General features: G+C 33.9%; 4 protein-coding genes and 2 pseudogenes across 8 annotated transcripts; 2 read left to right on the plus strand and 4 right to left on the minus strand.

The window, feature by feature from the left end:
* Nucleotides 1–35887: 35887 nt before the first annotated feature.
* On the minus strand, nt 35888–110447 carry ncm (pre-mRNA-splicing factor nucampholin). The gene is made up of 18 exons (XM_076512464.1): nt 110374–110447; nt 100835–100898; nt 92625–93493; nt 91898–92026; nt 87788–87881; nt 82282–82410; nt 73983–74118; nt 69351–69454; nt 67300–67402; nt 62299–62361; nt 57852–57941; nt 54889–55028; nt 47768–47845; nt 44165–44317; nt 43581–43708; nt 41896–41997; nt 40273–40496; nt 35888–37664 (listed from the first exon to the last, which is right to left on the minus strand). Exons 1-18 carry the CDS (start codon nt 110382–110384, stop codon nt 37249–37251), a joined length of 3033 nt encoding a protein of 1010 aa, XP_076368579.1. The 5' UTR covers nt 110385–110447; the 3' UTR covers nt 35888–37248.
* Nucleotides 110448–111198: 751 nt separating this feature from the next.
* On the plus strand, nt 111199–166035 carry LOC143255971 (histone-lysine N-methyltransferase EZH2-like). Of its 3 annotated transcripts, none has more exons than XM_076512465.1 (18): nt 111199–111416; nt 120725–120839; nt 124357–124485; nt 125903–126016; nt 127196–127514; nt 128262–128358; nt 129822–129985; nt 136744–136770; nt 137915–138006; nt 142945–143125; nt 149315–149472; nt 155290–155551; nt 157920–158033; nt 160052–160113; nt 160522–160617; nt 161652–161733; nt 164949–165114; nt 165562–166035. In XM_076512465.1, exons 2-18 carry the CDS (start codon nt 120732–120734, stop codon nt 165620–165622), a joined length of 2232 nt encoding a protein of 743 aa, XP_076368580.1. In that variant the 5' UTR covers nt 111199–111416; nt 120725–120731; the 3' UTR covers nt 165623–166035. The 3 variants fall into 3 exon arrangements, with proteins under 3 accessions (XP_076368580.1, XP_076368581.1, XP_076368582.1); XM_076512466.1 differs by having other exon boundaries at nt 149318–149472; XM_076512467.1 differs by lacking the exon at nt 136744–136770.
* A 26007-nt stretch (nt 166036–192042) lies between these two features.
* Nucleotides 192043–194291, plus strand: LOC143255972 (uncharacterized; annotated as a pseudogene).
* LOC143255973 (uncharacterized) lies at nt 193014–197648 on the minus strand. The gene is made up of 2 exons (XM_076512469.1): nt 196898–197648; nt 193014–196453 (listed from the first exon to the last, which is right to left on the minus strand). Exons 1-2 carry the CDS (start codon nt 197031–197033, stop codon nt 195876–195878), a joined length of 714 nt encoding a protein of 237 aa, XP_076368584.1. The 5' UTR covers nt 197034–197648; the 3' UTR covers nt 193014–195875.
* Nucleotides 197649–197780: 132 nt separating this feature from the next.
* Nucleotides 197781–227861, minus strand: LOC143255974 (ubiquitin-conjugating enzyme E2-24 kDa-like; annotated as a pseudogene). The gene is made up of 6 exons (XR_013030946.1): nt 227723–227861; nt 226974–227148; nt 220854–220904; nt 207017–207143; nt 205469–205616; nt 197781–199996 (listed from the first exon to the last, which is right to left on the minus strand). The product of XR_013030946.1 is annotated as a ubiquitin-conjugating enzyme E2-24 kDa-like (transcript).
* Nucleotides 227862–245331: 17470 nt separating this feature from the next.
* LOC143255975 (uncharacterized) lies at nt 245332–265598 on the minus strand. Of its 2 annotated transcripts, XM_076512471.1 has the most exons (5): nt 265347–265598; nt 262313–262816; nt 261068–261188; nt 251506–251698; nt 245332–248380 (listed from the first exon to the last, which is right to left on the minus strand). In XM_076512471.1, exons 3-5 carry the CDS (start codon nt 261116–261118, stop codon nt 247347–247349), a joined length of 1278 nt encoding a protein of 425 aa, XP_076368586.1. In that variant the 5' UTR covers nt 261119–261188; nt 262313–262816; nt 265347–265598; the 3' UTR covers nt 245332–247346. The 2 variants fall into 2 exon arrangements, with proteins under 2 accessions (XP_076368586.1, XP_076368585.1); XM_076512470.1 differs by lacking the exon at nt 262313–262816 and having other exon boundaries at nt 265347–265595.
* Between the last annotated feature and the right edge of the window lie 22760 nt (nt 265599–288358).

The raw sequence follows: 288358 nt of genomic DNA on the forward strand, positions 1-288358 counted from the left end.
TATATATATATATGTATGTTTGTGAGCTATAACACTACTTCTTCATAGAGACATCAAACAAAAATACATTTTAAAAGACCTAGACTCGAGATACAGTTTCATATCGAAACAAACAGATGTCTGCTGTCATGTCACATCTCCATATCTGGCTGAGTATTAACATCAGAAGTGTTCTTCCCAATTATTTCAATTAATAAATTCTGTCGAAAGAACATGTTAACGTAACTGTGACGTAAAATTGTTCCAATAGAAATTAAAGGAATCGTCGAATAACATGTAATCAACTTGTGTCCATATGAGACTGTAGGAGGTTGTTTTCATGGAACATTTTACTTTACCAATGAATAAATACACCCAACACTGTATTCACACTGTCATGAGAGACAGGACGGTTGCATACAACTTTCCAATCCGTGAGGTTAAGTTTACTGCCAAGGAACTGAGGATAATTATTAAGGAACTTCGAACAGTACACTGTTCAATTTGATAATATCAGAGTAGGATTAGGCACGTTCTTTCATCCTTTCCTTCATTTGATTATTTGCTTACGAAACCCGTTATCAGGATGTAATTTGATAGTTTGTGTCACCGGTCAACAAACGACCGACTGCTAGGTTTCTAGGGGAAACTTCAAGGATCTTTCAAATGATTTTACTAAATTATAATGTCGAGCCACGAGTGATTATCACTAGTGGACGGTTAGACAACAGTGGTAGGCTAGAAACAAAAAAATTTGATACCAAATGTCTGGCGCTCGAATACGGCCTAATAATAATGTCCGTGGTCCATTTTTCTACGTCACAGGTCGCCGCTGAGACTTGATTAATACCCGGCCGACCATCGTAATAACACGGAGAAAGGTAGCATTTTCGAGATGCAGAAATACACGCCCTCTCAGGATGTAAAGTGAAATACAGACTGAAACTCGTACCCAGTAGTCGACAAGACTTGCAAATTTCGAAGGAACGCGGGTTCGAAGTAGGCTTAACAACGTGTTCCGCTCGTTGTGAGCTCTTCAATTTCCTTCGAATATCGTGGAATGTAAGAGAGAAGTTCCTGTTGTATGGTGGCAACGTTAACATACACGTTAACTAAAGGTTAGCTTGAATTTACTTTACAGAAAGAAAGATGACCGAACATACATTATGGAATACATGTATAAATCTGTTTATTTACAGTTAAGTACAAAACAACACAATACGTTATACAGTTTTTTTCAGTGTGTATGGTGAGCGGAGCAGCTCATGTGTACAAGACTTGTTCAGGTACAACTGTTTATTCATTTCTGAATTTATTCAATGGAATAAAGAAAACCGAGTTTGTTTGTTTTTCTGGCACAGATTTAGGCTTAAAGATTTTGTTCACGATCTGCAAAAATAACGGGAAGTTAGTTACTAGTGTCCCCTACGTGTTAACACCGCTTTCCTTGGTATCTACCTCCATATCGCTATGTTTGATAGTAGACACACAACAACAGTACGATTTTAACCAAACGGCACACATTAAAACTCCGATCTAGACCAATAATGTCATTGAATTTAAGTTATTATGTTTCAAAATACCATTCTACACAAAATATCCTTCAATATCATTAATATTATTTTACAACAGCATCATATAAAACAAAGTTCCTGTTCGAATGTTGAGCGAGTCACTCTCATCATGTTATCTAAAGGTAAAAATTAGGTAATGACCTAGAAGAAACCCCATGTCATTAGTGTATCTACATCAGATACCTACATGCTCGTCCCTTCAGCCTTGGAGGTGTTATAATGTGACCGTCAATTCCACTATTCGTTGGTAAAAGAGTAGCCCAAGAGTTGGCGATGGATGGTGATGACTAGCTTCTTTCCATCTAGTATTACACTGCTAAATTAGGGATGGCTAACGCAGGTAGCCCTCGTGTAGCTTTGCGCGAAATTCAAAAGAAACAAAGTAAACCTACCTGAGCAAATAATATCGTTTTCCTTTAAACATACAACTTTTACTTCAGTACAACCAGGTGATTGGGGCACTCGACTCACCATCTGAAAGTGGCGGGTTCGAATCCTCCTTCCACCATATATGGTCGCTCTTACAACTTTGGGAGCACTACAATGGGATCCTAACTCCCACTATTTGCTGGTAAAGGAGTAGCCCACGTATTGGCGGTTGGTGATCTTACACTGCTAAATTAGGAACGGCTAGCACCAACAGCTCGTGTGACTTTGTGCGAAATTCAAAAAGCAAACAAATTTTTGGCTACCGTCATAGCCTTATAAGAAACAAAAGCTTCAAACGAATACATTTGTTTATATACGTAACTTATAAATACTTCCATGGTTCTTAAGTGAGTTTTGTATGCACGTGTCATACTGACATAGCTTTCACTGGCTTCTTAATCACGGAATACCTCCCGGTGATTCAGCCGCAAGTGTGAGGGCTTATAACACTAAAAATCTAGTTTCCGTACCTGCGGTAGACAGAGTACAGACAAACTGCTGTGTATCATTATGCTTGTCAACAAATGAACGAATAACAACATGGTAAACAATCATATTGTAATAAATATATTCATTGTTCTGGGTTAAAAGTAAGTAAAGATTAGTCTTCTTTATTTTGTTTAAAAACTCTATGTATACAAAAATATTTATTTAAAGTTAAGCTTCAAGCTTCACTATGAGCTATCTGGGTTCTGCCAACCGTGGGTATCGAAACCTGGCCTATAGGGTGGTTGTAAGTCTGCAGAAATGCTGCTGTGCCATTGAGAGGCGTGTTTACAAAAAAAAAGAAAACATTGAATTCTGAAGTTATATTCAAGGTAAAAAAATAGATATCATATGAGCATATTTAGAAGTAAAGGAACGTTTGCTTGCACTATTCACGAATTATTTATAAAAACCTGTTTAACACGCTGATGCAGGGGTCGGAGTTATTCTGTCTTGAAGAGAACAGCATTTCGGTTCTTTGGAATCTAAGGTCCATTTATGAAAGGGAATTATTATACTCAGCCAATGAAAAACCATTTTATTATTATACTCAGCCAATGAAAAAACATTTTATTATTATACTCAGCCAATGAAAAAACATTTTATTATTATACTCAGCCAATGAAAAACGATCTTCTACACTATAATTATTACATCCTTCTTGCCACAAATACATCACCAATAGCAGTATCTGAAGCAAAGTACCTATTCAAAAGTAAAACACCACAGGTATCTAAACCAGATTTTTACCATCGAAAGCTTGTAGAATTGTCACTGAGGATGGGGTACAATCACAGACTTGAAAACTAAGTGTTTGACCGAAAGTCAATAGTCAAGGGCCAAGTCAAAAGCAGGCCTACCCCAACAATGTCAAAGGTGCCGAAAATGCTAACGAAGCAAGATTGTCACTACAATGTTTCTACACTAAACAAGTCAACAAGCAATCGTTAAAAATACATCAAAAGTACACATTATCGAATAGTTAAATATAGATTATTCATACCTCCTTTACTTACCACATCCTTTCTTATTACACAATTATTAATAAAGTTTGGTGTTTTACTTTTAACAAGATTAACCCTCTCTTAAACATGTGAGCTCAGAGCGTACTCAATTAGTAGAAAAACGTAAAGTTCAGAACATTCCCAGCGCTGTTTCGAAGCGGAAGTCCTATACAAACAGTAAGCGTTTTCAACTTGATAAAAACAAATTTTAAGCGTTTGTAATTTGTCTGTTTCAATTACTTTTTACACTTTTTTGCAATTTGAATATTAATTTACATATATTATGTTACTATTATAATGTTAAGTAGTAATCAGAGGTTGGTTGTTGTTAAACGCAAAACTACATTATGTGGTGCCTGTTCTCTGTCATATATACGGGTATCAAAGCAGGATTTCTACCGTCTAAGTCTGCAGACTTACCACTCGGGGAAGGGAATCAAACAAGAATATTTTTATTTCACTGTAGAGGAATAAGAATATTATTATTAGAAGAAAAAATTGAGGTTCGTTCAAACTGGTTTTTCAAGGGGCAACACTCTTAGATGGGGCGAATTCTAACACACAAAAAAACAGCTTTTTGAGTTTCACAAGGGAAAAACAAAGCATCTTTTGACACACAACATTTTCTATATTGAAGCCATGTGCTATTGCACTGCGTTCTATAATATAAAATGCATCAAACATCATTACTGGGCTTCACTGGCATGAAATAGAGCCTGTAACTCCCTTCAATTTAGCCCGGCATGGCCAAGCGTGTTAAGGCGTTCGACTCGTAATCCGAGGGTCGCGGGTTCGAATCTCGGTCGCACCAAACATGGTCACCCTTTCAGCCGTGAGGGCGTTATAATGTTACGGTCAATCCCACTATTAGTTGGTAAAAGAGTAACCCAAGAGTTGGCGGTGGGTGGTGATAACTAGCTGCCTTACCTCTAGTCTTACACTGCTAAATCAGGGACGGCTATCGCAGATAGCCCTCGAGTAGCTTTGCGTGAAATTCGAAACAAACAAACAAATCCTTTCAATTCATCAGCTCAGTTTGAGCTCATTTTCAGCAGAACACATTAAGACGTCCACAAACTTAATAACTTTAGCTGAAAGATGTCGCCACTACTTAGAGTTTTCTTCACAAGTGACTGAAAAAATGTACCACAGCTCAAAACTGCTCTCGTTTGTTTTGTTTACCCCTAATATATTTGGGGGTGGGGAGAAATAACAGAAAAACTCCCCTTCATTCTTCAATACTAGAGAAGAACTCTGCCGTTGGCTTTCCTACGAGAATAATATTATAAGTAAATAAACTGGTGATTTCATTGAAGGAAAGAATGGATTTGTTGAGCAAATAATTTTCTCATAAATAACTTGAATAAATTCCTTTAGAAAGACTGACAGTATGAGGTGAAATATTTAAACTGGCTTAATATTATTTCGAGAGAAATTAATTTTAATAAGTATGAGCAGTGTAACTCACAAACAAATCGAATTGCTTAAATCATAGAAACTTTATATAGCGCCGTAGTTTATATTCATATACAGAGATAATTTCCCTAAACCGAAAGGACAGTAACACAGTCCGAACTATAACACATTAACGACATTATTCACGTGTCCGTGGTGAACTTTGTATTTAGTTTATTTCTTTTTTAATATAAGAAATGTAGACAAATATCCACAAGACGTATTGCAGAATTACTTGCAAAGCTTTTGGATTATTCTTCAAAATACGTATTCTGTCTGATGTATATTTGTTACAATTCCGTAGAGATTTCTGGTTTATATTTGTAACATCTTTAAAGGAATTGACGTAAAGTCCCAATAGTACCTATGTGTAATATTTTTAGAGCCCTTGACGTAAAGTCCCAATAGTATCTACGTGTAACATCTTTAGAGCCCTTGAGGGAAAATTCCTATAGTATCTACTTGTAACATATTTAAAAACTATACAAAATTTCAATAGTATCTTCTTGTAACGTCTTTAAAAACTATACAAAATTTCAATAGTATCTTCTTGTAACATCTTTAAAAACTATACAAAATTTCAATAGTATCTTCTTGTAACGTCTTTAAAAACTATACAAAATTTCAATAGTATCTTCTTGTAACATTTTTAAAGAACCTGACATAAAATTTCAGTCTCAAATTTATTTGAACCATTATTGCATTCAGGAATCGTTGCCAGGGAAAAACCAATGGAAAACACAATTTATCTATGTATTTCTACATGCCCAGTTTGAAAATACTACGTAAGACACATTAACAATTTCAATAACATACATGAAGTGGACAAATTTAATCTCAAAGTGAGGTGAAATCGAATAAGTGATGTCTTGGTACGAAGAGTTTCGGCCTGGCATGGCCTAGCGCGTTAAGGCGTGCGCTTCGTAATCTGAGAGTCGCGGGTTCGCGCCCGAGTCGCGCCAAACATGCTCACCCTCCCAGCCGTGGGGGCGTTATAATGTGACGGTCAATCCCACTATACGTTGGTAAAAGAGTTGGCGGTGGGTGGTGATGACTAGCTGCCTTCCCTCTAGTCTTACACTGCTAAATTAGGGACGGCTAGCACAGATAGCCCTCGAGTAGCTTTGTGCGAAAAACAAAAAAAAAAAACACGAAGAGTTTATTTATCAGAATTGTATGATTTTAACCACATTCCGTGTAATTACTTGCCATACATCAAAACTTGAAGGAAAAACTAAACCTCTTCTTTTTTCCCACGATCACATCCGGGTTAATTTAAGTTTTTCGTCTTTTCGTTCCACTACCTTCAGCGATGTCTAAATGAATTTTTTTTGTCGTTCAACGTCTTTTCTTTCTCTGATTCATTTCTTACTTTAATAACATTAATCATTTATAATAAAACTGATACGCTATTGTATTGGTCGTAGAATAATAACTAACATAATTTGTTTTCACTCATATTCCATTTTTATTTTAGTTCAAACATAGGTGATTTTTTTTTGGTTCTGTAAGCATAATTAGTTACGGTAAAACTTCTTACATAATATTCTTCTGAGACACAATAATGTGTTACACTCTCTTTCTGAATCCAAGCAAATCATTTGGATTCTAAAACGTTGTGAAAAAAAACATTTGGTATTAGTTCACTTTCCTCATTTTATTTCGGTAATTAACAGTTAACGTTACAGCAAGTGAGTCATGTATTTCCTACTGTTTTTATTTACTCTTTTACCAAAGAAAAGTAGGATTGACCGTTGCCTTATAGCGCCCCCACTCGTAAAGGTACAAGAATGTTTGGTGGAACGAGTATTCGAACCCGCGATCCTCAGAAAGGGTATAAATGTTGGGCCCATTTCTCGGTGAAGAACTCTATATATTTATTAATATTTTCAATAAAACAGCAAAAATACAGCTTGGATGTTTCATGTTAATAAAAAATAAATGAAAGATCGTAATATTTGGTATCTTGACTTGGAATAAATTCGGGGTTTTCAAAAGTGCGCACGCGAAAAAATATGTTGATATTAAATGATAAAAGAAAAGAAAACCAGAAAGATACCTTAGAAATCATGAGTGACTGAACTAATACGTTGTATAAGAATATTTCACATGTACATTTATCTTTATAATATATATATATATACACACTACCTGAATATTTTCTACACTATTGTAAATAACCGCTTTAATCCTTCAAAATATTTCATCTATCACTTTTTCAGATTTAATATACAGGTTTTATACAATGTATTTCTTCGTCCTATATAGTATTGTATCTGCAAATATAATTTAATACGTCAATCAATGTTATTGTTGCACTTATGTCAGACAAAAAATATGCTAGTAGACCGTTCCTACACCCCAGTGGCACAGATGTGTGTCTGCAGACTGACACCGCGAGAAACCGGGTTTCGATACCCGTAATAGGCAGAGCATAAAGAGCTCATTGTGTGTTTTTGTGCTTAATTCCAAACAAGCAAATAAAAGCAGACTGTTCCTGTTAACTGACGTAAACTTTTTACATACATTTAGTTTAGTTTTGTTTCGTTTGTAGTTGTCATAATATCTTCAGAATTAGATGATGACATCATTGGGCCTGTTGTTAATTTTTGTAACACCAGAATTAGATGATGACATCATTAGGCCTGTTGTTAATTTTTGTAACACCAGAATTAGATGATGACATCATTAGGTCTGTTGTTAATTTTTGTAACTCCAGAATTAGATGATGACAGCATGAAGCCTGTTATTAATTTTTGTAACACCAGAATTAAATGATGACATCATCAGGCCTGTTGTTAATTTTTGTAACACCAGAGTTAGATGATGACAGCATGAGGCCTGTTGTTAATTTTCGTAACACCAGAATTAAATGATGACATCATCAGGCCTGTTGTTAATTTTTGTAACACCAGAGTTAGATGATGACAGCATGAGGCCTGTTGTTAATTTTCGTAACACCAGAATTAAGTGACAACAGCATGAGGCCTGTTGTTAACTTGTCATAATACCTTCAGAACTTAGTGATTAGTTTAGCACAAAGCTACATAATACGTTATCTGTTCTGTACCTACCAAAGATACCAAATCTCGATCTTTGGCGTCATGATCTCGTCGCTAAGCCACACAAGTGATATACATATATTAAAATTAATTAAATAATTTTGAGGTTTATTATTCAAATACGTTTTGAACGCAGAGTATCTTCCTCGTGCTACGAGAATGTGTCAAAAATCATTTATATTTTAATTAAGTAATCCCTATAAGCATTTCGCACAAATATTATAGGTTTTGTTACTCATTTTCACATGGTTATGTTATATATTTCGTTACTTAATATGATTTTCAGATGGTTATAATATATGTTTTGTTACTTAATATGATTTTCAGCTGTTTATGGTATGGCTTTGTTACTTAATATGATATTCAACTGGTTACAATATGAATTTTTTACTCAATATGATTTTCAGTTGGTTACACTGTGGATTTCGTTACATAATACGGTTTTCAGATGGTTAGATATGAGTCTTGTTACTTAATATGATTTTCAGTTGGTTACACTGTAGATTTCGTTACATAATACGGTTTTCAGATGGTTAGATATGAGTCTTGTTACTTAATATGATTTTCAGTTGGTTACACTGTGGATTTCGTTACATAATACGGTTTTCAGATGGTTAGATATGAGTCTTGTTACTTAATGTGATTTTCAGCTGGTTACACTATGGGTTTTGTTACTTAATATGATTTTCAACTCATTATAATATGCATTTTGTTACTTATTATGGTTTTTAGATGGTTGTAGTATCAGTTTAGTCACTTATTACGACTTTATTGCTGGTAAAAGTATGGATTTTGTAACTGAATATAATTTTCAGCTGGTTATAGTATCAGGTTTTATACTTATTATAATTTTCAGCTGGTTATAGTATCAGGTTTTATACTTATTATAATTTTCAGCTGGTTATAGTATCAGGTTTTATACTTATTATAATTTTCAGCTGGTTATAGTATCAGGTTTTTACTTATTATAATTTTCAGCTGACTTATTATAATTTTCAGCTGGTTATAGTATCAGGTTTTATACTTATTATAATTTTCAGCTGGTTATAGTATCAGGTTTTATACTTATTATAATTTTCAGCTGGTTATAGTATCAGGTTTTATACTTATTATAATTTTCAGCTGGTTATAGTATCAGGTTTTATACTTATTATAATTTTCAGCTGGTTATAGTATCAGGTATTATACTTATTATAATTTTCAGCTGGTTATAGTATCAGGTTTTATACTTATTATAATTTTCAGCTGGTTATAGTATCAGGTTTTATACTTATTATAATTTTCAGCTGGTTATAGTATCAGGTATTATACTTATTATAATTTTCAGCTGGTTATAGTATCAGGTTTTATACTTATTATAATTTTCAGCTGGTTATAGTATCAGGTATTATACTTATTATAATTTTCAGCTGGTTATAGTATCAGGTTTTATACTTATTATAATTTTCAGCTGGTTATAGTATCAGGTATTATACTTATTATAATTTTCAGCTGGTTATAGTATCAGGTATTATACTTATTATAATTTTCAGCTGGTTATAGTATCAGGTATTATACTTATTATAATTTTCAGCTGGTTATAGTATCAGGTATTATACTTATTATAATTTTCAGCTGGTTATAGTATCAGGTATTATACTTATTATAATTTTCAGCTGGTTATAGTATCAGGTATTATACTTATTATAATTTTCAGTTGGTTATAGTATCAGGTATTATACTTATTATAATTTTCAGCTGGTTATAGTATCAGGTATTATACTTATTATAATTTTCAGCTGGTTATAGTATCAGGTATTATACTTATTATAATTTTCAGCTGGTTATAGTATCAGGTATTATACTTATTATAATTTTCAGCTGGTTATAGTATCAGGTATTATACTTATTATAATTTTCAGCTGGTTATAGTATCAGGTATTATACTTATTATAATTTTCAGCTGGTTATAGTATCAGGTATTATACTTATTATAATTTTCAGCTGGTTATAGTATCAGGTATTATACTTATTATAATTTTCAGTTGGTTATAGTATCAGGTATTATACTTATTATAATTTTCAGCTGGTTATAGTATCAGGTATTATACTTATTATAATTTTCAGTTGGTTATAGTATCAGGTATTATACTTATTATAATTTTCAGCTGGTTATAGTATCAGGTATTATACTTATTATAATTTTCAGCTGGTTATAGTATCAGGTATTATACTTATTATAATTTTCAGCTGGTTATAGTATCAGGTATTATACTTATTATAATTTTCAGCTGGTTATAGTATCAGGTATTATACTTATTATAATTTTCAGCTGGTTATAGTATCAGGTATTATACTTATTATAATTTTCAGCTGGTTATAGTATCAGGTATTATACTTATTATAATTTTCAGCTGGTTATAGTATCAGGTATTATACTTATTATAATTTTCAGTTGGTTATAGTATCAGGTATTATACTTATTATAATTTTCAGCTGGTTATAGTATCAGGTATTATACTTATTATAATTTTCAGCTGGTTATAGTATCAGGTATTATACTTATTATAATTTTCAGCTGGTTATAGTATCAGGTATTATACTTATTATAATTTTCAGCTGGTTATAGTATCAGGTATTATACTTATTATAATTTTCAGCTGGTTATAGTATCAGGTATTATACTTATTATAATTTTCAGCTGGTTATAGTATCAGGTATTATACTTATTATAATTTTCAGCTGGTTATAGTATCAGGTATTATACTTATTATAATTTTCAGCTGGTTATAGTATCAGGTATTATACTTATTATAATTTTCAGCTGGTTATAGTATCAGGTATTATACTTATTATAATTTTCAGCTGGTTATAGTATCAGGTATTATACTTATTATAATTTTCAGCTGGTTATAGTATCAGGTATTATACTTATTATAATTTTCAGCTGGTTATAGTATCAGGTATTATACTTATTATAATTTTCAGCTGGTTATAGTATCAGGTATTATACTTATTATAATTTTCAGCTGGTTATAGTATCAGGTTTTATACTTATTATAATTTTCAGCTGGTTATAGTATCAGGTATTATACTTATTATAATTTTCAGCTGGTTATAGTATCAGGTTTTATACTTATTATAATTTTCAGCTGGTTATAGTATCAGGTATTATACTTATTATAATTTTCAGCTGGTTATAGTATCAGGTTTTATACTTATTATAATTTTCAGCTGGTTATAGTATCAGGTATTATACTTATTATAATTTTCAGCTGGTTATAGTATCAGGTATTATACTTATTATAATTTTCAGCTGGTTATAGTATCAGGTATTATACTTATTATAATTTTCAGCTGGTTATAGTATCAGGTTTTATACTTATTATAATTTTCAGCTGGTTATAGTATCAGGTATTATACTTATTATAATTTTCAGCTGGTTATAGTATCAGGTATTATACTTATTATAATTTTCAGCTGGTTATAGTATCAGGTTTTATACTTATTATAATTTTCAGCTGGTTATAGTATCAGGTTTTATACTTATTATAATTTTCAGCTGGTTATAGTATCAGGTATTATACTTATTATAATTTTCAGCTGGTTATAGTATTTATACTTATTATAATTTTCAGCTGGTTATAGTATCAGGTATTATACTTATTATAATTTTAGCTGGTTATTATCAGGTATTAGCTTATTATAATTTTCAGCTGGTTATAGTTATACTTATTATATCAGTTATAGTATTTTATACTTATTATAATTTTCAGCTGGTTATAGTATCAGGTATTATACTTATTATAATTTTCAGCTGGTTATAGTATCAGGTTTTATACTTATTATAATTTTCAGCTGGTTATAGTATCAGGTATTATACTTATTATAATTTTCAGCTGGTTATAGTATCAGGTATTATTACTTATTATAATTTTCAGCTGGTTATAGTATCAGGTATTATACTTATTATAATTTTCAGCTGGTTATAGTATCAGGTTTTATAACTTATTATAATTTTCAGCTGGTTATAGTATATCATACTTATTATAATACAGCTGGTTATAGTATCAGGTATTATACTTATTATAATTTTCAGCTGGTTATAGTATCAGGTACTTATTATAATTTTCAGCTGGTTATATAATTTTCAGCTCATTATAATAGGTTTTTATTATAATTTTCAGCTGGTTATAGTATCAGGTTTTATACTTATTATAATTTTCAGCTGGTTATAGTATCAGGTATTATACTTATTATAATTTTCAGCTGGTTATAGTATCAGGTATTATACTTATTATAATTTTCAGCTGGTTATAGTATCAGGTATTATACTTATTATAATTTTCAGCTGGTTATAGTATCAGGTATTATACTTATTATAATTTTCAGCTGGTTATAGTATCAGGTATTATACTTATTATAATTTTCAGCTGGTTATAGTATCAGGTATTATACTTATTATAATTTTCAGCTGGTTATAGTATCAGGTATTATACTTATTATAATTTTCAGCTGGTTATAGTATCAGGTATTATACTTATTATAATTTTCAGCTGGTTATAGTATCAGGTATTATACTTATTATAATTTTCAGCTGGTTATAGTATCAGGTATTATACTTATTATAATTTTCAGCTGGTTATAGTATCAGGTATTATACTTATTATAATTTTCAGCTGGTTATAGTATCAGGTATTATACTTATTATAATTTTCAGCTGGTTATAGTATCAGGTATTATACTTATTATAATTTTCAGCTGGTTATAGTATCAGGTATTATACTTATTATAATTTTCAGCTGGTTATAGTATCAGGTATTATACTTATTATAATTTTCAGCTGGTTATAGTATCAGGTATTATACTTATTATAATTTTCAGCTGGTTATAGTATCAGGTATTATACTTATTATAATTTTCAGCTGGTTATAGTATCAGGTATTATACTTATTATAATTTTCAGCTGGTTATAGTATCAGGTATTATACTTATTATAATTTTCAGCTGGTTATAGTATCAGGTATTATACTTATTATAATTTTCAGCTGGTTATAGTATCAGGTATTATACTTATTATAATTTTCAGCTGGTTATAGTATCAGGTATTATACTTATTATAATTTTCAGCTGGTTATAGTATCAGGTATTATACTTATTATAATTTTCAGCTGGTTATAGTATCAGGTATTATACTTATTATAATTTTCAGCTGGTTATAGTATCAGGTATTATACTTATTATAATTTTCAGCTGGTTATAGTATATTATACTTATTATAATTTTCAGCTGGTTATAGTATCAGGTATTATACTTATTATAATTTTCAGCTGGTTATAGTATCAGGTATTATACTTATTATAATTTTCAGCTGGTTATAGTATCAGGTATTATACTTATTATAATTTTCAGCTGGTTATAGTATCAGGTATTATACTTATTATAATTTTCAGCTGGTTATAGTATCAGGTATTATACTTATTATAATTTTCAGCTGGTTATAGTATCAGGTATTATACTTATTATAATTTTCAGCTGGTTATAGTATCAGGTATTATACTTATTATAATTTTCAGCTGGTTATAGTATCAGGTATTATACTTATTATAATTTTCAGCTGGGTTATAGTATCAGGTATTATACTTATTATAATTTTCAGCTGGTTATAGTATCAGGTATTATACTTATTATAATTTTCAGTTGGTTATAGTATCAGGTATTATACTTATTATAATTTTCAGCTGGTTATAGTATCAGGTATTATACTTATTATAATTTTCAGCTGGTTATAGGTATTATACTTATTATATCAGGTATTATTATACTTATTATAATTTTCAGCTGGTTATAGTATCAGGTTTTATACTTATTATAATTTTCAGCTGGTTATAGTATCAGGTTTTATACTTATTATAATTTTCAGCTGGTTATAGTATCAGGTATTATACTTATTATAATTTTCAGCTGGTTATAGTATCAGGTTTTATACTTATTATAATTTTCAGCTGGTTATAGTATCAGGTATTATACTTATTATAATTTTCAGCTGGTTATAGTATCAGGTTTTATACTTATTATAATTTTCAGCTGGTTATAGTATCAGGTATTATACTTATTATAATTTTCAGCTGGTTATAGTATCAGGTATTGTACTTATTATAATTTTCAGCTGGTTATATTATCAGGTTTTATACTTATTATAATTTTCAGCTGGTTATAGTATCAGGTTTTATACTTATTATAATTTTCAGCTGGTTATAGTATCAGGTTTTATACTTATTATAATTTTCAGCTGGTTATAGTATCAGGTTTTATACTTATTATAATTTTCAGCTGGTTATAGTATCAGGTTTTATACTTATTATAATTTTCAGCTGGTTATAGTATCAGGTTTTATACTTATTATAATTTTCAGCTGGTTATAGTATCAGGTATTATACTTATTATAATTTTCAGCTGGTTATAGTATCAGGTATTGTACTTGTTATAATTTTCAGCTGGTTATAGTATCAGGTATTGTACTTGTTATAATTTTCAGCTGGTTATAGTATCAGGTATTGTACTTGTTATAATTTTCAGCTGGTTATAGTGTCAGGTTTTATACTTATTATAATTTTCAGTTGGTTATAGTATCAGGTTTTATACTTATTATAATTTTCAGCTGGTTATAGTATCAGGTTTTATACTTATTATAATTTTCAGTTGGTTATAGTATTAGGTATTATACTTATTATAATTTTCAGCTGGTTATAGTGTCAGGTATTGTACTTATTATAATTTTCAGCTGGTTATAGTATCAGGTATTGTACTTATTATAACTTTCAGCTGGTTATAGTATCAGGTATTATACTTATTATAATTTTCAGCTGGTTATAGTATCAGGTTTTATACTTATTATAATTTTCAGCTGGTTATAGTATCAGGTATTATACTTATTATAATTTTCAGCTGGTTATAGTATCAGGTTTTATACTTATTATAATTTTCAGTGGGTTATAGTATCAGGTTTTATACTTATTATAATTTTCAGCTGGTTATAGTATCAGGTATTGTACTTATTATAATTTTCAGCTGGTTATAGTATCAGGTATTATACTTATTATAATTTTCAGCTGGTTATAGTATCAGGTATTATACTTATTATAATTTTCAGCTGGTTATAGTATCAGGTTTTATACTTATTATAATTTTCAGCGGGTTATAGTATCAGGTTTTATACTTATTATAATTTTCAGCTGGTTATAGTATCAGGTATTGTACTTATTATAATTTTCAGCTGGTTATAGTATCAGGTATTGTACTTATTATAATTTTCAGTTGGTTATAGTATCAGGTATTATACTTATTATAATTTTCAGCTGGTTATAGTATCAAGTATTATACTTATTATAATTTTCAGTTGGTTATAGTATCAGGTTTTATACTTATTATAATTTTCAGTTGGTTATAGTATCAGGTTTTATACTTATTATAATTTTCAGTTGGTTATAGTATTAGGTATTATACTTATTATAATTTTCAGTTGGTTATAGTATCAGGTATTATACTTATTATAATTTTCAGCTGGTTATAGTATCAGGTTTTATACTTATTATAATTTTCAGTTGGTTATAGTATTAGGTATTATACTTATTATAATTTTCAGCTGGTTATAGTATCAGGTATTGTACTTATTATAATTTTCAGCTGGTTATAGTATCAGGTATTATACTTATTATAATTTTCAGCTGGTTATAGTATCAGGTATTATACTTATTATAATTTTCAGCTGGTTATAGTATCAGGTTTTATACTTATTATAATTTTCAGCTGGTTATAGTATCAGGTATTATACTTATTATAATTTTCAGCTGGTTATAGTATCAGGTTTTATACTTATTATAATTTTCAGCTGGTTATAGTATCAGGTTTTATACTTATTATAATTTTCAGCTGGTTATAGTATCAGGTATTATACTTATTATAATTTTCAGCTGGTTATAGTATCAGGTATTGTACTTGTTATAATTTTCAGCTGGTTATAGTATCAGGTATTGTACTTGTTATAATTTTCAGCTGGTTATAGTATCAGGTATTATACTATAACTTGTGATTTTCAGCTGGTTATAGTATCAGGTATTGTACTTGTTATAATTTTCAGCTGGTTATAGTATCAGGTATTGTACTTGTTATAATTTTCAGCTGGTTATAGTATCAGGTATTATACTATAACTTGTGATTTTCAGCTGGTAACACAATGGCTTTTCTTACTTATTACAATTTTCAGATGGTTACAGTATGGATTTTGTTACTTAATATGATTTTACAATAACTTGAAAGCGTTATGACAACATTGATACAGTGTAGTAACCCAAGTTCGATGTTGTTTTTTTTAACCCCAACGTCTCAGAGGTATATTTGTTTGTTCGGAATTTCGCGCAAAGCTGCACGAGGGCTATCTGCGCTAGCCATCCCTAATCTAGCAGTGTACGATTAGAGGGAAGGCAGCTAGTCGTCACCACCTACCGCCAACTCTTGGGCTATTCTTTTACCAACGAATAGTGAAATTGACCGTCACATTATAACGTCCCCACGGCTGAAAAGGCGAGCATGTTTAGTGTGACGGGGATTGGAACCCATGACCCTGAGATTGCGAGACGATCGCCCTAATTACCTGACCATGCTGGGATCAGTGTTTGGTAAGCTGTTGCTTATGAATTTTATTATCAACATCCAAATATACCTGTGACGATGTAGCAACTTCCACCAGGTCACTAATGCTTCTTACGAGATGGTAAATTTTCAATTTGGTTTAAAATTTCAAGCAACAGGATCGCATCAACAGAGTGACTCTCTATCGTTAACATAAACTCTACTAGATGACCGACACCAGGCACGTGAATAAATCTTATTTGAGGCACGTACCACTACAATTAATAATAAAAACGCCTATCGTTAGATTCGCTTCTTTGCATATTCTGGAAATTTTGACAAGACATTTACTAAATACTCACAAGCATCTACCATCAACTCAGAAATCGTTTCGTTTACTGTTTGCTGTTGCTAATTTTTATATGTTTTTATTAACTTATTATTTACAGTTTCGTAGACTAAATTAATTGTTTATAATGAAGTTAAACAAAAATTAAACCTATGCGGCAAAACAACATCAAAAATCAACTTATGTTTTATCGACTAAAATGTGTAGAACAAGGAAACGTAGCTTTCACGTTGTCCATCAGAATCAATTAAACTAACTCGTCTTTTAATATTTTATTTGTTTAGTAGTCACAGAATTACATGAAATCTACCTACCGCGAGCATCGAAACCTGATTTATAAGCCCTCAGATTATCACTTAATCACCAGAAAGCTGTGGAGGGACAGAAATTATTCATTCAAAATGTCTAGAACAAAGACAAATATTAAGGTATGTGAAAAGTCTGCAGGAACGTCATAGTAAAATAATTAACTCCAGTTTTATAGATTTTACTGAAGTCACTAACTAAAAACTTTGAACTTATTAAATTAGTTAAGACTTTTAACATTCTCTTACTGCTTCATTACCCATAGTGATAACATGAAACTTCCCTTCAAGCCATTAAATTATATGTCTTATGTAGTAGTTTTTATACGTATTTTTGATAAACAACCAGGCCTAGCATGGCCAGGTGGTTAAGGCACTCGACTTGTAATCCGAGGGTCGCGGGTTCGAATCCCTATCACACCAAACATGCTCGCCCTTTCAGCCGTGGGGACGTTATAATGTGACGGTCGATCCCACTATTCGTTGGTAAAAGGATACCCCAAGAGTTGGCGGTGGGTGGTGACGACTAGTTGCCTTCCCTCTAGTCTTACACTACTAAATTAGGGACGGCTAGCGCAGATAGCCCTTGTGTAGCTTTGCACGAAATTAAAAAAAAAACAATCATAGACAACCTGCCTTTTTTTTACGTACGACGTACACATGTTTTATCAAGACAAGCGGGAAACAATGTGAGAACACAACACATTGTATTCTACGTTCCTTTAACATATTATAACTGTAATAACTACAACTGAATGCACATCACCGTCTTATTACATGCAGAAACGTTTTATTCATTTGTCTTGTAAACAAAATTCCACTTCAATTATATATATATGTGTTTGTGTATGTTTTCCAATAGCAAAGCCACATCGGGCTATATGCAGAGTCCACCGCTTTAATTACATGCTCGGATAATACATAGTAATTTGGATTTGTTGTTTTTTAAAGAAGATATTATTACTCGTTGCTGGATTTTTTAGAAGTTTGAACACCAGTTTAGTACACTACTAACTAATACTACATTTTCCCTAGGGTCCGCACTAAGTTAAAGGATTTAGAACGCTACAGTTCGAGGTTCGATTCCTCCACAGTGGACATAGCGCGGATAGCTTATTGCGTGACTTTGTGCTAAATATAAACAAATTAAAATTTAGTATTTAGTTTTCAAAAACGTTTAATTGGTGAAGCTGGGTAAGGATGTAATTTTTTTCTTCTTGTTGCATGACGACATTTACTAAATAAACGATTAGAAAGATACTAAAATATATTTAAACCTTTGTCATGCCAAAATGTAAGGGAAAGGTTTCAATATATAAAGTAAAATTGAGTTATTTTAAATTCAATGAACAACTACACATTAAGCAACATTAGCTTTCGTGAACATTTAAAATATTCGTACATTTGTATAATATCCTTGATAATACAAGTTTTGTGAGAAAATTGATTTTATGTGGCTTGTTTTGGTTTGTTTTGAATTTCTCGCAAAGCTACTCGAGGACTGTCTGCACTAGCCGTCTCTTATTTTGCAGTCTAAGACTAGCGGGAAGGCAGCTAGTCATCACCACCCACCGCCAATTCTTGGACTAATCTTTTACCAACGAATAGTGAGATTAACCGTCACACTATAACGCCCCCACGGATGAAAGGACGAGCATGCTTGGTATGACGAGGATTCGAATCCGCGACCATCAGATTACGAGGCGAGTGCCTTAACCACGTGGCCATGCCAGGCCTTTTCTGTGGTACCTGTTGAAGCTCATACAAGTTATAAGATGATAGTTTTAAAATAAAATATTTCACAATCGCGTTTGGTTTGTCAGATATTTCGCGCAAAGCTACACGAGGGTTTTTTGCGCTAGTTGTCCCTAATTTCGAAGCGATAAAGTAGAGGAAAAACACTTAGTCAATACCACCTACCTCCACCTATTGGCTACTCTTTAACCTATGAATTGTGGGATTAACCGGAACATTATATCGCTCTCACGACTGAAAGAGCAAGCACATAGGGTGACTGGGATTCCAAATCACGACGTTCAGAGTGTGAGTTAGCGCTTTAACCATTAGGACACGCTAGACCTACATCTACGATAATTAAGTTCTGAGAATAATAGAAGAGATATTTTTATTCGATGTTTCGAACAGTAATCAAGTTCATGTTTTTGTTATTATTTTTTACTGAGGGATGGTTGGTTTTATTCTTACTTTAAAATATTTTATAAAAACAAGTATCGAACAACCAGAATATGCCATTCCAAAATTTTAAGAACACGTAAACCTATTAGGTGTGTGTTTACAATGGTCCTCAGAAGTGCCCTCCCCCAGTGACATTGCGGACTTACAACGCTAGAAACCGGGTTTCGATATTCACGGTAGGCAGAGCACAAGTAGCCCGTTGTGTAACTTTGTGCTTAATTCATCATCAACATGTACATGTAATTCATGTATATGATGCCTTTAAACAACAGAAATGTGTGGTTTGAATTTCGCGCAAAGCTACGCGTCCCTGACTTAGCGATCCTGCATGATCAGGTGGTTAAGGCACACCGTAACACCAAATATGCTCGCTGTTTCACCTGTGGGGGCGTTATAATTTGACGATCAATCGCATTATTCGTTGGTAAAAAAGTTGGCGCTGGTTGGTGATGACTAACAGCCTTCTCTCTAGTCTAACACTACTAAATTAGGGACAGCTAGCGCAGATAGCTCTCAAGTAGTTTTGCGCAAAATTCAAAACAAACAAACCAAACCCTTGTTTAGCAGTGACTACCTGACCCTCCTGGGTATTTAACAACATCAATACCCAAATACCCACACAGTCAAACTTTAGCAGTGAAAGACTAGACGGAAAACAGCTAGACATTACCATTCACCACCAACTTTTGAGCTACTCCTTTACCAACGAACTGTAGGATTAATCGATAGTTTATAACACCTCCATGGCTGAAAGGACGATAATGTTTGATGGGTGATAGATTCGAACCCTCGATTGCGAGTCGAGCGCCCTAATCACCTGACCATACAAATTACTATATATTCTCAGATAATACACAAAGCTGTGTGTGTCTGACACACACACGTTTTAACAAGATAAAAAAGTGTGATAATAGCACGAAAACAGAACTTAAACAACACATTATATTATACGTTCCTTGCCTACTTATTGATTAATTATTGGCAGATATTTTAATTTGTGTGCAAACAAAGAAGCTATTTTAGGCACCAGTTAGACCGGTGGTTCCCAACCTTTTTTATGCCCCGCACCCCTAACAAAGTTTAATATGTTCTCGCACCCCTCACAGTAATTATTTATTTAAGAATAAAGGTGAAGGTGGCCAAAACAAATTTTTATAATTAGTTTTTAATGATATATAAACAAAAACGAAACATTTGGAAAAGAAAAAAAATATTACAACAAACTAAAAGTTGCATAAACTGAAATGTTATCTCGCACCCCCAAGGGGTGCGAACACCCCTGATTGGGAACCACTAAGTTAGACGAAGTATAAGCTACCGCCCCCTTTTGGATTATCTTTGCTTTTAAGAAAATGTCATGCAGTTTGATGATCTCAATTTATTAGTGTTTAAAACTAAAGTTTGATCAGATAGTTGAGGTCTACAAAAAGGTTAACATTAGTTCAACATAACACAATGCGTGTAAAGAAACACATTTTTAAAGGTACGTTAACATTAGTTCAACATAACACAAAGCGTGTAAAGAAACACATTTTTAAAGGTACGTTAACATTAGTTCAACATAACACAAAGTGTGTAAAGAAACACAGTTGGATGCTTAGTTCGGCTGTGGTGATTTTAAGGAAGATATAAAACGGAGTTTTGTTGAATTTATCACTAACTGCAGTACCCGTCACCTGGACGACGTTATATAAGTTCATGAGTAATGAAAGGTTATACTATGACATGAAAAGTTGTTTCCTTTATACGTAATTGTGGAAAACGTAAAAATGACCATAAAACCAACAAAACACATGGTGTGAAAGAGCAAATTTACAGATATCTCTGCATGGACTACTCAAACCTTAAAGCCAAATTTGGTGAAGATCTATCGACAGGAAGCGAAGTAGAGGGTAAAAAACACGACAGTGTCCATATAAACCATATAAACAGCAAAAGTGAAAACTTCTATATATTCCCATATGGGTCTAATGACTCTCCATACCATCTTTCGCCTACCCTCTCAATGGCACAGCTGAATGACTGCAGAATCACACCGCTAGTAACCGGGTTTCGATACCCATGGTGTGCAGAGCAAAAATAGCCCATTGTGTAGTTTTTTGTATGATCCATTCATACCCTGAGAAGTACTTATATGAACATGCAACATACAATACTATTATATGTACAGAACCAGTTAATTCATATTACCCAGAATGTCGATATTCATTCTCTTGTCAGTGGATATATATTAGATGTAAAACTTTCACCTGAAGACAAGAAATTATTATTTGCTGTCATTTATTTCCACTTTGGCACCTTCAAGTCTTGAATATCCCGTAAAATGTTATTTTCTTTCTCCATATAATGTATAACTTGCAGATGTTTATCATTTTTAGATGGTAAATTGTTAGATGAACATCTGTAAAAGATGGTAATTATTTCTTTCCTTTCAGATGACTGAACATTGTAGTGGTATAATATGATTTGTCAACCACACTACATCTGCCATATCCAGTGCCTAGTGTCGACGAGGCCTTTCAGACCCAGTGCCAGAGTTTTTCAGGCGGGTTTGTTTGTTTGTTTTGAATTTCGCGCAAACCTACACGAGGGCTATCTGCGCTAGCCGTCCCTAACTTAGCAGTGTAAGACGAGAGGGAAGACAACTAGTCATCACCACCCAGCGCCAACTCTTGGGCTACTCTTTTACCAATGAATAGTGGGATTGACTGTCACATTATAACGCCCCCATAGGGGAAACAGCGAACATGTTTGGTGTGACGGAGACTCGAACCCTTGACCCTGAGATTACGAGTCGAGTACCTTAATCACTTTGCCATGCCGGGCCTAGACCGGTTGGGATATGCCAGACACAGTAGTAGCTGAGTCGCTATTTGTATTAACAAATGGCTTCACAACTACTCTTGCCGTGTGAACTGAACTGAGTTGATAAAACGTAGTGTTTGTCGATATTTATTTGCGTCAAAACACATCAGAATGATTTGTTAGCATTATACTATTATTTCTTTTTTCTTAAATTAACCTAATCGTTTTTCAGAAGATCTGATGAACCAATAAGTTTTATTGGTCCCATCGAGGATTAAACCACCAATTCTGACTTGTTGTTAAGCGCAAAGCTACACAATAAATTATATTTATTCTGGGTTCATCACGAGACCCGAAACCTGGTTTTTAGCGTTATAAGTCTTCAGGGTCCGGTATGACTAGGTGGTTAAGGCACTCGACTTGTAATCTGATGGTCGTGGGTTTGAATCCCTGCCACACCAAACATGCTCACCCTTTCAGCCGTGGGGATATTATGATGTGAAGTTCAATCCCGGTATTTGTTGGTAAAAGAGTAGCCCAAAAGTTAACGGTGGGTGATAATGACTAGCTGCCTTCCCTCTGGTGTTACACTGTCAAATTAGGAACAGCTAGCGCAGATAGCCCTCGAGTAACTTTGAGCAAAATTCAAAACAAACACACAATAAGCCTTCAGACTTACCACTGAGTCGGGGGAGAGATAGGGAGGGCACGCGACTACAGCACGGACGAAAACCATATTAGTGTCATGCTGAGTCTTGATAGGATGTTTCAGTTGTAAAGCGTCAAGGAAACATCTGCTGGTCAGTTTTGTTAAAATGTTGATTGAAACTATTGCCAGCTGTGTTGAAGAAGTGTAAGTAAAACTGTTATATCTCAGCTAAAAATTTATTAATTACACAACATTATGTTTAAATGTTTGGTAAATTTCATAAGTGATCACACGTGATTTTTTTTTAATGGCTTAATCCTTAAGAAGGGCTCGTCATGGCCAGGTGGTTAAGACACTCGACTCGTAATCTGAGAGTCGTGGATTCGAATCCCCCTCTCATCACATATGCTCGCCCTTTCAGCCGTGGAAGCGTTATAAAGTGATGATCAATCCCACTATTCGTTGATAAAAGAGTAGCCCAAGAATTGACGATGGGTGGTGATGACTAACTGCCTTCCCTCTCGTCTTACACTGCTAAGTTAGGGACGGCTAGCACAGATAGCCTTCGTGTAGCTTTGCGCGAAATTCAAAACAAACGAAACAACTAATCCTTAAGAAGAATTTGCTTATATTTGCTAGAGGTTTTTCAGGTCCAAAAATATCTTTGTTACAATGAGAAAGATGTAACTCAATCCCAAGTTAATAATTTGACTATGGTTGAAGTTTTTGCATAACTCTCAAATAAAATGATTTTCTGTTTTTACAAGATTACCTTATCAGTTGAAACAAACTGCTCTGATAGCCATGAACCATAAAATGTAAATCCTATCATTTGACTGCAGATACTTGATGAACCTTTGGGTTACATCGTTTCCAAACTGTTACAAGCGAAACGAACATGGATACGCTATCTGCGATAAGTATCGTCTTCAAACGGAAATAAGCGTGATGAACTTCAGTGCACTGTCTAAAATACACACTGTCTCCAAACTGCCACGAGGTGATGAACCACAGTGAACTAAAATACACACTGTCTCCAAACTGCCACGAGGTGATGAACCACAGTGAACTAAAATACACATTGTTTCTAAACTGCCACGAGGTGATGAACCACAGTGAACTAAAATACACACTGTCTCCAAACTGCCACGAGGTGATGAACCACAGTGAACTAAAATACACACTGTCTCCAAACTGCCACGAGGTGATGAACCACAGTGAACTAAAATACACATTGTTTCTAAACTGGTATAATAAGAATAATCTTGTCAGAATAACTGAAATAAATACTTATTTTAGTACTGTATATTTTTACTTTATTGTGTATGTCTTGTTTAATTGTGTTTAAAAAATACCTTATTTGTCCAGTACCGTCAGTTGTCCGAATATTTAAAACAACTAGAGAGAACTTCTGGTACAACCGCCTCTTACGTGTTACTAGATAAAAAGAATTACCTAAGACGCTTAACATTGTTGCAAAAAAACAAAACAAACAACACAGTTATGTTAATTAAAGATAACCTTAAGAAATGCGAATACTACAAGTATAAATGAGCTTTGTTCTATAAATTGCTTATTGTCATGTGATGCTAGAGCTTATATAAAAATATATTCACACACACAAACACACACGGCTTTTACGACATAAACTGCAGATGAAAATCATTGTTTGGTGAGATGAGACGTTTTATGTCCTGAAATAAGAAATAATTTAACGCAGCCTAGTGTATGAGCACTCACCAAGAAACAACCCTTTACTTGTTGGATTTGTTTATAACGTATGTACATATTATAGCATGAAACTGTTTCTAATATGGAGACGATAAGTCGTGAAGGCAATATACCCCCCCCCCCAAAGTATTGCATCATCACATCTCCACCCTTCTTCTGAATAGATGAGAGTTTAGAGTACACATAACTTATATTGTAATCCAATGTCGTTATGTGTTCTAAACTTCTTAGTAAGACGTAAATAATACATAACTACCCAAATTTATTGCACATAAAGTACAGTCCTTTTCAGCTTGAGCAGACAAACGCGTGTGATAAGTTGAAATGGTGTTCAAACATAGAGCATTCTTTTTGTTTTTAATATTTCGTTCTTTTATTTTATCCTCACCAAATACTAGCAACTCCATTACACTTGTTATGTGCAAGGAAAGAAACCTATAACAAGATAATAAAATACAAGTAACCATCTCGTAGTTGATATTATGTTGCATTCGATATGACAAGAAGAAAAAAGGCCTATAACAAGATAATAAAATACTAGTAACCATCTCGTAGTTGATATTATGTTGCATGCGATATAACAAGAACAAAAAAAGGCCTATAACAAGATAATAAAATACTAGTAACCATCTCGTAGTTGATATTATGTTGCATGCGATATAACAAGAACAAAAAAAGGCCTATAACAAGATAATAAAATACTAGTAACCATCTCGTAGTTGATATTATGTTGCATGCGATATAACAAGAACAAAAAGGCCTATAACAAGATAATAAAATACTAGTAACCATCTCGTAGTTGATATTATGTTGCATGCGATATAACAAGAACAAAAAAAGGCCTATAACAAGATAATAAAATACTAGTAACCATCTCGTAGTTGATATTATGTTGCATGCGATATAACAAGAACAAAAAAGGCCTATAACAAGATAATAAAATACTAGTAACCATCTCGTAGTTGATATTATGTTGCATGCGATATAACAAGAACAAAAAAAGGCCTATAACAAGATAATAAAATACTAGTAACCATCTCGTAGTTGATATTATGTTGCATGCGATATAACAAGAACAAAAAGGCCTATAACAAGATAATAAAATACTTGTAACCATCTCGTAGTTGATATTATGTTGCATGCGATATAACAAGAACAAAAAAAGGCCTATAACAAGATAACGAAATACTAGTAACCACTTCAAAAAGGTGGCATGTTTTTGTTTGTTTTAATTTATGTTAAGCACAGAGCTACACAATGAGTTATCTTTTCACTTCACAGTACGGGCCTCGACTTCCAAAACTGATCCTCCAGATTCATCATTGAGCCACTGGGAGTGAGGGTGGGGGGTATTCGGGAGAAGTCAGCCTCACAATGAAACCTTTTACAATGGAAAATAAGCTGAAGACTACTGTCACGATATCCAATTGTTAGACTCGTCACAACAGAACGAGGTATCGTGGAGTGTAACGACACGGTAACGTTCCAAAATAGTTTTAATTTAAGGAACTCAAGCTTTTAATAGAAAGTGCATATACTAAGTATTGAAGAACAATATACGTAGAAAGACATGAAAATATTACAAGATAAAGACGTAACTGAGAAACAAGTACATATAGTAGTAATAACGCTTTTAATGTGATAACATATCCAAGCCTAGCTTTGAAAATTTCAGAAATATTTTAAATACTTCGAAAACTATTTCTCTTTTTGTATATTATTTAACACTGAAAAATCATAGTATTGTATGTTTAGAGATGAACTTCCTTACATAGTAGTTTATACCATAAAATTAAATTATTAGTTGATTCGTTTTTGATAATAATATGCATACAATTTAGGTGTAAGTCTAGAAAATCTCACTTAAAACGATGTTTCAAATGTTATTCTACATAATTACCCTAAAAAGTTTAAAACGTTAGTTGAATTTTCAATGTTGATAGCGTCGCAAACTTAATATGGACTGGCACGGCCTGGTTAGCGCGCTCGACTCGCAATCTGAGGATTGCAGGTTCAAATTCTCGTTGTACCAAACACGCTCGTCCTTTCAGCCGTGGGAGTATTATAATGTGACGGTCAATCCCACTATTCGTTGGTAAAGGAGCAGCCCAAGAACTGGTAAGTGGCGATGATTAGCTGCCTTTCCTCCAGTCTTACACTGCTAAATTAGAGACGGCTAGTGCAGATAGACAGTATGCAGTTTTGAGCGAAATTCAAAAACAAACAAATTTAATGCCTTCCTCCGACATAGAGAGACCGAACTAACTTCCTATTAATTTTCGCCTGTTATTTAGCGAGATAAATCTACAAGCACGAGTGCTGTATCTATAACGCAGAAACTAGTGCCATCTATTTACAAAAATATGATTAATATTTGAGGTATGCTTTAAAGCACAAATTATTATAAATAGATAAAGACTAACGCATGAAGAAAATATTTATTTTTGTGAACTTTAAATATCTCAGAACAAAACTTAGAAAACTAATTTTATTTTTATATATTTTCAGTAATTGTAATTATTGGCGCTATACCATGTGTTAATCGATTGCCGTCTCTAAAATGTTGTCTTTTTAAATATAAAGTACCTAATTTTCAGTAAAAGAAGGTAGTATATTCAAAACTGTCTAATCTCTTGGATACTTTATCATTTTATTCAATCACGTAAAACAGAGTCACCCATTAGCTGGCCGTGCGCTGTAATTTTAAACGTATCGCCACTTATTATGGTTTCCACTTCAATAATTGTTTCTCCTACACTTACTCGCTTAATAAGTTCCAGGATATTTTGTTCTTTTTAAAACAAATATTATGAATAAATGTAAAGACAATTAGAGTATTTTTTTCTTATATCATGCACACGATTAGCTTGGAAAAATATTTGCTTTAACTAAACTATAAAAATATTTTTGAGAAATTACTTGCTTCTTCAATTCTTAAGAAGCAAGCTAAACTCGTGTAATTTAAGAAGAAACTGTAAAAATCTTATCAGACATCAGTTTTTCAGAAAAATTTGTTTGTTGTTCTTTTCTTCGCGCAAAGCTACACGAGGTATATCTACGCTAATCGTCCCCAGTTTAGCCAAAGGGAACTCACTGACTTATTACCACCTGCAACTAACTCTTCGAATACTATTTTCCCACCAAATGGGGGGATTGACCGTAACATCATAACTCCCCACGGCTAAAGGGGCAAGCATGTTTGGTGTAAGAAGGATTGGAAGCCGCGACCATCAGATTAAAGGTCGAGCGCTCTAACCATCTTTCTAGGCAGAGTGGGTGGTGATGATTAGCTGCCTTCCCTCTAGTTTTACACTGCTAAATTAGGAACGACTAGCACAGACAGACCTCGTGTAGCTTTGCGCGAAATTTAACAAAACAACTATATCTTTATTTTGTTTTGAATTTCACGAAAAGTTACATGAGGGCTATCTGCGTTAATCATCCTTAATTTAGCAGTGAAAGACTAGAGGGAAGGCAGCTAGTTAGCATCACTCACTGTCAATTGTTGGGCTACTCTTTTAATAACGAAGAGTAGGATTGACCGTCACACTGAAACGTCAACACGGCTGAAAGAGCGACTATGTTTTGTGGGACGGAGGATTCTAACCGCGACCCTCAGATTGCGAGTCAAGTGTCCTAACCACCTGGCCATATCTTTGAGAAATATTAATACTGTGATAACAAAAATAATAGGTAAGCATTATTAAAACAAGTATCATATTCAAAATATTTTAAAGTTTATATTACATACAAAACGAGACGAATTTCGCATTAGAAAGTTGCTAATAGTTTCTTTCAAATTTCTAATTTAATTATAACAAACAAATATAAACAAATTATTCAATTAAGAAAACCTTATAAAAATTGTGTGTTTATTAGATATGGAAGATATATATTAAGTGTTAATTTTGATAATTTATATTTTTATACATGTTTAACGTAAGTGGTGACGAAAATAAGGTTAATTAATTTATTGTGTATTTTCTTATAGCAAAGTCACATCGGCCTATCTGCTGAGTCCACTGAAGGGGGGAGGCGAATCGAACCGCTGATTGTAGTGTTTAAATCCGTAGACATATCGCTGTACTAGCGGGAGATTAACATATTATCTTTGTGTTTCTAATAAAACGTTTTAAATGTGTTTCACTTGCAGAACGTTCTGTGAAAATCCAAAAATCTGTCATCTAATAGCTCTAAGAAAATAATGTAAAAATTGAGGAGTACAATAAACAGTCTCCCGCTGGTACAACAGTAAGTATACGGATTTACAACGCAAAAATCAAGGGTTAGATTCCCAGCGGTGGACTCAGCAGATAGCTAGATATGGCTTTGCTATAAGAAAATCCATGCACACATACAATAAATATATACATATATGTATAATATTTAGAAGTACAAAAAGTAACTTTCCTATGACTATAGGTTCAGAATTAAATATTTTATGACTTCTTTCGTTTTACTCACTGTCATTGAAGCAGTACGTGGTTGGTATTATACGGTTGGATGTTGGTCCTGCAGAAGCAGAACTCGGGTTTGGTGGTACTGAAGACTTCTCAAAGAAATAAAAAAAAACAACATTTTTTGTTTGTTTACGGAATTTTGTGCAAAACTACTCGCCATCTAGTGGCTCAATAGATAATAAGCGATTAAAGGCCTAGCAAAAAGCTGGTGGTGGTAAGATCAAGTAGGTTAGCTCAGAATGTATGGTTATGGTTACACTCTTGAAGATACATACGTTCACACTGGTCAAAGCACCTATTTTTTTCCGTTCAAGTATGAAGTCCTGTTGTAGTATATTTTTGAGTAATCAGGCCAGATAGCGTGACACTGTCTTTAATTTTGAAACGCCGACCACAAGAAAGAAACCGGTAGGCGACAACTTGCTGTTATTTTCTTATATGTTATTTATTAATTAATATTTTTATATTGATACATTTACTTATTTATACGTATTACGTACCATTGTTGCAACAAGGTCGCAACATATTAATTTTAAAGAAGTCGAGATCAAGACAGTTAAGTACTGCTCGACACTATAGCAACAGAGCAAACAAACGCGCGGCCCAACCTAACATCAACAATCTAATATATAATTGCTCGAGCTAAACAAATTAATCCAAAGTTAACTATTGAATTATCACAGTTACTCGAAGTTGATTAGAATATTGATATTGTTATAACGTTTTCTACTATTATTCAGTGAAAGCAATACAAGGTCTACTCTGAACGACAGCGAATGCGATTTATTTCTTCGTTTGTCGCGTGCAAATTCTACAGAGTACGTACGTTGATAGGCCTAACAAATAAAACTGAACAATGTCTTACTTTTTGCATTTCCTTTCATATCTATGACACAACTAAAAACTGGTTAACTAACACATACACGCAATAATTGAACAATGATACAGTGGCATATTAACTAACGAACAAACGAACTCACTTTCGTCGAGGGAGGGCCCCGTTAGGCGCGTTGGTAAAACCCTCGACTTTTAATCCGAGGTTAGGGGGTTCGAATCCCTGTTACACTAAACCTACTCGCCCTTTCAACAGGGTGGGGAGGGGGCGTTATAATGTGAGAGTAAATTCCATTATTCGTTAATAAGAGAGTAGCCCAAGAGTTGGTAGGAGGTAGTTTTACTCTGCTAAATTAGGGACGGCTACCACAGATAGCCCTCGTGTAGCTTTGCGCGAAATTCAAAACAAACGAAAATACTATTTTTCTATTATGTATATTGCTTCGAAACTCTTGCTTTTTGTAAAAGTGTCCTTTATTGTCACTTGTTGCCTTGTCTCTTGGTAGTTTTCCTAAGACATATGATCAAGAGAATTCATTGGTGGCTCTATTCTTCGTGATATCTGAAAGTGGTTCTTCATCAAGTTGGCCCTCTTTTGACAAATTATTCCCTGAAAGTGTCTCAAAAGGAACTTTAGGATCTTCAGCACGTGGACTTAACATTGGCATTCTTCTCTGAAGTTCAGTAATTTCTCATTCACTCACTGATGAACTACTACATTAGATTATGTTGAATGACCAAAGACTTGGACTACTTGTCCTTCTGGGTTCTTCAAGCCACATCACTGATTTTTTTCACTACAACATATGGTCTTTCACAACGTCTAATTAACTTTTAAGTTTACCATCTCTTGTGGCGGCAATTGTAAAATAATACCAGTCTTATCAGCATTTAAGTCATAGCGACTTTTGATTTATTACTAGCTGATTTAAGTGTCTAGCTTGGATAAAGCAAACAATTTTATCAGTAACATTCATTGACATATTACATATTCTATATACGATTCTGCTGGGAGGTTATTCTCAGAATGTGAACACAGAAGGCTCAAATGCTCTTTGAATTCACTTCCAAGAAACAATGATGCAGGATGCTAGTTAGTTGTATATAGCATCACGTATTTCCATAGAACTAATAGCTAACAGTGGAAGATGTTCATATCTTCTGATGCCCATCCAGATAAATTGGTAACTTATTTAAAATGATGTAATTGTCTCTCTAACATTCCATCAGAAAATAGTTCAAGGGCATTTTTTCTTGATTTAAAGCCCTGCCCACGACTTGAGTAAAGTTCCGCAGACACTCCAAATCATAAGGGAATTCACTGACAAGTATTCTTACTATAATATTTTCTAGTTAGAAGCACAGGCCGCTTGGCCCATCCTCACCTTAATGTATGTAATCCTGCTGCTACTCTATGGCAGAGGACTAAACACATCGACAGCAACTGCTCCAACACAAAGCTGTCGTAGTTTCAACTGTTGATATCTAAGCAACCAGTTGTTGGAAGGTTATGGAAGTGATAGTGGCCTGACTATAGTGGAGTTATTTTCCCATTTTTGACATAACAAATTTCATTGTGCTTAATACGTCTTTAAGCTGTATAGAGCTATTTGCTGCAATGGTTGTTTGTCGTTGTTCTTGAGCCACTAAATAATTGGCTTCAGATTCATATATTTCAGTTACGTGTTCAGCCGCATTAGTTCATTATCTCTTAGAAATGCCCCACCTTGCACTCTGCTGTACTCTAAATAGGTCATCTTTACTAGCTTATACTTACCCCTCTTTTATAGTGTTTATATCTTTCACTGATGCAAGGTCTTCAAGATCATACATCAGAATTTCCAAGCTTCTACACAATGTTAGATTTGCATTGCTGAAGTTTTTGAAGTCATCTTATTATCTGGACTTTAGGTTGCAAAAATTCACAAGCCACTTCAACACTAGTGTATTCTCACCTCACACAAGTTCTATGCTATTATCCCATCAAGTTAAATAATTATGGTAGTCCTGAAAGAACATACGTCATTAGTCACTGCAATGTAGCAGGTGAATGATGTAATCTAAACGGAAGAGCACAATAAATTGTCACAACCCGCTTTCTGCAGTATCCATTTCTTACATCAAATGCTTAAAATTACTTGGACATGCACAAGGCATCTGAAGTACAGTTAATCCTTGGTAGAGAGCAAGCATCCTTCTTTGTAACTCACTCATCTCCTGGCAGTCCGCACAGAACCTGGGAATTTATTATTTTTTCCTCACAAGTACAATAAGCAACACCTAATGACCAATGCTGAGATTTATTTCTCTTTGTTCTTCCGTGGCTTCTATATCTTTGGGAGCCTCAACCTGTTTTGCAGCTGAGAATCATCTGGCTAACTGATGTATTCGACTTTATCCAATGGACCTTATAACAAAATATCTTATAAGAATAATACTGCAGATGAAGCCTTTTATGAGCAAGTTATGCAATCTGTGGTATGAATCAGCTGTAAGACCCCCATACTTCTGGCTATATTGTTCTTGAAAGTGAGGTAGTAAGCTGTATTTATTTAAAAAATTGGCATCAGATTTCCTACATCTAGTCTAAGAAGTCAATACTTCTGATGTTCTTTGATGTGGAAATAGTAACTGTAGAGTTTCATATCTTGCAATTTTCCATCCAAAAGTGATTTGAACTTCATGCTTTTCTGTGGTTGGCCCCAATGACGAAATCTTTATTTTTCAAATTCACAAAAGACATACATTTATAAAAAAAATACATCTGGTGGTATAATAACTGCCATACTTGTTACAAATTAAAGTTCAGTCTCTGAAATTTAATTGTCGTGTAGTGTACAGAAATTACACAATCGAAGATTAAGAACTTTTGAAACAAGCCCAACCTCACATCAGTTTCCACATGAAATACTTTCCCAATATCCATTACCTATTAATATAAATTACCAAGAATTATGTAGAGAAGATTCACACAGTGAATCCATTAACTCATGGGCTCATTTCTAGTCTTTAAATAGCGAACTCATCTTAACTGGCGAGGTGGAGTATTCTCAGTTGAATTTCTCCTTTAAGTTCAGCCAATTTTGTGTCTTGGTGTGTGGTTAGTTTTTTTGTTTTTTTAATCTAGTTGACTGCTACAAGTTATCCTGAGGATATTGTTTCCTTGATTTATTATAATCTGTCGATTACTCACAGTCTCATCTTTAATGGAATTATTTCCCACATTAATGACAAATCCCTTTTCAACAACTTTTGATAGAAGTGTTTAACTCATATAGATTTCTCTGGAAAAATATATATTTTAAGGTTGCAATTGAAACACCTACTGCTTTGTGGTCTACTTCTTCCAAGTTGTGCAACTAGTCGTCAAATTAATCATTTCATTTTTTCCAGACAGCTGTTTCAGAGAGTTGATGTTTCCATTCTACCTAATCTGATGATCCTTTAACTTCTGGATGTCCACTTAGTTGTTATTCTTGGAAATTAGTATATTCAAGATCCATCACCAACTAGATAACTTCCTTTTAAAATGTACATATATTTTGCTTCAGGTTAATTCATACATTTTCATCTACTATAGCATCTATGAGTTGGTCATATTTAAAAGAATTCACCGTTTCACCTTTAGCATCTAGATAAGATAGTTGAAATAGTCTTTCCAAATTTGCTAGCTCAGCCTTTCACCGTACTTTCCTCCTGAGCTTGAACTTGTTTATATCACTGTATACGTGTTTCATATGACAGACATCAATCAATAAAATATATTGCAGTTCTCAACTGGAATATTGTTCACTCATTTGAGTTCATAGCAATATGAATAGTTTGTCATTCACTATTTCATATATTTGGCTTTGGAATGCTTTTTGAACCGAGTTTGAAATGCTTCCCAAGGGAACTTTCCATCATTTTCTTTCTTAATTGGGCACTGGTATTGAACTAGTATATTAACTGTGCAATTTAGTGAAGTACTAATGTAGTTTGGTTTTTTGGAAAGTTTCTGCAGCAATAGTAGTGACAAGTGTTGATAATTAATGTATTTGATTGGCTCAGTCCTTTCAATTAATTATTTTTACACGTTTTATTTTGTCAGTGTTGATCACTTCTACTTTCATGAGCTTGTTACTATAATCTGTCTGTACTTCATAAATGTGTTTTGTATTTTGCTTTTTGCCTCTGATGCTATTTGTTTCAGTTGTTCAATTTTGTCAAAACAGCCTTTTTTACTACTTTAATTTTGCATCATAATTGTTCTTCACATCTTGAGCTGTCTCAAAATAAAAATTAGTTTTTGTTCTTCATTTTTATCCAAATCTTATGCCACTTTCTTTTAACTGCATCCTTAAGTTCCCGTGTTTGATCAAACCAGCTGACTTCTGTTCATTTGTGCAATATGCTATTACAATACACAGCAAGTGTTCAACCCCAGTAGAACTGATGTTGACAAACTTTGCACTGTCACTATTTATTTAATAGTTTACATTACACATTATGTTAAAAGTAGGTAGAACACGTTTTTGCCACACCCAAAACTTCATAACAAAGAAAATAAGTGAATTTCTTTAGGTGTACCAAGTATTCAATGTTTATCCAACATTTTGCTAACATATTCACAAATCAGTTACCTATACCACACCCAGTGAGGTAAGCAGCAATGACCAGCACACAGACTACCTAATCCAGTCTGTGGGAGAGAACTAATTATATACATGGCTAATCTCTAGTATTAAGAACATACAACTCTGCCAGAGTTTTTGATCTGGGCAGTACACACACACTGTTTACACTATTATTCCATGCCTAAACTTGCAAGTGTTCAATGAAGACACTGCCACACGTTATCACAAGTAAGGGTAAGTTTGATGACCTCCAATTCCTGCATTATGCAAAGTCTGAAATTTTCCATGCCTATAAATCCTGGGAATCTCCATCTGTAACATCAGGATGATTTATAACCATTTCCTTGCACTCATCTTTACCTACACAAGTATCACAGATTAAAAGGATACATTCCTCAGTACAGAATGGGCACACATCACTAAAAGGAATCTCAATGCTAGTTCTGAGTCATTCAGGTTTTAAATACAGAATTTTTTACCAACTAAAATCGTTGAGCAGTCTTCAGTCCAGCTAAAATGTGAATCACCTTTAGCAAGAACAAATAAAGAAAAAAAAAAAAAAACACAGGAAAATATTGCCGAGTCACAAACACCAATAATGTGATGCAAAACAAACAAAATGAGAAAAATACAAATTTTTCACTTGCCCACAGGTTGAGAACTGTCTTAAATCAATACAATCTCTGTAGGATAAGTACCTACTCCATTTCTTTCCACAATATGACTAAGTCCATCTGCATTTGGATAAGCACAATTCCTTAGCTTCAATTTCACAGCTACATTTCTTAGCTGTTGAAGCACCACATTTAGGTTCTTAGAATTTTCTCTCTCCCATTGTGGCTCTCTCAGCTCGTACTTTAAAACCTAAAGTTTAGAAACAACAGGAATCTTCCAGTGAATCCAGATATTGTTTACAGACAGGAAAAGGCAACGAAGCAGATCACTGCCTTCACCCATCTGAAATCAATGCAGAACCTTTGTTGTACCCTTCCTCTTCTTTAGTCATTCCCATGCATTTCTGAACACTGTATGATTCCATCCTTTAATACCTGAAATAATTCAGTGATGACTATATCTCTCATGGTCCAGAGAAGACTGTGGTGATGACCTTACTGAACATGTGCTCTATACATCTATGTGATACATCACTGTTGTCCAAATTAGCATGTTAAAAATAAACTTTATGTGAACTTTGTAAGTTCTGAAATTTACACAAGTGTTTAGTTTTACTTTTCATACTTATAATTTATATACATCATGCTTTGGATTGAGTTTCTACCTTATCAAGTTTCCATTCAAATTTCTACTCAATGATTTGTTACATAAAATATATACCACACCTCTTTGCATACAATTTTAATATTTTAATTTTTTTTGTCCAAAATTTCAATACACAAAGAAACATTATAAGATATTAAACTCCAAATTTCAATGACTTCAGTTAATTTGTTTTTGTTATTAAGCACAAAGTTACAGAATGGGCTATCAGTGCTATTCCCACCATGGGTAATCATTACAAGCTTTCACTTACCACTGAAGAAGTAGAGGGTGAACTCAGGTTAAGACTTTTATTCTCAGTACTGCAAACACAGACCTTATTTCTCAAAACTAGTTCTTAAGAGATGTCGAAAGCTAAACAGAAGTATTCACAAATTAGACGCTTAATAGAGATGCAGTAAAACTTCACCATGAAGCCCATTTCTTTGAACAAGTTTGATACACGTGTTCAGCAAGGGAAGTGCATCCATGTTTTTCAACAACACCTTGTTTTACATTTTCTTTATAAGAATTCAAAAGTAGCCTTTAGTGACAATTATAAAATTATAGATGCAGTATAAACACAATTCGCCAACAGTTCATTGGCAGCTTTAGTTTCACACACTTTTACAAACATTAACTGTGACTTGAAAGTCTAGTTTTTGTTGTAGGTTTTTAGATGAATTATATATAAAACTTTATTATTTACTAAACATTACAACAGAAGCTTATACTTTTAATGTGTAAAGAAAAATCAATGATGCAAACAACATAATCTTTTTAAAAGGTATTTTCAATGCACTTATACCTCTTTACAAGTCTCTATCTTTTTTTTTTAACATACACAGTACCAATTAAATACAAGAGATTATATACAAAATTAAAAATGTAAACATGGGTAGCAAGCTTAGTTGCTTCTCACTTCAGAAAACACAATGGATCCAAGATTTTGAACAGAACAAATATCCAATTTCAAGTCTTTTAAATACCGTAGTCACACAGTAAACATTTATAATATCGAGCCCAAAACAGTAATAAGTGAACCTTTACAACACAGAACCCAGATGAACAACTCTCAATCTTTCAACTGTGGCTCAACTTCACAGATTTTCATGGTTAATTGTTATTTCAAAAACTATTGATAAAAAAATTATTTAAAAAAAAAAAAGAGATTGATTCATTTGAAACAATTCTCTCGTATTTGAGATTGCAGAAGAACTATCCGACTTCATCTCTTCCCTTTGACCCATCTAATTTATATAAAGTATATACCCTATTCCAATATCAGTTTCAATAGAGCTTTGAGAACAGAAAATATTTAAAACTCATAACTGCTGCTTTCACTTCTTCCGATACATTTAATCAGTGACTGACTTCAATCTTTTTTTTTTTAAGAACTGGAAAGTGGTTTAAATAATCTTTAACTCTGCAAAAATTCAGAAATAATTCATCTTTTCCTTTTTTCTTTACTGTGAGAACGTGATCGACGCCTGCTTTTTTCAGTCCTTCTCACAGGCTCATATCTGTCACTTCTATGATTTTTACTTGCTTCTTTCCTATGATTTGCTTTATCCCAGGACTTGGGGTTTACTTCCTCTGAGTAGTTTCTAAGTTGAGGACTTTCACTTCTTCTATTCCTAACATCTTTATCCTGTCTTCGGTATTTCTCTTTCAGTAGTCCACCATCTAGTTCTCTGAGTTCATTATAATTCTTTCCACTGTGATTTTCAAGTTGCATGTCTTGCAAATTTCTCCTTAAAGAAGACTGTTTTTGTGGTGATTTTTCTTTTTCTTTGTTCTTTTCTCTTTGTTTACCATCTTTATGAAACTCTCCTTGTTTTTTTGATTTTTGTTTCTTTTTGCCTGTCAGAGGTGAAAAACACACGGTTTACAATCCTAAAGGTACATCTTTAAGCCAAAATACACAATATAAACAGTGCTGGTTGCAAGGATAACCATAACATGACAATAAATAAGCCATCCCCCCCCATCAAATCATCATTATGGATCCATTTCAGACTCCTGCCATGTGACAAAATATGAACAAACGAATGACTACCTTTAATGTTTGTCAACATTATTTCATAATTACACATCTTTTTCAATATTAATAGCATACTAATACAATAACCTAACTACAATTATGTAAACATCAGAAGTTTGAAATTTAAATAATCATTCAATAATAAAAGATACCTCAATTTATAAGTAACTCTGTTGGCAATCTATGTGTGCAGTACATCTCAAAAGGTACCTTACTGTTTGTAAGAACTTACTTGGTCACTTATGTGTATGGTAAATCTCAAAAAATACTTTACTATTTGAAGGAGCTTGGTTGTTAATCTATGTTTATAGTACATCTCAAAAAATACCTTACTGTTTGCATTAACTTACTGGTCATCTTCGTATATAGTGCGTAGTTAGTTCTATACAAAAAAAAAAACCTAATTACTCAGACTTTTTTCTTTTATCAATTATTTAAGGAACAGGGAAAATAACTTTCATACTTTAGTTATATTTAGGTGCGGGAAAAATCAGAATGAATTACAAAAATCGAACAGATTAACATGAAGTCATTATAAAGGGTGGATAATGCTTATAGACCATGTAGGCAGCAGATAAAAGTCAACTACAATAGCTTACACATAGCACTTACCATTTATTACAAAGCAATAAGGTATTCAATATAGCAAGTAATATGAAAATAATTAAATGGAATAAGCTACTTTTAGTTCTGCTCCGTCAACCAAAGGGAACTGAACTCTGGATTTTAGTGTTGCAAGTTCTTGAACTTACTTTTAATCCACTAGAGCACAACTACTTGTTGAACAGGCATGAAACACTAAAACAACAATGATGACTTGAAATACTTGTTGGAAAGGCATAAAAACTAACAAGAAGACTTGAACTACTTGTTGGAGAGGCATGAAAAACTTACAAGAAAAAGACTTGAAATACTTGTTGAAAAGGCATAAAAACTAAAACAAACAATGATGACTTGAAATACTTGATGGAAAGGCATAAAAACTAACAAGAAGACTTGAAATACTTGTTGGAAAGGCATAAAAACTAAAACAAACAATGATGACTTGAATTACTTGTTAGAGAGGTATAAAAACTAAAACAAACAATGATGACTTGAAATACTTGATGGAGAGGCATAAAAACTAAAACAACAATGATGACTTGAAATACTTGTTGGAAAGGCATAAAAACTAACAAGAAGACTTGAAATACTTGTTGGAAAGGCATAAAAACTAAAACAAACAAAGGCATAAAACTAAAACAACAAAACTAAAACAAACAATGATGACTTGAACTACTTGTTAGAGAGGTATAAAAACTAAAACAACAATGATGACTTGAAATACTTGTTGGAAAGGCATAAAAACTAACAAGAAGACTTGAAATACTTGTTGGAAAGGCATAAAAACTAAAACAAACAATGATGACTTGAACTACTTGTTAGAGAGGTATAAAAACTAAAACAACAATGATGACTTGAAATACTTGTTGGAAAAGCATAAAAAATAACACAAAGACGACTTTAACTACTTGTTGGAGAGGCATAAAAACTAACACGAAGAAGACTGGAACTACCTGTTGGAGAGGCATAAAAACTAACACGAAGAAGAAGACTTGAACTACTTGATGGAGAGGCATAAAACTAACATGAAGACTTGAAATAGTTGTTGGAGAGACATAAAAACTAATGAAACGATTGAATTACTTGTTGGAAATGTATAAAAATTGTCTTTGGCATTATAAACAGATGACAGCAATATAGATACAGAATAAACTAACTGCTGGAGAAACAAGAGTAAAACATGAGAAACTAAGCTAACAACAAGTAAGTAACAGTGAAGCCTGCCAAGAAAAGTGAGCACTGAAAACAGGTAGGACTGAAACATGCAACTACTAGCCATTACTGCTTAAAAATGATATTAATGACTAATTAAAAAATTTTCCTACATGGAAACTGAGGCACATAAAACATTAATAAATTATTATTTACATTTTAATCAGTTTGAGCACCATAGCTCCCCACCTTTGGTCAAGCCAGCATTTTCCACTTGCTCATTGACAAACAAATACTTTAGATTACCAATGCTTCCTGTTCTTGCTTAATAAAAGGTTCTGCTTGTGTTAATTAACATGCAGAAGATATTTCTAATTGTTTTGAATACAAATTCAATATTAGCAACATTTCATAAATGAATTTATAAAATGGAAGAACAGACAGAAACAAGCTACAATAAAAAAAAACACACTTTAAAACAGTGTTAAGTGCATCTGACAATTTATACAAATATTTTCCTAAGAACTTGTCTATACTGTAACAGCATTTGTAACTTTTATAAAATTACTTTTAATATTTTATGCCACTTTCCCAACATGGAAAGCATACACAGACTGTGTAACAAGAAAAACTTCAAAGCACTTCTCACACAGAACATACTTTGAAATATACCTGATTCAGATGAACAGTTACTACTGCTAGCTTCCACATCACTTTCTGATCCTGATGACACTTCACCAGATTCTGATGATGAACTGCTTCCCTCAGAGTCAGAGGATGAACTTGATGAGGTTTTACCATCACTACTGCTGCTTCCTTTCTTATCACCTGCAACTTGTGAAGCTGGCACAACTGAAGTTTTTGGCATGTTTTTCAGGTGCTCTCTCAGGTCATCACTACCCCGCCCAAAAAAAATCACAGTAGAAGCCTTGTAGAATGTCATTATACATATAACCAATTAACTTTTTATTTTAAGCATATCATCAGGAGAAGACATAGTGAAGTAATCCATAAAAATACTGAACTAACAACTGAAGATGCCGGGTCAACCTGATGAAACGTCATGTATTTATATACACTTCTTACTTCAAATAAACACAGAGTTTATGTCATTTAATAACTTAGGATGATTTGTTTGAATTACTTACTAGTGTTACAACAATCCATCAAATCCTTACAACATTAAGAGAAAGAAGAAAAAAATTACACTTCTACCTGGTAAACAACATTAACAGTTTTACTTGGTTAAAAGCACTAAAAAGTAACTTCCATGAGATTATAACCTTAATAATGTTTAGTTCAGATCTTTTAGCAAAGTAAATAACTGGTTGTTACCTTGTGATTTTACAAGCTCTGTTTTAGTCCCAACAAATAAAATAAAGTTAATTTACTACCTCAGTCATGTAATCCCTTAAAATAACGTATCCAATTTCACCCATAAATCCCCTACCATATGTGTGATCTTATTACTCTGAATTTGAAGCCTTGGGTTTGCTTGGTCCACCACATTTTTTAATAATGAAAAGTTGTAATAAACCCTATTTAGGACTAAATTATTCACCTCTTAGAACATGTTTAAAATACCTGTTTCTATCCCACTTCAAAGAAACTCGTTTTAACCTTATGTTGTTAAAAAATGTCTTACTAGCAAAAGCTACAGAGTTAACCCTTCAGCTCTGTTGGTAGATTTAACCTGAGGCCATGTAAAAAATTGAATTACCAAACAATATTGATACCCACTTTAGTGGCCATCCCACAGCTCTTATATTGCTTCTAAGGATGGGCCTTTTATGAGACAAATATGGTAGTTTAAGCTGTTAAACCCTACTACTAAAAGAAAAGTTAACCCTGTTAAGTCAGTAGGTAGAGAACTTGCTTGAATTGAAGAAAATACCAAGTATGATTTTAAAACATCCAAAAGTGAGCTTAACACACATATCAGAATACTTTTAATACAAGTCTCACACAAATCACTGCTTTCTGAAAATCTCATTTCTTTGGTTCAGAAAAAGAATGTTAAACTCATTTTCCAAGCTATATGCATATCTAAATAAAATAACCGTTTTCTGATGGGAAGAACTTACAAAACTCAAATGCATAACAAAATAGGTCTGCTTAAAATACAAACCATAATAAGTGAAATGGAAAGAAAAACTTTAGGCACAGAGTCATCATGGAATACCTTAAAAAAGTATACTAACTTCATTTTAATTAACTGTTCTTTCTCTGAATTTTCACTTTTATAAATTATTTAGACCTGCTTTTCTAAATACATCTTTAAAAAATATAACTTACGTCAAGCCTCCTAATCCAATTGAAGTAAAGAAATTAATAGCAAATCTTGTATTTCTAGGATTATCTCTAGGAAAAACTCCATCAAAAGCTTCTTGTAGAGTCCTGTATAATGAAAAAAAGCCTAATTTTAGAGAATGAATAACTGACTTAAACTTGGACATTACAAAAAACTTTTTTGTATGTCTCTAATTAAGCAGCTTAAGGCTAGAGGGAAAGAAGCTAGTCATCACCACCAACTATTGGGCTACTATTTTACCAACAAATAGTGGGATTGAACATAACATTATAATGCCCCCATGGCTGAAAGAGCAAGCATGTTTAGTGTGACAGGGATTCGAACACACTGAGGACCCTCAGATTTTGAGTTGGGCACTCTAACAACCTGGCCATGCAGGGCCTACAAAAAATTATCCACAAAACTATTATAAATGTAATTTCAAAGATAAAAATAATTATGAGAATATATCAATTGAATAATCACCTTTAAAAGAATTACATAATTTAAAAAACACATTTCATGAGTTTGAACAAACTTCATAATGAGATACAGGTATTTATTGCATATAATGTACTTTAAATTTGCCTGACTTAATGTTTTAATGCACATTACCACAAAGTCTAAAACATTATACAACTGTTATTTGGATTTCCTTTTCACTTGTGTACTTTACCGAGCAATACATATCAGATAAAAACTTAAGAAACACTCAGTAGAGCATGCGCCTCCTTCACACAGGCTCTCAAAAAATACAAAAAAAATGTTCTTATTCCATTATTATCAAACAGACATGTCCATTTTTATCAGGCTAACATGAAATAGTATTCTACACAAGTTCACCAAGTTTCATTAAAATCCAATCACTTATGACTGAGTTGCAGACCAAAACTAGCGTGACAAATTAGTACCCAAGTAAACAGATAGGGATTTTTTATTTTCATGACCTTGTTGTGCCAATGACACTTAATCTTGACCCTCCAAAAACTAATCACTTATCTCTATCCACCTTCAGTGGTGGACATAAAAATCTTGAAACTGTTATGAGTTTTGCGTATTGATATAAATATGCAAATAAGTTCAATATTCAAAGCCAAATAATATTTTTTGAGTTAACATTTTGCACAAAATAAAAGGCAGAATGAAGTTAACAGAGAGAGAGAGAAAAAAAATTACGAGATTGTGAGAAAGAATTTTGTGTACAGAAGTATGTATAAAAGTTTAACATTCAAATCAATTTAGACAGAAGATGCCCAAACATTATGTACTCAAGATATGTCTGTGAACTGATGATGTCAGATTTGGACATGTTGAAGTGCAAGGTTATGTTCTTGTGAATAATAAATATACTTTTTTCCATTGCACAATTTGAATACCTCATTTGCATAATCTCTGCAACCTCTGAAAGGTACACCTACAGTTTCTATCAGTATCCCTGTGCATTTTATCTGAAATTCACTGTTCTCTATCATGAACCATCACTAAATCAGCAATGTAGGTTAAAATAACTAGTTGATAGCTCTATCATCACATACATAATGCCATGTTCAATGATACTTTATAAAAGGTCAGGGAATGTGTACTTTGACCTCTACCCATAAACACAGGATTAAATAAAATTACATTGGTATGAAACAAAAAACAAATTAATCCTATTTTAATTTCATAATGGAAAAAACCTGAAACTCACGGATCTTTCACTCTTTCATTTAGTTTTGGCAGTCCCATGAATTCCCCAAGTTCCTGAAAAAGGATCTTTATAAAGATTCGACTTGATGATGTAGTATCCTCTTCATTCAGTCGGATATGTGACAGTACCTTAATGAACCACAATAATTTTAAATTTCATCATGATTTAATAAATTATCCTGAAAGTTTAATAGCACCTCTCACACTGTAAAAGGAACAATAAATATTCATTTGTTGGTTTATAAAAACAAGAAACTTTCGGTCTTGTCTTTGGTATACATCTTTTATCAGTTATTGAACAACTAAACTCTACATAAATAAAATTACAAAAGATATTCAACTACTTAAATCCATTTATATAATTAATAAAAAAAAAGCTTAGGTTACATAGCAATAAAATCCTCATGTGTGCATTGTTTACCTTAGTGCAAGTTAAACAATAGACTATCTACACTCTATTCAACAAAACCACTATCTCATAATTATTAAATAACTATACTAAAGGTAAACAACAGAAAAAAATAAATAAATATAAATTTAACAGTGAAATTAGGTACAAATTACAAATAATCTAAACACTCTTACCATCCAATTTATTGCATCTGTGTATAATAGATGAGCAAAAAACTTGGCAACATTTCTAAGCTTGTTCGTTTCAAATCTGTGGATTGTGTCATACGTGCCTCTGAAAATTTCTTCAATCGGTTCCACGTAAGTTTTATTTAGTTGACAAAAACGCTGCCAAGAATAAAACAGCAGCTAGTTCAATCATACTGGTTTACAATTCATGTATAATTATCTTTATGTTGTGTTCTTTACTTCAGTGTAGAACCCTTTGTTTCATTTTAAACAAAACTTTGATGAAGACTAAAAATATTTTTATTATTATTGAACCCACACAAGGAAATTTTGTGCAGAAGAAAGATTTATACACAACACTTAATCAACTCTACTGAAATTAGTCTTATGGTTAAAGTTCATATAATTTCACAAAACATTATGTAAGTAATGCTGAAAATACAAGTTTAGTCCAACAAACAAGAAAAATTGCATGTAACAAATTTTTAAATCAAAAACTTTTATTTAAAGAAATAAAAGTGTACTTTACAAGGAGTTTCAACACTAACTAACTGCATGTTAATGGTATATTCCAGAATTACATATCCATATTTCAAGTTTCAGCATAACACCTTTCAGATACACTGTTTCAACATCACATATATCCATGACAAATGTGTCATACGCTATCATACAACACATTTCAGCATCTAATACACAGTCATAAAACAAAGTTTTCACTGTAACACATCCCATACAATAAATGTTGTTACCACTACACATTTAAGAATTTCAAATGCTTACAAAACATGATTTGTTTAAGAGGTTTCCATTAAAAAACAAGAAATCACATCTTTGTCATTATAAAAAGCATAAAACTTATGAGAAATTCAAACATTTTTAAATAGTCAAATATTTATTTCAAAATAACGAACATTATTAATTGTTTAGAACAATCTTTTGAGACAAAACAATTTTTAGTAACAACATGAGACCTGCTTGTCCATCTTGACTGTTCCATCCTTGAAACCAAATAAAAATAATTTCAGAAAAAATATTAGAGCCAGCCCTTATTTTTCATGTAGTTATCAGGTTTTTTTTAGATTCACTTAATTTATTGCCTCAACAACATCCAAAGGCAACCCACTCTCAAGGCCAAATTGTCCCAGTTAAATTTGACTCTTACCCTAAGTGTCAAAATGTACCCGTGTCCCCTAGTTCTAACTATTCTCACTGAAATATGAAAAAATATGATGCATCAACACTATCAACTCCCTTTATAATCTTAAACATTTCAATCAGATTCCCCTAACTCTTCATCCTACTAACCCTTTTCTGATCCATCTCCAAAAATTCAATGTCTTTATTAAGGTAAGGAGTTCAAGACTGAACACAATATTCGAAATATGGTCTAACCAGTAACCTGTACAATATAGTTATAACCTCTTAAGGCTTGCATTTAATATTTCTTTAGATACAACCTAAAATCCTATTTACCCTACCACTAGCAACCACATACTGTTTGTATGGCTTTAGAGACTGAACAACCATAACACCAAGAACCTTTTCTTTCATGGCTCTGTCAAGGTTATTCCCAACCAAATTACAATAACCCACATGCATTATCTTGCATTTATTACAATTAAAACCCATTTGTCATTTAAGTTCCACACTCACAAAATTATCAAAATCCTTTTGTAAATCAGCAGCATCCTTTCTATAGCTAGCAACACCCAAGACCTAAAATCATCTGCAAATTTAAGTAATTTATTGACCATTCCTTCATCCATGTCATTGACATAAATCAAAAATAGCAAAGTCCTAAGACTGAACCATAAGGTACCCCCCACATGTGACAACCATCTTTCATCCAGCCATTCTTCTATTCAATTTGCTAACTTATCCCCCACACCTACAGTTACAATTTTCATTTTTTACAAGTTTGTTATGTGGCACTTTGTCAAATGCTTCCTGAAAATCCAGATCTACAAAATCTACACCCTTACCCTCACCTATGTAAGCAGTAACCTTTGCAAAGAATGTCAGAGGATTTATAAGGTACGACTTTCTCTTAGTAAAACTATGTTGACTACTCAATAAAATTCTAAACTTTGTTAAAGAACTTTGCAAAGTATCTTTTAACAGACATTTCAAACGTTTTTCCACAACTGATGCAAAACTAAGGGATCTATAATTGCTGGGACAATTTTTATTACATCCCTTTAAATGAGTAGTTACAATATGTAGCTAGCTTCCAATCCACTAGTACTTGCCCACTATTCAAGGAATGACAAAAAATAGTGGTAAGTGGGTTATATATCCAATTTTTAACCTCCTTCAAAACCTTTGGGAAATATTATTTAGCCTAATAGTCTTAACATTCATTAAACATCCCAGTTTTTCTTAGCCAGCTCAGAATTAATTCACTCTTTTGTTTTACCTCATTTCCATTTATTAACTGTTCAAGATATAGAATACTACTCAAATATTTGTTAGTAAAAACTGAAGAAAAAACCAAAATTTAATAATCCAGCCATCCCATAACCATCAGATACTAGTCTTCCTTCATCATCTTTCGAGGATCTTACCCACAATCTAATATTTTGTTTATCCTTAATGTATTTAATAGAATCCTTACTATTAATGTTTACATTTTCAGCCAACTTTTTCTCATATATTCTTTCTGTTGTAAGAAACGATTACTGTTAATTTTTACATTTTCAGCCAACCTTTTCTCACACATCCTTATAGTTGTATGAAACCCTTACTGTTGATTTTTACATTTTCAGCCAACCTTTTCTCATACATCCTTATAATCGTATGAAACCCTTACTGTTGATTTTTACATTTTCAGCCAACCTTTTCTCATACATCCTTATAATCGTATGAAACCCTTACTGTTGATTTTTACATTTTCAGCCAACCTTTTCTCATACATCCTTATAGTTGTAAGAAATCCTTACTGTTGATTTTTACATTTTCAGCCAACCTTTTCTCATACATCCTTATAGTTGTAAGAAATCCTTACTGTTGATTTTTACATTTTCAGCCAACCTTTTCTCATACATCCTTATAGTCGTATGAAACCCTTACTGTTGATTTTTACATTTTCAGCCAACCTTTTCTTATACATCCTTATAGTTGTAAGAAATCCTTACTGTTGATTTTTACATTTTCAGCCAACCTTTTCTCATACATCCTTATAGTTGTAAGAAATCCTTACTGTTGATTTTTACATTTTCAGCCAACCTTTTCTCATACATCCTTATAGTTGTAAGAAATCCTTACTGTTGATTTTTACATTTTCAGCCAACCTTTTCTCATACATCCTTTTTGATGAAATTTTTCTTTTAAGACTTAATAGCTTCTTTTACCAAAAGCTTTATCTTGCAAATTAAAATGCAATGAAATACAAATAAATTTGAGAATCATATTAACAATGACTATCATTATTATATACCAACATTATAATCTCACTGTTACGGGAATCTCGTAAAATTGTTATACATAAATATGTAATATAACTTTTTTCTTACTTACCTAACTGTAACACACAAATATAATTTAAAAAAATAAATAGTTTATCATAGATGAAATGGTAAACCTATGAAAGAACTACTCTATGTATACCTGTGCCAGTAAACCGTAGAACTTTTCATATGTTCTTCGCTGAGCACAACAATCCAGGATCATGTGACACAACTCCACCTATCAAAACAAAACACTGCCATAAAATTACGAAACAACTTTCAGTCTGAAGTTTATATTAAATAAATTTTTAAGACTATTTTTTCTTCCACACTTTATAAAAGCAGGCCAAAAATAATTTATTCAGTTTTGCTTTGTTCCTGTATGTCAGGAAGTTTCAAACAATAATCCATTGATGTTGCCAAAGAATAAAAAAATCCAATATTCGGTAAAAATACATTTAATTTAAATTGCATTACAATATAAAAAAATTCACCAGAAGTGTGGCATACCAGAATATCAGTCATAAAGTTTGACATAATGTAATGTAGAGGTAACTAGGTTGCACATATTGAAACAAGAAACATGATACACGAGTGAAATATTTCTCACAAGAACTGCAGTGGTGAAAATGATGCACAGGTTTAAGAGAAAGAAAAAGTCATAAATTATGACACATGAAATACAGAAAAATACATATAAATACCCATCACACAGAATGCAAAAAAACAAAAGGTTAAACTATTAAAAGACATTTTAATCATACAAGTGACAAAAAAGGTACACTAATTATTCACTTATCATAAGTTAAAACAATAGAAAATAATTTCAGTGGAATATACTATTCACTGATTGAAAACACTTACTGTATGGTTTGTTTAACTGCATTATGAAAGAATACTGAAACTTCAGGAAAATTTTCTGAAAATTACTGTATACAACTTCTGAATAATGAAAAACTTATTTTTATAATTTCTATTAATGTGGACCTGTGAAAACTCAATATTTTGCTGTAATATGCAATCTTAAGAAACAATAAAATATGCTTCCCTCTGTTTCAGATTTCAATTACTAATTTTTGTCTTCCTACCTTCTTCTAAACCAGGGGTTCCCAACCTTTTGGCACTCGCGACTTGAAAATGTAATTGATGAAATAAAATTAATGTTATCCCAAGCTACTTCTAACAAGGCTATGCGACTCCCCTGCCAATGCTGCGTGACCCCCAGGGGTCGCGACCCACTGGTTGGGAACCCCTGTTCTAAACGTTCATTTTATTTCTATAAAAGTATAAATTTTATCTCTGTTTTCAGTTGATAATAACTACATGCAGTTTCTCTATTTTGTTATTACTAGTTACTGAAATTATAAAAAAGCCATCTTTTTTTAACTTGTTAAGCAGAAGGTACATTACATTTAGTATATTTAATAACCTTTAATCCTGTTTTACATTAATTTATATATTCTTATCTCTTTCTGTTGAATTTCTTCCCCCATTGTATCAGTTCCTTACACCAATAAGGCATAATGTAAATACAACCTAATAACAGTGCCCTTTACGTGGAAATGAAACTTGATATGGTCAAGTGGAAAGTAATCTAACCGAGCCTACCTTTTCTTGTTCCATGAACAACATTTCTTTTTCTATATTAGAGCAGCAATATAATATAAATGCAGTATGAAACAATAATGCAAGTTCTAAAAACCCAGTAGGGCTGTAGCTGTGACAAATGTTGACAACATCATTTTTCTCTAGCAACATATCATCAAGTTCAAGCTAAGCTTTTATCACCTCATTTCAATCTATATGTGAGACTGAAGAGCTGGGAGAAAAAACAAGGAAAGAGCTTTTAATGCATGTTTAGATGCCTAAGACTTCTTAAATTCAAGATACAGGTACTCACATCAGTTTAAGAAAGTTTTACCTAAAACTGATAAAACTATTCCTGAATTAAATCAATACATTTCAACTTTGTTTTGTCAGAATATTTCAACTTTCTTCTTAGAGTCTATTCATGTTACATTATTATCCAAAAAAATCCAGTAGACCCACAAACAGTTATATCTGGAGTAAGATGAAGTCAAACTGAAATTAAAATATGAACTTTTTTTTATGTGTGAAGTTGTAAAAATACAACCTTTTATTGAATATGTTTCAACTCTTAAGTAATTCAAAGGATGTTATACATGTTTTTAATTTAAAGATGTAATTTCTTCAGGTTGAGTGATCCCAACTGAAGTCAGGGGCAAATCTCTTCACAAAGCTAATTTAATGTTCAGAAAGATTCAAATACAGTGAAAAAATGTTTAACTTGGAAAATAATTAATTAAAATCATGTGAATATTATTTTATATTAAGGAGCCTCACAGGTGACACACTGTCCTGTGAAGTTAAAATTTTTCAGAATAAGAAAAAAACCAAATACAAAAGGGGGGGGGGGAACATGACAAGAAACTGTTTGAGTTTGATAAACAAATCTGTAAACTCAACTGCTACCAAACAGAATATTTGTTAACCACTGAAAGGGAAATTGATATTTGCAACATCAAGATGCAGTGGTTTAGCTTGATGCTCAAGTATGGAAGATCTCAAGTTCAAATTTCTTATCTGGTAAATAAATTGCTAATGTCAGTTGCAGATGAGCAAAATAACATGTAGTAATTCCCTAAACACTTATCTGTAAATCAAATAAATTTATAACAAAATAATTAAGTAGCCAATTAGTCAATTTATTCAGGTATATTGTTTCAATAAGAAACAAAAATAATACCAAATAAAGATGTTAACCATCAGAATATTTCACACTGCCCACGATACTTATTAAACATAAAACCTAACTATGCTTATCTGATTTGATAATGATTTTTATTTTATTTGGTAAACATAAACACTAATTTTCAGCCAAGAACAAAACATCAACAAGACACTTTAATTAAGCCTTAAGCAACCTCTTGCCACATGACTTTTTAGTTTTATACTAAATATTCCTATGTCTAGGTAAACTATTTCTACCTAATAATGACAGAACCTTTTCTAAATGCTGTACATGTTACCATGTCAAACTGGTAATAAAGTTTCCTTTGCTACCCATTCAACCAATCATTAAATTAAAGAAGCTTAAGTTATCTCATGTTATCAGACATCTTCTCACTGAAGAAAATATCCATAGCTTTTAAAGATAAAATTTAACACAAGTACTTTCACAACTCATAAGTGAAATGAAACAGTCACAAAAATTGGGGGAGGACCTCTTAAATATATGTATTTATTCCACTACTGCACAATTGTCCAAAATTTTCACAATCCAACCATATTTAAATTTTACAGCTGTTTTCAAAGCTGTATTTCATAAATGAGTGATTAAACCATTTAATGTAGCACCACAACAAAGTTGCAACTACAGTACCACAAGGTTGCAACTATAGTATGAACAAAAAAATGTGAAGATTTTGAAAAATCAAGAAATGTATGACATATTCTAGATAACAGAGGCTTTAAGAAAAATAATTATTCTTTGGTATGGGCAGAAAAAATTCTAAACAAATCAACAATTTTTTTTTTATTTAGGCATAACTCTTGATAGCTGTGTAGAAACAAAGAAAACATAAACCATTTTTTAATTTTTTTCATTACGCCATACAAGAGTTTAAAGTTGATTAAACATGATTTTGTAGCTTTTATTTATATGAGAAAATACAGGCTGTAACGTAACAATGACAAAACAGCTAGTTACAATTTGTAAACATTAATTGCTTCACTTTACAAAGTAGACATTCAAACTGTAAAATAAATGCAAATTTATAAAATTGTTCCAACTTTAATATCTCTACAGTTTCAAGAAGTCTCACCACCAAACAATGCACCTGTAAATTTTTTTCAAAATTATTTTTCCCATCACAAACCATTAGTTTATATTTTCTAAGAGAAAATAATTCTCCATTCCTTGTTTCTCAAGTTTGAAAGACTGGAGAACAAACATGTCATTCTGTATGTCATCTTTTGTAAGATGGTTATTGATATAACTTGTATACTACACAGTACACACTTTCTTTATTATGTAAAACATTTAAAAATTAACATAATCAATTGATATTTCACCATAACATGGTGTGTATAAACTGCAAATGGTTATACATTGTATGTAGTACCTCATCTGTATCTTTGAAAAATTCAGTTGTAATGTGACAGAAAATTACACTTGAGGCAGAAAATTAGATATTATGGGAAAAATTTGATATTGATACATGTCAATCAAAATGTGTCAAAATATCAAGTGTCAACATATTAAACAGTACATGTGTACATATATATACTCAACAGAAAGGCTATTTAAAACTGAAATGCAGTTTCCATTATTACAAATTCATATACTTCAAATGGAAATATATGCTACACTTCTCTTATTTAATACTGTTTTCTGTTCTCTTCACATTAGTTATAAAATAAGGTTTTCACACCAGTAAGCTATTAGAGAGCTTTAGACCAATTAGTTTTGGTAGAATGTCTACCAGGTAAAGTATGAGGAGCATTTTGGTGTCCTTGTATTTGTGAACCTTTTAAACACATAACAAGTTCACGAAATTTCTACTCAGCAGTATGTAGATGAGTTTGAATTTGTATTAAAAAGTGGTGTGTGTGTGTGTCTCTTCTGAGCTCAACAGAACCAAGTGGTACTGCTTTACAACAAATGTTTTTGAACCTAGTAACAGCTTTGAGCAAGGTAATATCTTCTGCTTTTCTTGGGGCCATTTCATCTTCATAATTCTAAGGTTACCAATAAATCCATCCAGTGAAACACATACATAACCTCTTAGTTTAAATATACAAGCAATCCATATATTGTATCTATTTAGATTATCATATTCAATAACAGTTGTAGACAGGTTATGAAATTACAATATGCACTTGATTACTCAAGAAAAATGTCTTTCACTTTAACATTTTTTTAAAATCAATTAAGCAACCAATCGGAATATCCATTATTTTGTAGTTCTTGCATGTTTGGTTTTCCTTTCTGTTTTTCTACGGGTACTTGAAATTATTCTGAAAATTACTTTTGCATTACTAAAATCTCAGCTAAGTACATTGCTAAATTCATATACACTGCTGGCCAAAATCTTAAGGCCAATGAACATAAAGAAACAATATGCATTTTGCATTGTTAGACTCAACCACTTATTTGACTGGAGCTTCAAAAGATGAAAATAAGAAAAGGGAAAATAAAAATAAAAAACTTTTTTAGCATTTAATAGGGAAAATGTGAACACTATGAAATTAGCCTAAATACTAGCTGGTCAAAAGTTTAAGACCATACTGAAACATACTTTACAAACCGTAAATGTCTTCAAAAGCCATGCCTCCTTCCACACCACAAAACAGCTCGGTTAAACTTTGCTGAGAAGCATCAAACATGGGACGTAGAAAAGTAGAAGAAGGTTTTGTTCTCTGATGAGAAAAAATTTAACGTGGATGGTTCAGATTGCTTCCAACGTTACTGGCACAATAAAGATATCCCACCAGACATTTTCTACAAGACACTGTGGATGAGGTTCCTTCATGATCTGGGGTGCTTTCTCCTTCCATGAAGCTTCAGGTTATACAGGGGCGTCAAACAGTTATATCGACCATTTCAAAATAATTGTTTGAAGTTATTCGCAATGACAGCCGTGCAACTCACTACTGAGACCTCTTGTTGGGCATTTCCTACCCTGTTTAGGATTTATTTTTGGTAAGGTCTTAAACTGTTGACCAGCTAGTATTTAGGCTAATTTAGTAGCATTCACATTTTCCATATTAAATGCTTAAAAAGTTTTTTATTTTTATTTTCCCTTTTCTTATTTTCATCTTTCGAAGTTCTACTGAAATAAGTGGTTGAGTGTAACAATACAAAAAAATGCACACGTACTCAGCTATTGTACAAAACAAAAGTAAAATTTACTACTCAATAATGAGTGTAAGTTTGTTTCAATCTCTGCAACACTAATGACTCATAGTAATTTGTCTGGAACTGTAGTCCTGCAATTTAGTAATAAATATAGATCCTTATATCATCCTGCACTCTTTATTAACATACTTTAACTCTCCTTCAGGAGAGCAATTAATTTATCATTCTCCTGTGACTAAAATACAAAGCACTGTATGGTAACAGAAAATTTTGTTGAGGCCATAAAATGAACAAAGTTAAAACTTGATGTTATAGGTTTGTTTGTTTGAAATTAAACACATTATTACACAATGGCTATCTGTGCTCTGCCCACCATAGGTGTTGAAACTTGGTTTTTAGCATTATAACTCTGCAGACATACTGTTGTGCCACTGGAGGGCTTTGATATCATAAACAAATTTTATATCTCTCAAGATGAAAAGTATAAGAGACTCTAATTGTGTTTGGAGGTTACTGAAATTCAAAAGAATACCTAGCACTCAACTATTTAACAGAACTTTACAGGTAAGTTTCAAAGCACCTATCTAAAACAAGTATTTCTCATTATGTCAAAATTTCAACAGTATTTGTAAGCAGTAGTGCCTTTACAATGTATGTAAAACACAGTTTGTTTTAAACTTACTAGCCCTGTGTCTGTCACTAAACAAACTTCTTTTCCTTTCATAGAATAAATACAAACAACCACAGTGTTTTATCAATCATATTATAATACCTTTAAAGAACACAATAACTTTCAGTCTCGACCCCTTTTGTTACAAGGATAGACTGGTCACTTTGAAAATATGCTCTTCAGAGAAACTGCTCTTCAAAACATTGTGGATACACAACAGGCACTTTGATAGAAATGTATTTTTGTACATTCTACTCCTAACCAAAAACCTATCACATAATTATTTTTATAACAAAATTGCTAATACAGGTGTGTTTTTGTCCCTATTACATTATTAAAGATCATTTAATATATTTTCCAAAATATCTTTTATAATTTAACACAGGTAGTTAACATAAGCTTTACTTGTACAAGATATACAAAATATTTAAACAAAATACTACTTCAAATGCAATTCATCTGCTTTTATTTACTGTTAAATTACAGATGCAACTGTCAACTATTAAGTAATTATCTTAAACAAAAATCACGTGATTAACACAAAGCACTTATATACTGAGGTTTAAAATATTTAAGAGTGATTAAAACTGTACTTAATCCATATACATTTAAAAAAAAGAAAGAAAAAGATAGAGTTAAAGACCTAAAGTAGCAAAATGATTTTTGTTATAGTATCTTCAAGGTTTCCTATGAAGACAACAATACTTAAAAAAACAAAAGCCATACTTACTATTTGTCCTGGTTTAAACTCCAGTTTTAATAGTTTATGAGCACATTCTTCAAAGTCTAAACTGGACTGAATGGTTAGATAAATGGTTCGACGAAGCGCTATCAGATTTGTCTCTGTGTTATCCATGATTTGTGTGTCTTCTAAAATGAAACATTACAAGTTCAATAGACTGGTTACTGTTTAACATACTCAGATATTCTTTAGGAAATCACTTTTATACTGATCTTTAAGATAAAGTATTTCAGTAAATTTTGTAAGGAAAAAAAGATTACAGTCAATCATATAACAGCATAAGTTTCAGCATGTTTTGCATGGACAGAAATATTGCATTAATTATTATGTTACCAAGCACTACCATCATTTTTTAAAGGAAAGACAAATTGAATTGATATTTATTAAAGTAATCACAAACTTTATTATATTTTTCTCTATGTTAACAAACATTTCAGCATCTTTTGTAGATAGAAATACTGCTCTGATCATTAAATGACCAAATATTTTGTAATTCCTGCATAGAAAAAGGTATCACAATGACCTCTGAACTATTACACATTCCATTACCTTTTGTTAGGATCTTTATTTCATTCTTCCCAATGTAATTAAATATTTCAGCCTTCTCTATTGAAACAGATGTTAAATCTCCATTATATATTTTAGTACTTTCCATGGCTTAAATGTTGTTTTCAACATAGGTGTATTTTGTAAATAAAGTGACATTACAGTCTCAAAACCCTAAAAATGTAGAAAGTTTGCAGACTGACTTTGTAATGACCAAATAACCACACAACTATACACAATTCTAAATGTAGGTGTATCTTCTCAGAATTTGGCAAGATTTCAGTAAAGAGTGAAAGCATGTTGTATATAGAAAATCAAACTTTTCAATAAAGTAATTTCATTGAAGATTTATACGTGAACTTATGATACCTTTACTGAGTCAAAGTAAAAAGTGATTTTCACTTTAAGAATTACAAATACTTTTCATCTTATAATTTTCATATTTAATTTGTATAACCTCTAGAAGAAAAAAGTATCTCTTACTTGCTCTACTATAACATTAACTGAAACAAAAGCATTCATTGCAAAAGTTGAAAATTATTACAAAATCAAAAACAGTTGTTTTTTACTAGAATGACTGCAGACTGTAACTTACAACTTACAAGTACACATGATTTCAATTAAGAGCTTTAGGTCCCTTGACTTTTCACGACTTCTTTTATTATACTTTACTGCTCTATTGCTCTTTGAACTATGATACCACCAAAGCAAGCAGTAAGTCACCAGATGAGACAGCAGAGTAAACAAATGGAAAATATTAAATAATGTACATCTAAGCTGCACACATTCCTAATGCATTACCTGAGAAGTGAAAATGAAATAATTTACTAATTTTTTTTTTCCTTTTCAGTTTCCATATCTACCTAATGTTTGTACTTTTAGTTACTTTTGTTAAATATACATATAAAAGAAATGTAGCCTTAGCTCTAGGTTAATTTGAACTTGAGTGGTTTGTAGTCTTTTCTAAACTATATTGTTTCTCCAAAAATACAACACTTACTAGATTACACTAGACAAATTAATTAACTTTTATATAAATGACTTTACCCAAACCCATCACGTTCTCAAATTAAAGATTTTTATAACTCAAACAAAACAGAAAAATCTCTTAATTTACATAGTACTGACATTTTTTGATAAATTGGATGTTACGTAAAAGGCATGATATATGGGGTTGACATTTTGGTTTGTTGCTTTGTAAAGCAAGACTAGAGGATATATATTTCCATTACGACTTAGTGGTATATATATATATATATATATATTATAAATTTGTAATTTGTGTTAAATTTTCAAGATCATATACTGAGGCAGAAAGAAAACTTAAAATGGACAATTCAACAACTAGAACTGTCACATAGTACAAAAATGTGAAGACTGATAAACCATGTAAGTATTTCCTTCTGAAGTTAGGAAATTAAAACTTATATAACATTAAAACCTGAATTGCAGATAACATCTTAATGCCAAATTTGACATACACTGATAGCACAGTTAGTTAAACTTTATAAAATGGTCCTGACATACACATTTTGGCATATTCGTGCTCAAAAGGTTTAAGTGTGGTATGTTTACTTACACAAACTCATTAAACATACATAATACATACAAACATACACTATCTTTTAAACATCAATAGAGAAAATTTTATATATATAACTGGTTTGCACCCTTTATACAAGTATAATTTATCTACTGGGCTACTAATTTGTGCCTTACCACCATAATGGGGCTGGAGTGCTAAATTCAGTTGGTAAGTTTATTTAACTTACCCCCAAGTGTTAGTAAATTATTATTTTTATTTATCTTTCTTCATTTTTACTTTCAAGAGCAGTCACCTTCCCACAACTGTCTGCAGGCAGTGAAGGGTGATACAGATGTGGAACGTTGTAGACTTGAGCACCAAAATTTCACCTTCCTAATTTCTATTTCTTTGCTTAATTTATTTCATTATTTAATTATTTTTTGTGTGAGATAGGTGAATGGAAGTTAAGAGTGATAAACAGTGTATCCCCACTACAATTGTGGGTCCTACTTCATCAGTCACCTCCAAAACCTAGGGTACCTTTCATATTCCACATTATAGCCTGTACCCTGGGAATCCTTTCAACTGATGCAGCATTTTTTATTTTTGTTTTGCATTATTTTTATTTACAACAAACTATACACAAACACAAATGATTGTATCCAATGAATACTTATGACTCAGAAAAATACTTACATTCAATAGAAAACTATTTTTATAGCACTTATAACAAATTCATGGCAAGATTTTATTTTTGTTTCAAAGGCTTAGCTTTCATATATTACAAGGGCCTCTTGTCCCTAGCATCAATGAGAAAAAAAATATAGATTACATATAAATTGTACTCATCATTTTAAATACAGTAATTCTAAATGCATACCTGCTTCTTCTTCCTCATCTTCATCTTCTTCATCAGATTCACTTCCAGAATCACTATCTTCTGACCCACTGGCATTTTCTCCTAAGATATCTATTGTAGAGAACAATGAACTTCAATGAAAATTTATATACTGCACATATGTGTGTCTATACACCAAGAAAACAACAGATCAATCCTTGATATGTTTTAAATCATTACCAAAAGAAAGGCACAACACTGGGGCCAAATACTGTTCCCACCTAAGCAACATCAAGAATGGAATTTCTTGAAACAAGAACATGTGCTTTGGTAACTTAAAAACTGTGTGTGAAAACTACAAATTTTATAAGATCACAATAATTCAGGTATCCAGATGATTGTTTTCCCATATGATCAAAAATCAAGACATGTAGATTTGAAAAATTGGAGAAAAAATATTTTTGAACAGTTTACGTAAATTTCACACGTGAGAAAAAAAAACATATATACACACATGAATACACACAAACGTTTTAGATATTATAATTACTGATAGTACTACAGAAACAACAAAAATGTGAATTTTCATAAATATTTCGACTGTTAGTAGTTACCACCACAGACAGACACAGAAGATGAAAGTTTACATCAAATTTGACCAAAAACATTACTGTGACTGTTAGTGATACAAAAAAAACACTAAGATATAAACTAATTATTTATTACAAATAAATTTTTTGTAATTTGGAGCATTCAATTCTAAAAGATTGTTGAAAATCTAACAGAAAGAACAATGATGAAGACAAACCTAAGTTAATATTATTTATCAATAAATATACTTTACAATTAATACTTAAATTAAACAAAATAAAAATATTAACAGAGTTGTGTAAGGTTAAAAATGTTATAAATAATTTCAAAATTAAAAATTCCATCAGCCTATAAATTTAAATATGATTTTGTTTTAAAAATAGATCAAACATTTGTTGTATTTTTAATAAAACAATTAATGTTGTCATTTATGTAATAAAATATTTAAAGATAAAACATTAGTGTAGTATTAATTCAATTAACTTCTATCTTTTTCTTGTAATCTGACTTCCTACATTTACATTGTTCAATGTTCTATCTGTTATGAGCTTTATACTGGTCATTCTAAAAATTTCATATTTTGAACGAGTTTAAATAAAAAACAAAAAAAACTAACAAAAGTCCTTTAAAATGCTCAAAACATTTTAATGAAAGCTCATAACACAAAACTGGTTACATAAAAGAATCTCTGGTTTACTGGCATTCAAAGTTTCTTAAAATTATTTTATAGACAAATTTAAAACAATATTAAAACTCTTAATTAGTGTGTTAAAAATACACAGTAACTGTTTTTAGTTTTAAACTGCAGATATAATTTGTTTGTGTTTAAGTGCAAGGCTAAACAACGGGGTATCTGCCATTTGTCCATCACACCATTAAAACCTGGCTATCAATAAAAAGTCTTAAACTTATCACTGGACCACAAATGGGGTACAGATGCATACTTCCACAGATTGTTATAATTTATGCAGTGAAATTCTTGTATTTAAATAAACAAGTAAAGCTAAGGTTTAATCTTTCAAACTTCATTAAACACATTTGAAGTTATATTAAGAATAACTCATGATGATGAAAAACTCACTTCAAGTAAAAATGTATTCTAAAGATATTTGTTGTGGGTATTAAAACTTTAATTAAAATAAAGAACAGAACAATGCTTCAACATTCTTAGGAATACATACCAAAAATGAGTATGTGACTGATGTACATATTTCTTACAAATTAAGCTTTTTATTACCATTTAAAAGTGCCAGTTATTTCAAAAGTTAAGTTATTGCAAAAGGAAGGTTATACCATTAAATCTAATCAGGTTACCACAAGTTGTGAACAAATTAATTTATTAACAATTTACATATTCTATTCAAAATCAGAGTTTATAAACTATTAACAGAAAACATTTTTGGGGTTCTTAAACTATTTAAAAATGTACTTCTTCAGATGCAATATTAATTTTTCTCTTTTATTAATCTATTCCTCATTGTTTTAAAAACTGAAGATTGTCTTAAACACAAATCAATTTTCCTTATTTAGTTCTAAAAACGTAAGTCATATGTTTTATAAAAATTATACATGACAAATACATTTAGAAATAGATTATTTAGCAATTAGATATTAAGCTATTGCTTATTCTTAATATATGTACATTAGACCATTGATATAGAAGTTTACATGGCCTTGCTTACTCCTATATACCATTTCAAAAGAAGGCTAGTTGAAGCAAGTGAGATACTAATTTGTGTTGTGAAGTCATGTCTTCTTGTCACAATTTTCCATAAAATTCACCCAAATGATGAATATATATATATTCACAAATATGTTGTTTACAGTGAGCATGGTGCACCTGACTGCTAAATATTCTCATAAGCAGTCAGTTGAACACTTCATTTATATGTTGTTGAAATCATGTTAACACACTGATCCATGTAAACAGGGTAAGTTTGATCAAATAAGAGTAGTACATTTGATAGACTGATTCATGTAAACAGGATAAGTATGATCAAATAACAGTAGTACATTTGACAAACTGATCCATGTGAACAGGATAAGTATGATCAAATAACAGTAGTACATTTGACAAACTGATCCATGTAAACAGGATAAGTATGATCAAATAACAGTAGTACATTTGACAAACTGATCCATGTAAACAGGATAAGTATGATCAAATAACAGTAGTACATTTGACAGACTGATTCATGTAAACAGAATAAGTATGATCAAATAACAGTAGTACATTTGACAAACTGATCCATGTAAACAGGATAAGTATGATCAAATAGCAGTAGTACATTTGACAGACTGATTCATGTAAACAGAATAAGTATGATCAAATAACAGTAGTACATTTGACAGACTGATTCATGTAAACAGAATAAGTATGATCAAATAACAGTAGTACATTTGACAAACTGATCCATGTAAACAGGATAAGTATGATCAAATAGCAGTAGTACATTTGACAGACTGATTCATGTAAACAGAATAAGTATGATCAAATAACAGTAGTACATTTGACAAACTGATCCATGTAAACAGGATAAGTATGATCAAATAACAGTAGTACATTTGACAAACTGATCCATGTATATGTACTATACTCATTGTATTAACCTCTGTAAAACTGAAAAGTTCTTTAATTAAAGAATCTATTGCAATATTTAATTCTTTGTATGATGATTCAAACTCTCTCCCTACAAAGAAATTACCTTTTTGTCCATTTTTTTTCTAAGCCAACCTACATGTTTGCAGACTGCTGAACAATTAATGCTTAGGTTTTCTAAGTTCACCAGTGGTTACCTCTTTCAGAAAAGATACAAGATCTAATGCAAATTTTGCTTTTTTAGACCAGAGCAAGTTACCTAAAGCTATGAGGTCAGTCACTGCAGGTTATATTTTTCTGGGAAAACTTAAATGTTATCTCTACTTGTAGCAAGTGCAGATAATTTTGAACCTTGTACCACTGCATAGAGGATGTACTGTGGTAGATAGGACTGTATCTCAGAACTGCATAACTATTTTCAGTGTTGCTGCTATGGGTTTTTTTTCTCAAGTGGACCAAATATTCCACTGACTTCTTGGAATTGGGCCATCCATGTAATGAAGTAAACATCAACTTTGCAAGTGATAAAAACAAAACACAGTCAACTAATTTTTACTTAAGGAAAAATAAACTGAATCCTTCCATTTTTCTCAGTTGTGAATGAACTGACAATATCTATGCATCTGCTGACAAAACTTATATTACAGACATATTTTTCTTTTATTTTTTCATCATTTTGATGGTAGAACAATGATTTTTTAAAAAATTAGCCACTTCTTGAATGTCTTTGTATCTTTCATTTTCTACCATTTTCAATCACTGATATTCTATAATATCAAGGGAATATCCCTCAAAACAAAATGACATCATAATATAACCAATCACATTCCTAATTCAAACATTTGTGTAATAGCTTGAATTTAAATGCCATGCAATAATTCTTTAGTTAATTATGAATTCATCTGTATCATATTACCTTGAACTATGGTAACAATTAAATAATAAGTACAGTACTCACAAGTGAAACTGGAGCATCCTGGAAATGATTAAAAAATTAAACCAATTACATAAGGGTGAAATTCCCCCAAAAAAAATAAAAAATAGAGATACTCAGCTGGGTAAAGTGGGCCCATTTTTGAAAAAGAAAATTTATGTATAAACATAAAAAACAACAAAGCAACTCAAATAAATCCCAGTACAAACACCATCTTAAAGAATAAATATTGGCAGAATTTCACCCCTGCAACTTATCACTTGCTAACTAAAATACATAATCCACAGCTATTTCAAAACTATTCTTTTTTCTGTATATCTTTTTTTCTGATTAGTTTTTAAAACAACATGAAAAAACAGACTCACTCATTTTTATTGTTTTGTACTTTTCTTCATTTGCTTCATATTCAGGATCAAATTTAAAAACATCTGTAATAAAAAACAAGCTAGAATGAGATTATAACATTTTAACCCAGTGCTAAACAATATTTAAAAAATTCTACTTTTCTTGTAATTATTAATAGCTTCTAATCAAATTAGATTAATTACATTAACAAATTCAATTCTATATACCAAACTACAGTCCTGGATCACCCAACACGTAGACTATGTGCTTAGGGCTCTAGCAAAGCAGTAACACCAAGAAAAAATGAGAATGTTTTTTTAAAGAATTTAATATTTGATATTTCAAAGAAAGCATGGAAGTAGTCATCAGAAAATCTAGAAAGAAGCTATTTTAATTTCAGCATACATCTAAGTTTTGTTTCATTTCAAAAGATAAAAATATATTTTACAGTTTAGCATTGTTTTCATTTTAAATTACATATATATGGGGCACTAAAATCTTTTCAGTGGTTAGGGTCTAAAAAGTCTTAACGTGGCCCTGCCAATTTAACTACGAGTACAAAATTTTTTTAAAATCAATACACAAAAAAACTGAAACCTAAAATGATTGTAATACACTGCATCACCAGAGGGGGTACCCATGTTGTTAACATTTTTTTTTGGCTAATGCTGAAATGCTATCATGTTTAAATCTACTTTTTTCTGTATTTTTTACATCAAAGCTCCTTAACATTCTTGGAATTTAAGTAGTCTAAGGAAATCTTGTAACAAAATATTGTTACAAAACAGGTTTTAAAGCACACAAACAGAAATTCACTTCATCAATATATAAAGAAAGAAGCCCAAACCTTCCTTGTTCTACTACTATATTTCAGATATTGTTTCTCTCATAATTCACATAAATATTTTGAACAAGAGGGGTATTACTGATGTCCTCTGATTTATTAACTTATGACAGTTGAAATACTTAACGACATTGCATGAAATTTAATAAAAAATAATCACTAAATAGTATCTTATTTTACTTTTAAAAAAGTAATAATTTGATTTGGTATTTCTATAATTTTTTAGGTTTGGCAAAAGTGGACAAAAGTTTTCAAAATAACATCACCAATACCTTTATCAGGTTAGGTATCATGATTGTTTCTAATAACAGTTTTGGTTTATCATTTATTTTGAATTAATTATAAGTAAAACAGTTGAATATGATAAAACTTAAAAACGTTTAATAAATACAGATATGACTAAGTGAAATATTTTCCTGTTGCGTACAATACTTGTTAAACCAATGTATTAAACTTACATTCTGTCTCATAACATAATAAAATTTTCATAATTTCCAAATTGATACAATACCAAAAATAGACATTTATTGAATCTACCAAATATTTCCTACCTTTGTTTTGTACTTAAGTCTTCTAATGTTCCCATCATATTCCAGTACTTACCCTTAGTACAACATATTACAAGTCAATATCTTATTAAATCACACGTTATTGTTTAAACCACTTTATTTACTCTACATTTACATAAACAATATATTATAGGTTATTCCTAATCATATTTAAACATTAATTGTCATGACTAACAGTCGATTTGTTTTTACCATTATTACTTCTGAGATCATTGTGAATGTGGACTCCTACAAACTAGAAAAACAAAATAATCAACACAAGTTCGAATTCAGGAGCATAATACATGCATCAAACTCTGTAATGCTGGTTTATCTGCAAAAGTCAATGAAACCAAAGACAGACAGACAGTACAATAAACTGGAATAAAACTAAAATAACCAAATAAAATCATAAACAAGAAAATGGAGGCTGAAAAAGCCCTTTACATAACTGATAATACTCTCAATCAACCTAGCAGACAAATCCTGGATAACTTAAATAAATTAGCCAATTAAAGTACAAATCTATGAAAACTCGGGTTCAACTCCTGGCCACTGCTAGCATAAAAGAACTTTCTCAGAAGTTGCCCATGAAAGGACATACCTATCAGTTACAATATATAATTAAAACTAGTAAGTAATTAGTATCTAATATTAATAATTTCAAAATTAATTATTAGACATAGGTAATCATATGGACTACTAACCATGACAATAACTGACACCATATCACCACAAGCATACAGTATTTAAGTGTTGGCTATGGTTATTTTATAAATCAAGCTTTTTTAGTAGTATACTCCATACCATTTAGTGCATTATCATAAAATGATGTACTGTGGTAGTTTTGTAAAATCTACTTGTAAAGAAGACAAATCACATGAGAAACAAACACTAATTAATCATATTCTTAAAAGATGATAGTTTCTTATGAAATATAAACGTGTAGATTTATGTAGTAACTAATACCAGAAAAAAAATTACAATTAACAGTAAGATCTTAATTACAAGTAATGGACAAACTACAAAGGACTTCTATGACTATTCTCGCTCTAAGGTCATCACTTGTGTACCCTCTCTCTGCTAACATTACAGATACTAGTTAAAAACTATTTATATGTTAAAGATTACACTGCATAACAAAGTTTTTGCTTCTTGAACACTGTTGGGTGTTCCCTATAAATATTGGGCTGCTGATCATGAAAATCACATCCAAATTTACCCATCACATACTGTTTCATCGAAATCTTCAGTTTTGTCATGTTTTTTTCTTATATTTGTGTCCAAAAATTTTCGTTCCTGTAAGAGACCTATGAATAATGTTTTGTGCAGACTGGGCATGTCCAAGCATGAAATCAGGCCAGGTTGGAAGCTGTTCTGTGGAAGTATGCAGTTCGGAGCCAGCTTGACACTGTCTCAGCAGGCTATAAAAGTGGTTTGCATACACAGATGCTGCTCATTGTATTAATATGGACCTTATAGTGTGTACGTATTGTTTCAGAATATAGCATTGCCTCAGTAGCACTGTAACAAGTAAGTTAGATGTCATAGACGTTTTACAGGATGATTGGTGTCGGTCAATATGTCTCATCAATGTTGTAACAGTCATGATACATTCTGCTATATTTGTGGCAAGTATATGCTTGTTCATCAGAGATGCTCAATGACTGCTCTTGTGAAGAAAGCATATCATCTGTACATCGGCTGTAAAATTGGTGATCAAGACCAGGAATGGGCACCTAACATTTGTTGTGCTATATGTGCTGATTGAGAGATTGGCTAAGAGGTACTTGAAAGACAACACTGTTTGTTGTTCCGATAATATGGCAAGAATAGAAAGACCATGTGACGGACTGTTACTTCTGATTGACTAATGCACCTGGTTTCTTTGCCAAAAACAAGAAGTCAATTGAATATCCTAATCTGCCTTCAGCAATGAGACCCGTGCCACATGACGACAGTCTTCCAATTCCGAAACCATCAGAGGAATGGACCTCAGACGAACCAGATGAAGAAACTGCAATGCAGGGAACTGGCAGTGACATTGATCCGGATTTTAAACTGTGCTCCTCAGGTAATCCACATCTCATAACACAGTCAGAATTAAACGATCTGGTCAAAGATTTGGGTCTGTCAAAAGCAAAAGCCGAACTGCTGGGTTCGAGACTGCAGGAATGGTGTTTGCTGTCACCAGGTACGAAAATTTCTGTTTCTCAAAGCTGCCAAAATGATATAACCAAACTCTTTGCACAAGTTTGACAGTCTTGACATCGAAGGATTGTGCTCTGCTTTGGATTGTGACCATGACCCGCGAGAGTGGCGTCTCTTTATTGATTCATCAATATTAAGCCTCAAAGCTGTTCTATTACACAATGATAATGTTCACCCTTCAATACATGTTGGCTGTGCAGCACACAGGAAAGAAACCTATGAGAACATGGAAATGTTGCTGAAGCACATCCAGTACAGCAAGTACAACTGGAATATCTGTGGAGATCTGAAAGTTGTTGCTCTGTTACTGGGACTGCAGCTCGGCTATACAAAGTACTGTTGTTTCATCTGTGAATAGGACAGTTGTGCCAAAGAGTCACATTATTCTAGACAGAGCTGGCCACTCCATAAAAAATTAGTTCCAGGACAGAAAAATGTGGGACACGAACCGCTTGTCGACCCGGCAAATATTTTTTTGTCTCCTCTTCACATAAAATTGGGACTTATGAAGAATTTCGTGAAAACAATGAACAAAGAAGGTGAAGGTTTTTGTTATTTAAGACAGATGTTCCCAAGAATAACTGAGGCCAAGATCAAAGAGGGCATTTTTGTTGGCCCTCAGATCAGGCATGTTATGAGTGACAAGCAGTTCGAAGATCTGTTAGTTGGGCCAGAAAAGATTGACTGGAAAGCCTTCAAAGACGTTGTTGACAATTTTCTTGGCAATTACAGAGCCCCACATTACATTCAGCTGGTAGACAAACTTCTCAAAGCATACAAAACAATGAAGTGCAACATGTCACTCCAGATTCATTTCCTCCACTCACACTTGGACTTCTTCCCCGCAAATCTCGGTGCTGTCAGTGACGACCACGGTGAAAGGTTTCACTAGGACATTGATACAATGGAAAAACAACATTAGGGCAACAGTAATGCTTGCTGATTACTGTTGGGCACTGCAACGTGATGCACAGGACATTGAATAAAAACGAAAACCAGGAGCAAAACACTTTTAATTATGTTGAACTTAATAGTGTATTAAAAACATAAACACAATTAAATATGTTATTACCAGTAAACAGTTAACTGTCTATTTCTCAGACTTCCTACATGATGAAGCAAAACCAAAACTATATTTGTGCATACCTACCATGTACCTGTCACAATCAGCAAAAACTTTTCAGTAAGCAAAACTTTTCAAAAAATTTGTTGTGCAGTGTTATTAGTATATAGTTATAATTATCATTTCTCTCTAAATTTTGGAAATTAGAATTCAGATGTGCACCTGAGGCCTGAAAAATACTTTCAGGTTTACATACGGCCAAGATATATTACTTCAACGATATCTAATAAGCAATAATTTATGTAGACATAGCTTCAAACACAACACAATTCAGTTAGGACAAATTTCCACTCACTCAACAGGTCTTCAGGATTAGTGGCTTCTTCAAGTGTAATAAGGTGAGTATACTGGTCCTCTTCTTCAATTAAGTCCAACTCACTTATACGTGATGGATGATCCTATAGTAGCATAATAAAAGTGAATCTTATAGATTAAGTATCAATTTACATCATTTTGAAGAAATTCCCATTTAATTTATGTTTTTAAGTTTCAGAATGGAATGTTGCAGAATTTTTCATATAACCACAGATAATTGTCACAGGTCCATTGTTGAATATAACAAGGTATCAGTTATACTGAATTTAGAGAAGAAAAAACAAAACAAACAACAACTATCATTGTTGTGGCATTAAATCCTAGAATGAAATGTTATATTCACACACTTTTTATTTGAAATTCAAACTGGATTGACCAAGAGGGTTATGAGAAGAAATACATGCAATCTAACTGAAATTATATTACATTTCTGCAGCCTTAAAACATTCTCTCTTTACCATCTAAAATATTTACTAATAAAATTAATAATACATTATTACTCTCAACAAATACAATTTCTGTTTTTTGTTGTTGTTTTTTTTTACTGCCATTCACACAAAACAGTTCTTTTTGTAATAATGAGCAAAAAATAATACCCACAGAGTTCACTGTTTAAAACAAAAGGTAACTGGAAATGCTACTTCTAAACATCTGGCTTGCCACTCAGGACTGATTTACCCAAAAGGTCACGACAGAAACATTTTAGTAATATTTCGTTATAATTATTCAGATATAAAGATCATATTTTGTGAGTAAAAATGATACTTCAAGTGAAAGTTATGCTTCAAGATGAGAGAATAAATTAATTGCAGTTAAATGTTTCATATAAAAACATTTCATTACTAAAATCTTGTTTGAAAACCTTAGTCTGAATTATGCAAGGTAATTAATGCAAATTGCTATTTAGAGTAAACTTGAGATAAAGTTATTAACAAAATGAAATCAATAATTTAAAAATATGAAAAATTCAGTTTTATGACAAATGAAATTAAATATGACAAGGGATCTTAATTAAAAATAACAAATCTACTTTTTCTGTTTCAGCAGTAATGTTTAATTCCAGGTTTATAATTTTTCTCACTAACACAATGATGACAAAGTAAATAAGAAAAATGTACACCGAGTGAAATGATTCATTGCAAAATTAGGAATATCTTTTAATGATCCATTACCAATTTCTTCTTGTTTATCTAGACGTTTTTAAATATTAAATAGTTTTTATTGCTACAAATAAAATTATCACCCATCTAACATGATTTAACCTTTATTTGAAAGCAATAATTAGTAATGAATCTAACATAAAATGTTGGAAGTTTTAATATTAAGTGTAATTGGAAAAAAAACAAACTATTTTCACATGAATTATTTTGTGTTGTAATAAAACTGGATGCTTCAGCACACAATGGCAAAACATAAATCCTGAGTTTCCTAAAATAAGGAAAACAAATTGTAAAACAGCCTATAATTGAACTACTTTACTTCTGATGAAACAAAAAATGTAATTCAAGTTGGATAAATGTCGACCGACTTACAGTGTAACAAACTTTGAACGAAAAATGTATGATGTACAAAGAGAAACTAAAAGGTATTCACAGATATATGCAGAAGGAAGGTATGACAAACATTTTCATACACTGAAGAAAAGATAGCAGGTCACAGTTCTACCACTAGTGAAAATTAAATATTTACTTATTAATTTGGGTTTGTTTTTTTACACAATATACTTTCCTTACTTTATTCAATTTTCAAATACTTTAAATATAAAGTAAAAACATATAATACAGCTTCATTAATTCATGATTTGTATTGCAAATAGTTTTATTAGTTTTTGTTTAAAAGTGAGAAAAGCATGTTATAAAAAACACACACTGAGTATTTACACATACAATCCTGACAAAAATTCAAGAAAAGCATAAGGGCAGTTTTTCCATGAAATTCTATTCTATCATAACTTTCTCCTAGTCTTACCTATTTTGTACTCCTCTATCAATCTATCAAACTCAATCTTCCTTAAATTTTATTACAGCTTACCTTAAAATTATCCTTTCTTATTGCAAACATGACTTCAATCATATATTGTACTCTTTTGTCCAGCTGACTTTCATGGAGAATGTTCCGTAATCGTTCAAAAACGGCTACATAAAGAGAGTTCAAATTTAAATTACCTAATAATTAATAAATTACTTACACCTAACATTCAACTACCAAAATAACATTACAACATAAAATATTAACCATAAACTGTGCAGTAATAAAATACCAAATGAAAAAAATATAAACAGTAAAAGCTTAATTCTTTGTCAAGGTCATTTTGAAGCTTAACTGGACGTTTCACAATATTAATAACCTTGAAACAAAATTGTTGTTTTTTTAAATTCCTCCTAATCTATTAATTGCAGCTTTAAAACAGAGGCTAACCACATACTGAAGATCTTTTGCTGAGGTTAAATCACTTTGAACACACACACTAATTTTCAGGATTAAGAATTATGAAATATGGTGTAATGTTATTCAAACTCTCACATTTTAAGTTAATTAAGTAACTTTGAAAATTTCTTTTTTCTGGGGAAAAAAGTAAACAAAATATCACAGTGATGATTTAATCTTGAAATTTTACCCATTTTTAATTATCTAAACATTATAATCCCACCAACAAAAAGGTATTAAAATATTTTCCTCTCAGTCAACCACCATAAATTGTGTTTGTTTGTCGTTCAACAACATACTATACATTAGCTATCAAGTTTTGTGAATGCCACTTGTAACAAAGCCCAGTTTTTAGGTTTATAGTTTTCAAATTTCCTTCTGATCCACTGTGAGAGCCATGAAATTAGAAAACACTTACATGCTTTAATTTTATGTTACTTTTGTATATTTATTATCTGAACCAACTATGATTGGGTCACATATCCTTTCATTAACTGTTGTCCCCAAAGAAACCATGCAAACACAGCTGATCCACATCAAAACAGCAATATGCCTGAACTGATTTACAACTGTCACTTTAACAAAACTGATTTAACTTCAGTTTTCAGGTTTTCTTGAGCTCCTCAGGTGTCCCAAGACTATTTTTAGCTTTAGTAATTCTTATAAATTATTCAATACATCTTCATGAAATGTTTGTGAAAAATCACTTTAAATAATGAAAAATAAAACATGTTATCTTTATTTTCAAATAGTTAATTATTTTCTTTAGTTATTTTAATCAGAGATATACAGTTCTTACATACACAGTCTGACCACAATATTCTGGTCTTCTACTGCTATCTCATACGCATTTATAGAAAACTGCTTAGCTGCATTTGAAAAACAGGCACATCATGTGATGTCCTAGATGACCACTAAAGATTTGTACATGCACACATGGTCATTTCATAGATAAGTAGGTTGTTAAACAATTCTTATGGTCAAACGCCTTTCTTCTTATTATAAGGAATGATGATGACCACTAAAGATTTGTACATGCACACATGGTCATTTCATAGATAAGTAGGTTGTTAAACAATTCTTATGGTCAAACACCTTTCTTCTTATTATAAGGAATGATGGAGTCTTGTTTCAAGAATTAGCATCTCTATCAAATACTTCTTTGACAAACTATTCAAAGATGATCGTTGGAATTTGATCAATTGTGAAAACTCAAAATAAAACATATCTGCTACTACAAATAATAATAAAATGACCACCAACTGTTTACGATCGACAAGAAGAAAAGATGAATGCATATGCTTGTAATATTTAACAGATGTCAGACTGTGTCCCAAGACTCCCAAAGAATGAATGCATATGCTTGCAAAGTTTAACAGATGTCAAACTGTGTCCCAAGACTCCCAATTAACCAATTTCTTCAGAAATAGTTAGAATTCCACTACCTCAAATAGTAACATACAAAGCAAAACAAAAACAGTGATGTATCCTTATGAGACCAATATCTAATCTCCTGACAAGAGGTACCTAAATGAAATAATGCCAATAGAAACCATATTCATTCAAATAGCTACTAAACCATGCATTTGGTTTAATTGAATTAAAAAAAGATGGATGTAAAGGTGTTAGAGCTGACAATATTATGTTTCAGGTCACGTATCTTTCAGTTGTTGTAACATTGTGGACATTATACTGATATTCAAGATAAAATAATTTTCAATAAAACTTAGTTTTCTATTAAAGTGGTATTAGAGAATGCTCTTTCCTGATTGTTACTTATTGCTTGGTCTTGTAAAATAAGAAGACAAATATCTTCTTTTGTTTCTGACTCCAACATGACTTTTCTACTTTAAAGTATGAAATATGGCTTTCTGTTGATGGAAGTCATAAAACATTAGTTTTACATTAAAAATGTTAAGATCAAAACAGCAAATTTCTGCCTTAATTAAAGTATACAATGAAACTGGTACCACAGATGACAAGAGCAGGTCCATAAAAATCGCCTAGGCTATCCAGATCAGATGTTGAATACATTAGTTTTACTTCACATAAAAATCAGATGTAAATCTAACAGCTCCAGAACTTCAAGAAACCACTGGTGTTAATGTTCACTAAAGACTGGCTAATAAATCAATATAAAGATGTGCCTATGAGCATTGCTTACATCAGTTACTATCACGTAAAATAACTGATTAATCAAAATTACAATTAAGTTGTGTAATATCACAAAAAATACTCAATGAATCAAAGTTAGTATTTCCAGTTAGTCCTATTTTTAGTTACACATACCCATACAAGTTATTGAAACATGTTATTATAATTTCTCTATTATTTTCAATGAATCCAAAATTATTCAATTTAATTAGTGTTACAACTCACAAAAATAGTTAACTGAAATTAGCATTTCTAATCATTACTATTTATGATTATTTATGCTGTCCAATTCTTGTAAGAATAATCAATTAGTGAACTCAAAAATTAATTCATTATCAAATTACACTTAGTACCAAGCTCTATAAAGTTGACCATTCCACAGTGTGAAGCAAAGTGTCAAAATGGGCTGAATGGGAATGTTGCTGCAAGATAAACTTTGTAGCCCAAAGACAACAAACTGAAGAAACTTAGCTTTTCAAAAACTTCACATATGTGACAAAATATATATGCAAACAGTACTTTGGTCCAATAAATCCAAGCTTGTAGATTTGGAATTCATAGACACCAGTACATTTATCTTATAGATGGTGAAAGATTAACAATTTTGCTAATATGGATAGGTCAAAGTGCACGTCAAACTTTAACGTAGCTGTACTAAAAACACTTAGCATATTTTAAAATTAAAATATATAGTGATAACTGAATGGTTTCCAGTTTATGCACAGTATTGCAGCGATCTACCAACAGCTCAAAAACCTGTTAATCTAAAGCAAATAGGAATCAAAGCTTCAACAGCATTGACAGAATAAACTGTGAACAATGAATGTCTAGAAGTGTGTGATCAGTCATGTTTCATCCTTATCTGTGTTGACGGTAAAGTACCAAGAAAACTCACAAAGCAACTGAACCTTTTAATATTAGACCAACAAACAACATAAGTTACAGAAGCTAATATAATGGTGTAGGGTGTGAACTGCATTCTCATGGTAAGACCTTAAGTTTTCTAGAAAAACAATACCTATCCGAAGCATACCTAAACAATTTTACAGACCACACCAAACTAATGAAGAACAAGGACTATTACACATTAGTAAAGTAACAATCCATTATGCTCATTGTTACCCAAAACTGGTTTGAGGACCATCACTATGGCTCTGGCAATCTCTTTGGTCAGAAAAATTACAATAACTCAAGCCAGACATGCATCTTTGGACTGAACTTGAACATTTCAATCACAACCATAATCTTCTATTGATATCTGTAAACCACAATCTTCTGTTGATACCTGTAAACCACAATCTTCTGTTGATACCTGTAAAGCAATTACAAACCACCTTTCTCAGCAAACAGAATACAGTTAAAACAAGGTATTTCAATATTTTGTAGAAAACAAGTTACAATGAGTAACTTTTTATTGTAGCAAAAATTGATCTTACCCAGTAATGGGTGGCTAGTCTGTGAATGAAGACTCGTGTCATGAAATACACAGTTTTTAATTACTAACAAAGATTTCCTTACAGATATATTAAAAATAGATTCTGTGTCAATGATAAGTGCTCTTGTAACTTCCTAGAAGTTTCATAAGCTACAATTCACAAGCCCTTTTTTAACACAATTGTAAAACATACCCATCTAATATTTCACAGGTCTTTTGATCACTTTATTATAATTATAAAACAAGTTTCATAATATATTTGATAGAAGTAATTTTTATACTGATCTAACATCAAAGAAGATTTAATACAAGTTTCTTTTTATTTACATTCCACTTAAAAATGATTCACCTACCTGGCACTAGCATGTTTAATGGTAAACTAAAATTAATATCCTCTAGCATTTATGTGTGTAATAAACCATCACCAAATTAATTTTTTGAATTCTTTACACCATTTTATAACTCCTTAATACCTTAATAAATATTACTGCATGAAGTCTTTAATTCTTTTCATAATAATTATCATAACTAGTATAGTTCAATATAATCCCACATCCCCTACATACTAAAAGCAATTTTGATATATTCTACACTAATTTTTTTCTTATAAAAAGAACATTTGTCCAGATGTTCATACAGTTCAATACCATTGATCCCACGTGGAGAAACTTCACTCAACATCATCCCACACTCTTTGAGGAAACTGATAGCTAACTCCACTGAGTCATCAGTTGGTGTCTCAAGAAGCAGGGTCAACATTTCCAGGGCCACCACTTCATGAGCCTGAATCATATCATACAATAAAAAACTTACTTTTCTGACAAATACACTTCGAACAAACTAGTTTTTAGTTTCAACCTCCTTTTACCTACTTTATGAGGTTGATTCATATCACAAAATAAACTTACGTTTCAAACAAAGTAGTTTTTAGTTTCATCTTTCTTTTAACTATGTCTCAGTGATATTCTTTGTAGGGTCTTTATTTTTTATCAGATAGATACTGCACTCTGTGGAGAGTGGTGCCTCACCAGGCATTCTTTAAACTCTAAACTTGCATTGTATGGTTGTGTTGACTCATACTTTATCTTTCACAGCTTTGCAATGCCCACCATTGTAGTGGAATGTTTCATAAGATTGCTTGTAGATGATTAGATGGTTGGTTTGACATTATATGGCACAAAGCAGCAAGGTTATCTATGCCAAACATCCAGTAAAAAGTTAAAATTAAAGTAAATTTAGTAAAATTCATAAAAGGAAATTAAGGTAAAACAAAACAAAGTTTAAAAAAAACAAAATGGCATAAAACCAATGTTTACATCCAGTCAACAGCAGTAAGAGAAAAACTACAGTATAACAAGTTGTAAAGAACTTTCTGTAGCATAACTATAATTATCATAACTCCCAGGAAAACTAACAGGTAAGTTCAAAAACCACCGTCAGTCACCTGAAGTTGGCCTTTCCAGTCCTGGTTCTGAGTTATTTGACATTATGGCCATTTTCAGAAAGTAAAGTAATAAACGTTTTAAAACATTTGCAGCAAAATTTTAATTATAACTCACCAGGATAACTAATGGGTAGTTCAAACAGCTGCATTAGTCACCTTTCCAATAACGGTTTCAAGTTATTTGACATCATGGCCATTTTCTAATTTCAAATTGAACTAGATGAACTTTGATTCTTAAATGTTAGGGACAGAGATTGGTGTTGAAGTTGATTCATCAACTTTTTTACCATGGAGGTCAAAAGACTTTTCATTTGGTTTGAGAACAATTCTTTTGGAGGCACAGAGAGATCTGTCTGCACTCCCACTGTAGTAGTGGAACAAAGTGCAGCAGCATACATCCAAGATGAAGTGGTAGACAGTAACTTTCGAGCCTAAAGGTAAGTAATGTTTTGATTCATTTTCCAGCACTGTAACTCTTTCTGTTCCAGCCATTTAGGGAAAGAACAAAAGTAAAACGGGTGAGAGCTATTGCAATTGACCCAATGAGGATCTGTTTCACACTTATAGGCATCATGGTTCTTGCCACCATAATGAGCACACATCGAGGAACCATGACGTGACGTCTTTGAGTGATTGAACTGCTGACACTGGAAACAACAGAGATGGTTTGAAATGTATGGCTGAACCCTGACTCTTGATGGTGGCATGTGGCGTGGTGATGTAAATGTCAAAATGAAGATGTTGGTTGGCATCATAATTCCTTCTTTATGAGTGGAGATATGCCTCACTGCAGAAACTCCTTGGGTGGAGAAACCAGCGAGAATCTCTGATTTAGGGAAGTTCTTCAAATCCCTCTCAACAATAACTCCTTGTAATGAATTCAAAGTAGCATGAGACGTACCCCAATAGGTATATCCCCAATTGCCTTTGAATGCAAAAGGAGTTCACTGTGTTGAGATGTGGATGTTTCCACCAATATGTCACCAGATCGAAGCTTCTTTACTGACTGTGGAGAGCCAGCATGAATGAGAAAGGGAGACATCTGCCCTAAAGGTTTGTCTGAAAGAAAATGTAGTATAATAAAATGAGGTACAACAGGTGTTACAGATGTTGAAGATTGCTGCTCAGAATCTTCAAGACGTGATCATTTATCAATGGACTATTTTTTACTATTTTATTTAAGTTTTGTTTGGAGGATCCATAAAAAAAAAATTTCAGTGTCCACTGACCCTTATGAGGGGACAAGCTACACTGACAAACAAGGACACTGCAGCAACGCCAGGGTTTTATGAGCACTATATCCAAATGCTAGCATCAGATACAATGTCCACAACATGCAGATGAATGTTTAGATCCCAGAGGAGGTAAACTGAAAGAACAGAACTTTCCCTGGAAGGTCCCCTCACCACGTACAGGAATCCACACCGAGGGACTTGTAGATGAATAAAAGATATTTTGCTTCATAAATATGTCTGTTCCAGACTATACACCCATGGAGTTCATGGATAATGTCTTTGAACATGAGTGGTCAAGATCTCCATTCTGTTTAAAAGTTTTACAGGTTATCAACTGTGTTTCATTAAGATACTGTGTGACATTAGCTCGATTTGGTTTATTTTTTCCAATGCAATAAAAGTTTTCTTTGTTTCTTTTATATATTGACATTAAATGGATACTTTCAAATACCATTTCATTACTAGTAAAACTTGTAAGTTTTGTTAATGGTATGATAAGACTAATGACACTCGTGTCTTAAATTGTGCTTTTAAATGTAATTCACATTAATGTTTGAAATGTTACCTTTATCATTTTATTCCAGAATAGAATTGTGGTATCATAGGTTTATTCACACTTCCAAAAGTTATCTATATAAATAATATGCTTGCATTTGTCAGTCTCAAGCTTATCTCACAAATTTCTCAATCAAACACCACAAATCTCATATTGATAAAAAGATGTATGTCCAAGAAGTCCATTGAGATTCACTTCACCTGTTTTTTTTTTGGTCAAACTTTTCAATGCAATAAATATGACATGATGACAAAGGTTTATACATTCAGGAAATTTCTAAGTTGTCCCTTGAACAACCTGGCCTGCATCAAAGATTGTCAAGAAAGCTTTATTGGCTGTCCCAAAAAAAAAGAAAAAATCCTCAAAAAAAGTTCTGTTACATTGAAAAAATCAAAACAAATCAAGCTAATGTCACACATTATCTTAATGAAACACAGTTAATGACCTGTAAAACCTTTAAACAGAACAAAGATCTTGACCACTTACATTCAATGTTTTCATTCTAACTGACTTCACTGTCTACCAAGTACAGTAAAATGCAGCTTGTGGCAAAACTATGCTTGTACCAGAATTCTCACACATACAGTCATACCTTAATAAATTCACAATGCCCAAGTACTGCACATGTACATACATACATTACTGGTATGTACTATCATTCTTACTCATAGTTCGTATTGACCTGGAAAGAGGTAAATCTAGCTTTATTTAATTGTTATTCTGTTTCACACTGATCAAAACTTTCATAAAATATGTTTTGTAGTTATAATTATTATGTTCTGTGTAATTTCTGTATTTTTCTGCTTTTCTCATGGCAAGAATTGGCAGCTATTTCCTTTTCCTTTATCCACGAACTCCATGAGTGATATATGGTCTGGAACAAACATATTTATGAAGCAAAATATCCCTTATCCATCTAAAAGCACTATTACAGTGGTGAGCATTGCAAAGCTATGGGAGATAAAGCACGAGTCAACATAGCTGTACAATGCCTATTTAGAGTTTAAAGAATACCTGGTTAGGCACCACCTGCCACAAAGTGAGATCCATGTGATAAAAAGTAAGATAAAAATCCCTATAAATAAAAAGAAGTACAAACAAAAACTTAATATTCAGAGTCACAACAAAATTTGAAGTATGGCCACACATGGTAGACAAAACCCTAACAATGATGAAACCTCAATATGAATGTACCAAGAATGGTTCACATACTGGACCAAAAAATCACCTGTACTAAACATCAAAAACGAATAGTAAGGAAATAGAGTGAAGTGTTGTATCTGATGGAAAAACAACTGGAAACTAAGCCAGGAGAAAGAAGACAATCAAATCACAAGGCAGACCCAAGTGGTAAGAGTTAAATATAAAATACCATGAAAGGAGGAGGACTGCCAGGGAATCAAGAGTTATGAATGTGTACCCTCAATGGAGTAATACAGACTATATAAGAAGGACGAGCCCTGATCAGACACAGAATACTATCAAGATCCAGTAGAAGATAATGACAAGAAATGGAAAGAAAGATCTTTCATTTCTGTCAAATACATCAGCAGCTCAGGATAAAGGAGACATGGATAGAATGATAAAGCTTACATGAAATGTCAATGACAAATAAATCTGACCTTCAATGTAAACAGGCTAAGAAAAGTAAATGTGTTACAGGGAAGATGAAAATGTGAAATACAAAGTGATGCAAACAGAGGTAAATAAAGGGAATGTTGGACCTCACAAATGACTCAATCCAGAATAGTAAAATGCCAGGTAGAGAAATCTATCTAGAAGGAATGCTTAAGCAGGATAAAAACAGGAGAAATAAAAATCCTATGGTATCAAAAAGTGAAAAATTTTGGATAAAGGCCATCTGATACCCAGAAAGCAAGGAGACCAAAGACCCAGATGAGAAATGTGCACCACATGAGGCTTGTCAGTAGGAAATCCCCTGGTAGTAGACACCAACTGTGAAATATGTTCCACAAGCATAGGTACACTTCCATGGAAGATGGACAGATGAAACTAGCCAAGAAGGAAATGACAACGTGTGAAATAGGATCATCTCACCAAGAACCAGACAAATGCTAGGCACGAATAAGTAGAATGTAAAGGTTTTGATGTAGAATATCTAATCAAGATTGACAAAGAAGAGAGAGAGAAATGAATAATGGACACGAGGGTAGGAATAGCTGTTGTAAGCATGGAAACCAAGACTAAGTTAGCCAAGAGGGAACAATTAGACAGACCAAACAAAGAGCAGAGTGGGTAAGAAAAATCTTCTGATGAAGTAATTGTATGTACAAGTACAAATAAAGATACGTGTGATGCTATGGGCTGAAGACATCAACTGCCAGAGCCAATGGATAAGGTAACAGAAATAGAGGCAACTTGGTGTTGAGGCCCATTGCAAAGGCTTCTCCATGGGGAGAACCTCACCAATGGTAAAGATCCCTACAAATGAGTGGATTTAATGTCCCCTCCATAGGATATATCCATTGTGGTGCAAAAAAGCAATTCACATCCAGATTGAAAGCACCCAGAATATAACATGCAATACAGTGAATGTGCAGTGCAAAAGCAAAGAATAAGAGATTCAATGTTTAAAACATAGACCTCTGGACATTATGCCCCTTTTTGAGTGAAACGTGTCACCACCATAGAAACGTCCAAAGGAATTATCCCTAAACAATGTTGGGTGAGAAGAACAGATGGATGAAAGTACTGATGTATAAACAAAAGATGAAAATCAGCAATATGCAATTCACTTCATTCACAAATCAATGGCCCAAAGTTCCTCAATAAATGATCCATCCTCAAAGGGATGCATCCATAAAAAGATGAAGACAAAAACTTTGGGAAGAAAGTGGCTCACCAGCTGATATACAGCTTTAATCCAGCCATCAATGCAGATCGTTTCACATGGAAAGAGGAAGGGAAGCAGAGGTGGATAGTAGATCCTGATCAAGGTTCCTTCATTAGTGAAGTGCCCACTGAAGGGATCTTATATGGGGCACAGCCACATGAAGCACATTCCTAAAAGTGATAAAACTTTGTGAGAGTAAGTGACAGAACTGAGATGTGGTATACCAAAAGTTCCATAGAACTAAGTCATAAAGGAGAAGGCAGTGACTAACTGATATTCAAATAAAAAAAGAGACTGAAATGAACAAGATATTGAATGTTCTGAAGAAGAAATTCTCCAATTTGTCCAACTAACCTACCTGAGCCACCACAAAAAGTAGATGCTGAGTAGGAGTGGTCAATTCCTCTCAGGAATGAGCCAGAATAAACCAGTTGTCCATGTAATAATGAAATCACAGTCCCTGAGCATGGAGATGCTGTGTAAAAGCCCAGACAATTAGATAAAACATGCAAGGTACCAAAGCAAATCCAAAGGAAAGGATTCAAAATTGTTAAACCACACTCAGATGGACAAACTAAAGATAAGGACAAGACTGAGGTAATATTGTTATTTGTAGGTAAACACTGGAGGCATACCCGGAAGTCATTTACAACCCAAGAGAAAAATGCCTATCATAGGGTGAAAATGGACCCCATGATGAACGGAGATAATAAATTGAAGCAGCTAAGGCAAAATAAATCAACTAATGAGCACAAATTCCCAGTTTTCTTGGAAGCAACAAAAAGAATAAAAATCCTATGAAGTATGGGAAACAGGTTCAACTGCCTGATATAAGAGCCATTCCCAAACTGCTTCAAACAGATACCAGTAGGTTAAGGGAGGAGGAAAGGAAATAGGGAAATACAAAACCAAGATAGGAAAATGAATGGCAATTGAAGGTATATGAGGCCCTGATGTAAACAAATGGGCTACAATATTTGTAAAGGCAGAATGTTGGTGGACTGATGTCACCTGAGGTTCAATAATATCCAGGACAGGATTCATGTAGAACATCCCAGAAATGAAGCCAGATGTAAATCACTGAGTGAAATCCAGAGTAAATGAGCCAAAACCATTATGGCACCATGATCTATAAGATCCCAACAACAAAGAAACCAAACCCAAAAGTGAGATGCAGGTTTAAGTGGAGTAGAAAAGGACAAGGGTTTCTCCAGAAAAACCCACAAGGTTAATGTGGGTAGCCTCAGAGAAAGATGAATGAAAGAAGGATATTACAAGAAGTTGATAAGGGTAAGTAGCAATCAAGGATATTCGACATATGGAAGATAGACACACAATCAGGAAGTGACCCGACCAAATAGTTAACAAATAACCAAACAAATGTTGATCTAACAATGAACATACAGAACAATGTTTGGATAAGTGGAAATAATCTGAAGTCCTTGATAAATGCAAAATGCTAATCCCCCTAACACATTTGTAAGGGTAATGAATCAACAAGAACCCAAATATTAGGAGAGAGAGGAAAACCAAGATGTTGGGCAGACTGTTCGTGTAATAAGGATAAAACATCACAAACCTGAGACAAAAACCATTAAAACCAAATTAGGTCTAGGTTAGGAATGGGAATGATTTGCAAAACCTGGAAGCAAAAAAATATGATCAAAGTCTTCATCAACCAGCAAAAGCTCAGCAGTTTCAGTAGGAGCATTGTTGGGGTTAAAGATTTAACCTGTAACATTCAATCAATCAACATACAGAAGTAAATACATCCATTACCAGGTCACTCACAGCTGAGGCCTGAGAAAAATGATATTTGCTGGTGTAACCCCCAAACTCATTACACAGAAAAGTTTCAACCAAATTCATATCGCAGAAATAAAGCAACTTGAATTATCTGAAAAACACAAATATATAAAAATTTGGTTAAATAACTCAGATTAGGTTGAAAAATAACCACTTCTTGAGAAAAACAAATTTTAACATGCAGCAATAAACAAACAAAAGAGCATATTTAAGCTCAAATGCTGCAAAATGAGAAGTGATAGTTTGGTTGAGGGAGTCGCACGCATCATGCGAGTGTACTATGCCTCGACTGATGAAAAGTTGATACATAACGATTTACATGAGAAACAAATTAAAATTACTTGATTTCAGTACCGGTGGAAGTAGAAGGCTTGTGGCATGTATAAAGAAAAAGTTTGCATATAGGGGGCACCACTGAACAAGAATAACTAATCTTGTGAGTGGAGGAATGTACTGTATTGATAATGACAATTACAGGATTGCAAATAATAAGCCAATGAAATGCAGCAATAGAAGTAATTACCAAAATTTTTTTTACAAGTTTGTCCTTTATAATGTTTATTAACATGAAAGAAAATATTTTTATTCTTAGCAGGAAAAATGAAAAATCTTTCAGCCAGATTGATTCAGTAAATACACAGAGTAATCTTTAGTATACATACTTTATTTAAAAAACCTCAGATTTGTGTAAAATGTAGTAATGTTTACTAAAGGCTTGACAAATTCTGACTTATAGTATGTATAGTTTCGTGGTGGTTACAAGGTAGGCCAAATAAACCAAGCCTACCTCCATAGGATAAATGGCACATCAAAACTGCAAATCTAAATTTCCATTAGTATCAGTGAGCAGCTTTACTTTCAGATTTTTAGGCTTAAATGTACATATTTTCAAAAACTTTAGCACCTGAAAAATTCACATACTAAGCAGAAGGTCAGTACACTGACCATGTTTAAAAACTACCATGTTTTTAAAAAGTCCTCACAATTCAAAAAAGGATGCTGACTTTAATTACCAAAAAGAATTATTAAAGGACATTACTAAAGTACATACCACTTGCTGGTTAATCAGATGACCAAGAAACCTTGAAGAAGAGAGACTAAGATGTTTATCATTTCTTCTAAAACCACGACGAAACTGAATTATAAGACGTCGGATGATGAGCTCTCCAATTTGAGGAAACTGTAAAATACAAATGTGTGTGTGTGTGTCTATAGATATATATATATAAATGTGTGCACTCACACACATACATATCAGTTCTTATATAAAAAGTACACCAAAATTTACTAACATAAGATTTGTAAAAATTGAAAAATTAATTATAACTGATATTCTATGGTACTACGAATCCCATGTGTTCAGGAAATTTCCTAAGAAATATGTCAACTGTTCTATTGAATAGATTGTTTTGGAAAGTATATGGTGGGTTGGTTGAATTGGCATTTTATGGTGCAAAACAAATAGGCTATCTGCACTAAACATCAGGTAAAAAGTTATAAAAATTTGTATAAAGGAATCAAGGTAAAACAAAACAAAGTTTAATTTTTGAATTAAAAACATAAATAGTGTAAAATCCAATTTTAATACATAGTTAACAGCAGTAAGAGAGAAACTACACTAATACAAGTTGTAAAGGACTTTCTGTACCATAATTTTAATTATCATAACTTGACAGAATGCAGAGATGCCAACTATTTCAAATGACTGAGTGTAATGATTGTAGACAGAGCCCTTTCACAGTTTTAGTCCTTTTAGATTTGCCAGAAACAAGACAATCTGGTGAACGAAGCCTCTTTTTTCCATCTTGTGAACGATCGCCTTGGTGTTTCTATGCTGCTTAGTAAACGAGAAATACCCATCTACACAAGCGCTGATTGGCTGACAAGCACTGATGACATAACTACGGATTCCCCCACGTACCAAGTATGGAGAAGCACCACACTCAAACTATTGGTAGACGTCAGAGATACAAATATTTTTAATTATTTCAAGCACAAATATGATTATCACAAGTAGCCATTTGGACTGTGTCTTTTATTTATTATCAAAATTTATTTGTATCTCACTAGAAATTTTCTTTTCACCCCTTTTAAGCCCTGGGGGAACAATTTATCACTTCATTGTATAGGCCTATATAATATATAATAATTTGGAAGTTGCAACAAGTCGTAATGTTTGTCTGTATGAGCATACAATCGTAATGCACACACCAAAATCGTAATGGTTGGCATCCCTGAGAATGACTAATGGGTAAGTTCAAACATCAGCTTTTGTCACCTGAAGTTAACCTTTCCAATTCTGGTTTTGACCTATTTGCATTACAGCCATTTTCTAATATCATAACAAACTAGTTGTACTTTAATTCATAAAAAGGAATGATATTAAAAAAAAGATCTAATTTATGAATTAAAAACTTAAATAGCATTAAAAATGTCAATGGCATTTAAAAAACTAAAACAATTGAAAGATGGACAGTGTCACCATAGTTTGGGACAAAACACGTCTAAAGTGGTGCCATCACTGAGAATCGTAATGACAGCAAAACAGTTAAATGTGCTTTTGTGACCTGAGTGTCACACAGAGAACACATTGGTACATCAGTCCCAGATAAAAGAAAACGATGAGTTAAAAACTGTGACCAATGCATAGTCTAGTTAGGAAAACTTTCTCTTTCCAATCCTTACAGAAATAAGATGGCCAAAGTCCAATAGAAGGTTTATTTGGAAAAGCTTGTTTTCACACTGCTCACTCCAAGTCAACTACCAATTGGAACGGAGGCAAGCCTTGAATACAGGACCATAGTCCATGAATGGAACAAGCACAGCAGTGATAGAGCCAGAGTAGACAGACTTAGCTGTGGTATCAGCAAGCTCATTCCCATGAACACCAATGTGACCTGGTATCCAAAAGAACTGGATAGAAGTAGATGTTAAAGAGAAATGGGCCAGTCGCTTTTGAATATTAGTGAGAACAGAATGAGAACTAACGATAAGTGATTCCTTGGCCAGAAGAGAACTGATCGAGCCAGTATAAATAGTGCAATTTGAGTACTGTTTAGCTTCTATGTGATCCAGGGCAAGAAAAATGGCATACAGTTCAGCAGTGAACACAGAAACTGTAGAGAAGATTCTGTGCACAACCATCAAACCACAGCAGAACCCACTGAGTAACCTGATTTCGAATCATCCATATAAATGGGAATGGAAGGATGGTTTGAAAGATGTTCAGTAAATAACAGACAGTATTTCCAATCAGGAGTATCTGCTTTTCTCAGATAATTTAAAGAAAGGTCACATTTGGGGATTGTGATAAGCCATGGTGGGATGGGCTGACCAGTGGATACATCAAGATTATCCAACAACAGACCCAATTCATCCAAATATACCTGGATACGAAGGCCAAAAGTAACAATGGCAGATCGCCTGTTCTGAAAAAGCATGGTCCACTAAGGAAAAGAAAAACACAACCCCAGGTGGAATGCTGTGGTAAGGATCAAAGTTTCAAAGCATATAGTAAAGACAGTCACAAACAGCAGAGGTGTAGAGGAGATTCATGAAATTCTATGTACAAGCTCTGGACTGAGGAAGTGCAGAAAGTACCAGTGCAGAGCCAAAGTCCCTGATGATGATGATTGGGGTCCAGCATCTTCAAGGCCGAGGTCCTGCCAGAGCCACAGACCATTGACTCATAGTCTATTTTCAATTGGATAAGAGCACGATATATGTTTAGCACAGAACATCAATCTGCTCCCCAAGTAGTGGAAAAAGATGACACAGAGGATGTTCAGTGCTCTTATACATTTGACTCATAGCTGCTTAATGTATGGTATAAAGGTCAGCTTACGATCAAAGATAAACCATAAGAACTTTGTCTCAGGGACCACAGGTAGCAAACTTCACCAACATAGAGTTCAAGATCATGGTGAATACCCTGCTGGCAGCAAAATTGCATGCAAACTGTTTTAGATAGAAAGAAATTAAAACTGTCTGCTGTGGTCCACTTCAGTAAATGACTGAGGGCAGTCTGTATCAGCCACTTTATATACCTCATGTTCGACAACTGACATGAGATGTAAAAGTCATAAACACAGAGCCCTTTTGCAACAGTAAGAAGGAGTTGTTCAGTGATGGCATTAATCTTAATACTGCAAAGTGTGACACTCAAAACACAGCCCTGAAGAACTCCAGGTTCCTGTAGAAAATAACAGGAAAGTGTCAAACCCGTACAAACTTGGATTCACCTGTACATTAAAAAATTGTTAATGAAAATGGGCAAATGGAAATGTCACGCATATAAGTGGAGGTCTCACAAAATGCCATACCTCCATGTTGTATCATAAGCCTTCTCAAGGTCAAAGAATATTGATACAAAATGTTGTCATTTGAGAAAGGCTCCTCTGATTGACATTTTAAGTCAAATTAGGTCATCCATGTTGGAGTGCTGTTGTCAGAACCCATATTGGGTGGGCAAGAGGAGGATGTTTGATTCAAGGAACCAAACAAGACAAGCAATAACCATCCTCTCTAAGCTCTTACAGAGACAGCTTATCAAAGCAATTGGACAGTAGTTTGAAGGAATCTTGAAATCCTTCCCATGCTTAGAGAAAGGTAGGACAATAGCCTGGCACCAAGCATCAGGAAAACATTCTCCTGCCAAAACCAGTTAAAAACAATCAATAGAATAGTAAGAGAAGCAGGAGACAGATGACACAGAATGTCATAATGTGTATCATCAGGTCCAACTGATATACTGCCAGACTAATAAAGGGACAGCTTGAGATCCACCAGTGTAAAGAGACGATTACAGTAATACAGACAATCAGCTCGATAGGAAAGAAGCAATTGCTCTGACTGAGTCTTGATGGCTAAGAAGATGGAGGAAGAAGCAGAAGTGCTAGATACCTGGCAAAAGCCTTCACCAAGAGTTTAAGTGATGCTCCGAGTATCAGCTACTTCCTGGCCATCAGAGAACAAGATTAGAGGGGGACAGAATTATATTGCCCACTGACCTTTTGAATCTCGTCTCATGTGACTTTGGAACTGGTGGTAGGAGATATGCCAGTTGTGAACTTAATCCAAGATTTCTTCTGGCTTTGACAGCTTACCCACCGAGCATATGCACGGGCCTGCTGAAAAGCTATGAAGTTCGAGAGTGTGAGATATCTACAGAAAGTATCCCAAGCCCCTTTTACGAGCCTTCCATGCCATGTGGCAGGCAGAATTCCACCACAAACGAGGATATAGTGGAAAACATGCCGAGGTTTTAGGAATACACTGAGCAGTTGCCTGTATAATACAGTCAGTTACTGTTGCCACACAGTCGTCTATTGATGGCTGACAGACGATGGCAGAATCAAGATCTACAAGAGCAGTGAAAGAGAACCAATTGGCTTCATCCAGCTTCTACTGCAAGTCAGATTATATCAACCACAGCCAGTCTGAAAATGATAGCAATATGATCACTGCCTCGTAGGTTACTGTCAACCCTCCATGAAAAGTGGGAGAATACTGAAGGGGAGCAAATTGAGAGATCAATAGTAATAAAGAACTGACTAGGTGCACAAAAGTAAGCATTAGGCCAGAGGGGATTATGTCCATTAAAGTCTCCCAGGATTAAAAAGGGAGATGGTAATTGTTCAATGACAGCATCAAGGTCTGATTGATCATGGGTCTCTTCAGGAGACAGATAGAGAGACCAAACAGTGATGGTACAACTAAAGGAAACATGGATGTCTACAGCCTCCAAGGGTATGTCAAGTGGTAAAGACAGGGTAGGCACATGCTGATCAACTAACAGTGCCACCCCTCCATGCACTCATCAATCACACAGCCTGTTATTTTTGTACAAAGAAAACTGTCAAAAGGTGACTGTATAAGCAGATTTGAGAAATATGTCCTGTAAGGAAAGACATACAGGATGGTAAGAAGCAATCAGTGCTTTGATGCCATTCAGGTCAGAACGTAAACCTCTACAGTTCCATTGTTATTTATGTGTAGGCAAATTGGGTGGAGAACCCTTCTCTTTTTGACCATATATTTTTCCTTTATTTGAGAAAGGTCTATAAACCTCCATGGAATCTGCCCTGGGTTGTTGTTGGAAGAGAATTCCAGCAACTGAGGACATGAATGAATGATCGTTTTGCACCTTGGGGTGGGAAAAAATGTACTCTTTTACAAAAATATATATATATAACAAAATGATGAATTAAAAGGTTACTTCCTACTACATAGAGGTTTTGATATTGAATCATATTATCTCTTTTCAATGCCAAAGGCTTAGTTAATAAATCATTAGCTACCAATACTAACAACAGGTAAAAATTATTCTAATATTCTTTACAAATGTGAATAAAGTTTGAAAAATTAAAATATTAATAATTTTATCCTAAATAAAAATGTTGTACTCCTCTTATTAAGTTTAAAAAAAACTAAGTGTAATATGTAAAATTACACAAAGCATTATTATCAACTAAGGTGAGAGCCATCCAATGTTACTAACCCTTGTGAACTATTTTAACCATGGGATTATTTAGACAAGTCTAAATACTATATATTACCTTAGAATTGATGACTGCAACAAAAGCAGAATACACATGGCTGAAAGTAGGTGATATAGCCTGTGCCTGTATAACGGAACGAGCTAAAAGACCTCTTGAGAAAAATATTCGAAACAAGTTAGTGACATGCATATTATATAATCTTTCAGTAACATTTACTTTATTAAAATGTAATAAATAATGTGATGTATTAGTTTTTTAAACTTAAAGAAACTGTTAGTTAAATTATGTTTTACAAAACTTTACAAAAACAAACAGAATTTGAACTCTAGTAATATTTTTCTTCACTTAGCATGCATAACCAATTAGATCCTGCTTTAGTGAAGATGTTAACCATATAGTAATACTTAAAAACATACATATTCAATGGACTTTTCACTAAATTATGAATCATTTAGGCCCTCAATATCACAAAAGTATCCCTCTTATATGATCTTTTTTGTAGTTTTGTCAGAATCAAGTACAGAAATCTCAGCTGATTCTAATCAAAGACTAGATGATTTTACCTCAATTAAAAATGAATGAAAAACAAGAAATCTATGAAGAAGCAGATTTTAACAGGCATTTATCAATATAATGTCAGGAGTATAACTTTAAATAGTATGATTAATTTAGTTTAAGTTAAATAAAAGATATCAAAATAGAAAAAAAACTTTGATATTCATTAACATTTTACTATAAATATGACATACATACACATATGCATACATTATTAATTGGTGGTATACCACTTACTAATGGCATACAACACTTTCTAAATGCAATATTATCAGTTACTGTGCATTCAGTTGAGTCAGTGTTATCGTGGAGTTATCACCATGATCCTTTGAGGATTACCAATCAATTAATAATACAATTATTTTGAAAAAATACATAAACTCAATCAATGCCTTTTCTCTGAAACACAAATGGGATTGGTATTGATAATGCAAGAGAACAAAATGCCTTAAAGGAATTTCGATCCATTTGCTGAGATAAAGAAATAAAAATGAATGTTTATTATGCATTTAAATGCTTGTATTTATTTTTAATGTAAATAATATATATATTTGAACTAAAATATTTTATTTCCAATGAAGTTTCTACCATTTACAAAATAAAATACTTGCTAGATGATATGATGCAAAGATATGCTGACAAGCTCATTCAATAACATACCAACAGTACTAAGTAGCACCACTCTGTAATATCAAGTTCAAAACCCATTTTCCTAGAAATTTCTGCTGTAGCAGATGTAATATTTTTTCAGTTACATGCCTAAATGTCTTAGTTTATAATTAAATGCCCTGTACCTTGTACTAACTCATATGAATGAAGATTTTTTAAACAGAAAAGAGTAATAACATGAATCTGGCCAAATCTAGACTACATATTCTGTAAATGCTTTATACAAATGATGGGTCTTGTAAGTATATTCCGTAAGTTATTGTCAAAGCACTTTTACTGTTTGCAAATAGAGAAAATTTACCTTAATTCTGGGCCAGACATAAGTGTGACTTGACCTCTCTTCACAAGAAAGAGGAAATTTACTAAAACACACATCACACCAAAAATGCCCATAACTAAGAAACTGAGACATCAAACATTTTTACAATCATTGTTGTATGTAATTAAACACAAAGCTACACAAAGGGCTATCAGAGCTCTGCCCACCCTGGGTATTGAAACCCAGTTTCTAGATGTACCACTGTGCCAATGGGGGAGGGACGTTTTTACTGTCTGTGGCAAATTACTTGTATATTCTGCAACATGAACTGATAACAGGTTTGAATTCAAAATGTGTTGCCAGGTATACAACTAAAGTGTTGGGCCTTAAGTATGGGTAGAGTTACAGAAAGTTTAACAGTACAGTACCAACACTGGATTAAACATAATTCTAATATTAGAGGTTGTTTTAGTTTTATTATTTATACAAGACATCAAGCCTATTGACAATACCAGTCCTTGCTCAAATCCTAGTTTGTGCAACATCATGGCAGAATAAATCAACAATGCAACTCAGATGTGCAAGCTGAAACAGACAATGCTACACACACACACACATAGTGGATAGGTTGACAGATCATCATTGTGAGAAGACAATTTGCTACATTCTGCTCATGGAGGGTAGAAATAACATGGAATTGTCTATTTACAAGTTATAAATAGAACTGGTTGGCATAGCTCCTAAGTCAGGGAGGTTTCTTAACAGCAGAAGGATATGTTTATATTCCATTAGCTAGTGAGCAGCCCCATAATAACAGAATATTGGTCTGCCATTACTTACCTACTTTGGTTAGGTGGACAGAACTAGAAAAAAGATTTCTAAACAGCCTATAAATAACAATATATTTAAACAGAAAGGAGAAACTGAAACTGGGCACTAAGTCAGAAACCTCAACTAAACAGCAAGAAAATAAGAATAAAAATAAAACCAAGGCTTAAATACCAAGCTGGTAAATAATGCATGCATACAAAAGTGCACCAGACATGCCCAGTAACATTATGATAGATTACTATAATGTCACAAAAATCAGGGGAAGCAAATGCTGCTTTGAGAAGTTCTCTGAATTTTATGAAATTATACTCTTTCAACAAACTAAAACCTCATACTCTGCTGAAGAGTTCACTTTCATTGGCTTTAATTTCTTAACACATGTTGGCACAAAAGATGTGATGGCCATTGCAGCTTAAAACAATAGCAATATCTACTATGAATATTCTGACAGCTTTCAGGATAACTGCAAACTACAAACCATCGAGAAACTTAGTTACCTGAACATATCCTCATCATCAGATGAGTCATTACCACCATCTACATGAAATGTTACACAATACATCACTCTGAGGACTGGAGGCTCCTGCCTGATCTGTCTAACAATGCTCACCAACTACAATAACATAGCTATGAAGGGCATCAATGAATTGCAAGTTTCAGCAGGAAACAGAGGGAAAGATTATTACTTGCTCATGTTTTACCACTCTTATCTACTCTATCCTGTATTATGCACTAACAATGATTAGTATAATTGATATGCAGTTAGATAAGACAAAAACATATGAGATGCCTGTTTAAAAATGGTCACAAAATATACTTCATACATACCCATCAAGGCTCTGTTACATATCACTACTCTAAAAAGCATCACAGAGAGCCAACAGCACTTTCAAGCAAAATTATCCACTAGGTTTTGCAGTGTAAGGATAATAATTTTCACCATCATTCAATTGTTCATTCCAGCTCCAAATCCACTCTTAAGGCACCAAGAAACAGAAAAATGTCTAATAGGCCTCTCAAGAGACAGTCACAAATGATTATATGATTTACAAACACTAATAAAAAAATTGGTCACCACCAGATCTCAGGTACCCTATATGGAATAAACATTTGTCACTGCGAGGAAATCAGCCTACACAAAGCATAGAAATTGTAGTGAGAGTGAAACAGTAAAGGCCAATCAGCACCTGTCAGAAGTGCCCAGTGAAAAGTCACTTGTCATCATAGCCACAGATAATCCTTACATCAAAGATAGGGGAAAAACTGTTTAAACATTTATTGTCTTGTGGAGCACCAATATTCTGCATAAGACTCATAAAGCATTCAAGCTTCACAAAGTCAGTGCAAGGATAGAGCCAGAAGCCAAAAATCCTTTCTTCTGGATTGTTAAAAGTAATGAACCAATGGGAGACAGTATCACCAATATAATATTTACGACTAATTACACCTAAAAAAGTAATACACATTAATTAGTGAAAGTAACATACACACACAATGTTTTTAAAATAATATTACACATAATAAAATGTAGATACTGGAATGTGACAAATTGCACAGAGCACTAAACTGGAGTGATAAAATAGGAAAAAGTATTCAATCAATGTTTATCAGCCATAAACTATTGGCTGATAGAAACAAGTTCAATGTGTTTCTAAGCATGAAACAAAAGAAAAACATGTATAAATTTTTAAGTTTTCAAACTGTAGTTGTTAACACATGGCAATTTCAAAATGTGATTAGGTACATTACCCATATTGTAAAGATTTCAAACATTACAAATTTCAAAAGCTTCACAAAAAAAAGATATCTTGAAAATAAACCAAAGAGGATGTATGAAACTGTTTAGCACTTACCGTCCTCGAATTATGTTTTCTTGAAAAAGTTCTCGTACAATAATACCAATATTGGAGACATTGACCTTGTTGACCAAACCAATTATACTTTTCTTTAAAGCTTCCCAAGCAATTCGTTGATATTCAATGCTAAACACAAAAGCTATTTGTAAATTATCTATAGAAATAAATATGCACATGAACAAAGTAAAGAGATATTACAACTGTAATATGCATTCATAAACAAACAACCTACCATGTGCATGCATGCACACTGTAAAGTTGGACAGTTAACTCAGTTACTTATGATCAGAGATTACAAAAGGCATCAAATCCCAATTTTTAGCATTATATGTTTTTTGTTTCTTTTCTTGCATTCTCCCATTATAATAACTGATTAGTTGAATCTAATTAATGACCATAATGATTAATCAACCAACAAATTCCACTGATCACATATATTCTTAAAAACAGAAATTGGAGAAAAATTTTAAAAAAACTTCAAAATTCTTAATTAAATGAAAATCTTTTTTATTCTGTAAACAAAAGCATTCAGTAAGATAAAATTACAAACTTTTCAATCTGCTCTGTAGATTAATTCCTTTTGAAATAAATCAGTAGTACAATAAAACAAGATAAGTTTTGTACAGAATAAAATATAAAAATAATACCAAATAAAATGACAGGCCTGATCAAATTCTACACATAATCCATGTCTGTCTTCTACTTAGTGATAAAAAAATTCTACCTTGATTTATCTGTAATCTGGGCTTGCATCATTTTCAGCCTTGCTGGTGGAATGTAGGCACCTGCAGTCCTTGATGTCAAGTAATTTTGTTCTGATTTATTTTTTAAGGATGCAGGAACATCCTCATCTTTCTTTTCCACCTGTGAAACTTCATCACGATTATCTGTTCTCAGTCCTTTTTTGTCACCCACCTTTTTCTTTTCAGCATTATTTTCAGTATCTCCACCCCAGTAACGTTGTCCTACAATCCCACTTTCAAGATTTTCACCATCTCTTCGTCTACCATTTTCCTCACCATTGTCACTCTGCCAGTATCTCCTACCCAAATGTTGAGCATCACGCCTTCTTTCTTCTCTATTTCTATAACCATACCTTTTTCTGTCATATTCTTCATACAATCTACTTCTACCAGTCTTTCTATTTTGTGGGGAATATCTGTTTCTCCTGTGTGAATGATCAATATCTTTATGCCTGTTGTCCTTCCAATTCCCTCTCTTTAATGTAGAAACATCTCCTTCACCGTTACCTTCTCCACTTCTAGTTTTCTCTGGTTGCTTTTCTTTTCTAATGGCTGATTCCTTTATGATGTCAAATGAGTTATCGTCCTCTGGATGCAACAGCAGATGATGATCCTCATCACTTTCTGAATCTTTCTTCTGTTCATGTAAATTATTTCTTTTCTGTTCTCTTGGTTTCGTTCTTCTCTGGTCAGGTGCATTTCTCACCAGGTCACTCTCTGAGTTTTGGATAGAGCTATGTAACTCTTCATCACTCGCTGCTGGTGGTGTGTATGGTCTCTTTCTACCTTGGAATTTACTGTCATCATTTGAGCCAGAAAAAGCATTTTCAGAAGAACTCGATTTTTTCCTCTTAAAAGGAATGAAAATACAAATAACAATGTATGAATACCATGCAGTTGCAGTGCATTGGCTCTTAATTACTTCACAAGAAAAATTATTAGTAAGCAAAAATGATTTATAAGCATAATGAAAGTTATTCTACAACAAGAACACACTATGTTGCAACTGAGAAGGCATAGCAATGTTCTCTGTATAAAGTAATTTTCATGATTTTTACACAAGTCATTGTTTGTCAATTTGATATTAGCACAATGTGCTTTAATACACAAATAACAAAATCAAAAGTTCTAACTAAATTTCCTTTCTTATTTTGAAACATGACTCACAGAGTTATATACATGAGAGATCAGTGAAGCAGTTAATTCCAATTTGGTTGGTTGAAATAAAAGGGTAGTTCTAAACAGAATTTTGATGGGAACACTTATGACTATGCTGTATATATCCGCTATTCATATATAATACATATACACTGCTGGCCAAAATCTTAAGGCCAATGAACATAAAGAAAAAACATGCATTTTGTGTTGTTAGATTCAACCACTTATTTGAGTAGAGCTTCGAAAGATGAGAATAAGAAAAGGGAAAATAAAAATAAAAAACTTTTTTAGCATTTAATAGAGATAATGTGAACACTATGAAATTAGCCTAAATACTGACTGGTCAAAAGTTTAAGAACATACTGAAATAAAGTATCAATCGGTAAACACATAACAAAATTTAGTCATTTATGTTCTAGCATTAGCATTGTCAACATCTCCCACTGACATCTTCTGTGTTACATTGGGCAAAAACATGGTAAAAGCTGAAAAATTGAGAGTTTGAACTTGGCAGAATTGTTGAGCTACAAAAGTAAGGTCTCTCTCAATGTGCCATCATTGGTGAGATTGGGCACAGTAAAACTGGTGTTGCAAACTTCTTAAAAGACCCTGAGAAATACAGAACAAAAATTTCAAGTGGTTGGGATGTAGAAAAGTATAGCTTTCATTCTCTGATGAGAAAAAATTTAACTTGGATGGTCCAAATGGCTTCCAACATTACTGGCACGATAAGGATATTCTACTGGGGACATTTTCTACACGACACAGTAGAGGAGATTCCATCATGATCTGGGGTGCTTTCTCCTTCCATGGAATAATGGAGCTTCAGGTTATATAGGGGCATCAAACAGTAGCTGGCTACACTGGCATGTTGGAGAGAGCATTCTTATTGACTGAAGGCCCTCGCTTACATAGAAATGACTGGATCTTTCAGCAGGACAACGCTGCAATTCACAATGCCTGCAGGACAAAGGCCTTTTCCATGGCAAATAACATGATTCTTTTGGACCATCCAGCGTGTTCACCCAAACTGAACCCCATTGAAAATGTGTGGGGGTGGATGGCAAGGGAAGTTTATAAAAATGGACGTCAATTCCAAAAAGCTTGTGATCTTTGTGAAGCCATCTTCACTACTTGGAATAAAATTCCAGCCACCCATCTGCAAACGCTTATATCAACCATGCCAAAGCAAATGTTTGCAGTTATCCCCAATAACGACCATACAACTCACTACTAAGACCTCTTGTTGGGCATTTCCTACCCTGTTTAGGACTTATTTTTGGTATGGTCTTAAACTTTTGACCAGCTAGTATTCAGGTTAATTTCATAGTGTTCACATTTTCCCTGTTAAAGGCTAAAAAAGGATTTTTATTTCTATTTTCCCTTTTCTTATTTTCATCTTTTGAAGCTCTATTAAAATAAGTGCTTGAGTCTAACAATGCAAAATGCATATTTTTTCTTTATGTTCATTGGCCTTAAGATTTTAGCCAGCAGTGTATTTTAACTATATGTTCAAAAGAAACCATCTAAAAATGTTGAGAAGAAAGATATCAAATAAGAAACAAGGATTTTCAGTTGGTAAGTAATAGAGTAAACAAGTACTGAATTCACAGAAAAAAAATACTACACCTCACAAGAAATGACATACAGGATGGTAGGAAGCAACCAGTGTTTTGATATCATCCAGATTAGAACGCAAACCTCGACAGTTCCATTGTATCAAGGTGGCCATTTTTAATGATGAGTAGACGAAGTGGCTGGAGAACCCTTATGTTTACGACCACGTCTTTTTTCCTTACTGTCCTTATTCGGAGGAGGTCTATCGACCTCCTAGATCCTGACCTGGTTTGATGGGGCAGGTCTTTGTTGTTGGAAGGGGATTCCAGTGACTGAGGACACAATCAAATAATTGTTTTGCATCGTGGGGTTGAAGAAAAAGATGTATCAGAAGAAATGCCTGTATTTGAAACTGAAGGATGTGGATCTTGAGATTTGTTGGACTGTATGGGAGTAACAGAGATGGGTGTAGAAGTCGATTCATCAACCTTTTTAACCATGGAGGTCAAAAGGCTTTTCATTTGTTTTGAAAACGATTCTCTTGGAGGCACAGAGAGATCTGTTTGCACTCTCACTGTAGTTGTTGAACGAATTGCAGCATTATATGTCCACGATGGAGTGTCAGACAGTAATTTCCGAGCCTCAGGATAACTAATGTTATGGGTCGTTTTCAAATTCTGCACCTCTTTTTCCTCCAACCATTTTGGGCAAGAACGAAAATATGAAGGGTGGGAACTATTGTGGGGCCGTGTGACACTCACAGGCATCGTGACCCTTGCCACCACAACGAGCACATGTCAGGAAACCACGACGGGACGTCTTTGAGTGGCCGAACCTCTGACATTGGAAACATCAAAGAGAGTTTGGAATGTACGGCCGTACCCTGCAAATTAGATAGCCTGCCTTGATGGTGGCAGGTGCACGTGGAGATGTAAATGTCAAAACGAAAATATTTGTCGGTAGTGTAATTCTGTCTTTGCGAGTGGAGATGCGCCTCACTGCAGAAACTCCTTGAGTGGAGAGACCAGCGAGAATCCCTGACTCTGGGACGTTCTTCAAGTCCCTCTCAACAATAACTCGTCATGATGAATTCAAGGTAGCATGAAGGATAACCTCAATAGGTACATCCCCAATTGCCTTTGAATTCAAGAGTTCACTGTGTTGGGAGGTGGATGTTTCAACCAATATGTCTCCAGATCGAAGCTTCTTTACTGACTTTGGAGAGCCAGCAAGACCCTCTAGTCCCTTCTGAACAAAAAAGGGGGACATTTGCCCTAAAGGTTTTTCTGAAAGAGAATGTAATATAAGAAAATGGGGTACAGGTGTTACAGATGTTGAAGTTTGCTGCTCAGAGTCTTCAAGACGTAGTCATTTACCTATTGACTGTTTTTTTCACCATTTTATTTAAATTTTTTGAAGGAGGATCCATAGGAAAAAAGGAAAATTTTGGTACCCACTGACCCCACCCACCATGAGACCTACAAGGGGGACACTGAAATGCCAAGCAAGGACACTGCAGCAATGTTAGGATTTCGTGAGCACTGTACCCAAACACCAGCATCAGACACAATGTCCACAACACCCGTTGAGAACTTCCAACACTGGTACTTGGTTGACTCTAGCCCAAGTGGACCAGCCGAATGACCCAAGGGGGCCACCCAAAGGCTGCCCATCTACAGGAATTCAAGACCAAAGTGGGGTGTTAGGGTTGGACCCCTCAACCACCAGGATCCTCTCCTCCCCTTCACAGGTCGCCACGCACGACAAACACGTGGGTGGATGTTTATATCCCAGACGAGGTAAACTGAAAGAACAGAACCTTCCCTGGGAGGTCCCCTCACCACGTACAGGAATCCACGAGGGGGAAACATATAGGAGAAGGTAGAGAGAGACTAATGTTGGTGTCAAAGAAGACCTACAAAGTGACTAAATATTAGGTGAGTCGAGGGACTGACTTCACTAATTTGATCAACCAGCCCACTAAAGCTGGCACTGATAGGAGTGAGTGAGTGTGAATGGTTGACTCCTGACTGGAATGAGCTAGAAGGAATTAGTTATCCATGTAATGACAAAATAGCATTCCCAGAGCATGAATATAAAGAGCAAAGACCCAAACAATGCAATAAAACATATTTAGAGCTGAGGTAAATCTGAGGTCGATAATGAAGAACAATTGTAACTTGGAGGTAGGCACTGGAGACATACATTTTTTTCATCCATAATCCTTGGAAAAATGCCCATCTTAAAGTGAGAAAGGGCTCCATACTGGATTTGAGAATGTGATGAAGCAATTGAGACATGATAAATCAATGAGTGGTGTCCAATCTCAGGTTTTCTTAGGGTTCACAAAAAGATGTGAATAAAAAACCCCTAGGAGATGGTGAACTGATTTGATAGCCTTCTGCAAAAGTAAATTTTAAACAACCCCTGACACATGTTGGCATGTCACAGGATCTTGAGAAGGAGGAAAGGAAATAGAGTGAGGAGAAACAAGAAGTGAGGAAAGAAATCTGATAGCAAAACCCTCTAAAAGAACCTGTGCCACTCAGTGATTGTCAATGAAGAGAAGCAAGAGAGTAAGAAAATCCAACAGTTATGTTCCCACTGGATCCACATTGACTTGGGGGGGGGGGGTATATTGTCAATGACCTTGGAAAAAGAAAGTAACCAGATTTGAAGGAATGGGTAATGACTGTGAGAATGTAGAATGTGAAGAAGGAATAGGTGGCATAGAAGGCTTTGACTGAGAAAAACGAGCCACGAAAAAGGAAAGAGTGAACTGCTGGTGGGCTAATGTCATCCACAGCTCAATATTCTCAGCGGCAGTATCAAAGACATAACGTACAAGAAAAGGAGAAAGACATTAAGTCACCAAGATAAGTAAAGGGTAAATTGACACAAGGCAAAACTGAGTTCCTACCTATAAGAGCCTGACAACAAGGAAACCTTCTATGTAACACCAGAGCCAAAGATGACATTCCAACTTATGTGGAGAAGAGAAGGTGAATGGTATTGGTAGAAAAATCACTCTGAAATTCTGTGGAGAGCCTCTGAGAGTGGATGAATGAAAGAAAGATGCCTGAGAAGAACAGTATGGGTAAAAGAAGGCTAAGTATACTGGTATTTATAAGACTAACATTAGATATGGAAAATGCCCCACAGAGAGAGAATAAAAAACCCAACAACTGTTAATCCAAAAATGGATAGTCCAACCAATGGCAAGAAAGAGCTTACTGATTGGAGAATCTTGGGGGGTACAGCATGCTGATCCCCTCCTTTAACTGGGAGAGAAAGTGACCCACACTGACCTGAATATCAGGAAAGAGGGACAAAGGGAGTAAGAAATAGGGAAAAAGAGACAAAACATCACAAACCTTACACACAAACTTTATGAAGGCCAAGGCCAATCTTCAGGCTGGAATTGGGAAGGAACAACAATCTCAGGAGGAGGAAAAAATTATCAAAATCCTCATTGCTGAATAATTTCAGCAGAACCATAAGGAACCCAGGCAATATCAGGGGACAAAGGTTGACCTATGGAAACATTCAATATTCCAATGTACAAAAATCCACTGTTGGGTCAACAGCACTTGAGAGATGAAACAAAACATTGATCATTGTTGTGCCCCAGTAGTAACGTTGACTTCAGAATTTCTAACTCACAACATATGCACAACATTATCGAGTGCAGATATGGGGCAACAATTATAAACCGGGATAAATTATTTTAAAGCATGGAGAAAAAAAACTTTGAGCAAAAATTAAATTGTTTCACATGGAAAGCACTAAGAAGCACAAAAGCAAACATCTGTACTCAAAAGCTGCCAAATGACATCAGAATTTTCAGTAGAGAAGTGTACAGGGAATTGTATGCATCACATAAGCATTTGATACCAGTATTGTTTAACAGATAATGCATGATATTATGCATCAGACAAGGTGGAAATCTGAGACTTGTGGCATGGTTGAAAAAAAGTTTTGCACATAAAGGACAACATTGAACAAGCATAATTAATATTATAAAAGGTAAGTACTGTATCATAATTAGGATGCTTTAGATGTTACACAAATTACATTTGAATTTTTTCAGATGAAGAAAAGTATTATTAATCTTAACATGAATATCACTTTGCACCCGGAGCAGTCAACACACTGACTTCATATATCTACAGACAAATCCTCTGCAAAAAACTGAATTAAGAAATATAATTTTTTGTGTACAAAAGCCTTGTAATGTTTATTGAAAGCTTGTCAAATTTTGTGCAGATACACATGCCACACTAAATGTTATAGTATGGGAACTCTAGTAGTTATTTTCAGATTAAAAGGTCAGTGGAATCCATTACCTCTGTATAGAAATAGTTAAATAAGGTTATGCATTGTAACCAAAAATATTTGCTTGATAAGCCTTTAAAAATTTTGCATGTGTAAGATATCAAACAAACCTTTTTTTTTAGGTTTCATACATATGGTTTAATGACCAAAAAATCATAAATTACTATATCAATACCATAAAAATTTACTATAATTTATCAAGCTTAGTAACCAAGCTGTTTTTAAGGTATAAAAAACAAAAAAATTTCAAACAGACTAAAGACACAACCTATCTTCTCGAAATCTTTATTAGAAAGATGAGTAGCCTTCTAACACATTAAAATGCCTGAGAAAACCACTAGGAGGACATTCTAGGCTGTCAATTGATTATTCATCTCATATATTGAAGTAAATGTATATTAAAGATCTTTTCTAAAAATAAAAAGAGGTGAACAAGGCCAATGTGTTTGATTCAGAACATGAGGAATATCTCAACAAATAGAAAAGATGCGAGGTTCTTATTTTATATTCTAGCTTGTAAATATCAGCAACCCGAGTTCCTAATTTGTATGAAACTCCAAACTTTTAGTACTCTGACATCAGAAACATCTAATTTGAACCAGTGCTGCATTCAACATAAAATAATCAATATCTACTTTTAAATTAATAAATTGAATAATGTATAATAATAAAATTTGAATTATAATCTACAGTTTGATGCAAACTTACTGATGTAAATTCATTAAGTTGTAGTTCAAAAAAATTTTGAATGCAAATCAACAAGCATGATGTGGCCTTTGACCTGTCTATAAAGGGTTAAAGGAACACTGAAAATTTTACAATAGGGTAACACTTTAAGCAGAGGCAAGAATGTACGTAATAAATGGTGGTGACAAGGAGTATTAAAACACATGGGTTAGATTTGTTTTTGAATTTCGAGCAAAGCTACATGAGAACTACCTGCAGTAGTTATCCTTAATTTAGCAGTATGCAACTAGAGAGAAGGCAGTTAATTACCACCACCCACCACCAACTCTTGTACCAATGAAGAGTGGGGTTGAACTTCACGTTATAACACCACTGCAGTTGAAAATTTGTCATTCTCAGATAAATATTCTATTCTATTAAGCAATAATGCCAAAAGACAATTGCTATAGTGTACCTTTCTTTTTGACTGAGACTGTACAACCCTGTCACTTCTTGGAGATAAGTCACGTGCTTCAGTCCTGAAAAATAAAAATAGACTTCTAATATATAAACTGAAAAAAAACACATAAAATAATAAATTATTCTTTACCAACAATGATTTAACATTCTCTCCTTTAAACACACACACAGATACATGAAGTCTGCAGATAATCTAAGTTTCAGATTTTATTGCAACCCATAAAAAAAACTTGTTTGCATCTTCTGAAAATAATCACTCTTTTCCAAGTTTAACTCACAAGCTGCAAGTCACAGGAACAAAAACCATTGTAAAATATGCTTGCCTTTTCAACCATGGAAATGTCAACCTTATTATTCAATGAAAAACCCTAGTCCAAGTGTTAGTATTGAGCATTGCCAGCCAGATGTTGTAAACAAACCAAACTTTCTGGCCTTCTTATTCATTTGCTAACGGTTTTCAAACTATGCAAGCACTAAATTAGCAAAATATTTAGTTCACATAATAAATTGACATAATTCCAATTTTTAAATTACTTTAGGCTACATGAAGAACATTCTAAATATTGGGTTTTTACTTTGGCTAAGTACATTTTTGCCTAGTATGTGAATTTAGATTGTTTAATTTGATTGATTACAAAGTTTTAATAACTGAAAAGTTAAAGACAACATTGTCATAAACACACAAATATGTAAAAGAGTAGAAATTATCATGAAATACATATTAGAAAACATGTATGTGATATTATTAAAATTGATGTGTGATAAATGAACAAGTCATTGTTTCTAAATGTTCAACAGACTAACATAATGTTCAGCCTCAGAAATATTTAGTATTTTATGTACTACTACATATATAAATGTTACTTAGTAGGTATTGTATATGATGCACGACTTTTTGTATGCTAACTTCATATGAAATAATTGTACATTGGAAAAATAACTATTTTGATATAATATATAAAAAGTAGTTGTTATAGTTGAAACATTTTTAGAAGGCACTAGTCAATTACACATGGCACCAGTACATCAAATTCACATGCAACATATTCATGACGTTATATCTGCACTCTGAGAATGGAGAAAAATAGTTCTCCATGACAGGAAACAGAGGCAAAAAGAAAAAACTGTAATCCCTATTGTAAATTTACATGAACACAGGATAAAAATTTCACATCACACAAGGAAAACGTTTTTACAGTGTCATATAAGCAAGAAATCCAATTTCTTAAAAGCTAGTGTGACCATTGTTTTGTAAGGTAATTTATATACTATGTCAAGGACGATGCACAAAAGTCACAAGTTGATGAGTAAGTTTTGAATACTTGGAGATGCAAATATTTGTTACAGCACTAAAACAAGCAACAGTTATTTAATTATGAATTAAGAACTGTTTGTTTTATTTTGTTTTAGAATTTCGCACAAAGCTACTCGAGGGCTATCTGTGCTAGTTGTCCCTTATTTAGTAGTGTAAGACTAGAGGGAAGGCAGCTAGTCATCACCACCCACCGCCAACTCTTGGGATACTCTTTTACCAACGAATAGTGGGATTGACCATCACATTATAAGGCCCCCACGGCTGGGAGGGCGAGCATGTTTGGCGCGATTCGGGCACGAACCCGCGACCCTCAGATTATGAAGCGCACGCCTTAACTCGCTAGGCCATGCCGGGCCGAATAAAGAACTGAATTACATAGATTTCGTGGATCTTCTCAAAACACAAGCTTTTAAAAAGTTGTAGATGGCTTCATGCTACAAATAATGAAGTAATAATATAAATAAGTTGAGCTACAGATAGCAATATTTTCATTTTCAAACCATAAATCAAGGTGCAAAGAATGACAGCAGCATCGTAATTATAAAAGTATTTAAATGGACACAAGTTTCTACATTAAACTTTCAAATTACAACAGACTGAGTGAAAATATTTATTTAACAAAAAAAGAAAAGCAATGCTGATATGAGATACAATATTTTTAAATTACTGGTTAATAATATAGCATACTTCTATAGACCTGGAGATTTGGTATAAACTCATTTCATATTCAAGGTTGATTGACTGATTCAGTGTTTTTTGGCACAAAGCAGCTAGGCTATCTGTGCCAAATGTCCAGTAAAAAGGTAAAAATAAATTAAATGTAGTAAAATACATAAAAGGAAATGAAGGTAAAACAAAACATCATTGAGAAACAGAAAAAGCATAAAACCAATGTTGACACCTAGTCTACAATGTTAAGAGAGAGCAGAGTAAGAGAAGTTGTAAAGGACTTTCTCTAACAAAATAGTAATGATCATAATGATCGTAACCTGCCAGGAAGACTAACAGGCAAGTACAAGAACCACCGTCAGTCACCTGAAGTTGGCCTTTCCAGTCCTGGTTCCAGGTTATGTTGTCATAACAGCCATTACCAAAAGGGAAAATATAAAAAGTGTTAAAAGACACATAGCAAAATTGTAATAAAAATTAGCCAAATGTCCTGTAAAAAGGTAAAAGTAGTAAAATTAATAAAAGGAAACAAAAGTAAAAACAAAACAGCAATTAAAAACAGAAAATGGCACAAAACCAATGTTGACATCCAGTCTACAAAGTTGTAAAGGACTTCCTGCAGCAGAATGGTAATGATCATAACCCACCAGGAAGACTAACAGGTATGTACAAGAACCACCGTCAGTCACCTGAAGTTGGTCTTTCCAGTGCTGGTGTTGAGTTATTTAATGTTCAGGCCATTTTCCAATGTCAAATTGAGCTAGAGAGGTTGGGACTCTGGAAAGGGAACCACAATTAAAAAGGTGTAATGAATAAATATCAAACACTTAAATGAGGTTAAAAAGATTAATGGCCATTAAAAAACTAAAAATTTTATCACCAATAACATTGTCCAATGTTACGGACAAACCCTGGGACAGAACGTTTAAAATAGTGCCGTCGTTGAGAGTCGTAATGATGGCAAGAAAATAAAATGTGGCTTACAGTGATTTGAGTGTTACACAAACTACACACTTGTGCATCAGTTCCAGATAAAAAAAAACGATGAGTTAAAAAGCTGTGTCTAGTTAGAACAACTTCCTCCTTCCGGAAACTAGACGGCCAAAGCCCAATATAGGGTTTTATTTGAAAAAGCTTGTTGTCACGTTGCTCACTCCAAGTGGACTGCCAGCTGGTAAGGAGCCGAGCCTTGAATACAGGACCATAGTCCATGTACAGAATAGGCACAGTGGTGATAGCACCAGAGCATATAGATTTAGCTGTCGTGTCTGCAAGCACATTCCGCGAAATACCAACGTGGCCTGGTATCCAGAAAAACTGGATAGAAGTAGATGTTAATGAGAAATGGGCCAGTCAGTTTTGAATATCAGCAAGAACAGGGTGTGAGCCAACATGAAGTGATTCCAAGACCAGCAGAGAACTAAGCGAGTCAGTATAAATAGTGCAGTCGGAGTACTGCTGAGCTTCAATATGATCCAGGGCAAGAGATATGGCGTACAGTTCAGCAGTGAACACAGAAGCTGTAGAGGGGATCCTGCTCGCAGCCACTAAACCACAACAAACCATGGTGGAACCCACAGAATTACCTGATTTGGAACCATCCGTATAAATTGGAATGGAATGATTGTTTGAAAGATGTTCAGAAAATAAAAGATGGTACTTCCAATCAGGAGTATCTGCCCTTTTCAGATGACTTAAAGAAAGTCACATTTGGGGGGTGTAATAAGCCATGGGGGGATGGGCTGACCAGTGGATTCTGCAATGTTATCCAAGGACAGACCCAATTCATCCAATTGCACCTGGATGTGAAGGCCAAAAGGAGCAATGGCAGATCGTCTGTTCTGAAAAAGTAAGGCCCACTGAGGAAGGAAAACACATCCCTAAGTGAGATGCTTTGGTAGGGAAAGAAGTTTCGAAGAATACAGTAAAGACAGTTGCAAACGACGAAGGTGCAGAGAAGGTTTGCGAGATTTCACATATAAGCTCTGAACTGGGGAGGTGAAAAAAGCCCCAGTGCAGAGTCGAAGTCCTTGATGATGAATGGGGTCCAGCATCTTTAAGGCCGAGGGTCTGGCAGAGCCATAGACTATTGATCCATAGTTGAGTTTTGATTGAATAAGAGCATGATATATGTTTAACACAGAACATCGATCCGTTCCCCAACTGGCGGTAGAGAGGACACGGAGGATGTTCAGTGCTCTTGTGCATTTGACCCATAGCTGCATTAAGTGTGGTATAAAGGTCAGCTTGCAGTCAAAGATAAGCCCCAAGAACTTGGTCTCAGGGACCACTGGCAGCGAAACTTCACCGATATAGAGTTCAGGATCAGGGTGAATTCCCTGTTGGCGGCAAAAGTGCATGCAAACAGTTTCAGAGAGAGAAAAATTAAAGCTGTTTGCCAAAGTCCACTTCAGTACATGATTGAGGGCAGTTTGTAGTTGCCACTCAATATATCTCATGTTCGACGACTGACACGAGATGTGAAAGTCGCCGACACAGAGCCCGTTTGCAACAATGAGAGGGAGTTGTTTAGTGATGGCATTTATCTTTATACTGAAAAGTGTGACACTCAAAACACAGCCCTGAGGAATCCCAAGTTCCTGTACAAAAGAGCGAGCGTGCCAAACCCACACAAACTTGGAATCTCCTGTCCATTAAAAATTTTTTAATAAACATGGGTAGATGGCCACGTAACCCATATGTATGGAGGTCTCGCAAAATGCCATACCTCCATGTTGTGTCATAAGCCTTCTCTATGTCAAAGAATATTGATACAAGATGTTGGCATTTGAGAAAGGCTTCTCTGATAGATGTTTCAAGTTGAATTAGGTGGTCTGTGGTGGAGTGCTGTCAACAGAACCCACACTGGGTGGGCGAGAGGAGGTTGTTTGATTCAAGGAACCAAACAAGACGAGCATTAACCATCTTTTCTAATGTCTTACAGAGACAGCTCATCAAAGCAACTGGACAGTAGTTTGAAGGAATCTTGGAATCCTTCCCATGCTTAGAAAAAGGTAGGACAATAGCCTGGCACAAAGCATCAGGAAAACATTCTCCTGCCAAATCCAGTTAAAAACAATTAGAAGAATATCAAGAGAAGCAGGAGAGAGATAGTGCAGCATGTCATAATGTGCATCATCAGGTCCAAAAGATGTGCTGCCAGACCGATGAAGGGCCATTTTCAGTTCCTCCAGCGTAAAGGGACAATAATAGTCAAGGAGACAGTTAGTTCGAAAGGAAAGAGGTGAACACTCTGCCCGAGTCTTGATGGCCAAGAAAGTGGAGGAACAATCAGAAGTGCAAGATACCCAACAAAAGCTTTCATCTAGAGTATCGGCGATGCTCCGGACATCAGCTACCTCTTGGCCATGAGAAAGTAAGATGGAGAGGGGGACAGAAATATAGTGCCCACTGACCTTTTGAATACTGTCCCATATTACCTTGGAAATGGTGGGAGAAGATATGCTAGTTGTAAACTTAATCCAAGGTTCCTTCTGGCTTTGACGTCTTACCCACCTAGCATGTGCACGCGGCCGTTGGAAAGCAATGTGATTCAAAAGTGTGGGATATCTACGGAAAGTACCCCAGGCCTGTTTTTGAGCCTTCCGTGCCAAGTGGCAAGCAGGATTCCACCACTAACGAGAATATCGTAGAAAACATGTGGAGGTTTCAGGAATACACTGAGCAGCTGCTTGTATAATACAGTCAGTTACTGCTGCCACACAGTCGTCTATTGATGGTTGATTCATGATGGCAGGATCAAGTTCTGCGAGAGCAGTGGAAGTGGACCAGTCTGCTGATCCAGCATCCACCGGGGCACGCGGGTAGGGTGGCATCGACCACGGCCAGTCTCTCTCAAAAGTAGAGGAAAATGATCACTGCCGAGTGGATTATTGTCAACCCTCCAGGAAAAAATGGGAAAATAATGAAGGGGAGCAAATCGAGAGATCAATAGGGGTAAAGGACTGACTAGGTGCATGAAAATAAGTGGAAAAACCAGTATTGAAAAGAGAAAGATTATGATCAGAGACCATATGCTCTACAGATCGGCCCCTCCCATCATAGCACTTCCCAGAGGGATGATGTCCATTAAAGTCCCCCAGGATTAGAAAGGGAGACAGCAACTGTTCAACGAGAGCATCAAGGTCTGATTGATCATATGTCTCTCCAGGAAACAGGTAGAGAGAACAAACCGTGATGGTATGACCCAAGGAAACACGGATGGTATATCAACCTCCATGGATCCTGCCCTGGGTCGATTGGGCAGGTCTTTGTTACTGGAAGGGGATTCCAGTGACTGAAGATGCAAATGAATGATTGTTTTGCCTCTTGGGGTGTGAGAAAAAGATATATCAGAAGAAATGCTTGTATTTGAAACTGAAGGATGTGGATCTTGAGGTTTGTTAGAATATATGGGAGGAACAGAGATGGGTGTGGAAGTCGATTCATCAACCTTTTTAACCATGGAGGTCAAAAGGCTTTTCATTTGTTTTGAAAACGATTCTCTTGGAGGCACAGAGAGATCTGTCTGCACTCCCACTGTAGTTGTGGAACCAAGTGCAGCAGCATATGTCCGAGATGGAGTGTCGCACATCAATTTCCGAGTCTCAGGATAACTAATGTTATGAGTCATTTTCAAATGCTGCACCTCTTTTTCTTCCAACCATTTTGGGCAAAAACGAAAGAAGGAAGGGTGGGAACCATTGCTGTTAACACAATGTGGGTCCGTGTGACACTCACAGGCATCGTGGTCCTTGCCACCACAACGAGCACATGTCAGGGAACCACGGCAGGACGTCTTTGAGTGGCCAAACCTTTGACATTGGAAACATCGAAGAGGGTTTGGAATGTACAGCCTCACCCTACAAATTAGATAACCTGCCTTGATGGTGGCAGGTGCACGTGGTGATGTAAATGTCAAAACGAGGTTATCTGTCAACAGTGTAACTCCATCATGGCAAGTAATGATGCGCCTCATTGCAGAAACTCCTTGAGTGGAGAGACCAGCGAGAATCTCTGAATGGGGACGTTCTTCAAATCCCTCTCAACAATAACACTTCATGAAGAATTCAAGGTAGCATGAGGGGTAACCTCAATAGGTATATCCCCAATTGCCTTTGAATTCAAGAGAAGTTCACTGTGTTGGGAAGTGGATGTTTTAACCAATATGTCTCCAGATCAAAGCTTCTTAACTGACTTTGGAGAGCCAGCAAGACCCTCTAGTCCCTTCTGAATGAAAAAGGGGGACATTTGCCCTAAAGGTTTTTCTAAAAGAGAATGTAATATAAGAAAATGAGGTACATGTGTTACAGATGTTGAAGATTGCTGCTTAGAGTCTTCAAGACGTGGTCGTTTACCTATTGACTGTTTTTTCACTATTTTATTTAAAGTTTTTGTAGGAGGATCCATAGGAAAAAAGGAAAATTTCAGTACCCACTGACCCCACCCACCATGGAGCCCTACAACGGAATGCACTACAATGTCATGCTAGGACATTGCAGCAACGCCAGGGTTTCGTGAGCACTATACCCAAATACCAGCATCAGACACAATGTCCACAACCCCTGTTGAGAACTTCCAACACTGGTACTTGGTTGACTCTAGCCCAAGTGGACCAGCTGATTGACCCAAGGGGAGCCACCCAAAGGCCACCCATCTACAGAAATTCAAGGCCAAAGTGGTGTGTTAGGGTTGGACCCCTCAACTACCAGGATCCTCTCCTCCCCTTCATGGGTCGCCACGCACGGCAAGCACTTGGGTGGATGTTTAGATCCCAGAGGAGGTCCCCTCACCACGTATAGGAATCCACACCGAGGGATCATATTCAAGGTTACACTGAAAAATACCATAATGAAAACAATTGTTAATAACAGAAGCATAGTAAAATTAAGAAATGTTTAATTAACTGTATTCATTAATGGATGAGTTTTAGTTTTGACCTAAGCAGGTGAAAAAGTCTAATTAGAAGTTAATATTAGTGTAACTTGTACATAAATAAAATACATAAAACAGTATAATTTTACAGTTGTACTTAGAACAAAAACTACAATAAATTATGCATATTGAACAGATTAATCTTGATTAGATGAACCACGATAGTGGTTCTTCAAAAGATCTACCTGGGACTTCCACAAAAATTCCAGTAAACAATATGGGTAAAACCCATCTTAAAAGCAAACTTGTTCTCAAAACACTTGAGATCTTCTTTTTCAGTGGTTAAAGTTGCAAAAATATTGTTAACAGCAAAAATGTTGATTTTCCCAATTGTTAGACAAAACTTAATATTCATCTGTTGGCTTGTAATATTATTATAATTTTTGTTTCACAAGCTTACAGAAAAAACAGCTGTGAATATTTGATTCAAACCTGGACAAACCTACTAAAACAGCTTCTCTGCAGGCTGTAGGAGTTTTGTTACATTTATTCTTGAAAGAGGAGGAGAGATTTTATCACTTTTAGCCATATTTCTCTTCAAAGCCATTCAAGCACCAAAGCCTACAGCAAATTCAACATGGTATATTGTGCCAAAATCTATGCACAGCTACCAAACTCCTGCAAAGGTTGTAGGGCAATTTAAGTCTTTAGTTGTAGGTTTGATAATATAATCCTTGCATTTTGATTCAACTTGCTTTTGTACCTTTCTAGTGATCCCAATTTCCCTTTCCAACTAAGAGTTTTTAATTATCTTATGCTACACTACAAGCTGTATGTACATTGTTATATCACTCTCAGCATATATCTTTTAACAATATATCATAAACAATACCTTTAAGAGTACTAACTATAAACTACAGCTTCCAAACACTATTGTTTATAACCAATACTGACCTCAAATTTTTGTGTAGAATATTCATATGTCCAAAAACAAATTATATATTTTTGTTTACATCTTACTTTAATTGTTTTATCATTATAAAATAATAACTGATAAATAAACATATATGTAACGATGTTTAAGGTCTAGATTACACCTCCATCTGAATAATTACTTTTTAGCAAACTCTAATTTGTCCAAACGTTGTGCCTTAATTTAACTACACATGCATTTGCTCATAGATAAATTAGAAGGGGCTCATAATGGTTGTAATGGCAGCAATTTATTGCTTTCTACAGTTTAGTCTGTATGAATTCTGTTGAAATTAGTTCATATCCCAAAGGAAAAATGCATGTGTCATCTGTTTTCAGCATAAGAAACTGTTTTACAGCTATACATTGGACTTGTTCATCAGTAGCATCTGTTATGAACTCTACAATAAATTATCCAAGTACAACCACATACTCTAGAACTATTATACTTAGGAGTATATTGTTATAATTTAAACAAGTTGTATTACTAGTGCTAGCGTTACTGTTATTACTATTAGCAGTAAGGGTGTTAGTGTAGTGACATTTTCACTATGTAATCCATGATATTAAAATCCAAAGGCAGAAAGAAAAGTTAGGCTAGATAAACTATTAAATGCAGTACATTAAATTAGGATCAAAAAGCGTTTGATTTTTGGGCAGACACTGAGAAATTCCAATATAAAATAATTTTATTTCGAACTTACCAACGAGGCATCCTTTATCTTACGAATGTACGATAAAACACATCTGCTAGCGCCATCTGAAAATTTGATTAAACACAACCCATCATTAAAAACAAAATAGAACAAACGAAACTATAATAACAGCAGTTATTATACTGAGTTTAATAGTCGTAGTAGTAAATATTATAACTTACATCAAAATACTAGCCCCCCGCTAGTACATCGGTATGTCTCCAGATTTACAACGCTAAAATTAGGGGTTCGATTCCCCTCGGTGAGCTCAGTAGATAGTCCCATGTGGCTTTTAAAAAGGCCCGGCATGGCCAAGCGCGTTAAGGCGTGCGCTTCGTAATCTGAGGGTCGCGGGTTCGCGCCCGAGTCGCGCCAAACATGCTCGCCCTCCCAGCCGTGGAGGCGTTATAATGTTCGGTCAATCCCACTATTTGTTGGTAAAAGAGTAGCCCAAGAGTTGGCGGTGGGTGGTGATGACTAGCTGCCTTCCCTCTAGTCTTACATTGCTAAATTAGGGACGGCTAGCACAGATAGCCCTCGAGTAGCTTTGTGCGAAATTCCAAAACAACAATGAGTATATCTCTCTACCAAATTTTAACGTTTTATATTAGTAACACGGATTTTCTAAATTATATTCTTTGTTATCTAAGCTTTAGATCGACTTTTCAAAATTATAGTGCACTGACCTTATAATCATATCTTCTTCATTCATTATTTGAATAAGATTTTATTAAAAGTTATGTTATTATTGCTCTTATATATATATATATATTGTGTGTAATTACTCTTTTTTCATCTAAAGAGCAAAATGTTAACAAATATAATATTTTAAGCATATTGATTGGAGCTTATATGTTTACGACGTAGAGTTCTAAATTCCTAATATAAATTATAGGCATGCGCCATCTAGTATGCTTAAATGGTTTTATAGTTATTCCGGCAGACAACCTGGCTATTCAATTCTAGTTCAATGTAAAATTGACATCGTGAAGTTTTAAATATAAATTATAAGTAATTTCGTTCTTGTTTGCTTTAATTTAAAGTATTTGTGTGTAAGTACACTCTTATACGTAGTTTACAGTACAGAGATAATTTTATACTGCTATTGACAAAGTGCCTTGGATTGGCCTTTTTCATTTTTTACTAAAAAATTCAGTTTATTAACACTAGTATTGATACTGCTGTTATTACTAGTGATAGTATTACTCGTTATTACTATTATAAGGATAGTAAATTATGAGTTACGAACTTGACACTGTGTGGAGTTCGAAATATGGAAAGGAGATTACAAATCAGCATATCCACTTGATTTCGTGGGGAAAGAAAACATATAGTAGAAGTATATTATAGTAATGTAATGCAAAATGTTCTTTTAAACCTTTTTTTCATTAATTATGAAAACAGGTTTAAATGTTGCATTTTTGAATAAATATTGTGTTTTAACCTTATGATAAACTGAAGTTCACAAAAGAAAAAAAATCCACATCGTTTAATTAAATTCTTAAAATGTCTATCTATACCATTCAATAAAGCATGCTATACCAAAGCTAACCACTGTGTTAGAAAAGAAAAAAAAAACTGTCTTAGCTGAAAATGATTCCTACCATATCAAAATGTACGTTTTTATCCATTAGCCCTATCATTCTTATCATTAATTATGTAAAAAGATGGTTCATCAACACTGTTTATTCCTTTAATCATTCTAAATACCTCATTAAGATCATCTCTACCTTTTTTCAAAAGAAAATTTCAGAGATTTTAACCTGTCCTTATATGAACCCTAGAGAGTTTGATTAAAGAATTTTTACCAGATCATTAAATGAAGTATAACATTTTATGGATAATAAGGACTTTTTTTAAGCCATTGTTGCTGTTCTGGAGGCTGAATTGTTACTTGAGGTCAGTATACAGCAAATGTCTAAAGGAGCAAGTATAAGAAGATTGTAAATTAGGATTCAGAAGATGTGACTCAAAAAAAACATCCTCTACTTAAAACAGGACTGCTTACCTGTGTAACAGTCAAATTAAAACAAAACTTTTGTTTTCTCTCAGACAAACATGTGAATGAGATTATGTTATGCAGCTAGATCTTGTTATTAGTGTTCTGACTCAACATCATAGCAATAGTGGATCAAAGACTGAGATTAAGCCATTCAGTCTTGAACTTGAAGAGGCAGACATACAGATGTTACTTCATATTGCCCATGATATCGGACAAGGTCACAGCTATCTGCTCGTAAAGACTGTGAATGCAGATCTTGTCTTCCTGGCTATGGCCCAAGTACAGCATCTATAATTATGTTTGAACCATGGAGAATTTTTTATGTTGGCAAATACTGCCATTACATCTATGCCCACTCTATTTCATCAAGCATGGAATCTGTAAAGTACAGTGATTTGTGTTGTTTTTTTTAAGCTCTAACAGAATATGGCACAACATCAGCCTTCATAAAAAAAGGAAAAATGACTGCATGGGACACTTGTGAGGTTACACCTCATTATACTTTGAATTATTCCAGAGGAATTATAGTTGAGAGGGATTTAAAGATCATTCCAGAGTCAGAGATTCTCGCATGTTTCACCAACCAAGGTGTTACAGCCATGCGTCGAATTTTTACTCATACAGACGAGATTATGGAGCCAACAAATGTTCTACTAATAACATTTACAACATCACATCCTCCTACCACAATCAAGGCAGAAAATCTGAATTGTAAGGTACAACCTTATATTCCTAACCCTGTAGGTGTTTTCATTGTCAACAATTTGGTCACTTGAAAACATCTTGTCATGGTTCTTTAACATGTGCCTGTTGTGCTGGTAAAGCCCATGATACTTTTGAATACCAACTAGAACCACATTGTGTTAACTGTAATGGTCCATGTCCTTCCTATTTTACTTCTTGCCCTGAATGGGCATAAAAGAAAGAAGTACAACATATCAAGACAGTTCTCAATATTACTTATCCAGAGGCTTGGAAATTACTATTCCCAGTTTCATCTTGGACTTATGCTGCTGTAATCCATTCCACTACTACAGTAGTCCAGACAGACCATTCTGTGCCTCCTACAGAATCCTTAACAGTGCATCTTAATTTAGTACCTTCCAAAATCAACAAGGTTAATGAATCAGTACCTACTTCTACCTCTGTGCCTATCACATATTCCAGTCATTGCTCAACTTCACCTTGTTCAAGCCCATGTGTTTCCATGGGGTCTTCCTCTTTTGACACCCCAAAAATTAACCCATTCGTTCATGTCCTCAATCACTGGAAAGTATGTCTACAAACTCCAACCTGCCTACTCAATCCAGAGCAGGATCACTAGAGAGTGACCAAGCCACATCCAGTAAAGAAAATATGTTTGGTCACAAACAGAAGGTCTCCTTGCCATATTCTCCTCCAAAATAAAGAAAAATGGCCACACTAATCCAATGGAACTGTCAAGATTTTCAATCAAATGTGAATGACATCAAGGATTTGATTGACTTCTATCATTCCAGATGTTTTTCTCTACAGGAAACATTTTTAAAACCTACTAATACAGGTACAATTCAACAATATTCCTTATACTGCAATGACAGGCCATGTGTAGGACAAGGACATGGGGAGTAGCACTGCTGGTTGGTCAACATGTGCCCACCTGGTCCTTGTCATTGAATATGCCCTTGGAGGCTGTAGCCATTTGTATCTCCCTGGGTCATATCATCACTGTTTGCTCTCTGTACCTCACCCCTGGGAAAAAATTATCATCCCTCAGACCTTAATACCATCATTGAGCAACTGCAAACCCCCTTTTTATTTTTTGGGGATCATAATGGGCATAATGCCCTCTGAGGTTGTTCTAGTATTGATGTGAGGGGTTGTGCTATAAAGCATATGCTCCTGAATCACAACCTGTCTCTTAAACTTATTTTCATGCAATCAATCAGTCATTTACTGCTACTGATCTTTCTATTTGTCCACCCTCGCTTTTCACTTGCTTTTCTTGGGAGGTTGACATCAATCCATGGGGTAGTGATCATTTTCCTATCATATTAAGAGAGATTGGCCATGGTCAGTGCCTCAGTGGAAGTTGGACCAGGCCAACTGACCCTCTTTTACTGTTCTCTTAGAACTTGATCCTGCCATCTTAAGTAAATCATTGATAGATGATTGTCCAAGCAGCAGTAACTAACTGTATTGTCCAAGCAGCTGCTCAGTGCATCCCCAAAACTTCGACATCTTTCCCACAGCATTCTCGCCCTTGGTGGAATTCTGCTTGTTCTATAACATGAAAAGCTCAGAAACATACTTGGGATAAATTTTGTAGATATCTCACACTTACAAACTGCATTGCATTTCAGCAAGCACAGGGTCGGTGAGTTGGATGTCAAAGCCAGAAGGAATCTTGGATTAAATATACCTCCAGTATTTCTTACCCACCAGTTCAAAAGTCATATGGGACAAGATCCAGAAGGTGAGTGGATGGTATACTTCTGCCCTCTTCCCTATCTTAATATTCAATAGCCATGAAGTTTCTGATGCTAAGAGTATTGCCCAGAACTTTTGGTGAATGTTTCTTGCATGTATCTAGCTTTTCAAACTCATCCCCTTCCTTCTTAGCTATTAAAACATGAGTTGAACATCTGCCTCTTTCCTTTTCGACTGATCATCCCTGTGACTACAACTGCTCTCTTACACTGATGGAACTCAAACTTGTGCTTCATAGGTCTGGCAATACATTAGTTGGACCTTATGATATACATTATGAGATGCTACGCCACCTTTCTCCTGCCTCTCTTACTATTCTCCTGACTGTCTTTAAATGGATATGGTAAGAGAATGTCTTTCCTGATGCTTAGTGCCAAGCTATTGTACTCCCTATTCTTAAACCTGGAAAGGATCCAAAGATTCCTTCAAATTACAGACTCATTGCTTTGACAAGTTTTCTCAGTAAGACCTTGGAAAGGATGATTAATGCTCATCTTGTTTGATTCAAGGAACCAAACAACCTTCTCTCACCCACAATAGACCACTTAATTCACCTTGAAACAGAGAAGCCTTTTTTGAAGTGACAACATCTTGTTTCTATTTTTTTTATTTGGAGAAAGCTTATGGTACAACATGGAGATATGGCATTTTGAGAGACTTTCACTCATATGGATTGCTTGACAACTTGCCACTTTTTATTAAGCTTTTTTTAATAAACTGCTGATTCCAGGTCCGTGTTGGCTCAACACTTTCTTGTTTTCCCACAGGAACTTGGAGTCCCTCAGGGCTGTGTTCTGAATATTACACTTTTCATTATAAAGATTAATGCCATCAGTGAACAGCTACCCCCACAGTTGCAAATAGTCTTTTCGTTGATGACTTTCACATCTCATGTCAGTCATCAAATATGAGGTTTCTTGAGCATTAGCTACAAACTGCAATCAATCATATACTTAAGAGGACCACAGCAAATGGTTTTCAACTTTCTCTCTCTGACACTTTGTGTACATTTCTGCCACCAATGGGGTAGTCATCGAGATCCAGAACATTGTATTGATGATCTTGTACTTCCTGTCATCCCTGAAGCAAAGTTCTTAGGGCTTATATTTGACTGTAAATTAAACTTTATTTCCCATATCAAGCAACTTTGTGCCAAATATACGAGTGAACTGAACATCCTACATGTCCTCTCTTAAACCTCTTGGGGAGTGGATCTATACTCCATGCTTAAAATTTATCGTGTCCTTATCTGATGCATACTTGACTGTGGATTTATGGTTTATGGTTCTGCCAGAACCTCAGCACTGAAAATGTTGATTCTATCCACCATCAGGGGCTTCGGCTTTGCACTGGGGCTTTTAGTATTTCTCTAGTCCAAAGTTTGTATGTGGAGTCCCATGAACCCCCTCTGTGTATTTGCAGTTTACAACTGTCTCTTATGTATGCTTCCAAATTTCACTCTTTACCACAGCATCCTACTTGGGGTTGTGTTTTCCATCCTTAGAGGGCCACACTTTTCTATAATACAAAATCTGCCATTGTTCCTTTTAGCCTTCGTATTCGGGCACAATCAGAAAAATTGGATATATCTTTGAATAGCATAGCAGTACCAACAGTTCGGCCTCTTTCATCATGGCTAATTACTATCCCCAACTGTGACTTATCTTTGAGTCATCTGAGAAATGCTGGTACTCCCAATTGGAAATATCTTTCTTCATTTGCTGAACATCTTTCAAACAATCCATCCATTCCCATATATACAGATGGTTCAAAATCAGGTGACTGTAGGCTTTGCCATGGTTTGTTACAGTTTGGTTGAAGCACACAGAATCCCCTCTATAGTTTTTGTGTTCACTGCTTAATTGTATGACATTTCTCTTGCCCTGAATCATATTGAAACTATGCAATATACGAATTGTACGATCCATACTGATTCTCTCAGCTGTCTATTGGCCCTGACATCATTTCATGTTAGTTACATTCCTGTTCTTATTAATATCCAAAATAAACTGGCCCATCTCTCTCTATCACCTATCTCTGTCCAGTTGTTTTGGCTACCAGGTCATGTTGGTATTGGTGAGAATGAGCTAACTAATAGAAAAGCAAAGTTCATCTGCTCTGGCTCTATCACCACCATCCCTGCTCTATATATGGACTATGGTCCAGTTAACAAAACCTAACTGTACACCAGTTGGCAGTTGACCTGGAGTGAGCAATGAAATAATAAGCTTCTTCAAATCAAGCTTCCTTTAGCTCTTTGGTCATCTTGTTTCTGTAAAGATTGAAGGGAGGAAGTTGTTTTGACTAGGCTACGCAGTTTTTTAACTCGCCACTTCCTTTTATCTGGTACTGATGCACCAATGTATGGACTGTGTGGCACTCAGGTCACAATTGTACATATTTTATTATCAAGCTGTCATTACAACCAAGAACGACGACACCATTTTAAACATATTTTTAAAGTAAGGTTGCTCTTGACATTAGCCAATATCATAGGTGATACTGGCTGCCTAACTCATGTTTTTACATTTTTAACCCTAGTATACACACACACACAAAAAATTACGTTGCCCACACTGGGGTCATTTTTGACCCCCACCAAAAATATTTAAAAAAAATTTATTTTCATATAAGCAAAGTATAAATTTGGACAAAATATTTATTCTATACAATTTATGCATACACTCTGGGTAACTTTATGGTCATTGCAAGCCATTTTACTATATTTGATACACTTTGAAGAATTTTTTTTCCTTGAATCACGTGCGCATATTTGACACCATTTCCTAACGTTCTCTTCAGCAACTTTTTGTCTTTTTGGAGGGATCACTTCATTTGTATCTTCTTCAGGCAGTAATTCATCAGTAAGCAACTTCAGAAATTCACGTCTTGCTCTTTTTTTGGTAGTTTGATGCAAATTCTGGATGGCACTGGCGATAGAGAAGGTAAGCATTGTATGCGGCAGCATCAAGAATGTTATAAAATAGTGCCATTGGCCACCTTCTGGTCTTTCTTTTTGTGGAAAAGAATCTAACTATTTGGTCTAGTGTATCGACTCCTCCTTTGGTGGAGTTATAGTATGATATTATTTCAGGTTTTCCTGATTCATCATCGATTGAGGGCTCTCCATGCAACGTAGATAAGAATATTCTAGAATGCTCGAGAACATTTATAGTGTTCTAGAATGTTCTAGAACACAAAATTTCATATCAATATATTATTTGATTGTTTACCAGAAATGTAATTGAGTTTTTTAAACGGGGGTCAAAAATGACCCCAATGTGCAAAACGTGAATTTCGACATTAGACAAGGGGTGTAATACCCCATTTGCATAAAATACGTGTTAAACGTATTAGTATAGTATGTTATTAGTATAGATTAAATTAGGTACATTTTTAGGCCAGAAAGTCACACCTTTGATATTTCTATAACAACTTAAACACAAGTGGGCCCATTTTTGACCCCCACCGTGTGTATGAGGGTTAAGAGCCATTGTACTTTTTAACTTAATTTAAGGTTTTTATTGGACTATATATTGTTTTAGCATGATTTCTTTTACACATTTCAATTTTATTTTGACCTGAACCCAGTACTGGAAAGGTCAACTTCAGGTGACTGACAGCAAGTTTGAACTTAATGCTTCAGTCTTCTTGGCAGGTCTTAATTTTACATATTTTATGTATTTTTACCTTCATTTCCATATACCATTACAGTATACTACATCTTGTTTGGCACAGATAGCCTTGTAGCTTTATGCCAATAAACATGAAATATTTACCTACCTTCCTGAGGCAAAGAAATCAAGACTGAACATAGTACACCATATGTGGCCTAATCAGTGGCCTACACTATGAAAGTATAACTTCTAGATTATAGTATTTCTGTAAGTAAAATCTAAAATATTTGCTAAAATCACTAACAGAAACCCAATGTTTTGATGACTTAAAATGATGTTGAAGCAGAGTACTAATATTCTATTCCTCTATAACATTTATTATAACTAAAATCCATCTGCCATTTATTTCACCATCTAACCAAATAATTAAAATTACTTTCTAAAGTAGCAGCAGAATCTTCACAAACCAACAACACTGAATACCCTAATACTGTTAGCATATGTAATTAACTTAATGATTGTTTTTCCATACATATTTGAATAACTTATTGACCATTTTTTGATACATGACATTGAGGTGAATTAGAAAAAGAAGAGCAAAGGTCCCAACACTGAGGTACCCCACATTTAACTCAACTCCATTTGTAATAAACCTTTGAATTCTTTCATCCACTTTCTTTTATATCCAATGGATCAGTCACATCTATAGAGATTGTCTGCTCCTGTATCTTTGTAAGCAGTAACCTCTTCAAAACCAAATGGTGACAATCAAAGAAAATCTTAAACTTCATTTTTTTCTTTCAGAAACTTTTTCCTGTCACTGAAGTAAGTCTAATAGGCATAGAATTACTAGAACAGTGCTCCTCACTTCTCTTAAAAAGAAAGACGACTAATATTAACTAATTTTCATTCTTATGGCATTGGAAAAATATCTGATCCAAGAGCTTTTAAACTTCCCAATTTTTTCTTAAGCTCAAAGTTAATGTGGCTTGACTTATTTCCATATAGTAACTCTTTAGGATAAAAATGTTACTTAAATCTTTATTAGTAAAAATTGAAGAAAAAGTAGAATTCAGTAACTCAGCCATTTCATAATCACCAGATATGAGCTTTCCTTTTTCAACACTCAAGTGCTTTATTCCATCAAACACTCTTGACTTTTTCTTCCTTGATGTATTTAAAGAAATCCTTACATTTTGTTATTCATATAACAACCTCAGCATACCCATATTTATATGTTCCTTAGATGACATGATAATCAAACAGATAAATGTATTTGATTCACTCTATTCTACAGGGTGGTCTGTAAGTCCCTACCTATCCATATGTTATTATAAATGATGTTATAATACTAATGATGAGTTGAAGGCAGCTGTTACTGCAGCATTTGGAACAATAACCCCTGCTATGTTGAGGAAAATGTCTTGCAGAACATGGCGTCGCATAATATGTAGCGAGAATGAGGTATAGCACACAGATATACTGGATACATAAGATATATGGATGGGTAGGGACTTACGGGCCACTCTGCATATACCAACTAATATAATATGCAACACTTATTCCAAGGAGTTCTGTGAGTCTAGATAACACCAATAATGTTGAAACATTTAACAGCAATGGAGGTTGAAGCTGGTGAGGCATTAAAACAGCTTTTTTGAAAACCGTTAAAAGTGCCACTGGTTAAATGTCAACCTTATAAGTACTTTTATGAAGAATTTCTGATAACGTATTCCGATAACTTGCCAATACCAAGGTGCTTATTGTAGTACAATTCTTATATGATACAAAACTGGATTAGAAGTTTTGATTATGAGATTTAAGTCTTTTGACTGAAGGAATGAACACTTTAATAAAAGGACCAGTCTAAATTAACTAATTATTTTTATAAGGTATTCTTACTTAGCTATATTATTATTAATTAAAATTCATTTAAGATTTATTTTTTCCAAATTATTTTGATATATATTGAAAAAATAACATCTAATAGTTCTATTAGGTTAACTACATTATTAGTTGATAGTGCTGTAAAATGTATCATGTGTTGCTTGTCAAATTAGAATAATTATCAAATTGTCTCAATTAAAAACAAAGTTAGAAAGTTTGTTATTCTTTACAAATGTTGTAAATTATTAAATAAGAACACTTAACTGCATAGAGGAATTGTCTTATACTTGGTAAAATGTCTTGTATGAATAATTAGTAAAATGTGTACTATGTCATGTGTGATATATATGCTTGATCTATTAATAAATGTCTAAATATATTTAAGACTAAAAATGACAGTAGAAGCCCAGAAGGTGTCAGCAGAGTGGAAGAAACGAGTAAAATCTGAATACATGAGAATAAGACAGCTAAAAAGATTTAAACGTCATGATGAGGTCAAAGTGAGTGTTTTAATTTTTCTGTTGGAAGTTCATAGATGCTGTTTTTCTCATGAAATGACTACTTTTTTTCTATATATTTTCCTTTTGGTACTAAACTGGAAGATACAAGATTTATGTATTTGTTAATATTAATTTGAGGATTTTGATTAATGGTTTCTAAGGAAATTCCACTGTTGGAAGTTTTGGATGCATTCAATAATAGTAACTTATTCAGATTTCTTATTTTCAGCTTCATTACAAAAATTCTAAATTACCCATGAAATTAGTTGAAATTTACATGCAGTAATGACAAAATGTTTGTACTGTAGTTATTCTGATAGCTTGTAACTTGTTTTGTAAACATAACTAAAAAGTTTTCAATATGATAAACAACAGAAGTAAATTTTCATGGTTTTTACAAGGTTATATTTCTGTTTTGCTTTCTTTTTAATGGTATTTAAAGTTTTATAGGAATTTCTTGTGAAAAATAATTTATTTTAAAATATACTAATTTAGAATACTTTGTTTAATTTCTAATTCTGACATGATACCTTACCACTACACTCAAAATAGATTTTCTTGATTTGTTCTACAGTTTACATGCAGAAAATATGTCACTAGCCTCAAGGCTCCCATCTAACATTGCATGTTTATGAGTGGTGCAGCTGGGTTATAGTATGTAAATGAGCATGCAACAAACCACATCAACAAGAATACAGTATACCCTTTTATTGCAACTGACTCCCTCTGTATTATAGAGCACAATCATCACTTCTTGATTTTGCATTATCAAGTGGAGTTGTACATATTTTCAATTTAGTATGTAACTTTTTTGTTCAAACTTCAACTTTTTAATAATTTCAGTTTGTTGTAATTTTCTTCTTGAAGGTTTTTCTCTATTCTTCCATATTATGAACTTCCAATTTAATGTACTAACAACTGCTTGTGGTATGGAAACTTCTACTTGTCTTTCCAGACTTAACATTACTATGGCTTTAGGATGAGGAAGTTTCAACCTTGATGCATTGGGAGTTGGTCTTAACATGCAGCCTGTGGTGTCTCCTGACATGCAGTCAGATCTCCTGTTTCCTGAGGGTGAAGAATTGAAGTCTTTTTTGCCTCCAATTTTTCTCCTTCTTCTGAGTATTCTCCTCTGGATGTCCCTCATCCTTCATCTCTTTATTACCCTTTGTTTCTTTCTCCTGTTTCCTACAAGTCTTCCCCCTCCCTTCTTCATGCTGATTTAAAATCCATTTATTTAATTTTTTTCCTTTCCAGATATTTATGTTCATGCTGTTTCTTTTTCAAACTGCATGCTGCTGCCAGCATGCCTTTACCCCCACATTTTGTAGGCATAGATGCTTTGAGTTACTATAGGACTGAGTTTCTTTTCTTGATTCTCAGACCTTGGAATCACAGATTTAGGCATGAGACTCTGATTTTTCTGCTATCATTCTCTTTTCTTCTGCTAATTCTCTCATCTTTGTCAGGCCCTAACAATTCTCCCACAGTACCTTTTGTCAATTCTGTTTCTTTCTTAAGCTATCCATCATCCCCCTGAAGGTTTTTTTGGTAGATGTGCATTTCCTTTGTTTCTCCATGATAGTGCATTTACCTTCTGCATCTTTATCCCATTTTGTGTGATTGCTTCGTTAATGCAGTCTCCTTGGCAGGGATGCCCTTTTGTTGCATGTGCATTTGCCTGACCTTTGTTGAATCCTTCTCTACATCACTCTATTTTTTTTTAGATGTTCCTGATACTTTGTAACTTGTATGGGTGGCTCATCTATTTCTTATCTTGTTTTTCATCTTTCTCAATCCTCTCCTGTTTCTTGACATCCAGCTTCCTTTCCTCTCCCATCATTGTCTTTTCAGATGTTAATATTGCCAGTGGATATCCCTTGGGTTTTGGCTCATTAGGGGTACAGTTGGCCCAATTTCTCATCTGTGGAATCCTTTCATTGCAGGGCCCGGCATGGCCAAGCATGTTAAGGCATGTGACTCATAATCTGAGGGTCGCGGGTTCGCATCCCCGTCGCGCCAAACATGCTTGCCTCTTTCAGCCGTGGGGGCATTATAATGTGACGGTCAATCCCACTATTCGTTGGTAAAAGAGTAGCCCAAGGGTCGGCGGTGGGTGGTGATGACTAGGTATCTTCCCTCTAGTCTTACACTGCTAAATTAGGGGCAGCTAGCACAGATTGCCCTTGAGTAGCTTTGTGTGAAATTCAAAACAAACAAACAAACAAACACACTTTTCATTGCAGATTGTTGGGTTTTCAGGTGTTGGCAGATGATCTGTGTTTTAATTGACCACTCCTTCTCCAGTTCTCATTTCTTTTTCTCCAAGGTAATTTTATGTTCCTTACAGAAGGATGTTACCAAACAGATAAAAAATGTCTCTCTTCTCTGGGAGTATATTCCCATCTATTCATTGTCCCCAGGAGAACATTATGATATAGATGATTAACTCTGTCTTGCCAGACTCCTTCTTCTGTTGAAGATGTCTCATCTGGGTTGGCTAGTCTGATGCTTCAACTTCATTGTGACTGTGTTTAATATTTTGTCTACCTGGGTGTCTTTCTCAATTTGAGTACAAGATCTGGTTCAGCCATCAACTGTGCATCTTCCTACCATAGAGATTTTAATTTCTAAGATTCTTCAGTCTACTACTTTTCCTTGTCATTGTAGTGGCTTGGTCATTCTAATATGAATTTCAGTATTCCCCATCTTTCCTTGACCCAATCTGTATCTGGGGTTTGGAAATGTTGGCTTCTTATCAAGCTTGTCAATGACTTCTGTCAATAAGACATTTCTTATTCAAAATTCTGAATATCCATCAATACAGTGTTATTAGCAGCTTGGTTTTGTTGGAAATAGTGTATAACACATTTTGCACCTTAGGTCTTCATGTACAGTTGTTTCCATATTTTACATCACAACTTCTAGATAACTTCACAAACAAACTGATATTTAGTACATACATATAAAACATTTTAATGTTTTATGTTATTATGTTATATATATTCCTCCAATAGTAAGCAATACAATTTACTGGTCTCTGGCTGTAAGCAACAGAATTATAATAATACTGTTGTATTAATTTGAATATGCTTGTTACTTTGTGTATGTTAGTGAAGATTTATAAATTAAAGTTTTCATTTGAGGTTTAGAGGTATTTTTAAATGTTTGTGTATGTGACAGAGTTTCATAATTCAGAATTTCAGAAATTTGTTTGGCTTTTTAAAATTTTTCTCTCAATTTTTCTAGCAATAAAATGAAAGGTTCAAGAAAAAACGTTTTTTTACCAATGGACAAAGTATTATGGTAATCGTTATTGCTCCTAGAAGTATGAATTCCATGCCTTTGTCTACATTATTCCTAGTTAGTTGTGGGTATGGTAGTTATTCCTTAGTACATATACCAATTAATATAGAACTTTACTGCTTATCAACATAGCTCGTAATTTAGTCAAATATGGTGAATCTGTTAATTACAGTCAATGTTTTAAAGGCTTGTTTTTTATTATGGTAATCAGGCTGCCTACATGTCCAACAGACAGTTCATCAATGAAACCACAGCATTGGTGAAGAAATGGCACCTAGAAAAAAAGGCAGAGGCTGTCTTTCCAACAGAAGTTCCAGCTCACTTTCCTCTCATGAAGAAGGTATAAAGAACAGTTGAAAATTAAATACTGAACCATCTGTAAAACAGACCCCCCCCTTTTATATTTTGTACAACATATTATGATGTCACGGCAAATGAAATATATGAAATTTGTATTTTACTACTATCAGTTCAGTGTTGAAATGGAGATTTTAGTGGTAAGTTTCAAAACTTTAATGGATTACAACTGCCATTTTAAATGAAATAAAATGAAGTTTCAGCTTCTGTACTGAGGCCTTCATAATTTTCTTCTCCCAAAGCTTTGCTACAGCTCTTAGATGCAAGGGTGCAAAATAGTTTATCTTGAAAGTATAAACTGAAAACAAACGAGTAAATTTATACCTAATTTTCAAATAATTAACCTTAGGTAGTTTCTAAAACTTTTACTGTAGCTAACCAAGGTTTGTTTACATACTTTGCTGTTTAATGTACACAAAAACTGTTAAACATTTTATTCTTAATGTGAATTTCTTTCTTATTAGTGTATGCTAAAATCTTTACATTGTGATGAAGTGAAAGTTAAAGACATTTTTTTAAAATAAATAACCCTTTTAGAAATTTATTTCAGTACTTTTTCATACTAGACATTTTATTACAAAAATGTCTTGAGTAAATTAGACAATTACACATGTATTAAGTGTGCACAAAAATTAGTATTAACAAACTGTTAGTCTGGTTTAGAATTATTAATGTTGTTTCTCTAATACATTCTTTACTATTTATAATGCAACTTAGTAATGTATATTATTGTTGATAGAAATAACTTTTACTTGTTAATTATAAGTGTACAGCACATATGCAGTTTTAAAGAAAACATAGTTTTACAGGTTGCAATAATTTTATTTCTTCATTGACTGGCCTTGTGCCTCCTTAGCCAATCAAAATCTTTCTTAGATAAGAATGAAGAAAAATTATTTCATGTATTACTTCTAACATTTGTCAGCTAATTGTATTAAGTTTAAAGTGTTGTAATAGAAACACCTTTGACATTACTTGATAAGAAAGCAAGAAAAATATATCTGAAGCATCAGATATTTCCAATATAATCCTTTATTTATGTATCAATGATAAGATATGTTCCTGTTTAAATATATAATGTAATTTGGTGATTCACTATTAAACATGGTTAAGGAAATGTTTTGAGAAGCTTTGCTTTATCTTACTGTAATTCCTTCTTTAACATTCTATCAAAAGTAAAGTGTATAGAACTTTTACATTATTTACATACTAGGCACCAGTGAAAGAAAACATTAAGTCAAAGTGAGTTTTTGCTAACTGTAAGGAAAAGAATACTAGTAAGTTTAATGTTTTGCACTTTTTAGCAAGAGAAATTCTTATTTAGTATTAGGGTGTAAATCCCTATGATGAACATTTTAATATTTCGTTTCTCACACTTTAAACTATTATGCTTCTTTCAGGCTGAAATTGAAGTTTCTGATGGTACAATACAGAGCAAACCTATTAGGATAATGTATGGTGTAAACTCTATCCCTACTATGTACACGTGGGCACCAATACAACAGAACTTTATGGTAAGGTATTACATTTTGTCATTGGATGAAACTGTGCCATTTACTTCCTGATAATTAACATGCTTATATTATAGTGCTTTGTGATTAATAAAACTTGCATATGTGAGTAATTTAACTAACTTGCATTATATTATTTAGATTTCTAAACTTGTTTTATGTTTGTTTTGAAATCATTCAATCTACTGACCCAAATATGACAAGATTGCCTGGCAGAATGTTTAAGATCCTTGCTTGAGAAATGCTTGGTTAAAATTACAGCTTGTGCATGTATTCTTCCAGGTCAAGAGTAATTCAGCTTCTGCAATTTTTTGTTCTTTATATGGTTTACTGAATTTTTCTGATGTTACACATTTTATGCTATCATCAGAATAAGAAGACATTACTTTTGATGATACTATAACACGTATCCAGATTTCTTTGCTAGTTTGATGTGCTTTTCCAGATGTTGATCTTTGGTTATTCTTTAGTACTCTATTTAATAATTTGGGAAATGATTTCCTGAAAAATACACGGTGTGCAGAAGTTACAAAAATATTGTTCCTATCTGGCCAACTGAGATTAAATACTTCTTGAGAAAAAAACAAAAAACATCAGTTATGATAAAGTTTCAGGGGAGAATATGTGGATTTGTTCAAGAACAATTAACATTTAGCTTATACAGAGGTAAAATTATATTGGAAGATCACTCAATTTGATGACTGTATATCTTGACAATGCTTATTTTTAAAGTAGTTGGTGTTTATTATTTTTAACTGCCATTGTTATTAAACAACACTCATACAGATGAGTTTCAAACAGCTTTGCTTTACCCTTAAATGGCAACCATCATCAGTTGATGATGCTAACTACAACATTCCTGCTGTTTAAGGGTTAAGGTGGATAATATAAGGCTAAGATACAGTTAACAGTCTTTTGTGCTCTTAAAATAAGATTTTCTGGAAATTATAAAATATGAAACTCATTGTTAGCCTTTTTCTCTTCTTTCCCAATGAAGGAGTGTAAACTTTGATGCAGTTTTCCTGGTATATTTTGTTCAAGAGGAAATGTCTCAAAAGTGCTTGTATAAAGTTGTGGAAAAATCATCTATTTGTATTTGCGTATTCAGTTTTACTCTCTGTTTTTTAACAGTTTCTTTATTGAAAGCTATATCTCTTCTCTCCTTTTAATGTAACATGTTAGGTTGAAGATGAAACAGTACTACATAATATTCCATATATGGGAGATGAAGTTCTAGACCAAGATGGTACATTCATTGAAGAACTACTTAAGAATTATGATGGCAAAGTTCATGGAGATAGGGAATGTGGATTTATAAATGATGAAATTTTTGTAGAATTGGTTGAGGCATTACAGTTCTACCAAGACACAGATGATACAGAAGCTGTTGCTGACAAGAGAGATAAACTTGAGAAAGACAAGTTACTTCTTCCCAACAGAATTTTGCCTCGCAAATCAATTTCAAGAAGCAGTTCTGTAGATGCAGAGAACCCAGATCAAAGTAAGTCACATAATTTTGAAAGGTTGCTAGTTGGATCAGCCATTTTTTATAAAGCTAAAATTCCTTTTTCATTTTTAATCAGAATAAACTTAAGAAAAACAAAAAGAGAATGAACAGTTATCTAGAGGTAAAGGATAGATTTATGAATGTGTTTTTGCCACTTAAATTATGTACTAATACACTGCTTGAAATCAAAAGAGGTATATTTTTGTTACTGTCCCTTATTTTCTTTTGCAAAGATGCTACTTTTAAATTACAAGAGTGGTGTGTTATTATCTTGAATTTTTTGAGCAAACTTTTATTGTGAAATTATAAATGAGATATTTTTTGTTATAGTTTGATATTTATGCTTAGTTCAAAATTTTGAATTACTCTTAACTGGCAACATGGAAACAGTTTTAATCTGAAATTTGTTAGATAGCTTTAAAACTGAATGAAAATTATCTTGGTAAAAGAATGGTAATTGAGAAAAAACTTAAACATTACCACATTAAATATAAGGCTATCTGTAGAATTCCCACTAACAAGTTAAGCCTAAAAAAAAAAGAAGAAAAGAATGACCTTACTTGTAATGGTTTAAATATGAGAGTTTGATTACTTAATGGATTTTCACCATTTGTGGATTTATTGGACAGAAATAATAATATACATATTTTAAATCAAAGTTAAATGGAATTTTGTTCACAGTTTTTCTCTTGAAAAGTTGAGCATGGTGAGTTAATGTATGTATTTTTTTTCATATTTCAGATGAAAAAAAATCTATAGCAGAAATTCCAGATATCATATTTGAAGGGATATCTGCTGTTTTTCCAGATAAGGGACCTCCAAATGAACTACGGGAAAAGTAAAGACCTTCTTCTCTCATTAAATTATATCATATTCTGGTCCTCAAGCTGAAAGTGCATGATAAAACTTCTCTACAACTATTGGTTTATAACTGGAGAGTTGAAAATTTGGCTTCTGACATATTTTTAGTGTATGCATGTGTTGATTAAGGAACATAAGTACTTAATTAGAACAATAAAGCAACATGAAGGGACTATTGGCTCTCACATATGACATATGAAGCTACACCTTGGTTTGCATCATACAAATATTGATAGCCTACTTATATATTCTTCCATGTACAAGTTTAAAAGTGGAGAAAAGTGGTTTATAAAGTGCAATCATATACATATATTTAAAACAATTTTATAATAATAATAGTTTACAATTTTCTTTCTCCTCATTTCTGTTTTCTGTTGGCTTGTTGATGAGTAGACAGTGCTTAAAATACATTGTTACTGCTCTTTCTATGAGGTGTTGTTGGGGTTTTGTATCTATAGGCTTAGCCCATAAATTTACCATGAAACAGTTAGGAGAGAAATGCTCCTCATACACATAAACAACATTTTTTAACAATAGGAAATGTCTTTTATTTGATAATTGTGCATCTTGACAGAGAGACGAGTACAACCAGCCTTGCTTGACGGTAGATATCATATGGCTGAGATACAGTTTATAGTCTTTTGTGTTCTTAAAATGAGATATTTTGGAAATTATAAAGTATTAAACTCATTGTTAGCCTTTTTTTGTTTCATTTTTAGTGAAGGGACATAATTTTTATGTGGTAAGTAACTGTTTCCATACACTTAGCTGTATTTCTTTATCTTTCATCGTAAAATAAAAGGTCTACAAAGTCAAAGGTAGAGGCAATCTAAACTGTGAACAAAATAATTCCTTGAAATTCATAGAAACTACAGTTTCACACAAAACTGTTAATAATTTATATGATTTGTTTTTCCTATTAAAAAACAAAAGTAGAAAAGGCATATTTTTTAAATACTGGTTTTTATTAGTATCTGACATTTCAATACTTTCTTAATGGAAGCTAACCACATTACGAGTTCTTCATTTTAGGTGTTTATTTCTGTATGGTAACTGCCTATAAAGTTGTAATGATTAGTACTCAAGCCATCTGTGTTCCTTATCTAATCTAATGATGTCAATTAATGGTAAAATGGGAAGTGTATGTGCCCTGTGGTAGAGCTTTGAATTATAATGGTTAAGGAACCCAATTTTGTATCTATGAAGTAACACAAAATATACTATACACAGGGTAGGCCCACTGGACTGGCCCTGTATTGTAGAATTAATGTTTGCTATAATTCTGAATTTAGTGCATGTGTCTCAACAAAATTTGACAGCATTTAGTAAATATGAAAAGTCTGTTTTATTAAAAAAAAATCAGATTTTTTTAAATAAACTATTCTCACTAAAGATGTTCTTCATGTTTGGTGTTATTACAGTTGGAATTATCCCTTACAGGTACAGAGATTTGAAAGAGAAGAAAGACCCCAACATTCTTCCACCAGAATGCACAGCCAACATTGATGGCCCAAATGCCCAGTCAGTTATGAGAGAACAGAGTATGCATTCTTTCAATACTCTGTTTTGTCGTAGATGTTTCAAATATGACTGCTTCTTACATCGTAAGTATTTTAGGATCTTTTAGTTTTCAAGATAAAAGCTCTGAATTATAAGTGTTTACAGGGTCTGTACACATCATTAAAATCCTGAAAAGGTATAGATAGTGTAAACACATTTTTTTGAGTAGTGGAAATCCTGGAAAATCAACGTTTTTTTTTTACAGGAAATGCTGGAAAATTCTTTATTTTTATTTTATTGAAAGTAATCCTCTCACTTCTACATCCTCTTGTTTCATTTATGACAAGTCTCTAACATTGTGTTTGTTGGAGTTTCATGAAAAACAATCCTTATAAAATGTGACATGTAATAATAATATAACTTGGTAACCATTGTTCAGTAACATACTTTGTATTATGGACATTTGAACATAAGCAAGCAGATGTCATGTGACTATTGTTGTAATGATGTTGTCAGTGTAAAATAAATCAAGATTAATTTATTAAAGTATAGATAGGATAAAGAACTTGGACATATCAGAATTTTCCTAAATCCATATAAAACAATCAACAATATTTTTAACCTAAGTTTTTAGTCAGTTATCACCTAAAAAAAGCAAACAACTCCAAACAACAACAATATAACAGCATGGGTATCGTGAACCTAATAACTGTGCAAGAAATACACGTTACTTGCCATAAAAGACAGCTCATGTACCTGATTAGGTCATCTATTATTTACATGATGATCACTCTAAGCTAGATTGAGTGACATTTTGGAGTTTGTTACCAAATACTTAGGAGACAGCCTTTTATTTCTGTGGTGTAATCAGAATTGTAAATAGTTTGCTAATCTATGCTATTAATATAATTTTTCTCTGTGTTTGTACTTGACTTTTTCTTTCTGATATCTTAATAAAATTCTTAATAACTGGTTCATGATTTTACTTGTAATAGTCACACACTGTAATATATGACAGTTGTTGTTTTAAGTATTATTTATATGTAGATATGCATTATTGTATAAGATATCTTACAGGCTGAATCCCTTGTTAAAAATATGAAGATTTCCAGTTTTGTGAAAAGTTCTTTGTCAGATGGACTTGCAATAAGAAACTTAGAAAATGTTTCAAAATAATGAAATGCAGTTTTGTAGGAAAGACTGAAGATATAAAACATTGTTAATGTATTCACTAATATGAGAGTGGTTTCAGGAACAAAATGAGTGTGTGAATATTTTCTTAGTTGGCATGGTGATGTGTCATGATGGTATGTTCAGCAGCCAATCAGGTACAAGTTGACTTGCTGTAGTATTGAAATAGCATGTCTTATAAATATTATTTGGTTTTGGTTACTCTCACTAGAGGAGCTTTTAGCTCCGGTCATAGCTTAATATTTGGAATAAGGCTTTATCACTTGATACTAAGCTGAAGAATTTGTTACTTTTTTATTTAGTAATATAAGGCCATTTAAATTTCTTTGTAATGGCTTATTTCATAGGTTTTCTTTTATGACTCAGGGGGAACTGTTATTGTTACATTTTTACAGATGTTACTGTTTTTTTTTGTAAAATATAATAAAATATTAGTTTTTTAATTTTGATGAAATCAGTAAATCAGGTCCTTCAAAGTGATAATTTGGTTCTCAAAAGACATATCTTCTCCTTCCCCCTTTAACTTGTGTGATCTATGCATTTATTAGGAGTATAAATGCATCAATTTTTTCTCTGTGATAGACTTGGGTAATACTGTAAGTGATTTGCTGGTCATTGTAATATAGTAATTTTAGCTTATTTATAAAATAATTATTCTTTATTTTCAGGAAAATAAAAAATTGCCTATACATTTCTTTTTAATATTTCAATTTATTATTATTATTATTACTGCTTATTAAGCTTTGGTATTACTGAATTTGTGTTTTATTCGCTAATGATTTTTAAAACAGCAATTACAGTGGTTTATACTAAAGACTTTGATTCTCCAGTAATAAAAAAAAATTACACATTACAAGAAAACTAATAATAAAAGTGATCGCAATAAGAAACTACTGCTTGATTGAATAAAAGAAGATGTCACTTGCAGTCAGTATAAACTATACAGGAATGAATAAACTTGTAAAATTTTTGTGTGGTTAGAATATTCCTCTACAGAAATAAGGGTGGATCTTACATGTTATTTAATGAGCAAACCACCCTTAATGAGGATAACATCTCTAATACATTGATACAAATGTTTTTAAAATCATGTTACAATACTTGTGTAGTTAAGTTGTAATTGAATTTCCTATGTTTTAGTTTGTAATGTGTTTCTAAGTAAAAATCAAAAGTGCTTAAGATTAAAATAATAAAATAGGTTTTATTGATTAATTTTATTAAGAAGACAATTAATGGTTAGATACCAGCAGTTTAATTATTGTTATCATTGTTTTAATGTTAAGGAAAATAATCATATTTTGAAGTTAATCCCGTGGCTTTGTTATTTTTAATTTCATTTGTTAGTTTTTTAATTTATATTTACTTGAAAATTGGTCATTTTATGTTATCGTGTAATAGGACCCACAGTATATACACTGAAATAGATGTTTCACTGCTGGATATTATAGAACTTTTGTGTAGAATATTATTTACTAGGAAAAAGAAAATTGTTATCATAAAGACACTTCTCTTATACCTGTTTTTACACGATCATTCTGCACTCCTGTTCTCACCTGGCATTTTATAGCAAAACTATTCTTGTCATAAAGGCACAATAAACATTAAGATCTTTCATTAATATTGCTCAGATTACCTCCTGTAACATTATAAAAGGGTGACCACAAAGGGCTGCAGTAACAAAAAAACTACAGAAACAGAAAGAAAACCATGTGGTAATTAAAATGTGAAACATTATAAATACATTCTGTACAGGCAAGATTCCTTGGAGCTATGAAGAAATGGAACATTCTTCTTTTTGTTATTTTATGTAATGAAATGTCAGTTCTAAACTATTTTTGAGTAACAATTCATTGAAATGGTGTTATAATTAAATTTGTTTAAGTTAAATTTTAAATGTTTTATGCAAGGTGTACTGGCGACACTTGAATCTTGGACATGATATGCTCAATAAGTAGAGGATTTTGTTGTCCTGAGTTTTCACAGTTCTGTGATTTACATTTTGACTATCATGCTGTTTCTTTCTCTTCAAGTTTCTGAATCTTATACCAAAGTTTGAGGATCCAAAATGGTTGCTTCTTTTTCTTATCTGTGATGAGTTCCGTTAATGTCTGAAGCTCTTTTATGAGAACAGATATGCTGTGTGTCATTCTTCTGTACTCTCCAAATTGTGTGGTATTTTTGTGTTTTGGGATTGGATGAGCATGGAACTTCAGTTATATTACATGCAATCTATTCTTATACACAGGAGTATATGATTGATCACTTCCTCAGGAATTTAGATTTTGTAGCTCTTTCCATTTGGATTTGTGAAATGATTTGTCTCACCATCACATCTTAAAGCTTCTTGTCTCAGTTCTATTTATAGGGCATTCTATGTGTAGGCCTGCTGACCTTCTTATTTTATTCACGTTTGTTTTTATTTGTATTTTCTGACCTTAATGTCAACTGTCTCTTGAACGTTTTTGTATTTTTTTTTATCATATCAGTTTTATTTGTTCATTTTATAACAATGTTATTAGCCTTTGGTCTGACAGTGGTTTCTTGTAATTTTATCATGGTTTAATTTTTGTGGATAATTCAGTTTAATTTTGCACAGACAACTGACTAATATTGGTCATTTTGTAGAGTGTAGCTCGTTTCATTTGTCTGACCTTTAATAAAGTTGCTGGTAAGGTTCATTAGTTAATCTTTAAAAAATATTTTTACCAGCCAAATATTTTGTGGAATGTTTGTGATCACAGCTGCTGGTGGGGCATGCATTTCTTTTACATATTAGATTTTATCACGTTACCAGATCAATCATGTTTTATTCTCTCCATTCACAATTCAAAAGGTTCCATCTCGTTTGTTAATCTTGGTTTATTTCAAGGGCCTAGTTGTTTTCAGGCATGGCCCATATCTGCTCATTATCATTGTCAATAGGTGGAGAAAAGTTCAAAGATCTTCTATAGTTAAAATTTTCTTCCATTTTAATTGTTTCTTTACAGTGGTGTTACTTCCACATTGCAATGAGTATATTTATTAATTCTTTTCTCTAGGGTAGGTGAATTTTTTCTTCTTAGATGTTAAGTATTTAGTTTCCAATAGCTCATTTTTCTTAACAATCTTCAGAAAGTTTCTGCAACTTCAAGAAACTTTTTCAAAACTTTTCCTTCCCTTTTTTTTGTCTAAATAAATAATTCTTCTATTGTTTTATACATAAATTTTCAGTGATATGTTCTGAGCTGTTGTGATTTTAGACTATAACTTTAGACCATTATGTTTTCTTTTAAATTTGTTATGTGCCAGGTGTTGGTAATCTTCTAACAAACTGTCATTCCCAAAGGATCGGGAGTTGCCTGTCAAGTAGTCTCTCTGCCTTTATGTGTTTTGTTAACTAAAGGTTACTCATTACCTATAAACTCTTCTCATAGAATAATCTGTCCCACATCATCTTTATGAATTGATGGAATGATTCAGCTGTTGGGGATGATTTATGAAGAGAGTTCTGTATCATTTCCCATAAACCTTCTTAGGTATATTTTATAAACGATGGGTTGCACTGACATCTCACATGTTGCAGTGGGTGAATAACACAAGTATTTGCTTGTTTTGGAATTTTGCACAAAGCTACACGAGAGCTATCTGCGCCACGAGTATTTCATAACCCACTTAAGACAACGGTTCCTGAGCACCCCAGTTGGGAAGAGAAGTCAAACATAATATTATCCTCCTGTTCCTTTTGAGTTACTACCATGTCGAGTGTTGTTGTTGTTGTTTGTTTTAATAGATTGTAACTATTTGCCAAAGACAAAAGGTAAACATTATGTATGAAAACTACAAATAAACGTGGTATAGCAATAAATGAAAGTGTTATGTAATTTTAAAAAAATAACGTATTGAAAATATATATAAATCTTTATGCTTTCTCACTTATGCCTAAATTAGATTTCATTATTCCATGTTAACTTTGAAACACCTAAGAAAAGTCTCTTATAGTTAAACATTATTTTCTGAAAATACAGGAAACTAAGTTCTGATACTTGTTTGAAACTAAAATTATGTTAATTTCTACTGGTAGAAATCAAGACTGAATTTATCTTGTATTGGTAATGATATTAGTTTCATAAAAGTACAAGAATTTTCTTTTGATGCACGCTTGTTGTTATTCTGTAGATCATGGTACGTGTATATATATGTCAAATACAAGTTTTGTACAGTGAAACTTGAAGAACAACAATACTCTTTCAAAAATTTCATTATGTTTTTTTTTTTACATTTAATTATGACTTTGCAAAGTTTTTAAAATACTTGTATGCATTCTTTAAAATTTAAAGAAAATGTTTTTCCTAACAATAACAATTAACTAGTAAAAATAGCCACTGTATTTTCATCCTCTTGTAATATGGTTGACCATTTTGTTTGAAATGTTTCTGTTGATTATTTTCAAAAACTCTTTACATGTTTCTCAAACTGACTTTATATTCCCTTAAGAGTAAGAAATTTTTCTCTGTTATGCCACTGATACAAAACCATGTGAACCTCTGAATGGCATGTCCATTTCATCACTCTGCTTGTATAAACGTAAATTTCATAGCTATTGAACAAACAAAAATATATTATATTTGAACTCATGCTATATTCTCATCAGGCTTATTTTATTTCTGAAGAAAGATAGTAGATGAGTACTTTACAATAACAGTATTTCATATGGTTTTATATAAATTCAAGAGAGTGTGAGGACAGATGTTAAATTGTACTTACTTGGAACACACATGAATTTATTTTAGTGACTATTCTGTCAATAAATTTAATCACAAATAGGAAGATATTGCCTCTCATTGGCTCAGTAATTAGTCTGAAGGTGTATGGCATTAAAAGTCAGATTTCACTATCCATGTGGACAGAACACAGATAGCCCATTATGTATCTTGGTGATTAAAAATAAAGAAATAAAGAAGGCTTTCTTTAACAAGGTCTGTTAAGTGCTTCTGTAAACCTTTTTGAATCTGATTTAACATAATCATACAAGTTTATAAACCCTGCAGTGAGAGAACAATTTAAATATGCAATATATCAAAATGTTTTTTTTTTAATCTTTTAGCTCTGTTTCCTCATTCATTTCTTGGGAAGCAAAAGAATGAATTTTGATTAAAAAATAGGGTCCATGAAGTACTTGTATGAACAAAATGATAGTGATCATACAGTTTTAAAGTACATTTATTTTGTAATACTATTTGTACAATGAAGAAACACATTCAAAAGTTGTGTTGATAACCATTCCAAGCTGTAATGTAGGGTGAAGGTAACACCAGTTGTAAGTACTTTGTAGTAACTAGATACACATAATAAAGTAACAGTAAAAGTGAAAATAGTGGATTAATTTTTGTGTTTGTGTGATTTGGACAAGAAACGATTATGACAAACAGATATTTAAAATTGCAATATGTTTAAAAGTTTTAAACTTAATTCTTTTAAAGCATTTTAAAGTTTTACAAAAGCACCATTAAAGTCTAGAACAATTCAAACCTCTATTCCTTGTGATGATCATATTTATAAATTTGATTGTCCATGATCCGAATTAGTATTTTTATAAGTAATATAAACTTGCTATCTTTTAGTAAATTGTAGTTTATATTGTTCTTCCTACTTCTATCACTGTGTTTTTTACTTTTATATTCTTTGTCCATAGCCACTAAGGGAGGGGATTCCCCCCCAGGTAGGACTGCTGTTTCTTGTATTTGGTGCATGCTGCCTGGTTTGTTCCTTAAACATAGCTTTTGACTTCTAGTGGCTTCTGAAAATCATTGAAAATTATTAGTATTTTCCAATATAAATGTTGCACGGGTCATTTAAAATTAGTCATAAAATAAATACTGATATCACGATAATTGTCTAGATGTTAACACTTTCCCTGTGATGTTATTGTAAATGGTTGACACATAGAATTACTGCAGTGTGATTTCATCTGTCACATGGTGTCTTCTAGTAATGGATCTTGGAAAATATAAGAAGGAAGTAGCAGTTTTATCACTTAGTTAATACACAGGCATTTGTTTTCCTGTGAGTTCTTTGTATGTTAAAAGTGTTAAAAATTTTAATAACTGCCATTTGAAAGCACTCAGTTTATAAGGTTTTGTATCTTTGTAAATAACTGATGTTTATATTATTAAAACCGTAAAAGTGGCTCAGATGCCCAGTTAAAATGACAAAAAAATTCAAACTGAATCAAAAGTGGCACCAAGGGATGAGGTTGATACATTCAGAAACTTGAAGACTGAGATCATATGAGGTTCAAAAGCTGTAATTCCTCTTACCCTGTAGATTCTTGGACATATTAAACTACTATGTCGTAAATGCTGGAAGTCTCAGTTTTCACTTAACAATGGTGGAATTTGGCATGGTGAAAGTGTTAAACAGGGATGTGCTTGACATTGCCACTTTAAATGTATCGCATAATCCTTTTATGTTTTTTTTCTTTTGTACTTTCTTGTGTTTGTTCTTATGCATGAAAATAATATTGTTAAAAGAGAGATATTGATTATGTATCATTCAGTAACAGCATGAAAATTCTGCTGCTGGACCATCCTTTATTTTTTAATGTTAAAGACTGTTGTGGATGTTTTTTTCAATATTTTCAGCTTTAAAGAATCAAGACAGTTCCTCACTTTGCAATGATATATTTACCACTTGAAAGCATGGATACTTTTTAAACTGTAAACCTTTGTAAATTAAGAATGCTATTAATAATTTCAATTCATTTTGAACAAAGTAAAAGTTTTATAACTAGTATGCTAAAAGAAGTTATTATTTCATCCATATGTAATTTTTATTAAGGTACTTACTTTGTTTTGTTTTTCTAGCATTCCATCCTACTCCAAGCCAGTTCAAAAAAAAGAATTGCGATATGAAACCAAGTACAGAACCATGTGGCCCTAACTGTTATTTACATCTTGTGAGTACCAAGCAATATATTAATTTATGAATAGTTATTATTTGTAAAAAAATAACTGACAATGTGCAACATACGAAGCAAATTAAATGATAAAAGAACTCTTGGTACTGTATTGTTATATTTAATTCATTCCTGCCCTCTACATGTGAACCTTTTTTATGCATGTCACAAGCCTTTCACACAACCTCATATTGGAATCAACTGATTCCAACATGTGTTTAATATAAATCATCATGCATTACTTCTCCACGAACAGGAGTGTGACATATTCACATAATGCATATGACTCCTTCTATAAGCTTCTACTGAACTATCACTTGTTTGGCAGTGCTTGTACTTGGATGCATTCCTTTGTTTGTTTTGACTTTCATCTTTGATGCTCACAGAGTGGTTTTCATTTATATTACTTCCAAGTTTCTTTAGACTGTTTCTTCACTGTAGTTTAAACCTGGTTTATTACAGACACCTTATTAATTATGCTTTTGATTTTGGTTGACTTATCTTACAAATGAAATCTAAAGTTCATATTTCTACTTTGGTGATCAGACCTCAGGTGTGGCCAATTCAGAGGGGGATTTATTGACATTTACTTGTGGGAAGATTCAACATTACATGTTTCTCTTTTGACAATGGTGGAATGGAAAGAAGCTTCAATGGGAGAGAATATTTTCAAGTTTTTGGACCATGAACTGACAAAGAGGAAAATTCCATGGGAAAACTGTCTTAGTTTTTCTTCAGATAATGCCTCAGTTATGTCTGGTATAGGTAAAGGTGTGATGGGACACATCTCAAGACAACAGCCTAGCATTTACTTCATGGGCTGTGTCTGTCTCCTCATGAATATTGCTGCCCAGAAAGCTTCCAGAGAACTACCCTGCCCAGTTTCTGACATACTGATAGATATCTACTATTTTCTGGACAAAAGTACTAGCAGAAAACAACATTTCAAAGAGTTTCAAGGATTGTATGACAAAGAAACAAGAAAAATTCTACAACTTGTTAACTCAAGATGGCTATCACTTGGGGTGTGCCTCAACAGAATATTGGATATGTGGAAGCCATTGAAGAAGTATTTTCACTGTGAAAAGGAAAAACTAGATTCAAAAGGATCTAAGCGTGCAGCTCAGTCAGGCAGCAAGACTTTAACAGTCAGGATATCCTCTCAGCCACAAAGGGACACAAGACAACAGTCTCTAAAAGCAGACAAAGAAATATTTGATATAACTCACTATATGTTTAGGCAGTCGGACCTTGAACTAAAGAAGAGACAATCAATGAAAAAAGAGAAGAAAACAAAAGCTAACAAGGAAGTAACCAAGAAAAGTTATGTGCAGAGCAAGTTAGATATGTTAACAGTTTTCTTTGACAACAAAATTAACTTGTTATTTTGTCTTTTTCTTCAGTCTGCAATTCCTCCATTTGAGCAAGCCAAGTTGATATTGCAAAGAGAAGAACCTTTCATACACATTATGCATAGAACTCTGATTACACAAGTTAAAAATATACTTGTCAGATACATCAAGCCAGAATGTCTTGAAGGCAACATCACTGAACTTGACCACAACAATGAATCCTTACACAAATCTGATGAGGCAGTTTTTATTGGAAATGCTGCCAAGGAATACATTGTTAAATATGAAAAGGACTTGGACCTGATCAGCTTCTACACCAGTGTCAAGAAATACTATATTGCAGTTACAAATTACATGATGAAACATTTCCCTCTAAATCATGAACTTCTGATTCATGCAGTGGTTGCTGATCCAAAATTAAAAGTCAGCAAAGGTTTCTCTTCTCTAAGCTTCTTCACAGACAGGTATCCTGTCCTTGTCAACACACATGAGCACGACACTATTGACAAGTTGGAAGGGCAATATTTGAACTATCAAATTGATACTTTCTCAGAAACTGTCCTTCAGTTGAATGTTGACAAGTTTTGGGTTCAGCTGTCTACAGTTAAGGATGGAAATGGCAACCAGAAGTACGACATTCTGTGTATGGTTATGCTTGGAATTCTTAAATTTTTCCATTCTAATGCTGACAGTGAAAGGATATTTAGTTTAATGACTAGAAACAAAAGCAAGTTCAGACCAAACTTGAGCACCTCAGTTTTGAGCAGTATTATAACACACAAGATGTGTATGCAGTCAAATGGACAATGTTGTTATAACTCCCAACCATCCAGAGACATTCTCATGAAAGCAAAGGCTGCAACAGCTGCAAAAGTATTACAATAAGTGTCATAAACATGATATAAACTAGTCCTTACACAAAGGCTTTTTCTGCTTACTGTTTGTGCATGTTCAATGTTGTTTTACCAGTATGTTTGTTACTCTGAACTAAATAAAAGACATAATTTCAAAAGAATTTTTTAAAATTTATTTATTAAGTACACAAAACACGGTCATAAATGAGCAATCTATAGCAGTAATAAATAATAATAGTTATAATAATAATATAATAATAAACAGCTTAGAGACATTGGTCAGGCCTAGTAGCCGCAAATGATAAAGGGCTCTGTCTACAATCATTACACTCAGTCATTTGAAATAGTTGGCATCTCTGCAACTGAGGACATTTGGTGTTTTTGCTCCTGGATTGTCAGACTGCCTTGTCTCGTTTTTTGTTGTTGTTGTTGTCAGATACAAATAAGTTTTCTATTTCCCATGCCCCTGTCCTTACTTTGTTACTTACAGATCATCCCTTAAGTAATGTCCGATTTTAAGTTCAGAAAAAGAGAAGAGATTTCAAATGCTTTTGATATTATTTAATCAATAATGTATGCTCCATTATTAATTACTTCTTGCCAATGATTCACAAACTTCTAAGTTTTATAAAATTCTTGTCAACTTCCTTCAACTCTTTCTTCAACAGAACAAGAATAGCTGTTTATGTGTGTAGGGAGAAGTATCTATTGGAAAACCATTTTTAGTGTAGGTAGGTTATAACTTTATTTTACACTAAACTGTTAAACCTTATCTAGAGAAGGTAGTTTTGAAAGTAGATGGAACAAGGACTGGAGAATAAGGAGAATATGGAAGTTTTTCCCAGACTAGCTCTTCAGTCTTTGCAGATATGATCCTTGCTGTATGGGGCCGTGCATTATGCTTGTGTAACACAACACCTTTACGATTGATCAAAGCAGGCCTCTTTTCTTTCAGTGCAACATTCAAGCACTCTAACTGTGACAGTGGAAGTCTAATGTAATTATTACATTGAGTGGCAGCAACTCTAGTCACTAATCTGTTGAAAAAAGGTGAATTATGTTCACGAGAGTGCTGAAAAGCGCAAATGTCCACTCTTGCTCTGAGGTTAGCATCTGTCAAATGATGGGGGTCCCATTTTCTAAGTTTTGACATCTTTCCACCTTGATGAACTGTTGAATGGGTTGAATTTAGCTTCTGTGTTAGATCTTCAACTGTTACAGCACAATCTTTATCAAGTGTAGCCATCAGCAAGTCATTAAACTCAACAGGATAGCCTGAATGTGGCACATCACTTTAGCTGTAGTCACCTAATCTGAACTTCTGAAACCACCTTCGACATTTTCTTTCATTGAGACTAAACACCATAAACACCTTAAATGTTTCGTGTAATTTCTGCTGCACTATTGCCTTTTTTAAACTTTTAAAACATTATATGCCTGATGTGCTCCACAAACACATCCATCTTCTTAAGGGTTTATTTGATTAATCATCTAAAAAAGTGGAGTTGTGTTCTTTTCTGTTATTTGTCTGAACATTTTTATACACATCCTACTACATATGTTAGTTATTAAATCCTTCTACAAAGACAGAAATGATGATGCACTTTCTGTATTAAATTTTTGAACATAACTTGTGGGATGTCCTGATATATTCCTTCTGTATTTGTCATACCATCAGACAGCCTAATCTTATGGATTGGGATATTGATGTAGTCCACCATTCTCTCACTTTACCTACATTCGTAACTTATTTTTTCATGTTCTAGGTTTCACCATAAAACATGTTTCCTTCTCTGTAAATGTTGGAGGTTTGGTTTGTTTTTCATTGACATTTCATGCATGTGTCATGCAAAAAAAAATTTTGCACATAGAGTACATCACAGAACAAGAATAGCTGTTTATCTGTGTAGGGGTAAGTATCTATTGGAAAACCATTTTTAGTATAGGTAGGTTATAACTTTATTTTACATTTAACTGTTAAACCATGAATTTAGTTTAGTTCCTTCTTACAAACAATACCAGTTTTCTCTCTTGATGTTATTTTATTTTTATGAGGGTCTTCCATGTTATGCTGGATCAATCAAAATAGATGCATGTATGTATAGGGAGAAATTATGATTTTGTGGACATTCTATAATCATGTTAAATTATAATGAAATATTCAGTTATTTTATGTAAACACATTTTTAGTAGTTTGTTTTGTTTTTAGGTTGTGTCAATGATTGTGTACGATCTTTCTGCATTTAAGTTATGTTGGCTACAGGAAGCTCTGCATGAGATATTTATGTTCAGTGGCTGTATACACCTAATTTTTATACTTTCTTTATCACATTATAATTGCTTTCTATTATTTGAAGCTCCAGCTTTATATATTTCTGTTACAGATAACTGACAAAGACAATGGTTAGTGAGAGCAAATTCTGTATGGAAATTTATTTACATTGAGTACTTATTTATAAAGGGGGAAAGGTATCATAAATTATTCCAATTTTTAATTGATTTAATCATTGTTTTTGACATGTAGGTGTTTTTACTAAATTACAACAATTTTTGGTTCTACTTCGTAAACTTTAAAGATCAACAAAAGCTCAAGTGTGTAAAAATGAACATTTTGAGAGAACGGGCTGTAGACTATGATGAGAGTCATTTCTTGTGCTTTAATTATTCCATCAGCAGCTGTTGGCATACAGACTCAACTTTAGCATGCATGTAAATTTGATTATTTGAAACAGGAATCAGTGAAGGAAAAGAGACGACAGCAAGAAATCAAAAAGCAGGAAGAAGAATTGGCTGAACGAGGAAAGCTGAGAAAACAGAATTCTGTTGATAGTGGAAATGAAGCCAGCAGCGAAGATAGCAATGACAGCATGAAGTCTGCAAAAGCTGAATTAGTGGAAAAAGTAGAGCCAGAAGGTATTTATTTTATCCAACATTTTTTTCTTTTAGTATTAATATATATATAGATATTTTCAAAATAAAATGGTATCAGTTTTGTGTTTTGTAACTTCACAAATTTTTTCACTGTATTTATACCACCATCTGGGGAACAGTAACAGTGTTTTGTGTTTGTATAACTACTTATTTTACTTTAGCAACAAATATAATCAATATTATATTTTAATATTGAAATAAAATAGAAAAAAATTATCTTTCTAATGATATATCTTCCTGGATTATGTATTGAAAGAGATGAATTATACATGATTTCACAATTCTGATGAGAGCCATAGTGATAGGTAAAGGTAATAAGTACAATAGGACATGATAAGAGTATTGGATACTATTACCTGCTAAAATTAGTGAGTTAAAACCACAGTGTAAGATTAGTATTATTAGATATTGGTAAAGCTAGTTGGTGTCACTGTTCTGCTTTTGATTTTTCTCTAAGTTTTCAGGATGACTTTGATAGAACTCTTTAGTCATATCATTTAACTTGTAAACCCATTTTCTGTTTGTTTGTCTTTTGTGTGGAATTGCTCGGTAACATTTTTAACTGTAGAGAACTTTAAGAGTGGAGTGAGGCTATACTGGGTTTGTATCCTTTATTGCTTGGTCAGTTACTCAACTAAGTCTGTGTGAAAGTTTTTATACTTTAATTTTTTTAAATATGAAATATGTGCTAAACATTGTGTCAAGAACCTTTTTTTTTAAATGAACATATGACACTAAGTGGTAGGGGCACTTACTGTTAAAAGTACTGAGGAACAAAAGGCTTAGATACTGATAATGTCTTACTTTTGGTTAATACCCTTATTGCAAGGCAGTTATAAAGAGTTTTATATCTTTATAAAAGTACCAGTTCAGTTATACAATAAAAAAATTATTTCACAGGAACAATTCATTTAGCAGACACAATCACTGATGCATAGAAATAAAGAATTTCCTAGCATGGCAAATAAATAATAAAATAGCTATAAGGAAGATGGAAAGCAAAAAAAAGGAAAGAAAGCTAGAGACATTGCAACATTTTAACAAGTTTCTCAGTGTCTTTGTATGTAGATCAAACAAAGGTTTCTCCACATATATTTATTACAAGGCCACCTATACTGACCTCTACATATCTTGGAATTTAGCTTATTCCAAATTGTGAGTTCAGTAGTCCAACATTTAAATCTGTTTTATTCATATAGGTTAGTTTCCTAACCTCAGTTGAAGCAAAAATACCAGTATCTCTTTTTTTTTTTATATTAATACCTTGTGTTTCTATGTATGTAAGACACACAATACAAATGTAAATGATAAATATGAATTTACTCTTGGTACAAAAATAGATAATAGAGGGGGGGGGGCTCAGTTGAAGCAAAAATACCAGTATCTCTTTTTTTTTTATATTAATATCTCGTGTTTCTATGTATGTAAGACACACAATACAAATGTAAATGATAAATATGAATGTACTCTTGGTACAAAAATAGATAATAGTCTATCAGATAAATTCCAGGACAATCCTATTACTAATTTTGTTTATGCACACAAATTCTAAAACTGTACATCAAGTTACATAAATGTAACATGGAGAAAACTCAACATTCGTGTTAATTTGTACAATCAAGCAACTTCTCACATCATTCAACTTAAACCAGATCAAATACAACATTTCCACTCATTCATTTCAGATAGTTTCTAAGGAAAACAACAACTGGAAAATAAAAAAACCAAGGAATCTCTGTTAATAAGAAATAAATTGTACTTTATTGTTTTCATTGACTACAGTTGATTATCTCATCCAATATTGTAAGTAATAAGTCAGATAACATGAATATTAATTCTTGTAATGTTATTCAAACAGTTTGATACCTCACAAAATGTTTAAGAAATTCAGATGTATAGACCTTTTTTCATTCATGTTTTTCAAGTATGAGCTGCTGTGTATATTGTATGAATATGCATAATTCTTGCAAGTGTTAAAGTGCAAAATGCAATATCAAGAAAAGGAAAGAAGTGTTTAGGGATTCAGGTATAAATATATTTTAGATCTCAAAAGCAAAGGAAAAAATTATACTGGTAAGGCTATTAACAAAGCATGTTGATATGCTTGTGAAAATAAATCATCTTTAAAGTGATGCTGATGTCAATTTTGTAGCTTCAATAGAATTTAAACATTAAACAGATATCAGTACTGTATGTTTTAAGATTTCAATTTTATGCAAACTTCAAATGTGTTACATACTTAAGTCACTGCAACTTTCAATACTTGGCATTACCAATGAATATTTGTCATTAAAGTAAAAACATTTTTCAAATCTTCAAAATTTAGGTTTTTTAACAGTGTAATTCATTGTGATTTCTGTGATTAACTGAATACAGTGAGAACCCCATTATCATTCTGTAAGCAGAACGTGCATGTTTGTAGCCCCCTCCCATTTTTCCCACATACCACTTGTCCATCAAGGATGAGAATTTTGTTCTAGTTGTCAGTTTCTCACTTTTTAGAAACGCTACTAGGCATTGTTTGTCAAAATAGTGATGCTTGAGCTCAAAAATATCAGCAGAAAACATGGCATACAGGCTGCATGCCTTTTTCTTGAAAGAATAATACTGTTTTCTATTGTTATTAGTGTACAAATATAGGAGCTCCCCAGTATCAAAGCAGTACTGTTATTATTAATTCTACACAAATATCTAAATGTTGAATTAAACTGCACTAGATTTTCTTTAATAATAACCACTTTACCACTCCCTTCATTCAGTGATGCCAGTCATAGACTTGGTTTTATTTGCTATTAATCTCTATATTTTTCAGTCTGACCTGCTTTCGTCCATGTTTAATAACTAAATCCTCAAGTCCAAGTAATGACTTTTTATTAGTCAAGCAAATTATATCAAATAATTTCTGATATTTTTATCAAGTTGTGATTTTGAATATTAATATGTTTTACAAGGTGAAATTAAAAAGCATGTCATATATTGTTGAATAATTATTTTACTTAATGCAATAGTAATTAATCATACAGTTTTATACAAACTTGTCATTTATTATGCACTTTATACAGTAACAGGACCAACCTGTGTATGGTATCTTGCCTGTTCTTTGTGATATTATTAATAGTCTAATAAACAATTTTCACATCAGATTTGGCCCGGCATGGCCAGGTGGTTAAGGTGCTCGACTTGTAATCTGAGGGTCGCAGGTTTGAATCCCCATCTCATCAAACATGCTCGCCCTTTCAACCGTGGGGCATTATAATGTGATGGTCAATCCAACTATTTGTTGGTAAAAGAGTATCCCAAGAGTTGGCGGTGGGTGGTGATGACTAGCTGCCTTCCCTCTAGTCTTACACAGCTAAATTAGGTATGGCTAGCGCAGATAGCTTTTGCGTAGCTTTGTGCGGAATTCAAAACAAACCAAACCACATCAGATTTCTTATAGTAAATAGTTCAGCAAAAATAAGGTACTTTGTTTTAGACTGTTAGGAGGCAAATACTTAAATAGTCGGTATTCTGAATGACAGAAATATTCTGCAAGTAAGTGTTTTTTGTTGATTTTTTTTAATACTGAAAATGCGTTAGCCCTCTCTCATCTAACATGTTATAGAGGTCACTCCCAGTGCAGAATTGCATCTTTATATATAAAAAACTGTGCCCAGAAATGATATTGAAATTATAGGTTAATTCATTTTATAAATAAGAATTTATCAGAATTAGTGTAAAATTAGAAAGAAGATATCTTTTTTGAGCCATTGCAAGTTAAGCTGTGATTTTTCTGATTGAATCCTCTTGTCTGTACATCCTCCACACAAATGAGCATGCATCTCGGGTTCAAAAATAGATTTGCCTTCCAGCTAAAAAATTAAAAAAAAACATTGAATAGGGAAGGCTCTAATCTCCAGAACAATGCAAACAACTAGCCAGCCATTCCTTACAACTGTGTTCTTCATTTATATGCTATGATAAAGTCAGGTACTGTCTCACTTGAGATGATAACACTGTGGTTTTAAAATAGTTCCTAAACTAGAGGAACAGTATTGGTTTCTGAGAGTATTTTGCTTGTTGTCAGTACTGGGTTTATGTTCTTGTTTTTCTAAAGTTCTCTACCAAAATAATTCAAGTAAGGATATTTAAAAATAATGAGTTTTCTGACCAAGAGATCCTATGGAATCTTACTTTTTTATCAGTTGAGGAAGCATTTCAGTAAGTTAAAAATATATCAAAAGAAGATGTATTAATGAATATAACACAGTTCAAAATTCATTGGTTTTATGTATATATAACATGGAACTTTCTTATTAATAATGAAAATATTTTGTACCTTACTCATTTCTCTCATATTTCTTTTTACATTGTGTAAGCAAGTAGCCATATGTAATGCTCTGTAAGTTTCATGTGATATGATTTCGTGAAAACAAATGGAAAAAATAGTTTTATTGAAAAATTGTTGAATTCATTTACAAGATCTTAAACTAAAAATGGGAAAGAATAGGAATTCTGAGATAAATGGAAAATTTTTTGTAAACACTGTTTATGATGAGCTGTCATAAATTTCAGAGGCAAAAAATTGATTCAAATCCTAAATCAAGTTATTTGTTTTACATTATATTGTTTAAAAATTTTGTGTCAAGTCTCATGGAAATTTATTTAATATTCTTTTGTTTTTGTGTCTTCTGAAATTGACACATTTGGAGCTCATAAACTATGTTATATCGAACAGTAAAGGAGCAATCTAGTAAACTTCTGTGGAGTGGTGGAAAGCTTTATAATGTTGTACGAAATGTCCATTTTAGTAAGAAGTTTCAATCATTATCAAGTTTAGTTTTGTTCTAATTTTGAAATATCTAGCAGAATGCAGTTTGACTAAACTCTGTGATAACACTGACTCATGAACTGTGACTGTGAATTTGTCACAGCACCAAAACATAAAGCTTCATTTTTGTATGTAATTTCTTTTCAATATTAATATTCTCATGTAATTAGTCATTGTACTTGTGCTAAGGAACTTAAAAATATTGATCTGTTACTGTATATTTGTTTGTCCTCAGCTTAAATAGCTTTCATTTGTAGACCAATAAAAACGTTTTTATTGGTATACTTTTAATTGTTTATAGAAAATGATATATGCAAAAAATAAATTTTGAAAACAGTTGCTCCACCTGGTTTTGTACAAGTTTGTTTTTATTTGGCTTATTGATTTCTTGCCTTTTCAAATGCTGCAGGTTTTTATTTTCTTTCAGTTGTATTTTTTGTTGCTTTACCTGGTTCATTATCATTTCTTTCTTTTCTCATCTTTATTAACCCTCAAGTAAATATCTTTCCAACCTATTTTTTACTGAGTTACACCTTTTGCTTTCATCCACTTTAACCAGTTTTCTCAACCCTGTCAGTTGTGTTTTGTGCCAAGAGGTTTGGTTTTATGCTCTATAAAGGAGGGAGGTATATTTTACTAGACAGATGTATATATTACTTAATCTTTTCCAGATGCGTGTAGGCAGGGGAGACAGACTAAGTCAGAGAAATCAGGGTTAAGAGATGAAAACAAGCCATTTTCTTCTTCCTTGTTCAAGCAATGTGTCCCCTATGATAATGAGACTACCCTGTCCTCTTTGTCCTGTGAGGATGGTAGTACCATACTTGAGGGTGACCCTGAAGGAACTGAAGAGTTGGCCTTTTCAAACCCACCCAATCTGTGTTCCAATTTCTCTGTGGTGTCTCAAAACCTCTGGCAAGTTACTGGTAATAATAATCTAACAGTTCCATCTGAGACAGGTGAATCACAATCATCTAACCAATACATTCTTCCTAACAATCATGATTACTGTATGCCTCCTCTCACTCTCATGGATGGAACGGGAGGTCTTAATTCCTCTTGCTCACCTGGATGTCAAGAGTTCCTGGAGAAAAAATCCACATCAGTACAGACCGATTTTCCTGATGTTAGTGAATATGGTGAGGAATCTGAAATTCCTCTAGTAGCAGAAAAATCTACAAGCACGTCACCTTGTGAGTTAGACTTTTTTTCTGCTTGTGAGTTATCTGACTCCATGCTTGATACTAATCCCTCTGACTTCTTCTCTTCTAACACTGCTAACTCTGACTTAACACTTTCCAGTACATCCAAAGAAAATCCGTTCCTTCTTCCTCTATCTAATAAAGCATGGTACCTTTCAGAAGGATATGGAAATACTCCTGTAGTACCACAAAACCCTTCAGATTTAGAAGTGGGATGGACTGGAGCTGAACAGTCACTGTTTCGTGTAATCTGGCGTATTTTCTACAATAATTACTGTGCCATTGCTCGGATGATTATGTCCAAGTCTTGTGCTCAGGTCAGTACCAGATTAAAATGACATTTAATAATTATAAAATATATTAATGTTGTTAAGAGATATTTTTATATATTTAAACATCAAGAATTCCATGAACATGTCAAAGAAGTTACAAATTATTTATAATAAATATATTCAAGAGATTTTGACAAGCTTGTGTGATCAAATTTGACATGATTTACCAACATCCACTGATTTATTTATGCTCATTAACATTTTAAATAGTCATTCACTGTTTACTTTACCATGAAATAATGATATTGGATCTATGTATTTTTTTTATATGATAACTATAAGTTATTTCCTCATAAAGTGGGTGGCTGAAGGCTGCCTGGAGGAGTTACCTGTTTTAAATACTAGCATCACTGTATATTGTCTGTCAGTCAGTAGACACTAAAATGACATTACATCAGGGGTGTTTGATGATGTAATTTATACTTTAGTAACATCAGTAAAACATACTCATGCCATGAATCAGAAGGAGAATTATTCACTCTGTAGGTTACAAAAAAGCATAATATATACATTTCAAAAGCAAAAAATAAAAATATTTGTTGCTGTTAATTTGGCTTTTATTTACTCTTGAAAGAGAACACTTTTGGAGACACTGCTGAAGAATATCTAGTATTTATCTTATAATAGATATTATTTTCTTGGCACTTGTATATAAAATTAAAATAGTAAATACAAAACACAACATTAAAACTTATACAAAACTGAAAAAAGTTTCTAAAATGTGGACTCTGTATGTTTCATGGTATGCCATAATATCTTCAAGAGTGAATTTGAGACAGAAATGCCATATTTACTTCTTGTTAGCTAGATTATGTGACCTGTGTGTAAGTCTGCATAAATCTCAGAGGAGGTCTGTCCATATTCTTATGCATATATTTGCTAGACCTTTGTCTTAACTTAGTAATTCATGATGTTTTTGTAAACCTTATTACTTCCAAGGGTTTGTGAATACTACTGGCTCTAATACCCTTTTGTAGAACTAGTAGTACTGTTTTTCCCATAATATTTTAAGAGTATTAGAGTTAATGATATTCACAAACCCTTGGAAATAATAAAGTTTAGAAAAGATCATGAATTATTAAGTAAAGATGAAGGTCTGGGGAGTACCTGTACAAGAACGTATAGAAATGTAAACTTACACCCATGTCACATGATCTAGCTAAGGAGAAGTAAATATGACACATCTTACAATTTTGCTCCTGAAGATGACGTGGTAAACGTCAAAACATCAAAAGTCCACATTTTAGAAATCTTTTTACTTGTGTATGGATTTTTGATGTTATGTGTTTATTTATTATAATATTTTATCTTATAATCTTCTGAATTTTGGGAAATTTAGTATTTGTATTAAGCCTTAATATGTCATCTGATAACCAGCTATATGAAACGATAAACATCAAAACTAAATTACAGAGATACAAAGCATACCTTTAAGTCTCATTGTCTCTTTCATGTGAGTATGGAGTTATAATTTGTGTACATCTTTAGTCTCAGTGTTAAGACCTTGTATTTTATGGGGAAGGAAAGAAAGAGGAATTTAACAATGTAAAGAAATTTATTTATCTGATTAATACATTTAACTTTCAGAGTTTCTTACATTGAGATTGTATCTTTTCTCACACAAGTGCCAGGCAATGAATCTATTGATTGTGTCATTTTCCATGTTCAAAAGGATGAGTGTCCTTGAACACTTCTTTCTATTGGTGTATTAAATGTGTTTCTTTTTGCAGCTGCATGAACTGCATTTTAGTTTTATGATTTTTTTTCTTGTGGTGAAATTAAAAACTTCAAAGCAGAGTACACATGACTCTCAAAGTAGTTTACTTCACTTTGAATTCAGTAAATTTTATGCCATGTTTCATATTTACTGCTAGTAAGTAATAATCCTTGATGTGCATGGATGGAATCAAAATATGCATGTCACAACTTTTAATGGAGTTACATTCAAAATATATTTGAACAACTGTATTTTTATTATATGTCAATAAACGTAGCATTAAAACATAGATTATTATCCAAATTTTATATCATATAACTTTAGTTATTAATTAAAAACAAGGAATTACTTAAATATGCAATTTTCATTTCTCTGTATCATGAGACCTCTGTGCTCTGAATTCTCCATTTTAGATTTTTATGCCTCTCTCATATGGGTTTCAGGATGTTGGTTTGTTATAAATACTAACTACGAGTATTGACAGGCCAGAATTTAAACAAGAATCTGCTACTTTTATTTACTGAGTTATCAATAACCACACCACAGAAGCTCCTCCCAACTTGTCATGCTTTTGAAATTACTTGTTTACTCATGCTTACTTGGAAATGGTACATGTTTATAACCAATAGAAAGGCCATTTGTGAACTACATGATTATGACACCTTTATATTAATTTATGGTAAGTGATGCCATTTTCCAAACAAATTTTATTGAATGTGAGTTGAAGTTTGTAACTCGATAAGAAAGAACTTTTCTTCACCTATTTATAGGTTAATTGAAGGTATGGTAGATAATAATAATAATTTTATGGCTTTCTATTTTATTGTTTGAATTATTTTTTTTGTGTTTAAAGTACATATTTGAAAGCTGCATGAATTATTTTTTGGACAACCATTATAATACAAAAAAAAAAAGTTCAGTGAAATGTGCTGCAGGCCATAAGCAGTAATTAGGTAGTCACATTCTTGTTTTTATGTATATTTTTATTATTTGTATATTTATTTTTTAACAAAATATCATGTTGCATATGAAATGTGATATTTTCAAAGGAAAATGTGAAATAAGCTCCTTTAGACTCAACACACTTCTGCCAATGAGTTGTAAGCTTATAAATTCCATTTGTAAAGAATTGGATATCCTTTGATGCAATGAAGTATTCAAAGGCACTTTCAATTGACTGTTGATTTGCAAATGTTTTGTCCTTTAAAAATGTCTAAATGTGTAAAAAAGTGATAATCTGTAGGGGTAAAGATTTGGTAAATATGGTGGATTAGGTAAAGTTTCATACTGAAGTTCATTTAGTTTATGGTCACTGACGTATGAGACACAAGGTTGTCATGAATGAAGCACTATGGGTCCACTGTGATTGGCTGTTGATGCATAATTTCAAGTTCCTAATAATAGTTCTTTGTTGTGATTGTTTATTTGGGTTGAAAAATGAATAATAGATCACACCTGCTGATGACCAACAAACACTGACCATGAGCTTCTTAGGGTGAAGAGCTGGTTTTGGCATGTTTTGGTGCTTTTTTATGGTCAGGTTACTGTCTGGATCATTGTTGATTGTCATAAAGAATCCATTTATTATCACATGTGATAATTCTTTGGAGAAATGGATTATTTTTGTTGTGAGTAATGACTGAGGAACAAATTTTAGTTTGTATTGTTTGAGGGTTTTCATTCAATTCATGTGAGGCACTCATTTATCAAGCTTTTTCTCCTTACCAGTTGGTTCAAGATGTTGGGAAACTGTTGAATAATGAACATTAAGTTTTTCAGCAAGTTTTCTCACTGTTTGGCAGTTATTTGATTCAACTAGAGCCTTCAATTCTTTCTCATTAATAGCTGTCTGAGGGCAGCCCCAAGGCTTGTATCACCTAAACCAATGCTACTTGCTGTGCCATCACCAAATGCATGATTGTTATTATGAGCTGCTGTTGCTGCATTGTGACCAAGCTTGAGCTAATACAAAAAAAATTACACAAATATCAATTTTATCTGTGGTGATAAAAATTAATATGAATATGATTTAGTTTCAGAAATAAGAAAAATAAAGTGAGCTTGAAATGAACCAGATAATATATTATTCTGACTTAAAATTGAGTTTCAAATTTAGACATGAAAATCTGACATTTTGTGTGCAACAACCTGATAATTAAAATGTAAAATTTAAAAACATAAATGAAAAAATTTAAACAATTTTTTTTGTAATTATCGTGAAGGAACTTATGGTAATGTTATCAGACATTTTGTTTATCCTAATCTCTCCACACCTCTGCTGGATTATTTGTTGCTTGTCACAGTAGATTATTATTGTTCAAAGAACAATAAAACAATAGAATTAAATGATATAGTGGTCAGTCCTATGGACCAAACCCACAGTGGATTAATTTCTTGTGTAATGAATATTGCACAGGCTGGCTTACACCCAATTCTTAGTGTGCCTTTATGCAGTATAAGCTTTCAACCTACTAACATTTTTGTTGAGCCTTCAACAACAGATTTGATGCTGTTGGTATTCAAAAAAAGTAGTTTTGCACTTTCAACTTATCTTTGGTCAGCTGTTTATGAAGCATAATCTGTATTCATTGCATGTAAGTAGGTGGCTTTATACCATGCTAGTTCCATAGCATTTCTAGACCATTGTAACCAGTGACTTTGTCTTGGATAACCCAGTTTAAGCCATCATATTAAACTTCTTGTATCATTGGTTTTGGTACTCAAAGGATTACCCATTTTTCCATTCATCAACATTTCATGGTATGATTTATTTCTTTAAACAACAAATTATAATTACTTAAAGTTCTGTAAACATGGTTCACTAACATATGCACCAAATTAACTTTAACCCTTTCAGGTCATACATTTTTTTTCAGCTATATCACATTCACAATCATTGTAAGATAACTTAGGGTCATAGTCATAAGCATCATCAGTTTACACAAGATTGTTTCTTCAAGTGTGAAAACACTGGAGTGACTTCAAGACATTTTGGGATCATTTTCTCAGAACAGTTAATCAGTTTTCATCTGCAATTATTACCACTGTTTTGAATAGTAATGTAGACCATGTTGGATATGAATTGACTGCTGAGATTATGTTTTGTATGTTGAATTTTTGCTCTCATATCAAATTTATAGCAAGAAATTCAAACTGTTTTATGTGATTGCCCTACAGCAAAGGGTATGCTTAATGAGGTGAAACCTATATAAATGTGTCAGAATGACTAATTGCCCTGGGAGTAGAAATTTTGTGATGTACTCCAATTTTAAAACTTCCTCATTTAGCACTGAAAAGATCATCCAGTATCATATTCATTGACATGAAATTGATAGATATGTATAGTGGAAATAGTTTCTCATCTGTTTTCTTATAGTTTGAAGCACTTTGTGTTTGCGTATAGTGTTGATTGTGTACAAAAAAACTAACCTTATCTTGTATTCATGCTTAATTGTGAATTTTGTGTTTGGATATTTACTCTGCATCATTTTTAAATTTTGTTATCCATGCTGTTGCATAACTTGGTGGTACAAAATGTTTCTGAGAAAAAATATATACTATATTCATAAAAATTTGTATGCTACTTTAGAAAAATATTTCTGTGACATAGTATTGCAGAGATCAGTTACAAATGCGTAGTATTTGTTTATCTAATGAAGTATATAGTTACAGATATCAGTTCTCAACAACACATCTTTACTTTTTGATGATAAATACATCAAATACATTCTAGTCCGTTCTCATTTCTACATGGGCCCAGCATAGCCCATGTTGGGACGCTTAACTTGTAGCCTGAGGGTTGTGGATTTTAATTCCTGTCACATCAAACATGCCTGCCCTTTCAGCCATGGGGGTGTTATAATGTGACTGTCAATCCAACTATTCATTGGTAAAAGAGTAGCCCAAGAATTGGTGGTGGGTGGTGATGACTAGCTGCCTTTCCTCTCGTCTTACACCAGTGAATTAGGGACGGCTAGCACAGATAGCTCTTGTGTAGCTTTGCACAAAATTTAAAAACAAAACAAACATTTCTACACAGTGCCTCCTACAACTGGAATAATGTAATGTATTTGTACATCTCGCAGGTCTACACATTTGCTCAGAAAGAACTGGCAGACTATCCCCTAGAAGAAAATGTTCATGATAACACCCCGCCCAGGAAGAAGAAAAAGAAGCATCGTCAGTGGTATATGCATTGCAGGAAGACACAGTTGAAGAAAGACACGTCGTCCAATCATGTTTACAACTATACTCCATGTGATCATCCAGGACAACCATGCGACCAGTCATGCCCTTGTGTTATTGCACAGAATTTTTGTGAAAAATTTTGTCATTGCAAATCAGATTGTAAGTTGTTTTTCACCACTGAGAAAGGTTTCATTAGATTGTAATGTGCATATTTAAAAACTTAATTGTCATTTTCTGGGTGGCACACATAATAACCTTTTGCATTTTTTGGCCTTTTACTTTGGAAAAAGCTGTGTGTTTAATCCATATTTAAATGGTAAGAAAATGCATACATGGTTTAATTAGACCAAAATATGGCATGGTTGAAGATAACAATACTTAGAATATGTTAAATAGTGTTTGTAGTCATCAAGTTTACAGAGCAATACTGCCACTGTTACATTTTTTATATGCGATAAAGTAATATTTTTAAAGTAATGTTATGTCTGTTTGCTATCACACATATTTGTATAAAAAAAAGTAGCTAAACTTTGCTGTTGCTTTATCACCATCAGAAGAGTGACTACTTAGGATACTCTGTATCCTAACTAGGAGAGTTTTGAATAACCAGTTACTGGTGGTATCCTTTGTTGAAAGCCACTGACTATTCTGAATTATGTTTACAGCTAATTGTAGAAATTCCTACACATACTTAAATTTCTTATCTGATGTAGTGATTAAAGAGTGAGTGAATACTTCTTTAGAAAGCTTTTATGGCATATGACATGAGTAAAATTTTGTGTACACTCAAAACATAAAAAAATTCTCACAGTTATTGGTGTATTTAGGTAGGGACTAGAGGGGGTACAGCCAAAGGACCCATGGTCTTAATGAGGACCCACTGTTAATTTTATTTTATGTAAAATTACATGAGATGTAGGGCCCACAGAACTTATTAGCTCCTGGGCCCACACAACCTTAAATCCACCGTTGCTTTCAATTAGACACTGTGAAGAGTTTAAGATTTACCTTACACTCTTGTCATAAGTTATAATTACCATGGAAAGCACTATATTTACTACTATTTTTCTAGGCTTTTGATTATATCAGTTATCCCTTTTAAAAAATAGCTAGATGGATGATCAGATTGTAATAAGCTTGCAAATGAGGCTGCACCAGTAATAAAAATAAAACTAACTTTTTATTGCAAAGTAATTCTACTGTTGTCTAAATATGATGCTGGGACTTGTAAATAAAACACTTTATTTGTGCTTGTTGTAGAAAGTGTTTTATCAGTCATGTTTCTGGCATCACATTAAGCTTGCTTAGAAAGCAAATTTATATCTTATTTTGATCTTAAACTTTTAATATGATAACACTTTTACTGTTGATAGAAAATTACAGTAACTTGACATTTGCATGTTACTATAAACATGAACGTTTGCATGGTCAACAGAAATATTCAAATGTGAATTTATCATCAAATTTTCACTGATATTTTTAAGCTATCCATGAGTTCATACTTTCATTAAGGTGGTCAGGGGATTTGACATGCAAATTTTTGGTCATTAGATTGTAACTATTCTTCAAACATCCTGACACTTTCAGGTTTATAGAGATTATACTGTGAGGGTCAATTCATCAATCACTAGGAAGAGCAGCCCAAGAGTTTGCAGTTGATGGTATTAACTAGGTGTCTTCTAAAGGGAGGCAGTTTATCACTTTAAAATTAGAGGTGGTTAGCAAACAAAATCAACAAATAATAGAGACGTTTACGGTTTCTTTGTTAAAAGCAAGATTTTGTATCATTTAATTATGGAGATACTAGTGAAATTGTCTTGTAATAAGTGTATTAAGTTCTTTTTCAACGATTGAGTGCAAGAATGATGTTTCTTTTATTAGTTTGTTTTTGTTGTATAACATTTTCAATGCAATTTATTCATGTCTGTATACAAATACTCTTCAGTATATTCTTATATCATCAACACTTGCCTTTTCAAGTGTGTTCTTTGATTAAAAGGAGAGATATCCAGTGGTTGACTAGTGAGAGAATGTTGAATCAACTGTGAGTAAAGATCAAGGAGAAATTGTGTTATAAACAGCAGCTTTGTGTAAAATAATTAGTAGATGTTGGTTACATGCAGAAATAAAACATGAGGAAAACTGGTAACATAAAGAACTTGTAAATATGCAAGAAAAAATATTATAAATAAATAAAAGTGGCTAGATCAGGCTTAGAAACAACAACAATTCGTTATTTGTATGCAAAATTTAATTGCTATTCTGTTTTGAATACAAGTAATATTGATCTGTTAATACAGTAGCAGTGAAGCTTGGAGTGCATATTATTTTGCTTATACTTACTGATTTAGATTTATAGTTGAAGGCATTAATTATATCATACTTTTCACAATCCTTCATATTTTGGCCTGAAATGTGTTTCTCAGCTATACCTCTGGATTAAACAAAGAAAAATTCTTTACTGTCTCCACCAGAAGGGTTTTATTTTAAAAGTATATCTCATAAGTTTGTTTTATTTGTACGTCAGGTCAGCAGCGGTTCCCAGGATGTCGCTGTAAAGCTCAATGTAATACTAAACAGTGTCCATGTTATGCTGCAGTTCGTGAGTGTGACCCAGATTTGTGTCAAACTTGTGGTTCAGGTAAATAAAAATAAATACACTTAAGTTCACAAAAAATGAAACTATTATTGTTATTAACATAAATAGATTGGTCCTTGAGATAATCTGTTTTCTTTTAGTACAGGGTCTGTCATTGTTCTCTTCCCCAGTGGCTTGGCATTAAGTCTGGATGTCTATAACATTTCAGTACCAATGGTGGGCACTACACAGATAGTCCATTATGTAGCCTTGTATTTAATAACAGAATATTTAATATTCATGTATCTGCTTTTTTTTGTTTGTTTGTTTTCTGTGTGTGTGTGTTGTTGTTTTTTGCCCTTCTAAAATTAAATAAGCTGAATCATGAAATACAATCTGAATATTAGTTTTAAACACTAATTCAGTTTTATCAGTCTTGCCTTATGTTGAATTTATGTGTATATGAAAAAAAATCAAATGTTTACCTTATTTGCACTGACAGTAATGTCTATAAATGCAGTTAATAAATCAAATTTTAATGTAGCAAAAGTTTTATATTCTTTAGTATAATCATGAAAAATTGTAATAACAATTCTTTATAAAGTAGCACACATGTATATTGTGCCTGATGTCATTTAATAAGGTAAGGTGAGTTAGATAAAGTTCAAAGGGCAGGAAATGAATAAAATTAAGAGGAAACATGTTATGAGTCTTAAACTATTTAAGGTAAGCAATTATAGTTTTCTGTTGCAATTTGTAGTCATTCTAGAAAGAAAAAAAATGAGTAATTTATATTTATTTCATATTTTTATGGTAGTTATGAGATCAGTCAAGCCTTAGGAGTACACATAGAATTAGAATAGAGAAAATGGCAAATAAAATAAGTTTCAAGTGAAAAATAATGTTTTATATTTATTTTGGAGGTTTCAAAGGTTACACAAATTTTAAAATTTCTAGATGTAGGAAAAGTATTTTTAATATTAACATGAAAATCACTTTGCACTTATATTAATAGATATAATCTGATATTTTGTATACAAAGGAGTTGTTATGTTTAGTGATAGCTTGCCAGATTCTGTGAAGATATACTTACCATATTTAATGTTACAGTTAGCAAAGCAATGGTTACTTTGTGGTTAGCCCCCCACTAGTACAGCCTATGGATTTACAATGCTAAGATCAGGGGTTTAATTCCCCTCAGTGAGCTCAGCAGATAGCCCAATGTGTCTTTGCTATAAGAAAAACACACACACACTTTGTGGTTAAAAGATTGGTGTTATCCACCAACCCTGTGTAGAAATAGTTTAGTAGACAGTAATGCTACTCTTGTTTAGATGCTTGAGATTATTGTGTAGTTTCTCATAACATTTTTCATGCTGTTAATACTGAATTTGTATTATGTTGTGTTGGAAACTACAGAAATATTTTTATACAACAAGAATTAATGTAAGAATATTAAAGATTAAAATAGTACAGTAACCTAAGGAATCTCTCAGTAGCTAGCCATCATAGTCATTTATTAATCTTACACGATTTATGTACTGTTGGCATGTCATGTTACTGTTTTAATGAAGGAAATATTACTCCAAAGAAAAAATATGTTCATGCACAGGACTCATAGTGAAGCCTAGTTTCCAATTTAACAAAAGATTCTCAAAAGTTCTTTCTTTTTAAATAAGGTCTAACTTTTCAAGTACTCATTTCTTCATTAAATTTTCTTTTCGCCACACCTCATCCAGAGTTAAACCTGAAGGATTATTTGAGTGAGAAAAATACTCGTTGTTTTGTGATTATAATTCTTAAATTTCTTAAGCAGAAATATTAACACAAATGTTAAACCAAATTGTATCATTTTTTTTTGCAGATATGTTATTATTTAGATTTGCAATCTTTAAGAAAAATATGCTAATTCTTAAAAAAAATCATCATTAAAAGAATCATGTAAAGTATGGAAACTTTAAATATATTGTTAATTGATTGAATACAAATAATAATTAGATAGTATTAGTATTTTTAAAAGTGTGAAACTGTTCCTTTGATTTTAAATTCCTAGGTTACATTTGCTGTTCCTTTCATTCCAGATCAGTTTGATGTGAAAAACATATCTTGTAAGAATGTGAGTGTACAGAGAGGCCTTCGAAAAGTAAGTTTACATTTGGAAGTAAAGCACTGGAACTTTTACAGTTATTCTATAATGGTACAATTTACTCACATCTAATGTAATTTGAATATCTCTGTAATTAAGAGCTGATTGTACAATAACAAAATATGTGAAAAGATCCATTTTGATAAAGAAATAAGCTAGGACTCTAATGAAGACACTTTTACCATGGCACACAGATCAATAGGTTGGCTTGAAGCTAGACACCACAATAATAATTATAAGGAATTGATCATGTAAAAAAAATTGTACTTTTCAGTAATTCAAAAAATATTAGACTTACCACATAGCTTTTTTATATTGCTTGATGTATCTTTGACAACTGATTGTTACTTGATGTATGAATAAATTCCAAAAAATTGTTTAAATGATGTGTCTAAACATTTTTAGCATCTTTTATTGGCTCCATCTGATGTAGCTGGTTGGGGTATTTTCTTAAAGGACACAGCACAGAAGAATGAATTCATCTCCGAGTATTGCGGAGAGGTTTGTAAATTCTTGTACTGTTTATTCTTACTGTCATAGCTAAGCCTTTTCAAATATGGATTCATTTACTTTTATTGCTTTGCTGGTGTACTTCGTTCCTTTCAGAGTATGCTAAAAGCCATTTATCTCAACCAGACAGCTTTCATAAATAAATGATCAAGTTAAAATATATCACAGTCAAATTACAATCATAGTTCATTAAGTGCACGTGCTATGAAGTATTATAAGTAATTTTTGTGTATAGGTTTTATGTCTAACTTAAGTGTTATTTTTACATTTTAGCTACTTTTATAACAATGAATAAATAACTTGAATAATTTTTTGAAAGACAGCATGTTAAATAAGGGGTATAACAAGTTTTATTTTTGTGTGGATATACATCTGAAGTAGTTTTTCTCTTGTATTAACATGTCTCTCTTCTTTTCTTAGTTTTATAAGACTACTTTATAAGTTGTCTTGTTTAAACTTTTTAAATATAATTATGGCTTTGAAATATAAGTGTCTACAAAAGTAGACATAAAACAGTAGCTGTGTTATAAAAGCTATCACTTATCTTCCTACCAAACAGTTATAACTTTTGTTCTATGAATTAAGGTACAACTAAAAAGTTAAAATTGTAAAGTTATTAGTGAACAGATATCAACGGCTGCAAATGGCATAAAACAATCTTAAGTTATCACCTGTTACGTATATAACAAGACAAAACTGTGCTATAAGGAATACTCACAGCCTTCTTCCTAATAGTCAGCTTAAATTAACTATCCAAATGTTTCTTTTGTCATTTTTTATAACAAACTGTTTTGGGTTCAGGCTGAGGTGAATTGTGACAAAGGTAATTGTATTTAAAAAGAGGGATGTGTAGAAAACATCTTTGTCTGACCTATAACTTTAACATGAATGTTTTTTCTGTTAGTTTCATTTCCTCACCATTGACATCTATGTTTTGATTATCATCCAGTTACATTTTGTAAACATCTCAATATCCTTTTAGCAAGTTTGTTAAAAATGGACGTCTCTATTGTGTTATCATTTAGATAATTTCTCAGGACGAAGCTGACCGACGTGGAAAAGTGTATGACAAATATATGTGCAGTTTTCTTTTCAACTTGAACAATGGTAAGTGACTCCTGAAGAAACATTTGTGAGTTAAAATAATCACGTAAAGAAAAGGCAGCCATGCTTCTTTAAAACATTATTTGTTTTGAATTATTTGGCTGAATAATTTTACAAAAGAATGTAGAATCACAAAAGTTAATAAATAAAGGGTTGAAAGTAAAAAGGTCTTAATTATGTAATTACTTACAGAGAAATGTATTATTTTATGCGGACGCTAACTTAGAAAGTAGGTCATTTGTTGTTAGTGGGTTGGAAGACTTACTGGTGTTAGCATCCATGTATACTATAGATGTTCTGCAGGATTCTGTTTATGTTGATTAGTCTTCTTTTAACATCAGCAGTGCTTTTTTTTTTCTTTGTGTAACACTGGAATATATTTAAAGCAGGGCTTCCCAAACGTTTTATTAACTGTCGACCTATAGGCAAACTTATAGTTGTTGTTCACCTCAAATTAACACTTTTCAAAAACAAATTAATTTTTTTTAAATATATATTTTCTTTATTGTATGAATTTATACACTATAGACGGTTCAAGAAAAGGATTGAACATTGTTCACTTGGTGTTGCTACTAGGCATAGGGCAGTTAATTGCATAGGCTTACCTTACCCTAGTGTCCATTCTGTATATACTCTATTCAACCCCAGAGGGTCAATACTGATCACTTTGGGAAACTGTCTAAAGGATGTGTATGTTTGAATCTAGATTTCTAACATCAAAGTGGTTGGAACTTTTCATACCTTTTGAACAAAGATACAGTAATGGAAGTAATTACAGAAACACATTACAGGAGTCACAAACAACCTGTAAAGGTAACCAGGCAAATGAATTTGTTAATGATACAAACCATTATTATAGAAAATACAAAAGTGAATAAGTTGTAGAAGACATTAGTATTTTGTTATTATTACTTCCAACAATTCAGACAGCTTATGTTGTATGCTCACCTTTTGACTTCAGTTTTTACATAAGCCCACACAACTTCAAGAATGTTTATGGTAACAAATGTTCCATTGGCCTTTTTTTACAAGTGAGATATTGTATTACTAATTTTCTGTCATCTCACTGGAAGGTGAATTATTTTCTTATGGTTCATATTCTTGGAGGAATAGGATATTGGATAATGATCTGTATGTGCTTGTCAGGACGTAAAGTACCATCAATTTGCTGATGTACAGTCCTCAAACTTGTACTGATTCACCACCATTAGATTTATATATAGGCTTTATTCTCTCCACCATACAAAAAATGTAGTTATTTCCAAGCAATCTGAACTTGGATTAATCTCCAAGTTATCCACTCATCTCCATCTGTACTCACTTATTGCTCATTTCCACATTTGGTTCACTTCCACTGAGACCACTTTGTGCTGACATGTATCATACTGTTCTTGGCAGGATCTGTAATCAACTATTGTCTATTTTCTAAGGAAGATACTTGAGATTCTTATCTTTACTTTTGGAGAGTTTCAGTGTCAGTTACAAATACCATATTCACTCTTGTATACATCTGCTACTAAAACACAGAACTTAGTCCTAGTAACCAATAATGGATTACACTACTACTACTGATCAAAGTATGACTGCCTGTACTTTTACAGGTCTTATGCTGTTTAACATTTTCTGATTGGTTGGATGAAATTAATCACAGTGTGAACTGTTTTAAAGAGGTTTGTTTTGCAGTAGTTATTTCTTGTAGAACAGTGGAGACCAAGTACAATAATGTTGCTTTGTTTGATTACCTTTCTTATTCTTAAATATAAATCAACCGTGATAAATAATATTTTTGTTAACACCCTTCATGGCTCTTTTTATGTTGTATAAGTGGATAAACAGGAAGTATTAAAGGAATGCATTGTAATTAATAAATTTGTTAGAAAGTTATTGGAAAAATTTTTGCAATATAACTTGGAAGTATTTAGGAGATTTGACAATATAAAGTTAGCTTTTATCAAATTTAATAGTAGCAGATGGTGAGGAAATAGTATAGAATCTGTTTACTTTTAATAGTTAGGTTTTTGTATATTTGCTTTTTCTAGGGAGGATATTTGATACATGTTGAAACTGGTAAAGTGTTTATTTTTTACACTTAATATTTTGTTCAGAAAAAGAAAATAATGACACTTTCTAAGAAATATGAACATTGTAACTAAGAATTTGTCAGCTGGTGAGAATAAACTAGTATAGATAAATCCTAAGTATTTATTTAGTAGTACTACTTGGGGATCATACATGTTTCAGAATTAGGCACAAACAGTTGAGAACTGTGAATTAACAGCATAAATACCAATATAATTCCTCAGGAACATGAGTTATGTTTCAAGACTCAGATGCTTCTTGATTCAGTTACATACTGTTGCCTAGGGCATGTGGACAGCTTTTGCCACTGACCTTCATGTGATAGAATACTGTAATTTTGCTTTCCACTGCTAAGGTAGGACTTATTGCAGGTCTTTTTCTGACTCATCTTGGTTTTTATGTTGATCTACATTTCATTGCTATTAAGTACAAGGGATATCTCCTTAGAAATTCTAAATCTCCAGTCTCAACATATCTTTATAATCTTAGTGTTTAAGAATTTTGTATCAGAAAGAACTTGTATATATTCCTTCAGAAAGCAATCAGTTTTTGGTGCCAGAATGTAATACTGATTTATATACTTTCAAAATTGTTTTAATACATTATGTAATTAAACTTCTGTAAATGTAAGTATTTAGGTAAAATGCTGTCCCAGAAGTCTGGATCTGTAAGCAAAAAAATACACAATTTAGTCTTTATTTATTTATTATTCAAATTGCATGCCCTTAATAGCCATGAACAAATTAATTCTTGCTATATTATGCAATGATGTTTTTCCTGAAATATGTACAACTGACATTAACCTCAAGAATATAATGTCTATTTTCCTTATGGGTCCATATTTCTGGGACATCCTGTACATAAGATCATTTAGATTAAACTTAGAGCAATTGTGTGAAATGTCACTATCAAGAAGTAATATTTTATTCACTGTGTTCCTATTTACTAAGGGAAACTTTAATGTTGTAGGGAGTTTTTGCTGCACTGATTACTTGTAATTTAATTAGTAAATATATTAGGTATAGAAGAGATGTAAACAGTTCCAAATTTATATTAATTCTAGAAAAACTTGGATTTGGGGTCAGTACAGTGTGGGTGTAATATAGTGAAATATAAATGGTTCTTTTGGTTTCTTATAGATTTTGTTGTTGATGCTACAAGAAAGGGAAACAAGATTAGGTTTGCTAATCATTCAGTTAATCCTAACTGTTATGCCAAAGTGATGAGGGTAAATGGAGATCATCGTATTGGAATTTTTGCCAAACGCCCTATTCAGTCAGGAGAAGAACTTTTCTTTGATTACAGGTACAAATTAGGGTTAATTGGTGTAATTCTGGTTTATGAAGAAAACATTAATTTGTTATTGTATGCTTTTTGTTTTCTAAAATATAAAAATTACCATTAATAATAAGTTTAGTATTTGTTTGAAGTAGCCCTAACTGCAAATATGGTAATGTCTTTACAGAGTCTGCAAAATGGTGGTAAATTTCACTGATTTCTTTTAATATTGCTAACTCCCAAAAAATTGAGTTAAATATTTAGGGCATTTAATTACGTTATAAGTGAATGAGAAAGGACTAAGAATGGTACCATTGGTGAACCAATTCTGTCATTTAATTGTACTATGATTAACATTTTAAAATTTGAAAAAGTAAAAGTGGTTAGACAGAATATGTAAAAATGATAAATTACATTTCTAGATGGTTAAAAAGAAGAGCTGCACTGGTTCATCTTTGTGTTCTTTCTCCTCAGATATGGCCCAACAGAACAGTTGAAGTTTGTGGGAATTGAGCGAGAGCTGGAGTTTTTATGAGTTTAAGACTGTAAGGAAGTACAATTGTAGTTTTGTAGGTTGCACACAGTAATGAGGTAAATTCTTCATCTCCTGGGCAGTTGGTCAAGACATAATTTAATAGTTAAGGTACTAGTTATTGATAGCCATAACCAAACATAAGAATAGAGATTATGTAATTGTGTTTTGAATGTGACTACAATGAACTAGAGTTATGAGAGTGTCTGTTAAACAGTCATTTTTCAATATCAAGGTTTGAGTGTGTAATTCATGAAATATATTCTGTACATTGTTTGTTGTAAATGCAGAGTTTTCATAGTTGTTCCTCAAAATGAATATATTATGACAAGGAACATTTTTATTTGAAATTAAAAGAAGTTAAAGCACTGCATGTTGAATGTATTTGTACATACAATAAAAGTACAATTCTTAAACGGAATGTTTTTTATTACATAGAATTGTCTTTTCACACTTGGAAGAATTACACTCACAATTCTTATATAAATTTATTTTCCATAAGTCTAAAATCATGTGGTTTGATTTCAGAGCACTCTTTAGAAGAAAAGATAAAATAGTTTTTAACAAAATAGCAGTAATTTGAACCTTTAACTTCAATACACATCCACCTGACATGCACAAAGTTCTACATTCATTGTAGAAGCTAAGCTTTGTATAATTTTCTTTCAGACAGAAGAATTGTGCACCTTTCAAATATAGATTTAAAAACAAATATATAATTCATTAACAAAGAATGACTAACAGAACTATAAGACAGAACAGTCTGAGCTTTTACTAGTTAGAAATATCATTAACTGCTGTGAGCTTGAAAATAAGCTTTTTCTATTGGTTATTATAGCTGTTGACGAGTCCAGAACATTTACTAATAGAGAAATCAGAAAGATGAAAATACATACTGAAATAGGTCAACTGAAAATGGTATAGTGAAGTTAAGATTGAATAATTTGCTTAAATATCTTCTTTAGAAATTAAAACAATTTTAATTATAAACTACATTCTGATACTAGTGTTATCAACATACACAGGTTCATCAGTACTGGGAGTGGAAACTTAACCTTTTGAGATATGATTTTCTTTTGCTGTGCAAAGTTTTAAATTAACAGGTAACTTCTTTGCAATAAAGGAGTCATTTTGAAATTCTCTTTTAATGCAAATAGTGAAAGAGTTTCAGTTTTACTTGCGCCAAGAAAACATGTTACAATTTTGGAGTTTACATTTCATTAGTGTATATTAGGTTGTTCTACCAGTTTGACCATGCATTGTATGACAGCATAACCAGCTTGTTTGTGTCATATGGGAACTGAAGGATACTAGTAGCAAAGAACACTTACCGTTGTCACGTAACCACAAAACAAACTTGTACGTTCAAAAATACCTGTCCATGCTGCAGCTTCCACTGTTTTGTCCACCCCATACACTTGTGCAATAACTCTTAAAGAAAAATAATACCTAAATTTTTACACCCAGTCCATAAAGTAGATTCAGTCCACCTCTATTCCTCAATTTGTACAGCCAACATTAAGTGATTGTTTTAAACATCATTCTGGAATGCGAATAAATCGGCGAGATATATCAGAGTACGGACAAACAAGTTACACCCATTAGTGGATAAAAACATTTTTGGTCGAACAAGTGACCATTGATTGTGCATATTTGACATTTTGCCACACATACATGCCATCCAAATGTAGGATGGCAGCATCGTTATTCCATTCTGATAAAGTGTCTGGTGCAAAATATCTATCTAGTTAGATGTAAGTTATTGTTTATTGATGCAAAAACCTCAGCTCTACTCCTAATTTTAAACCTAGAAGAAAACTAGGGATTAGTATCAGATTCATGTATAAATTTTATAACATTCAGTGTTAGTATGGATTTACTTACTCTTCTATGTACGAATACAAAATCATCAAATAATTAAAAAGTATAATTACAAGAGAGTGCATTGAGATACTTAAACTACAGTCTAATGCAGAACTGTATAATAGAAATTTAATTCTTCATGCTATGACCACTGTCATAGGAAGCAATTTTGGAGTGGTTAGATTACAGGCATATTCCCACTTCTAGAATGTGCCCCCATCATAAAAAGTTTGAAAATTTAAGACTACGAGATTAAATCTTGAGCCGTTTTAACTACAAATACTGCATCCACACAACATAACGTATTCAATTAAAAGTAAGCTTTGATACATAAGTTCAAACTATATATATCATGAAAAAATATTCAGTCATGACCTTGAATGGCTTTATTGATATCTATGGCCCTGTGACCTCCTAAGACTTGCCAATGATCCACAAAGGTCGAGTTTTAGCAAATGACAGTTAAAAGAAAAGGTTTACTTCATCAGACCTAGTGAAGTGCATGCACTTCTTAGTTTTAATGCAGTACTTTTGAGGTAAAATAGTTTTTTCACCTTGGAACTAGGGTTGCCATTTCATACTTTTCAAAACCAAAACTGGGCAAATTTGTAACTGAACAAAGCTATTTGGTACTGTAGCAAAAATTTGGTATTCAGCTTTAATTTCCGAGATTAAATATATTATTACTGGGCCTTTAGTTTTTTTTATGTATACAACTAAGCTATACTTTTGATATCATTGGTCATCTCTTTTCGCGCTCCATATCACAGTCTTGCATGCATACGGTACAACGTTGCCAAAGCAACATTGCTTGTGTGTGACCAAACCTATCAACAAGTACTGTGTAAAGTTAAGTTTGATGTTCAACCCGACAGCATATAGGCTTTCTTTCGCTCGAATTATTACATTAAATATACTAACAAAAATTTGAAAATGTCGAAATAGAAAAATTACGAGACTGCAAGAAAGTTTCAAAACGATTGGGAAAGAGAGTACCATTGGCTAAGTAAGAATACAGTTGGCAATGAGCAGGCATATTGTAAAGTAAGAAAAACCTGCGACCCAGAAAGGCCACCTTAAAGACACACAGTGACACAAAAGAACATAAGATTAGAAGTACCATTCTTTCCTCGTACAGTACTATAAATGTTTCAAAGAGAGCAAAAGCTTCCAAGGAACTTAAGAAATGTGCAATAGAATTTGCAGTTCCAGTGTGTTGTCACTGCTCTGTTAGTATTATTAATCACATTCGTGATGACATCAAGAAGCATGGTAAGGGAAGTTGCCTCAAAAACCTTCGATTGCACCAAACTAAGTGTTCAATGCTCATTCAAAACGTGACTGATCCTTGTTTAGAAAACAAAGTAATGAATAAAATGAGAAACAAGAAATACTGTTTGCTTGCTAATGAGTCTACTGACATTTCTAGTGATAAAAATGTGCATTTGTGCAAGATATTATGAAGACTATGGGAAAGTGAAAACATTTTGGGACTTGTTCCTGTCGTCGGAACAACAGGAGAAGTTCTCTACAAAGCACTGTTATCTCAGCCTGAGAAAAGAGAGTTGAGTCTGTCTAATTGTATTGGTTTTGCCAGTGATAGAGCTAGTAACATGGTGGGGGAAAATAACTCATTGTGATCGAGACTTTGAAATGCGTCACCAGATTGCCTTAAGATACCATACACCTGCCAAAGTCTTGCGCTTTGCATTCAGAAGGGCTTTGAAAAACTGCCTTCAAATTTGGGTTTTCTTTTAAATCAAATTCCTGCATGGTTCAGGAAAAGTACCCTTAGGCATTCAAGTTTTAAAGATTTATTCGAAATTATAAATGCAGGCGATGAAAGGGTTGGTGTGCCATTACCTTTTCAAAAAAAGTCAAAAACAAGATGGCTAGTGCGAGGCAAGGTTATGTCAAACATTTAGTTGAACTTGGAAGAACTGAAGGCATACTCTACATCCACAAGCCAGTGTAGAACACAGGACGTGTTACAAAGCACGTTTAATTATGGACATGCTAGCAGATGACACCAATTCTTTCTATTTTGTTTTTGCGGTGCCACTCGTTTCCGAGTTTGAACAAGGAAATGCACTTTTTCAGGCAACAAATGCCAATCCTGAAAAGCTAAAACCTTGACGTTTTCTACAGATCTCTTCAAACCACAGTGTATGATGTGAATGGAATACAGCTGCCTATGTCAAAAGTTCAATTTCATGCAAAATCCGATTCTGAGTAAGAAAGAATGTAAATGATGTAAAAAGAATACCAAAGACCAGATTCGATTTGTCAAGAAATGCTTATCGAATTGGTGGTTCAAGTTGAAAAAGACTGCCCACAAACTGGCAGTTATTCACTGGATTGAAAAGGACAGACACCTGGCATTGTTCATTTTCAAACAGACCGAATGACAATCTTTCAAGGAACTTAAATTTCAGAATCTTCTACAAAAATCAACAGATGCATGTAACAGCCAATACCACAAAATTTTGGGTCACCCTTGAAATGAAGAAACTGGTGTGTTTAAAGATGGCGTAATTCCAAAAGATTCCGTTGAGTTTTGGGGAGGAATTATGAGGTATCAAGATGCTTGCAACATGCATTTATGAAGATCTAACGACCTACATATTATCTTGTTTGACCATCCCAAGGAACAATGCATTGTCGAACGCATATTTTCCCATGTCACTTCTGTGAAAAACAAGGCCCGCAATCGTATGGGACTGCACATCTTCGAAGCCATTTTCAGAATCGGAACACACCTCATGATGAATAGTAACTGTTGCTAAGATTTTAAAGCAAAGGATGGCATGTTGGCACTATTTAACACAAAAATGTACGATAGTAAAAATGATGATGACGATCTTGATGAGCTCTTGGACTAACCAATAAGGAGCTAAGATGTTCAGCAAGAGACATTCATCAAAACAACAAACTGTTAAAAAGTTCTTAAGTATTCCGTTTCTTTCCTTGCAGTTTGAATATTTGAAGGTTATTCCTCCAGAGTTTGTTTAATATTAAAAAGTAAGAAAGAAATTGTCACGTGTTCTTGTGTTTGATTTTACTGAAAGGTTGTTTACAGTAGTCCTTCAGTCCTTCCCTGTAGACAAAAATGCAATATCAAGGACATAAACCAGGCCCCTTTAAGTTTTCAGTTTTTCACTCTATGGTAGAACCTCACCAAACAACCTCCTCCGAAACTGTCGGTAAAGTTAATGTATTTGTTTGCTTTATTTCCATACAGTAATATACAGATATCATACAGGTCATTTATAAATCATACAGCCTGAAACAAAAGATAACAATCCCTTACACACGAATGGTATGATACAACAAATATACATGAACAATAGATAAAAAAATATATATGTATTTTAATCCACTTTTCCTGCAAGCTTAGTCTGATGATGAATTTTAAATTTTATTAATTTGGTACTGGAGTTACTTAATTTGGTCCCAAGACCATACAAATTTGGTCTTGTGCAGCAAAAGACATCTGGCAATGCTGCTTGGAACAAAGAAAACAGATTTGTGATATTAGGGCAGTGGATCTTTATTAAGCTCTTTGGCTTCTTACCCATTGTGACAACACTTAATTTTTGACAACTGGAAAGGTAATTAAGGTGATAGAGAAAGCTAACTTTGCTTGGGTTTAAATGCACTCCTTCATTCTATCATAATTTCAGTCAGACCAACATACAACATGCATCTAAAGACCAGTTTCATAACGTAAAGAAGTAATTTAGCCACATCTCTACCTCTAGATAGGCCTAGAGAAAACCTACTTCTAACCATGAATGACCTGCAGATTTATTACACTATGTAGAAATTTTTACTTTTTCTTGTTCCTAAGCAGAAAGTGTTATTTCCCAATTGCTTATGCCTAAAGTAAATTAAAAAAACAACCTATTTTTCTCTTCAAACTTTGCTTTTGTGACTTTTGGTAATGAAATTTTAAAATTTACCCATTTTCCAGAACATTCTAAGTAGATTCAGTGCTGAGTAGCCGACAGAGAATTTTCTAGAATGTTGTAGAACTTACGAGAATTTTCTAGACATTTCCACAGTATATATATATATACACTGAGACTCACCACTTCAGTTTAGTTCTAGATGTCTAAGTGAACACATAGGCCTATCCGATTTTATCACAGATGGAATCAAGAAGCTGAAAGCATTCTCCAGATGCAGTCTGTTATGTATGTGACCAATTTATCAAAACAAGAATGAAAAAGTACTCTGTGACAGCATTTGCTAAAATGTGTGAAGCTTACAAGGCATATTTCAGCATGCCTGTCAAGAATCAAGACAAACTCTGGGCACTTCATTTTACCTGCAAGCACTGCAAAAACTCCAGAAGGTAAGACAGACAATTTTTGCTTGCTTGAATATCAAGATTTTATACAAATTTTATACCTTTTAAAACTTAAATATCATTTAATTTATTTTTATAATTTCCAATAGTACAAAAAAAATATCACAAATAAAATATTTTGCATGAACCTCTTACACATTTGTTGTGGATGAAATAAATTTATTTTTCATAATAATTTTATTTTGCTCTTTTGCAGGATGGTACAGAGGGGAAAAGAAAGCCATGAAGTTTGCAATTCTATTATTCTAACAATATGGCATGAACCCACTGACCACTCAAGCAATTACTACTTCTGCATGGTGAACATCTCCAAACGTTGGGCTGGTAAAAATACATCTGCTATCATGTATCCATCTCCCCAGTGCCACACTGCCCTGAGCTCCCTGTACCCATTCTGCCTGAGACAGCAGCCATCCTCAAAAAAGAGCAGCAAATCAGAAGAGGAGGTAGACGTTGAAGATCCATATTACAATTTCAGAGGTGCAGCTGATACCCACACTACCCCAACCAAGGAGACCTCAATAACTTGATCCGATATCTTGGTCTAACAAAGTTGAATGCCGAGCTTTTGACATCTAGGCTCAAGGAGTGAGATTTGTTAAATGAAAGTGTGCAAGTTGCAAGTCAGAAGAAGCATCACCAACATTTTTAAAGCTTCTTCACTCGTCAAGATGGGCTGTGCTTCTGCTGCAAAGTATCTCATCTGTGTGAGGCAAATGGAATTGCCTGTCAAATGAGTGGCACCTCTTCATTGATAGCTCATCCAGAAGCCTCAGAGCTGTGTTGCTCCATAACAGCAATAATTATCCGTCTCTTCCCCTGGCTCATTCAGTGCACCTCAAAGAGGAATACAAAAGTGTCAAGACCTTGCTAGAAACCTTGAAGTATGATGCATATGGTTGGGAGATTATCGGAGACTTCGAAATGGTGGCATTCCTGATGGGTCTCTAAGGAGACTTTACCAAGTTTCTCTGTTATCTTTGACTTTGGGACAGCAGGGACACCACAGCACACTACAACACGGACCCCCCTAGTCAGGTGATTCAACTCGCATAATAAATTATAACAAACCTCTGAGAGGTAATGAGAATACTTAGTTTTTGTATTTTAAACTGACTAACCTTTAGAAACATTCATTTTTTACTATCCGATTATAATTATTACAAGTTACAACCCTTACGGTGGGAAAGAATATTATCAACACAGGAGCAACATTTTGATTACTCGTGATCATTCTCAAGTACAGAAGTTTTAACAGTAGTTAAAATTTACTGTAAAAGCTGTAACTTATGATACAGTGGAGCCCCTCACTAACGACCCCCTTACTAACGACTTCCCCTGTCATACGACCGGAAAATATTTGACGGTACCCTGTATGCATTAAATTGACCCCTCGTGGACGACTTCCCCTCAAACGCGACTAACGACCTACCAAATTGAACAATTTTGATTATTTTACCTCTCACTAACGACTAAGTGACATTATCATGTGGCATATTCTGTGAAGTTACATAGCGGTCTGCCTTCTCATTTATGGCATATTACAAATGAGTTTAATTATTCCGTAGTTAAACAGTATTACGTAATCTACTTCAACAATAAATCTATTTCCAGTGCGTCGAATTGAAAAGAAGATTAATTTTCATTGGTAAATTAATCTTATTCTCAATGCGCTCAGTGCGCTTATTCTATAGTACATAATGAATTAGGAACACTAAATCGGATTATTTAACAGACAGGATTAGTGTGCATAATATGAAGATTCCTCATAACACAGACTCATGTTTCACCAGAATGTCGAAGAGAAAGTTGCTTAACTTAGAAGAGAGAGTTTCCATCATTAAACGACACGACAAAGGGGAAACTGCAATAAAAATCAACACGGATCTTGGAGTTGGTAAAACCTAAATTCAGACAATCATTAAAGAGAAAGAAAAAATTTTGAAAAAGTGGGAAACAGGCGAAAATCCAGAAAAAAAGCAGAACAAGAGAAGATGCCTATACGACGAGTTGGATGAGAAGGTGTGGCAGTGGTTTGTGAATACAAGATCCAGGAATCTACCGGGAAACTAATTCAAGAAAAAGCATTAACATTGGCGTCTCAGCTTGGCAATGAAGGCTTCTCTGCTAGCAATGGATGGTTAGATAGATTCGTAAAAAGGCATAATATCAAAGCAGCTATTCACTGTGGCGAAAGTGCTGAAGTTTCTCAAGAAGCAGTTGAAGATTGGACTAATCGTCTCCCATCCATCTGTGAAGGCTATTCCCCTAATGACATATTTAACGCTGATGAGACTGGGATACAATACAGATCACTTCCAACGAAATCAATGGTCAAGAAGGGATAAACGACATCCGGTGTAAAAGTTTCGAAAGAAAGAGTTACAGTAATGCTTTGCTGTAGCATGTCGGGAGAGAAAGTTCGGCCACTTGTTATTGGTCATAGTGCTAAGCCACGTTGCTTTCGTAATTCTGATATGAATTCATTGGGTGTAGATTATTATCACAACCGAAAAGCCTGGATGACAATTCCCATATTTACCGAATGGGCAAAAAAATTTAACAACAAAATGAAACTTCAGAAACGCAATGTTTTGCTTTTAATCGACAACTGCACTGCCCATGTTGCAATCCCTCTATCTAATGTAAAAATCGTTTTACTTCCTCCTAATGCAACTTCTAAGCTACAGCCTTGTGACGCCGGAGTTATACAGACCGTCAAACTGCTGTATCGCAAAACATTCTTGAGACAACTTTTGTTTCACATGGATAACGACCAGACTGCTACAGGTCCCGAGTTGTGCAAAAAAAAATCACTCTTCTGAACGCAATTGTGTGGTTACGCGTCACTTGGCTTCGAGTTAAGACTTCCACAATTCAAAAGTGTTTCTTGAAATACGGCTTTAACTTCTGTTTAGGCGAAGTGTCAAACGAAAGTGAAGACAATGTTTCAAAAAACCAATCTGACCCCGACTTCAGACCTGTCTTGAATGGTGTAACTCTTGGCGAATATGTCAACTTCGACAACGAAACTCCAGTTTGTGATGATTCAGTTTCTGACAATATTATCGCGTGTCCTGAAGAAATCGAGAGTGATGATGGTGAAGAATGTGACGACACAACTGTAGTCTTTCGAGCCAATAGACTGTGCCACTGCAATGTCATATGCAGAAAAACTTTTATAGTTTGGTCTCAAACACGGCAAAATGGACATTGTAGATTGCATGGTAGCAGTGGGCAAAGACATTGAAACTGTACAATTTTCGAAGAAAAAACAAACAAAAATTAGTGATTTCTTTAAGAAAATGTAGTTTCTTATCGTATTTTAAGTCTGTATTTGATCATTTTTGTGCGTGTGTAGCATTTCTTCTACAGTGATTTCTTTATAAAAATGTATTTTATCATCGCATTCTAAGTCTGAATGAACATTAGTGATTTCTTTAGTTTACGATCGTATATCCAGTCAGTATTTGAACACTTTTGCGTGTAACATTTTACAGTGATTTTTTTAAGAAATATATTTTAGGATCGTATTTTAAACCTGCATTTGAACATTTTTTGTTTACAGAATGGTGAATAGACTTGTGTTTAAACATTTAATAGCCTCATAAAATCAAGGTAAAGTAGTGAGAACTAGTGAAAATATATTTTGCATTACATATTACCGCATTTTTTATTTCGTTTTTAAATACTCCATACCCTTAAAATGAACAGAGACCGATTGCCTATTATAAAAACGTACATAATTTAAATCTTGGTAACGAATTGGGTATCCACCCCTCACTAACGACCTTTTTGTCGAGGCATTTTTGAAGTCGTTAATGAGGGGCTCCACTGTGTATTAAAACGTTAAATCATGTCTTGGAATTGATTCTAAAATGATGCGTCTATTAGAACACGACAAAAATGTATAAATATATTAGAAACAGTAATTTATTCATTCAAATTTAAATCAAAGTGAAGAAATTCAACCCATTTGCAGGTAAACGGCAGTAGTAACTATGACTCTCTTGACTCTGTCATAGAACATTGTTGATGCACTGTCCTCAGAAGTACCTTCTCGAGGTGCTGCCAGATGCAGGGCAACCTGTAACTAAACCTCCGCACGTGAAGGAGAACACTAAAAATCCATGTGGTGAACTCGCCGACCACCATGTGTCCAAAGGCAGGAGTAGCCAACTCCAAAACAGGGAAAGTAACCCTTTAAACCATAATGAGGACTTACTGCACTCATCAGCTATGTGGGTACCTGGTAAAATGTGGCAGCCCTACCCTGTATTTTGCCTTTCTTTCTTTTCTAGGATCCGGCCGTTGGACGGTGCCAACTCAATGTGACTCTGGCCCAGTGGTCAAGTGATGATATTCACATGAGTACAGGTAATGGCAAGAGTAACTACGGTTTTCTTGGGAAGGGTGTATACCCCCTCAAGCAAGTGCTCCGTTCTTGGAGGTACCTCTCTGAGGTACGGCTGGATACAGGACAGCCTGTAACCAAACCTCCACACGTGAAGAACAGTAAAACCCATACAGTGAACTCTCCACCCACTGTATGTCCAAAGGCAGGGGTAGTCAACTCCAGAGAGGGAAGGTAACCCTTTCAAACTGTGGCGAGGACTTACTGCACTCATTAGCTACCTGGGTTCCTGGTAGGGGGTTGCAGCCCTACCCTGTATGAGCATTTTATAGGAGCATGAGCAATCTTATATCAGAGCAGGTCATTTTAAGAATATGGAAAGTTGAAACCCATGCTACTTGGCACCATCCAGGGATGGTGGCTTCCAAGCAATTCCCCAGTGTCAAGGGAAAGGATAGCCTAAGATCTGGAATAGAAGCATTATCAATTACCTATTCCGACAACCAATCACAGATCCAGAGTGATTGTGGTGCAACTAACCTTACTGCTATTGGAGGCAGTAGCTGAACCACAGAGGTGGATGGCTCAAGTTATAATCCCTCATAGGATGAGGCAAGACTTTTTTCCCAATTGGTGACAACTGGTGCCAAACCACTAAGGTGTACGGCTCAAGTTCTAATGGAGTTTCCGTTACTAGTGGCAAGGCAGAACTGACTATAGAGAGGGTAGACACAACACCCTTTGTGAACCTACCAAAGTAATATTTTGCATGTGACTTGTGTCCATACCAGTTTATGGCTTTTTCTAAGTTTGCAGCCCATCTTGCAAATGCACATAACTCGGTGGTGCAGGCACGGTGCAAATATTGTGGTAAAGACGATAGCCACCATCACGCTATCGCATGTCATGTCCCTAAACGTCCATACCAGCAAACTCTCACTTTGCCACTGAATCTACCAGCTTTGGCTGTAGCCTGAGATTTAAGACCAAGTCAGGTTTGTCTCAGAACAAGAGGCACAGGCATCCTAACATCCGTAATGCCAAGCTCCTTACACGAATCATACGAGTCTAAGGTCACTAGATACCAAGACTTTGTACCTCAAATTAAAGAACTGAATGGTGACTCTTCCATTGTTTTTCACAGCTTACCCGTCAGTGCTCATGGCACCTGGTTTCCCATCAATACGGAAATCTTAGCTGGCCTGGACGTTAACTCCAAGTATCTTGGGGAGTTCTTGTGTCAGCATACTATCCTTTACACACTCGATATTTTGTAGAAGGCGAATAACAAAGAGCATCTCGCCTGGCAAGATTGATTGACACCGCTTTTGATCTTCTCTTTCATTCCTTATTTATGTTTTTCATCCAGGATCTGTTGGTATCATCAACCCTGACCAGGTGTGTATATTCCGGGTGTGCTAGTTGTGCGCCGCACAGCCAACAAAATTAAATACGTAGCGAAAGAGTACATCAAAAGGTAAGTATACTTTCTTGAATTTTTTTAGAAAAGCAAGTATAACATTACAGTCTTATGTTTTATTATAGCCCTCATATCGCACTTTCTCTTCTAAATAAAGATTACTCTGCTAATTTTGAGAAAAAATATACATCGCAAGTCGTGCTGTAGGAACGCTGAACACCTTGATGGGCGGAGTCTTGCAGCTGCGCTGTGCCTCTCCCCGTAGCCGACTACAAAGAATAAAGGGAGATGATTGGTCGAAAAACGGATCAGAGTGTGCTACTCGTCAAGCGCACCACGTACCATCTGTCGTTCTTTGTCCTATTTCTTGGATTCTCTTCAGCCTTCATCCTTTATTCTCGCTGTCTCGCTGATAAGGGAAAGAAGTCTGAAAGGAAGGTTCCTTCCTTTTTTCTGCCTATTGTGGAACATTATAAACTTTTTAAAAATTAACCATTATCAATATGGAAAATGATATTGAGTTGTTACGTTCTCCATTTTCCACAAAAAATTATGCGGACAAATTAAGAATTGTTCAAGCAGGCAAGCCTAGGCCGTCTCTTCCAAGTCTGGTATCTACGCACAAAGATAAGAAAAATGAATATGTTCGACACTTTTCAGAGTTTCAATATGATACCATTGAATGGCTAACAGGATGTAAAATTCGATCCAAGCTCTTTTGTTGGCCGTGTTTGTTATTTTCAACAGAGAAACAGGTGTGGAATCAGCAGGGTTATACAGACTTAAATAATTTAACTGCAGCACTTCAGAAACATGAAAAGTCTCGTGCACATGTTCAGTCTTCCTTGTCGCTTAAAATGTTTGGCAAGCAACGCATAGAGACATTAGTTGACACTCAACAGAAGGATGAGATATCTCGTCACAATGAGCAAGTGAAAAAGAATAGGGAAATATTGAAAAGATTAATTTATGCAGTGTGCTATCTTGCCAAACAAGAGCTTCCTTTTGAGGTCATGATGAATCGAATACTTCAAATGATAAGGGAAACTATAAGGAGTTTCTCAATACCCTTAGAGATTATGATGCATGCTTGGACAGTCATTTGAATACTGCTACAGTTTTTCAAGGAACATCGCCAACTGTTTAAAATGACTTAATTCAGGCTTTGTCTAATGTTTTAAAAAAGCATATCAAAAAGGAAATTGACAGCACAAGATTTGTTGCAATCATTCTCGATGAGACTTCAGATGTGATGTCCAAGTCACAATTATCAACAGTGTTGCAGTTTGTTTGTAATGGAAAAGTTTTCGAAAGGTTCATTGGTTTCTCTGATGTCAGCACAGATAGAACTGCTGACGGTCTTTTTAGTCATGTTGTTGATATCGCAAAGGAATTTGAGATAAAAAATAAATTGGTCGGGCAGACGTATGATGGCGCGAGTGTAATGAGTGGTCACATGAATGGATTGCAGAAAAAAGTGTTGGATAAGTATCCCTTGGCGATTTTTACTCATTGCTTTGCGCATGTTTTGAACCTGTTCTTGCAGCAAGGTCTTTTCAGCATTAAGGAATGCAGAATTTTTTTCCAAACCTTGAGTGGATTATCGGCATTTTTTTCCAAGTCTTCTAGAAGATTACAGGCTCTGCATGAATATGTAGGCAGAAAATTGCCTTCTGTTGCACCCACGAGATGGAACTTTACCTCTCATTTGACAAATACTGTACAACAAAATAAGAGTTCATTTAACTGAATTCTTTACAAACATTATTGAAAATCCTGAAAATTGGAATACTGATGCTACTCTCAAATCGCGCAAGTTTCTGAATTTTTTGGAAGAATTTCAAACAAAGCTGCTTCTTGAAATATTTTCCAATATGTTTTCTTACACTGATACTTTCTACAACATTCTGCAGAGCAAGTTCTATGACGTAATGTATTGTTGCGGTAAAGTCCAAGAGGTCTCAAGGCAAATACGGTATGACAGAAATAACAAATTTGATGATTTTTAGAAGGCAGCTTCGTCTAATGAAACCAGAAGCATGGAACCTGCATGCAAGAGATCGAAAGGATGCATGTCTGAGAAAGATTATTATCTTCAGCTATACCACAAAATTGTTGATAACACTGTATCGCAAATAGAGTCAAGATTTTCTTCCCTTTCGAAGTTTGACTTTCTTAACCTTCTTTGGCACAAAAACTACGAACAATATAAAATCGTATTCCCAGATAACTTGCTTGAGGCATTACAGCGCCAGTATGGGTAAATGTTTGATTACGTCCACCTCAAAAATGAGCTCGCCGTTCTATACTCCAGCCCTGAGTTCTCAAAGCTGCAAATTTTTGAATTGGTTGAATTCATTGTCCAAAATGATCTTGCAAATCCCTTCAAAGAGGTTTTCAAAATGGCAGAGCTGGTATTAACCATACCAAGCAACACGACTTCAGCTGAACGTTCTTTCTCTTCTTTGAAAAGAATCCACACTTGCTATCGCGCCACACAGGGCCAGGAAAGGATGTCAAGCCTAAGTTTGTTGTCAATCGAAAAAAATCTCTTGGCAGAATTGAGACGAGAGAAGCTTCTACGATGATGTCATTGATCAATTTGTTTCACAGACAAGAAGAATTGAGCTGATTTATAAATGAATTAAAGTTTTCTTTCCTTTTCTCTTAGTGCATTGTGAGGTTTATAATGGCACTGGGTTTTTTTTTGCTACACTTTTCCAAATGTCTATAAAATTAAGTTAATTTTAAATGAGCTAGAAAAAATTTACGTTTTTTGCTTATATTTGTATGGATGCATATTTTCATGTTCAATGTGAAACTTTTGCTTACTACAATGTACCTTAGGTAGCAGCCCACCCAACTACAAAACTCACGATACGCCACTGACCCTGACATATAATTGGGTAATTCTGTAATAACAGTACTGACGAAATGTGATTTCTGCCCAGTGCTCTGAATGTCAAAGTGAAGAAATTCAACCAAGCACAGGTAAATGGCAGGAGTAACTGTTGCAGCCCTACCCTGTATATTGCATTTTCTAGGGTCTGGCTGTTAACAGTGCCAACACAATGTGACTCCTGCCCAGTGCTCTGAATGTCAAGTGATGATATTCAAGCAAGCACAGGTAAACTTCAGGATTATTAATGGTTTTCTTGAGGAGGACGCAATACCCTGTATTAGCATTTTGTATGGATTTGACCCACCCTACATTAAATCTGGTCATTTTTAAGAATGGAAGGTTCAACGATAGATAAAAGCGATGGTTTGACGTACATGGGGTGCCAGGACGACGACCAAACCAAAGCTACTTGGCACCACCCGGGGATGGTAGCTTATGAGCAATTGCCCGGCAATGAGGGAAATGATTGCCTAACACCAGGACTAGAGGTATTGTCTATTACCTATTCCGACAACCAATCACAGATCCAAGGTGATTGTGCTGCAACTGAACAAACTGAGGTGGACGGCAAAAGTTACAATTCCTCGGGAAATGAAAAAACAGACACTAAACCCAACTTATGTCAACAGCCAAACCACAGAGGTGGATGGCTTAACACTCCTACGAAAATTGGGGCCTAATAGGCCCCAGAGCAACTTGAAAGGTTATTAATATTGGGCTAATAATTTTGTATTTAAATGAAATTGCCATTAACTGACTATCCCTTTATATTTTAAGGAGCAATAATATTTTGACTTTTCAAACATTTGCAAAATAATATTTAAATTTTTTTTAAAACATCCACTAAGGGTATTTTGGGGCCTATTAGGCCCCAGATGAAAAAACATAAAAATGACTATTTATTTCCTGAATAATTCTAGAACAGGCCTGGGCAACCGAAAAAAGCAAATTATAGTAAAAATATATTAATTTTACAACTTATTTTCAAAAGATGGATATTTAGGATAATAACTCTACTGATTATTGCCTAGTTTGTCCACGCCTATTCTAGAACATTCTAGAAACTTTACAGAAGTATTTAGAATAATCTAGAATATTCTTCAAGCTTCTTCAAGAATCTTCAAACAGTGTCCAAAATGTTATCTCTTGATGAAGCTGTACATTTACTGACAAAACCATCCGACGATGAAAGTGAACATGATAATGTCGAAGACTACTCTGAGAGTTGTGATGATGATCCTTCTGAAGCCGAAAATAATGAACAAATTGCGCCGTACCCTTCTGAAAGTAAAGAAAGTAATCAAGAAGATCTTACTACGATGCCAGTGAACGAACTTTTCTCCAAAGATAAGAATTTTAGTTATTCAACAACACCTTCAAGGATCAACAGGAGAACTGCAGCTCTCAATATATTCAATGGGAACCTAGGCATTACAAGGCAAGCTGCTCCAAGAGTCTCTACACCATTCGAAACATTCAAAATTTTCATTTCTGATAATATGATGGAACAGATCATTCACTCAACAAACACCATCATGAAAGAACCAATTTTTGAAGAAGACCTCTGGAAATGGATCGCAGCTAATCTTTTCCTTGGAATAAGCAAATCCAAAAATGCATTGATGGACGAAATGTTTTCATCCGAATTCGGTTTGCCATTTTTGCAAAAACTGATTATACAAAACAAATTCAAAAAAATGTGCTCAAAAATCAGATTTGACATCCACTCTCAAAGAAATAGAGAAATCAAAGATGCCACCATCTCTGGAGTCTGGAATTTTTTCATTGAAAATTGCAAAAACAGTTACAACCCAAGCAAATACCTGACAGTGGATGAACAACTATGTAACTTCAAAGGAAGAGTTGGCTTCACAACATACATTCCGACAAAGCCAGGCAAATACGGAATAAAGATTTGGTGCCTAACAGATGCAAAGACAAGTTACCTCCTCAACGCTCAAATTTATACTGGAAAGGTTAGAAATACGACAGAAACAAATCAAGGAGAAAGAATAGTCAGAGAACTGAGTCAGCCATTTCTTGGAAAAGGAAGGACAATAACAACAGATAATTATAATTTCTTCACAACAATGACACTTGCCAAGTACCTACGAACAAAAAGAACAGGACTTGTTGGAACCATATGGAAATCAAGAACCTTCCTGCCTCCTGAAATAAATGCAAAATCTAGAGAGTTATCACCAAAGTTTTTCTACCATGACGACATCACTCTTCTCAGGCACTCACACAAACCAGGAAAATATGTGCTACTACTGAGTTCTCAGCATCAGTATGGTGAAGTAGAAGAGAATGGAAAGCTCGAAATCGTCAATCTTAACAATGCAACGAAGGCAGGTGTCGACACTCTCGATCAACTGGTGAGATATTATACAACAAAGAGGCGATCAAAGGGCTGGTCAGTCTGCATATTCTATAACATTCTAGATCTTGCTGCGTACAATGCTTTCGTTCTATACTCGAAGAGCCAGAAGAGAATTTATACAGCAATTGGTGCTTGAAATCAAAGATATTTACTGCAAAGATAATGATAAAACAACCTCATGTGAACCGCCTGCAAAGAGGGCAAAAAGGACGATGCCATTTGTGCGGCAGATCAAAAGATAGACAGTTGAAAATTGTTTGCTCAAATTGTAAAAAAAATGTTTGTCAGAGCCATTCTAAAGTTGTTTGTAATGAATGTTGCTAAATCACTGTGTTTCTATTGGAAAAATATATGGGGCCTCATAGGCCCCAAAATCACTTTAGTGAATGTAAATATTTTTTTCGTAGGAGTGTTAAGTTACAATCCCTCAATGAATGAGGGAACAGAGATTTTACTACCGAACAGACGAAAAAGCAGAATTGAGAACCTAAAGGGTAGGCACAATAGTGTTTGTGAACCTACCCATAGACAATAAAATATTGGCTTGTGACCTGTGTCCACTCGAGTTTATGGCATTTCCTAAATTTGCAGACCATCTAGCAAATAAACATAACTTGGTGGCACAGGCACAATGTATACCCTTCAAAACAAGAAATGCAAAAGGGATATTTTTTTATTTTAAAGATAAATATATGTAATAACGTCACAATAAATGTTTCAGAGATCTGCATGTTCTGCAAGTGTAACATGTGCAAAATCTCTATAAAAGTGACAGGTTCTTGGTTTCCATAGCTCAGTGTTAAGCCAAGACTGACTGAAGCACAATGCAACAACGCCATTGGTCGCTTTGAAGCAGGCGAATCTCGATCAGATGTTGCTAGAGCTGTGAATGTCCACCCAAGCACCATCACAAGGCTATGGAATCGTCACCAACAACATGGATCAACTCATGACTGTCCACGATCTGGCAGACCTCGTGTGACCACACCTGCACAAGATCGCTATACCGGTTAGGTCACCTTCGGGATAGGAACACCACTGCGACGTCTACTGCCTCAACCATACCAGGTCTGCGTAGGATTTCCGATCAGACCGTACGCAACCATCTACGAGATGCAGGAATCCGACCTCGATGTCCAGTCAGAGGCGTCATCCTCACCCAGCAACATCGTCAAGCAGTCAAGCACAGCTGCAGTGGACTCGGGCACATCGGGTATGGCCTCATCGACGATGGAGGCATGTTTGATTCAGCGATGAATCACGTTTTATGCTTCGTAGGCAGGATGGAAGGACCCGTGTTTACCATCGCCGAGGTGAACGTTTTGCAGCAAACTGTGTGCAGGATGTTGACAGCTTTGGTGGTGACAGCGTAATGATGTGGGCTGCCATTGCCTACGTCATAACAGACGTTTTGCACATTCGAGGGAATCTTGCGGCTCAACGATACGTCGACGAGATTCTTAGGCCCCATGTGCAACCCATCATGGTGAACGTCAACGACGTTTTTCAACATGACAACGCCCGTCCTCACACAGCCCGACTCACCACTGTCTTCTTGAGACACCACAACATCAACGTTCTTCCCTGGCCCTCCAGATCACCAGATTTAAACCCCATCGAAATCTTTAAGACGAGTTGGACTGATGTCTGCAACAGCAACAACCTCAACCGCAGACTCAACCTCAGCTTGCAGCAGCTTTGCAGGCTGAGTGAACAGCCATTCCATAGGATGTGATTTGTCATCTCATCGCTTCCATGGGCAGGAGATGCCAAGCAGTTTTGATGCTCATGGGAAGGCATACTCGTTATTGACGTTGAGTGACGTTAAACTTCAACTAGTGAGCGTGGACTTCACCTTTGCAGACTTTGGATGTTCAGCAGTGAATGTGCAAAGTTTCACACGTCATACAGAACTACCCGGAATAAGCTTGTTAACAATTTGTATCATATTTTGCCTTTTGCATTTCTTTATTTGAAGAGTTTAAATACTGCAGGAAAGATGATAGCCACCATCATCCTATCGCACGTCACATCCCGAAATGTCCCTACCGGCGTTTTGTAGCATTCGCCACCCAGTCTTCCAGCTTCAGCTGCAAAGTCTGCAGCCTGAAATTTAAGACCAAATCAGGCCTGTCTCAGCACAAGAGACACAAACATCCAAACATCAAAATGCCGAGCGCATTCTGTCAATTGGAGTTCAGATGCCGTCAGAGCATCCCCACCAGGTAGTCTGGTCCAAGGAAGAAATACGAACCCACCGAGATGTGGTAGTATAGTCGGGCCAAAAGAGCATCAATGTTCTCTGTGCAGAACATCTACCTGGTAAAACTCCAAAACAGATCTCTGACAAACGCCAAGATCTTAATAAACAACAATCACTCGTCCGCACTGCTTCACATACCATCCAGAGTCATGTAGATCCTGCTGAAGTCGTTCAGTATGAGGAGCTTGATTGGAAAGGGATTACTATCTCCGACCAGAGCTCCAAATTCTGCTCGTACATATGTCAGCTAAGAGATCAGAAGGGACTTGACGAAGCAACCTGGCAGGAGGTTGAAGTCGTGACCACAAAATTCACAGACAACTTGGAGAAACGAGAGATCTTTGATGCAGGATCTTAAAGTCCTTAATCCTGCTCGAAAGCCATTCAAAAGGCACCTCCACAGAGTAGAACGTTTTAAACGGTTCCAGCGAATGTTCGACTTCAAACAAAAACGCCTAGCTAAGGAGATATTAAATAGCTGGGATGCTGTCAGATGTCCCCTTAGTAAAGATCAGGTGAAAGACCATTACGATCAGGTCTACGGCGTTGCTAATGATAACGTCAATTTTGATGACTGTCCATTTCCACCTAGGGCAGACAATACCCATATCCTGGATTCGATAACATCAGATGAAGTGAGGGAGGCACTTCGAAACATGAAGAGAGGGGCCCCTGTTCCCGATAACATCACTCTTCTGTTTCTACTCTACCACCTTAAGTTTGGTATCAATGCCTCCTTGGCAAGTCTGCTTAAATCTGGCAATTCACAGGCCACATCCCAGAATGCATGAAGGTCAATAAGTTGGTGCTCCTTCTGAAAGGGTCCAGTAATCTGTATGAGGTCAAAAACAGGAGACCTATCATGATATCCTCTATCGTGCTCAGGCTGTATTCCAGGATTATGACCCATCGCCTCGAGCAGGCCGTACAGATAAATCCCAGACAGCATGGTTTCATTCCTCAAGCAGGCTGCAAGAGATAACATCTTTCTGCTCCTTTCCATCATGAGGAGGGCCAAGCGACATGGGACTCTGCCTTCCTAGACCTGTGTAAAGCCTTTGACACGGTTGGCCATAAACATCTCCTTGCCAGCCTTGCTAGATTCAATGTCCATCCACATTTCGTCCAACTTCTGGAGGATATGTATCAAGATGGTAAAACATCATAAAACTCAAAATACCAACCCTATTCGCTTCCTTCGAGGTGTGAAACAAGGGGACCCCATGTCTCCTCTCATCTGCAAACTTGAAGAGGTTGGCCAAGGCGTATTGCTAGATAAGAAGCTGGATCCAGTTTCTACCCTAGCATATGCTGATGATATGGCAGTGCTGGCTAAAGATCATGCCAGTCTCCAGGAAATGTTGAATATTGTAAACAACTACTGTTTGGGTAACGACCTCTCTCTAAACATCTCAAAGAGTGTCAGCATACTGATTAGAGGTCCAATAAGACCTTTACTGTTAACAATTGTCCTCCATGGTCAATTAACGGTGATGGACTACCAATGATCAGACCTGAACAATCATACCGCTATCTAGGGGCCAATGTCTGTCCATGGACCTGGGTGTACAGCGAGCCTGTAACTCCTCTCCTCGAGAAATGGATAGACAACATCTCAAAAGGTACTGCTAAAACCTTACCAACGTGTTGAGATTCTCAACAGATTTGCGGTACCTCGGCTCCTTTACCAGCTCGAACTGGGTGAACCGAGTGGTAAAATGTTACACAACCTTGACAATCTAATCAAAAAGACTGTGAAGAACTGGTGTCATCTTCCAGCTTGCACGGCCGACGGGTTGTTATACTCCCATTACAGAGACGGTGGTATAGCTCTAGTCAAGTTGGAATCTCTGATTCCAACGCGTAAAATCAAGACAGGGTTGAGACATGTCCATTCTTTGGACTAAACTATTGCACACATAGCTAGAGTAGATGGTTTACTAGGGACCATCAGGGGTATTGCCTCGAAAGGATTTCCGACTCCTGAGCCTGAATAGACTTCCGGAACATATTCTAATTGGAGAGGTATGAAAAAGAAGAGCTAGGAAGGTCTTGCCCTACAATGGCCAGTATACTTACATCTCGTGTGAACAAGTATTCACACTAACCAGTTCTCTTGCATGCACCTAACCATAAAAAAACAGTCCCCACGCTATTCAGTATTTTCATAAACTTGTTAACAACAAGTGTATGATAACCTTGGGAAATAGAAGCAGAACTGTTTTCAGGTGTTTGGTAAAAAGGTGTCACTTTAATGTTACCTGGAAACAAGTAATCATGATAATCAGTATTAACCAGTGCTTTCCACACATCAAGTGATCAAGTATTTTTCCATATACCACTGACAACTGGTACTCAGAAGAAATCTTTTACCAATTAATCAGAAATACCACATCTCATTAAATGGTAAAGCAGTCACTACTATAGTAGCAAGAACAGTTTGCATCTAACTGAAAAAACCTTTAATATGAAAGATTTTGTTTCAGAGCAAAGCCATATAATACTATGAGCTGTGTCCATCATAGAGACTTAAAACCATAGATTTTGCACTGTAAGTCAGTAAACTTACTGCTGACCCACTAAGCAACTAATCTGAAAGAAAAAAATGAGATGCAAAAATGAGTAAAGTATTTTCCATCAAACATTATGCAAAAAATGTAACATTTTTCAAAACTTCAATCTGTATTAGAATTTTGTAAAACAAAACTTCAATTTTCAAAAAAATGTTTTTTTAACAGAGTAGTGTAAGCTTAACTTCATGTGATCTCATTTCACAACTTAAAATTAACCTAATTCATACCACTTGAAAGAAGTCAAAATTCACAGCAAGTTTTTTTTTGTCTTCACCAATAGCTTTAAATTTACAAAAAAGACCCAAGGCTCAAAATCTGCCATTGGTTACCTAAACCAGTGGGAATGAAGGCCCACCACTGGGTGAAGTGTCTTGCTCTAAAGGCTAATGTATGAGGGCTGTTTAAAAAATACGCGGACTGTTTGAATTGCGCGGCTCCATTGGTTTCAGGGGAATCCGCTTGGTGTCGCTAGGTTTGCACAGATCAGCTGATTACGATGCCATTTCCCGATTGCAGATATCTTCATTTGTGTATTAGCTACGCGGTTTTAAGCGAAGTGCGATTTTTTCCTTTGGCGGATTTCAGAATGAATGATCTGAAGGAGTAACGACTTGTGAAATTTTGTGTTAAACTTGGAAAATCTACGACTGAAACTTTTGCTATGCTTAACACGGCTTACGGTGATGTTGCTATGAAGCGTACGGCATGTTTCAAGTGGCATGAACGTTTTAAGGATGGTCAACAGTCCATTGAAGATGATAGCATCCTGGACGTCCTTCCACGTCAACTGACGACCCACACGTCGACAAAATCAACACCCTGCTGCGGGCAAATCGACGTCTGACTGTTAGGGAGCTTGCTGAAAACTAGAATATCAGTTGGATCTTGTTACAAGATTTTGACCAAAAAATTGAAGATGCACCTCGTTGCTGCGAAATTTGTGCCACGCCTGATGACGGGCGAACTAAAAGCCCATCGCGTCCAGGTTTGTCAGGAACTGCTTGATCGTTCAGAAGAAGATGAAAACTTGTCAAGGATCATAACAGGTGATGAATCATGGGTTTATGGTTATGACATTGAAACGAAAGTCCAATCGTCCCAGTGGATGGGTGAAACATCCACCAAACCCAAAAAAGCTTGCCAAGTTCAATCCAAGGTCAAGGTGATGCTGACAGTTTTCTTCGATGCTAAGGGTGTTGCTCACCACGAGTACCTCCCCGAAGGCTCCACAGTGAACCAGACTTACTACATTGAAGTTTTGAAATGTCTGAGGGACGCCATCCATCACAAAAGGCCAGAAATGTGGAGGAGTGGTGACTGGTTTTTCCATCACGACAACGCTCCAGCCCATTCAGCCCTCAGAACTCGTGAGTTTGTGGCCAAACACTCGATCACTGTTCTTCCCCACCCCCCTACTCACCTGACCTTGCTCCTTGCAATTTTTTCTTGTTCCCCAAACTCAAAAGAAAGACCCTTGAAAGGAAGAAGATTTGAGACGATTCCCGAGATTAAGGCAAATGCGATGAAGGAGCTGGAGGACATTACAAAAGAAGCATACCAGGACTGTTTCAACAAGTGGAAACACCGTTGGGATAAGTGTGTGCGTTGGGGAGGAGAGTACTTTGAAGGGGTCCCAGACCTGTAACTTCTAAATAAAATACATTTTGTTTTATAACGTCAGTCCGCGTATTTTTTGAACAGACCTCGTATTGTGGAAAGTATGATAGCCACCATCATGCTACTGCTTGTCATGTCCCTATCAGTAAACTTTGATGTTGGTGACAGAATCATCCAGCTTTGGCTGTGAAATCTGTAACCTGAGATTTAAGACCAAATCAGGTGTAACTCAGCATAAAAAAAGCATGTAGATAAACCTTTTACCTATTAAAAGAGTATTCTTCACCATGTCAACAGAATCATGAAAATGAAGAGTACCTTGATATATGTATTAGCCACTTATATAAAAAATTATGCTTGGAATTTGTGGCTTGAGCATCGTTGGATTTTCCAGCACAACAATGACCCTAAGCACACATCGAAATATGGTTGCAAAGGAACCATATAAGCATTCTGGAGTGGCCATCACAGTCACCCAATCTCAACCCAATTGAAAACGTTTGGCATGAGTTGAAGACCAGGGTTTGTAGGCATCATCCAAAAAACGTGCAAGAGTTGGAGGCCTTCTATAAAGAAGAATGGAAGAAAATACCAGTCGAGTACTGTCAAACGATCATGGAGGGCTATAAGGAGAGATTGCACCAAGTAATTCACCTGAAAGGTTACACAACTGACCATTATAGTAGATGCACCAACACTTTCTGCCCCTCCTATGTTTGGTTATTTGTTTATAAACAGTTTATTTGTCGTTCAATTTACATAAAGATTTATGTAGATATGTGTTAGTATAATAATTATAATTCCAATACTTTCATTATCTTAATCATGATACTTAAGGTATGAGGAAAACTACTCACCCAAAGAATATCAATGTTCTCTGTGCAGAACATCTACCCAGCAAGACCCCTAAACAAGTCTCTGATAAATGCCGTGACCTCAATAAAATTCAACCGCCCATCCACAGTGTTTCAAATACCACCCAGAGTCATGAAGATTTTGCTGATGTTGTTCAGTACAAGAAACTTTATTAGGATGGGATACTTCTCCCTGAACTAAGCTCCAAGTTCTGTCCATATTTAAGTCTGCTTAGTCGAGCCCCTTCTCAGCTACCTGGCAGGAGGTTGAAGTGGTGATTAAACAATGGGTCGACGAGCTCACCCATTCACAGACGTCATGGAGAAACAAAAGATCTTTGATGCAGACAAGTGGTGACCAAACAATGGGTTGAGAGCTTTCCCATTTACAGGCATCTTGGAATAACGAAAGATTGTCAGTGCAGGCAATTAAGGTCCTTAATCTTGCTCGAAAGCCATATAAAGAGGCAACTCCATCGAGTAGAAGATTTTAAACAGTTCCAAAGAATGTTCGATTTCGAACATAAATGCCTTGCTGAGGAAATATTAGATGGCCGGGATGCTGTCAGATGTGACCTCAGAAAAAAATCAGGTGAAAGGCCACTATGATAAGGTCTATGGTGTTGCAAATAATGTGAATTTTGACAGATGCCCACTTCCACCTAGGGCAAACAACACCCATATCATGGAACCAATGACACCAGACGAAGTGAGGGGCACTTCAGAACATGAAGGAACCCCAGGTCACTCTTCCTGTCTTGTTCTATCGTCTCAAATATGGCTTTGACATTTTCTTGACGAATGTTTTTAACCTATGGCAATTCACAGGTGGCATTCCCAAATGTATGAAAGTCAATAAGTCAGTGCTAATACTGAAAGGAAAGAGTAATCTACACAAGGTCAAAAACTGGAGACCGATCACAATATCGTCTATTGTGCTTTGGCTTTATTCCAGCATTATGGCTCATCGCCTCGAGCAGGCCATGCAGATAAATCCCAGATAGCGTGGATTCATTCCTCGGGCCGGATGCAAAGACATCATCCTGCTCCAGTCTATCATCCAGTTCTAAATTCTGTTCGTAACTCAATCAACTGACAGATCAGAAGTCTTCCCGTATCACGCCTTCATTCATGTTAAGCACCATTCTGCATTTGTTGGTATCGTCAACCCCGACATAAAATTGGGCAATTTAAGATATTTACAGCCAAATGCCTCATCTAATTAGTGTCGTGCATGAATGGATTAATGAGAGTCTCAGTAACCCTATCTATTATCTAGCAAAACCACAGTCAATTGAACGGGTGTGGAAATGATTATGTGACACTTGTGTCATGATATTAACTGTGCACATTTGGAACACTTGTCATACCAACCCTTCGAAGAATTCATGTGCTTTACCACTAATCAGCATGTTTTCTAAACTTCAAAGTGCCATACAGAAATTTTACTTACATTTAACTTTCTATCAGTAAATTAATATAATCTTTCGATTATAATAAGCTATGTACACTTAAAGCGATGCCGAATACCACATGGCATTCACTATAAGTTTCTTTTCATAAAATGAGAATGCATTATTTCATCAATTGCATATCTTCACTGTTAGCAATGTTTTCGTCCGTAATACCAACAATACCTTATGAGTTTCAGTCACCTTGAGATATTTAGATTGGTCCTTAATACATATATTAAAGTACAAAACAGTCTTTACGATAGAAAAAGTAATGATATTCGATATACCAAACAGTACACTAATATTGTTAGTGAAAATAATAATTGTCTTATGTTTGTTTTAAGTTAATCACAAAGCTACACAGTGAACTAGCTATCTGTGGTCTGCCCATCAAGGGCATCGAAACAGTTTCTGTGCAAGTCTGCAGACATATCATTGTGCTACTGGGAAGCAATAAAAATAAATAGTATACCTTATTTAGGAAACACAGACACACTAGCTGTCTGTTTTAACTACTGTTGTACAAGAGAAGGTTTTGTAAACATGGGCTTAGTATAACGTTTCTTTTCTCCATTCTTTCCTGTAGAGGTTTTGCGTGAACCTATTAGTATCACGTGACCACAACGAGGTTTGTAAACATACCGCCATATTGGGTGGCAAGTGTCCCGCATGACTGAACGAGTTAACAACTGCTGTATTCAGTACTATTCACATGTAAATGGCTGCTGCTGGCTTTTCATCACTTGTAGCACACCTGACAGGTGCTGAAAAGGCCAGGTATGAGGAAAAAGTGAAGGAACTGGGTGTAGGAGACCCGTATATGCTCCCGCCACGTGTATTTACGCCAGTAATATCCAGCCAAGACAACGTTGCTCAGAGTCAGACTGTTGTCAGAATAGATCTGCCAAATATTACATATGGTGACATTTATATATATTTAATAAACAGGACTTCCACCTATACAAATGAAAGTCTGAAAGGTTACAAAAGCCTTGATGCGTACAAATACTTTGTGGCAGGATTTGTACAGAATGTCCATATAATCAGGGCAACATCGGATAAAGTCATCGTTACAGCAAAGGTTTGTACATCATGTTATATTACATACATGTATCATGTACTCTGTATGATAGATTTAACTACATTTTAGACGAAGACTAGATACTGAAGTAAAGTAGGGTCCCCATTTTAATAAATGGTTCAATATTATTGTACTACATGTGTACTGACTGTTGTCAAAGCTCTCGCCTAGGAGCGCTTCTATACATGTTTGTATAATGATATTATGACACCTAATTGTCTAGGCTGTTTCAAAACTTAATTTTTGATTTATGATTAATTTTTGGTATGGTATCAATATATAGATAATAAATAGTACAAGTAGACATAGACCTTTAAAGCTGGTCAATAGCCATGTTAGGTTTATATTATTTTATTATTTGAGTGACACCTGATACCCAGTTGTCTTTAAAAGCTTATATATACACAACATAATATTTTTTGTTATTTTACAGGTGTGCCACTCTCAGCAGCTAAATGAACCACCACTAAAGCCATGGGTTGCTAGCTGCAGGAATGGAGAGATAATATCTTCCCACTGCACCTGGACTAGGTGAAGTCTGCTCCCACGTAGCAGCAACTTTGTTCTACATGGAAGCTGTCGTAAAGAGACATCACAGCACAGCTTGCACATCAATGTCTTGTGAGTGGATTGTGCCACCCAGAGGAAAGGGACACTTAAAGCAGGTCACAGACATGGACTTCACAAGTGTCACAACCAAAAAAAAACAAACTGACCAAGCAGTCTACAACAGCATGCCAAGCAACAGCACCAGCATGCCCCAATGACTGAGGAAGAAGTAAAGGCATGCTACCTTGCAATTCAGAACACTGGAGTGAAGTCTGACTTCCTCTCATTGACTAAGGACTATGCAAGACACTATGTGCCTGCTGCAGTATCAGTGCCATTGCCACAACCATTGACACTGCTGCACAGACATAATCCAATATCAGTGGAAGAGCTAAACCAGGTGTGTGATGACATTTTTACTTCACTGACGATTAGTGTTGAGGAAGCAACAGCTCTTGAGAAGCTGACCAGACAGCAATGGAAAAGTAGGCTATGGTACGATCATCATGTTGATAGAATAACAGCCTCAAAATTCAAAGCTGCTTGTCGTACCAGTGTCGCCAACCCTTCTAAGTCACTTTTGAAACAAATCTGTTACCCCCACGCTACCAAATGTTCAACCAAGGCAACAAGATGGGGATGTAAGCATAAAGAACATGCTCAATCATTGTATGTACAAGTGAGAAGTACACAGCACCAGCAACTAAAAGTAGTAGACAGTGAGCTACACATTATCCCGCAATACCCTTACCTAGGTGCGACACCTGATGGTCTGGTTGAATGCTTTTGTTTAGGAAGGGTGTACTTGAAATAAAATGCCCACAATGCAAACGAGGCAAGTCACTGGATGAAGCTGCAGAAGATGGACAGTTTTGTCTGGAAAGGATTGGTGACAAACTCTCACTGAAGAAAAACCATGCCTATTATTACCAGGTTAAAGGGCAGATGCTTCTAACTGGTGTGAACTATTGTGATTTTGTTGTGTAGACAGATGACCAGCAGTCTCTCCATGTTGAAAGGATTATGCTGGACACTGACTTCATAAAAAGACTGTTAGGAGAGCTGGAGACATTCTTTAGACTGTGTGTTCTGCCTGAGCTCGTGGGGCAGAAATTCACAAAGCCATCAGAACAAGCTGATGATCAGCTGTTGTGCTACTGCCGTACAAGCAGAACTGATACAATAACACTACTGTGCAGCAACATGGGCTGCAAAGTTGTGCATTTCCATATTGAATGTGTCGGGCTGCAGAGACAACCAAAGAAATGGACCTGCTTAGGTTGCAAAATACATAGTAAAAAGAAACAATAATCATATCAGGTTGTCACTATTTCGTTATTGGCTTTTGTGTAAATTTTAAATTGTTCACTGTTCATGTTACGTGAAAGGGTGCCAGCTAACCCAACTGTTCATTTTCTGCCTTATACAAATAATCAATATTTTTTAGAATTTCACCTCTTTAGCATGGATGTTATATACCAGTAGTGTATTTTATCTCAATGTGCTGTTACTACACATAATTTATATTCACCCTTTTTAGTCAAGGATGTGAAATATTATTAATGGATGAAAATAATTAGACAGAGTGCAATATGTAGATATTCATGCTGTCTATTATGCTTCACAACATACATGTTTGCAGGCAAAATAAAATTTGAGATATGAATTTCTAGCATACATTATGTATTATTTAAGATTTCCAGAAGTACAGTTTTTTTTAACAAGGTAGTTTTAAACTATGCAAAAGCATAACTCTTAAACAAGCACCCATGAATAAATACTGAAATGTAAACAAAATGAAGGTGTGTCTTATGTACAATAAATATATATAGGACAAGGTCAATCAAATGGAACAACAGATGGAGAGATGTTTGTTAGAGCACATGCCACTCTTACTATTTTGTCTAATGTTGTTAAATTACAACTTTGATCAGTTTGTAACAGCATAATTGGAATAGTACTTTCAAGCATAGAATACTTTTGACGTACCATGCCGATAACCCTCTCAACATGTATTCTCGCAGAAGCAAGGACACGTGAAGTTTCAACATCCAGTGCACTAAGCTGTTGTTTTCCTTTTATAAAAGCTGGTATTTTAAGTTCTGCATTACAGAAAGCAACAGATTCAGATATAGTGAACCCATGGTCTGCCAGTATAACATCACCAGGAATTATATTGGCTAAAAACCCACAGTTTTCAGTAAGATGGATATCACTTGTTCATCCTCCCCATCCCTTTGAGATAAAAATTATAACTCCTTGCAGAGCAATACCTATGAGGTATTTGACAGTATTATGGGACTTGTAACTTGAATAGGTGTTTGCTCGTGCCTAGAGGTCTGACGGCCGCTGTATGAATATTTCGAAACAATCAATGATGCAGGCACACTTTGAAAACTTCTCACGAAAAGACATGGGCAACGTCATTCTCAGTTCCTCTCTCTCAGGCCAGAAAACAAATGTTGGTACCAGTTGAATATTCATGACATTTATGACCTCCTGAAATATGCGTGATAGTGTTGAGGTGTGCAATCCAAATATGTATCCTAAGAGCTGCAGTGGCACATCCAGTCACAGTCTCATGAGTGTCAATATGAATTGTTGAAATTTAGAGACTGACTGTGTATCTCGGAAATATCTGTAAATTTGGTTGAATTTGATCATCATCACTGCATATGACGGCAGACCTGTACAGTATTTGACCTTCTCGTCGTCATTTGCAAAAGTAGCATCTTCGAAACAGTTCGCTTTTGCTGTACTTTTATAGTGGAGGACTTCATTCTGCAACTGTTGGCATTCAGATTCAAGTCTAACTAAGTCTGTGAATGATATTTCCGTCTGCATACATGTCTCAGTTGTATATTGTGATGTACACAAGTCAAAATTATCACATGTAGCTTCAAGTTCATCAGCAGAATCAGTACAGCTGCTATCAGTGGCAACAGTGCCAGCAGATTCTATGAAAGCAGAGTCAAGCAGCCCAGCAGCAGCTTCATGTCTCTTTTGTTGTTCTTTTCTCCTTTTGGTCACTTCTTTCCTGTTTTCATATTCACACAATTCAGCAGCTTTCCTTCTCTTCACGGGAGAACGTGTAAAATGAAATATGGAAGGTACATAGTCAGGTGATAGGGGATCATCACTCTTCGTCCCTGAAACAGAGTACAATAATTTAGTTAAGATATAGATCTACAGGCATCATCAGATAATATTTATATATATAACAGATACACTGTACACTTAACTGAATATATATATAAACTGAATATGCTGAACATTGTTTAACAACTGAATGTACAGCCAACAAAGTAATTATTTGCACACTTTTTAATCTTGTGCCAGTTGTGGTTTTCTGATGAATCACTTAAATTGGTCCTTTAAGAGATATTAACATTTTGTCTTAATGTACAAATAGCTATATAACCTATTCATCATGAATGATATTGTTCCTTCAGTAAATTTACAGTTCAGTTATTTAAAAGTAAAAGAAAAGTGTGCAAAAAAATTTCTTTGGTGCTGCAGTGTATTCTGCTATACATATATCATGCATGTAAGTTTCAATTTATTCAGCCTGGCTATAAATGAATTATACATACCTGACAAAATGTTTACTACAAAGTCTGGTATGCTCTGTGGGTGTCCAGTTTTTCCTATTGACAGCTGCAATCCATCGTCTTCTTCGGTCGGGATCTTTAGGAAATCTGTACTATGACACATTTTCCACCTGTCCATGTCGATTTGAACAGTTAAATGCACAACACCAGTGTATCATCGTGCACTTTTGATTATGAATCACCCTTGTGTTGAAATATAAACACGCCGAGTGTGCCACCCATCATGGCAGTCAGCAGTAACTACGTCAAGAGTGACATCACACACAAAACCTCTATTGCATCTTTTGATCAAAGAAAATGTATTAAGCCGCTCCTACGGTTTACCGACTGAGGTGAGAAACATTTGTATTCGACACGTGTTGTTTAAACTGTGTTGGATTTCTAGCATTAAAATTAATAATTTTTGATAACCAGTCGAATGTCTCAGTTAAACTAACTGTCATTATGGTATCACTACCGTCACATATTAATGTGTTCTAAAACTGTAATTCCTAATGGTACTACCGTTCAAGTATTTTTTCATGAAAAATACAAAATTGACTAAAATATATCCAAACCTTTGCTGCAATCTCAGTGAAAATATACACGTAATTTGAAAGCTACATGTGATAAAATAACAAACACAATATACAATCAAACAAAATACAAACAACATAGTACTACGCCAAAGACTGTTTCGTACACAGCAAGGCGTTACATGCAACTCTCTCATGATATACTAACTGTGTTTGTCTGTTTAGTTATATGTAAATAGAAGAGTATTTTTCTGCAATACTTGTTAAAAATAACCATAGCACATTTTCATTAACTTTTATCTTAAACATTTCTCTTACAATACTTATAGCATGAGTTAATATGTACAACCTTTCCAAGTAATATATCACAAAATTTAATGACATAATTTATAGCAAAGTGTTTTGTTGTTGTTTCACACAAGAACTTATTTTCCACACAACAAAAACAAAACATTACGTATATATCAAAAATGTTGACAATGTTTGAACCACTGTGTCCATAAAAATTAGCCGAGGTGAAAGATAATGTACATTCTTTATCTTCTATAAGAAAGAAGTATAAAATGTACATTTGTTAAATCACAATTCCCTAATCACACACATAACTTCACCCCTATTAATTTTAATTGATGTATTTTATTATTATCTGATTTAACTAATGAGAATACAGCAAACCTAACAGTAAAAAAATCAATACTGAAATCTGGTTCTGAGCAGACGGTACACTAACAAGTACTCGCACTTGTATAAAAAATTACTTGTTATCAAATACTACTTTCTAGGCTTAGACAAACATAAGACCCTTCCTTATAAATTACTATACAAATGTCAACTTATTTGAGTAGCAAGACAACCTTTTGTATTTTCAAAATCTGTTGGCTTGGTATAATGAGAAAAATTCAATTTTTTTCTAAATTTTAAAGCGATCTCGATTCTTCCATCCAAAATATTTACAAGAGGGTACTTTGTTTCTTAAGCAGCAAGTAGAATTAGTTTAAAATCTTGTCAGGCTTAATTTGAGTTATAATTATAATAAGGTTTAAAGAAACTACGTACATGTAATTCAAATGCATATATATAAAACCTAAACGTTATTTGATATATACACTCAATAAGTCCAGAGTTAAAATGAAAAAGGTACTAAACTTCCATATGACTGCATTTACCGCAGATGAAGAACACCCAAAAAGTACTAAGTAATAGAACAGTAAAGACGTTATTAAAATATGTATCTATATATTAACTTGTCTATTTTTTTAATGAAGCTTATAAGCCCCTTTTTCATTATTTTAGTACAGAAACAGGATATCACTCATAATTATATTTAATATCATGCTTATATTCTGTGGAAATAACAAAAGGTAAGTAATACTCTAACAATGTTATAATAGCAGAGATAATAACAACAATGTCAAATGGTTGGTAATAATATTTTTGTGATAGGTAAAAAAGAATAGTTATATTGTAAGAGTAAGGCTTAGGTGGTTATGAGAGAATTCGTTGTTACAACACACTACAAATGGGTGGTGAATATGAAAATCAATCTCAGTTTTTCATGTATGCATAATATTAACTGAAATTGGAAAAAATACAGTGGGGAATCACATGGAGAATACATAAGTAAAAATCACTGATAAAAAAAGGCAAAAATTATATTCCTAGAGAGTCTTAAAGAAAGTAACAAATTAACTTTCAGCAGTATTTCACATTATTCTCCAATGAAGTAAATATACAATTGTTGTATATGCAATCAACAAACAATCTTAAATATGGTCTCAGACTATAGTTCTAAGCATTTTCATACACAAATGGTGCTTAGAATAAAACTTGAGCCTAATTACGTTACATATTTCCCTAATTAACTGGAAGTATATACAGTTCTTGAACCGATGAAGAAATAACATGCAGATACTGGTAACACAGATGGTGAGAGCTCAATTACATCTGGTAATAGTGTAAATACCGTTATTACGCATGTCAGTCTAGCTAAAATGCATCTTAAACCCAATTTAATTTTCACAGAGTATTTAGAATAAAACTTATTATAGTTAAAGGAATAAACTTTGAAATATTGAAGGAACTTGTATTCAGATATTTAACACACTTATAACTGGAAGGAACACTTACAAGTTATCCACGTCTCTCTACTTGCAGTACAACAAGTGCAAAAAGTGTAAATCTCAATATTTACTGTTACTGAGATTTTTACAAGTAGAAACACCTGCTTACTTTTGATGAAGTAATTGAAAATCTAACTTCACATGACACGTTTCTTTTGATTACTACAGCAACTATAACGCAAACAAAAGGTCATTAAGTCAGTAGTAGTTTCACCTGGATGCGAGTGCTAAAAGTTCTCCATTATTTTGTAAGAAGATGGGGAGGTTTTATGAAAAATATGCAAGGTGACCCTGCTAGCTTTATAAACAATAACAACTTTAATATGAGAATTAAGCCTAACACAACAAGCCTCTACATGGCGTAGCACTTCCTCCACAGCCGAGCAATCCTGTCGTGTTCTTCTCTGTGTTGAAGATATTGGTTTGCAATACTACCTACCAGGATAAAAAAAATAAAACAAAATAAATCAATTACTATTCCAACATATATTTAACATTAAATTAGGTTAATTAACACAGATAAATTGTGGTAATTTTTATATTAAATAAAAAATTATAGTTTTCTTTTTATAAGAAACATCTTAACTGTGAATACCGACAAGTTTTTTTAGTCTTACTTTACACATGCAGTCTATATCACCTGTTAAAACCCTTCTGACTCGTACTTTTTACTTTCAGTAACAGCACACTCAAAATCATCATCAGCTTGCACACGTTCACCTCACCACTGGTAGGATTTGATACCACTTTCGGTTTGTTTTCTTTAAAAAGTGAAAAATTCTTAACTGTCAATATTACCGATGTTTCGAATAACAACATACGCCATGTTGAAAACGATTCAGTGGCTGAGATCGTCATCTGTGCAGATTAAACTTTGTCAGTTGGTTTTGCACTCCATTTTTATTTTTAGCGGGAAATTCAAACCATACGACGATGTTTGGAGGAAGAGATCAACGCTGAACATGACTATCCCTGGTCCAAACAATGAACCGAATGCCGATGTGAGGATAGAATATTAAACCAGACCCTCCCAGATGGCGACAAAGAAAAAAAAAACGGCAACGGGATGGCCCTGAAGAGGGAAGTAGAATCACTGTCTCAACTCGTATTTGCATTAGTATTCAAGCCCCGATTTCATAAGTAACTCTATAGTATTTTGCGAGTTTGATATGCATAGTAACATTGTGAATTGAACCTGCCCCTCCCAGAGGTCATGAATAGCGACAAAAATACCGATACAGACGACATGAGCACGCCTAAAGGGTTGAACCACCGAGTATTAATATAATTCACACAATAATAGTTCAAGCTAATTTGTTAAAGTCTGTTTAAAAACTTACAACTAAACAAACCGTAAATAACTAATTAAATTGGGTCATTAGTTAAATATTATAATTTGCTGACAGGAATTAAGTGATAGTATTCTGTTCTTAGTAAATCTAGACAAAGGCTGTGGCTGAAAATAACATAGAAAAGAGCGGAAAAGACAAAGATCACACTAAGCTGAATTGGGGGACAAATAACCAGTAAAAATCTGGAAAATAAAAAGCTATGAAATGACAGATGTTAAGAAATTCTTTAAAAATTGGTTGTGTCAGATACATTTTACACATACACGTACTTTGTGAAATGTGGATAAGTCACAGAGACGAATCACTGGAGCTCAGAATACGCACATGATTACCTGCATTATAAAGGACAATAAAACAACCACAACGATTTTCTCCAGACAGGGCCCAGTGAAACTGTTTGTTTTTTGGAATTTTGCGCAAAGCTACACGAGGGCTCTGTACATCCAGTCAGGCTGATAACGTGATTTCCCCCAATGAAGGGTCCAGTCAGGCTGATAACGTGGTTTCCCCTAATAAAGGGTCCAGTCAAGCTGATAATGTGATTTTTTTCAGACAGAATCCAGTCAAGCTGATAATGTGATATTCTCCTGCCAGGGACCAGTAAAGCTGATTATGTAATTTAGGCTTCAATAGTTTAATAGTTAACCAGTTAAAACCTGGAATGTTGGAAGAAGATTAGTATACTGAGAGAAAGGATCCCAATATTAGTGATGTGTTTTTATAATCTACAAATTATGTCTGTCAACCGATGAAACAAACAACTGATTATATATTTTGCCTATTAAGAAAACACTCTTCACTGCACTAAAATTTTCAACACCACACAAGGACATGTTCAAGTTTTAAAAAAAGTTGTCCACTCTCCCTAGCTTTTACCGTAGATTTAGGAAGTGACGTTTTCACCGTGAACTCCATATCACATTGGGTTAAAACACTAGTTGCCTTTGTAACTTAATTACTTGATCGATGGTGTGGAACCAGACTGGCATGCTAATTACACCCTCAGTAACCACCATAATGCAGAGTATATTAAGGCAACATCCACCTGTCAGGGCTCCAAGCAATATAATATGAACACCAACTTCCTACAGTGGTGTACATTTCATGTAGTGGCTTAATGTGTGGATTTGTCCAGATACATGAATTTTTTCTCTCAAGCTTTTTATACAAAACAATATGTTGTCCAAAAACTAGAACTGTGGTCCATCAACCTGGGGCTGATGATCTGTTTTACACAAAACTTGAACTAGATTAAATTATAAAGTGTAGGAAGTCACTAGCTACTGAGTGAGCACATGCTAAGAATGGTTAATAAGTATTTACTATTATTATTTTCATTATTATTACATCTCTAAGCTCAAGTCACAACCACTGGTTCCTCACCCAGGGGTCCATGCCCCAGGAACTCAAAAAATTCTGTGAACTTTGTTCATTCTACAGTTTCAAATTTTAACCAAACTGGGTAACAAGGAGCCTGTAACCTTTGAAAATATATAACAGTTTAAGTCACAGGCTGTGACTTAGTTTCACTATGTTGATTAAATATAAACAAACCTATTATTTTATAAAACTTTTTAAATTCTTCTTGATTAAAAATGTAATCAAATATTCTAAATGTCAAATAGTCGGATGGCTTAATGAATTTACCATTACTGGGCAACTACAAGTATCAAATATGGCACAAATGTTTCTATGTATTACATGAAAATCCAAAATGGCCACCACCCACCATTTGTATTAATCCTTAGGTATTTTAATTATGTCAGAACAGCAATTTTTGAATTAGTTAGCATTCTGTTAAGTTTTGTTATTGTCAAGGCACTAAAGTCTCCCTACCCCAATGACACAGCTGTATGTCTGCGGACTTGCACTGCAACACCAGGTTTCGATAACCGTGTGAAGTAGAGCACAGATAGAACATTGTGTAGCAAACTATTTTTGTTATTATCATATATGTATGTAATGGCACAACCCACAGGTAACAATGATAAAAACCCTCTTCAGCTCGTTAAACAACATATGCAACAGCAGTTTCACCACTAGTCTCAGAAAATCTGTTGCAGTATGCGTAATTTAAGTCTATTGTAATAGACAAATATACATTACGAGTTGATAAAACAAAATAACCATTTATTTTCAAGATCCTAAACGTTATTTCCTCATATTTGCATCCTATGTAATTGCCACAACAAACAGCAGTTTGTACTCAGTGAATTATCTGCCAGCAAGTTAGCACAGTGCCACTGAATTGTATGTTGCAGTCCTGGCACAAGTTGAGACAAAACAGACTCCTGTACATCATTTTTAAATGTGCAACAGTTTATTAGAGAAACTGACCTGCTTCCAACTAAATTCTACTTTGGATTGATGACACTTTCAAAACTCCCTCTACTTTTTGGTATAAATCCAGCAATCTGAATACTTATCAGACCACAGGTCTGGCTGGCATCAGGGTGTTTTACTTACTTACTACAACCGACTTGTTTACAAGTTGTATAACGTATACAATGAATATTTCAGTAAAGAAAAAAATGTGTGGCCCATTTTTTACTACACACGAATAAATAGTGTTTATATCCATTGAAAACTGTATTTAATTACAATATCTGTACAATAAGTAACATGTTTTTTGTATTGTTTTCTATTTTAGTGAAAATAAAAAACTGAAATATGCCTCTGTTCATTTTACTTCTTACATTTATTCATTCTTGTTTTATTGAAATATGGGAACATTTACACAGTAATAATAGTAAAGAATTCAATTTATTAAAATGTGAACTTACTGGATTTTTAATCCTAGCAAGACCTGGTGGTTATGATGCTCAACTCACAACCTACAAATCACAAGTTTGAATCATGTCACTGAATATGCTTATTTTCAGCCATGAAGGTAATATAATGTTTTGGTCAATCCTAATATCTATGGTTAAAAGAGTATTTCAACAGTTAACAGTGAGTGGTGTTGACTATTTGCCTATTTTCTAGTCTACTACTTCAAAATTAAGGACAACTAGTGCTGAGAGTCATCATGTAGCTTTGCACAAAATTTAACTTCAACTTCAATCTATTCTACCACAATTATCTGAAAAAACTGTTTTGAATTTCTCGCAAAGCTACACGAGGACTATCTGTGCTAGCCGTCCCTAATTTTGCAGTGTAAGACTAGAGGGAAAGCAGCTAGTCATCACCACCCACTGCCAACTCTTGGGCTACTCTTTCACCAATGAATAGCAGGATTGACAGTCACATTATAACACCCACATGGCTGAAAGGGTGAGCATGTTTTGGTGTGATGGGGATTCGAACCCACAACCCTCTGAGTATGAGTCAAATGCCTGAACCCACCAGGCCATGCTGAGCCAAGAAGAATTGTGTAAAACATTTTAAAAAACGGAACATTTTTGCATATACTCAGTTATACTATACCACAATATCATAAAATCACTTGTCACAAAAATGCTCTGTTTAAGAAAGTTTATATGGTATAAGTTACTTATTAGATTGTTTAACCAGGGTAATAGTGACTTGGTATCAGATGCTTTGAGAATGTGCTCAATTACCTCGATTCGATATCTTTCTTTCGATCTACAGTACTGACTGGTATGAACAAGTGTGTAACATTAGAAACTGTAAGCGTGCTATAGGCTACCTTTTCTTCAAAAGGTGTTCACATTAAAAATTACCTCTGGCACAAATCTAATATTCTGGATGTCATGGAAAGTGTGACACACTGTTCTGGATTTAACTTATCCATTCTAACAAGCGCTAATTCAACACATTTATTAGATGTGTCCCTGGAGAAAAATTTTTGTCCAATACCCCATAGTTTGAATGCGAGAGTTTTCTTATCTTGCCTCAGGAACACACTTTCTAACTACCTCATGAGATTTCGTTTATCAGATACTTTAAATATATATGTTGTGATACCTCTGTACGGCCATTTTGTTATTTTGATCTTCAATGTGACGAAGTATCATGAACAACAACAATCATACAGTGTCAAGATCCGTTTGGTCAAACTTCCTATTTTCACTGCTTGTAGCAGTCAAATAGTGTGGAGACCCATTTGGCGAAACTTTCTATTTTCACTGCTTGTAGCCGAGCTCGATTTACTCTGTGACTTTCACCCAAGTCTTGTTTGCATATGTTACATGCAAAATGAGTATGTGTGCATAATACACGTTTTACACAAACGTGCAAGAAATGTGCTGTTGCATCGAGGCTCCCCTTGTAACACTACCAGCATAAACAGCCAGCTCGGTGGTGTATTGTTTCACTGTTTGTACCACTGCAATTGTTATTTTGATAATACGCAGTGCGTGCGTTTGTGCGTGTCCCGCACAAGTGGCTCTACAATTAAAAACTAAAAGGTCATCAAAACCAAACTTTGTATACACAGAAGTGTGATTCATTGCATCACTTCTGGTCTGTATTATCACTGAGGTTACTTTATTTTTGAAATTAAACTATCTTGTTAACTTTCAAATGAACCTGTCCACAAATTGATACAGATCTAATCTATGTTCAAACATTAATAAGAAATCATGACACTTAGAATACCAGTCCTTGCCTGGATTACAGTCTGTGAGCAAGGAACATATAGAAAGAAGAACTTTTGATATAGTCAAGGCAGGGCTCCAATTATCCTTCAAGATATCTAGACAAATAACCCCTTGACTGTTAATGTTACAGTGATAGATTCTTGTTCGAAAAGGTTACCTGTGGCAAATGAAGAAAATGGTTTTCTTTATTTTGCTGAAGTTACATTGGACAAAGGTTACAGTTTTTAAAAATAAAATATATCATTGTCCTCTTTAATGGTACTGGGTTAATTCAAGGCATTTTTCACAAAACGTAAGCTTGAACACAAAATCATCAATTACTCTTGCTAGTTCCCTCATTACCCCCTTCTACAATTACTCCGAGGTGAGTTTGTTGCCGAAATAAAAACAAACCTTAAGAATATTCATATTCCCGTGGTACCAGATGACATGTGCCAAATTTGCCCTTATTAGCTATGTGAGTAGGCATTTAAACATAGTCTCAAACATGGCACACTGAAAGGGGTCAGGATTGCTAAATGCTATTCCAGATGAAGCTCAAGTGACCTTGAAAACCTGCTCCTACACCTCTGGGAAACATTTACGTGCTTATTTGTGGTAGGTGGCTGTATAATAAAGATAGGAATAGTCCACAACCATCCTCAGTCCTTCCGTTTAATAATGAAATAAATAAGCTGGATACACCAAGCTACAATGAGTTATTACTTCCATGTATCCATCACACACACAACATAACTTTCCCCATTTGATTACCTTGTTACTGTACACAATGTATTTATGTAAAGCCAAATTAATGATTTTCTTAATTAGTGAGACTGAATAAACTAATAAATAAAATAAAGTGGAGACCATGCAATGAATTACACGTTTCAAGGATAACTGGAGTTCGTAGTTCTTTAGCTATGATAAGGTAAACATTACGAAAATATGTTGCACAAGCTGAAATGCAAATGATTAATATCTTACACTTCCAATTATCCTTTAGAAGACGTGTTTTTATACCCAATTAAGTCTCTTTCTAACTTTATGAGCATTAAAAAGATCTGTTTTTGCAACTTTGAACATTGATTCAGTCTCGGGAGCAGGTATCCTACGACCACAATCGACATATAACAGCCATTTGCTTGTTCTGTGAATGACAATCTGCCTTGTCAAGAGGTTAGAGTAAATGCACTGTTAGTGGGGAAAAGGTTCCACGTTCTGCTAATGGTACTTTCAGACACTTGTAGACAGTTTAAAATAGCTTTCCGTATGACTAATTCCTAAATGTATTCTTTGAAATACAGTCATGGTTCATAAACAAACTAAAACAGATTAAACACTGCAACTTACTTCACAAGTGAGATCACTACATATAGCACAGGTTGACAAGTTACTTGTATTTCAAAACACTTGACTGATCATAAAATACGTAACAACGAAATAGTGTGGTGTTATTGGCATTATTTCATAGCAGAAGTTTTACCTAGTCATAAATGGAATATTATAAATTCCAATTATCCTTTACTTTCGTATAACTACACAAGAGGGAGTGCATTAGAAATATGGCGACTTACCTTCGGAGGCTTGAAAGGATATTCTGGTGAAAAGTGAATGTCCAGGAAGAACACACCTCCTCCATACACAGAGCCAGTATAGTAGACACCCATTCGTACAAGTTATCTTCTTTAGGTCCAGCGCTTAAAGGAGGAAAGTACTAATTAACAGAGTAACTTCATAACACTTAAGACTATTACTGATTTTGATTAACAGCCACATAACAGGTACATTTAGCCAATAATCTTCTTTCAGAATAATGATGATAAAACAAACATTCTAATAACATGCAGTATTAGACCAAATCTTCCTATTAGTTATCACAGTCAGTAGACTATATGTTGGGATGGTCAAGGTACTCAATAGGCATAAATGGAAATATTCATGCTAAAAACAACAATAACAGTTCTACCTTAAAACATGATTGTTGCCCACTTTCACTTATTTCTTTACCCAAACAAAGCAAAAAATCTATTGCTAAGATACAAAACCAGAAAGTGTCCAATCCACCAAACTGTTCAGTTTTCTTCTCCTTATCTCAGTCGAAATAACTACAACTATATTATCAGTAACGCCATTTTAACCCTGAATTCACTGTTTTCCTGGAAACACTGCACGATATCGTCACTTAGTAGCAATAATTAGTAGTAATTTTTAAAAAAATCATAATTTTCGTGTAAACAATGTTACCATTAACTCTTGAGGTAAGTTAGTTTTTTTTACAAAAACCTAGTGGTAATTTACAGAGAGTGAAACAGGAATTACCATTCAATAACAGATGACCATTAGATAACTATAATATTTACAATAATCAATGCTTTGTACACTATACAATCAACATCTTTAGGAATCCAACCCCTATATTAAGTATGAAGTAAAAGAATACAAACGTAAATACAGGGATGATACAGCTACATATTTTTCATGTTATTTTCTTAATCTATTTTCTTCAACATTAAGTTACAATAAGTCAAGATTTTGTCCACAAATGATCAATAATCTATTGTAGCCAACTGTATGTAATAATATCAATGTCTGAGGTCATTCTACAAGCAAAATAAAAAACTGACAAAATTAATATACTGAATTATAAAAATAAAACAAATTTTCACTTATCAACCAACTTCAATGAAATTAATTTGTTTTTTAAAGGAAACGCTTAAAACTTTTTGCAAAAATCAGTACGATGTAGAAATGACAATACTAAAAAGGTACAGAAACAAGGTAGACATGCATACACAAAAAAACAAACTACTACACAAGTGGCCAAATCTTTCTAAGAATAAATTTTATCTACAATTAAATGTTTAATTTCAGGTTTTAGTTGTTTGAATTCAGGTTTAAATAAAAGCATTTCAACTAGTGTTATACAGTCTTACAGCAGTTAATAACCATAAGCCTGTAATTAGATTGGCTTAGTAGTTACTGGTTATGTATGTAAGGACATTGTGTACTCATCCCTACCTTATTTGTAATATTTCTTGACATTAACATCCTTTGATTATACTTAAGTTTTACACATTTTCATCTGTTACCTGTTAATTTTAAAACTCTTTAATTTATATGCTGTTTCTAGAAGCAAAACAATTACCTGTTGACTCATTGGTTTCAAATATAATACGATTTAATTTGTAGTCTTAAAATAAGTACTCTGTTTACCAGTGTTGCATATAAAAGCTGAAAAAAAAATTGTTTGTCATATCGAAGTCTATATAATTTTTAAATTTTACTTTAGCTACCAACTCACCCACTAGAGGTCTATCTACATCATAGGTAGTCACAGTGGTATACATAATGGTTCGTTTTAAATTTCGCACAAAACTGCTGTAAGTCTGTCTGCACAAGCCATCCCTAATTTTGAAGCGACAGGTTGAAAGGAAGGTAACTAACCAACATCACCCATTTTGGGCTACTCTTTACCAACAATTGTACATTGAGATTACAGTCACATTAAAAAGACCTCACGCCTGAAAGGGCAGGTGTCTTTGGTATGGCATTTAAACCCACGACCCTCACACTGGAAGCTATGTGCCCTACCTACCACTACACCATATCCGACCTACACCTAATGGATGTACAAATACCACTTTGCCAGTTCTTGACTGACATTTAATGTTTTCACAGTATTTCATTTAAAACAATATGAACGATAGTTAAAAACTGAAGACACTTCAAGATCTATTGTAACATTTGATTTACGTAGATATTCATCGTAAAGTATACAGATGTTCAGGAATTTAAAGAAAATATTGTTCAAACGTACACAACACAATGTGTGAAACTGATATAAACATCTTACAGAAATTCCATACACATGTTGCAAGCTATCATCTTCAAAAACAGAAATGCACCAGGACAAAAGTTGTTAGAAAGTTTGAACCATAAAAGATATTAAAAAATGCTATTTGTGTTTTTTTATCTTTCAAATATTTAGATCAAATTTTAGTACAGTTAAGAACTACCCAATAGCTTTCTGAAAAGTAAGTTAAAAGTGAGCATTTCTCATAGCTTTAGAATATTTTGAAACTGGTGTATGTCTAAACATGAAGTGACAATTACAAAAAAAACAACAAAAACATTAATATATCAAGGTTATTTAGGGTTCTTAAAGCAATAGATAAAGAAAAACAAACAGGTAGTTACATGCAATCGGATCATAATAACCAAGTAATGCGTTTTTCTTTGGAGTTATTTTAAGCGCTATTATGATTTGCACAAAAAAGGCGTTGCATCAGTTCAACACTTCGGTGACCTGTGACCTCCACGTGAGATTATTACTCTTAATATTTCAAAGTTTGTCTACAGCTGCTGTAAGTTTGTTTGTTCAAAAGCACACAAACAATACACAAATTTTTGCACATTCAGCCAGTAATAAAATTATTTTATACAGCTATTTATTTCAACAGATGTTTTGAAATAAACGTCTAATATCATATATAATAAATGATTCAATTCACATTAACATTTCTACCCTAAAATTAAATCACTGTAAAAAGAAAGTTTTTTGTTTTTTTTAAAGTTACACCTCCCTCACTTATTGTTTATTTGTTTCTAGTTAAGCACATAATTACAAAGTGGGCTACCTGTGCCATGCTCACCACAGGTATCATTTTTTTTAATGTTATAATTCTTCAAGACTTATTGTACCAATGCATCACCTCTACTCAGAGTGAAAAATCTCAAAAACTAAAAAGAGACAAAAACAAAGTAGGTGGTTTGGTGTAGAGGATACAATGCATGGCATAAAGGTAGGGGGGTGGATTCAAGAATCAAACAGTTTTGCTGTATTATCACGTACATTTGAAAGACTGAATGTTAAAAGGTAGAGACGAACACTTTATTCCTTCACATTTCCAACACCATGAATTAAATGAATTATTAACAGATACACTAAAAATAACATACGTTTAAAAGATAAAATAATTTGTTAATTTTGTGTTGTATTACTGGAACACCAGAATAAGATTTGACTTCTATTGAGTGAAGAGTATTGAAACATGTAGTTAACAAATAAAGCTTTTATGAAACGAGTAAACCTAGTTCAGGGCAGATTTGGGGTAAAATTGTCTTATGGCACCAAACTGACTAATGTGCCAATATCTGTTTGTTTTTTAAATTCACACAAAGCTACATGAGGGCTATCTTCAATAGCCATCCCTAATTTAGCATTGAAATAGTGAAGAGAAGGTAGCTAGTCATCACCACCCACTGCCAACTCTTGGGCTACTCTTTTACCAACAAATAGTGGGATTGACAGTTACATTATAATGACCCCCATGACTGAAAGGGTGAACGTTTGATGTGATGGAAATTCAAACCTGTGACCCTCAGATTATGAGACAAGTGCCTTAACCACCTGGCCATGTCAAGCCCTTACTGACACTGGAAGTAGGAAGAACTAAATGTGTCAGTTCAAAGTACAAGCATGAATTTTACAATGAATGAAAAATGTCAAAATAGATGGTTTATAACCAATAATTTACTTTCCTAGGAATACTGCAGAGAAATCGGATAATGGCGATAAAAATTAAAAAAATGTAAAAGGGGAGAATACAAGTACATGTTATGACCTTAACTAAAACAGTTTGATATAAAAATGCATTCAGCAACTAATGTTTCTTATCAAGCTGTGTAATTTTATTTGCTTGTTTTAGATGCTGTAACCATAAAAATGATTGTCCAATCAAAGGCTAGGAGACAGATGCTTCCCAAACAAAACTCCATTTTCTTGTTTATTAGGGAAAAAAAATCTTCCCTAAAACTCAAATTTTTGCCTCATTTGATTTTAAAACATTTGCTACAGGGTATTTTTAAAAATATAACACAATGAGTCACTTTTTTTTAGGGCAATGGAAGATTTAATTTTGTTTGTTGATAAGCACAAAGCTACACAATGTGCTACATGTGCTCTTCCCACCACAGGTATCAAAATGTGACTCATAGCATTATAATATAAATCCTCAGACTTGCAGCTGCGCTATCAAGTGTGAGACAACTTATGAACAAATCAAAATATCACACCCACCAATGCAAGGACACCTACTGAACTCTCTTAGATAATGAGTAGATTCCATCTTTTCTTCCTTGTTTCTTTAAGATCAGTGTTTATGTTCATTTATTTGAAATATATACATCTATTGATCTCTTGCTGCTGCTTTAGGTTGCACACACATACACACAATATACTGGTTGCACATGCACACACAAACACACAATATACCATGTTATTTTATTGTTGTTATTCCTGCTCCATGATTTATCTTGTGTGACTGGAAAGAAACAGCTAAAACATTAATGACAACTAGAGTTCTCTTACCATGAAACTCTTCTTATAAATGGTAAGTTGATTCCACTATCTTTCCTTTATACTAGTTAGTTGTTTTATATTTTACAGTGTGAGTACTTCCTTCTCCTGTCCACATACTTGAAATATTTGTGTATGTTCAAAAGTATGTCTTTGTATGAGAGTAAAATGATCTAAGGAAAAAACACGGGAGTGTGCACACACACACACACACCTATACACAATGATGTGAAAAACAATAATGACCATTCCCCCATGCACAAACAAATGCATAGACCTAATTGTAACAGTAACTTCAGTTAACATTTTTTTTCACTGCTAGTCATGTTCTTGAATGAAAATCTGAGCTGTTTATGCAGCAGTTTAGAGATATTCTCCACAATGTTTAAGTGAACACTAGTACAAAAGCTGAGCTGAACATGGTACTTCGCATTATTTAATACTCAACAACTCATTTAACTCAAAAATTAACTGTCTCAACTCCTTTTTATTTATGGTTTATGTAGCTACCTCAATACTATCTTAACTGCTGGTTAGACAGTTGATCCCAGCCATAACAATGAAGAAGCCTAGTAGCATTTCCTCATAGATTGCTAATTATGTGTTTTCACATCTTCATCATCATCTGGGTCAAGATCAGACCTCTCATCATCATTGTCCCTGAATTCTCATCTGATCATTTCTGAAGAGGCTCGTGTGATTTATTGATACATGAAACACAAATAAGTTCAGCCAAAGACAAGTTTCTGAATGCAGCAGACACACACAGCAATCACAACCAATCAACAAACACGCACACACAGCAATCACAACCAATCAACAAAAACACACACACAGCAATCACAACCAATCACCACAATCAAATTTTCATATCCCCACTAACTTGTACTTTCCTGACACAAAGAAGGACAGATTTATTGGCAAAGTTGGCATCTGCTTAGAGTAACAAAATATACAGGCTTCTCAATAAAAATATGATCACTAACTCATCTCTGTCATGTTTATCCTAGTTCTGTCTTCAGTTGAAGGAAGAGAACAATAAAAAGTGTTTATTTTCCTAACCTATACAGTAAAAATTTTCTTAATGTATGCTTTTTTTTTTATTATTATTATTATTAAGTTCTTCAGCCATTAACCATAAGTGTTCAAGAAACTGTAGAGTAGCAGTGATGCTAGTTACAAAATGAAAAATAAATAGCAAAATGTAGCACAATTAATTACTTGGGTAACAATAACCTGATTCATGGGGAAGAAAAATGACGTTTCATATTTCAGTTATATCAACATAGGGTATGGTAAGAAAGCACAATACTTAGATAGGGGCTGCAGCACAAGAAAGAATATTACTTTAGATTTAGAGGCACCATAACCCTCTCAACATAACCATACAGCTTACAATTTTCTGCTTCACTCTGGTCACCAATGCAGAGGGAGTGTTCTTTGTTGTTTTTCACAAAATTCCAGTTCACCTGTTACACAAGAGAAACTGACAATGTTGTGTTTTGTTAGTTGGTGTAGCAGGATAAGGGGGCTTGTTGTGGATAAGGGCTGAAAAACTTGTCTTCATAGTTGGGTAAAGCACCATCTCAGTTCGGTATCTCACAGATTTTAGTGACTCATGTCAGAGATCATACATGTCATGTTTCTCACTAAAAGAGTACAAATTATTGCACTATCCCAGCCCATGGGCTTTTACCACATGCCAAAAGTTACAAGTAATAATAATAAAAAAAGAAACAATAAGGATGATATAGGAACATTAATGCCAAAGAAAATACAGGAACAAGGTAGACATAAGTACACAAAACTATCAAAATTCCCTAGATAGGGTCATGCCAGACCTAAGGACAAAGTAAATTTACAATTTTCTTTATGCTATAGTCTCTGTGGTGAAGTTATTAAATGTATCTAAACCAGCGGGCAATACACCAGCCTGAAAAACAAAAAAGTCCACTTTATTACGTGTCTTCAATCACCAGAAATATGTCATGATAAAATTATACAGGTTTATTAGTATTTAATTTTATTAGAATACATTTGATGTTTAGTATTATTTTTAGTGCAAAAACAAATACCTTCACAAAAAATTCCACTTAGGAAGTTACTAAAAAAGATTTAAATTGCATTTTTAGTGTAATTGTTCTGGAAATAATGAAACTTGTCAATAATCATCATTAACCGACACTGTCACGCTCCAATGAAAAACAAGAAATAAAATATTACTGTCACCAACACAACTAGATTTCTGATAACACTTCAGTTAACAGAGCAGTTTCACTGACATTCTCAAACACTTCTTTTTGTTAGTGAATATAAACAAGCATTTATGATAAAAATGTGAAAGGTTCTTGTAAACAGTTTTCAAATGGATTGATGCACGCTTTCAACACTTACGTTTTATGACTTCATGTGTAGTATATAATTTCCATAGAACAAACTATTCATTCTTAACTTTTGAGCATCAAAAGAACACATTTACAAAAATTATGGAAATTAACGTCACAACCACTTGAAGGAGGTGAAAGATCCATTCTTCTTACATAATTAACGGACAAAGTAAAAGAAAGTCATAAACTTTAACAGCTTGTGTTGTGTGTTTATTTGTGGAAGATCTGCCAAAAGAGCCTACTCGATGCTAGAGTCATTATACGTACAACACGCAATCTAAACTAGCACATTAGTTAAATATAATGACACATTAATTATAACTTTAATAACAAACAAAAATATAACTCTAAAATGTCTTAAAGCATCTTCAGCCTTCTGTATTTATCAGTCGATATCAGTTACATAAACGTAGCAACATTCACGCACGGTAAACCCAACATTCACAATAGACTAAATATTATACAACTAATCAACAAGGAAATTTCCACAGAACTAAAACTTAAAACAAGAGGTACAATTCATGGGTACACATACAAGACTTTGTAATATACAACAAAAATACTAGAAAGATATGCAAATAACTTTGCAAATGCAACAAGGTCATGGCAGACACATGAAATACACACGTACTCCAATATAAAATATTATGACAGCCAACTGTTCAAAATTGTAATTATTTGAACAACATTATTTACTTATTTAGCTTATTTTCTGATTCAAAGTATAATTACTTGTAAACATTGTATTCTCTAGCTTGTAAACCAAACTTGTGATAAAATAATTTAGTAGTTTCTCAAAGTTCGCTTTACAGTTTCTAAACCAGAGATGATCATCCATTTAATACTGTTTACTTTGGGTTTACTCTAAGCCTAATAATTTAAAGCTATGATAATTAATTTAGTAGTCTCTTGAAATTCACTCTAAATACTGAGAACCAAACATTTGTTACAGTTTCTCTAGGCCCACTTTACAGATAATGAAACAAATATGCAGTCGCATCGTTTTTTTCAGTTTTTCTGTGTTAACTCTCTAATGTTAGTAAACCAATTTGTGATAATCCATATAATGAACTATCATAAATTACTCATAATTCACAGAGGTCCCAATGTAATAATAAACTTTTCTACTATCCTCATATACTTTTATGGCTACTTACAGTAGGGTCTCCACCCATTTTCCCCCACGCCAGAAATATATTTAAAATTCCCACTTGAACTGTGCCAAGTTTGGTCCCACTAGCTTGTAAAGGAAGGTACAAATATATTTTCTAACATGGTGCATCCAGAATCCTGACGGAAACTCAGAAACACAAAACATGATTCAGTTATACTTAAAACATATTTTTAGATCACTCTCATGACCTTCCAAGGATATTGTAGCCCACTCTTTTTTAGCATTGTTACTTCATACAGATAAGAACACCCCCAGGCTGCACCCCAGGGAACTTATGGTAATTATTTATACAGTCTCCAATGTGTTTAAAACATGCTGTCTGCAGTTGACTATATTCTAAGATTCACAGAGTGTGACCAAATAACTGTCGATCTAAGAAATGCCTGAAAATGAAAAATATTCTGTGAAGAAGCAAAAATTAGGTATCTATATCAATTCTAATATTACCAATCAATCACTTAGATTTCTCCAACTATTTACATTTGCAGCTCAATAAATAAATCAATATGGCTGAAGATTTTAGGTGCACAAACCACTGAGGTTTTCTGATATCCATCACACAATCACTAGAGTAGGATTCTGAGGTTTTGTTTTTCATACAGCTCGTTATGAATAAACAACAAAAAGAGTGTGTTGTGCATGTTTTTCTTTCAGCAAAGCCACATTGGGCTACCTTGTGTGTCCAAAGGGAATCAAACCTCTGATTTTGGAGTTATAAATGTGAAGGCTTTCTGATGTTCCATCGACGGACCAAATGAATGTGTTAAACATTAAACTAATCTTCATAAGCTTTTATGTTCCAAACTTTTACTTCCAATTTTTCTTACGCTATATCATGTAACAGCATAGACATGCAAACAGTGGCCACAAAACAATAAATTTATTGGCAATTTGAACATAATATTGTAGTTTTCTGATGTCATTGTTTCATTATCAAAATGTGTCACAAGACAAAGAAATAAACTTTTTTGAGGATTTTTCCACTAACATATACCTTATTGATTAGACAGTTTATGTTTGTTTTATAACTATAGATAAGTGTGTGTGTGTGTGTGTGTGTGTGTGTGTGTGTGTGTGTGTGTGTGATTTTTCAGAGTTGAAACTAAAAAGAGAATGTGGTACTACTTTGGTTTACTGATCCACAGCAGAAAATAAAACCAATCAAATAATGTATTAGACATCTACGTTACCATTATTTTTTTTTCCAATTTGACCTCAAACGAAAAAAAAAAAATTAATGTGTATGTGTATACAGTAACGAATTTACCATTATACATTTAATACCTACGTTTGTTTCAGTATAGTTTTTTAATGCATGTAATGTATATTGTTGGATGTGTATTGTGCAAGTCTCGCCTGTTCTCTACACTTGTAGAAGATTCTTGAGAACAAGAATCAACAATATTTGTTTTACAAAAATGCTAAAGTGTTTTCAAACATTATTGAAAGTTCAAGGATCTCATGTGATTGGTATATAAAATCGATGGGCTGAGAGACTATTATTATTAGTCAGCTACAGTCAGTGTGCTATAGGCCTCAGAAGCTAAGATTATAATTAACGCCTATTAAGCAGGAAACTACAGAATTTGACCAGGAACATTTATAGATTTCAAACATTACAAACTGTTTAATTTCAGTGAATTAACTTGGACGTCTGTATTTCTACAAGAACATTATATATTGTCACCAATGGAAACTTACAGTTCTTCAAGCTAGCTAGCTGTCAAAAGAAGTGCACAGGTGTATCAACAAAGATAAAAGATTCAGTTCCAGGTTGGATGTAAGACTCAGTATTGTTTGCAAATTTGTAAAACCCTTGTATACAAACCATCATTTGTAATAACTATTAGTAATAACCGTTATTACAAGTTTTTTTTTTTTTTGCTTGTATATTAAAATATATTTGTGTAAATAGAAAATTGTGTGTATCAATCCTGTTGGCAAATATTGTAAATTTGGTACATATTAACATTCAATTAACTTTTAAAAACAAAATGTTCCACAATTTGAAATCGTAATACGTTAATATACTTAACATAATAAATCAGAGACTTATTTGTTTTGAATTTTGCACAAAGTTACTCAAGGACTATCTGCACTAGCCTTCCCTAATTTATCAGTGTAAGACAAGAGGGAAGTCAGCTAGTCATCACTACTCACTGACAACTCTTGGGCTACTCTTTTACCAACGAATATTGAAATTGACCGAACATTATAACACCCTCAGGGCTGAAAGAGTGAGCATGTTTGGTTGACAGAGATTCTAACCCACAACCCTCAGATTACGAGTCAAATAACTTAACCACCCAGCCATGCTGGGCCAAATCAGAGACTATTCCAGGAAAAATGATTACACATAACATATATATATTAAAGAGTTGGTCAATTATATAATAGAGTAATGAATTTGACAAAATGTAACAACAATATTCACATACCTAAATGAATTTAGATTACTACAGGTTGATGTAAAATACACTCAAAATTCCACATATATTTATTCATAAATTTTTATTAAAAATATAATCTAATATTGGAAAAAGTTTAATAACTACTTTAGAAATATTGTTAACAGTGAAGAAGGAAATAAGTTCTTATACAATTTCCAGAATGTTTAATTGCTGCCGACAATATATCTACAACGTAATTGCTAGTAAAATGAAAGTGGAGATGAGATTCAACTGATTAATGTACTGATAGAACCATTAATGGCTCCTTGTCAAATGTGACTAAACGTTCACACAGAAATCATGGAATGGTTGTGTGCAAATAGTTACATGCATTTAGGCCCATATTTCTAAATGCAAAAACATTAAATATAGATGATAAATTACAGAAAATACTGTCAAACTTTGTAACAAATTGTTGGTAAAACTTTGTATCTAGATACACATGTATCGACTACTTTGATGAGATGAGCACCCCTATTAAAAGTACAATATCAGCTGTTGTAAGAATCTTCAGTTTCCTGCCAAATAATAATTCAGGCACTGTACAAAATAAGATATGCTACATAAGAAAGTCTCTATAAGGTAGAAATCTAAAAAAATTCTCACCTTATGTTTTCATCAAGCTTTCAAAATGTCAAGGACTGGCGTAGCCAGATGGTTAGGTCGCTCGACTTGCAATCTGATGGTCGCAGGTTCAAATCCCTGTAACGCCAAACATGTTCGTTCCTTTTAGTTGTTGGGGCATTACAAGTTACGTTTAATCCCACTATTCGTTGGTAAAAGAGATGGCAGTGGGTGGTGATGGCTAGCTGCCTTCTCTCTAGTCTTACACTGTTAAATTAAGGATGGCTAGAGCAGATAGCCCTCCTGTAGCTAGACCAAAGAATTATGTTCCAGCAAGAAAGCCAGACATTATTAATTATATAACTTCTCCCCTTCTGTCAAAGTAGAAAAGGAAATAATAGTTTTTATCCATCAGTTGTACTATTTCTTTTTGTTGTTATTTTTCTTTGGCACACCCTTAAGGCCTTGTACTCTTCAACACAAAAGCAGTACACAAAATTAAGTATTGGAAGGATAGTGCCTTAATCTTTTAATGGATACTTTGTCCCAGTCCATATCTCATGAGATATTTACATATTTTTGTAATCTGTCATCCACAATACAGTGTTTCTCAACCTTTTTCACTATCATGCATTCCTATATATTTTTTCACAGCTCACTCACCCCAGTTTAAAAAAGAGAGTACTAAATTATAGTTTTACTATGATGTAACCCAGACTACAACTGGAATGAATACAACATAAAATAACATAAAATATGCTTATCAAAGTGCAACTACAATAAATAATAATAACGATTAGTTGTATAATAGATAATTGTCATTCACACTAGTTCTGATCTCGCTCATCCAGTTAAAAAGCTGATTTATCTCATGTAGCACATCTTATATTTTCATTGCTGTAGGAAGTAATTTAAGAGTAGACTGGCTAACTACATTTGTAGGGGTGAAAAATGTCCCCAAAAAAAAATATTTGAAAATTTAATGCTCTGTGATTTAATGTTGGACCACTTTAACTACAACTACTGCATATACACAAGGTAATGTATTGAATTAAAAGAAGTAAGTTTTAATATTGAAGTTGCAGCTATACATGCCATAAAAAACAGTTGTCAGGCGATGACCTGAATGCTTCCTCTTGCCCTGAATTTGTTTAATAATTTTAAATTATTAGCACCTCTGTCTGCTATTATTTTCTAGAATGTGTCTTACAAACATGCAGGACAGAACAATGTTATTACTACAATGATTTCTACCAAGAAAAGCATGTTAGAGTACATATCCTTATCTAACTGATTATATTCTTAAAGAATTGATGACTAAAACAAAAAATTTGCATGTGAAAAACAAATTTTAACATTAGTTATCACATCTGGCCAAGAATAAACTGTTAAAGATGTAGTACCATACTTGTACATAATGCAGAAGCAGAACAAACTTAAATGCAATTTAAACATCACTTGTTGAAACATCTAAAAGATGAGGGATGACTCATTTCTCCTGAATTTTAATTCTCACTACCAGAGAAAAAAATCTATAAAACATTATTTATTTATTACAAAAGGCAGCTTTAAATAGCTCATGTAACTTACAGTGAAATAAAATGCATTGTTGTAACTGAATTATTTAAGTTTATGGAAAAGCAATAAATAGACAAGTACTTATTTTTAAAAATTTCCAAAAATATATTTAGATTGTTAAAAAAAACTCAAGATAAGTTTTCAATAGCATTCAAAAATGTTTTGCAATGTATAATGAAAATTAATCAACTTTTCTATTATAGAGAAAATCTCTCCTAAAAAAGCCCAAAATTAATATTAAAAATTACACAACAGTTTATGTCTACATTATCAGTTGCTGTAATTCCCCCAACATCTCTTGTTATAGTACTTTTAATATAAGTCAGGAATTTCACGTATTTATGAAAAACATGACAAATATTTATCTACCCACTTTTACAACCATACAAGTTACACATAACTTAGATTGTAAAATACAGGCAGCAAGTGTCCATAGTTTGTTTAAAATATAACTTTAACTATTTGCACAATTTTCTATAACCCTGGTTTTCTTCATTTTATATAAGGCTTGAAATAATTTAGTTGTACACATGAAAACACAAACTCTTTACCCTCAATTCTCTACCCATCATATAAGCACTAGCAACATAAATCAGAATCAGTCAAAGTTGTTGATACTAAGTTTCTTAGTACAACCAGAGTCATCAAGAGCCAACCTAGGCCCTGGGGTGAGGAATATCATCAGGTCCATCTTTCTTTCTATTTATTACCTTTTGCTAATTTTTCATAAAAAGAAATTTAGTTGACAAAGTTATTCAGGAATCTATGAAAACGTAGTATGTATTTTAGTTCATCAAATAGTATGCATTTCTACTAAGCTCAGAATATCCCATTACCAGCCCCCCCCCCTCTTATCAGCCCTTTTCCTTCAATTATAAATCTCTGCATAAACTCACCTGCAATTAGGAGGTGGATTTAATGTTATCTCAGCCAGTTCTTTTTGAATCCTGGTGGAAGGGCAGAAACAAACAATAATATTACCCAACCATCAAACAGAAACAAAGAAAAATATTAAAAAATGTTTCTCAAACAAGTAGATTAACTACAGTATCTTAGATGGATATTTACACACAAAAGTCAATGACCTAGGCTAAGAAAGTTACAGGTTTACACTACATGAAATTTCTGCAGTATCAAACTGCACAATAATGAGCACACTTCATTTTTTTCCCATAATTTTAATTTATTTTGAACAAGATACTGTTGAGCATTCAAACTGCTAGAAAAGGTTAGAAGCAAAGTTAAGTCTTAAGTATGTTAACTTAATATTTTATTTTGTAAAAATTTTTTACACATACCACATATTAAGAGGTTCTATTTATGCATTTATTCATTCATTCTACTGTAAAAATGGTTGTTTTTATATATTCATATTTTCTCTAATACAAATATTTTTACTGCATAACTTATACAAACTGTTTTGTAATTTAAATCCCTCTTTGCATAATTCTTAATGTTTATCAAAAATAGTTTAAAATGTTACATTCCATAACATTTACAAGAATCAAGCACAAGGAAACATTGTAGTTACCATTAACATAACAACCTGGATATCAGCTTTAACACAACTTTTAAAAATCCAGTCTGCCTACAATATTCTTGTGTTTATTGTTAAAAGTAAAAAAAAAAACAATAGTATTGTGTGAATAAAACAAACATGTTAGATATATTTTCCTTATTATTAAAACTTTGATGAAGATGCTGAAAAATACTAAGTGTAAAAACTGTACCATTACACATGTATTTACATACATACAGACACACATTCAGATCAGTTCTAAGGAATCATACATCTGCAAACACATTTTCTTTCATAAACAGAAATATTAATAGTTCCTTATCAATATACTGATAACAATCTCAGAATTTTCCATTTCTTTCACAACTTGCACAGGTGGTATATTATGTTCCATTTTCTACAGAAAAGTAAGCAATACTATTGAACATCTGTAAGAATATTCATTATTTGGTTTGTTGTACCTTGGAAACAAGTTCCCAATTACTAATGAAGATCTATAATAATCTTTCAAAAACCTTATTACTTGTTTTGTGTTTGGAATTTGAGTTCTGAAGTAATATAAATTGAATTAGCATATCTTCTATTTACTGGTATTACTCTAAACAACGACCTTTAAGATAATATACCACAGCAAAAAATCTTTACATAAGTAACTTAAATTCAGATATATCTGTTGAAGTCCTACTATGTAAAAACAACCACAGTCAGTTCAAAAAAGGTTTGTGTACATCTGCATTTTCTTTAAGTTCCTTTTGATTTTAGAAATCACACAAAATAATGTAGTGTTTCATGTACAGAATGACTAGACTGTGTAGTTTGAAACTACGAAATACAAAAGACAAGGTTACAAACACACAGTTCCACATCACCATATCTCATAGGTAACTGTACAGAAACAGTGGTTTTAACAGACTTTGATACAAGTAAACAAAATTTGTCAAACTTACATTTTGAAATGTAAACAGAGACCACCCTACTTCAAGCAACAACAAACAATTATACATTCAAAGGTAGTTTATGATACATTGGCTATAAAAGCAGCAAAATAAATAAAAGGGTTTAATTTTAACCCTAAACTCATATCAAACTATGAAATTTTGTTCCAGTGAAAAAAAATTATTTATTTTCACTAGTTTCTCTACCTTTCTATTACTTGTTTTATGTTGTGGTCCAATACTTAGAATATTAACATTTAGGAAAAGTATTTCTAAAATTATGTACCTAAATTAACGAAACTTAAGCGAAGTAAAATTGTTTTTAAAAAATGTTGAATAAAGATTACAAATAAAGAACATCATTGCAAGTACTTTTTCTCTTTACAGTATACCATCACCTGTTCGCGGTTCCCCATCCCCGGCCCCGCATATTCGCGGGTTAGGCTCTTAACCCTATCGCATCGTATGCCGGTATACCGGGCTAGCGTCATAAAAACGAATGCTCGGTAAACCAGGTTTTTGTAGGTCTTAGATACTAAAAGCGCTTTTCGAGGGTATGTCTGTATTTACTCTCTCAAGCAGTTTTATCGATTGACGTCTTTATCGAACAATGGGCTGAGCTATTATTGGCTGACTGCCTCAGCTTCCCCCACAACGCAAACGGCAAAGCACAGCCGGTAACGCACTACACACGCACACACACACAAACAGCGCTCGGTCCCGAGGAGGCTAGGAAATAGGTTTGAATTTAGCCAATGGCTGACAGCTTTAGTTTCTCCTTCTTGCTGATTGGCTGCATACGCGTGCTGCTGATCAGCTGCTTCTTTCTCCCCTCGCGCGTGAGTTTTCAACGTGGTTGTTTGGACTCTAAATTCAAGTGTTTATTTTTACAATATTATTTACACCCTACAATGCTATTCAAACGCCCTACACCTCCAGCTTCTGGCAAGGAACCTAAGCGCCAGAAAAAGGTTATGACCCTGCATGAGAAGGTACAACTGCTTGATATGATAAAGGAATGAAAAGGTTATGCTGCTGTAGGACGCCTTACGGAGTGAATGAGAGCACCGTGCGTTACATAAAGAAAAATGAACAAGCAATCAGAGCTAGTGTAGATACGAATTTTTGTGGAAGTGCTAAGATGGTGAATGTTGTAAGAAACAAGGCAATCGTGAGGATGGAATCTGCCTTAGCATTGTGGATACAAGACTTGCGAAAGAAAAATATCCCTTTGGACATCAAGATCATTCAAAAGAAGGCATTGAAATTATATTCTCAATTCACTGAAGGACAACCAGGACCATCAACAGCAGCTGATGCCGAAGAATTTCATGCCAGCAAGGGTTGGTTCGATCGTTTCCTGAAACGTTACCAACTACGATTTGGAAAATCCCACGGAGAAGCTGCATCTGCAGACACAGAAGCTGCAGCAAAGTATCCTGAGGCCTTTAAGAAACTCATTGAGGAGAAGGGATACAAGCCAGAGCAGGTCTACAACATGGACGAGACTGGGTTGTTCTGGAAAAAAATGCCTTCCAGAACTTTCATCATGAAGTACGAACTGAAACCCCCAGGATTCAAAGCACAAAAGGACAGAGTGACACTTATTGTGTGTGGCAATGCTGCTGGCTGGATGATGAAACCCGGCCTCATTTATAAATCTGCAGAGCCCAGGGCTCTGAAGAACAAAAATAAAAACTCTTTGCCTGTCTTCTGGATGCATAATTCCAAGGCCTGGATTACGAAGCTCCTGACATCCAACTGGTTTCATCAGTGTTTCATCCCTCAAGTGGTAGAATACCTTCGCAAAAAAGAACTCGAATTTCGAGTGTTGCTGATCATGGATAATGCTGGCGGTCACCCTGTGGATTTGTATCATGAGGGAGTCCAGATCGAGTTCCTCCCTCCCAACACAACATCCCTCCTCCAGCCTATGGTTCAAGGAGTTATTCGTGCCTTTAAGGCACTTTACACTGGCAACTGTCTTCAACAATTAGTTGATGAAATAGACGAGAATGAGGACTTCCAGTTGAAAGTGTACTGGCGCAATTTCACAATTGCATCGTGCCTGACAGTCATACACAAGGCACTTCAAGACATGAAAAAAGAAACATTTAATGCATGTTGGAAAAATCTGTGGCCAGAATGTGTTCATGATTACAAAGGGTTCTCGCCGGATGAAATTCAACATGATGCTGTCAACAAGTCAGTTAAACTAGCAAAGTTAATCGGTGGTGAAGGCTTTGATGACATAACTTATGAAGAGTTCAATGACCTGATTAACGACCACTCTCAGCCTCTAACAAACGAAGATTTGGCAGAGTTGACGAAATCTGCCAGTGAAGAAGAAACAGAGAGCCAGGAAGAACCATCACAAGAGGAAGAGGACGAGGGTCTAACTCTAGAACGGTTGGCTGAACTCATGTCAAAATCAAAGGATTTGCAAGAGACTGCCAAGTCATGGGACCCTTACATGGTTCGTTCGCTGCAATTCTCAAATGCAATTAACTCTACCATGTCGACCTACAAAACTCTATTCATCACTATGAAAAAACAACGGAACCAGCTGCCAATAATCATGTTCCTAAAGAAGGTACCCAAAACGTCAAACCAAGCCACATCCGAAGAAAGTACGACACCTCCTCCTGACTCTCCTTGTTTGTTTTGGAATTTCGCACAAAGCTACTCGAGGGCTGTCTGTGCTAGCCGTCCCTAATTTAGCAGTGTAAGACTAGAGGGAAGGCAGCTAGTCATCACCACCCACCGCCAACTCTTGGGCTACTCTTTTACCAACGAATAGTGGGATTGACCGTCACAATATAACGCCCCCACGGCTGGGAGGGCGAGCATGTTTGACGCGACTCGGGCGCGAACCCGCGACCCTCAGATTACGAAGTGCACGTCTTAACGCGCTAGGCCATGCCAGGCCCTCCTGACTCTCCCAAAGAAACAACACCTCTTGACTCTCCTGAAGAAATGGAGCTTTCTCCTTAAGTGCCTGAAGAGGAGAAGTAATTACCTAAAGTGCTGTAAAGCAGCAGCTAAGCTGTGCCATACTGTACATTAGTGTTATCATCATCATCGTATGGCACAGCAAATTTCATCATCATTTTATTATCATTCATTATTGGTGAGTGCACAAACAATATTAAATTTTTTTTCAATTATTATTGCAATACAGTACGTATTTTTTTTATAAATGCATACACTGTATGTACAGTGCATATTTTTGTGACCGTGTATTAATAATGTTTTTAATTGCATATTATTACTGAATTGTACTGTACTGTATTATTATTACCTAAACTGTGCGTACTGTACTTATCTGTCTAAGTTTGCCTTTAAATTTGTTCCACTTTCTGTCAATTCTAATACATGTGTTGTACGCATAGAAAATGACTTTACGGTACAGTAATACAGTATGGGTAGCTATACTATGCGGTGTTACTGTCCTCCTGTACTTACGTTTCTTTTTGATTAAAATATTGTTGCAGTACAAAATTAAAATGTGTTTACATTATCATTACTACATTAGTGAAATACATGACTGCATGCAATATTACTACATTATTACTGTATTAATGAGTAAGAGTGTCTTTAGAAAGTGTCTGGGAAGCATTTAGTACCGTATATAATCTCATACATAGAAGTTTTAAAACTGCATCCAATATTCGCGGGGGGTAAGAACGTAACCCCCGCGAATAGCGAGGGAATACTGTACTATACTTTATACAAATGACAATGTAGGTTATAAATAAAACTATCAAATATCTTTACGTTGTAAAACTGTTAAATAAGATGCAACTGCTTGAACTGTGCTTTTTAAACTCATAGATTAGTAGATATGAAAGATGAAATTAAAATTCAGTTAATGGCATGAACAATCTACAGAAGTGTAATTCTACAGGATAGACTCAAAGTCTGGGCACCCCTCCTCCCAAATATAGTGTACCCAAAATAATTTATTGAATTTTGGCACCAACTAAAAACAGGTTTGATTAATGATCCAAAATATTCGTCTGTACGTTTAATTTTTTCTGAAATATGATGATACGTCTCCACACGTGATGCGACATCCTTCTTAGCATATTAGGGATGATCTTAGCAAAAGTTTCATTTGTTTCAAAATATCAGTTATTTCTTGCTAATCCTTTACAACAATCTCTTTGATAAAGATCCACTAAAACTCGAAAAACTAAATTGTTAACATGAGCTTTAAATAAAGAGGGAAACCCAGATTCTGGCCCACCTTCTATGTTAATAATTTTGGAACTGGAATTTATTTCAGTATCGAATGCAGAACTTATGATTTTTTTTTTGACAATTGTTACTGCACAATGAAATAATGTTTTGAAATAAGTATTTAAAAGAATATTAGTTAAATTATCAAGTTACAGCAAAATATTTATTGAATTTGAATTGTAAATAAATAACTTATTTTGATCTTTTGTCTACGAGAATTACTACAAGGCAGTTGGCTCTTGTACTTTCATATAATTAGAAACTTAATTGTCGGTCATTTACTGAAAAGCTAATTATTAAATACTAAAATAACAAGTTACCTTTTGGCGCAAGTGCTTAGAGCTTTTGACATCTTAGGATTTAGTTTTGGTTCTTTTTGCTCTTTTTCACGTTCTTGGTTTGATGATGAGCCAGAGTTACGTCCTCGGCGTCCGCTAGTAACTGATCTCGAGGGTACTGACTGACCACGATCACCAGACATCTTTTTGATTAGGCCTATACGTTTTCTAAACCAACTTAATATGATTTTACCCGAATAATATGAAACATACACGAATTTCTTAAACTTAATCTCTAGGAATTAATTCATTTCACTTTAAAAAGTATAATGTATATTTGAATAAAAGCTATTAATTAATTAGTGTTGCACTGTAGAACACCTTTCGGAAAATCACACCGAGATTACGTTTACCACTAGCCTCTGTTGACTACAAGCAAATGTGGCTTACAAACAAAGGGACGCTTCCTGAACAATACGTTGTACTACTTTTATTAAATAAGTTAAAATCTCAAATAGTATTTATTTTAAATTTATAGAAAGTGCATATGTTCTTACCTTACTTCTATGGTAAAGTGAAGATAAGAACTGTGATTCACAAAACGTTACGTTTAACGTAGAGAATTAGCAAAGTAGAAAATAATAGTACACCGAACACTTGGAACAACCACATTAATCAAAATGCCTCTCCAATCGTCCCTGCAAACTTGTAACGCCGTCTGCAGACCGTCTGTACTACAAATGGGACATTTAATTCCAATGCTAGGCACAAGGGTTTTAAAAGTTATATACCTTTATTTCTCTTCTTTGACATCTTTTTTACAGCAACTTATTTTTTTTATACAAGCCCAAAAGTCTATTTTTCCAATAAGAGGTCTTTTCACACTTAACATCAAGGATGAAGTCCTACAGGTACTGAGTTACAGAACTTATTTTTTAAAGCGGTACTACCACTATAAGTTATTTGAACTGTTATATCGTTTCTAATAGCTGCACGTCGATTTTTTTTTTTTTAACACAGATTCCTTTCACCCAGCTAAGTACCACTATTATATATATATATTTGCTTTTGTTGAGAAATTCACTCTGGTTAAAACTATATGTTTCCAATTCAAGCATTAACATCTACGCAATCATCAATTGATGTGCAATAGCTTTATTCATTACAAAAAAAAAAGAAACAAATATAGAATTTAAAAACCGAAATCCTGCGTTATATGAAAAATATTCACAATGATTAATGTGTCAGGTCACACAGGGGAATTTTTTTCTCCAGATGAATACTTATTTAAATAGAGATTATCAAATAAATTAAAATATAAATACAAACCTAAATTATACTTGTTAATAATTACAATAACTGTATATCAGTAAAAGTTATTAATTTCAGTTGGTACCCCCCGCTGGTAACGATATTTTCGGCCGTAATCCCAATAATGACGCACAAGATTCGACCAAGTTAGGAAATTTAGGTTAGTTTTAAATACATATTTTAATTAAAAATATAAAATTATCTTTCTATTTAAAGTTACGCGTTATTTACCATTTTCTGTTAAAGTTATACACGTATTGTTGTTTTTATTTTTATGTCTACTTCTATGTTTTTGTGTATGAACAATGTATATATCAAGTTTATAAATTAGGTGGATTACTTTTAGTATTAGTCCGAATAGTGGGATTGACCGAACGTTATAACGATGTCATTATATTAACAGTTAATTATTCAGTATATAAAGATAAATATTCCGATGCTTTTACATATTATGAAATATCATATTTTCAATAGCAGTTTTCCAATAACTGTAATCTTATTGATTTAATTTGTCAGTTACTGAAAACTTTATATTCCAAAATTATCTGTATGCTCTCATTTATATGCAGCGATATCTTATATATGAATATATATTTCATAGATTGTTTATAAATAAACTTGATGGAAAACTTTAAAAAGTTAATATAAAATACATTAAATAATGACACTATATGATTCGAGCTCATAAATCAATACTTGTAATACACAATTCAAATATGTATATATATATATACGTATCTTTATAAAATACAACACAAAATATTTTATAACTTGTCACATAACACAGTATACGACATAACATCATGACGTATCAATAAATCGCAGCACAGCGTGTGTGTGGATAATGACCTAACGGGATTGACAGGAACTACCATCACTTTATTGATAAAATAAAGTTCTGTTGTCAGCAGAACAAGATACGGCTTTATATTAGCTAAAGTGAGTTAACAAGGTTTTTATATAGCAATCTACTTCACCGAAAGGTGAAGAAAGTTATAGAAATGTTTCGTATTTCAATGACAATTTTGCAAATAAAAAGTAAAATAGAAGGTTTAGATGGAAACTAAAACATTGCATAGAACCGATAGAATAAAAAGAGTTTTGTATACATATATAATTTATCTAGTCTAATACTGTGGAACTGTGGGTAAAATTTAAATTTTATTGTTAAAAAAAATAAGGCTAAAAAGGAATATTATAATTAATTCTGAAAATATTGAACATTTTGCTTCATAGTTCAAAATCTACGAAAGTTAATACAACATGCATTACTGTTAATATTTTATAATACATTCATAACGGTAGATACATCACATTGTAAATAACAAGTTATCTAAAAGTGGGCTCATTTAGTAAAAATGCTGGTACAGAATTTCATTGATAAATTAAAAACACTAGTTTGTTTGTAATTAAACTCAAAGCTACACAATGGGCTATCTGGGCTCTGCCCAATACGAGTATCAAAACCCGGTTTTTGGCGGTGTGAGTCCGAAGACGTTCCACTGTGCCGGTGGGGAAAACGACTACTCATATAAACAATTATATTTTTGAATGATAAATATATCACATACATGTATTTAGTTTATCAGAAGAAAAAACGCCCCCAGCGGTATGTTTGCAGACTTAGAATGCTATAAATTTTGTTTTGACACAGCCTATGTGGTTAATTACAAAAGAAAACAGAAAAATATAATAATAAAGGCAAAATTAATCTTGATAACATAGCGAAATTATTATTTTTTATTACACTTGTATTAGGCTAAGGAAATAAACTATGGGAATTAACATAATTTTGTACTTTTAATTATAGATTTAGCTCTCAGTACATTGTTCTAAATAATTATTATCAGGTTAAATGTTCGGCTTCTTTAGTAAGAGCGTTTTTTTCACTAACTGAAGATTAATCTTATCAGGTGAAGATTTTGAAATTCTACATAAATTAAAATCTTACATTAATTATCTTTCAGTTTTTTTTTGTTAAACGTTACGTTTATTAATTCGGCATTTTAACAGTGTGCATAAAGAAAAAATAATTTTATATTTACGATAGTTAATGGAAGCGGTCAAAACTTTGAAACTTGATAGTTCAGTGACAACATGAAAGTCACTTTACTGAACTTACTTAAAGTTTTAAATCATTTTCCGTTAATAACGTTTTTGACAGAATTCTGCCATCACACTTAACAGAAACATTATCTAAAAGCGTAAATACAGTGTGCACAAAAGGGCACACCAAAGGCTGCAAATCATTGAGTATATAAATACGACAGTACTTAATAGTACAGATCTCGATTAAACAAAATGTTGGCCAAAAATTAACATGTTTTAAGCCACCTTTAAAGCCTCTGAATATTAATGGTGACTATTTCACAATATTGGCTAAGCAAACCTGAAGCTTACTATACTGATAAACTCGCCTAAATTACTATATACGTTCTGAGTAAATAAGTACGAGATTTTTCGAGACAAGCGCACAGAAAAAAAAAAAAAAAAAAAAACGACGAATCTTAAAGCTTTAATTCCTTCACAGAACTCTTCCATTTCCGGTCACAATGATTCTTTTGGTGTTCCTTAAAGAATGCATAAAACGAATGAAGCGCTATTTTGGATGTATGATAAGATTTGAGGATAGATTAGTAGATGTCCTGATTGGTAATAAAGTCGAATAGAGTATATGCACACTTAATGCTGCAAGCGTAACAAATATAGATAATAAAAAGGGAATGAACAAGTATTAAAACAAAAATAATAATTTAATTTTATATGACAAATAGGGATCGATATATAGTTAAACTAGCTAGTTACACCAATACAGAAAGTTTTAATGTTGCAAAAATATTTTAAAATCAAAAGTATTAAGCTGAGTTAGATAATATTTATAATTTTGAATTCAATAACTTAGTTTTTTTAGTTTTGACTTTTCTTTTGTTTCAATACTTTTCGTAGTATTAAAACCTTCTATATTACTATAGCTAGCTAAGTTACGTATATACCGATCCCTACTTTATTTTTTTATTACACTTGTAACATTAAACTTTCGAAAACCCTAAGAAAAATTAGTTATACGAGAAGATGACATATAATCAACTGAAATTCATGAATACGATAACACGTGAAGAACGTTCTTTGATTTACAGCTATTCTTCAGTCGAAATAACAGCTTATATTTTGTTATAGGAAAAATAATATTCTAATATTATGTATAATTTTTGTCGTACAGTAAATTTACATATACCTTTGAATACTAATATTATTATATTATATACTCACGAATTTTATATATGTGTAAAAACGGCTCGTTTGGGTTGAAAAAAATATTTTATATAGAGGAGCGAACAACGTTTCAACCTTCTTCGGTCATCGTCAGGTTCACAAAGAAAGAAAGAGTTAAATGACCGGAAGCTGACCACATTTTTGAAAGGGGTGGTGTAACTGAGTATCGGAATGTAGAGGACGGTTTTAGATGTTTGAATATATAATTTTATATTATTTAATACAGTATTCCCTCGCTATTCGCGGGGGTTACGTTCTTTAACCCCCGCGAATAGCGAAAAACCGCGAATATTGGTGCAGTTTTAAAACTTCTATGTATGAGATTATATACGGTACTAAATGCTTCCCAGACACTTTCTAAAGACACTCTTACTCATTAATACAGTAATAATGTAGTAATATTGCATGCAGTCATGTATTTCACTAATGTAGTAATGATAATGTAAACACATTTTAATTTTGTACTGCAACAATATTTTAATCAAAAAGAAACGTACATAGTATAGTTACGCATACTGTATTACTGTACTTTAAAGTCATTTTCTATGCGTACAACACATGTATTAGAATTGACAGAAAGTGGAACAAATTTAAAGGCAAACTTAGACAGATAAATACAATACGCACAGTTTAGGTAATAATAATACAGTACAGTACAATTCAGTAATAATATGCAATTAAAAACATTATTAATACACGGTCACAAAAATATGCACTGTACATACAGTGTATGCATTTATAAAAAAATACGTACTGTATTGCAATAATAATTGAAAAAAAATTTAATATTGTTTGTGCACTCACCAATAATGAATGATAATAAAATGATGATGAAATTTGCTGTGCCATACGATGATGATGATAACACTAATGTACAGTATGGCACAGCTTAGCTGCTGCTTTACAGCACTTTAGGTAATTACTCCTCCTCTTCAGGCACTTAAGGAGAAAGCTCCATTTCTTCAGGTTTGTTTGTTTGTTTTTTGGAATTTCGCACAAAGCTACTCGAGGGCTATCTGTGCTAGCCGTCCCTAATTTAGCAGTGTAAGACTAGAGGGAAGGCAGCTAGTCATCACCACCCACCGCCAACTCTTGGGCTACTCTTTTACCAACGAATAGTGGGATTGACCGTCACATTATACGCCCCCACGGCTGGGAGGGCGAGCATGTTTAGCGCGACTCGGGCGCGAACCCGCGACCCCGGATTACGAGTCGCACGCCTACGCGCTTGGCCATGCCAGGTCCCATTTCTTCAGGAGAGTCAACAGGTTGTGTTGTTTCTTTAGGAGAGTCAGGAGGGCCTGGCATGGCCTAGCGCGTTAAGGCGTGCGCTTTGTAATCTGAGGGTCGCGGGTTCGCGCCCGAGTCGCGCCAAACATGCTTGCCCTCCCAGCCGTGGAGGCGTTATAATGTGACGGTCAATCCCACTATTCGTTGGTAAAAGAGTAGCCCAAGAGTTGGCGGTGGGTGGTGATGACTAGCTGCCTTCCCTCTAGTCTTACACTGCTAAATTAGGGACGGCTGGCACAGACAGCCCTCGAGTAGCTTTGTGCGAAATTCCAAAACAAACAAGGAGAGTCAGGAGGAGGTGTCGTACTTTCTTCGGGTGTGGCTTGGTTTGATGTTTTGGGTACCTTCTTTAGGAACATGATTATTGGCAGCTGGTTCCGTTGTTTTATCATAGTGATGAATAGAGTTTTGTAGGTCGACATGGTAGAGTTAATTGCATTTGAGAATTGCAGCGAATGAACCATGTAAGAATCCCATGACTTGGCAGTCTCTTGCAAATCCTTTGCTTTTGACATGAGTTCAGCCAACCGTTCTAGAGTTAGACCCTAGTCCTCTTCCTCTTGTGAAGGTTCTTCCTGGCCCTCTGTTTCTTCTTCACTGGCAGATTTCGTCAACTCTGCCAAATCTTCGTCCGTTAGAGGCTGAGAGTGGGCGTTAATCAGGTCATTGAACTCTTCATAAGTTATATCATCAAAGCCTTCACCACCGATTAACTTTGCTAGTTTAACTGACTTGTTGACAGCATCATGTTGAATTTCATCCGGTGAGAACCCTTTGTAACCATGAACACATTCTGGCCACAGATTTTTCCAAACATGCATTAAATGTTTCTTTTTTCATGTCTTGAAGTGCCTTGTGTATGACTGTCAGGCACGATGCAATTGTGAAATTGCGCCAGTACACTTTCAACTGAAAGTCCTCATTCTCGTCTATTTCATCAACTAATTGTTGAAGACAGTTGCCAGTGTAAAGTGCCTTAAAGGCACGAATAACTCCTTGATCCATAGGCTGGAGGAGGGATGTTGTGTTGGGAGCGAGGAACTCGATCTGGACTCCCTCATGATATAAATCCACAGGGTGACCGCCAGCATTATCCATGATCAGCAACACTCGAAATTCGAGTTCTTTTTTGCAAAGGTATTCTACCACTTGAGGGATGAAACACTGATGAAACCAGTTGGATGTCAGGAGCTTCGTAATACAGGCCTTGGAATTATGCATCCAGAAGACAGGCAAAATGTTTTTATTTTTGTTCTTCAGAGCCCTGGGCTTTGCAGATTTATAAATGAGGCCGGATTTCATCATCCAGCCAGCAGCATTTCCACACATAATAAGTGTCACTCTGTCCTTTTGTGCTTTGAATCCTGGGGGTTTCAGTTTGTACTTCATGATGAAAGTTCTGGAAGGCATTTTTTTCCAGAACAACCCAGTCTCGTCCATGTTGTAGACCTGCTCTGGCTTGTATCCCTTCTCCTCAATGAGTTTCTTAAAGGCCTCAGGATACTTTGCTGCAGCTTCTGTGTCTGCAGATGCAGCTTCTCCGTGGGATTTTCCAAATCGTAGTTGGTAACGTTTCAGGAAACGATCGAACCAACCCTTGCTGGCATGAAATTCTTCGGCATCAGCTGCTGTTGATGGTCCTGGTTATCCTTCAGTGAATTGAGAATATAATTTCAATGCCTTCTTTTGAATGATCTTGGTGTCCAAAGGGATATTTTTCTTTCGCAAGTCTTGTATTTACAATGCTAAGGCAGATTCCATCCTCACGATTGCCTTGTTTCTTACAACATTCACCATCTTAGCACTTCCACAAAAATTCGTATCTACACTAGCTCTGATTGCTAGTTCATTTTTCTTTATGTAACGCACGGTGCTCTCATTCACTCCGTAATGGCGTCCTACAGCAGCATAACCTTTTCCTTCCTTTATCATATCAAGCAGTTGTACCTTCTCATGCAGGGTCATAACCTTTTTCTGGCGCTTAGGTTCCTTGCCAGAAGCTGAGGTGTAGGGCGTTTGAATGGCATTGTAGGGTGTAAATAATATTGTAAAAATAAACACTTAAATTTACAGTCCAAACAACCACGTTGAAAATCACGCGCGAATGAAAGAGAGAAACAGCTGATCAGCAGCACGCGTATGCAGCCAATCAGCAAGAAGGAGAAACTAAAGCTGTCAGCCATTGGCTAAATTCAAACCTATTTCCTAGCATCCTCGGGACGGAGCGCTGTGTGTGTGCGTGTGTAATGCGTTACCGGCTGTGCTTTGCCGTTTGCGTTGTGGGGGAAGCTGAGGCAGTCAGCCAATAGCAGCTCAGCCCATTGTTCGATAAAGACGTCAATCGATAAAACTGCTTGAGAGAGTAAATACAGACATACCCTCGAAAAGCGCTTTTAGTCTCTATGACCTACAAAAACCCGGTTTACCGAGCATTCGTTTTTATGACGTTATGACGCTAGCCTGGTATACCGGCATACGATGCGATAGGGTTAAGAGCCTAACCCGCGAATATGCGGGGCCGCGAATGGAGAACCGCGAACAGGTGAGGGTATACTGTATATTATTTTAAATATAGGTATAAAGGTGTTCCTTTTATTGGTTTATTTTGGGTTTAAGTTGTTGTATAAGTAAGGCTTCTTAGTATTTAAGTGTTTTTTATGTGTTATGTTGTGTTTATTTGACTTGCAGTGTTCGAAAACGTATGAAGGTGACTAAATAAAGAAACAAACATAAACAAACGCAAAATTACGCCATGCCGAGCCTTTCCATAACACACAATATACATATCAGCGAAAACTGTTCGTGTGGCCTCTCGGTGGAACAGCAATAAGTTAGGGAATTACAACGCGAAAATCCGTCTTTAATTTAGCACTGAGAGACAAGAGGACAGGCAGCTAGCCATCACCACCAACTGCCAACTTTTGGGCTACTTTTTTGCCAAAAAATAGTGATATTAACTGCAACAGTATAATGCCCCTATAATTGAAAGGGTGAGTATGTTTGATGGTGCAGGGATTCAGATCCATGGCCCTTAGATTGCTGGGCAAGCGTCTTAACCACCTGGCCATGCTGAGCCCTCCAAATTCTTGGGATACTCTTTAACCACCGAATAGTAGGATCGAATGTAATTGTATAACGCCTCCGCATCTGAAAGGGAGAGCATCCTTGGTTTAGTGGGGATTCGATCCCGCGACCCTTAGATAGTGAGTCAAGCATCAAAATCACCCGGCCATGGTAGGCCGCCGCCAGTGTGGTTTGCTCAAAAGCAACCTAACAATCTGTTACTGCGCATGATTTTACATGATTGTGTTTACAAAAATAGTCAATATGTCTAGATCTTATTTAAATTATGGATTGATTATCGTACGCAGGTAGTAATTTTGTCGATTCTTCAAAAAGAGCAGTGTCTTGTTATTAAAGTATGTCCCTTTCCAAAAACAAATCTCGGAAAGGTTTACAAGATCCCTTGTCCAGGAAAAAACAAAACAAAACGCATTTACATCTGGATATTATTTATCAGTCTTGTTATTAACTGTTGAAACAGAAACTTTTTACTCCTACTCTTAAAGCTAAACTGTTGCATCGTGACGTAAAACAACCCATTTCACAGGTAAACAAAAGCTATAGTTACTCATTGTTTTTTAAATATAATATATTGCTCGTTTCAAATTTTATTCTGAGTTATACATTTTGTCTCGCGTTTCCTTATCCATCCCACTATTCGGCTAAAAGAAGCCGCATAGATGGCGGATGCTGCATACTAGTTGCTCTCTCTTTTGTCATCAATTATTGGTGTCTCTAATCTTTATGCTTACCTCATGTGTCGTTAAAACTTAAACTGTCAAAAAACACATTATTAACGTGTCGTATAAAGTATCGTTAGGATTTATTATTAAACAAGAAGAATATTCCAATATTTAATTACATTTTCGCTCCCGCGTCCGGCCCGACATGGTCAGGTGGGTTTAGGCGTGCGACTCGTAATCTGAGGGTCGCGGGTTCGAATCCCCGTCGCACCAAACATGTTTGCCTTTTCAGCCGTGGGGGCGTTATAATGTGATGGTCAATCTCAGTATTCGTTGGTAAAAAGAGTAGCCCAAGAGTTGGCGATGGGTGGTGATGACTATCTGTCTTCCCTCTAGTCTTACGCTGCTAAATTAGGGACGGCTAGCGCAGATAGCCCTCGAGTAGCTTTGCGTGAAATTCAAAAAACAAACAAGCTCCCGCGTCCCTCATACGAGGGCTGTTAAAAAAAATACGCGGACTGACGTCATAAAACAAAATGTACTTTATTTAGAAGTTACAGGTCTGGGACCCCTTCAAAGTACTCTCCTCCCCAATGCACACACTTATCCCAACGGTGTTTCCACTTGTTGAAAAAGTCCTGGCACGCTTCTTTTGTAATGTCCTCCAGCTCCTTCGTCGCATTTGCCTTAATCTTGGGAATCGTCTCAAATCTTCTTCCTTTCAAGGGTCTTTTGAGTTTGGGGAACAAGAAAAAATCGCAAGGAGCAAGGTCAGGTGAGTAGGGGGGTGGGGAAGAACAGTGATCGAGTGTTTGGCCAAAAACTCACGAGTTCTGAGGGCTGAATTTCGCAGCAACGCGGTGCATCTTCAATTTTTCGGTCAAAATCTCGTAACAAGATCCAACTGATATTCCACACTCTTCAACAAGCTCCCTGACAGTCAGACGTCGATTTGCCCGCACCAAGGTGTTGATTTTGTCGACGTGTGGGTCGTCAGTTGACGTGGAAGGACGTCCAGGACGCTCATCATCTTCAATGGACTGTCGACCATCCTTAAAACGTTCATGCCACTTGAAACATGCTGCACGATTTATAGCAACATCACCGTAAGCCGTGTTAAGCATAGCAAAAGTTTCAGTCGCAGATTTTCCAAGTTTAACACAAAATTTCACAGCAAATCGTTGCTCCTTCAGATCATTCATTCTGAAATCCGCCAAACGAAAAAATCACACTTCACTTAAAACCGCGTAGCTAATACACAAATGAAGATATCTGCAATCGGGAAATGGCGTCGTAATCAGCTGATCTGTGCGAACCTAGCGACACCAAGCGGATTCCCCTGGAACCAACTGGAGACGCGCAACTCAAACAGTCCGCGTATTTTTTGAACAGCCCTCGTATATAAACAACGTGGTTTTCACTTATGTGAAAGTGACGCACAATGTGTTGTTAAATCCATAGTAATTTTAAATTTGTAAGGGATTATTTGAGACTGGTTCGTAAGGCTTATTCTTAAACTTTTGTTGTGATTTGTAAATAATATTTAGGCAGAAAAACAATTATTTGTATGCACATGTGGTATATCACAATGCAAAAAGTGATTATTTATACATACATATCATATATACGAGTACATATTACAAAACATACATTTGGATTTTTTATGGTTGTCGAAAACATATTTTTTTTTATTTTTCGACTGCGTATTTGGTATAAAAATAAAATATACCTCTTGTTAGTCCCCTGCTGGTACAGCGGTAAGTCTACGGATTTACAACGCTAAAATTAGGGGTTCGATTCCCCTCGGTGGACTTAACAGATAGCACAGTGTGGCTTTGCTGTGGAAAACACACACACACATTAGATCAAAAAGAACGTGAATGGCATGATCCTGGAAGTAAATAGACTTTCACAGAAGTCTATTTCACTCTTTTTTTTAATTAACAAAATCCATATTTATACCTAATAACCTTCAGCCTGACAAAAAATTACTATTCGGAATAAAAAATGAAGTTAGTGTAAAGAGAAATGTCACATACGCTGGGAGGGAAAATGTTGAAGGTTTATTCTTTGATAGCTAGTTTAGACAAAGTACTCGTACTGTATTGACTGTGAAATGGACTATTAGAGAAACACTCGTGGAAATATATTGGTGACAATACAATTTAATTATGTAGAACATGACACTTCGAAAGTTTTTCCGCCTTTCGACTTACAGGTGGACACACACTGATATTTATCATAAGCAATGACTTTTGTGGTTTCCTTCAAATTGTAATATTAAATGTTTTATACTGTTGTTTGTTTTACTATAATTAAATAAGTTAGAATTCAATGATGAAACTTTTAATCGTGTTTAATCTCTATGTAGTCAAAACACTTGGCATTTGACAGTTTTGGATTCTAATGTTCAATTTTATTTCTATAGTTGTTCATATTTAATAGTTATAGGATAAGTTTAACTATGTATGTACAATATTTCTTAATTGTAAATAATTATCACACCAACATGTTTGGTTCGGCATGGCCAGGTGGGTCAAGGCGCTCGACTCGTAATCTTAGGATCGCAGGTTCGAATCCCCGTCGCACCATACGTGCTCTCCCTTTCAGCCGTGGGGGCGTTATAATGTGACGGTCAATCCCACTATTCGTTGGTAAAAGAGTAGCCCAAGAGTTGGCGGTGGGTGGTGATGAGTAGCTGCCTTCCCTCTAGTTTCACACTGCTAAATTAGGGATGGCTAGCACAGATAGCCCTCATGTAGCTTTGCGCGAAATTCAAAAACAAACTACTACAATAGAAGTTTAAATTAAGAAGTATTAATTAATCATACTTCCTCTTTGTAATATATGTAACAACATGAAAAACTGCAAGGTAGAAAGATAGATTTTTGATAGAGATGTAAAGGTAATGTTTGTCCTTTAAGTTTGTTATAATAAATATTGTTTTATTTTGCATTACGCGGAATTTAAAACAAACCAAAACTTACAGGTTTATCTCTGCAAAACAGAAGTATTGCCGTAAGAAATAATTTTTGAGTGGTTAGGCCACTGCTACATTGCCATTTTTTAGAGAGATCTGGGGACATGTCCCCCAGAAAATCTTTGAAGTGTTAAAGCTATGGGATTGAATCTTGCAACACTTTAACTACAAATACTGCATACACGAAACGCATTTTATTGGATTAAAAGAAACAAGTTTTAATACATAAGTTGTATCTGAATAAGCTATGAAAAAGTGGTCATGGTATAGTCTAACTAACGTTACCGTTTTCCACGACCCTGAGAAGTTCTGCAGGGTCTAAGTGAATGGACTTTTCAACGGTGTCTCCGAAAGAAAACTTTTTAATAAAATACATGCAGATAGGTTTTAGTTAAGTCCACATATTCTACAAGAAATCAGAAACAACAAAAAATAAAGTATAAATGAACTCGAAATCAAACTGGGTCCAGAAATAAAACTAAAGAAAACTGAATTTTATCGGGAAAATAGACTTGAATTTCAACCTTCTAATCATGACTATATATAAAAAACAAAGAATGCTGAGCTGTTTTTCAGGTCGACTAATCACTTTCAAAGCTAAGCTGAAAGTGAAATAAAACCAACGCGGGAAGAGGACTTACCTCTGTTAACTGGATAATCACAAAGAAACAAACGAAGTGATGGTAATCTCACAAGGTCAATTTTAGTGGGCTTCAGAGACCAACAGACCAGTAAGAAGACAGAGACAGTCTACACTGGTAACAAATATAGAGCTGGTAAACTTCGGGGTTTCATTTAAGAAAGATCAATAATGGGTTTTCCAACTCAAACAGAGAAAGTATACAATTTAGAAAATAGGCATAACACTATGTAACACAAATTTTGTTCCTGGATAGTATGTGTTATTTATTAATTACTTATATTGTAAAAGTACAGAAAATAGCCATTATTCCCTTCAAACTTTGCTTTTGTGGCCTGGATAATGAAATTTAAAAATTAACATATTTGCTATATAAAAACGGGCAAATGTGCACATTTTCATTTACATAAGGTCTGAATAAAACAACATATGAATCAAGATTTACATGTATTTATACTAAAGTTATACAAAAATGTTTAGAAGCGAGTAGTTTTTCAAGATTTGCGATTGTAATGCAAATCACTTTCACGTATCAGACCCCAAATATAATCTCACATCATGCTTTCGTTATACGGACCCAGGTAACAAAAGTAAAGTTTGAAGAAAAAATATGTCTTTTCCATTTAATTTAGGCATAAGCGATTGGAAAATAACACTTTCAGCCCAGGAACAAGAAAAAGCAAATATTTTGTTACATTGTGTAATCTAATGATAGAGGAAAAGTACAGTTTATATCACTTGTGTAATCAGCTGGGTGGGCGTTATAACGTGACGGTCAATCCCACTATTCGTTAGTAAAAGAGTAGCCCAAGAGTTGGTGGTGCGTGGTGATGACTAGCTGTCTTCCCTCTAGTCTTACACTGTTAAATTAGGGACGGTTAGCGCAGATAGCCCTCGAGTAGCTTTGGCGAAATTCAAAAAACAAACAATCAATCACTTGTATAACTCTTCATTGTTTTTGAAAACCTTGGCAGTAATATTTGAATAGCTCATTATATTTTTAAGTTGTTCTCTGTAATTTTCTGTGTTGTAGCTCCAAGGAAATATGGAGAAAGTAGCGGAAAAAAAGGGTCTAATCCGGTTTGCTATAAATTCCTGTTATAGAAAACCACGGTAGACATAAATTATCTGATTTTATTTTAATTTACTTAATAATACAGTTTACTTGTTTTTAAGACAGACAGTTTCAAGAATTTTATCAGAATAGTAATATTGCTGTTATGTTTGTCTAAACTTCTAATATTTTGCAAGACTACACTTATTTGGTTAACTGGAACTAATGGAATTTCATCTGACGAATATTCTTATTTCAGGAAAATCATCTTTAACGTGCTGTACTTAATTTTTCAAACAACCAATTTTATTAGCAGTTTGTTATCGAAGTTTATTTCGACAGTTATAATAGCTGTAATAAAAATAAGCTTTTCGCAAAATAACGACAAAATGTCATATAAAATTAGACTAACTAAAGACTCTACAAATGTCATCCATTTGAGCCCTTTGCGTGTTTGTACAGTTTTAATTCCTTTTTTCATAAATAGTTGTTTTGTACTTTGCAAGAACAAGTGTCTTCAGGATTTTCTCTGGAACAAGTTGATAGTTATCTTATTCTTTGATGACAATGATAATTTTGGTAATCATGACTGCTGTAGTTTATGCAGAAATAGACTGATATTTCAATGCACTGGATTGGAAATAACCATGAAAATCCCCAGATGATTAACTCACAATTAATGAGTAATTGCAAACTAACTGGTAAATTTATTATTAGTACAATACATTATTACACAAAAAAATTGAGTTGTACAGTGCACTAGCATTTTTTATTTGCTTTAAACAACGTCGTACACATTGTTTTTTTTCCTTAAGTTTACCAATGGATAATCGTAAATAATTATTATATGTACCTTATTACTTACCCCCCATCTATAGACATATTATGATCCAAACTTTGTGCAGTTTAAATTATAGTTTTCTGTGTTCAATTGGTCTCTCTCTCTTTTTGTTTGCTGAATGCTTGGAATTACTATTTTGGCGAAAAAGAATTTTTTAACCAAAAAAGCTTTGATCCTAAGGGAATAACATAATGCATAAGAATCTGTTGTACCTATCAGCATTCAGGGTGCCATTAATTTTGTAAGTCTCCAATATTATTTTCTAAGATGCAGTTTACACTTGCAGTGGAGCTTCATCATGGTTCGCTATAGATGTTATATGTTGACTATGATACCATTTTATTCTTTGTTGTTGAACAAACTGTCATTGATTATTGGATCCATCTATAAAGAACACTGATTCATTTGTAAAGAGCGCTCTGATTCCTCTATAAAGAACACTGATTCCTCTCTAAAGGACATTCTGATTCATCTATAAATAATGCTCTGATTCAACTGTAAAAACATTCCGATTCATCTGTAAATAACGCTCTGATTCATCTATAAGAACATTCTGATTCATCTGTAAATAACGCTCTGACTCATTTATAAGTAACATTCTGATTCATCTATAAAGAATACTCTGATTCATCTGTAAGGAACACTCTCTTCCAGCTCTGTTCATCCCACAATTTGAAGTCTGATCCCAATTTCAGCCTTTTGTTTTGATTATCTTTCTTAAGCACATTCACTGAGGCTATTTCATGCTAACATGTTTGAAGGTAATATTCACACCTATACTTACTGTTTTGCTATTGGTAAGATCAATACTTGAAACAACATGTCCTGAGTATAGACTTTCTCTTCACACAATATTTTTTAGGCATCCTCTTCAGCGTTTCCACTTAGTCTTCATGAAACATTGATTTAACGAAGACGTTCTTATTCAAAACTTTGACTTCTACAATTTTGTCACACGGAATTTCCGTTCTTGAAGTCACAAATGTGTTTGCCACACTACTGTTTTTACTTTTAAAAATATTATATTAGTATTGTACTGTATGCTTTTTCACATGACAACTTGGTGTAGTTCATTTTAACATAATTGGATGTGGGTGTATGCGTGTGTTTTGTTATAACAAAACTACATTGGGCTACCTGCTGTGTCTACCGAGTGTAAGCAAACCCTTGATCTTAGTATTGTAAATCCAAAACCTCACCATTGTCCCACCAGGGGACAATAGGGAGAATGGAATAATCCCATAAATATTTGAATATTAAATATTCAAATGCGATGGGATTCGAACCAACGCCCCAGAGATAAGGAGTCAAATACCCTAACCACAAGGCCATATATTTCATTAGGTTTATTATTGTATGCATTGCGCATGGTAATTATACTATGTTTGAAATAGTATTACACGTTTTTATATTTCATTTTCGTCACTTTGTGTCTGAACTATATGGTTCAGGAAATATATTGGGATATTTTTGGAAAATGACTTCTGAATTTTCATTAATTGCTCTTTAGTTCTGTAAGATTGAAAAACATGAAAATAAAGCTGTGGATAATATCCATGACGAAATTATAAAGAATGTTTTACGTTACTTTACGTAGTTTTCCAAATGCTGAAGAAAAAATCAAGAGAAGACTGCTCCAAAGTATCACACTAGAGAAATTTGAGGTCGTTTTTAAATATTTCCTTTTACAACTAAAAACTTATAACTTGTATAATATTAGTTTATTATATGTGATTCGTTCGTATTCCATGATAATTTAGTAGTTTAATTAAAACTTCACGACATGCACAGTTTCACATACCTGCATCCTAAGGGTTAATATAATAACGCACGTACTTACCTAACGTGCAATTAGTCATGCACACACATTCACTTTCTCTTCCAGAGCATGGGAGCCATCAACTCCCCATATTTCATGCTATTGCAGATGTTGACGGCGAGATTAGTTCATCGACTAAAGTATGAACTCACAATTACTCCATCAAACATTTATAATTCTGTTAACTCGAAGTACAGGTCAAAACTCTGGAGATGGGAGATGTGATAACACATATTGTTCTCAACATATAATAACCAGTACCGGTACCGACTGCAAACTCTGGGTCAGGTAAACCGATAAATCCATTTCTTTTTTATCATATAGTGGCGAGATCAAGTTTATATTCACACATACCTCTATATCTTTATACAGTGGAAGAGAATTTACAAGGATGTCTAGATAGAATATTTATTCTTCTACATGACTTTTAGATGTTTACCTACCACACACGAAACTATTTTAAACATATTTTCACTACATTCAGTTACTTTGGCTTTTCAAACCGTCATTTTCATATTTCAATATTTTTTTACTAACATTATACGACGTTTGTCTGTTTCGGACACTTGAACAAAGCTACTCGAGTGACAAGCCCTACATCACGATTTGGTTTGTTTTGAATTTTGCGCAAAGCTACACGAAGGCTATATGAGCTAGCCGTCCCTAATTTAGCAGTGTAACACTAGAGGGAAGGCTTGTTTGTTTGTTTGTTTATTTTGGAATTTCGCACAAAGCTACTCGAGGGCTATCTGTGCTAGCCGTCCCTAATTTAGCAGTGTAAGACTAGAGGGAAGGCAGCTAGTCATCACCACCCACCGCCAACTCTTGGGCTACTCTTTTACCAACGAATAGTCGGATTGACCGTCACATTATAGACCCCCACGGCTGGGAGGGCGAGCATGTTTAGCGCGACGCGGGCGCGAACCCGCGACCCTCGGATTACGAGTCGCACGCCTTACGCGCTCGGCCATGCCAGGCCTAGAGGGAAGGCAGCTAGTCATCACCACCTACCGACAACTCTTGGGCTACCCTTTTACCAACGAGTAGTGGGATTGACCATCACACTATAATGCTCCCACGGCTGAAAGAACGGGCATGTTTGGTTTGATGAGGATTCGAACCCGCGACCCTGAGATTATAAGTCGAATATCTTACGGCAACGGGACAAGAACCTTGAAATCTTTAACATCTGGTTCAAATTACGTAATGAATACGAGATATGACGTTTACTTCAAACACATTTTAAACGTGTAGATATTTTACTACATCAAACCTCGTCGTACTTTCAGATGAAAGATCAATACGCCGAAGTGGAATAAAGAAATACAATAATTTGAAGTTTGTTACCATTCTTAAACACTTGTCGTAATTGTATTTTTTTTAGAAATTAATTTTATGTTAGTGAGATAAGAAAGAATACAGTGAAGTTAGTCATTTTAATAATCATTTCTTGTTTCAAAATTTTTTGTTTAATGGTCTAAAGACACTACAGATACACAAGTCACAACAAAATGACTGAAGAAAGGACACACATACACGTTTTATTGAGTTTTAGTTAGTACTAGCATAATTGTGGTATATATTCATTTATTGCAATGCAATAACCAAAATGTCACTAAAAACGTAATTCCTAGTAATAATGACCACAGCAGCATAATGAGACTCGTTCTGAAAACCACACAGCTGGACCTAAATAAGAAACCGATTTTAAAAATACCTTTTGTATATTAATGAACTCTGAGAAAGATTGTTTTTAAGTGCATTTTCCCAAGAATTTACTGAACCACTGTTTAAATTTACTAGGGCATCAATTTTTCATCTCTTCACATGGCTGATGTAGCTAAACAGTAAATCTAATTTCAGTTTTTAACATACTCCGAACTAACTGAATCTTTCAACGTCTACATCCAATAAAGAAGTGTCAGACGAGATAATGATACAAGTAATAGAGATAGCAACTTTTATACTCACTAAACTTCCAAGGGTTTATAGTAATAAATCTCAATCAAACCCTGTCCACGTGAAGATGAAATCGGAATTCCTTCAAACTTAAGTCATAATAATAATAATAACTTAAAGCCTTTAGTAACAAAAAGAAGTTTTTTCAGCGAAAAATTGCACAGGAGGTCGTCATCTTTATGTCCACATTGATAAATTGAACTACAAACCTCTTTGTTCAAGTCCATAAACTTACTGCTGACCAACAGTGGGTACTAATAAAATGTATTGGAGTCATATTACTATTTACAAGGTAACCTATGTTCCAAAATCAGCATGAAACGTCATACAATGGATGAGTTAGTGTAGTAGGAAACATTATGCTTTGCAGTATAACTTATCGATCACGGTGGTCCACACTCACGAGACAAGTCAGCAAACTTGTCATTCCTTATCATTCTTGGAAATATTCGGTTTACTGCTTTTCAATACATTAAATGTACAGCAAGGTAAGCACAGTTTTTAGAAACCTTTTTTTAAACAACAAGTTTCAGCACGACAAGTGAACTACACGTTTCACGCAGAGGTTTTAACATTTGATTTTTAGAAGAGATATTAAAAACAAATTAACACAAAATCTCTTTCATTCATAATACAACAAAAGTAAAATAATGGTCTTAGACGTTTTGTTTTAGTTGGAACACGTTTACACAATTTTTGCCTATATTTAAACACGATGAAAACAGAGGTGCCAAACCGCGTGGCGTGCGTTTTAATGAAACAATAACTAAAATTGCTGTTGAAAGTCTGATATGAGAATTGTAAGCATTGAATAATTACAAGTTTCAAGCGAAATAATTACGTACTTTGTATTTATAACATTATTGCAAAATACGACATGGATTACAGCATTATTGACTTTTCCTTTAAATTCTCAAGATAAATTTGTATGTTCCAAAAAACACTGAAACTAAAGTACATTAAAATGCGAGCATACACATGAAACTTTTTAAGACCTTCAACTAAGCGATATTAATAAACAAGAGGCTTTACAAAGAACTGTTTCTTGTTTTTTCCCTAAATATTTAATATAAATGAGGTCCATTTTATTTAATACATTTCATAAGTGACAGGCCTATTGCCCATAGATTTCTTTTTCTTGTAATTAAAACGTTTCTGCACATACAGACCATAATTTCTTAGTTTCTTGTTCTTCCCAGTTTGTCAATCAATGGAATGTATGTTAACAATTTCATAGCTTATGAAGCTAAGATATTCTACAGTGCTTGTCTTATTAAGTTAGTTACCATGGTTACTCTCTTCTGCATACAATTAAATGCAATGCATTTGTTGTTACTGTTTAATTCAAAGTTGGTTATGCTTGAAAGTTCCTATTACTAAAATCTGTCACATACATTACTCCGTTTTTTATCTGAGGTCTCAGAGTAAATACTATTAGCATTACCTGCTCTAAATTTATCCCACATAACCTAATGATTTAATTTTTATTCTACACTTTTTTTTTACTTATCGGATGGTAATGCAATCAAATGCTTTTTGTTTTTATGCTGTTTCAGGTTTTGGTTTCTTGAAAACTTCTTCCCACAGATATCACAACAGAAGGGTTTCTCTCCAGTGTGCATTCTCTGATGTAGTTTTAAATGATGACTCATTCTATAATTTTTCCCACATATCTCACAATTAAATGGTTTTTCTCCAGTGTGCATCAGCATGTGATGTTGCAGATTTCCATTCGTTCCAAACCTTTTCCCACACACATCACAGGCAAATGGTTTCTCTCCAGTGTGCATCAAATTATGTTGCTTTAAATGACCACTTCTTGAAAACATTTTTCCACACACATCACAAGAGAAAGGCTTCTCTCTTGTATGAACAGTCTGATGCATATCTAAATGATGTTTCATTTTGAAGCTTTTTTCACATATGTCACAATTAAAAGGTTTATTTCCAGTGTGTAACAATTTATGATGTCTTAAGTTTCCACTCGTTGGAAAGTTTTTCCCACATAAATCACAAAAGAATGGCTTCTCTCCAGTGTGTCGAATTCGGTGATCCCTTAAATTATTAACTCGTTTAAAACTTTTCCCACAGATGTCACAACTATATGGTCTATCTCCAGTATGGATCAATTGATGTTGCCTAAGGTTTCCTTCTTTAATAAAATTTTTTCCACATACTTCACAACTAAATGGCTTTTCTCCTGTGTGAAGCATTCGATGGTCTCTTAAGTGATTTCTCTTAAAGTACGTTTTCCCACAGATATCACAACTAAATGAGTTTCCTTTCTTACGAGTTGAACTATTTTTATCTTTTATTTTTTTATTTTCAATTTTTTTCCCATAAACACCACATTCAAATTCCTTTAGCTGTACCAAAGGACTATACCCATTATTCAATGAAAGACTATTTGTATCTTTGTACTGGTTATGCATATGATTCTTAGAATTTGAATTATTCCTGGGAAATTCCTGATATGATAGAACATTTGCTGATGAGAAACTTGTGTCTGATTGATTACATTCACGGTCATCAGAACCTACAAGCAGATAAGATAATTACACAACCATATTTCATGTAATGGGAAACATTACTTGAACTATATGATAGGGCCCTGCAAAGCTTTGAGATCCAATTTGATTGTGAATTGGGACTAAAGATTTGATTTGTTAGTGTGGACTCCAATTCAGTATCATTGAATCTACATCACTTCTGGTAAACTTTATTTAGCTTTTAATATTTTCTGTATACTGGAGCCTATTTCCTTTTGTACTATTCCTCTTCTTGATGTACATTATATCTTTTGTTTTTAGAATAAAAACTATTTTTATGCCAATTATGAACTGTGTATAGAAACACTACATAAATAAAGAAACCATTTTTTATTTGATTTAATATTAATTCACTGTATATACCATTTAATCTATTTATATATGTATATTAGCTTTGATTTGGTTCTAATATTTTGAGATGATTCAATATAAAATAAAATGTGATTCACAGGGCCCTACTGTAAAATCATAGATGACAAAAAACACAAAATGTATTAACAGAGAAAATCAAACACAACAGCATCAGTATGTGACGTTTTACACTAACCAATTCTTTATACAATGCATAGAAAATGCAGAAATATTTAAACAGTTCTCTAACTCTGACTTCCTCATATATATACTTTATCTAGGTTTTCTTATTTTAACATTTTCCATGTTAAGTGAAAGAAACAAAAACACTGTACACAGAAAGAAAACAATTTAATGGAATGTATAATTCTTATTTAAAAAACACAAAGCATAATGCAAATATGTTACGCTTAAAGTATAAACAGTGATATATTAATATGTTAAACCATATACAGCTGTACTAATATGTAAGATACTTAAGATCAAAATAGAATTTCATTATAAATGACAAGCATTATTTTCATATTATTCCAAGCTTATAATAATTTATTTGATACACATTAGTTAGATTTGTTAGGATTTAATATATTTTTTCAGTATTAACTGGAAACAGTGTAGGCTTAACATTTCATTACCATGTAGTCTCAGGTAAAAGTATAAGAAAATTGGTTGAAGTTTGATATGAAGTGAGGATCACAACAGCAGATAATACCTCCCAGTACAGGGAATAGAACTTGGTAAACATCTAGCTAATGGTGGATCTGCAGATTCCATTTTAACACCCTCACAATGTAGCTGAAAACCATAGGAGTGAGTCCTGAATGACAAACAACTCCTGAGGACCCAAGGGTGGACAAGCAGGTGGAAAAAAAAAGAGGGGGAAAATCACACTTCATGAGATGTGATGCAACAAGTAGTAGAGGGAGGAATAAAGGAAAAAATATCTGATGAGTTGAGGTGCAAAAATGAAGTTTACCCAAGAAACAGCAGAAGATAAAGGTGGATGGGTGTTATCTCATTTTAGCCACTGATAAAATAAACATAAGCAAAGACAGGTTTTGGAAAAACACCTTCAAAGATAAGGTAGATTTAGTAGAAGGTATAGAAGCAAGAGTCCTGGCAAGAGACCAACCAATCATAATACACAAGAGAAGAAAAATGAGACAACTCCAATGATGAAGATTCTGAACCTTGGAAGGTTTCAGAAATATGGTTATGATAAATTGTATGGAATAATGTCCAGGAAAGTAATGAATTTGTATATAAACTGTTGTTAAGTACACTTCATATGTCTTTCTACTATCTTTCATAATGAAGTGATTAGGTATCAAAATATGAACACTGGGTAAATAACAACTGGAAATAGTCCTGTCAAATAAACCACATCACTGACTCTGGAACATACATCCCAAATCTCATAATCTGATTTAGAGAGGAAGTCAAATTAATGTAAAAAAAAAATTACAATTTATATTAGAAGTTCTAAATGAAATTCATAAATTTCAGAAAACAAAAGTAAGAAAAGAACACTTTCAAGGCTTAGCACATGTACAAAACTTCTTCAATAGTGAAATAAGGATATAGCACTCCATTGTGTAGAAAGGTGAGTAGCATTTTTGAAAAATACCTTTACACATGTCATGAACATAACAATCATTTAGGTTAGTCTAATTAACCCAAATTCATTAATTTTGGAGAACATTAATCATGAAATCTGTATTTCATAGGATGTTTATTGAGCATGTTCAGATTGTTTATACAGTGTCAGAACATTATGTGATGGATGAAAGACACATGTAGGTGGTTGTGTCATAAACTACTTGTGGTCCTTGGTATATCAAGTTGATATATAATTTCCAACTTTGGCTATCATATTAGGTGTCACAGTAGTTCATACATTGGTAATCCATTTATGTAACAACTCCAAATTGCTCACCTTTGCCCTGTAGATAATACTTTTTACATAATCCTAGAGAAATAGAACAGAGGTGAGCATACCAGCCAGGTAATTAACTTAATTTAGTTTCTTCTTGTACGACACTTCCTGACCTTTGAAACTATTGGCACTGCTTTATAGCAGAATTCTTAATTGGTAGATATATTCTATAACTTGCTACAGTATCACCTTTGCAAAAGATTAGGTGATTTGATCTCTGCTAGCCACAGAAAGCATACAACCACATGCTTGTGCTCTTTGCCCACCACAGTTTGCCCACTGTTATCATCTTTTTTGTGGTTTAAATTTTTAATCAGTCACACAATTTTTAAGAGCCCACACATTGAAGATAATTTGATCAAGAACAAACATTTTAACAATTTACTTTCAGTATAATATTAACAACTATAGTTGAAACGTACAATTCACAGTTTAAAATGTTCATAATTTTATAAAACAGCTAAAAAAGGAAAGAAACTCATTATTTCTTTTAATACTTTTATTATATAACAAAGCTGCAGTGTGCAAGGGTACCAAACTGTGCATTATTAATCTTTACAATTTTTTCTGTATTACGTTCAGCTTCTATACAACTACAAGCTACTTCTATAGTAAGCTTCTGATATTATTTTTCCAGCACATGTAATTTACAATATTTTATGTATTTATACACTAAGATTTGAATGATTTGTATAAACTGTACAAAGATCCATTTAATTTCCTTAAATGCAGTCATGTAACAACCCAGATGTTACTCACATTAGTTTTAATAATTATTAAAAGTTTGACATGCATTTTACAAGGTAGTTCTACAGTTAAACTTACTAGAGTTTATCGCTGATGCAAATTCCTCTTCAGATTTTATTTCTTCTGAAACTTCCTCCTGTTCTCTCATAAGATCCTTGTTATCATGTTCTAAATTTTCATAATTAAATTCTTCATCAGTTACACTTAATTGTAAACCTACGTCACTTGCTGCATCACTGGATAATTCGTCTTTAATCTCAACAGTAACCATCTACAAAGACACAACAAACAAATTATTGTTATCCGTAATTTACAATTTTCACTAGTAATCCAGAAAAACCAGTTAAATAAGAAAATCTTCAGTAATCTTGTTACACAGATTAAAATTACAAATATTTCTACATCACAGATTCCAACATGTAGATAAGATTATTCAGGTACAAACTGTTTTAATAAAAACTTTTGAATAATTATTTTTACACACCTTCTTCCCTCTAAAAATACCAATATGAAAACCAACCAGTTCATTGAGGAAAATATAATAAACATACTTATACATTGTTGTGCATTAACAGACATACACCAAATAAGCTTATACAGTTTCTTGTAATGTTTCAAAACATATGATCACATAGTAGTTTTCAAAATCTCTTTTCATTCATAAACAAGTTATATAGGTTTGATGTAACAAACATGATTCAATATTTCTTGTATAGTGATTAAAAAAACAAACAAGATTATGAAACTCAGCAGAAAGCTAGGCAAGGGATATAACCTGTGTGTGTGTGCATATTCATGTACAGACACACACACACATAGAGCAGGTTCATTAAGAAAACACAAGGTTTATTATGTTTCTAAAAAAATATCCAAAACTCCTAACTTTTTCTCCTGATAAATCTCTTCATAAATACAGTCATGCCATATGTTTCCTTCTTATCCAGGAGTTAAAAATTACAGTTGCCACTTCAGTTTTCTATAATTTATACTCGTGAAGGGACATTAAACAAATACTGAAGGGCTATAAGATAATACATATTTGCACTAGCTGTCTTTCCCTACTATTTCCAGTTGAAGAATGTCATAATAATGAACTTTAATTTTTTTTCTAATGTTACATCTTATTAGAATTGGGACCCTTATTCCAATAAATTACATTTCCATCTCTTACCATGTATAAAAAACCACCACAATTGATTGATTGATTGATTTAGTGTTTTATGGCACAAAGCAGCGAGGCTATCTGCGCCAGACATTCGGTAAAAATGTAAAAAAAAATAAATAAATGTAGTAATAGACATAAATGGAAATGAAGGTAAAACAAAAAAGTATAAAACCAATGTTGACACCTAGTCTACAATGTTAAGATAGAAGGCAGAGTATAAGAAGTTGTAAGGTATTTACTCTAGCAAAAAGGTAATGATCATAACCCGCCAGGAAGACTAACAGGTAAGTTCAAGAACCACCGTCAGTCACCTGAAGTTGGTCTTTCCAGTCCTGGTTCCGGGTTATGTGTCATAGCAACCAGTATCAAAATGTAAAAGAATAGAAGTTTTAAAAGATACATAGCAAAATTGTAACAATGAGTAGCAAAATGTCCAGTAAAAAAGATAAAGTCAAGTAAATGGAGTAAAATTTGTAAAAGTAATTGAAGATAAAAGCAAAACAGCAATTAAAACAGAAAATGGCGTAAAAACCAATGTTGACATCCAGTCAACAAAGTTGTAAAGGACTACCTGTAGCAGAATGGTAATGATCATAACCCGCCAGGAAGACTAACAGGTAAGTATAAAAACCACCGTCAGTCACCTGAAGTTGGTCTTTCCAGTCCTGGTTTCGGGTTATGAGTCAATATGGCCAGTACTAAAAAGTTAAGTAGTAAAAGTGTGAAATGATATGCAGCAAAAGTATAATAACAACTCTTCAGGACGACTAACGAGTAGTTCAAACGGATAGTTCAAACAGTAGCGTTAGTCACCTGAAGTTGGCCTTTCCAGTCCTGGTGTCGAGTTATTTAATGTTCTGGCCATTGTCCAATGTCAAATTGAAAGAGAGAGATTAAAACTGTAAAAAAGGAACCACAATTAAAAAGGTGTAATGAATAAATATGCAACACTTAAATGAGATTAAAAGATTAATGGCCATTAAAAAATTAAAAACATTATCAAGGTGGACAGAGTCACCATCACCAATAACTCTGTCCAATGTTACATACTGACCCTGGGAAAAAATATGTTTAAAATATTGCCGTCGTTGAGAATTGTAACGATGGCAAGAAAGTAAAACGTGGCTGATAGTGATTTGAGTGTTACACAAACCACACATTGGTGCATCAGTTCCAGATAAAAGAAAATGATGAGTTAAAAACTGTGACCAATGCGTAGCCTAGTGAGAACAATTTCCTCCTTCGAACTTTACGGAAGCTAGATGGCCAAAGTCCAATTTGGGTTTGATTTGAAAAGTTTGTTGTCACGTTGCTCACTCCAAGTGGACTGCCAGCTGGCACGGCCGAGCCTTGAAGACAACACCATAGTCCATGTGCGGAATAGGCATAGGAGTGATGGTGCTGAAGCAGACATATTTAGCTGCCATGTCTGCAAGCTCGTTCCCTTGAATACCAACATGGCCTGGTATCCAGAAAAACTGGATTGAAGTAGCTGCTAATGAGAAATGGGCCAGTCGGTTTGAATATCAGCAAGAATAGGATGTGAGCTAACGTGTAGCGATTCCAAGGCAAGTATAGAACTAAGCGAATCAGTATAAATAGTGCAGTTGGAGTACTGCTCAGCTGCAATATGATCCAGGGCAAGAGATATGGCATACAGTTCAGCAGTGAACACAGAAGCTGTAGAAGGGATTCTGCGTGCAACTACTGACCCATAGCAAACCATAGCAGAGCCCACTGAATTACCTGATTTGGAACCATCTGTATAAATGGGAACTGAATGATTGTTTGAAAGATATTCATTGAATAAAAGACGGTACTTCCAATCTGGAGTATCTGCCTTTTTTAGGTGACTGAAAGAAAGGTCACATTTGGGGGCTGTAATAAGCCATGGTGGGATGGGCCAACCTGTGGAATCTGCAATGTTATCCAAGGACAGACCCAATTCATCCAATTGTGCCCGGATGCGAAGGCCAAACAGAGCAACGACAGATCGTTTGTTCTGAAAAAGTACTGCCCACCGAGGAAGGAAAACACATTTCCAGGTGAGATGCTTTGGTAAGGAATGAAATTTCGAAGTATATTGTAAAGATAGTTGCAAACGGCGAAGATGTAGAGAAGGTTCATGAGATTCAATGTATATACTTTGAACTGGAGAGGTACGGAAAGCCCCAGTGCAGAGTCGAAGTCCTTGGTGATGAATGGGGTCCAGCATCTTTAAGGCCGAGGGTCTGGCAGAGCCATAGACCATTGATCCATAATCGAGATTCAATCTAATAAGAGCACGATATACCTTTAACATTGAACAGCGATCTTCCCCCATCAACTGGTAGAAGAGAGAACATGGAGGATGTTCAGTGCTCTTGTGCATTTGACCCGAAGCTGCTTTAAGTGTGGTATAAAGGTCAGTTTACGATCAAAGATAAGGCCCAAGAACTTGGTCTCCGGGACCACTGGCAGCAAAACTTCACCGATATGAAGTTCAGGATCAGGGTGAATACCCCGTCGGCGGCAAAAGTGCATGCATACAGTTTTGGAGAGAGAGATATTAAAGCCGTTCGCCAGAGTCCACTTCAGTACATGATTGAGGGCAGTTTGTAGTTGCCGCTCAATATATCTCATGTTTGATGACTGACATGAGATGTGAAAGTCGTCGACATACAGCCCATTCGCAAGAGTGAGAGGGAGTTGTTCAGTGATGGCATTTATCTTTATACTGAAGAGTGTAACACTCAATACACAGCCTTGAGGGACTCCAAGTTCCTGTACAAAAGAACAGGAAAATGTCGAACCCACACTAACTTGGAATCTCCTGTCCATTAAAAATTTTTTAATAAACATGGGTAGATGGCCACGTAACCCATATGTATGGAGGTCTCGCAAAACGCCATACCTCCATGTTGTGTCGTAAGCCTTCTCTATGTCAAAGAATATTGATACAAGATGTTGGCGGTTGAGAAAGGCTTCTCTGATAGATGTTTCAAGACAAATTAGGTGGTCTGTGGTGGAGTGCTGTCAACAGAACCCACACTGGGTGGGCGAGAGGAGGTTGTTTGATTCAAGGAACCAAACAAGACGAGCATTAACCATCCTTTCTAATGTCTTACAGAGACAGCTCGACAAAGCAATTGGACAGTAGTTTGAAGGAATCTTGGGATCTTTTCCTGGCTTAGAGAAAGGTAAAATAATAGCCTGGTGCCAGGCATCAGGAAAAACATCCTCCTGCCAGATCCGGTTGAAAACAATCAGAAGGACATCAAGAGAAGCAGGAGATAGATGGTGCAGCATGTCATAATGAATATCATCAGGTCCAACAGATGTACTGGCAGACCGATGAAGGGCCATTTTTTAGTTTCACCAGGGTAAAGGGACAATTATAGTCAAAGAAACAGTCAGTTCGAAAGGAAAGAGGTGATCGCTCTGCCCAAGTCTTGATGGCCAGGAAGGTGGAGGAACAAGCAGAAGTGCTAGATACCCGGCAAAAGCTTTCACCTAGAGTGTTAGCGATGTTCCGAACATCAGTCACCTCCTGACCATCTGAGAGTAAGATTGAGAGGAGGACAGAATTGTAGTGCCCATTAACCTTTCGAATCCTGTCCCATATGATCTTGGAACTGGTGGTTGAAGATATGCTGGTTGTGAACTTAATCCAAGATTCCTTCTGGCTTTGACGTCTTACCCACATAGCATGTGCACGGACGGGCGCGTTGGAAAGTAACCCGGTTTGAAAGTGTGGGATATCTACGAAAAGTATCCCAGGCCCGCTTTTGAGCCTTCCGTGCTAAGTGGCAAGCAGGATTCCACCACGGACGAGGATATCGTGGAAAACGTGTCGAGGTTTTAGGAATACACTGAGCAGCTGCATGTGTAATACAGTCAGTTACCACTGCTACACAGTCGTCTATTGATGGCTGATTTACGATGGCAGGATCAAGTTCTGCGAGAGCAGTGAAAGTGGACCAGTCTGCCTGATCCAGCTTCCACCGGGGCACGCAGGTAGGGTGGCATCGACCACGGCCAGTCTATCTCAAAAGGATCGGAAAATGATCACTGCCTAGTGGATTACTGTCAACCCTCCATGAAAAATGGGAGAATAATGAAGGGGAGCAAATTGAGAGATCAATAGCGGTAAAGGACTGACTAGGTGCATGAAAGTAAGTGGAAGAACCAGTATTGAAAAGAGAAAGACTGTGATCAGAGAGCATCCGCTCTACAGATCGGCCCCTCCCATCAATAATAGCACTTCCCCAGAGGGGATGATGTCCATTAAAATCCCCTAGGATTAGAAATGGAGATGGCAATTGTTCAACGAGAGCATCAAGATCTGATTGATCATATGTCTCTCCAGGGGACAGGTACAGAAAACAAACAGTGATGGTATGACCCAAGGAAACACGGATGGCTACAGCCTCCAAGGGTGTGTTGAGTGACAAAGACAGGGTGGGCACGTGTTGATCAACCAACAGTGCCACCCTCCATGTACTCGACCATCACACAACCTGTCATTTCTGTACAGAGAAAACTGCCGAATGGAGACAGTATCAGCAGTTTTGAGAAATGTTTCTTGTAAAGAAAGACAAACAGGATGGTAGGAAGCAACCAGCATTTTGATATCATCCAGATTAGAACGTAAACCTCGACAGTTCCATTGTATCAAGGTGGCCATTTTTAAGAACGGGTAGGTGAAGTGGCTGTAGAACCCTTCGGTTTACGACCACGTCCTTTTTTCTTTACTGTCTTTAGTCGGAGGAGGTCTATCAACCTCCATGGATCCTGCTCTGGGTCGGGTGGGCAGGTTTTGTTATTGAAGGGGAATCCAGTGACTGAGGACGCTTGAACGAATAATTGTTTTGTCTCTTGTGGTGGGAGAAAAAGATGTATCAGAAGAAATGCCTGTATTTGAAACTGAAGGACGTGGATCTTGAGGTTTGTTGGAAGGTATGGGAGGAACAGAGATGGGTGTGGAAGTCAATTCATCAACCTTTTTAACCACGAAGGTCAAAAGGCTTTTCATTTGTTTTGAAAACAATTCTCTTGGAGGCACAGAGAGATCTGTCTGCACTCCCACTGTAGTTGTGGAATGAAGTGCAGCAGCATATGTCCGAGATGGAGTTGTGGACAGCAATTTCCGAGCCTCAGGATAACTAATGTTATGTGTCGTTTTCAAACGCTGCACCTCTTTTTCCTCCAACCATTTTGGGCAAGAATGAAAGTAAGAGGGGTGAGAACCATTGCAGTTTACGCAATGTGGGTTCATGTCACAGTCATAGGCATTGTGGTCCTTGCCTCCACAACGAGCACATGTCAGGGAACCACGACAAGATGTCTTTGAGTGGCCGAATCTCTGACATTGGAAACATCGAAGAGGGTTTGGTATGTATGGCCAAACCCTGCAATGAGATAACCTGCCTTGATGGTGGCAGGTGCGCGTGGTGAAGTAAATGTTAAACGAGGGTATTTGTTGGCAGTGTAACTCCATCTTTGCGCAGTGGAGATGCCTCACTGCAGAAACTCCTTGAGTGGAGAGACCAGCGAGAATCTCTGACTCGGGAACGTTCTTCAAATCCTTTCAACAATAACTCCTCATGAAGAATTCAAGGTAGCATGGGGTGTAACCTCAATAGGTATATCCCCAATTGCCTTTGAATTCAAGAGGAGTTCACTGTGTTGGGATGTGGATGTTTCAACCAATATGTCACCAGATCGAAGTTTCTTTACTGACTTTGGAGAGCCAGCAAGTCCCTCTAGTCCCTTTTGAATAAAAAAAGGGGACATTTGCCCTCAAGGTTTTCCGAAGAGAATGTAATATAAGAAAATGAGGTGCGTGTGTTACTAATGTTGAAGATTGCTGTTCTGAGTATTCAAACGTGGTCGCTACCCATTGACTGTTTTTTACAATTTTAATTAAATTTTTAGAGGATCCATAGGAAAAAGGAAAAATTTCGGTACCCACTGACCCCACCCACCATGGAGCCCTACGAGGGGACGCACTACAATGTCATGCAAGGGCAATGCAGCAACGCCAGGGTTTCGTGAGCACTATACCCAAACACCAGCATCAGGCACAATGTCCACAGCACCCGTTGAGAACTTCCAACACTGGTACTTGGTTGACTCTAGCCCAAGTAGACCAGCCGATTGACCCAAGGGGGGCCACCCAAAGGCTGCCCGTCTACAGGAATTCGAGGCCAAAGTGGTGTGTTAGGGTTGGACCCCTCAACCACCAGGATCCTCTCCTCCCCTTCACGGGTCGCCACGCACGGCAAACACGTGGGTGGATATTTAGATCCCAGAGAAGGTAACCAGATAGAACAGAACCTTCCCTGGGAGGTTCCCTCACCACGTACGGGAATCCACACCGAGGGAACCACCACAAATATGGTCAGTTATAATGTAAATAAAAACAACTTTGGTCCCTGCTGAAATAAAACAGCTAAAACCCACTTGTTACTAGGTGGAAATACAAAAGCATCCAAATGTATACACACAAAATGCTCACTGGGACAAAATGGCCATGCATAACATTAAAACAAATGATTGACTTATCAGTGATGTCAAGAAACCCACTTGTTGAGAAATTTATATGCAAAAATGGCTCGTTTGGGTTGAGAAAATATTTTACATAGAAGAGCGAACAACGTTTCGACCTTCTTCGGTCATTGTCAGGTTCACAAAGAAAGAGGTAACTGACCGGAAGCTAACCACATGTTTGAAGGGGTTTTGTAACTGAGAGTCGTAAAGTAGAGGGCGGTGTTAGATGTTTGAATATATAATTTTATTTTATTATATTTAATATAGGTATAAAGGCGTTCCTTTATATTGATTTATTTTGGGTTTAAGTTGTTGTATAAGTAAATAAATTTTATTTATTTATTTTATTATATAAAATTATATATTAAAACATCTAATACCGCCCTCTACATTTCGACACACAGTTACACAACCCCTTTCAAACATGTGGTCAGCATCCGGTCAGTTACCTCTTTCTTTGTGAACCTGACGATGACCGAAGAAGGTTGAAACGTTGTTCGCTCTTCTATGTAAAATATTTTCTCAACCCAAACGAGCCGTTTTTGTATATAAATGATTGACTTGGCAAGATAAATCTTTATTTGTATTTAGAGTAAAACTGATCTGCCCCTCCTCAAGTCACTTCCTTTTCCCCTATCACTAATGTCTCCAAAAACGTTTAAATGAGACAAATTTAAAAGGTTTCAAACTTTCATTTTTCTATTTAAGGAAACTTATGGTAGGTGAATATTTCTAACAGAATCAAACACATAATATTATAAATCAAAAGTACTATTTCTATCTTTCTACATGCCACGTTCAAGTCTGCCTAAATAATGAACATGAGCTGTATACATTTTCAAGCAAGACCTAAAACTTGAGTGCTTTTAAATAGTTGACTATTATTCTTCAAAAGTGTTTGAATTTAGGGTTTTGGGTGAGAACGTCACAACTGATGTAGTTGATCCTATGTGTTAGCTTCTTAACCAGTGCTTGAGCTGTACACTTAATATTTGAAATATCAGTCGATCTGATATTTACACTAAAGCATAATGATTTAATACTTTTATTATTTGAATATACAGTGTGTATCTGTAAAAATTAAACATGTTTAAAAAAATTGTAACATTTTAAAACCATAATATTAGATACTATTTAACAACCATCATACACAAAAATAAATGTAAAAAAGTTATGTTTATATCTGTTTTCACTCATTAATGGTTACTTTAATGACATTACCATTATGGATGCACAATTATGTATTTTCAAGTCTAAATCACAACAAGTTAGAGCCATAATGGCAGCTATCAGTTCATAAGTTATGCCATTTTGAACTGCAGACTATGCCTGTTGAGTGTTCACTTACAGATCATCATAGAGAAATCTAAGCTTTAAAATATATTTTGAATTTCTTTATTAAATACTGTATTAGGCTCACAACAAAGTCAGGAAAAACTGAATTCTGAAACCATATTTAATAGTATACCTTCTATAACAATTTCTTTATCTAATGTTTATGTAACATTACTGATGTAAATATAGCCACTAAAATAATACTATCACTGGTACAAATACAGCCACTACTCAATAATAAATGTAGATTAACTTTTGTTAAGAATTTAAATTAAAACAAATTAGCCACATAGCTGAGACATTTTTTTTAAACCTAACACTAAAATAAAATATCCCATGCAAAATATCTACTAGATATAATGTCAATAACTCCTTAAAACAACCATAAAATGATATAGTTGTTAAAGGGAAACATAAAATTTCCAATTTCAAAGACTCTACTTTTTTATTTTTAGATCGATAAAGTTAGTACTGGTTTGAAAATCAAAAGTGGCAAGCACATATTTATAAATCTTAGATACAATCTTTGTTCTTTCATAAAATCTTCTCTTTCACAAATGTTAATTTAAAACATTCTTAGTGAAGCAGAAACTGATTAATACACTGTACCTCTTCATCTTCACTGTCATCTGTCAAGTTTTTATCTGGTGTAATATACATGATACAGTTTTTTAAACTAATCCTGAAGATGAAATGGTTTCTTTTCAAGTTGGTTTCAGGAACAGAGCACCTTAAAGTAAATAAACAAAAACATCAGATTTGCATTTCTGCACTAAATAACAACAAAAAATTGGCAAACATACTAAATAGCATCTACATGTAATAACAGAGAATTTAAATAAGCTTTCAATGATGAAACTTACAAGTTCTGAGACAGCATAACTGGGTAATGTAAACTTTATTGTTAATGTATGACTTTATTCATGCATTTATAACAAAGTTGTTTTCATCACCCAATCGAGCCACCTCAAAACTTTTATTTTCTAAAAAGTGTTCCCTGTTATCACGCCTTACACTAAAATGACCAACAAATAGTTAATTTGTTTCAATATTTACATTCAATTTTCCAATATGAACACATAAAGTCAAAGTCCAATTGAACTGAGTGATTTTTAACAACACAAAGATAAAGGAGTTATATAGAGTTTAATGTTGTCTCGAGTCAGCATGAAATGAGTGTCATTGAAATTTAAAAGCCCATTTATATCAAACTTAAATTGACACATGCAAATAAATTAAGAAAGCACAAAAAAATCTAAACAACACAGGACTACTGTATCATACTACTAACTGATCTAATAAAATATAGTATGACTTATTAGATCATGATAATGGTGTTCCAAGGGTTAAAATGTTAACTAAATCCTTATGTGAAAAACAAGGTACTTACAGAACAGTAAGTGAGAAATAACCATCCCAGAGTTTAAGCACTACCTTACCTGCTATATATACAAGTAGAAAGCTTTCTTACATATTAATATTACTCCTTATCACTGGATAAATCACAGTTCTGTATATTTTACACTGGTTGCACAGGAATTTCAAGAACCATTTTGTACAGTCAAAATTTATTTTTAAGAACCTAAACTACTGATTTTAACAGAATGAGAGCTCAACCAAAATTAATGTTTCATCATAAAAAAAATTCTGTATCAGCTGCACAAAATGTTCTGGCAGTAAGACTAAACCCAGAGCTATTGAAAAAAAACAAACTTAATCTAACAACAAAAACTATAAAATAAGCTATTGAAAAATTATAAATCATTGTATGTTATTGAACTATTCTCTAACAAATTCTTCATAATTTATAGTTCTCTAAGTGTACTTTAACTTTTTCCAGTTTCAGGTTAATACCAAGTGATAAAGTCTTAGGAATGTCAGTGGTCCAAAGATCTCAAAAGAGCATGGTAGGAAACTCCAGAGGTCACTGCTAACACCCACAGTATCCAGTCTAACCTGTGCTTAGCCAGTCTCTTAGCAAGATGGCCAAAAAAGAAACCATCACCAACGAGATGAGGCTCAACTAAGTCAAATAACAGGTCCTGATCACCTTAGACAAGTCAAAGGTCAACCTGCACAGGTTTGATGGGAAGGATTTTGTACTACATCAGGGTGGAGGATAGTTTCATACAACTGGTCTGAATACAAATATAAAGGATATGCAGGGCCAGGTGTACATGGATGCATCTTTGTTCAGGGTGTGGGATGCTTGTATTTTGTAAAAGGCAATCTCAGTGTTAATGACTGTACTGAAATCTTCAAATCTAAGTTAAAGCCAACAATTCAGTTTCCTACAATGGAGTTGAACAGTGCACCTTCCATGGTGCACTGGCCAGCTAGATGCTTCCTGCCACAAAGCTAAAAAAAAAAAAAAGTTAGTAATATCCATGAATTTTATGCAATAAATGGAAAATACATAGAAAAGTTCACTTTGCACATACTGAAAAGACATCACAGGTTTTACTGTATGTGAATGACTGTCTTTGAAGGGAAAGGATGAAGACACTACACTGGCCAGAGAACAACCAAGATCTCAATCTTATCAAAAACTACTGGAAGATAATGGGTAACAAAGTACAAGAGAAGTAACTGAGAAGCACCTTTGCAGTGCAGGAAGTCTTAATTTGAAGGTGACATCATTAACTATCTACATTCAGTTTCTAGTCATTACAGTCAAAGGAGGCGCAACCAAATATTGAACTAAAAAACAGATTCCTGCCTGCGACTATGTTCAGTCAATTAGTGGGCCTTAAACATACATTTTCTTACTCTGAGAATATTGTCATATTTGCTACATCTGTTGATCATGTGCCTTAATACATTGGTCATGATTGGTTTGTTAATAAAGGTGATGGAAATACAAGTCACCTCACACCACACAATTTTCATAACCATTTTATACTAGTATTAACATTTCCACAATGCACATGCTCATAGAAACATCACAGGAACCAAGAAATGTGTACAAAAAAGTGTGTAATACATTAATTTTTTTCCCATCACTGTATAATATTACCAAGTTCAAATATCAAAAACTTTTCAAACTCACCAAATAAGCCCCTTTTCCTCTTTCTCCAACTTTCAAAATTGTTTGTTAATTAACTTTACATAGCCAATGGACACTTATAGCTAATAAATGAACAAGTTTTTTTTCATGAAACAAGGTCACAAGTGTTCTTTTAAACTTGCCAGGGAGAGAAATGCCACATAGAATGATCATGGTTTTGTTGCTCTGAATAACTATGGTAATTTTTTAACCTATTTACAGTTTACCTAAAAAGGTAGATAAACTATAGTAGTTTTGGAGCATTTTATTCTACAGTGACATTTGTGTGTTATAAGAAGCCTGTTTGAAAGTTACACATGTTAATTTCTGGACACCCACAATTACGAACCTCAACAAAACTGAAGGAAAAAATGGCTTCGGATTTACAAGTTAAGCCAGTTTGATAATGTACAGAGCACTACAAATCTTTTTCTTCTGCATTTTTTAATTTACTGTTATATACTATTAAGAAAAGTAATTGAAATGCAGAAAAATTATAAATTTCTCAGCTTGGCCTTATAAAGCTACAGTGACATTAAAGTATCTGCAATTTCTCAAGCAATATATGGCTCTCATATATTAACATAAATACATGTTCTATTTATATCTACCAAAAAAACCCTAATAATTCCTTCTAAGATTTATTGCTTTGCTTAGACACAAGGATTACTGTCCCACTGTGTAAAAAGCACTGTAATAAAACCATAAAATAAGAGATGTGGAAAGGAGTAAATTTATATCAATACTGTAATCAGTTTAGAACTTATATTTTTTAACTGTACCTTATTGATTTCTCTACTGATTTATCAATCAATGATGCTTTTAGTATTATGGTAAACAACTGAAGAAATAAATATATCTTACCAAAAAAAAAGTTTATATTCTGCAGGAGATTCTAGAGATTATGAAAATGAAATATGAAAACTACAAAATAATAAGAGCATTTATATTCTCAGCACAAAAATCACCTTTGGCTCAGAATGCCTAAAAAAAATAATCTAAAATTCAGAAAAATCTTTAGTATAATACTACTGACTTTTTGCATACAAAAGATTTTGTAATTATTGCTAGTAGCTTTCCAGATTTTGTTCAGACGTTTAGCAAATTAAAATGTAGTAGATATGTGGTGTTTTAACTTCACAGATCTGGGATTGGTCAGTGTGGCTGTAGCCATAAAAATATGGTAAATAATCATTTAAGTGACATTAATAAATTCTTACAGACAAGTTTCATTGAACTGTTTGAATAATACAAGATTAATTAAGTTATATTTTGAATTTCAATTTTGTTCTAATGAATTTTCTTACAATAAGGTAACCCAAACCATCATGTGGATGTACCTCTGCCTCTTTTGTGTTCTTATTTGGTTTTTTATAACAAGAGTAGCCTCTTGTTATTATAAAATTATTATTATCTTCTGCAGTAAAAATACTGTATTGTTAAAAAAAACACTAAATATACCACAATCATCATTTGAATCATATTATTTTCACTGTGTGATGTATGGTGAATAGAAACTCTTCCTTGAAATTTAAAATAATTTTAAAAATTGACGTACTAAACTGGATGCTTGTTTTGTTATATATCCATTTTAAAATTTAAAGCTAAACAACAGGTATGACTTTTGCTGTAAGTTCTAATCTTTATTCAGACTGAACAAATTTCAAAATGTTGACAAACTCGATATGTGAATATGATTCGCGGTGATAGGAACGTCGCGCGAAGCTACTCAGTACTAGCTTATTAATATCTACTAGTAGTAGTAGCACTAATCCTTCTACCCTAAATATTTTTGTCGGTAAATTATTTGCTGTTAATTATTTCCACAATATCAAAGCTTACCTTGATGTTTACGCAACAAAGGTTAAAACCTATTCCCCTCCTTTTTTTTTTTTTCGTAAATTTATTTTAATCTTGAAAGTTTCAGTAGGGTTAGTAGCTCAAATCACAAAGCCGAACAATAGAGTAGCCATTTTGTGATTTGGATCTAAAGCTCGAGATACATATATACACATAAAGATATTTTTTTTAATATTTAAAACGCTAACTGACACCATGAAACAATAATTAATTTTTTAAAAATATAAAATATTAAGGTTTATCACCGTTATGTACGTCTGATTTTTTTTTAGAAATAAAAGACTTGCACTTATAGCTGAGAAAACTCAGTCACTAAAAGTATTTCCACGAAATGTTTTTTTTTTTTCGCTTGCCATAGACAGAGTACATTCGTGAAATAAATAGAGGTGTTCACGGTAGCAAAATTGGGCAAATTTACATGCAAAGGAGCACTGTTAAACACTTTTTATAACCTTCAAGTTTAGCACAAAACAAAATTATGATATTACAGCCTCAGATAGTACATTTTCAGGCATATATGGCATATGCATAGTTGATGCGGCAGGAATATAGAAATACAGATCACAAACTATTTCAACACTGCAACTTTACTTAGGAGTGATCAAGGAAAAAAACCGTAAAAACTGATACGCATGTCCTTTGTGAACATCCTCATAGCTTGAATTAAACACTGTAAATTTTCTGCAACGTTAACGAACTATAGGCAATTAATTTTGATTAATACCTCAGTTAGTCATAATAAGACAGGTGATAAACATTTTTGAATTTTCAAAAACCTTCAAGCTATACTAGCTGTAACACCAACAAGTGAGCTAAATTTTATGGTGATATTGGTTTTGACAGTGAAATTATCATGCTTATAAATTGTTCAAAAAGAGCATGTGTATCAATTTTCACATATGTATATGACTCCTAATAACGTTGTTGTGTTAAAACAGCTTAGCTTTTTATGTCTTTATCCCTGCCGCTTTAATTATGCATATTTGACTGAAAGTATGCTTTCAAAGATTTCAACATCACACTTTTGTTCTGTGCTCAACTTGAAGATTATAGGTGTTTAACAGTGCTCTCTCAGTATGTAAGTTTACCCAGTTTTAAGGGTTAGTGCTATTTTAATTAGACAACGGCTTATTATTCATTCTAAGCAAGAATTTAAGTAAATGGATATCACGACCTCATTATAGGATGAATAAGTACATGCTAAATATTTATATGTGTGAAAAATTTTTGTAAACACGAATCTGCGTAAACAATAAGCTCTATACGTATAGAGCACGCATCTGTCTATAATACAATTTCAATTTTAAAAAAAGATTACTATCAGATAGAAACAGCACAAAGTTCACCTTAATAATTAGACGCTATGAATATCCATAGACACAAATACTGTCGAATTCGCTCCATTCTATTTTGAAGTTTCATAGTTTTAATTATTCATGCCTAAATCGTTGCTCTATCTGGGCCATTGGCACAGAGTAAAACCAATGTCGATCAAAATGTTCAAGTCAAGCTACTCAGTTGTGTATGATGGAGTTTCAAAGTAAGGGTGTTTGGTTGTTCTTGCAGATTTTACAATGAGAAACTGAAAGTATAATGGACTGCTAAAAGCATCTCTCGTACTGCCAAAGTAAGGTCCAGAGTATACCCTACAGAAAATTAATATAAATTGCAGTTGCTATGTAAATCAAATATGTAAAAGTGAGAGTCCTACAACACCCCCAGTATCCCTAGTTCCGACGCCTCTGTCACTTTAATTACAGTAACAAGTATAGGAAGGAACACTCTTTTGAACATTTGTAAAGTTCTGAATTTTTCCTATGAAAAATGTTTATGGTTTAATATCATTATGAATTATATACTAGGTAATTGTTTGTTTCTCCATTTCATCGCAAAAGTACACCATGAGTTATTGCGCTTTAGCCACCGCAGATAATCGATTCTCGGATTTTAGTGTTATAAATCTGTAAGCTTACCGCGGACCTACGACGGTTTGCTGAAAACAAATAATGAAAAATAGCATTTATTTTACACAACGTCCGTTGAGGAACAACCGATTTACAAATAATTCTATTATTTTGCATAACAGGAAGACAGACCTCAATAATTACTTTTGGATCTTTTTCTAGTTTACTACGTTTTAAAAACCTTCTTTTTGAAATTATCGTACAGCCACATAACAAGATAAAGATTCAGTAAAATAAAGTTAAAATAAATTTAACTTGTTCGAAAACCTTATTGTTATTTAACTTGTATGAAACGAGAGATGGCAGTAAGGCAGATGAAAAGTATTGTATGTTCAACTGAAGAAACAGCTCGAAAACTATTATTTAAGTTCTCAGTAATTCGTAAACTTTATTATATAAGAACCGATTGACTTAGAAGAATTTAGAAGTTTACGATTATTAGTTATAGAAGGATTATTGTTTCTGCATAAGTAACTGAAATTGAGTCAAGGAAATTTAGAAATTACTTTTATTAAAGTTTAACTTGAAGTATATTAAAATCTTGTCATATTTTTCGTTTATTTCTATTAACTTTTAAGGATAGTGAGAAGAATGGTACGGCGAGATCTTAAACGCAAAATTTTGGGACTATTTTTGTTACAAGAAGTACTATCTAGTGAAGAAGAAGATTGGTTGATGATGCAGCTGATTCAATCAGATGCTGAAGAAGATGTTGAGCTTCTTTTCCATTTACTTCTTGGGAGCAGTGCTGTTCCTCGGCCAATCCATAGAATGATAGGATTTGTTGAGAGAATAGTTCCAACATTAGCAGGAAGTCAATTTAAATATTATTTTAAGATGTCCAAAGAAGCTTTTGAAGCATTAGTTATGATGGTATTGTCAACAGGAGAGCTTAAAGTTAAAAGACCACGTGTTGGTGGAAAACCACCAATTTATCCTATGAAACAAGTTTTGGTAGCCCTGTGGATGTTAGGTAGCTTAGAGACCTATTATTCCATTGGTGATCGATTTGATATCAGTGTATCCACAGCTGTTAGATGTGTAAGGAGGGTTTGTCGAGGACTAGTTGCTCTGAGAGGAAAGATGATAACTTGGCCATCAGGTATGAAGAATTTGATTATGACAAAGTTTCTATTGTTCAAAATAAATTTTTGTTTGCAGAATCAAATGTCAAATAAAATGAAAACAATCGGAAAATTTGTTATATCGTGCACGTGTATATTAAGTTACTTATTTTTTTACAATAACAATGTAACTATAAATTTGGAAAGCCTGGAAATGTCAAGGAATTTTAAAAATAGAGTCAGAAGACGTGGTAAGTTAAAAGAGTATTTAAAAATTCACTCTATAGAAAAGTTGTAAATTTGAAGGATTGGAATTTTTCATTATTTGATTTCTGTAGTGCATATTGGTCTATAGAAAACATTTTTGTATGAGTTATAAATGATATTACACCAAATAGTTGTTTTTATTTAACTAGACACTCAGTGTTTCATCTTATAGGTTCTTCAGGAGCATATGCTGAAACACAAACTGAATTTGACTGTACAAAGCTTTTCATCTCAAAAGTGCACATGTATAAGTTGCTTTTTTTTTTTTAGGTCTAACAGTTATTTATATATATTAACTTCATGTTTATTAGTCACTGTATTCTTTCTTTTGACCATTTTGAAATTAATTATATTTTTAACAGATTAAGATTAAATATTATTTTTTAAATAAATGTGTATCAACTTGCAGTGCCCTCATTTGAAGATACTTTTCCAAAGTTTCATAGTTTAAAGTAAATATGTTCTGAAATTTTCATAACCAGATTAAAACTAAATTGGTGTAAGATAGCCAGAATTTTGAGAAAATATATGTTTAGTATAGAGACCTATCTGGAAAATTAATAATTTTAATGTGGTTATCTTACTCAAGTTCTAATAATTGTTTTCTATTTTTATATTTTAAACTAAAAGATAGAATCTACATGTTATACCTTAATTATGATCCCACAGACTTTACTAACAGTAATACAACAGTGTTAAAATTTTGAATCTTAATCTTTTTTCTTTTTTTTAAATACAGCACAATGTTAAAATGATATTTGCCATACCACTAGCAACAGCACACTGCTGGGATGGCTTTAGAGGCTTATCAACTATTACTTCAAGATACCTTTCTTTCATAACACTGTTAAGGTTATTTCTTTCCAAATTATACTTATAATTCAAATTATGATAACCCACATGTATCATCTTATATTTATTATAATTAAAATCATTTGTTGTCCATTTGTCCAACTCAATAAATCATCTAAATCCTTTCACAAATCAGCATCATCCTGTTCACAGCTAACAATCATGTTTACAGCTAATACTGTCTTGGGCATTGTGGTGGGCAGAGCACAGATAGCCCATTGTGTCACTTTGTGCTTAATTCAAAACAACAACACCTGTATAAGTATTAAAGTGTATTATTTTTCAATGAGTACAACAATACTTAAATTATTTAGTGAGGTCACAACCATTGAGAAAACATATAAAAGAATCTATGTGAAAAGAGTGAATGAAGTTAACCAATTCTGGTTAAATTGACTTTAATTTTAGAACTTTTTTTAATGTAAAATAATCATCACATTTGTAGTCTTTCAATCATAAATATTGGAGAAAACAACATGTGGTTAAAGAATTTTTAAGTATTTTGAAACTAAGATGAAACATCAGTGCTAAATTAATTGTCCTTAATTTCATAATTATTTTAGTGTCATATATGTTCTTTAGTTGGGCAGGGTTTTTGTATTATCTGACAAAACAAGTCCAGTTCACATAACAAATTAGTTTATTTTTCACTAACATTTGTTAACAGAACAATATCACTTGTACAGAAATGTATTTGATTAATAGCAAGCCTGCTTAACTTTACTTATCTCAATCAACAACTATTTTTAATTGCTACTCTAACTTCACAATAACTTACTGATTGACTAGCACTATGACTATATACTGGTATTTATAACTAATGCACCCATTTCTGTCTTAATTATGTTTACTAGATGTTTAACATCTTGCACCCTGTAGCTAATTATAACTACATGATTGCTTTTTTTTTTAATAGTTAAATAATGAAAGAGAAATGTCTGTTAACAAGGTGGTGTAAATTAATAAATTTTAGTTTATTTTAAATTGAGAATCTGAATAAAAACTGAATAAAAATTTTATAATTTTAAATAGTTCAGAAACAAGGAGAAACAATGGAAGAATTCCAGAAATTGTCAGGAATTCCTGGAATTATTGGAGTCATCGATTGTTGCTTGATTCGTATTCGGACACCACGGCGATACAAATCAAGTTATAAAGATCCATCTGGCAATACTTCAATGAGTTTGTTAGTATGTATACAATTTGTAGTGGTTTGAAATTCTGCTAACTTGATTGTTAGAAAATCTGTCTTAACTATTATCTTTAATATTAATATGTCTATGTGAAACTGTATACCTTCAACTTTGCATGGTGTTGAGTTATACACTCCATCTAGGTAGTTTTTTCATTTATTGGTGGTAATACTTTACATATTTTTCATGTCTTCTCTTGTCATGTTTGTCATCTTCAGTTTCTTTTGTCTCTGGTCCTTGGGATTTTGTTCATGAGATTTTGCAGGTGAGATATAGTTTACTCTGGACAGATTGCTACTTATATTATAGGTTTCACCTACCATGGTTTTTGTTTCTCTCTATTCACCATTCTCCACTTTCCATAGCAGTTGTGTTTGTGAGTTTCTTGTTTGTTTTATTCATGTATTGCCTCACAGGGAATACTTGTGCAAAATCTATATTGAAATGGGGAGTACAGAAAGTGTTAGCCCATCTGCCCATTTTCAGTGTTTACCATTTAGATGGGGTTTTCTTCAAGACTGCTTTAGTAGCGTGTATATATTTTCTTTTAGACTGTTTTGTAGATGTGACAAAAAGCAAAAAAGCACCATGTGTATGCTTGCTGTGTTTAGTCATAGTAATTTGTTACATTATCATTCAGTTTGGGGCCTAATTCAAGATAAATGTACCTGATGATGTGGTCCAAGCACAAAATTGGTCCACCATTTTTTGTCATGCAATTTCCTCCTTTACCATTTATTATTACGAGAGAACTCTTTCTTCCCCAATCCAAAGGCACTGGAGAAGATGGTTTGAAGAACCCAGCATAGCCATGTGGTTAGGGCACTTACCCAGTAATCTGAGGGGCATGGATTTGAATCCCAGCACCGTCAAACATGCTCACCCTTTCATCCATGGGGGCATTATATTGTGACAGTCTGTCTCACTATTCTTCGGTTAAAAAGTAGTCCAAATGAGTATGGACCACTTCTTATTAGGCATTGCACTTCCGTTAGTATAAGTCTGACTGGACACATCTCTTGTTTGGGAAATAGGAGTGTGTTGTTATCTGGTGCTCTGATATAGGACACCCCATTATGTTATGAACCAAGCTTTTTCTGGTGGTTTGATCCAGCTGGATAGGTCTTGGATTTGCTTCAGAATGCAGTTTTGGCATGCTTCATCTGATTATTATGGTTAGTATCTCATGTTAGTGTTGTTCCTATATGTAACGACCCTATCCACGTCATACACTCATTTTCAGTTTCCTGCCTGTGAGATAAATTTTTATCTTATGTACTATCAAACCATGACCCATTAAGCAGCTTTAGTGCACAGAATACCTGGCTTACTAAATACTTAAACAGTTATCTGTTTTTAAAATCTGTTCAAAACCCTTTTGACAGGTTCTGATGACCTATAGTTTGAGAAACACTTATTTCTGATACAATATCTTGCCTCTTCTCTCAAAAAACTTTCTTGATTAATACTGACCTCTACTGATGTAAATGTTTTGCTCACCATTAGCCCTGTAATTCACTGTTTTTCTGTATATCTATATGAGAATGATCATGAAGGTGTCCTGCTCGTACAGCTCTAAAATCGGGTTTGGTTCCTCTTGGTGGATTAAACAGCTAGCCTGATGTGGCTTTACTATAAGACGACACACACACATGATCATGAAGCAACCATCCACGAATAAAAATGCAACATTATCACCTGTTGTAACTAGCTCCCTTTCTAATAATACACTTGTTAACTGCCTTTTAATTGGTAGTCTTACTGTACAGACAGGTTTTTGCTTGCAATTTAGTTATTACATTAGATGTTTTCTAATTTCAATTTTTCTAGTGTAAAAGTTTCATTATTTACTCCACATTTTCTAATTTTTTGTTTTCACTTTGTGAGTTATGTATCACAGTTTTGAGTAGTCATGACTACCACTGCTGTTTCTGCTATAGAGGATTTCACGTTTGCAAGGGCAATAAGAGTTGTCAGCCTCTGTGGGTTGGTTAATTGTGATTATGCTTTCTTTCCTCAAATCTGATCATCTTCTAGTTTTCTTGAGTGAGGTATTTTTCATCTGAGCTTCCAAATCTTAACAGGAACCACCTTTTTCCCCTTCTGTTTAGAGCTCTTGTATGCCCTTTAGGTGACTTATCTTCTTCCTTTTTTTATTACATGTGAAATTCCTTGTCATTTGAATATATGGGTTACGTGGCCATTTGCCCATTTTTATTAAACATTTTTTAATGGACAGGAGATTCCAAGTTCGTGTGGGTTAAACACTTTCCCTTCTTTTCTACAGGAAGTTGGAGTCCTTCAGGGGTGTGTTTTGAGTGTCACACTTTTCAGTATAAAGATTAATTCCATCACTGAACAACTCTCTTACTGTTGCAAAAGGGCTCTATGTTGATGAATTTTACATCTCATGTCAGTTGTCAAACATGAGGTACATAAAGCAGTTTATTGCAGTGGACCACAACAGACAGTTTTAACTTCTCTCTCTCTCTAAAATAACTTGCATGCACTTTTTTCACCAACAGGGTATTCACCCCGATTCTGAACTCTATGTCAGTGAAGTTGTGTTACCCGTGGTCCCTTAGACAAAGTTTTTAGGGTTTATCTTTGACCATAAGTTGACCTTTATACCACACATCAAACAACTACAGGTCAAATGTACAAGAGCACTGAACATCCTCTGTGCCCTCTCTTCCACCACCTGGGGAGTGGATCAATGTTCTATGCTTAAGATATATCGTGCTCTTATTCATTCAAAACTCAACTATGGATAACTGATCTATGGCTCTGCCAGGACTTCGGCCTTAAAGATGCTGGACCTCATTCATCATCAAGGACTTTGGCTCTGCACTGGGGCTTTCCGCACTTCCCCAGTTCAGAGCTTATACGTGAGAGTCTCGTGAACCTTTTTGTGCCTCTACTGTTTGCAGCTGTCTTTATTATATGCTTCAAAACTTCATTCCTTACCAAAGCATTCCACCTGGGGTTGTGTTTTTTCCTTGGTGGGCCATACTTTTCAGAACAGACAATTTGCCATTGTTCCTTTTGACCTTTGTATCCAGGTGCAGCTGGATGAATTGGGTCTGTCCTTGGATAACATTGCTGTATTCACTGGTCAGCCCATCTCACCATGGCTTCTTACAGTCCCTAAATGTGACCTATTTTTAAGACATCTAAGAAAAGCAGACACTCCTGATTGGAAATACTGTCTGTTATTTGCTGAACATCTTTTGAACCATCCTTTCACTTCTATTTATGCAGATGGTTCAAAATCGGTTGACTGTGTAGGTTCTTTCATGGTGGGTTGTGGTTCGTGGTTGCACGCAGAATCCCCATACAGCTTCTATGTTCACTGCTGAACTTTATGCCATTTCTCTTGGATCACATAGGAGCTAAGCAGTACTCAAACTGCACTATTTATACTGACTTGCTTAGTTCTGTACTAGTCCTGGTTGCTTCACGCTAGTTTACACCCTGTTCTCACCAATATTCAAACCGACTGGCCCAATTATCTTTAACATTTACTTCTATCCAGTTTTTCTTGATACCAGGCCATGTTGGTATTCGTGGGAATGAGCTCATCAATGCTCCAGCTAAATCTATCTGCTCTGGCACTATCACCACTGTGCCTGTTTCATACATGGACTATGATCCTGTATTTAAGGCTCGGCTCTGTGCCAGTTGGCAGTCGACTTGGAATGAGCAAAATGACAACAAGCTTTTCCAAATAAAACCCTATATTGAACTTTGGCTGTCTTGCTTCCATAAGGATCAGGAATAGGAAGTTGTTCTAACTAGACTATGCATTGGTCACAGTTTTTTAACTCATCATTTTCTTTTATGTGTCACTGATGCACCAGTGTGTGATCTGTGTGATACTTAGGTCACAGTAAACCACATTTTACTTTCTTGTCGTCGTTATGACTCTCAACGATGGTGCCATTTTAACCATATTCTCTCCCAAGTTTGTCCATAACATTAGACAGTGTTATTGGTGATGGTGACACTGTCTACCGTGAAAATGTTTTTAGTTTTTTAAAGGCCATCAATCTTTTTAATGCCATTTAAGTTTTTTAATTTATACATTAGACCTTTTTTAATGAAATTCCCTCTTAAGAATCACAGTCCATCTAGTTTGATTTGAAATTAGAAAATGGCTGTAAAGTCAAATAACTCGAAACAAGAACTGGAAAGGCCAACTTCAGGTGACTAACGCTGCTGTTTGAACTACCTGTTAGTCATCCTGGCAAGTTATTATTAAAATTTTGCTAGAAGTCTTTTAAAACTTTTATTACTTTACTTTTTGAAAATGGCCATAACATCAAATAACTCGGAACCAGGACTGTAAAGGCTAACTTCAGGTGACTGACGGTGGTTATTGTACTTATCTGTTAGTCTTCCTGGCAAGTTATGATAATTACAGTTGTGCTACACTGACAGAGGTTATTGTACTTATCTGTTAGTCTTCCTGGCAAGTTATGATAATTACAGTTGTGCTACAGAAAGTCCTCTACAACTTGTATTACTGTAATTTCTCTTACTGCTGTAGACTAGATGTAAACATTGGTTTTATGCTTTTTAACTTTGTTTTATTTTACCTTAATTTCCTTTCTTAACTTTCCTAATTTTACTTTAGTTTTAACATTTTACTGGATGTTTGGCACAGATAGCCTAGCTCTTTTGTGCTATAAAACACCAAATCAACCAACAAACCTTCTCATTTGGAGACATGGGTTTTTATCCTCGCTCTCATTTCTTGTGGTTATGCCAACATGTGCCATTCTCTGTGGGTCATTTGAATCATCAGGTGCTGTCTTGACTGTTGGCTGAATAGGACCACTATTGCTGTTCCTTTTTATTGTCCTCATCTGGATTATCATTTTTCTTTAGATAGTTTTTCTCCTTTCAGGGAGCATCTCTCAACACTTGGAAGATTTGAGGGTGGGGAAATCTTTTTTACTCTACTCTCCACACTACTCTCTTGACTCTTCTTTCTGCTTGTAGGATAGTACTTTCCTTCATTCTGGCTCTTTGGCACAAGGTGGTGAAGTGCACTCCAACAATTCTGCAGTAAGTTCCTACATCACCATTCATGAGACCATCTGGTCAAGTGTCTTTTGTTTTTGAAACTTTGAATCACCTGTGTTTTGGTCCACTGTCATTATATATATTTTTGGGCATGTCAGTGGTGGGAAGCAATAAATATGGTCATGAATTGGTTATCCCATCAGGATTTTCCCAAAGAGGTAATTTGGATCCTCTAATTTATGTAGAGGAAGCTTTGAGGTGTCTCCCATTTGAATGTTTTTGCAACTTATCTCAATACACACCTTACCTGTGTTTTGTCTTCTGTTTCTCATTTATTGGAAGGTGCAGTGGATTCTCTCTGTCAGGACTGAACAAGACATACACCCTATACATGTCCATCTATTCATCTTCTTCCTTGTATCTTCTCAGGAGTTTAGAACTTGCCATGTTGAGTTTGGCTAGAGGCACCACTTTGAATGACTGTCACATAGTTTACATTTCTGTAATGGTTTTTGGCATTGTATCCCCTTTTTTGGCCTCACTCTGGTGTGCAACATCTATCCATTCTGTCTTCATGCATCACTTTTACCTTGTCCCTTGCCAAAAGGTCAGGTCTTTTCAGGCATATTGCTTCCTTGGTTTTTCTGTTCAATTTATTGTTTCTCTCTGAGTGTTTCAGAGAGTTGTTGATATACATCACACTGTTGGTCTGTACACCTAGGTTATCATTCTTTTAATACTCAGATTCATTGTACTATCCTTTTTCAGTTAGTCTTCTATCAGTGATCTATCTGTTTCCACTGTTGAGAACTTTGAGGCAGTTTTTGTTTTCCCATTTTGGTTCACCAGTTTTGCTTCTGTGATACATTCTCTTTTCCTGGCTATGTTATTTCATTCATTCTCTATTGCTTGTACTCCCTGCTCAGCTACTCTCTAGGATTTGGAACCTTCTTGGTATTCATGTTTTTTATAATCCTCCATTTTAAACTTTGTCAGCAGAACCATTATTTTATTTTATTGTGGCCCTTATTCCTTGTATCTTTTGGCCTGTGATCACCATTTCTCTGATGTATTTTGTGATCTGGTTTTGCTATGTTGTTCCTTCTTGTCCTTTACCTTATGCACTGAATTTCAGCTGATCTGGAGATTAATTATGTTTTCACTCTTCTTTCCATTCTCCTCTTCTTCCACCTTTAGGCCCATTCTGTTCCTGTCTGATTCCTTAGTCTGATCAGAGCTCTTGGATATCTAATACACACACTTTGTTCTTCAGTAGTCCCAGTGCCTTTTTTTATTATTATTTATTAAAATCCTACCTTTTCCCTTGATTTTTCCTCCACTCCCCTTATGGGATGAATTTTCCAGTCACTTCATGTGGCATATTCTTCCTTTCTCTGGATATTTGTTATCTTTTTCTTGTTTTTTTTTCTTCCTGTCATACCTGTCACCTTAATATTTTCATTGGGGAATATATGTGGGCTACTCCATTTGTTTTTCATTTCTTTACAGGGAGCCTTTTGCTACAAATGCTTTGGATTCCATTCTGTGGTTAGAGGAACTTGACAAGGAAAACTTGGTATAATATTCACACTTTATCCTGTAACCATGCTTAGATACCTGTAACATTGAAGCACTGCCCACTGTGGATCTGATGTGTAACTCCAGATACCACCAGGTGTTGGTTGTGTACTATTCCATACGTTGGTGTATTGCAGTTTGCCTATTAGGCTGACATATTTCTCCTCCATACCATTCCCTATTTGTTGTGTCTCAGTTGGATAAGTTATTTGTCGGAGATGATCCAGCTACGTATATCTCCACATGTATTTGGCTGGTACCCTTCTACTACAGACTGAATAATATATTCCCAGTGCAGCCAGGTTTTGAACTTTGGATGCAACACCAAACTGAGGTCTTTCTTCATCTTCCTACTATTCACTGGATGTCAGTTACTGGTAGCTCTGGTGTAAATTGAAGCTGGATGAAACACATAAATTTCCTCATGTAATGTTGGGTTTCTGGTTCCTACCATGGACTGAATTAAATATTCTCCATCCCATCAAATTTTGGACCAGAAATTAACACCTTTTGAGCTCTCCTCACTTCCTGCCATCTGCTGGATCTGGTGTTGGTTTTGTTGGAGATAGGTACTTGGTACAGAAGGTTATTTTCCATCCCAGTACTCATTTTTGGTAGATAGAGAACCCTCTTCCTACTGCATATGCGATGTACAATATAGAATGCCACTAGTTGTTGTTTGATGTCAAACACCCATTTACAGTCTGTTGTACCCACTTAACACTTATGGGTCCCATTAATTACAAAAACATTTTGGGGTTCATCTATATTTCTGCACTTTAGTTTTAGAAACACTTTATTCAAGGGTAAAGGGTTGGTGCAGTCTCTCATTGGTGTGATGTTTTTAATTCTTACTCTGCACCACATGGTCTTTCTGTGGAGATCTTATTCACCCTCCACCAGTTCAATGTGAGATTCTTGTTTTTTTTAGTGAGAGGAGATAAAATATTGTATTGAAAGTTAACATTTTCCTTAACTGAAAATGTATTTCCAAGAATACACTTACTTTTTATTATGCTTCCTACCTGTTCTTCCCACTTTCAGTGTATTGGTTGACCTGGTTGTGGCTGATTAACGAGTGCATTGTTAGAGAAGGTGCTAGTTACAACAAGGGTAGTGTCACCTTGGTGGAATTAAATTTTACTATCAGTTTTTAAATGATTAGGCTTAGGCCCATTTGTTTAATATTTTTTCAATTTTAATATGGAATTTATCTATGCCTCTATTCCTTGTAGAGTTTTAAACATGAATATATCAATCTGTGTGCAACTGAAGAAAAAGTTTTTCATTACTTTGAGATTATTACTGTGTTTTATTTTGTTTATTTGGTCAACATCATTAACTGTGATAGCTCATATTGCCCATTTGAGCAAAGGAAAACTCTTCAGTCTTGCAGAAATGTTGTTGAACTAACATCATGGGTAATTTATAATAGTAACTAGAAGTATCTCCTGACCAAGAATGTTTTCAACTTTTCAACATGATAAATGTGTAACAAAAGTTAGAAAACTTCTGGCTATTGACATACAAACAAAGTGTTTATTATGCTGACATTCAGATTAATTTCAGCTTATAATCAGATTTATAATGTTTCCAAGCAAGTTCAAGTAATTTTGCGAAGTATTGTCTTTTACATGATTCTCTATTTTGTGGTAAAATTACATTCTTTACATATGAATGTTTCACACACACACATTGTGTTTAATCAGTTGAGAAAGGGAGAGGTGGATTATAAATGGTATAAACTTGATGTAATTGTGGGTAATTGAATGGCATATCATGCAATATCCTACAAGATCCTATCATGAGCAGTAATCATTGACTCTTATAGAAAGATCTGAGCAGACTTATTGCTTAAAGTTAAATTCATAATAGTTGAGCATTAAGATGGATTAGACCAGATGGATGAGAATTTGTTGTTATTCTGATAAATAGATAGCTCATAAAGGTATTATGAGAATATTTTACAGTTGGTGAGTTTCAGATGGTTTCACCTGGTGTTTACTGTTCTACAAAGCATGTTACCTTATGAAGATCATACTTAAATTGGACAGTGTATACTTTATATTAAAGGGATGGTTTATTTATTTTTGCCTGTGGTAGATATCAATGATTATAGAGAAATTACTTATTTGTAGTGACTGCTACAAGGCTCGGCATGACCAGGTGGGTTAAGGTGTTTGACTTGTAATCTGAGGGTCGCGGGTTTGAATCCCCATGACACCAAACATGCTTGCCCTTTCAGCCGTGGGGTGTTATAATGTGATGGTCAATCCCACCATTTATTGGTAAAAGAGTAGCCCAAGAGTTGGCGGTGAGTGGCGATGTGTAGCTGCCTTCCCTCTAGTCTTACACTGCTAAATTAGGGATGACTAGTGCAGATAGCCCTCGAGTAGCTTTGCACAAAATTGAAAAACAAACAAACTACTACAATAGAAGTTTAAATTAAGAAGTATTAATTAATCATACTTCCTGTTTGTAACATATGTAACAACATGAAAAACTGCAAGGTAGAAAGATAGATTTTTGATAGAGATGTAAAGGTAATGTTTGTCCTTTAAGTTAGTAATAATAAATATTGTTTTATTTTGGTGTTTGCAGGAATGTATATATGTTGTTTAGATTCATAGTAGGCAGTTATTGTGATAAATTTAGCCTCTTAAATTCTTTTATGAAAATAATTGCTTTTGGTAAAGAAAGGTCTGTATTTTGAAAAAAGTAATGATGTTTATTGTGCAGGTCCAGGGACTTAATTAAGTTCTCCTGTTATTGGTAAATAAAATATAAAATATATTCCATTTAGGCTTATTATTTATTCCTGAAGTATAAACTTTAGTTGGTGTAAACTTCAATATTAGTACTTTCTGTGTTTAGTAAAATACATTTAAAATGTACAAATATAGTCATTTTTGAAGCACAGTGTTAATTGTTAAAGATATTGGTAACTTTTTATAGAATTATAATTGAAACAAATTCAATTAGCTTATTATACTTGTTTTATCTCTATTTTTAGGTACACAATGAAACATAGCAATATAATGCAAAACAAGTTAATTTGGGTTAATTTGTTTGGTAGTTTGGCTACTTGAACTCTTTGTTAAGGCATATAGAACTTACCTCTGTTGTACAAGGCTATATTAGCCATTATGTTTGTTGTCTTCAACATTTCAAAGCAACCAACAGAAACCTTTAAGCATTTATTAAGAAATTAAGAACCACATATTAACCCTACTTACTAGTTATAATGCTAATGCTCCGCTTAAGAAAAGAAGCAAGTTTTGTGACTCATTTACTGTATTTCAGTTTTGTCACTACGAATGGCATGGGTTTTCTTAATAACAGCAACATTATCAGAAGAATTGTGTTTTTTTTTCTTATTTGCATTTATGTGTCAATAAAATAATTGGTTTAGATATATTACTGTTCAAGAAGCTGTCAGTATCACTGACACAAATAGCTGAAACCAGATACCTGCAAGTACCTATAAGTGCCTTTTTTTTTTTTTTTTTCAACCATAGAATTACTCATTTATCTTGTTCCTTAGCTTGTTATTACTTGTGAAAAACAATTTACCTCTTTTTGCTGAAATATTCACATAGCTATACCTTTGGCTAATACTTCACCATTTGTTTATTTTTTGCTATTTTCAAAACCAATTTATCTGTGTACTTCAAATTTTGCACTAATTCATAAGTGTTGTATCTATATAGAATTTTATTATATAACGTGTGTGTTGTGTTTTAGTTCAAAATGTTCTTCAGCAATTATTTAGATTAACTTTCATATTTATGAATTGATAGTTATAAATTAATTTTGGTTGTTTGTAATTTTTATTTTAGGATTTTTATAGCATTTTAAGTCATTACATATTATTTAGATTCCAAAAATGGTTTCAGTCATGACATGCTACTTGAATTTTATTGTTTCTAGATACATTAAAAGTTTTTATACTCAGTATTTATTTCATTGTATTGTTGATGTACTCATGCCTGAAACATTGTTTTAAGGGTTAGAGAAAATACCAATGCTTAAATAAATAAACCAGAAGCACCAAATTTTCTTAAACGTATGTTTAATAGTGTGCTGTTACATAATTTTTATGAATTTGTTTTGAAGGCCACATGTGACCATCAGTGTAGGTTCATAGACACCTTGGCAGGTTATCCAGGGTCAATCCACAAGTCGAATGTTTTGGAAAACTCACCATTATTTGCACGAGCCTCACAAGGAGAGGTTTTCACTGAAGGTGCGCATATTGTTGGAGATGCTGGGTTTCCCTTAATGCAGTAAGTTGGTTTATATTGTTACTACTTTAAAACTAATAATATAACATGAAGTGATTTATATATACACATTGTAATAATAATGACAAATACTTTGTAGCCAGGATTTATTTTACTGCATTAAGTAAATACAACTTGGTGTAACTTACCTTTCACTTGAGAAATTAAATTAATAAAATAAGGTAAAAATAAAAAGGGAACTAGCTCAGTTTTTATTATTTTAAATACACCTATAGATTTTTCTATGTTTCCAAAATTTTGTGTTATGTATGAAACTGCTGTTTCACATTGGTATGAGTCAATCTTTACTATGTTATACATACTTTTATTATTTATTTGGATATTATATTTATCTGTTGCCACAAGGTCCATTTTGATTGTGAAACGAATCAGTGAAAGTGCAAACGTTAAATTGTTAATGAAATCTCAATACTTTCAAGCTTTACATAACATTAAAGTATTAGTTTAGAATCAAAGGATTGATAGGTAAAGTGGTACTCACCTTGTCTACTAATAAAATAACCAATTAGAATTTTGTTACTGCAGAAAATAAAGCCATAATTCTCTTTTTAATGTGTTTTTTGTTTCCTTTTAATCAACCAAATTAATGATACTATTTTTCAGATAATTATGATGAAGATATTTAGAAATAGTTTAATAGTAAACATTCAACTGTAAAACATTTTCTATGAAATCTGAATGAGAGTCCAGTTTGCCATTCTTAGATATGTTGGTACATAATCAACAGGGTAATTTTAAAGCATATCTTGCAAACCAACATTTTTTTACAGGATTTTATACGTAACCATTCTAATCATTTTATTTCTAAGGTATTTAAATATTTCTTAACTATGGGTACAAGATTTCAAACAATTATTATAGTTTGCATGATGAAATAAATATATTTAAAACGTTTGAAAAGCAATGAGTTTGATAGTAATTACATTTTCAATGAAAAGATGATAATTATATGGACTCTCCAACCTAAAATTCTGAGGTGTTATTTTCTATAGAAACCAGTAGTAATAGCACATAATATTATATTTAGGATCACAGTCAAAGTATATAAGAAAGCTAGTTATTTTTACCCTTGGACAGAGGTAATTCCAGAAGCCAAAATTAAATACGTTTTCAAATTAGGTAGGCTTACCTCTTAACTATTGAATTTAATGTCTTTCCAAGTTGAGTTTGAACTCCTACTATCATCAAAATATGACTAAAAGTTTTATGAATGTCCTTTGTGCATTGCAAAGCAGCTGTCACATAGTTTTCCTCTCTCCCACTTTCTACAGAGGTATACATAAGCTCTGCTTTCCTTCCATAATTTAAATTTCTGCTACTATCAGAATGTTACAACTTACAAACTTTGCTGGTAATATGTTGTGCAACTTGTAGATGCTATGTCATTTCTCATATTTTGACACATTTGTAGAGTGGTATACTGATATTTATGGCATGTTTCGTGAACGCTTAACTTGCGTAACAAGCACTGTTTGCATTGGGTTTTGATGAAGGTCGATTTTTTGCTCAAGCCTAATTGACTTCAGAGTTTGCAGAGCTGGATTTGTGTGCTGCAGTGCTAGCCCTAATCCTGACAACACTTCTGATGATCACATTTCTTTTCTTTCAGGTATGTTTTCAATATTGATTCTACTTCTGTTACACTTCAGGGTGCTTGAGTTATGTGGTATAATTTCTTCAGTTGATTCTTATATTTTTCTTACCTTCTCCTGATATTGGGGCTACAAGTATTCTTCAGGAGTGGACACGTAATGATATACACTCTCCTTCTCATTTTCATTTTTAAATATTTGATATTCAACTGGGTTCTTGAAGATAACTGACATCCTCTTTGTCCTTTGATTTTTCATAAGTTTTCTGCATATTATAATTTGCCTTATTTTAAGGTGTTATTTTCCTACAACATTATTAGTTATTGTTATTCTCCTGATTATTTTAACTAGGATCATATTTCTTTTGGGATGCCTTCATTACCTATAGGTCTCACTGCTACTATTTATATTATCATATGATTCTTATGTTTTTTTTGACACTTTTGTCTGTAGGGCTTTGTTGCAAGATGCCCTTCATGTAATAAGATGACCTCCATGTGTATATTATTTATTTTTAAAATTCTAACCTAAAATCTACTTTATTTTTATCCATGCAGGTCCTTTACTTTACTTTGTTTTATATTCAGGAGAAGCTTGTCATCAGGAATTGATTAGGGTTGAAGTGTCTTGTTTTAATTGTGTGTTAAGATGCTCACTACATCTTTTCATACTTTTAGTGTGACCTCATGGTAGTGTAAGCAAAGTGGACCTTTATTACTCATTCGTTGACTATCCTGAATTATTCCTGCATACAACCTTTTAAAAGTAGTTTCAGGTTTTTGTTCAATTTTATGTTTCAAATAACTCAGTTTTTTTATTCTTTATCAAAAGCGTGATTAAATTCATTGTTATTAAAGTAATCTATAAATTGAAATTAATGGTAATGGTTTATGTAGTAAATGTTCTTGGCTGGAATATTTCTGCCTAACATTTTGAGCTCTACAATTAAATGTTTTGAAAACAATTGAGACTCAAAAAGCAGTATTGAGATGTATGTTATTAAAATGTATTTTGTTTTTTTTGTTCTTTTTGGTTTTTCTTTCAGATCTAAACTGAATAGAATTTTTTAAACATGGGTTTTTTCAGTTCTTTTGTTAAGTGGAATTGCAGCAATAATCTGAGAAACTAGAAGATACACAACAATATTTTTAATATTGAAAATAATATGGATGTGAGTCTTTGCTTTGTTGGCTCAGTGACCTGTATTATCACGTATTAAACAATCAGTGAGGTGCAAATTAACTTGTTCTTCTATTGGCAAATTAAAAAGTATATTTGATAAATATTATTTACATTCTGGAGAAGTTTTTAGCTTGGACTAAATCACAGTTTTAGTGATAAAGATACAAGGCTTTATCACTTCTTACTAAACTAAAATAGTAAAAAATTGAAGTATAGTTAAGAGACTGTAAATGATGAATAATGTTTGTGATTTATTCTGTAGTGCATAGTCATTTAGAATATATTTTAATGGCTTGTTTCTTAGTCTCTTGTATGCTTGAAATGAAGTGTTGTTTGACAGTTCAAGTACCATTAAAAACCGTAATAACACATAATAAAGAATTAACAAAACATAAAAAACTTGCGAGTTTGACAGTTCAAGTACCATTAAAAACCGTAATAACACATAATAAAGAATTAACAAAACATAAAAAACTTGCGAGTTTGACAGTTCAAGTACCATTAAAACCGTAATAACACATAATAAAGAATTAACAAAACATAAAAAAACTTATGCAGTTTGACAGTTCAAGTACCATTAAAACAGTAATAACACATAATAAAGAATTAACAAAACATAAAAAAACTTGCGAGTTTGACAGGTCAAGTTTATATCTCTTATTAAATTGTGGAATTAAAATTGTGTGTGCCAATCACCTTTTTACAGTATTCAGCTACCTACATTGAAAAATAATGAAGCCCATTTGGTGCATGAATAATATCCTGTTGCACATTTGAACCAGTTCGTGTATACTTAATTACGAAGTGAATGTGATGTATAAGAGCGTAACTATTTTTTTTGCTTGATTATTAAAATAGTAGGATTAATTAAGATCACATTGAGAAAGAAACATTCCATGTTCTGTGTTTTCTTAATGTTGGTGAAAAATACCTGCAGTTTGGTCTCAACTGTAGTATTCATAAGCATGAGATTTTTCACTTAGGGAGTTACATAGAGTTGCTTGAGAATCTACGTATCACCAGATGCAAAATTGTGGTGGATACATTGCTTTTGTTGGTGTTAGTGAAGGAATACCTTGCAGTTGAAGCAACTGAGTGTATTTGTAGCTAAATTTGTAAACTTCAAAATATTTCATATATATATATGTGTGTGTGTGTGTGTGTGTGTATAATCTAAAATTTGATATTCTATATTTTATGTTATGATACATATGGTTTTGTGTATTTTATAATTTTTTTGTATTTTAACCTTGTATTCAGTCTAAGTCTGTTTTGTTACAGTATCAATCAACTCAGTTTTATTCTATGTTTTCTAACTTAAATTGTATTAAGTGTGAATTTTGTTTTGAATATTTTTTTCTTGTAACATGTTTAATTTTATATTTAGTTTTATTTCTTAAATAGTTCTGTTTTATCCATTTTGGGATAACTTTCATTTACATTTTAACTTGTAATGTGAATTGTAAAACCTAATTACTGTTGTATTCATTTGAGTGTTATTTTTAAATTTTGATTTGTTTGTTCTACTTGGGTTTTAATGCTTAAATTTAATTATATGTATGTATGTATGTATATATTAATATAGAATGACAATTTTTTATTGTAAAATTGAGTTTATTGTAATTGAATATATTTAAATTTAATTTTAAAACTTTATGTGTAACCCTTTGTTGTCACAGTGTTACATTTTGCCCAAGGAAAATTATTACTGTGGGTTACAGCCCGATAGTTAACCTTTTAATTTGGCCATTAATGTTTAATTTTAATGCTTATGTCTGGAAAGACCCTATGTTAAAGAAAGGAAAGTGTCATGAAATATTTATTTATTTCACCTTTCCTTTACCAGTTTAGAATATATCTTGAGTAAGATATGTTTAGATAATTTTCTCACATATTTAATAAGGTGCTGTTCATTTAGTTTCCAGCCATGTTATACAAATATAAGAAGACTGTAGATATATAATAACCCTTTTGTGCCACTACAAATTTTTGTTTCAGACCTAATAGATGATATAGTAACCTGTATTAGTTGGTATGAGTGGGAAGTTTAACTACATTGAATATGTGTATTTGGAATGACCCTTGATGTAAATATTATAAGGATTGTGGGATACCACACTAGGAAAGTTGTCTGGCTTTGAAAGTGTAGTAGTATTATGTTATTTTTTGCCAATGTGGATGTTCTGGATGAACATTATCCATATCTCAGCAGTCATTTTGAAATAGAACAAATACATAAACTGTCTAGTTTAGTTAAAGACATATACACTATAATGAATAAAGATATTTCATTTAATTGTCATGGATAGGAGCCTGTACAATGGCCTGAATATAGTTTTATTACCCTACATTTCATTCAGTTGTCAACATATAAATATTTCTTCTCAGTACTTTTTTAAATATGACACCATATTGCAGCCTAAATGGAGGATCAAAACTAGTTAATAATTAGTATCTGGTTATAAAGTAAGATAAATGAAAATTTTATACTTATTTGGTAATTAGTAATTAGACTTAGGTGATGCTATAGGCTTCATATGACAATGTTTTGTATTGGATTTTCACAATCTTAAATACTCACTATTTTATTGTTTACTTGTATATGTTGCCTTCCTTTGCTGTACTTGTTATTTCTATTACCCTACATAACATTTCTAGAAACTGCATTTTGCATGTGCTTGTAACTCTCTGTTGCCACAGTAATTTATACAATGTTTCATTTATTAAATAATGGTGATTCTAAGAGCTTATGAGTGAGAGCAAACAAAAATAAATAAAAATATATTGAGCACACCACATCTGCCACATCCAGTGCCGAGAAGAACTTGTGCAGTTTCAGTGATTTTCTTAAGAGGTATATTAGAACAATTGTCCCGAATCATGTATTTAAAAATCTAGAAGTAATGTGATAGAAATGTGTAAATACTTGTCTACTATATTTAAAATTTCATTTTCAAATTATTATTTTATCCTTTCTTTAGCTGGTTACTGGTACCTTACAAAGAGGAGGATACTAGGTTTAAGCTTGGTGAAATACGTTTTAATCAAGGTCTGAAAACTGCAAGGGAGGTGATTCAAACAGCTTTCTCCCTATTAAAGGGTAGATGGTGTAGACTACAATTTGTTGGTATGGACACCATTCAAGAAATGCCATATTTAATAACAGGTGAGTTGATAAACTAGTCATTTCCCTAAATTGTTAGAAAAATCATGTTTATTTAATAGCTTTTCTTTCCAAACTAATTTTTGAAATTAAAATTTAATCTCTTTACAAAAGTGTTACAGTAGTAATATATATATGCATAAAACTTGTATCAAAATAGAATTTTTTCAGTCAAATATTTTGAACCAATGTGAATTGTGAAGTATGTATTTGAGCATGTTACTAAATTAGTGCTGATGAAACTTTGTAGAATGGATGGCAACTGGCTGTTATGGAGACACAAATGTAGAGGACAATGTTTCAAAAGACTTCCACCTTTTGTCTTCAGGTCATTGTGTGTGTGTGTGTAGGTGTTGTCGGTCTTTTTTAGTGTCCTGGTGAATTGTGGAGAGCGTGTTATGATTGGTTGGATTATCACTGTTTCTGATTGGAAGACTTTCAAAACGTCATCCTCTACGCTTGTATCTCCACAACAGGCAGTTGCCATCCATTCTACAAAGTTTTATCATGAATACTCTGTTTAAGCAATGTATCAAAGAAAAATCAGTACTGTTAGTTGTAATATTACTACATTTAAGAAAAGAGAAAATATATAATTCAAACTTAAGAATATTTTTTTAAATTCTAAATAAAACATTGGTTCATTGGTTTCAAGGAATCATTTCAAAAGAACTTGTAAATAAACAAAGATTTTTTACAACCATAAAATATATTAACTTGTCTCCCAAGTTACTTTTTATGAAATTACAAGCCAGAGAAGCTCACACTGGTGCAGAAAAAGTATACGCACATTTGAATAATTCTGAA

The sequence above is a fragment of the Tachypleus tridentatus genome, chromosome 7 (genome assembly GCF_004210375.1).
Source record: "Tachypleus tridentatus isolate NWPU-2018 chromosome 7, ASM421037v1, whole genome shotgun sequence".
Classification (NCBI taxonomy): domain Eukaryota; kingdom Metazoa; phylum Arthropoda; class Merostomata; order Xiphosura; family Limulidae; genus Tachypleus; species Tachypleus tridentatus.

Coding starts and splice junctions, on each gene's coding strand:
- ncm (XM_076512464.1), bottom strand. Junction 87,882..91,897: donor GAAAACATAATTCGAGGACG/GTAAGTGCTAAA, acceptor ATTTTTCTCAAG/AGGTCTTTTAGCTCGTTCCG. Junction 47,846..54,888: donor AGTTTAAACCAGGACAAATA/GTAAGTATGGCT, acceptor TTGTTTTGATAG/GTGGAGTTGTGTCACATGAT.
- LOC143255971 (XM_076512465.1), top strand. CDS start 120,732: ATGACAGTAGAAGCCCAGAAGGTGTCAGCAGAGTGGAAGAAACGAGTA. Junction 149,473..155,289: donor TGTCCAAGTCTTGTGCTCAG/GTCAGTACCAGA, acceptor TACATCTCGCAG/GTCTACACATTTGCTCAGAA. Junction 158,034..160,051: donor GTGTCAAACTTGTGGTTCAG/GTAAATAAAAAT, acceptor CTTTCATTCCAG/ATCAGTTTGATGTGAAAAAC.
- LOC143255973 (XM_076512469.1), bottom strand. CDS start 197,033: ATGGACAGGTGGAAAATGTGTCATAGTACAGATTTCCTAAAGATCCCG. Junction 196,454..196,897: donor TGTAGTAAACATTTTGTCAG/GTATGTATAATT, acceptor ACTCTGTTTCAG/GGACGAAGAGTGATGATCCC.
- LOC143255975 (XM_076512471.1), bottom strand. CDS start 261,118: ATGTATATTACACCAGATAAAAACTTGACAGATGACAGTGAAGATGAA. Junction 251,699..261,067: donor ATGACAGTGAAGATGAAGAG/GTACAGTGTATT, acceptor GTGTCTTTGTAG/ATGGTTACTGTTGAGATTAA. Junction 248,381..251,505: donor TGCATCAGCGATAAACTCTA/GTAAGTTTAACT, acceptor ATCTGCTTGTAG/GTTCTGATGACCGTGAATGT.